General features: G+C 42.0%; 2 protein-coding genes across 2 annotated transcripts; one reads left to right on the plus strand and one right to left on the minus strand.

Moving 5' to 3' along the window:
- Positions 1–639: 639 nt before the first annotated feature.
- On the minus strand, positions 640–37224 carry SELENOF (selenoprotein F). Its single transcript, XM_065409374.1, has 5 exons — positions 37128–37224; positions 34859–35026; positions 10040–10103; positions 4304–4353; positions 640–1498 (listed from the first exon to the last, which is right to left on the minus strand). Exons 1-5 carry the CDS (start codon positions 37194–37196, stop codon positions 1367–1369), a joined length of 483 nt encoding a protein of 160 aa, XP_065265446.1. The 5' UTR covers positions 37197–37224; the 3' UTR covers positions 640–1366.
- Positions 37225–38061: 837 nt separating this feature from the next.
- On the plus strand, positions 38062–199525 carry HS2ST1 (heparan sulfate 2-O-sulfotransferase 1). Its single transcript, XM_065409556.1, has 7 exons — positions 38062–38258; positions 158787–159025; positions 168307–168392; positions 172009–172147; positions 184523–184620; positions 186104–186261; positions 198924–199525. The coding sequence occupies exons 1-7, from the start codon at positions 38135–38137 to the stop codon at positions 199148–199150; spliced, it is 1071 nt and encodes a 356-aa protein (XP_065265628.1). The 5' UTR covers positions 38062–38134; the 3' UTR covers positions 199151–199525.
- The last annotated feature ends 88833 nt before the right edge of the window (positions 199526–288358 follow it).

Raw genomic sequence — 288358 nt, forward strand, 5'->3', positions numbered from 1 at the left:
ACTCCAAGACTTTAGAATTTACGTTTTTCATGACTGTTAAAAATAAACGTCAGTGGTTCAGAGTGCTCCACAGCTAGTTCCTTTAAGACTGTTGGATGCAAGTTATCCAGGCCTGTTGATTTGACAATGCTTCATTTTAGCAGATTCTGCCTCACTTTCTCTTGCTACAGATAAACTTTCTATTCCACCCACCATTGTCATACAAGATTGCACAATTTCTCCCTTTGATTTCCAGGCAGGTGCAGTGCTCTCTCCTTTACTCTGAGCTATCCACTGAGATACAAAGTTGTATTTAAAAAGAACTAGCAAGTTGTTGTTTTTTTTAAAATTATGTTGAGTGGTAGTTAAGGTTGTATGAGGACATACCTCATCCATCCAAAAACCTTAAAAATATGTAAATAAGTTAAGGGGAGAGACTTGTTCGTTAATTTATATTGAAGCTGAAGTTTAGTTTCATAAGTTATCCTTATTTTAATGTATGTATTCACTCAACTAGCAAAACTGACAATTCACACTGGGTCTCAGTCTTAGTATACTGTCTGTACAGGGTATTTATGTTCTCTGCTCACAGTAATGAGTTGATTAAAAAGGGAAAATTTTATAAATTCAATAAATAAAAAGCATATCCAAGAGTTTTGTGAAAGTAATTTATTGCCCTCTAAACACTATATTCTAATAACTCAGATCTACTGTAGCAAAGTAAAACACTTGGTGTAAAGTACACCTGACATCAGACTTACACATGCCTTACAGGTTTTCTATGTAGTCTTCACTAAAGTGCACCTACTTCATGTTTTACAGTCACTCCAGATCGTGAGTTCTTCCATCATAACAAAATTTCCAAAACTTTCAGAACCAGGCATTTGTTATAAACTGTAAATAACATGTCTATAAAAAGGACAGCTGAGAAATACAAAATGCGAGAGAGGACTAGCAGACAAATCTTTTTGGAGGCAGCGTACATCTCACATTTGATTATGACTTCCTGTACACAGAAAAGTAACATACAAACAGCATAGTAATCATCTCAATTATTTGGAACTGCCAACTAGTTTTAAAAGTTTGTTGTAATTGGACCAGTTTTTACAAACTCAGGGATTTGCATAATTAACTGAGTTTCATTAATGAAATGCATTGTTACAAACACAAAGAGCTGATATGTACTAGCACAAACTATTTGTTCAGCTTGCCAAGTTGTCAGATGTATGCTGTGCTGAAGCTTCACCTTCTAATTAAGACATTTACTACCATACAATATCTTTTTTAAAAATAATGTAGAAGCTGGAATGATTTGCTGGGTGTAGCACAGTTTATCTCAGAAGATAACCAGGATCAAATGTGAGGAAAGGACAGAAAGCAGCAAGATTTATATGCGTTCTAGTTTTTCACTTAGGAATTCTTCTACGCTATCTGTATTCCATTTGAGGATGCTCAGTTCTTCAGCAATGTTCCCACTGTCATCCAGCAGCTTTAGTACAGGATCAGAACCACGCACATACTGCACAAAGAGAAGGTTAGTTATCTTCTGTCTGGAAATCACATTTCCCCCTCCCCCACCTCACAAATCAGCTTTAAATTAAATACCTCAATTGCTGAAATACCAATTTCAAATTGAATTTTTATATGCAGGTATAAAAATGAATTAAAATTAAACCAAAAACACCCCTCTGAATGACATTTAATACTATAAAGCATTAAAGTGCAAAGTTTTTGTCTAATTTGGGCCATGCAATTTGTATTGGGAAATAAATCTAAGCATAGTTTTTTTTTTTAGGGAGTGGGGAGGTTTATGCTAATTTGAAAGTCCAATCTTTAATTTAGGAAAATAGTCATTCCTGCTAGGCCTTAGGTAAGGTTGTAAATGTTTTAATTAAGTTTAAAAAACCTTGAAACTTTTTATCAGCATTTGCTCCAACACTGAAAACCGTGCCTAGCATCCATCTTGAACTGGATTTATTCTTAAACCAGTAAGGAAAAAGTAACCGCAACAAAACGGAGTGAGCAATAGTCTCAGTCCACATTTTTAAAAATATTTTTTCCCTAGTTCTCATTTTTCCAAGTGTGAGATACCACAAGTTAACTGAAGTGATGTGTATAGGGCAGACATTTGATACTCAGCCCCAGAATATATCACCTAATTGATTGCATAATATTTACAGAAGGCCCCAAATATTTGCTTTGCTTCTTCAGTGCTTTTATAAAAAAAAAATTAAGTTAGTGCTTCTGCAAAGAGCCTAGTTGCCAGTCATGGAAACTAGAGTCCTCCAACCCTAGAAGTAAAGGCAGAGAGCATAAAAGCTTTCCCATACTGCCCGTCAACAGGAGTCAAACCCGTAGGTGAGGGACCATCACAAAAAGTTCAGTTTTGATGCTCTTTCAGTCCTTGTCCTTTTTCCTGTGACTGCCAACAAAAGGTGCCAGTTACTAAAAGCTATTGAACTAGGCAACAGTAGTAATATGGTAACCTCTTCATCCTACTACTTACCAAGGCAGGATTTCAAACTGTTAAGGTTCAACAACTACTGTATTACACAACACAGCATGGGAGAGGGAAGGAGGGTACAGATTGGATAGCTCAGGGAACTGGTATTCTCCTTTAGTCATTAAAAAATTGTAACTGAACTTCATTTGCCACCTGTAGTAACTAGGCAACTATCTGAATTGCTCCTTCTCCATATATTCACTTGTGTTCTCATAATGTAACTGGCATATTTTTCTAGTTACTCCTGGTCACCTCTTCTAATCAGAGTTCAATGCTGTACTATAGATTTCTGCTATTAACACATGCCTTGAGGCTATAATGCATCCTTTCCTAATATGACCTGCTGCTAAAATATTTTCACACTTTTGAAGACTCAGCAAATAAAGGGGAAAGGGAAGCCCAAATTACAACTTCTGTTTCAATGGGTTAGGTTCTTTAAATGCAATTAATAAGTTTCTAGAACAATTGCATTGGGAATCTTTTACTCTGAGCTAACCTAGTCAACTTGTTTTAGTTTGCCATTACAAGTCACTACAATTAATCTAATGGCATCACTAATCAGTTTCCCAAATACCAGACTCAAGGGTGCTAAAGGGTTAAACTGGTAATGTTTCATATCAATTCTAGCTGAGAATGCTTTGAAGTTAAATTGTATTACAAATGCAACTAAAATAAATTAAAAGTAGAGCCAAAGAGAAATTGAGGCAAAGGAAAAAGATGCTCTTGGGAGAGATTTTGGAGAGAATGTACACAGAATGCATGAGACGAGATACAGAAAGTCTTTTCCACGTGAAGTCTGCTTAAGAGAACACTATTCTCTGACAATAGAGGTGTTCAGTCTATGAAGTGACATATGATGCTGTTTCTTGGTGAGTGGAAGGAGGAAAATAAATGTGCGAATTTTGTGTGGCAAGTTGAAATAAGTGCATGTAGCATTTTAAAGACAACTGAAAATTTGAACTGGATCTTGAAATGGACAAACAGAATTGTTGGAGTACAGAACAATGGGACTGTGCTGCTCTGCCCAGATTAGATGTGACAGGCAGCAGCATTCTGTACAAGAGGGAGTTCTTCAACATCCAGCTTTCCAGACCATGAAGAAAGATTGGTGCCAGAGTCAAGGTGAGAAGAAGAATGGAAATGATTAGAGGGTCAACACCACATACAAAGTCTGCAGTGAGGAGAGAGTAAAAGACTCAGCAGGGAGAGAAAGTTAGAGAATATGGAGGAAGGACAGACTTGAGGTAAGGGGTGGGGGGGGGAAGGTGAATGAGAACAGGAGGAGTGAACCATGGAAGGATGGAGTAAGAGGAAAGAATGGGAACAAAGATTTATGTGGAAAGGAAGTGGGAGGATGACTGGATGGATGGGAATGGTAGGTGATTTGGGGGTTGAGGAAGTATAAGAGGAGAGGAACACAAGAATCTTAATACAGAAAACGAGAACTGGAACTATAACAGGAAGCTCAGAATTCCAAGACTTCACACCCAGCAAGTCAGCATAGTTGAAGTACATAAACCATGTGCTATTACATACATCAGGTTATTTCTGTAAAATAATATTTAGTAACCAATAGCACTACCGAAGCAATCCTATCTTAGCAATGGATACAATTATACAAGGTTTTCACCCAATCTATTTATAGGTGGGCCAGAGCTCCTGCCATTAAGATTTACATCAACACTCCATGTATGAACCCTTTGTATGTGATACAGGTTTATTTGATAAGCAAGTACTAAACACTGTGTGAAAGGACAGGTTTCAAATAGGTTTAATTCCTCTTAAGCCAGAATTTAAAATGTTTTAAAAAATGCTACTCACCTTGATTTGCAGTCCCCTGAATAGTTTAGGTTTGTCACTCCTGACAAAAGCTGAAGTTTGGAGGAAAGAACAAAGAAAACCAACTGAAAATTATTATTCTATAAAGAACACAAACTAGGTAATTTTCTCCTTCTATGTGGTCTCACATTTACATTAAATAAATGCATATTTGGAGATTTAATTTTTCCAGATATACTTTTAGATTATGAATACATGCTTCAGCCTCCAAACTATGCTGCTCCAAGCATTAAAATCCTCATCCATAAGCAATAACAGTTGAGGAATGTATTGTACTTGGAAAAAGACACGTTTTTACTTGGGGGGGGGGGGGGGGAAAGACGAGATGTATTCAAACACTTGGAAGCACATCTAATGCCAGTCGTGGTTTCCATGTATGAAGGAGAATCTTAAGAGATTTATATTTTATTGTTGAGGGCAGTCTAGGGGCTAGTACAAGGTGCTAATGTGCAAGAACATTAGTTTGAAACCTAGTTGACAATGCATTCAGTTTTGAGAGTGGAGGAGGAAGGGATGTCTCTAGTCATCACACACACACACACACACACACACACAAACTAACTATCAGGGAAACCCTAAACTTCTACAGAAAAGGCAGAAATCCTTCTGTTCAAGCTGACTTTTGAGGCAGCAGGTTTGAGAATTTCCCAGGACTCCCAAATCAGTCAAATTCAGATCCTCCCCTTTTTATTCCATCCTTTAGAAACCATCTGGCCCATTTTCTTCCAAGATGTCAGGGGTCTCTTCAGACCAATGGATCCTGCCAGTCCAAGAATGCAGCCATGAGTGAGACCATCTACAGCTGGCCTTTCCCTTTATAGGAATGCCTCTCACAAGAAGCTATTAAGAGATCCTGGCTCCACTGCAGTTGACAGTTATAGGAGAGGTGCCAGAGCTCTACAAATTTTAATCCCAGCATCTCTTGACATCTTCTGAAAGCAACATCATGAAAACTCCCAATTTACTGAGATTTTGGAGAGAATCTCACTGCGTTGCCATGGCTTCACTGCTCTAGTACTGGAGCTAGCTATATTAAAGCTGACTCTGGTATGTCTACATGAAGCAGCAATCACACCATGTGATTGCAATGTAGACAATACCTTCAATCATTTTAAAAAGCAAGCTAAGTTTAGTAGAATTAAGGAAACCTATGAACTTGTTTAGAAAAAACAAGGATTAAGAGAAAGGACTCTTGATTACGAATGTGAGCCAGCTCCCAGGATATTAGATTCTAGAGGTCCTGAATGAGAAACTGATTTTAATTAGTTCCCTTTCAGGATAATTATCCCCAGCCCCTCTATGGAGGGCCTATATGTTCACCATTATTTCCCAAAATGGGTATAAATTGTAGGGCACTAAGGGAACAGGATGTTGAAGTTGGTTTTAACTGAAGATGAAGTCTCAGGAGGATCCTGGGCTTTTCATGAGAGGGTGGAGTGAGGAAGAAGAGTGTTTGGAAGAGTATGTACACTGCTATTTTAAGATAGTTTGATAGAACAGAAGTCATTTTATATCTGTGCAACCTTAATTTGGCCCCCTTGTGCATATGCGCTTTGATGGATCGTGCTCAGTTAATAAGCAGCTGGACTTGATGATAACTTCAAGATTCCTTCTAGCCCTTCATTTCTAAGATTTTCTTTTATTCTCATTGTTTAGTGTCTCTCTCCATGCCTTATTTATTGCACACTATTCAAACCCTGCTCTGAAGACACAATGATTTCATCAGGGGCTTTTCTATGGTGCTCATCACTTAGACTCAGACTTTAAGGTCAGAAGGGACCATTATGTCTAGTCTGACCTCCTGTAACAAACCCCTAACTTATGTCTGAGTTACTGAAGTCCTCAAATCGTGGTTTAAAGACCTCAAGGTGCAGAGAATCCTCCAGCAAGTGACCCGTGCCCCACGCTGCATTGGAAGGTGAAAAACCTCCAGGGCCTCTGCCAATCTGCCCTGGAGGAAAATTCCTTCCTGACCCCAAATATGGCGATCAGTTAAACCCTGAGCATATGGGCAAGACTCACCAGCCAGCACCCAGGAAAGAATTCTCTGTAGTGACTCAGGTCCCACCCCATCTAACATCCCATAATTGGGCAGATTTACCTGCTAATAATTAAAGATCAATTAATTGCCAAAATAAGGCTATCCCATCATACCATCCCCTCCATAAACTTATCAAGCTTAGTCTTGAAGCCAGATATGTCTTTTGCCCCCACTACTCCCCTTGGAAGGCTGTTCCAGAACTTCACTCCTCTAATGGTTAGAAACCTTCGTCTAATTTCAAGTCTAAACTTCCTAATGTCCAGTTTATATCCATTTGTTCTTGTGTCCACATTGGTACTAAGCTTAAATAATTCTTCTCCCTCCCTGATATTTATCCCTTCACTTAGTTTGTGAAGCACTCATACTATATTTATCTTCGACATCCTTGTTAAATGGGGATGTGTGGAGACTGGAGTTATCTGTATTTAATAATCCTATGCACTTCATGTCATTATTCAGGCATGACTGTATCCAGGGAGGTTGCATGGGGAAACAATGAGCGCTCTACTAATTGGGAAATGTGCACCAACCAGGCTAGAAGGTTAATTTTTCCCTGGCCCAGGGCTAGCATCAAAGGGGCACTAAGCTAGTAAAAACCCAGCCTAGTGAGGAAACGGGGTGAACAGGCAGCAGCAGCTAGACAGGAGTCTGACTGAGAAAACACCAGAGTCTCCCCCAGGCCAGGAGCAAAGGGTCTGGGTTTAGTGGAACTTACTTTCCCAAATCTTGCAAGGAAAGAATGGAGTTAAGACTCAGGCAGACAGGCTTTTTGTTTGTATATATTTGCTTTCCTTGATGAGTAAGTAGTGCTTTGTTTTGAAGAAACTAGGACTTTTAATCAGCCACAGGTCACAGGCTCCTGGAGAAAGAGGGCATGCAGGTGCCAAATATAGTCAGGCCTGTCTATTTATTTATAACAGTTTGAGTCTCTGGGATGCACCCATTTACAGTCTCAAACTGGTAGGATCATATGGTTCTGACCAGAGATGAGTTAAAGTAGTGAAACGTATCACCAGGGAGGTGTACCTGAAGGACTAAAAACAGTCTAAACTGCAGCTCACCTGTAATGGGACAAGGGGAATGATTCTCATTTTACTGATGGGGAGGAGCTGAAGCAGAACAACAAAGTGTCCAATTATGGTTGCCCATTTTAGATACCAAGAACCTGATTTTTCAGAATACTTAGCCTTACAGAGCACTTTATATGTTCAAAGAACAGCTCCTATTAACATCAGTTGCATTTTAAGTGATCAGCACTTTTGCAAATCAGACCCTAGGGTCTTGCGTCAGACACCAAGAAAATGAGGAAAACAATTAATTACACCTCTACCCCGATATAACACGAATTCAGATATAATGCGGTAAAGCAGCGCTCCAGGGGAGGGGGGGCTGCACGCTCTGGCGGATCAAAGCAAGTTCAATATAACGCAGTTTCATCTATAACGCGGTAAGATTTTTTTGGCTCCCGAGGACAGCGTTATATTGGGGTAGAGGTGTACCATCTGTGAAAAGTCTAGATTAAGTGATATAGGAACTCTACAGCAGAAGCAGAGAGAGAATCCAGTTGTCCATGGCAGCATTCAACTGCCTTAACCATGAGATCTTCCTTTCTCTTGCTGCAGTCCCCTTTTCTGAGTCACTACACACTTTTCTACCACTGCAAATAAGGCAGGAGTTCTACAGCCTCTTTCACCACACAACTCTGATTCCTCCCCTGAGCTGGGCCATCTTGTGCACTGAATCAGGCAGGGCTCCTGTGGAAAATATTAGGATGTGATCATGTAATTAGATTATCATAATGCATGTATATAAGGGACTGAGTTAATGTTGCTCAGGCATTAATACAACCTTAGTTCTAGTATTTCCTAGCCTGAGTGCTTGACTTGGCACCTTGATGTTCTTTTAATGTAGTTTGTGTGTAATTTCCTAGCTTTTTAAGAAAGTCAACTGCAAACACAATTCCAGCATGTGGCATTGTATTGACACCCACATGGAACCTTTAGATCCACCTCAAACATTTGGCACTGCAGCTAAGTGAGTAACTGATAGCAACACCCTACATGTGGATGGGGATGAGATACCCACTTAGACAGTGGTTTCACAGATATTTGCTGACAGCAGAGCAATAGTTCCATTCTAGGCTTTTGGAGCAGGAGTGTGTTCTAGTGGTGAGAGAGTCTTCAGCCACATCCCCTCCAATCTGTCCCAGCCTCCTAGCCCAGCTGGTACCTCCCCTCCCACCTGATCTGCCTCTCCATCCCATCTCCACAGGCTCCCAGCCCCCTCCTCTAGCTCCTTATGCAATCGGTCTCCTCTTACATTCCCTCCCTCATTCCTTGCTCAGCCAGTCTCCATCTCCCAACAATCTACCTCCTGTCAGGCTTTTGTTCAAGCTTTTATTTAAGTCAGGCAGCTTCCTCCTCCACATTGACTGTGCTCTTTAAACCCCTTTTTAGTACCTCTCAAGTGCTCTCAGTTTCCAGTGCCCCGGCGTCCCAGCTGGGAGCAGCAGTTATAGGGCAAGTCCCAGTGAGCTTCTGCAACCCGGGGGCCGGAGGCACACAGAGTTACTCTGTGGGGTTTGTGCATGTACAGTCTGGTCAGCACTAGGACCTGTGAGAGGCTGGAGCATGCACTGTTGGTGTGTAGGGATGGTACAAGTACAGTCCAGTCACATATAGGAACTGCAAGAGTCTTAAAGCTTGTGCAGTGAGGATCAGAATCTGCAGAGATTTTGTGTTACTAATGCCGAAGCATGTCCTGTGCATGTCCAAACGGCAATTTCTCAAAGGCTTATAGCTTGGCCAAATTTGGCCAGACTTTCTCTGGGATAGCAAAAAGCATATCCCTTACACAAAGGCTGCACCTCTGAAAGTTTCAAGTTCCTCTCCAAAGTAGGTGGTGCTAGAGCATTTCAAAGAAAAAGCTGCCAGAATTTTAACATGGGTAAAATTTATTTTTGCCAGGTCTCATTCTCTAAAATGGCTGACCTGTTTTGGCTGTTATATACCATTTCTTGGCATGAAAAATTTCACTCCAGGTTTGACACAGTTATATAACATCTTCACATAATAAACAGCAAATGAAATATAGGACATACTTAACGGTCAATGCTATCAACCCTGCCTATAATAGATGATGTTTTCGGAAGACTGATTAGAAAGGATAGGTCCATCAGGATAAAAGTCCATAGCAGAAAGACTAAAGTTTAGGATAAGTACTTCTAAAATACATCTAAATAAAACAAAATAAATTAAGAACTTACTAAACAGATGAAACGGTTGCAGCCATTTAAATCCTCTCCCCCTTTACAAACATATTTCCATATTGAAGTTCTTTATAGATTTAACCCTGAAACTCTCACACTGACACGGTTCCCCTTTTACACTACTGTATTCCAGTCATGCTAGTCAGCTTATCCACGGAGAGAGCAGGCAGTTACATCAGGATTTGGGCTAAGAATAGTCCATAAAATGGCCAACAAGCTTCATGTAATACAGAAAATTACTGTGCCTTAGTTCCAGTAGTCTAGACTCTATAGGACTCAATTTTAATCACTTTCCTGTTAGTATTTTCTTTATTAAAGTTATAAATTTATTTAAATAGTGTCATAGCTGAATGATCAAATCTTCTGTCAATGTATATATAAAAAAAGATTTAGTGATACCTTTACTTACCCTGAACTTGAGGGAACCTTCCCAATTTTCATCCACACACTTCAAGGATAGCACCTGCATAGAGCTGGAATAGAAGAATATTTTCTATTTATTAAGTTCAGCCTACTAGTTTACTTATTTTTGCATCTACTTAATTATTTTTGGGAAAATTCAGTGTTACATGGATAATTTAAATGATACTTTTTAAGCACAAGTCATCTTACTAGTAACCCATTTTTAATGACTTAACTGATTATTAAAACTTTCATTTTGCAGAAAGATCACTCCTTTGTTCTTTTTAACCCATTCAGTTCATCATACTTGTTTAAAATGGGATAGAGTAATTCCAATTGCAATACTGTAGCAACACATTAAAGCAATGGCTATATCCATATGGATGTTGAGAACCACTGTTCTAGATAATCTTTCCAGACTACTGTACCCCTTTCAGGAGTCTGATTTGTCTTGCATACCCCTCAAATTTCACTTCACTTTAAAAACTACTTGCTTACAAAATCAGACAAATACAAAAAAGTGTCACAGGGCACAGTTAATAAAAAATTGCTTACTTATTTTTACCATAACTATAAAATCAATTGGAATATAAATATTGTACTTACATTTCAGTGTATAGTATATAGAGCAGTATAAACAGGTCATTGTCTGTATGAAATTTTAGTTTGTACTGACTTTGCTAGTGCTTTTTCTGTAGCCTGTTGAAAACTAGACATATTTAGATGAGTTGACGTACCCCTTGGAAATACCTCTGGGTACACATACCTCTGGTTGAGAACCACTGAATATGAATGGGGGAGGGGAAAGGAAATACAACAAAAGAAAATTCCTCTACAGCAAGATTAATTTTTAATTTTAGAATGGGAACAGAAATCTACTTTTCAGATATTCTATTAAAATGGTATTAGAATATTTTAACAATAGATAACTAAGGGGTCACAGCCACTGCATGAAGACTGGCTAAATGCTAAGCTTCACTATGTCAAAAAGGCAGAAGCTATAACTCAAATTAGGAACAATCCTGACTCATTCAAACATGTCTGTACTTAGTTACTGAAATGCAGGAATGTTTTGCTGTGCATTTTACTTAGGGCTTGTCTTAATGTATAGCAGTGTGCCACTGTAGCACTTTAGTGAAGACGCTACTATGATAATGGGAGAGCTTCTCCCATCAGCTACCACCTCTTGGGCAGCTGGATTAACTATGTTATGTCAATGGGAGAAACGGCCTGCACTGGGATTTTTCACGCTCCTGAGTGACATAGTTATGCTAAATTAGTCTGTAATATAGACGTGGCCTGAGTATCCATAAAGCTAGCAAACACAGAAGAAAGTTTTCAATGCTATAAATCAATCAATTATTCTGAAGACTTCAGTGAAACATTTTCTAGATTTAGAAATAGTCATCTATCTCTTAGGCCATTGGAACCTTCCCTGCAACTCAGGGCTTGTCTACACTACCACTTAAGTCAATGTAACTTATGTTGCTCAGGGGTGTGAAAAAAAACAACCCCATAGCGAGGTAAGTTACATCAACTTAAAGTAATGTTTACACTGCGCTGTGTCAGCCGGAGACGCTTTCCCGCCAACATAGCTTCCATCTCTCATTGAGAGAGAGTAATTATGTTGATGGGAAAGTGCTCCACCCGTGTAGCGTAGTAGTGAAGACAAGCCCTCAGTAGGTTTAAAAATTTAAAATTTGAAACCAAGTACATTTTTACTTTGAAAAATAACTATGTAAAAACAGTATCAAACATCTTTTCTCTCTGACAAAAAAATAAGCGTTTACTGCTTTCTACTGTTTTCACAACACTGCTAAGATACAATGAACTACAGATTCTGTTCATCTTGAATATAAACAAGTCTGTTGCTAATACACATTTCTAGAGCTCTTTGGGCTCAGTCAAGCTGGCTGCCTTCCATCTTTAAATCTCATGCATCATAACTAAAGGTTCTGCAGGCCAAATGATGCTCCTCAGTGATAACTGTGAAACACAACTGCTTTTCAGTTCAAGTTCAAATATGTTACACCTTGGCTAACCTACTGAAGGCTGGCAGTTGTAAACAGAGAATGTTATTTTCTAAGTAAAAAATGTGAGACAAGAAGGACCCATACAATCCAGTTTTCACAGCAGAATTGCATAAGGTTTGATGTAAAGTGCACAGGTTATATGAATTGCTTACATTTGTTGGCTTGATTCTGAGCTTGTAATTTAACTTAATTTTTCCTCATTTAAATAGTCATCACTGTATGATATTCAGTTTTAATTTTACTACTTCTGCTGAATTAACAATGACTGGCCACAAAGTAAATTTGTGTACAGTGTTATAGAGGTCTCAAAATAATGAACGTAACTATTTATGCTTCATTACCTACAATAAGCATTACAAGGTTGACTTAAGGATGGATTTTCAGCTTAGCATCTGAACCTCTTTCTTGAATATAGAAGAAACAACATTTCTTTCATAATTTTGTAGATTATCAATCTCAGTGTGCTACTACTGGCATTCATAGGGACTGAGAGATTTTGCATGATCTGCATTAATCAGCAGTCACTTCCACAGGAAACTGAATCAAAAATGTTAAAATAAAGCTACATTATCTGCTCAGTGCTGCATCCTGGAAGTTTGCTTTGATAAAAGCACTTTTGACCATATTTAAATTTTAAGTTGAATCTGGAAATGAAGTTCTTAAAATTAAAATTAGCATTTTGACTCCTGCTAAAGCCCTCTACATTTCTGTAGAGCAGCATTTGAGATTAGCAGTGCTGGGTGCCTTCTAACTTCAGTTTTAAATCATGTAGTGACACTGATTTAAGTAAAAATAACTTCATTGATTAAACATTGTATAAATACAGTTTATACAATATTAGAAAAATGAAGTTCACAAAACTTAAATCTTGGTGTTCCATATTCCCAAAAAATGTCATTCCAAATCAAACACTGCCCATGCAAGCCCAGTAGTATCTGAATCAAGCTGTTCTTTTTACCTGGTACGTCAACAGTAATTCTGGATTTAGACTTCAGATAGCATGTATATTGATGCATGAGGCAAAATAGATTGTAAAGTGCTTTGCCATCCTTATCCTGGCTCTAAGGGCTTGTCTACACTGGCAATTAACAGCACTGCAACTTTCTCGCTCAGGGGTGTGAAAAAACACCCCTCCGAGCGTAGCAAGTTACAGTGCTGTAAAGCGCCAGTGTAAACAGCGCTCCCAGCACTGGGAGCTACGCCCCTTGTGGAGCTGGGGTTTTTTCTCTCTCCCAGCGCTGCACCGCGACCACACAAAGCACGTTAAAGCGCTTTGCGTTGCCAGTGTAGACTAGCCCTAAATTTGACAGCAATAAACTTTTTTCCTGTGCAACAAGTTTAGAGTGATGAGATTATGAAACAGCTATGGGAAGTAACAAGGTGCCTCTTTCTAATCACTTTCTGACCATATCCACATTTTTACATTTGCACATAGCAAAGTAAAGTATCATCAGTGACTACTTCTATCAACTTATATTCTTATTTGTAACAATCAGATCTAGAACTCCTTCCTTGTGAAAAAAGGAATTAGTTGTAATCACGTGTGTAACCCACATAATGTGTAAACTAGCTTTAAAAAGTTAACCACTCCCCTTAACTTACATAGCAAATACTAAATTTTTCATGTATATATTTTTGAGGTTAAATCTGCCATAATTGAAGTCCAACTGTGCTACAGAAAAGTTGATTCATGCTGAAACAAACAACTGCTCTGTGCCACTTTTCACAAGATGGTTAGACAAAGTCAATCAACTTCATTTACAACTAAGGACAGAAGTTCCTTTTGTGAGATATATAGATCCTTTGCATCATTTACAAGCACACAATGCTGTACTTGTTAACATCTATTGCTGCTGCCATCACATCATAACCAGAATAGAGTAATGAAATCCACAACACTTGTTTGTGAACAAATTCCCTATGTTAAAGTATTATTTAGAAAGAACATAAGGGAATGATACATCACTCTATATTATAGAAGTAATACACACATCTAATTTGACTCAGTTGTTCACTACACAATGCTTATTTTTTTTAAATAAGTTGGCTCATTTTAAAAAATGCTTACTTGCTTTTAGTCTTTATGAAAGTCATTTTAATGTCACAGAATGAAATAAAGGACTTCCTACAACCAACTATAGTGTCCATTTTAAAATTTGAAATAAATTGCTGTTATGTATACTCACAAGCAGAAGTAAACTATTTAAACATTCTCAATATCTCTTCCCCCACTAAGGGTTATCATGACATTAAAATTTGAAGTTCTTTCTCTGTTTTACAGGGCATCAACTTCAGTTAAGATTTCACTCAAAAGCTTTTTTTTTTTTTAAGCACTTAAATGCTAATGTAGAAATCATGGCCCTTTAAATTTAGAGAGGCAGAATAAGGTCATTAATGGAAGTAAAAATGGTTATTCAGAAAAGAAAGTGCACATTATCTATAGAATGCCACTCAGAGGAAGATATCAAAGTGTTTTACACTGGTACAAATCATCCACCACTGAAATGCAAAGAAGCCAACACGATAAGAGTTTTTCTGGAGGTGAACTGGAGAGTAATGAAGTTCCCAGTCACTTGTAAATAGTTTCGGTGGACATAATCCAAATAGCCAGTTTCCAGTTTGAGTAAGGGCATGTCTACACTGGCAGAGTTACAGCGCCACTCAGAGCACTGAAGGGAAACCGCTGTTGTGTGTTCACACTGTCAGCTGCCTGCACAATAGTGTGTTCATACTCACAGCACTTGCAGCGGTATTCAGAGTGTTGCACTCTGGGGAGCTATTCTACAGAGCATTTTCCCCTCTTCTGCTGCTAACAATTGTTGGAAGACCGAGGGGGTCGCGGGGCATCCTGGGTCCTGTCCCAATGCCCCGTGATGCATTGCTTAGCATCCCAGCAATCCCTGTGCTTCTGTCCGCATTTGGCGCCATCTTTCAATGGTTTGTGTACGGCGTGATCTGCCTCTTCGGGCTGCAGGAATGGATCCCGAACTGTTGACGAGTATGCTGCTCACTACACATCATAAGTGGCAGTGGAGTTATTCCTTAAATTACAAAGGCGAGAGGAGTGCAACATTGATCTCGCCACGCATACTACCTACGACATGAGATTGCTTGTGGCATTCACGGAGGTGCTGACCACAGTGGAATGCCGCTTTTGGGCTAGGGAAACAAGCAGAGTGGTGGGATCACATAGTGATGCACGTCTGGGATGATGAGCAGTGGCTGCAGAACTTTCAGATGAGAAAAGCCACATTTATGGGACTGTGTGATGAGCTCGTCCCAGCCCTGCAGTGTAAGGACATGAGAATGAGAGCTGCTCTGCCATTGTAGAAGCGCGTGGCGATTGGACTGTGGAAGCTGGCTACTCCAGACTGCTACCTATCGGTCGCTAACCAGTTTGAAGTGGGAAAGTCGACCGTTGGACTCCTGTTGATGGAAGTGTGCAGGGCCATTAATTGCATCCTGCTCCGAAAGACCGTGACAGTGGGCAATGGGCGTGACATTGTGGATGGCTTTACACAAATGGGCTTCCCTAACTGCGGAGGAGCGAAAGATGGTATGCATATTCCAATTCTGTCACCAAACCATCTAGCCACCGAATACACTAATCGCAAGGGGTATTTCTCAATGGTTCTCCAGGCGCTTGTGGATCACCGTGGGCGTTTCACAGACATTAATGCAAGCTGGTCCAGAAAGGTGCATGCCGCACGCATCTTTTGGAACACTGGCCTGTTCAGGGAGCTGCAAGCAGAGACCGTCTTCACGAACCAGAAGATCACTGTAGGGGAAGTCGAAATGCCCATTTTGATCCTGGGAGACCCCGCCTACCCCTTAATGCCATGGCTTATGAAGCCATACATGGGGCAACTTGACATCAGCAAGGAGTGGTTCAACAATAGGCTGAGCAAGTGCAGAATGACTGAGTGTGCTTTTGGCCATTTAAAGGCCCGCTGGCACTGCCTCTATGGGAAGCTGGACCTGGCCGATGACAATATTCCTATGCTTATAGATGCATGCTGTACGCGCCATAATATTTGTGAAGGGAAGGTTGAAAGCTTCACTCAGGGCTGGACCTGGAGGCTGAGTTTGAACAGCCAGAGACCAGGGCTATTACAGGGGCGCAGCGCGGGGCCATAAGGATTAGGGATGGCTTGAGGCAGCAATTTGAAGCTGAAAGCCACTAACATTTGTTGCTATGCTTGGGAGTGCAGTGCTTGTAATGGTAGTAGGAGGGTGTGATTGGTGTAGACAATACAATATAAAGGTTTAACATAACTGTCTGTTGCTTTGCAGGGCTTTGTTTGCTATCAATTAATAGAATAAAGATTGCTTTCAAACCACCACAATTTTTATTCAAAAACCACTGGAGGAGAGAGTCAAACAAAACAAAAAATCAGCAGTGAAGGGAAGGGGGAAGGGAAGGTCCCAGGCAGAGGTGGGGTCCTGGGATGGCTAAAGATTTGTGCTTGTCCAGGGATCATATCCAACCTTCTCCTTCGGAGTACAATGCAGCAGGTACTGTAGTTCAGCAAGGCCAAACTGCAGAGGGATGGGTGTTGAGTGCAGTGGGTACTGGGAGTCCGCAGTGCTGGACTGTGAGGGGGAAAAGAGTGGAATGCTGTGGGTATAGACTGGAGCCAGGAGGTTGATAAGAGTGTATTGAGGGTGTCTAGGAGGAGCATGGGAATGAGTTTTGCTACAGCGGTTGCAGGGCAAGGCAGGCATGGAGCTGTTCGGTTTGCAGTGCTAGTATCACCTGGAGTGTGTCTGCTTGGTGCTCCATAACATTTAAGAGCTGCTCCATGGCTTCATTCTGGCATGCCACCTTCTCCTTTCAGTTCCTCTTTTCGCTGTCCCACCACTCCTTCAATTCCTGTTTCTCCGCCACGGAGCACATCATAACATCACACAGAAAGTCCTCCTTAGTTCTTCTTGGCCACTTTCTAATTCTGCGCAGCCGTTCAGACACCGATAAAGAGGGAGGCTGGGCTCCCAAAATCATTTCTGTGAAGTTTAAATGCAACATTTTACAGAAGCAATCTTGTTTGCAACACACAGACCACTGATTCAGTGATTTAAAACTGAGCCAGTACTCACATACCGGTCATAACTGGCTGACCCCAGGCAAGCACACATGAGCCACAAGACCCCCAAAATGGTGAGTAGCTGCATGGGCAAGGTAAATCACTCTTCCCAGACCCTGCTGTACACTGGGCATGTGGCTCTTAGGGACAGCCAGTACTGTAGGGGGCGGGGGGGCTGATAATCATTCCTGTCCCCATAGGATGTGATCATTATGGAAGCTATCGCGCTGCCAAGGATGAGCAGGGAATCAAGGGAGGGTCTTCTCCAAGAATGCGGCTTCTGCCCTGGTCCCTATGCAGCTTGCCTGTGTGCAGCAATGGTGTCTCTCTTCCCCCCCCCCCCCAATCCCCCATGTGATGGCACAGTGGCATGGGAAAGTTACCATTAATGGGGCAAGAAACAAAGCAGCTCTGCCAAAACCTGCGGCAGCAGTTTGCCCAGTATCTCCATGAGAGTTTCCTGGAGATCTGACCTGCGGCAGCAGTTTGCCCAGTATCTCCATGAGAGTTTCCTGGAGATCTGAGGCAAATTCCCGTGAAGTGAGGGAGTCAATCAACAGCCTTTTCCACTGCTCAGATTAGGCATGTGTTGGCAGACAAACCTTTCTGCAACCCTCCTGCCCCCAACAACTCGCTTCAGCGATTCCCAAAAGCAAATCCACTTACCAGGGGCCTCCTCTCCTGTTTGCGCTTTGCCAAGATCCGACAGCTGTGACTGGCTAGCCTCCTCTGGGGTAGAAAAGAGCTCCTGGCTGCATGCATCTCTGACCTCCGAGTCATCCTCTGCCTCTGGGTCTCCCTCCCCCTCCACATCCTCATCCAAGATTTCCTCCTCCTGGCTCAGTCCACTCTCTACTGGCACGCGAGCCACCGAAGTATCTACAGTGGTCTTCGCAGTGGAGTTGGGGTCGCTGCTGAGTACTGGGTCCAGCTCTTTGTAGAACTGGCAGCTTGTGGGCGCAGCACTGGAGCGGCGGTTTGCCTCCTGCACCTTGTGGTAGGCGTTCCGTAGCTCCTTCACTTTGACCCTGCATTGCAGCACGCCCCAGTCATGGCCCCTTCCTGTCATTCATCATGAAATCTGTCTGTAGGTATCATAATTCCTATGGCTGGAGCGCAGCTGGGACTGGACAGCCTCCTCTCCCCAAATGCTAATGAAGTCCAGCAGCTCAGCATTACTCCAAGCAGGGAATCGCCTGCTGCATGGAGCAGGCATGGCCACCTGGAAAGATGTGCTGAGACCACTGCACACATCACCGAGCAAACAGGAAGGGGACTTTCAAAATTCCAAAGGAATTCATAGGGTGGGGATGACAGTTGGTCACCTGAGGGCCGGGCAGTAGAGTTTAAAACTATGACCAGAGAAGCGAGAACAGGCATTGTGGGACATATCCCAAGGCCAATTGCAGCTGTGATCAACCAGTGTTTACACTGGCACCGCAGCGCACTAGCCCCAGCACAGAAAGCTGTATGCCTCTCATTGGGGTGGTTTTTTTACAGCACTGCAATTGTGCAGTTTCTGCGCACTAAGTGGCTTGGCAGCGTGTACACCTCAGAAGTTACAGCGTAGAAAGCTGCTTTACTGCACAGAAACTTGCCAGTGTAGACAGGGCCTCTAACAGAGCTTACATCTAAATTAAAAAAAAAAAAAAAAAAAACTACCATAGAATCTGTAGTGAACTGAACAGAATCTCTGCTTTCTCTCATATGAAATATAGCACTTCAACTAGCACAGATCATCCCCATCATCTTGCTATGGATTTAGATCAATGTTAACTTAGAGGAGAGAGTTTCGCATTGCCAGCTAATGAATTGCCAACATTACTTTCTATAGCACCTATGATTTCCATGCAAGTTTTCTATCCAGATACTGACCCGACATCTAACTCAGACATAGCTTATAATTTTATGGTTGTTTGTAACACTATAGTGATGGTATTTTTAAAAAGATAAAATGGATTGTTGAGATACAATAGTCAACTAATAATCATCCATCTTTAAGTACCCAGATACTCTGATAGCAACACAATTTTTTTTTTAAACAAAATGACTTCTGAAATCAAAAAATTGCTGTGGCATTTGCCTATCTGTTGCACCCACTGGTTTAAAGACCTTGACAAAAAAATGTTTTAAAAGTACTGGGAATAAGAATCCTGAACTCTAACAAAAGAGAAGTAACAAATAAATAATATTTGAGAGTGTGTGTGTTGAGAATTTCCAGTTGCCTCAGTTACAAACGTATAATCTGGTAAAATAATTCACTATCAAACCATCTCTTCACAAACCAAATTTGACTGACTCTGCCTTATATGAAATTGGAATTCTAAATCAGGTTCTTTTTCTAATTCTTTTTTTATCGTTTTTTCCACACTGACATTTGAAATCCTTTTTAGTATGACAGCAATAATTAGTCTTAATTTGAGGATACTGCAACATATGGACAAAGAACTAGGGTAATTGATTTAACAATCATACATTGTCCTCTTTTTGGAGGTCATTTAAACAGATTAGGTTATGCATGTTGCCAAAATGACCCTAATCTTCCCGGGAGACAAAAAGTTTACAGGAATCAGTAGAATACAAGGAAGTAATAGGAGAACCCTGTTCCAAGGGGTATTATGAATTATTGCTCTGTAAACGAGAGAGCCAACAAGAGTCCATTTCTGCATAATTCCTAACTTGGCATCAGACTAAATCTGGTGACAAAAACCACTCTCATTCAAACCTCACCCAGGGGTGTGAGGGGGGAGAAGTCAGGCTCTAAATGAGAGCTAAGAATGTAAAGGTCAGATGATCAAAAGGCATTGTTGTCTGGTGGTGTTCCTGTGTTCATGGCCATGTGTATTCAGAGGAATTTGCCAATCAACCCTTGTAGCAGAATTCTGCTGCAGAATCTAAACTTTCATTTATTTTAAGTTTAAATTCTAGCCTTTGATTTTTGAAAGAGCCTCCCAAACACAGAAAATGTATACCAGTTAACAATCCTTAAGATAAATGAGGGCAATTTATACCTCTCAGGCTAATGACGACTGTCAGACAAACACTGCTCTTCATTTTAGCAGAAACATCTAGTTCTTGAGTGCCCAAGCACCCAACTCTTTGCTAACCTGTTGCCAAAACCTTCAGCTTGCCTAACGACGTATGCAGTGTAGTTATGCCTTGTCACTACAAAAGTTTCAAGCACACTCAAAGTTTAGGGACAATGTAAGATTGAATATTAAAAAATAAGTTAGCACGGTCCTGATTGTATTACACATCTTCATATTTAATCAACGCATTTCTTTAGACTTACTAAAAAAAACTAGTGGGACTTGCTGCAGAATTTAGGTTCATCTTATCTGTAATACTTCAAAAATGTGTACATGAAAGACCAACTGGCTGCCTTACACAATTCTAACACAGAGGCCTCATCCCTCTGGCAGAGACGTAGCAATAGCTTTGGACTGAGGTCTTATTCAGTGAAACAGGTAAGGGAAGACCCTATGATACAAAGGACCAGAAATTCCATTGGATTATGGTGGTCTTGAAGGTCCCTAGACCAGCCCCTTCCCAAAGCAGAACCTCTGATTTTCAAGATAAAAAAATAAATTTCACATTTCTCAGGTAGAATATAGGGTCTCCTTGTCCCAGAGGTATTTCATTATTAGAGCCATACCAATTTTACGGCCGTGAAAAACATGTCACAGACTGTGAAATCAACCCTTCCCCATGAAATCTGATCTCCCCTGCTGCTTGGAGCCCAGGCTCCTAGCTGCTAGTCTCGACAGGCTGGGGAGGGACAGGAGTTGTCCTTCTCCTGTATGGCTGCTCCTTGTGGTGAGATCAGACCCACCTCCAGAGACAGCACAGAAGTGAGGGTGGAACATCCTCACTTCTGCACTGCAGCAGCCTGGGAGCTGGGCTCCAGGCTTCCATTCTCCTCCTCCTCCCCCCTGCCCCTTTTTCTCCCTGCTGTGGCTCTAGGCGCTGAGCTTGAGGCTTCCGCCCCCCAGCCGGGGCAGCCTGGGCTCAGAGTGACCCGGTCAAGGCTTCCACCCTGGGGCTTCTTCTGGGGCTGGGGCACCCATTTTTCCAGGGGAGCCCCAAATTGGCTGGGGGTGCCTGCCTTAATCTGTCCCTGGCGTGGACTAGCAGCTAGGAACCCACGGTTGGGGCACTCCCAGCAGCATGGGGGAGATCCTACCCACCTCCATCTCCGGGAACCTCCTCTAGCTGCAGGGAGCTCTGAAGGCAGCACAGAAGTGACAGTGGAAATCTTGTGACCCCTTCTACAACAACTTTGCAACCCCCCAGAATCTCATTTTGGGTCATGACTCCCATGGTTACAAGACCGTGAAATGTCAGATGTAAACATCTAAAATCATGAAATTGACCAATTAAAAAACCTTCTGGCTGTGAAATTGACCACAATGGACCGTGAATTTGGTAGGGCCCTATTCATTACTAAAAGAATAGGGATGATGTCCACGTCAACGTTCCCTGAAAGACTGGACACCTGTTGGATGCGAGAGCCAAAGGGAAGCATGTTTAAGTGGATAGGAAATCATACTGGAACCCTGGGTTCCACTGTCACCTCTACTACGGACTCAGTGTTAGGATGGACAAGTCACAATCTTTCTCTAGTGGTAAAAGTGGGGCTAGTGCTACTTGCCTACCTCTGTGGATGTAGGAGACTTATGGATGAAAGACAAATGCTAAGTCTTTATGTTGCAATTAAGAGCTAGATTTTTCTTAAAGTAGAAAACTAGAGGATATAGATGGATATCTAGAAAACATTACTAGCCAAAACAAAACAAATCTACAGATATCTATGTAACTAATAAATGTTGGCACACCCCCACCCCATAGAAGGACTATGTGCTAGTCATCCCTGAAAATTAGTGAATAGAACCAGTTTTATTATTTTATACTAAGTTCAGTTAGCATATGTAATTGAAGTAAAAAATTGGCAAAGTACAGGAAAACTATCAATTTTGCAGTCTCAACATTAGAATCCATTGTCTAAATAACTTTTAATGTCCCTCATCCCAGGAGGGCCAGCACAGCCCACAAACTACCTCCTTATTCTCCAGGATCTCTGCTTTCATTAAAAATGTGTCTAGCATGACTGCTAAGAACCTTGAAAATGTTAAATGTAAACAAGCAGTTGTGTTTTGACTCCGCAAACAATAACATTGAGGTATGACTGTTCACATTCATTTCACTGGGTATTCATTCAGATGTTAACAGTAATACTTTAAGAGTATGTCTGGATTATGAAAAGACAAGGTTAGGTTAAGAGTTAGCTGACTGCATCCTATTTGCTACTGTAGATGCAGATTCACAATTTTTTTTAACCTTGCTTTCTACCCTCGAGTCCCTCTGCTCCTCAACCTCTGTTTCCTAATGTAGACAAATGTTCCACGGCTATGTCTAGATTAGACAAAGAGGTCAAGGTTAGTCACCATTTTCTACCTACTACAGACACAGATTAGCATCTCTGAACGTTGATTTAGCTGATTGAGATCAATCCAAGGTGGATCTCATCCACCTAAAAGGTGGTAAATTTGTCTGCCCTAAGAACGCATTACCTAGCCCCATTCTCTCTTCCTAATCTAGATATATCTTTTGACTATTCCACTACTGATTAAAGCATTAAAGCAGAGAGAGAGGATCATATTACTAAGAATTATAGTGAGTGAGTGGGCTTGGGAAGAGTATCATTTATTTAACCTCTTCCCTCCACTCCAATCTAGGAGCCATGCCAACAGAGCCTAGTGGGGCACCTAAATCCCATTAATGAGCCCAGACGATCAAGGGTATATTTGAACTTCACTTAATGGGAATCAAAGCCAAAGAACTCTGTGTGCCTGATCACAGTTTGAGCATTTGCACAATATTTATTAAGAAAGGCATCTCCTTTATCATCTCAAGTGGGCAGAACATGGAAGATCATAGCTTTTGTCCCAATTTGACCTGCACTCCCCTAAAAACAAACACATTTATTCCATATATGGACTGCACATGGAAACTGTAGGTGTTTTAAAATAAAAAAAAAAAAGTTGGAAAGTTGAGTTATTTTGACCTTTCAGCCTTAACTAGGGAATTAAGGTCATGACTCAGTTGTTAAATGGTGACTTACAATGCTCTCTCTCATTCAGCAATTTCAAAATTGCATCTGTAATAAAAGTAGGATAACTTATTAATGGGGTACTGAACAATATTTAACTCCTTTTACATGGAAGTACAATGTGAAAACCCCCACTCATGCAATGTATCGGAAGCGAGGGCTACAGCTTTGTAAAGCCACAATTTGATCCTCTCTAAAGGGATATCACCAGTGTGCATGAAGACACAGGATACACAAAAAATCCTGTGTGTGATGGGCTGGAAATAAACTAATATTGCCACTCACCTGGCACAATTTAGTGGGCCTGATTATTATACCCATTTTACACTTAGTGTAATTAACAATTCCACTCAATTTACATCATCATGAGCCAGATGAGATTGTCTCACTAGAAACTATGTATTTAGAATCTCTGGCATATTGACAAGAACAGAACTCAGGCTGCTTAGACTCAGACAACAATAATCCTTATTTTGTTGTAGCACTTGAGAACGAACCCAACTTAAAAATGAAATGAAATCAGGTCCCTCAAAAGTAGAATTAGAAGGCATTTTATGCTTTGAGCTATAATCATTCAACTACTCTACTGTAGATTCTTTAGGCAACTCAGATAAAGTATTCAAAGTTTTTTGTTAAAATTCTTCTCCCTTACTTCTTCCATCACCCATAAGTCTATTGAGAAAGTGAACAGTTACAGGACGCTGAGGCTTTAAGAGACTATTCTAAAATTGAATCTTACATTAATACTAAACATCTTTAATATTCACAAACAACTTGGTTTTACATTAGTTTAAGGTTGCTCTAATCAATAAACTAAATCATAAAAATTAGGAAATATAAAGTTAGGTTCTAAAGTCAAGTTCCTCAAAATTAGGAAATGCTAGAATAATGTTGCCCATACGACCTTAATTTGACCTCCTTGTGAGTATGCATTATGATAGTCTAATTATGTGATTGTTTTAACTTCACAGGACTCCCAATACACTCAAATCTGCTTTGGCGGTGAACTGGGGTTGTGCAGTGAAGGGGTGGTCTGTAGGACCTCATTTGTTGTGAATGAGGCAGGGGACTGTAGGAAGAGAAAAGATGGTCTCTGTAAGGGCAGTTGAATGCCACCATGTTCGTATGTGATGTTAGACAAGTCACTTAGGATAGGTCAATGCTGCAATTAAAAACCTGTGGTCGCCCGTGTCAGCTGACTCTGACTTGTGGGACTTAAACTAAGGGGCTGTTTAATTACAGTGTAGACATTTGGGCTCAGTCTACAGCTCAGGCTCTAAGACACTGAGATGGGAGGGTCCCAGAGCTCAGGCTGTAGCCCGAGCCCTAATGTCTACACTGCAATTAAACAGACCCCATAGCCTGAATCAGCTGGCATGGGTCAGCCACAGGTGTCTAATTACAGTGCAGATATGCCCTCACACAAAACTCACCCCAGTCACTTCTGCATGTAATTAAAGGCAGTATCAAAGTGCATGCACAAAGGGGCTGAATTAAGGTTTCCTGGGCAACATTCATTCTGGCATTTCCTAACCTTTTCATCCTTAACTGTATATTTCTTTTTTTATTTATACATGAGAGCAACCTTAACTAGTTAGTATTTTTGTGAATGCCCTTTGTTAAATAGAAAAAGTATGTGCTATTTAAATAACAAAACTTGTCTTCTCTGTATATTGTATTGCTACTACCTTTCTGCAGCTCCCTATTTCACCACTCAGTGCAATATTGACAAATATACTGAAAGTAATTAAATTGCATTCAAACAAAAAACTTAATGCAATCTCAGTTTTAATGCAACTTTTAAATGACTAGTGAGGAAACTTAGGTATGGCTTTGCAGCGTCGCTGTTCACATCTGGGCACCAATCAATCCTGCTAACTCTGAAAATCTACCCTGAAGAGATTTCTGTTGATCAGGGTAAACCATCTGATGGAAGGAAAAAGCAAAAGACTCCAGTGAAGGATCTCTTGCTGTGCTATATATGGACTGGGAAGGAGGCTTCAACTTCTGTTTCTTCAATCTCCAGAATGTGTAAGATGTGGGAAACAAAGAACAGAGAAGGCTGGCACCATCTTGCTAAATGTCACTAAATCTGAAATGCTTTTGAATCTTGTTCTGGTTTCCTTCTGCTTGTCTGCAATTTTAAAGAGGGTTTTTGTACAAGGAACTGAATTAATAGCCAAATAACAGAATCACAAATGCTATAACTACTTTAGCATCAGGCAGAAACTACAACCGGATATGAGCAGGAAGCTAACTGAAGTAGGACTTCAGAAATGCTTTAGCCTCGATTGCCGACTAACATATCAAAGAAGGCAATTTTAATAATACTTTGGGTGTTTTATTTCTTCAAAATTCTGTAGCAACATTGAACTATTAGTCCAAACTGGTGAATTTAAAGATGGAGAAAACAAATTTTCAAGCATTACAGCATGTGAAGTTTAAAATTTCTTAGCGAACATAAAAACAGGCCAAGTGGCAAATTTACACATTTTTAACCTTGTGCGCTATTACATTAAGCCAGTGGTTCTCAAACTAGGGGTCGGGATCCCTCAGGGGGGTTGCAAGGTTATTACATGGTTTGCGGGGGGGGGGTGTCACGAGCTGTCAGCCTTCACCCCAAGACCTGTTTTGCCTCCAGCATTTATAACGGTGATAAATATATTAAAAAGTGTTTTTAATTTATAAGGTGGGGTCACACTCAGAGGCTTGTTATGTGAAAGGGATCACCAGTACAAAAGTTTGAGAACCACTGCATTAAGCACTATGAGGGTGAAAAAGCTGATGTTGAATTTCTCTTGATATTCTCAGTTCAAATGGCTAAATATACCAATACATCACTAACCTATATTTTTCTGACTATTCCTTTGCCCATATTATTGGCAGCTCAGAGTGCACAGTCCAAGTGCCGTACAAGGTAACTTAAAATCTAGGTGCTGAGTTGTAAGGTTATGAACTCCCTATGGTGAAGAAATTTCCTGCTTTTGGAAAATTTTACTGTTCTCGTGCCACAACTTGCAGTCATTCATATTTGATGATTATTTAGAATAATGGAAGTGCTGCTCCACACAAGAACACATTGCTGCTTTCTTCAGAACCATGGTTCCCAAACTCTAGTACTGCATTTCCCTTACAGATTTTAGATGTTTGTGGCTCCCCACAATTAAATATTTTTTTAAAACCATCTCACTGCAACTTTTCTCAACTACATATAGTTTAATTATCGAATATGGGTTTTAAAAATTATAAACTCAAAACATGAGGTTTTTTGGCATGTTTGGGGACAGCCTAAGATTTCAGCAAGAATGGGCCTGTTCCAAACTGCATAGTTGTACAACATTTGGTTGAATCTGATCGTGCCAGATGTAAGTTGTTTTCAGAGTTTAATTTTTTTCTATATTTAGTTTTCACAGAAATCATGGCTGAAAACCTAAACTCTGAGGTAACGAAGCAGATGGAAACAGCACTTTTACAGCTTTGTCACTGAATTCTTCATACTCATGTAACAGAACTCCTGGTTTTATATTTGAAAAACTGGTCTTTAGCATGTAATCACTTGACAATTTTGAAAGTTTCTTGAGCCAAGTTACTTAAGGCTGGAATGGAGTAAACTGTTACTGAGAACGGGTTTCGAATCCATCTGTATCTGGAGATTGGTGTTCAACTCCAGGAAAATATTCATTAAAATGGGAATACAATCCAGTTTATATTTAGTCTAATAGCATTCTGACCACTTTCACTCCATCTTTAAGAAGTCTGACATGTTGATTTGTATTCCTACCTTGAAGTGTTAGGTTCAGAGCATTCAATTTATCAAATATGTCCATCAGGTAAGCTAACTTAGTCAAGAAGTCCACATTAGACATGTAATCTGCAAGGTCTCTTTCAGAGGAGGAAAGTTCTGATTGCACAAAATTCAAAGACCATTGTAACACTTTCCCATGTGACAACCACCTGACTTCTCTGTGAAACAGAAGTTCAGTGTGGTCAGAGCCCATCTGTTTGCACAGCAAATGAAAAAGTTAACTGCTTGGGATTTTATAAACCATTTTAATAAAAATGGTGGGGACTTTGTATTTCAGGTTGCAACTTCGACACCAAAACTCGGCAATGAATCATGCAATGTCCAAATTGCTGCTAGTACCACTCTATTCATGCTGCAACCTCACTGTTCTTTATGGTCATGGCTGCTGCCCCATCTTTGCAGAGTTCCCCTGTAACAGGGCCCAGGCAAGCCCCTCTATCTTCTGCCACTTCTGTGCCCACAAACCAGCCAGAGACTTCTGCTTTGGTGCAATCACCCGTGCTCTTTATTTATAGTATAAATTCCTACCACCTTGTAGCTACAGACAGCACCAGCCTCATAGCCTCAGGGACTGCTAAGGAGGCCAGCAGCTGTTCCCTATATGCCACCTAGGCCTGGGCTTACTCAGCCTGCTCCAATTCCCCTTTCCTGATTGGAGCTGGCATGACAGAGGTCTGGCTCAGGGTTTCCTACCCAGCACCCTGTCACACCCACACAGAACCGAGTTAAGACCTTCCATCCATTATGAAGGTATCAAGGATCTTGACTATTTCCTCAATGGTAGTTCAGGATGGGATTTCTTTAAAAGTTCTTCAGCTATTGTCCTGGCTTTGGCAATGGAAGCTCACTGTAAGTAAGATTAGTAAGGCTGTCTTAAATAAAAAGATAAGTACATGTAAAAGGATTTCAGGCAAACATTTTTGTGTTAGAACTTCTTTTGCTGGAGTGAGCAAGTCATCAGAAATCACAGACCACTCACTTTTTGGTGCTGTCTAATGAAAATTAATTGAATATTTTTTACAAGACCGTAAATTAAATATTCGCTTCTGGGTTGAAAACTGTATTACCAACCGCACCACTGTTAAAGAACTTTTCAGTGTTATACTAAATCTTTGGGAACTGATGCTTATAATGGGAGTTCATTTACAAAGCAAATGCTGTAGCTATTTTGAAGATAGTCTTTTTATGATACTATGCCACTCAGTTGAAAATGTGACAGATTTAAAAATCAGAAGAAGAGACACTCTTCACTCCTCCTTCCACCACTATCAAATTGGGTTAGTCTACAGGGGAAGTTACTCTTCAGAGTTTGAGCTTTAAAAACCTGGCAAATCCAGGCTGTGCAGTTCCAAGCAATGGTTTTTACACATGAGTTTAATAGGATAAAACCTTCTGAAGTATTCTTTAAAAGATCACTACAACATGATGATGTATCTTATGATAACCATGGTAAAACAATCCAATATTAGATATGAAATAACTGAAAAGTCAATCTATTTTCTTATCCAATTTGTAAATGTAACTAGTACTAGTGCTTCCTTGATTAATCACTAGGCCATTCTGACCTAGTCTCACTGGCTTTATCAAATTAGTACTTAACGAGCCAGCTTCAAATCAGAAACGTGATTTGACAGTTTCTTCAACAAGGCAGCAGACTGAGTAAGAAAGGACAGAAGGATACTCAAAATGAGTATTGAACCCTACCACTGTCATTTCTTTAATGCACTTGCCACAAACCCCAAGCAAGAAACCCGCGGCAGAGTAAATCAATATAAAAAGATAGCTTTCTTTCACCAGGGAAATCAAGTAGTACCTCATATCATTTCTATTTCCCTTTGAATATACAGCATATCCTGTTGAATAGCTTTACTGAAATGGAAACTCTTGACATACACTGTAAAGCCTTGAGCCTGCAAAGACTTGTGAACATGCTTAACTTTACACACTGTAGTCTCTATGAAGTCACTGTGACTACTCATCTGCTGAAATCTGATCTGCTCTACTCCCCTCACTCCCAATGTCTTGGATGGAGCTAGAATTTCACCAGCTGTAAGTTTAAATACATACATAAATAAGCCTTTGCAACATCAGAGCCCAAACTTGGAAGGCCTAAGAAATGAACTACCACAAAGAGATGAACAGCTTCAGAAATCCCTCTAATTCCACAACACACATTTTCAGCATGTCCCAGTATAAAATTTTATTAATCTTAAAAATAGAGTTATACAAGCAAATACATGGTTTTCTTAAACACTACATTCTAAATGAAGAAATTGTTCACTGCCCAAATTAACCTCCAGGCTGTGTTTCTATAGGGCAATTATTGTGGAATACATGACTATGAATATTGAAACATAGGGTTTCACACTGTGTTAGCTTGTTAGATGTAATTAAGAAAATCAATGTAAAGTTTTATTTTTGCATATCTCTAGAAACATTAAGTCAAGATGATAAAACAGAAGTTTGCGTGTGAAATGCTTTGATAAAATAGTGTACAAAATACTAGTATTGTGTAGATTGGAGAATTTTCTTAAACATATGCCCTTTAGTACAAGAAAGTTAAGATGATTCATTGGATACTTGAATGTAAGAATTAAGATTTCTTTAACTTCAGGTAGGATGCCATCTCTCATCACCCCCAACTGTTAGAAATTATAGTTGTATCTAGACATTCCTTGAGAAAAATGACATCTAGAGGCATATGCCTATAATATCCAACTTGGTGGTTATGTCCAATCTCAAGCATTCTCAAACTGGAAACACAATAACCCAGAGGAGTGACATTTATAACACCTGAGAAATGGTCTTGCAGCGTCTGATCATAGTTGGTTAACAGACTATGTAGTGCAAAGAACTGATGTTACACAATTAAGCTTCAAATGAGTACTAAAGTACACTGATCTTCAATGGGTAACTTAAATCTTGGCTACAGATTTTACTAGTGCAATGGTGTCCAAGGTCTGACCTCTGTAAGACATATCTTTGGAAAATAACCCCAGCATTCTCTCAGTAGGTATATAGGATGGGTTAGAGTCAGAGCTGAAAAGATTAAATGTTGCAGCTGAAAAGTAGTCACAGTGACAAGGATCCTGTATCTCCTACTAGTTTTCACAACATGTACCGCTAATGATCTTATTCTTTTCTCTTCTGACTTGTAATATTTCCCACATGTTACAAAAAAAATGCACAAAACTTTTCCACTAGTATAAAGCAAATATAGGCATTTTCCAGAATTTATGTAAAATTAATCTCATTAAATTCAATTTAAACACGGTCAGATGAAAATGCAAGGTCATGCACATTAAACCAGACAATGACTGTACTGCAATATTTCTTCAAGTATTTTCTCAGAGAAAATATTGTTAATCTGTGTGACAAACCATAAATCCTTATCCCATTGTACAGGCATCAAAGGAAGAAGGCTGAGTGGCTACAGCATGAGCCAAAAGGAAAATGCTAAAGAGAGGGGAATACCAATTAGTTCCGTAGCCTTCAGTTAATTTCTTTTTTGGAAAGCCTGCAGGTAGGAAGACATCTTAATTATTCATAATCATTTTAAATTGAGACCTGAACATAGTCTAAGGAAACTCAGAAAAATATATAGTATTTGGATAAAAGCAGCAGCAGCATCTGCAAAGAACAATGTTTTATTTTCTTGACGCTCCCCTCCCCAACTCCAAGTATGCTCTCTCTGATAGTGGCCAGGGATTCAACTATGATAAATAGCAGTGAAGAAAGCAGGCAACACTGCCTCAAGCCAACAAGTTTCTATTTGCAGTTAATTTAACCTTAAAACTTGTTATCCTGGACTCCTTTACTGAGATTTAGTTTCCTAAAGTGGAGAGTTTTCAAAACATTGAACACACAATCTCAGGGCTCTGGAAGACCTCTGCAGTATGTGTGAGAAGGCCCACTCTCAGCATCATGAATATTAAGAATTCATCTGATAATAACTATCTGAACTCTATCATACATTATCAGATTGATCATAAATTACTCCCACTAGTAAAATTGTATCTACCCAGCTAGTTAAAATAATACAATCCTAGAAATGTAGGGCTGGAAGAAACTCTCGGGAGGTCATTTAGACTGGCCACCTGTGCTGCATCAAGACCAGGTATAACATCTGACAGGTGTCTAATCTGTTCTTAAAGGCCTCCAAGAACAGTGATTTCACAATCTCCTAGGGAAGCCTATTTGAGTGCTTATTCTTATAGTTAGTTTTCCATAATATCTAACCTAAATCTCTCTTGCTGCACATTAAGCCCTTCACTACTCCTCACCCTACCTTCAGTAGAAATGGAGAACAATTGATCACTGTCCTCTGTAAAACAGCCCTTAACATATTTAAAGACTTATCAGGTCTCCCCCTTGGTCATCTTTTCTCAGAACTAAACATGCCCAGTTTCCCCCCCCCACCTTTCCTCATAGGTCTAACTCCTGCTTATATTGAAGTCCATGGTAGAGTTTTTGAAAAATCTCACTCATGGAGAAAAGATAATACAATGTTTTAAATACAGATCCTTAATACCAATCAAGGACTGCTTCTTCCCCACTGCAGGATTCTTGTATTTCTTCAGGTTCTATCTCTGGGTGTCTGTTGGTTCTTTTTTTATTCCACCCCCCCTCTAACACTGAAATGCATTATTGTGAATAAGATCTGTTCAGATATCAAGTAGCATAGCCAACTGACTTGTGTATTTTGAATTTGTTGTAGAACATTCTTGGAGTAAACATGACACATAGTATTTTAACCTCATCTTTGAGCAGTCCTTTTTGAACTACATCAGCCTCTTTTATTGGCACTCTTTCATCCTCAAAGGAACCACAGTCTTTCACCTTAACTGTCTTCAGATTTTCCAGCTTTCATACGAAGGCACTTCAATAATTTCTCTAACTGTACAATATTCATTAGATTTTTTTCAAGTCCCCACACTTAGATTTCTTGAAATCAAATACACTTCTACTGCATTCTCCGAACCCTTTTTCATGTTATGTTGAAATTAACTAGTTGCTGATGACTGCTAGGTCTCCTCCTTATTTTCATGTTCTCACTCAACTGTTCCCTATCCACAGGAAGAAAATCCAGCATCTTCCCCACTCTGAATTCGCTGTCTAGATAGTTTGTCCTTTACAAGTCTTCAGATCCCCTTTATTTAAATACATTTGACATGTGTTTTACTTAGTAGCTGTGTGAATGTTTTTCATTTTTAAGACAGGAAAAAATAACCAAAGACAGCCATTTACATATTGTAGATAAGGCTAAAATAATCACAGAACAAATAAACTCAGCACAAAATGATGGAAGGACCTGGCAGTTGTCCCTGACACAGGATGGGCCTTCAAAGAGGCTCATGTATTTAATACTCAGTATGGGAATTGGAGGAAGAGGTGCAACCTCTCTAAACCACTGAATAGAAGAATCAGTTTTTTCCAATGAAAGAATTAACTATACGAACATCAAACTATCATCTTAAGCAGCTCGCCATACTGCCAAAACTTCAGCTTCAAGACTAATGAACCTGGCATGAAGGCAAATTATCTTCAAATCCAAGGTCTTGCAATGTCTAAAGTGAAGTGTCCAGGAAGATTTTAAACACTTTGAGTGTCCGTCCAGGAATTTTTCTATTAATTCTCCTTTAACACAGTTGGAAGGCAGCAGTGTCTCCTCTAGCACAACCACACTAGCATCAAGTTGATTGTTAACTGGTATGGCACTGGCATACTGCCACCTCTTTAACTACTTCACAAATTGTACCTCTCTTCCGACACTTCAGATATGAAAATTGCCTCATCCCGTTTTAGTTATTCCTACTACCACCATAAGTTGCCAATATAACCTTCACTTCATATGCATCAGATGGATGGGGCACCATGAGAGAACTTTAAGCTAGTACTGGGTGGAAGAGGAGAATGTTTACATATATAGTTTTCCTCCCTCCTTCTATGATCTTTTCCCACTAGTATATACAAATTTAAGCTAAAACCTGTATCAATGTAATGCTATGGTTGATTCCTGTTAACTCAATGTTTTCACATCTGTTCTCCCTCTCCCACAACCTTAACACAAAAATAAAGTCCTGTTTTGTATGCTCTTTTACAGCTGAAGTGTGGCTGGCGGAGCCCCTTATAGCCTCCCACCCCCAATTCTCCACCTACCAGGCTTTGGGGGCGTAGGGAGAGAGCTCGGGACCTCTGCCTTGCAGCAGGGTGGTGGGGTAGGGTCTTCTGTCTAACTGGGAGGTGGGTCTTGTGGCTTCAGTCCTGCGGGGTATGCTTGCTGGGGTTCGGGGAGTCAGCAAGAGAGGGGCTGAAGCCCCAAGCCTCGCCAGATGCACCCTGTGGGGCTGAAACCCCGAGCCCCAGCAGGTGTGCTCTTGAACTTCTGAAGCTTGTCGTATACGGCTTGGAGGGTCAATAAGTTTGGCCGGCCCTGGTGTTGTCATGCAATTAGCGCCCATACCATCACCACATACTTGTGCAGTTTTCCTAGATCAGCTGCCTATTTAATATTGCTATGTCTGTGTGTATTTCCAGTCAAGTGAAACTTCCTAGAATTATCTTGTGAAGTGCTGACAGCTGGATTTTAGTGAATTGCAACTGACTATCAGCATGTCTTCCTTCAGTATTGCTAGAACAGATATAAAGTGAAAGCAAGAGCAGAATGGCAAGGAATTCACACAAAAATAAAGCATGTAAAGATGCTGGAATCCTTAAAGCTTACATATACTGAGTAGTCCCCTGGAGTTCACTATCTTTTGTAATAGATCATTCTTCATGTAAGATACCTTGTTTATGGTAACACACTTCTAAGGATCTCGTACTGGATTTACAAATGTTAAACCTTTCACTGCACCAGTAGGGTGAAGTCACACACAGATTTGTTACCATTTAAAGAGATAAAGAATGATGTTTAAAACTATTCTACAATAATATACAATGTATGTTACGAAAGAGCTAAAAAATTCAAAGTTGACTCACTTCAACCATTTATGCTATTCTGTTACATAAATTTTAAAATTCACTAATCTGTCAGACTGAAATGAGAGCTACTTCTGTGTGGACCCAGTCCAGGAAGTGTTTTATACTTATGCTCTCTGTTGGCTTACCAGCTATAGTAATTCCCAGAAACGTGCTGACATTTTTGAATATACTGGCACAAAGTAAAAAGAAAGCCAGTTAATTTCTTGCTCTCTCAAAACCATAGGAAGGAAACCTGCAGTTATTACTGGAATTTAGTAACATTGAAATCATTAGGCTTACTATTGTGATGTATACTTGGTATCTATTAATTTTGGATATAATTATTGATAAAGTTATTTTCAAACTGCTCTGGTTTGCAAACTATGGAGATTGAAGAATTTTTTTACATTTTATTTTAGTGTCCTTGAATACTTGGGTCATTACGGCAATAATAGCTGCTGCCAAAAACAAAAGAACAGTTCTTCCCATCTTTCATTTCTTCCCTTCCCGGCTCAAATCCCAATCATTCTTCCAGTTAACCAAAGTTGAAGAGGGTTCCCACCAGAGCTAGTTAGTAGTACCCGAGTGACCAGAAGGGCTACTGTAGAAAAACAAAAGGTGCTTGCACTCATACCTGAGCATTATCTCAGAAGCTGACCTGTGCCAAACCTTCAAATTCAGATCCTCTCTATATTGGACTGTCGTGGAATAGCTGTATTTCCCCATGACTTAAATGAGGTTCTAATTAGAGTATTTATATAAGCCTAGGAAACTTACTCCTTAATTTTAAAAAAGTTTCAGAAAGTGTTGTGAAGGTTTGATTTAACCTTACCTTTCTGGTTTCAAACTGAGCTTCTTCTTGGCAACACTCTCTGCAGAATGGATCTAGTTGATTCAAGCTAAATTGTCCAAGAAGGTTGCAAGAACTACATAGCAAGTTACTGGAAAAGCCTAGTTCTCTGCATGCTTCTGATGATAACTGCGCCCCATACACAGATATCTGAAAGTGAATAAACAATCATTACATATTTTAACATTTCAAATAATTATTTGCAGTTGTGGGAAGGGAATGCTATTTAATAGCTAGTCAGGACTCTTGGGTTCTACTCTTGATTCTACAACTAATTTGCTTTTTCAGTTTAGGTAAATCACTTAAACTCGTGTAGCATTGTAGATACGCTACAACTCTCCATTGCAGCTGTGCTCCTGAGGATGTAGCAGTGGGCAGTTTCTGGAAGCCTACTTTGCTTTCCTGCTCCAAAGCAGGCCCCAGTACAGCTGTTCTTGCATACAAGTTCAGGTGTGTGTGCATGGTCTAACACACTTCAGCTGTGGGAAAACAGTCTGGCCCCACACAGCTTTTACTGTGGACAGTTCAGCCAATTACAGTATGATTACAGCATTCATATGAGTGAAGGGAGCAACACGGAGAGAAATAAAACAAATGCTTAGAAGAAAAAAAAAAAAAGGCAGAGAATGTAATGAACCCAAAATGAGACTTGGCAATCATTGATGCATTAAGTATTATTACTCCTGCATATTTTCATTTTTCAACAGGAGAATGAACATGTTAACAGTGGTTCTCAAACTTTACTGGTGACCCTTTCACATAGCAAGCCTCTGAGTGCGACCCCCCTTATAAATTAAAAACACTTTTTAAATATATTTAACACCATTATAAATGCTGGAGGCAAAGCGGGGTTGGGGTGGAGGCTGACAGCTCGCAACCTCCCATGTAGTAACCTCACAACCTCCAGTTTGAGAACCCCTGTGTTAAAAGGTATAAATTGCCTAGGGAATCTGTAGAATCTCCATCATTGGAGATTTGTAAGAGATTAGATCAGTGGTCCCCCCAAACTTTTTACCTCCTGCACTTCCCCCTCCTCTCCCCAGAGCTGTGGCAGGGCCGCAGCTCCAGGAGGAGGGGGCCCCAGCTGGTGGTGTGGGTGGGGCCAGGAGTTGGGGCCTCAGGCCTGGAGCAGAGCTGAAGGGGGAAGGCGCTCCCTCACCTCCTGCATGGGGGCTAGCCCAGGCCTCCCCCACATTCCTCCATGTCACCTTAGGGGGACATGCCCCACAGTTTGGGAACCTCTGGTCTAGATAATACTTAGTCCTGCCATGAGCACAGGGGACTGGACTAGATGACCTCTTGAGGTGCCTTCCAGTCCTATGATTCTATAACATTTCCTCTAATGTTCTTCCTATGGTACTTTCAGTAGCTGTGTGTTTTGCAGCTCAGTAAAAAAGGATAAATATTGTATTTAATACAATCCTACATTTTTCATGCATGGGTGGATGGGGAAACTAAGTTTTTTGTGTGTTTGTTTTTTAATTTAAGCCATCACTGCTCATCAACACTATGGAAAGGGAGAAATCTTGCAGATCAGATTCAGATAGCAAGGGCAGCAGTAACACAACATTCTCCTCACTATACAACATCCATAAACCATGAGCCGAAAGGGGCAACCACACAGCCCTTTTCCAAATCCAAACCACACCTTGCTCTTGGTACTGAGAATGCCAAACTCTAACTAATACTACGGTACGGTGTCGGGTTAGGGATACATGGGGACAACATCCAGTTGGAAGGAGAAGACCAGCTCACTCGTTTCCCGAGTTACCGTTCAGCCTCCAGAGCAGCAACTTTTTAGTTATAGTCAACCCAGGTTAGAGCCGAGAGGGTAACCCGGAGAGGAGAGACTCTACCTCTCAAAACCAAATCAGAGCCACCCACCCTCCTAAACCGTATCCACCACGGGCGTGAGCCAGGGCAGGACCAAGCCCTCCCCGCGGGCGGGGCAATCAGCACCGCCGCTTTCTAGTAGGGACAAGGAGAGAAAACGGCACAGGCGGGAGCAGGGGGAAACAACGGGGGGGGGGAGGAGAAGAGAAGGGGAACGTGCGGGTATCAGTTATGGGAGAAAAGACGAGCATGAAAAGAGCCGCCCCGGCCGCTAAGCCACGTCTCTCTGTCACTCGCTGCCCCCACCCCAGCCGGCATCTCGCTGCCCGCCAGGCCCTATGGGCTTTAGCCTCCCTAGGGAGGAGTACCCACGGCAGCCCTCTCCCTCGAGCCCAACCAGATTGAAAGCTGCCCTCACCGCCTGCAGCACCGCCAGGAACCAAAGTGGCCAGTGCCCCAGAGCCATTAATCCTGTAACCGCCGCCATTTTAGTGCGGAGCTGCTCTGTCAGCGCCGCCGCCGGGAGGCTGCTCTCAAGACCCCACCCTCGTAGGGTGACCCTTCGCTGCCTACATCGAAGGAAGCAAAATGTACGAGTAGGACCCTTACACCGCCGAGGGAAAAGATTATCCCAGGGCTCTTTATGTAGAGAATCTGAAGCGGAGCTACCTGGTCCTATCCAGGGAAAGGGTTTAAAATGTAGCTGGAGGTATCATTTAGGAGCTGTAATCAGGCATCAACGTAGTAACCCCACACGGGTCCTTTTTCTTTTTATAACCTACAGCTCAACAGCGCCCAGACCTACAATCCTGAAGATTGGCAACCAGATTAACCAATGGCGCTGCGATTTTGCTGATTGCCGCGGTGCCAATGCCCAATAATATATAGATATGTGGGCCGGACTTCAGAACAGGTATCCAATGGAGAAGGAACGCGTGTGGGAGGGGCGTCAGGTCCGTACATCCATTTTATTGGGGTGGAGTATTGGTGGGCGGTGTATTGGACTGATCGGCCAATGGGATAGGGGAGAGGGTGGGGCGCCGGAGATACCGCCCAATGGTGGAGGGGCCGTGGGTAGAGCGTGTGTTTTGCTAGTCAATGGTGGGGTTTGGTGGGCGTGTGCGCGGTTGGGCGTTCGGTTGCTGAGCAGCGCACGCAGGCGGGGGGAGGGGCGCGGGCTGGGTGGCTGGCGGGCGGCCGCGGAGTGAGGCTAGTGAGGGGCGGGCTGGCGCGGGGGGCGGCTGAGACAGTGCTGGCGGGGGGGGCTCTGGAGGGATGTGAGAGCTGTGTGTGTCCCTTCGTGCGAGCTCACTGCCACCCTCGCGCGCTGCGTCCCTGCGGCCCGGCTGAGGCTCCCTTCGGCCTCTCCGGCCGGGCCCCACGTTATGTCGTGATCCCGGGCGGGCGGCGCTGCTGCTGCTGCTCATGGGGCTGCTCAGGATTATGCTGCCGCCCAAGTTGCAGCTGCTGGCGGTGCTGACGTTCGGGGTGGCCGTGCTCTTCCTGGAGAACCAGATCCAGAAGCTGGAGGAGTCCCGCGGCAAGCTCGGTGAGTGCGAGAGGGCCAGGGCCTGGGGGCACTTGGGAGAGAGAGGTGGGGAGGGGGTGATGGAGGGGAAGGGCTGGTGCTGGGGCTATTGCTGCGGTTGGGGGACAGGGCTGGGGGAGAGCCGGGCGACAAGCTCAGAGGAGGGACGAGGCCCAAGGACCAGAAGCGCTGAGGCGGGAAGGGGGCATAGGTGAGGTACGGGGACTATGCACATATGGGGGTGTGTGCCGGGTGGATACCGCACAGAGCTGAGAGGGAAGGGTGCAGTGAACAAAGGTGGAGGTGGCGGGGAAGGGGAGAGATGGCAGTGCACAAATCTGGAGCAGTATACGGAGGATGAGGAATTGGAAAGCGTAACCCCCCCCCTTTCATATGTTGAACCCACTAATGTGGGATATGGGAACACAACCCCTCTTCTCCCAGATGGCCCTTGTGTTTACATGTCTGGAAATTATAAGTAACTTGAACGATATGATTTGGGGGACCCTGCAAAAGAGGTTGTAAACAGTAGAGGAAGCAGACGTGACCTTTGAGTTTGTATGCACATTATGCATTTGTATGCACATTATGCAGGATCGTGAAGCCAATGAGAGATTGGTGTTTGGGGAAAATATATAGTTATAAAGAATCTAAATGCACATTTTGTCAGAAAGGGAAAGGAAAGTTAAAGATCAGTATTGTGCTATTAGCAGCTGCTGGCCTCTGTGTGTATTGTGTGAGATGCAGTTGGAGACTGAAGTGCAGCAGTGATACCTGAAGCAAGCGCAGCTCTGCTTCCTCCTCCGTGTGCTGCTGCACATATTTAGCCTAATCGCCTTTATTTTGACATAATAACAAAGGAAAATACAGAAGATAATTATAGTTAAAACATGTATGTTTGGTGAAAATCATCTTAAATCACTGTAATTATAAATTCACATGATTTGTTTTACTCTTCCTGAACACAGGTTTTAAATACTTCTATTTAGCAAGTGGTGGTGGTGGTTATTGCTAGCCTCATATGCTCTGTTATGAAACAGTAGTTAAACAGTATAAAAGTACGTCCTAATAACTGCCATATACAATTGTTTTTTCCTGTAAAAAAAGTTTCACTTTTCAGTTGTGATTTCTCTGCTAAAATAACACTTTACTACTTCATGTGTACATTAAATGTCAGACTACAGAACCAACAAGCATCGGTTTAAACCTAATCAAAATGAGGAAATGCCATTTCAAGGCCAATAAAGTTCATTTACCTAAGAGTTGTAATTGGCGAGCAGTGGGACCCCAGAAATACCTAGGCATGGTGAGATGGGCTGAGAACAAGTTCAGCCCATGTTTCTAATTGCCTAATCTGCTCAATATTAGTAATTTGTGGTAAAATTCTTAATATTTGAATGTTTATGGATTAATCCAAGAAAAAAAGGAATGAATATACAATGTTCTTACTAGCAATAAGACTAGAAATGGATTTTGAGTGCAATGAGAAGTTTAATGTTGCAAGCCTATGAAAGAGATGAAATCAGAGTAATGGTCAAAATGATGAACACATATTAGACATGATTTGTTATCTGGATTAGGTAATGGAAGTTAGTGTCCTGTAAGAAGGTAGTGATTGACTGGATGAGCGGTCTGAATCTTCTTCAGCTATAGTTATTCAACTAAAAGTTACTAATATTTGAAGGGTGATTTTGTGTTTTTTCATAGTTTAAATATTTTAAGCAATGGTGTTATGTGAAAAAGGGAAATACTTGTTATGGAATCATAGACTATTTTGAGCAGATATTGTTGATAGAGCAGTCGAGGTTTAGTTGAGTTTTGTGCAAGTCTATTTGTAATTGTTCGGTGCCAGTGGTTTAAGTGCATCTAATGCTGGCAATGGATGTCATACAGGAAAATCCAAGTCCTGCCACAAAAGGATTAATGTAATGCAATGTGAGAGTAAAGAGTATTGCTGGTAAGATTTCCCAACCCTGTGCTCCTCCTTAATAGATATGCACTGGACATGATTAAGTTACATATTTAGAGGATTGAAATATACAGCTCAGTCTGCCTCAAGAAAAGAATCCTATCACTGTTTTGATGATGCTGTTTTTATTTTTTAAGAATGCTTAAACTCTGATTCTGAGCTTTGATATTAAAATATAATTGGAAAATCTGCCTTATAATGAACTTGTTAGTGGCTGCCAAAGTTTGTGTGGGAGGAGAAGCTAGGGCTTTTTATTTTTAGTGTTGAATTATTCTATATGGGTTTAACACTATGTTAGATCATGTGTGTTTTTAATCTTGATTATGTAGTACCTTTGTATGAAAGACCTGTTGCTACAGTGATGTCCACCAAAAGGTGCCCCTTATTTTTTGTGCATGTTAAAAGAAATAAATTGAAATTGATAACTTTGTCTTCATTTTAGAAACGTTCTGTATCTGTTAGTACTATTTCCATCCAACTGTGATACAGAGAACGTAGTTTCACTAAATTAAACTAATCAATTTTGGCCCGATGCACTTGGTTTAGAGGAGTGAACGTAAAGAAAAAGAAGGGTGTGTGTGTGGAAAGACTAGTGATTCCATGGACTGCTTAGAATAATGACTGCAATTTAGTTGAAAGGCCTATGAAAGTAGTCTGTGACATTAAATATTGCTCTTAACATGGTACAAACAATATGTAATTTGGTTTAAGTCCCATATTATTGAATTATATGTACATAATATATCACATGAGAAACCATGTCTTGATGGGATGTAGAAATGAATAACTGCACGACTTACATTCTGACTCAAACTACAGTATGTCACTTTAATGGAACAGTTAGCAGAAAATAGTTCTACAGAGTCTTATGAGCAAAACTCATAAAACAGCATTTCCTGATACTTTCTGATGGAACAGGATTCCCTGACATGCAAGCTCCATTGGTTTCTATATTGCAACAAGATTTTCACTCTGATTCAGGATTAATATAAAATAACTCACATGAAATGAGAAATGGGTGCATCTTTATGGGAGAAAGAGAAAAAGGGACAGTTTTATTTTCTTGCAAGTATAATTCATTCATTCTTGCAGCTAAATTCCAAAGTCACTATTATGTATAATTTTTACCTCTTTAAGGACTTCAGAAGTTAATTTGCAATGGGCATTTGCTTTTCTCACATTGTGGCTAAATTCCCCCTTTATTATTCAGATTGCTATGCTCCTAATGTTGCCTTTAAAAATGTTTAAATAGTGCTATTGTGAACTTGGTTTGACGTTTTCTTTTGAATAACTGATGAGCCCACCATGGGCAACACTTGTTTCTTAAGTAAGGGAAATCTTTTTCAGTTAAAAAAATAAAAATAAAGTATTGCTTTAATATCAGAGAAGTTGGTCTCAGGATTCTTATTTTTCAAGGGGCTTCTGTCTTATTGTTTCATGCGGACAGAATAGCAAACCTTTTTAGAATCCCATATTTATTAAGGGAATAATTGAATATGAAAATGATTTACTATTGCTTCCTGCCCCAAACTACCCTGGGAAATCTTGTTTTTTCTTGTGAAATTTAGTTAATTGTTGAGAAAATAGGATTTATTTTTGCTAATTGAGCAGATCAAGTAGAGAATAAAGAAAACAATTGTGTCTCTCTAGAGTATTTCTGGTGTCAAAACCCAGGTTCAGGTACCTCTTTGGGTGGGGTATTAACATATAACCAGTAATCCTGATTATAATCTGTAATTTTATAGAAAACATTTTTAAAATATATTTATTTATTCTCTAAAATTTATGACAAAACTTAATTTGTTGTTGCAATTTTCTAACTAAGCATATCTAAATCTGATTTATAAACTATTTAGTAAGAAGATTGAATTCTAACTTTGTTCTGTGAAGATAAAACATGACTTTGAAGTAAGCCTCTCTTTACTTTCTGCCAAAATCAACTCAGAGTTTATAACTGGATTTATTCCCTGGGCCATCCTATAATATTGTTAAGTTTCCCACTCTGTACCCATATTTGGCAGCTATTACATAATGATGGTGCTACCAACTGACTCCAACATGTTCATAAAACATTTATTAACAAAGAGTTAATTTCACTTTAATATTGACTGACCGATAGTGCACATTTTATTTGATCATCCTTAAAGGGAAAGGTGCTTATTGTTTCCTGCATTCCAGCAGGAATTGGGTCATGTGGCTCATACCCATCTGTATAATGCTGCTGTGATATAGTGACTGAGCTAGGAACAGATTGCCCCATTGTGTATATAGGCATACATTTTAGGCAACAGTGAGATCAAGTATGAGCAGTGATGTGTTTTGTTGAGGGCAAGAGCGCCATTGACCATCCAAAAGAGTCTAGTCTGAGATTTTGAATACGTGGCTATGCCATTACGTACACAGTTCTTGCTTGGATTTATTTCTAAACATATTTTTCTGTAACTGATTCTGTTTTTGGCATTGCTGGATTTGTGACCTACAGACGTTGGTAGAGCATCCTTGTGGCATTTCCACCCATTTGCAGCAAGAATCTTATGAAATGGGCTGACAAAATTACCTGTGTTGAATTCTTACTGAATGGGTCAGTAGGAGTAGCACAGTATTCCATGCCCTTTACTTTTGAAGGGGATGTGAAACACATCATACTGATTCTTCAAGCTGAAATTCAAAACAGTGCTTCTCCCTTCTGTCATTTTAAGCTCCAAGCTACTGTAGTAAGTCTCTGCTGATTCATAATATTTTGAGCTCCAGAATAACCTTATGTTAAAAGCTTTTTGTACTCTTTGGCTAACGGGACATAAATTGTATGACACATTTGTACATCAGACTCAAAATTCTGTGGCAGATCTAGCAGAATTAAAAATGGAGGTTTATGGAATTAAATATGAAAAATAAAATCAACACACAATTTGTTTATTTCTATATTAAAATTTTTATCTGCCCCATAATTTTCAGTTGTCAATGTAAAATGTTGTATGTACAATGTATTGATAACTTAGAATTTGTTAGGCGAAAGCTGTAGGTTGTGGTGTTTGGATGGAGGCCATTTATGTTTTTGGCACCAGGGAAGGCTTGGGATAAGCACATTTGTTTAATGTTTCTGCTAAAAGTATTGGTATTTCAAGTTAACAACATTACTTACATTGTTAATATTTTCAGTAATTTACACCCACATCACTATGAATGGTGGGTCATTAAACACCTCTTACAGCTACCATTTTAGGCCTTCTGTACATGATCCCAAAGACATTGCTTTATTGGTTACACTGTTCATATTTGAGTTTATTCACAACCATAAGGACTAGAAATGTAAATAAATAAAACGTTTAAATTCTGTAGTACAATTCTTTGGTGAATTCTGGGGCCTAGTAATACATTAGAGACCTCCTTTTTAGATGTGTGTAGGTGGTTGCCCATATATAAGAAGGTGCAGCATTGACCATGTATGTGACAAGTATACATCCAGAGTTACACTATTCTGTTCTTTCCCCTACTGGAGAAGCTTTTCCCCTTCTACCATTCTTGAGAAGGAAACGGTCACTGACCATGGTCAACAGTAAAAGTTTTCAGGAGCTTAGAGTCATCTGAGTGCAGATGCAGAAGTATTTACAGAAATCTATTTCATATTTTTTTTGTTGAACCTAAAACAGAACAACCACCTCTTCTGTGAAGCTTGATTTTCTTTAAGGCTGTCTTCATGAAAATTCTGGTAATGTTGATGGTGATAATTATAGAAAAGGAATATTGTAATATTCTCATGTTTTGTGTTTTGTTGAAGGTTCTGTTCTTAATACCCTTCAGGCAACTTGGAGGCTCCTCCAGGTGCTTCAGTGCAGGTTAACTTCTCACTGAATCCTCAATTTATCTTGAAGCCTAATTTAACACTGCTTGGGTAAAGACTTTCTTGACGAGCTGAAGCTTCACTCCTAGGCTTACTTTTTCACTTCGATGTAACAAGACTAATGCTTCAAGTATAGCATTAGAAGTAGGATAGATTAAAATAGTTTATTTAAAAAAAACAACAGTTTTTTATTTAAATCAATTTTTAATCAATTAAAGACCGGTTTATTTTTTAAAACCAAATCTATGTAAAATTAAATTTGAATGAGACAACCTATATTAAGGCCTAAATTTATTATAATCTATTAAGACAATTTTAATTTAATTAAAAATATTAAACAGTGCATGTTTGGTGTCAAGATTTAAAAAAAAATCAGACCACTGAACTAGTGGCAGTTACTGGCTAAGCACCTGGCACCAGCTTGTTTTCCACTTTCAATCTAAGAATAACAACTGTGTATGAAGGGATGGGATCTACTAGTTCTAAAATCTTAAATGACATTGGGACCTGAAACAATCATTTAAATTCACTAGCTACAGATACTACTTCCTTTTGTTGAATAAATCACTTTTAAATGCAAAACATGCTTTCATAAACTTTTTCCCTTATGTATTAGCACTTTTAAGGTAGTTTTATTAACAAAAAATAAAATGCTGTTTTTGTGCATTTTAATTGAATTTCCATCCAAATAGAGCTTGACACAAACTACAAGTAAAATATCATCATTTATTAAATAAAAGATGCATCATTCACCATTTTCTAACAGTGTAAAAATTAAGAATCTGAATAAATATAATTTAAATTATATAGTTACTTACATTATATCTATATGCATTTATCCTCTTGATTAGCAAACAGAAGCACCAAATTTAATAGGCTTTATTTTGTTACAAATAACATGTTTTAATGGTTACCAACTAATGAAATGAACTTTTTTGGGGGAAAATAACTAAAATTGATTATTTAAATCAGGGTTTCCTGCTTGTTAATTTAATTTGTTTGATTTAAATCAGTCTACCCTGACTAGAGCTAGGAATTGAGAAATAAAGGCTATATATAAGAAAATATTAAGACATCAGTGATGTACAAAAAAAACCTGTGTGTACAAGTGAGTGCATTTTGCTGCTTGATATGAAAAGCAAAATTCGATCTGAACTGGAATTGTTTCCAATATTCTTCAGTTCTTCCAGGGAATATGTAAAAGGTCTCTTTTATGGTCTAGATCAGAGGTGGGCAACCTGCGGCCAGTTAGGGTAATCCGCTGGTGGGCCGTGAGACAGTTTGTTTACATTGACCGTCCGCAGGTATGGCAGTTTCCAGTCGGAACTGCAAATCATGGCCACTGGGAGCTGCGGGTGGCTGTGCCTGCGGACGGTCAATGTAAACAAATTGTCTCGTGGCCTGCCAGCGGATTACCCTGACAGGCCACAGGTTGCCCACAACTTGTCTAGATTGTAGTCTTGGGGGCTCTTGTATCAGAAGACACTAATGGAATCTGTTTCATAAACAGAGTTTATTCCCAATGATACTGAACCCTGGTCTTGCAATCATAATCGAAGATTGTCTTTTTTATTTCTTGTCTCTTCTGTTCTTAGATACAAGAAATTCATTGGACACTCGAAATGCAAATGTTAGAAGCACTTTAGGAGTTGGGTGACCCTGCCAGCAGGTAGGGGATCTTGGGGGACAACTACTGCACTGGTGGGGTGCAAAATAAACTTTATTAAGAAAATGTAAAAACAGGGAAAATTCAATAGTGAGGGGTATGGGGTTTGTTAAGGTAGACAATTGGGGAGGGGTTTCTTTTAGTAAATAGGATAGGGGGTTTCAATAGTGGGGTACAATACAGTTGGTAACCAATTAACACTGAAGTATAAATCTAACAGGTAGCTAACAGTTTCTATGTAAAGGGTGTGTCACAGCAGCATATAACCAACTAACAGTTATGGGTAAAATGTGTTAAATAACCAACAACTCTAGGTAAAAATATGTCACAGTGGTGTAAATATAAAATGTGAGGTGTGTTAGAAAGGAAAAGGGTAACCAATGGGGGTTTATGCTAGACTTTAGTAATACAATTGAGGTTTGGCAGCAGTAGGAGCGGGGTGAGCACGTGGGGGAAGGGATTAAAAGAGAGAGAAAGAGAGAGAAAGGCAGTGGTAGAGGAATGAGGTTGGGGGATGGGGGAAGAGGAGCACGTGGTGGAGCGGAGACCAAAGGCAGAGGCGCTGCGGAGGGAGATTTAAACTCAGGGAGACACAGAGAGCAGACAGGCTGCAAGTTTAAACAGCAGAGAGAATGCAACGAGTGACTGGGGAGCTCGGGGGGAGACACAGGCAAGCTCGGGGGGGGGGGGGGTAGTGGGAAGACAAACTTAACCACAATTATACAGAACACAGCAAAATCTTATCTATGATCTAATTTAACCAAGACTACACAAATTAGCAAGTAACAGAACACAATGCAACAATTTTTTAAACCTAACTTACAGAGCACAATACAAACAATTCTTTAAACCTAACTTAACCACAGCTATGCAAAATGAAATTACAACTTATCTGGACTAAGAACCTGATTCTAATAGGTGCACCTTACACTCCCTGCCACTTCTTTGATCGGGAGGGGGAGCAGTTCCAGAGGGCAGAGTGGTGTGTGCCCAGGGTACAGCCCGGGGGGGGGGGGGGGGCTAGTGGTGGCCGCAGCAGTGGGGTGGCTGCAAGCCAGCAGCCCAGGATACAGTCCAGGAAGGCACAGCCTAGCAGTGGCACAGGCTTATTTCTAGCAGCAAAGGCGCTGCGGAGCCAGAAACAGATTACAGATACAGACCAAGGAGTTAGCTTGAGTCTGTCTGCTGGGGAAACAAAGCCAGCAGCTAGGACAGGGGGAGTTTGCAAGAGGGAGTTCTTACCAATCCCCAGGACAGCAGCAAGCACAGAGACAGGAACGGCAGTAGCATCGGAGGATGGAGAGAGGACTTGATTTGCTTACAATAATCAGGAGATCTCCAGGCACAAATTCGTTGTTCGTGGAAGGGGAGTTTAAAAACGGGGGTACGCTCAAAAACAAACGAGAGCGGGGAGAGGCCCCCCAAAGACCCCCTAGCTGATCAGACCAGGTGGCAAAGCAAGGACCTTCTCCGAGGTCTGATCAGAAAATGTCCGGCTTTAAAGGCAAACTCAGGCAGTTTCCCACCAGTACTTTTGATTGGCTCCTCTTGATACAGGGGAGGAGAGAAGGCAGGGAAAGGCTGCAGGTAAGCATGGGCATGCCTGGGCATGTTCTGAGCCACAGGTATGACTCATATGCTTAATTAGTTGGCCACTTCAGGTCTTGCATTTCTGGGCAGCGCCCCCCACACCGAGCCCGGGTCTGAACAAAGGAACCAAACAAAGAAGCAAGAAGCCCCCTCCCTAGGCAGAGCAATGGCTCCAGTTAGTCTGTACAAGCCATTCCTATGAATAGGGCTGTGACTTTAGTTAGCACAATGGCCGGGAGGGGCGGCCACACAGGACAAACAGAAAGGAGAGGAGAAAAAAGGAATGCAGCAAGGGGACAGCTGTAACAGACATTGGGGAGAATGAAAAGGAGGAAGAAAGAAAGGAATGCCTGAAGCGAAGAGGAGAGGAAAAGATCAGACAAAATGCGGGGAAAGGTAGAAAAGAGAGGGCTTAATCTTGCTCAGGATAGTAGTGACTTGAAGTTGTTACTATCTGATTATTTAGTAGCCTATGTGAAATAAGCTTGTTCACAGTCCAGGGTCCAAATTGCAAAATTCACCACCAGATTGGCAGACTCAGCAGAGAAGTCAAGAATTGAATTATTTTCTTACCCTTGAAGGTGATCCCTCCAGGCCAAGGTTGAGATATGTTGGCTAGATAGAGTAAGAAACTTGTATTCTGCTGTTTGTACAGGATCTGTTACATGGATAAATAGAAGACTTGTTTCTTTGGGGCTGCTAATTGAGCATCTTTCATCAAATGCACAGTTTAAAGAACTCTGTCAACATTATTGAACCCCCTTTTTTGAAAAGGTATGTTGCAAGTGAAAGCTTGAGGACAATGAAATATTTTAAATCTAATTTTAGGTGCTGCAATTATTATTTTGTAATTGGTGGTGTTGCAACACTTGGGGCCCCAATCATGAATCAGGACCTTATTATACTAAGCACCGTACAAATATATAACAAAAAGCCCCTTTTGAAGCTTAAATAATTTTTTTAAGGTTGGGGCAAATGAACTCTTCCTACTCTAGTGTTGTATAAAAATCTGACATATTTTACTGTTCTTAGAGGTATTTTTAAATCCCTTTATTTCCTTAAATAAGATGCAGCCAATTTAGTGTAAACCAATCACTCAAAACAATGTTAGGAATCTTGTTTAATTGTCCTTGACAGTGTAGCAAGTACTGTGCCTTAGTACATTACTTATAATTGGACTTTATTTAGATAGAACAGTTGCTTATACTTTAACTAAAATGTACTAGCTTAATTACAAAAATGTAAAAGAATTTATTAAAAAGGATGCTTGTTTGCTGTAGAAGTAGCATAATATATTAATTTGGGCTCATAGTGAAAGAGTATTTATCACATCAAGGAGGTGGGAGAGATGAGTATGTTTCAGCCCCTCGCTGTTGAAGCTAACTGGACAGTTGAACAGTTCATGAGCCAGTCATTTCCATATCTACCGAATGGCAACCACGAATCGCTCTTAGAATTACTCTGGCCACGCTTATCCTGCCTTCTGGGATTGCATGACTTGTCTGACAATTCTGGCACCACTTTAGAAAGTAGAAGACTTCTAAATGTCAAAGCTTCCACATACTGCCACTTAGCTGATCCAAAAAACTATCTGTTTGTGAAAATATGTGTAACTTGTAGTTAATGTTGTAATTTGTGTCAAGTGTACAAAAACCTTGTCAGAATGCTGTTAAAATGTTGGTAGTCAGCTTGTTTGAAAAGTGGTGCTATTTATTTGTATACATTTTAATGTTTAACTTGGCAAAAAAAAGTATTTTTCAACGGGATGGTGTTGGCATAGTTTAACATTTCTGGGAAATGAAATGCTTGCCCTTATTTTTCAGTCATAAATGAAAGATAAAGCGTTGTTAATGGCAGGGGTCAATAAAGACAGACATACCTGGAATTTGGCCAGATGGCTGCAACCTTATTTAAACATACAAACTTAAATAGGATAACTTCTGAGGGCAACTTGTCCTTGCAACAGCGAAATGGGGGGAGGGCAGGTAACATCTGCTTCAGGCTGTCACTAACTTGCCTGCCTTTTGATGCTGAAATCCCAAACATAATATAATCCTATTGATTTAAACCATCTAATTAAAATCAAGGCTGAATTAGAGCTTCTGCTCACAGCCCAGAATCCTGGGCAGACACTTTCCTAAAGAAATCATTTAATCTGTTAGTATAATGAATCCAACCCTTTTTCTCAGAGCTTAAATCATAGTGAAAGTGCTTGACCACAGCCTCCTGACCTTTTGCGTTGAATCAGCCCTCACCCCTGTCACTTCCTTGATAAAATGGATCTGCACACTTGCTGCCAAAATTTACCAATGCTACTAGCTTTAAGCTTAGCTGGATACCCCAGCAGCATACTAGATCACCTCTTCTCAATACATGTGGAAATGTTTGTGACAGATATGACAGTATCCTGGACAAATCTTAATGAATTGAGTAGCATTTTATTGAATTAAGTTTTTTACGAGTTGATCTAAAAATGCAAATTTTTATTGCTACTAAGGGATTGTATGTAATTTTGTGGAGGAGATGGACCACAGGCCTCCAGGAACTAAGTACAGTAGGGGGTAGTTAGGCAAATAAACTCAGTTGTAACAACTCCAGAGTGCTACCACCACCTGGAGAGAGGTTCACTGGTTCAAACTGGATGCTCCTGAGACCTACAGACAAAGAAAGGACTTTTGGATAAATAACCTGAGTTTAAACTGACTCGGGGCCTTCTTTCTGATCCAGCATACGGACAGGATCTTCTGTCCCAGAGGAGGGCCCCAGTCCTTAGGGGAAGGGTTGGAAGGACTGGCACTGACCATCATGCTTGTGGAGATGGGGCCGTGCGATCTGGTAAGCATACTAGCATGCGTGTGGGTTATTTTATTGGTTTTAGTATGTTTTCACTGTAATGCTTTTACCTTAAAGATAAATGTGCTTGCTTAGAAAGAACGGTGCAGAAAGAACGGTGCAGTAACTTAACTGTGGCAATTACACTGTGTACCATCTCTGAAGAGAGGAGCAAAGTAGGCCTTGTTAGGTAGACTGTCTTTTGCTGGGGATATCACAGTGTAGTCAGTGAACTGTGTAGTCTGGTGGGAATGCAGAGAGATGCACCTCCACCCAAGAGAGGTGATGGCTGAGCAGCCTGGAGTGGGTGTCATTGCTGAACCATAAATAGGGAATACAGGTGCTGTTGACCTGAACTGTGACAGTGTTCATGTTAAACGTATAAGTTCTTGTGTTTCAGAACTGCCCATCATCATGATGAAAGAGTTCAGTGTTGTCATAGGAAATACTTTTGGGCTTCAGGGTCTGACTTTTAGCTTAATCAGCTAATGTCCTTACTGCCTGGTGGATATGTGTGTCCTCTGTCATTTGCATGGCAGCATCTCAGACCATACAGCACAATCAGTGGAAAGAAGGGGTTAAGAATTGCCCAATCCTGTTTCAGGTGGAGGAGGAGCCCTAGTCTTAATCATACTGTTGTCCCTAAGGTGGATGATGAGACACTGGGGTAGGAGAATCAGACATTGCAGCTCATAGCTCCAAGGCATCAGCTGATCCCACCATATGATTTGCTGACCAAACCATTGAGGCAGCACATGTTTCTGGCCAGTGACCCATAGGGAGAGAACATCTGGGGAATCTTATCGGGTGAATATAGGGGGAAAAAACTAGAAGAGTAAATAGAAAGGGTGAGGGTAGGTGGTATCTGTTGTCCAGAGGAAGGAAGGAGGAGTGGGAAGCTCTTACGAACTGCTGAAAAGCAAAGTGATGGTGGTATGGGCAGAACAGGAAGAGGCCCGCTTTCAGTCCATCCTTTTATGGATGACACCCACTGCCCCTGAACCAATCCTGACACATTTTAGAAGTTCTGTCCTTTTGGCTTGTGTATGTCTAGGGCCTGACTCCACATGTGTATGCTGGCTGCATGGTCTGAAGTATCTTAAGTCCAATATTTTCATCCAGAATTAGGTTCAGACTTTGTTCTCCTACATTATTCAGTTTTAGAATATGTAACTTGTTTATAGCAATATTGGGACTATTTAATATGTTTGATGTTAGTTTAAGTATGGGGACCATTTTTCAGATGCCTTAATTTACATTATATAAGCAAATTACTGCCTGAATAAGGACAAAACTCTTTTGCTTATGGACATTCCCACATTTCATACCCATGTAAATCTATCTTTTATTCCCCAAATAAATGGCTTTACTTATGATGCTACATGTTTCTGATTCAAATTCCATTGATAGCCGTCATAAACTATTTATATCATAAAAATATCATAGCTACTTAAAAGCACCTTGTGGAAGGCTAGCACCATGTTGTGCTTTTCCCCTCATGAATAATTGGGTTTATGGATTAGTTTTGCATGTAGAATTTGGAACTAAATTAAATTAAATTTTGAGTCTGATTTCTTTCTTGGAGTATCGACTAGAAGCACACAAACATTCAGTGATAGGGATGTTGCAAAACTTTTTCATTTTTTTAGTTTGGGTTTTTATGGTGTATTGTATGAGTGTATGAAAACTAGCTATCTAAAATACTTGTGGGCCCCAGTATCGTAGTGTTTAGCACCTCACACTCATTGATTGATTGATTGGAATACCCTGTATCCCCATTTTGCAGAAGATGAATTGAGGTAAGGAGAAACTCAGTAATTCACCCAAAGACACCCAGGAAGTCTGTGGCAGAGTAGAAAATTAAACCTGGCTCTCCTGAGTTCCAGGCTAGCATTATTACCAGTAGACCAGTTTTCCTTTCTCAGCTATGGAATATTGGTGTAGAAGAGTATAGCTTGTTCAGGAAGAACAAGCAGGATTAAAAGGGAGGACATGTTGCATTATGTGTCAAGGAGATAGACACTTGTTCTGGGGTTCAGAAAGAGGTGAGAGGCAGACCAGTCAAGTCTCTGGGTGTAGTTTAAAGGGGTAAAAAATAGGAGTGATGTCATGGTAGGAAGTCTACTACAGACCACAAAATAAGGAAGAAGTGGTGGATTAGGCATTTCTAGAAGAAATAATGGAACTATGCAAAATGCAAGACTTGTTAGTAGTGGGGAGCTTTAGCTACCCAGATGTTTGTTGGAAGAGTAATATGGCAAAACACAAAATTTCCAATAAGTTCTTGGAATGTGTTGGGGACAATTTTTTGTTTCAGAAAGTGGAGGAAGTATCCAGAGGGACAGCCATTTTGTAGTAGATTCTGATCAATATGGAGGAATTGGTTGCCAATCTGAAGGTGGAAGGCAAAGTGATGATAAAATAATAGATTTCATGATTGTACACATAGGGAGGAATGAAAGCAACAGAACAAGGATAATGGACTTCAGAAAAGTAAATTTTAACAAACTCCGAGAATTGGTAGGTAAAGTGCCATGGGGTGAAAATCTAAGGGAAAAAGGAATTCAGGAGATCTGGCAGTTTGTCAAGGAGACAATAGTAAAGGCACGACTGCAGACTATCTTGATGCAAAGGAAAGATAGGAAGAATAGTAAGAAGCTAATATGACTACAGCAGGAGCTCTTTAATGACTTGAAAATGAAAAAGGAATCCTACAAAAAAAAAGTCGAAACATGGACAAATTTGCTAAGGAAGAATACAAAAGAATAGCATAAGCATGTAGAGACAAATCAGAAAGGGTAAGCACAAAAGTTACACCTAACAAGGGACATAAAGATCTGCTTCTTATTGTCTTTTAACTATGTTAAGAACAAGAGAAACATGAAGGAAATTCTAGGTCCTCTAGTTAGTGGGAAAGAGCTAATAACTGATGACACCAAGAAGGCTGAGATGTTTGTCTATTTTGCCTCTAGTCTTCACTAAAAAGGTTAATGGTGACTAGATACTCAATAGAGTTAATATTGACAAGAGGGAAGGAATGCAAACCAAAATAGGGAAAGAACAGCTTACAGAATACTTACGCAAATTAGATGTATTCATGTCATCAGGACCTGATGAAATTCATCTTAGGCTACTTAAGGAACTAGCTGAAGCAGTTTTGGAACCATTAGCAATGATCTTTAAGAAATCATGGAGCACATATGAGTCCCAGAGGACTGGAGAAGGGCAAACAAATACCTATCTTTAAAAAGGGGAAGAGGACCTGGGCAATTATGGACCAGTCAGTCTAACTCAATACCCGGAAGATACTGAAACAAATTAATAATCAATTTGTAAGAACCTGGAGGATAATAGGGTTATAAGTAGGGGTGTCGATTGATCGCAGTTAACACATGCGATTAACTCAAAAAAATTAATCGCGAATAATCGTCGTCTTAATTGCGCTGTTAAACAATAGAATACCAATTGAAACTTATTAAATATTTTTGATTTTTCTACATTTTTAAATATATTGATTTCAATTACAACACAGTATACAAAGTTGACAGTGCTCACTTTATATTATTTTTTTATTACAAATATTTGCACTGTAAAAATAGCAAACAAAAGAAATAGTATTTTTCAATTCACCTCATACAAGTACACCTCTACCCCGATATAACGCGCCTCTCGGGAGCCAAAAAATCTCACCGTGTTATAGGTGAGACCGCGTTACATCGGGGTAGAGAGAGGAACCGCTTTTACTGCTTCCTGCCCCAGCTTCCCCCCTCCCTCTCCCAGGCTTGCCAGGCCAATCAGCTGTTTGGCCTGGCAAGCCTGGAAGGGGGGCAGCGGCGGCGCACTCGGGAGGAGGCAGAGATGAGCTGGAGCAGGGAGTGGTTCCTCTGTGCCCCCCCCCCATTACTTGCTGCGGCCCTCCCCGGGACCCCCCCGCCCTAGCTCACCTCCGCTCCATCTCCTCCCATGAGCGCGCCACAGCTCCGCTCCCCCCCCCCCCAGGCTTGCCGTGCCAATCAGCTGATTGTGGGAGGAGCGCTCGTGGGAGGAGGCGGAGGCAGAGGTGAGCTGGGGCAGGGGGCTGCAGCAAGTAAGGGGGGGGGCGCAGAGGAACCGCTCCTGCCCCAGCTCACTTCCGCTCCTCCTCCTCCCACGAGCACACCGCTCAGCTCCGCTTCTCCTCCCTCCCAGGCTTGCCGCGCTAAACAGCTGATTGGTGCGGCAAGCCTGGGAGGGAGAGGGGAGAAGTGGAGCGGAGGTGAGCTGAGGTGAGGGGGCCCCGGGGAGGGCCGCAGCAAGTAATGGGGGGGCGCAGAGGAACCGCTTGCGGTAACACGAATTCGGATACAATGAGGTAAAGCAGCCCCGTCCCCCGGAGCGCTGCTTTACCGCGTTATATCCGAATTCGCGTTATATCAGACCGCATTATATTGGGGTAGAGGTGTACTGTAGTGCAATCTCTTTATTGTGTAAGTGCAACTTACACATGTAGATTTTTTTGTTACATAACTGCACGCAGAAACAACAATGTAAAACTTTAGAGCCTACAAGTCCACTCAGTCCTACTTCTTGTTCAGCCAATTGCTAAGACAAACAAGTTCGTTTACATTTATGGGAGATAATGCTGCCCACTTCTTATTTACAATGTCACCTGAAAGTGAGAACAGGTGTTCGCATGGCACTTTTGTAGCCGGCATCACAAGGTATCTATGTGCCAGATATGCTAAACATTCGTATGCCCCTTCATGCTTTGGCCACCATTCTAGAGGACATGCTTCCATGCTGATGACATTCGTTTTTAAAAAAAAAAAACGCATTAATTAAATTTGTGACTGAACTCCTTGGGGGAGAATTGTATGTCTCCTACTCTGTTTTACCTGCATTTTGCCATATATTTCATGTAATAGCAATCTCTACTGATGATCCAGCACATGTTGTTCATTTTAAGAACATTTTCACTGCAGATTTGACAAAACACAAAGAAGGTACCAAATTCCAATGTGAAATTTCTAAAGATAGCTACAGCACTCGACCCAAGGTTTAAGAATCTGAAGTGCTTTCCATAATCTGAGAAGGACAAGGTGTGGAGCATGCTTTCAGAAGTCTTAAAAGAACAACACTCCGATGCAGAAACTACAGAACCCGAACCACCAAAAAAGAAATCAACCTTTCTGCTGGTGGCATCTAACTCAGATGGATGGAAATTTACATGTGTCGGTCTGAACTGCTTTGGATGGTTATTGAGCAGAACCCGCTATCAGCATGGACGCATGTCCTCTGGAATGTTGGTTGAAGCGTGATGGGATATATGAATCTTTAGTGATAATGCTGCCCTCTTCTTGTTTACAGTGTCTGTTGCAAATGTAAACAAAATTGTTTGAGCAACTGGCTGAACAAGAAGTAGGACTGAGTAGAGTTGTAGGCTCTAAAGTTTTACATTGTTTTATTTTTGAATGCAGTTATTTTTTGTACATAATTCTACATTTGTAAGTTCAACTTTCATGATAAAGAGATTGCACTACAGTACTTATATTAGGTGAACTGAAAAATACTATCTTTTTTTTTTACAGTGCAAATATTTATAATAAAAAAATAGTGAGCACTGTGCACTTTTTATTCTGTATTGTAATTGAAAGCGATATTTTTGAAAATGTAGAAAATATCAAAAACTATTTAAATAAATGGTATTCTATTGTTTAACAGTGCGATTAATCAAGATTAATTTTTTTAGCCACTTGACGTCCCTAGTTATAAGGAATAGCCAGCATGGGTGTGTCAAGAGCAAATCATGCCAAACCAACCTAATGACCTTCTTTCATAGGGTTATTGTTCTGGTGGATAGAGGGGTAGCAGTAGAAGAGCAAAAGTAGTTGATTTTAGTAAGACTTTTGATACAATCCCACCTGACATTCTGATAAGCAAAGTAGGAACATGTAGTCTAGATGAAATTACTATAAGGTGGGTGCACAGCTGGTTGAAAGACCATACTCAGAGTAGTCATCAATGGTTCATTGTTAAACGAGGAGGGCATATCTCATGGGGTCCCACAGGAGTCAAAACTGGATTTGGTACTAGTCAATATTTTCATTAATGACATGGATAACGGAGTGGAGAGTATGCTTATAAAATTTGCAGATGACACCAAGTTGGAAGGGGTTGCAGGCACTTTCAAGGGTAGGAATAGAATTCAAAACAACCTTGACAAATTGGAGAATTGATCAGAATTTAACAAGATGAAATTCAATAAAGATAAATGCAAAATACTTCACTTAGGAAGGGAGAAATAAATGCACATCTACAAAATGGGGAATAATTGGCTAGGTGGTAGTACTCCTGAAAAGGATTTGCTGATTATAGTGGATCGCAAATTGAATGAGAGTCAATGCGATGCAGTGCCAAAAGTCTGTCATTCTGGAGCGTATTAATAGTGCCATATGTAAATCACGGGAGATAATTGTCCTGCTCTACTCAGCACTGATGAAATCTCAGCTGGAGTACTGTGTCCAGTTGTGGGCACCACACTTAAGGAAAGATATGGACAAATTGGAGAGGAGGAGAGCAACAAAAATGATAAAAGGTTTAGAAAACCTGACCTATGAGGAAAGGGTAAAAAAACTGGGCACATTTAGTCTTGAGAAAAGAAGACTGGAGGGGGACCTTGTATCAGTCTCCATATATGTTGAGGATTGTTATAAAGAGGACAGTGATCAGTTGTTTTCCATGTCTACTAAAAGATAGGACAAAAAGTAATGCTCTTAATGCGCAGCAAGGGAAATTTCGGTTTGATATTAGGAAAACCTTCTGTACTATAAGGGTAGTGCTGCTGTGGAATAGGCTTCCAAGGGACGTTGTGGAATACCCACCATGGAGGTTTTTAAGAATAGATGGGACATACCTGTCAGGGATGGACTAAGTTTACTTGGTCCTGCATCAGCACAGAAGGGTGGACTTGATTTCTCAGGATCCCTTTCAGACAGACGTTTTTGTGATTGTGTTTCTATGAAATAGATCTTCAACGTTGGAAATAGCCTACTCAGATTTCATGAGAATGAAGGTTATTTGAAAGAAAACTTGTTAAGAACAAAGAACAGATTTGGGTGGCTACACATTTTGGCTTAGTGATATCTGAATAAGAGGTTTGGACTCTGACTGGAGCAGAATAGAAACAGGATAAATGTCTTATAAGATCAATGCAGAGGGGAGTTTGGGGAAATGTTGCAAAAGGGTGTTTTAGATAATTGTTGTACAGAAAGGGAGAAGAGTGTATTTGGTTGTGAACGCTGAATGGGTTTTGATACCCTTCAGTTTTATGTTACTTTCATATATTATCCTAAGTCAGGGGTAGGCAACCTTTCAGAAGTGGTGTGCCGAGTCTTCATTTATTCACTTTAATTTAAGGTTTCGCGTGCCGGTAATACATGTTAACGTTTTTTAGAAGGTCTCTCTCTAGAAGTTTGGGGTGTGTGTGGAGGTGCAGGGCAGAAGGCTGGGTGTTGGGGGGACTCGAGGTCAGGGCAGAGGGCTGGGGGTGTGTGGAGGTGCAGGGCAGAAGGCTGGGTGTTGGGGGGACTCGAGGTCAGGGCAGAGGGCTGGGGGTGTGTGGAGGTGCAGGGCAGAAGGCTGGGTGTTGGGGGCGACTTGAGGTCAGGACAGAGCGCTGGGGAGGGTGTGGGGGGTGCAGGGCAGAAGGCTGGGGTGCTCGGCTCGTGGGGGTGCTCCATCAGGGGTGCTCCCTGCTCCATCAACTTTGGAAGATCCTGAAACTGTTCGTTCTGGTGAGCAAATGTCACCATATCCGGGAAACTTAAAACCGATTGGCTTTTGATTCTTTTGGCTACTGCAAACTTGAAGTCATTGTACTGACTGACTATCCAATGTCTTCAGCAAGAAAATCTTTGTATTTTGAACCTAGGGATTTGATCTGATGAACTCCAAAATTGAAGTCACACTTAACTATTGCTGCACAATCAAAAGCGGACCACTCCTGGACTTCATCCTCTGGAAACCTGTCTGCCAAATGTGCACACAAGATATTTATGAAAGTTATTATGGAACTGGTATCAATTTCATTATTTTCTTGAGAGCTCTTAATCTAAGAGAGCCTTAACTTTGTCACTCCATGAGACTGAACCTCCAAGGTACTGTCTTCTGATCTTGTTCAGTTTACCTCGGGCAAGGTGGAATGCTTCAAGAGGTGTAAAGCCCCGTTTCTGCAGCAGTGTGGATAGTGAAGCCAGCTCCGACAAAACATCATTCAAAACTTCTAATGTTATTCGGTATTCCATGGTATTCAGCTTTTTGTGGTAGTATTTAGAAACTGGGTCAGTATCTTTGTCTTGCTCAAAATATTCCAGAAGAGGATTATAGTTGTGAATAATTGCTCGAAGTGCAAAGTGCCGAGATAACCAGCGCACTTCATTGAGTGGCCTGAAAGCCACTGACTCACATTCAGAAGCATCCACTATTTCCTGAAATTTGAATTTTCTCCTGGATGACCGACAGAACACTGTATAGACAGTTCTCATTAAGGTTTCAATGTCTCTTATCAGCTTGACATCTTTCCGTGCATCGGAAATCCCCAAGTCTTCCTGGTGTGCAACGTAATGTTACTGGACTAAGTGTGGAATATCACGTTTCAGCTAAGCCACCACGTCATTGAGATCGCCCAACATCACGGAGGCACCATCAGATGTGAACATCACCATTTTCATTAGATCAAGTTGGTATTTTTTATACAACTCTTTGATTGCAGACACTGTTGAAACAGCATCACATTCTTGCAATCGTAATAGCCCACCAAACGAAGTTTTTATAGTCTGCAGAATTTATGGATCTATATTTAAAGTAGAGTATCAAGTATCTGTTAATGGATATATCAGTGCTTTCATCAACAGCTAGAGTATGAAACATTGCCAATGCTATTTCATGCATGAGGTCATTTTGGACAATGCAGTTGATAATTTCAAGAAATTCAAAAGCATAATTTTTACTTCTCCAGCTCGCTGGTATGTGCACATACTTTTCCATATGGTCATAATATCCTGAACAGAAAGCATTGAGCTGTTCATTTTAATAGCCAACAACACACTATCAATAAGTACCTTGATTTCTTCTGGGTTTGAGCGCTTGCGTTCAAGATTAATTTGCCTCCTTTGCTTTTCAGCTGGACTTTCAAGAATCGTGCTAAGCAATCCGCTCCGTAAGGAAGGGTTTTTGTTTCTAAGTCTTGTTACACAATCTATGAGACTTACTTGACAGATGACGCTTTAAGAAATCCAACTTCCATACATCGTTCCACATTCTTCCTGTTGAAAATTCTCCCGAAGCTCTGGCATCTCGACAATATACACAAACCACTCGGTTGTCCTCATCATATGTGAATATTTCACAAAGTTTAACAAGCATTACACTATGTGACTTCGGTGTAACCATCTCTATAGTCTCACCCAGCCATTCAGATTTAAATGAAGTCGCTGTTCTTTTACGCTTTAGACCTCTAGACAGTGACATTTTGGGATTGATTTTTTTACCAGATTGGTTTATTTAAAATTAATACTTTTATTATATGGTTACTATTTCAATGTGCTTAACAGCGTGACTTGACAAAATGGCAAACAGGAGATCATTCAGATTAGGATACCGGAAGTTTGTGCATCGCAAAAAAATGCGGGAAAATGGTAAAACATCATGAGTAAATGTATGAAGTCCAATGCCTTTGAAAGATTTCAATCACGAAAACAACACTTACCTTTGTTCATTTCTGGGAAATCTTTGCAGTTCCTTAGCAACTATGGCCAGGCATTTTGACTTATTCGCACATACTTGAGTTTGTACACAGCCAAATGAATAGACTACAAGGAGATGTGTGGGTCCCGACTGTCCCGACGTGATCAACGTTCCACGTTCGAAATGCTGGCGGGGAGGGGTACGAATGATTCATTGCCCTCCTTTCCCTTTTCCCCTTTGCCAGCTAGTAGAATCTGGCTGTGTTGATAAATGGCGGGCGAACAATGTCAAAAGTTGCCCGTAAATGATATTTTGGCCTGGCTCCGATGTAATATTTCATTTTTTGTGCACGTGGTGTTTCGCTCTGTGCGCGGGGTTTAGGCACGCGCACAGCTTAGAGGGAACAGTGTTCCCTGTACTAATCAGTGATGAGTGGATATTTCAACTTTGATTAAGGGGCAGTTGTCATGATTGACAAGCTTTATATTCAACCATAACCTTTTCTCACAGTTATCTCCCTCCTGTCAGTTTACAAATCTGCATAGTGATAAAATTGCTTCACTGTTTCATCTTTTAATTTGGTAAGGCTAGCAACTATGAACAGCCTAATAATATCATCCGGTGGATAAATGGATAATAGGAATCCTTTAAGGTTCACTTCAGGCTTTCAAGTTAGTATGAACAGTAAACGTGTATTTAAAGGGGAAAAGGGAATTTTTTTAAAATTTAAGTACTACTTCTGGGAATAGTAATGAAGACTTCCTCAGATTACTCTATGATGTGTAGTGGGTTGTTGTTGTTTGACTTGCTATTTGTACATTTGTCTAAATAAATGATTTTCAAATGGAGGCAATTGGGAAATGAGATCTTCATTTCAAGCAGACTATACCCTTTCAATGCCATAATATTTGTTTTACCTGTTTGCTTATCTAATTTTGTTTTGCCTCAGATAGTTTTGTTCTTAAGCTTATTTAATACTGTTGAGAGAATACTACCTTAGAATGTCTGTTATTAAATCAGAATGTGGTGGGCTCCCCATGTATAAGCCCCCCCTCATGCTTTTAGGCACATAGTCTGTTTCCTGTGTGAGGTACAGCTAGGGCAGCCAAGTACTGAAAGCGACTGGCTTCAGCATGGTGTGGTAATAAGGAGAAGAAATGCCTTGACTAACATTCTAGTCAATCAGTTTTACTTTACAGTTAAACATTTATGCAGGTTTAAAAAGATATAATATTAAAAAAGGGAAGCTGGAGGGACTGTGGAAAGAAGTAGGAAAGCAGAAGTATGGAAACTGCCCCACAAGGCTGGAATATGAGGCAACAGCAGTAGTTCCAAAGTTAGTGTCCAATTTTTAAACGTAGGACTTTGTACTGGAACCCATTCCCATAATCTAAGCATCTTCCATGGAAAATGGGCAAAATGAGGTCTTTAGTGGATTTCATAAAGTCTTTATTTCTTCTCCCTTCTCTGATGATGGGAAGTTCTGGGGTTTTGTTTTGTTTTTATTCTTGGTGGTGGTATGGAACAGTAGAAGACCATAATTGTTGCTTTTTCATTCTGATTAGACTGGAAAGGTTTGATCAAATACATTGCTTTGATCATGCAACACTACCTACGGGTACTCAGACTCTGGATTGTCTCATACCTTTTGGTGTTTTGTTCTAAGAACAAAAGACCCTTATGACTAAAAATGCCTTATCTGTAGCTCTCAGGCTCTTCATCCTCTGTTTTTGAACTGCTGCTTCCTAAAGGAGTGCAACTCTCCTGGAAGTTCATAGATGGAAATTTAGGCCCAAATCCTCAAAGGTATTTGGCAGCTAATGCTAATTTCAGTAGAAGTTAGGAGCTTAAATGCTTTTGAAAATCTGGGTTTTGCTCTCTAATATAGCTGGAATCTGCTCCATTAATGGCAGATTCTTGAACTTGCAGCAGAAGCTGACTGACAGCCAGTAGAACAACTGAAGTATGGATTTAATGTCCTCACTTAATGGATCAGACTGTGTACTGGAGAACTGTGACTTTAAAAAGGACATAGGGGTTGTGGTGGATAACCAGTTGAACATGATCTCCCAATGCACAAGTGTAGCTAAGAGGGCTAACTTGATCTTTTGAATGACCAGGGCAATATCGAGTAAGAGTAGGGAGGTGGTATTACATTTGAATAGAGCATTGGTGAGATCATTATGGGAATACTGTGTCCACTGCTGGCATTAACACTTAGAAAGGATATTGAGAAATTGTAAACTTTGTAAAGGGTTCAGAAAATAGCTATAAGAATGAAGATCTGGAAAATCTGTTTTATAGAGAGTGTCTTAAGAAACTCAATCTACTTAGTTTATCAAAGAAAAGGTTAAGAGGGACCTTGATCTGTGTAATACAAGGAGAAAAGATTTCTGATAGTAGAGGGCTCTTTAAAATAGAAGACAAAAGCATATCAAGATCCAGTAGCCAGAAGCTGAAGCTAAATAAAATCAGACTAGTAATGTGCTCCATTTTTTAAACAACCTCAATGAGTGAGGGTAATCAGTCATTGGAAAAACTTACAAGGAAAGTGGTGGATTCTCCATCACTTGAAGTCTTCAGCTAAACACTAGATGAATTTCCAAAAGATACACTTCAGTTCAGCCAGAAATTATGGGCTTGATGTGGGAATTACGGTGAGAAATTCTAGAGTTGTGTTATGCAGAAGGAGCGAGTAGTAGATGATCTCAGTGGTGCCTTTTGGCCCTAAAATCAATAATTCTTTTTTTAGTAGTGGCTGTGGTTGCTTCTGTAGAAAATAAGGTATAGAACTTAATGTCATTTTCGTATGGCTGATGCCAAGGATGTTTCAGTGGACTGCCTAGCCCTAATGTAGCAATTCCTCTCTTAAGTGACCATTTCGGGAACAAAAAAACAAGTTGATTGCTTTTAAACTATACTAGTGGTGTTATAAGAGTGTAGTAGAATAGAACTTAGTATGCATAGGGTGGTCTGCTGTACTGGTTTCACAGTAATTGGAATAAAACTGTGCTGTACTTCTTACTGCCTTTTTTATAAATTGGTTAGTAAAGAGCTGATTTATTTACTTTAAAAGTGTAATCAGTTTGTCAGTAGATCTGCTTAAAATGAGTAAAATTGCTGTTCAAAGGTATCTTTAAAATTGAGTTGAAGAACTTTGGAGAGTTAATTAGGTCTGATAGTATGTTTTTACCTAATAACGAACCAATGTAAACTTGACTTAATTTGAAATCACACTTAATCTACTGTGACACTTCTGAACCTTGCTTTCAAGATGTTAGATTACAGTAGCAATTCATATAAATATTCACACTCTCAATCAAGTAGCTCACAATCAATTGAACAAATTAAAACCAGTTTGGCAAATTAGCAGAGCAACCCCAGTAACTGCTAAAATTGTTTTTACTGTAGTCTTTTGTGTATTGGTCCCAGTGAAGAAATTTATAAACGATTGCGCGCACACAGTTGTTTTAAAAGAACTCAAAAGTGTACTAAATGCTAGAAATAAGGTTGACTGTGTGATCTTAATTTGGCTCCCTTATGCATATGCATTATGGTATAGTCTCTAATTACATGATCACATAAAATTTTTGCCACGGGACCCGGGCCTCATTCGATGCACGGAATGTTATGTGCTCACTTAATGGGAAGTTAAGTTAGTCAATATTTTGTTTTATCCTCATTGTATCCTCAGTGTATGGCCCCAGGCCTTATTTAAACCCTGTATGCTATTCAAACCCTGCTCTGAAGACAGAATTATTAATTTCCTCACAGGCTTTTCTATCATGCTCATCACTATAGTATTGGAGTGTATCACAAACAATTAATCTTCAAACACCCCATTGAGGTGAAGAGGTTGTATATTCCCCATTTTAGAGATGGGGATCTGAGGGACACATTAAGGTCAAAAGTTTTCATTAATTTTGGATGTCCAATTTGAGATGACTAGTACCTGATTTTTCAGGGTACTTAGTATTTTATAAGCACTTTGTATGTTCAAAGAACAGCTCCCATTCACTTCAGTTGCAGATATGAGTGCTAAGCAATTCTGCAACTCAGACCCCAGAGTCTGAAGACACGGGCACTGGCAATCTTAATTCTGGCATTTACTATGTTTTGAGTGCTTGACTTTGCAATCTTAACATACTTTTTGTGTGTGTAATTCCCTGGGTTTTTAAAAACTGAAAAAGCAGAAATTCAATCATGGTGACATAATGACACCCACATGAGTTATCAACAGGATTGGACCCTTTAGATCAACTGCACAGACCTCTGCCACTGGAACTAATGGAGTAATTGATAGCAGTAGCAGGTTGTCATTTTCTGTGTGGATCAACCCTAGAGAAGAATGAGAAACACTTAGTCGGTTTCACAACTATTTGCTGGCGATAGAGGAAGGGTGACACTCAGGAATCTTGGGTTCCATTCCATGCTCAAGGGGGAATAGACTTTTCTGCCTGTAACCTCCCCTTCCACCAAAGCTTGAATCCTTATGCCTTGTCCTGTTTCTAGTCTAGTCTCTTCCCCACCGCTTGCTCCTTTTCCCAGTCTTTTGTCCTTCAGGCTTGCTGTCCAAATCCCAGCCTTCTCATTCCCTCCCCACTTGCAGTCTCCTTGCTCAGCCAATTGCAGTTCCTCCTCCCAGCTCTGTTTCCCATCTCTTTGCTAGCTAGATCCAGTTCTCTCCTCACACAGCTGCTTCTTGCATGCTGCTTGGCTGCCAGCCGGTGAGAGCGGGCAGGGTCATTGGGAGCACAAGAGAGACAGGCTCCCTGCTCTCATTTTCAGTGTCTGGCCCCATTCTGGCCTGGAACAGCCATCACAGGGAAAGTCCTTATGAGCTTCTATGGCTCTGAGGTTAGTGTCACTTTATGGGACTGGTGCATATACAGTCTGGTCACACACAGGAGCTGTGACGGGATGGACCATACCCTTTTACTCTGTTGCGATGGTGCATGCTCAGTCTGGTCAGCACTGGGAGTTGAGAGGCTTGAGCTTTCTCAGTATGAAAAGAATCTTCAGAGAATTTAGCTGATGAAAATCAAACAAGTCTTTCCTGAGCACATGAAAACTGCAGGGTTGTGGTTTTTTTTTTGTTTTTTTTGTTTTTTGTTTTTTGTTCAAAAGCTTAACTTGGTCAAATTAGGATGTATTTTCACAGGGATGGCAAAAGTCACATTCCTGACACAAGGGCCAACTCCCTGCTCTAGTGTACTAGGGTGCTAGAGGTTTTCCAAAGAAAAGATTGCCAGAATTTTTTAACATTGTTTTTCCCTAGCTTTGTGCTCAGAAATATCTGAACTGTTTTGGCTGAAATTTTCTGCAAAATTTTTTAGCCTGAGGCAGACACTTGTCCTGGAAAATTCAGCCCAAATGATAAAGATTAGCAGAGTTGTAAGCAACTTTAAATAGGCTGTTATAATGGGAAGTGTTGGGCAACCTTAATATGTGATGCTACTAGTTCTGTCTATGATACCAAGACATACTAGCTGTGACTTTTAAGACATTTTAAATAAGGTTAATAAGTAGGACTAACGAGATGGTCAGTGGAATTTAGATGTACATGATTTTAACATCCTTTTGTGGTTATTCTAAATTTTTTAGTCAACTAAGTCATCTTTCTTTGGTCAAACTTTTCAAGGCTTGCAGCATCAAACAAACTAGAGAGAGAGAGCACTTTCACAGGTGAAAAGAACCCTGATAATATTAAATTGATGTGTAATTGTGTATGGTCTTTTTAAATAAATATTAAACAGGAAGCAGTGTTTGTAGAGTGGCAGTGTATAGATATCCTTTGGGTAAGAGAAACAGTAGTTTTATATCAGGGTTCTCAAACTTTTTCATAATGTAGATCATATATTTTTGGAGAGATTCTCATGGATTACCGGTCTTCTTGTCCAGACTGACCTACCTCCCATTTACAATCGTATAACATCTCTAAGATTTTCAAAAGTAGGAGAATAAAGTAAGACTGCTAAATCAATATTTAGCATCTAAATAAGTGGCCATATTTTCAGAAGTGCTGAGCACCTGGCAGCAACCATGGATTTCAGTGCTCAGGCTTCCAGTCTTCATGTGAGAACACTGAATTGTTCATTGCTTTAATTAAAGTTCTTTGGGGTCAGGGTGGGGAAGTTGTAAGTATCCAGCAGCACAATCAGAATATTTATAACTTTTTTCTATATGAAGACTTGCTTTTTTGGGGATTATAAGAAAAATTTAAACAGATTTTTTTATTTATCTTTAGCTCCCTCCAAAGACTGAAAACTGTCAAATCTATAATAAATAATACTTACATATAAGAGTAGTTTTGACTGCAATATGGTTATTTATGTTTTGAACTGTGAAAAAATTATTTCAGAGTGTGTTCTTCTCATGTGGCCTGGACTGGGGAAGTTACACCAATCATTCCAATGGGGGAAGACTAACTGAGAATAAGTTGCCCACAAAGTTAGTGTCTATAATTTTCCTGAGGCCTTTCCAATAATTGATTCTTGTCTAGGACGAAAGTGTAGAAGAAGCAGGTTTGCTGCTCATGCAATGTTCTGTACCATCTACTGGAATGGAATTTCATAACAGCGAACCAGAAGTTCTTGGCTGGTGTAGTCAAGAGTCCACAGAATTTTTGCATGCTTAATAGATCTTGGCCCATGATGTAGGACTGAAGAACACATATTGAGCCATTTTACAGATTAGTTTGTGAACTGCTGATTGAACAGAAACCTTTTGGTAAATGACAAAGCCAGTCTTATAATATCAAAATTGCTCAAGACTCTGGTAGGAAGGGTGTTTTTAGCAGTCCATACTTGGATACAGGGTAAGCTATTGCAAATAGTTGGTCATGATGATTCATAGAGGTAATAGGAACTAGTATATGTTATGGTTTTGTTACTCACCTGGTGGTCCTTGTTACAATGCACAACAAATTGATTAAACTGAATCTAGGAGACTGGAAGCCTCAAAATGGTAATCTTTGCTTTTCCATACTTGGGGAGTCCCACAAATATCTTTCTTCATCTCCCATAAAAAACTTGGAAGCTCCTTGCTACTTCAGAAAGAAAAATGGTTAGAAAATGGTTGAGAGCTGAATGCCTTAGTACAGAGGTGATGCAGTCTGTTAGCTGTTGTATATATGTCCTTCATGACACATGATGACACTGGAAATATCAAGAGCAGACATTATAGTTTTGTAAATGCCCAAAAGGCTAAAGACTACTGAAGACTGTTGTCAAGAGCAGCAAGTCTTTATCCCTTCTTTCAATTTTTTGAGACAAGGTTGTTCTGTTTCTAAGAATTTGTTTATTTATATTAGTGTCACTTAGACAATAATATTGATATTAGGGCCTGTTTGTCTTGGCACTATACAAACATGTAGACAGTGTCTGCCCTGAAGAACTTGTATATCTCAAGAAAAAAAGCCTAAAATATGCTCACCATGTGAATAGGCAAGTGGAGCTTTGCAAGACGGGCATGCATGACAGGCTCACTGATGTTAAGCAGTCTATAGTTTTCAGAGTACTTTTATTTGTCTGTCTATTGACAATATGTGCCGTGTTGGATATAGAAGCGGCTGTTTTTTCTACCCTTTTATGTTTTTACTTAGATTCCAAACTGTTGCGCGAGAGACTATAGATATAGAAGGTAAAATTGGCAGTTACTTAATACATTTCCTCTTGTATGATAGATCTATTGGTTCTAACTCTTGGTTTGGTAGCAACCTGCTTAAAACAGCTAGCTCTTAAAACTGATAGATAAAACCATGTATGTGGTGGTGTGTGGATTTTTTTGGGGGGGCTCCCATTGGCCTGGAGCAGCGAACCGCGGCCACTGGGAGCTGCGATCGCCGAACCTGCGGACGCGGCAGGTACACAAAACGGCCCGGCCCGCCAGGGGCTTTCCCTACACAAGCGATGGAACAAGTTTGGGAACCACTGATATAGAACGATATTAAAGTGTAACTTGCATGATAGCTCAGCAGACTGAATGAATTTTAATGTAGTTGATTATGAAAATCAGGTCTTTGGGGGGTTAAATAATTATGCCAATTAGAAAACTTTATTGAAAAAAAAGTTGAAGATTATGTACCATCTGCGATAGCAATCTGTCTGTCTGCCTACATACTATCCCACAAATTAAATATTAAAAAGCATGGCATGTTAGTTTTTCTAAACTTAATGCTTGCATTTGCAATGTTATGTTACTATTCTGTTCCTTAACTAAGCAGCACCTTCATATATATCGGCCTGCAAAGATTTAACTGGTGCTTTCAAGAGTTCAGTTTGCCTTGGCACTTTTGTGGTTTCTTCCTGCAAGCAGCTTGAATACCACCTATTCAGCAGTAGTATGGCAAAAGTTAAATACAATCAAAGCTGAAGGGAACAGCATACTGTAAATGATGCTTGTAAAAAAAGAGGCATGTAAAATTGCTTGTGAGATGGTAAAATTTCATAACATTCTGGAAAAGCAACCTCATTTATTGATCCAGTTTTTCTGACTGTAGAGATGAAGTGTAGTCTTTTGAAGTCTTACTTCTTCTTTAAAGACTTTATATTGATTTGAAGCTCAAGAGCTGAAATTGCTCATATTTTAGGAGTGTTGCTTCTTTAATGACAGATCATTGCCCCTCAGTTTAAGTGGAAGACTTTCTGCAGTATTTTTTCCTGGAATTTCTGGATCAGTCAGTATATATATATTTTTTTTAAATCCCTGATGAGATACTGCAAATAATGTACTCATGTGGTTTATGTTTGATTGGATCACTGGCTCTTGAGTCTGTTTCTTTAGTCAACCTTAGTGTGATATATGTTCACTTCATGAAAGAAGTATACACACCAAACCTTTCTTCAGAGTGAAATATAGGAAAAAAAACCCAAACCTTTGTCTGGATATAGATTTTTGTGTTACGTCCATATTTCCGATGGGGTGGGTAAACAAACCAGATGTTTGGCACAAACTGCCAATGCCTCAGCATACCCAACTTGCCAATACTTTCAGAAGTGTTGTCCTACAGCCTATCCATGTGTTATTTCCAAAGGTATACACTAACTGGATATTTTTATTATTTATTATATTATTATTTATTTTTATAGTTTATTATGGTAAATGTATTCATATTATGACTACATCATGAACTTTTTGAATCTGTTTGGTTATACTTTTACAGAGCAGACTAGCTGTGCAAACTATTGGAAATCCAGTCATTGAGGTAAAGAGCCTGGATAGTAACTTGAGGCACCATCTATGTATAGCTTAGATCAGGGGTAGTCAATGGGAGGACTGCGGGCCAAATCCGGACCGCCAGACGCTTTTGAATGGACTCCAAAATCTTTTGATGTACTTATCATTTTTTAAAATTTGTTTCTTCTGGAATCTGCACCTTGACAGTACCTTGACCAAGTAATTTGGACCTTGACAAAAAATAATTATCTACCCCTGGCTTAGATGGATATGTATAGAGCTACTTCGTTATTATCCTCATGGTCTTCTCTCTGTCTGTATCTCTGTCTACTCTCACACAGTGAGGTTTCTCCAGTCTGGACTTCAGAAAGCCCTTAGCTTGCAGATCATCATCTACAGGATTATAATTCCTGCAAGGATCCCTGATGTATATAATTGAATGTAATATCTAATTATTAACCCACCAAATGTACCAAAAGATTTTATTGGGACAAACAATATAAAACACAATAAATCTAGAGTTTCTAGGTCAATCTGAAATGCTAAGCCAATAAAAGGTATAAAACTTTCCTAGAAGTGAAATCTCTACCTTTTTACTCTCCCATCTGAAATGACATCTGATTTTTCTAAAACTCCAAAAACTTTCAACTATTGAATCAGATTGTACATCGGAAAACTTCAATATGATAGATCTCATGTATAGATAAACTAGGTTTATGAAGGGAGAGAAGGGTCAAAAGTGGGTCTGAGGTTGAAGTTAGTCTTCAGTAGTTCTATGCTGAAATGAGCATATTTCCATAATTATTAGACTTCCTTTTACATGTTATTTTTAAAGTATACAATCTGTAAACTTATGTATATTTTTAACACCTTTTAGAAAGCACCCAAAATGATCATCTCCTTAAGACCCAGTATATGAACTGTTGTGAACTTCACTTTTGGGGGTTTCTATTGGGAATCAGACAGTACTTCTCAAAAATACCCAGATATCTTAGTTAGGTGCAATATTTCTATAAAAGTAGGTTTTATTAACAAGGTGACATTGCAATGAAGAAACAAGAAAACAAACTTAAAAAGTGGTCATTTTGCAATTTAGTACTTAGAAGTAGTTAATTCTAGCAGAAATCTAAAGTTGCAGAAAAAAATTAGATTATATGAAGTTTGCTGTCCTGAAGATGTAGAGTTGTAAAGCTGATTTTTATTACTACCATCACATATCTGCTCAGAAATCCTTCTCTCACTCACACACTCTGACCCTTTTCCCTTGTATTCAAGATTCTGTCTTTGAAATATTGGACCAGAGAGGGTTAAAGAATGCAGGACTTATTTATATACGTCATAGATATATTTTGATTAAAAAGCATTTTCCCTCTTAATCCACTTAACTGGAATTGTATACAAACTCACTTCTTCCATGTCTCGAGAAAAAAAATCCCAGTTAAACACACATCCTTAATTGTGTTAATTAAGGTATCAAGCAAGTACAAGCAAATTTTACCCTTGCTCTGCATTTGAAGGCTTTAGACTGTGAACAGTGGCACACTTGCCAGAGTTCTGCAGAGAACTGGCTACTCCCACAGTGCTGACTCACCTCCTTGTTTCAAGTAGAAGGAGAACAAATGGTAGGTGGTGAGGAAATGAAGAGCATCAGGTAGATAGTGTGATTTACTTTATTCTGGACATAATACATCACTTACAGTTAAAATGCAATGGATTGCACTTATTAACAACGTCTTTGTTCCTACCAGAGTTGCCAATAAGTGGACTGCAGGTTTGTGGGGCTGCAGCCAGGGAAGGAAAGGCTGGGATGTGCCTTTCCTGATTGCAGCCCCACAGACCTGATTGTGGGAAGGGCAGCAGGATGGAGGGGTATGCCCAGATACAGGACTTTCCATGACACCCGGGGCCCGCAGAGCTGCACTGTACGTCTCCATGCACACTCAGGGCTATGCCCTAGCCTGGCACCAGAGGCCCAGGCTCAGCACACCCCAACGCTTCTTTCACTGGCTGTAGCCCCATCGTGCTAGGTCAGCATGCAGCCTGGAGAGTGCAGGGAGAGGTACTGTGCTGCCCTACAGGCCTCCAGCACCACTTTTCCCCATGGAAAGCCCCGTTATCTGGCCTGCAGCCCCCCTTCCTACTGCTGCCCTGCCCACAGCCTTCCCTCCCAGTCTGGAGTGCCGGGTCTCTGGCAGGGACATCTCTGCTGGACAGGGTTACAGATGCTCCACTCCATTACTTCTTGGGTGAGCAGCAGATTCCCAGGTGCAGGGAGGTTTGCGTGGCTGCAGCAGGGAAGGAAGTGCTGGGATGTGCCAAGCACTGGCCAGGTTTGCAGTGCTGCAGCCAGGGAAGGCATGTCCAAACATTTCCCTGCTGTGGTTCTGCAAACCTGCCTGTGTTCGGGTCCTTCCAACTCCTCCCCCCCCCCCCCCCAACCTCCAATTCTCGATAAATGGCATGCTGTTGCCTATATCCGAATCCATTTAACATTAAAGTGAACGGATTGCATAGGTTCCTGGGAAAATGTTACTTTTAATCAGAAGTTGTTAATATCAGAATTGCTATTAAGCAGAATCTACTGCCCAAATATTATTTTCCATATACGCAATTGCTGTAGTTGCCTTTTGGTTGGTGTGCAATCAAGGCTGACAGGGAAGTTGGCCCACTAATTTCTCTATCAAGCTGAGGTACACACTATGAAAAGGTATGAGAACCCTTAACCCTCGATAGACACGCACCCTTTGCAGTGTGGTTGTGAATTTTCTGAGAGTCAGACAACCCACAATCAAATTGAACATGCAGATAACTGGAACGTAGACATAATTAATCTGTAGGTTTGTGGGTAAATTGTATTCCCAAATCATAAATGAAATGAGGTCTACTTCTAGTACCAGAAGTTAAAATGTCAGAAAATTGTTTAAACAATGAATGAATATAGCTGACACACTGTATTGTAATGGCTGAGAAGCCACAGCATATTTTGGACAACGCCCAAGAAAACCAGGTAGTACTCAAGTTAGTTATCACACGTGGTTGGAAACAAAGTAAATTCAGAATAACACACTCAAGGTGTAACATGGACTCTTTTAATAATTCCACCATTCATGAGATCACAACCAAAGGTAATAAAAAGCCTAAAGCAGACCTGTTATCCATAGCAATCATACAGATATGTACTGACTCCATAGTAAAATTTCAGCACTGAATGACTCCTGTTCATTTTACATAGAGCACAGTGGGTAACCAGTCAGTGTTCCTTCATGTGTTAAACATCAATGACTTTAGTCCTATTTCAGTTTAGTCTTTTGACAATAGCCTTCCGATTGTACTGTTAGCTTTTAAATAAGAAGACTCCAGGCCATGTGGTAGTGTTAATTTGAATACACTCTTTGTGAAAAATATAACAATATCCTGAACAAACTTCATGGAGTTAAGGTAAACTTTATTGAATTAAGTTAATACTTCGGGTCCGTTGTATTAAAATGTATGTAACTTTTCTAGGAGACTGACTAAATTGGGAAGGACTAGGAACTGCAAAGGACTTTTTGGGCCAGTAGGTGTGAAACGGATTTCCTGGGAAATACTTTGGGATGAGGGAAATGCAAGTGATCCACCTTTGAGCTAGCCTTTTGAAGCTGTGCCCTTGGAACAGAGATCCATTGTCTACTGATTACTTACTTCTGAAAACTTCAGATTCAGAGACACCCAAATTATATAAACAATGGACTAAACTGTTCATGAATGTGCTGGTTCTGATATGGGGCTGTTACAAATTTGTGACAACTAGAGAAACCCCTTGGCTGGGGGGGGGGGGGGTGTTGGAGGGGGGAGAAGGAAGTTGGGGCTGAAGTACTCACTTGCCAGCGTCAATGTTGGAGACAGTTGGAGTAAGCTTATTAGCATGCATGTAGATTCTTTTAGTGTTTTTAATATGTTTTCTCTGCAGTATTTTACCCAAAGAATAAATAGGCTTGCTGGGGGGTATTGTATAATTCTTGGCAATTACTCTGTTAGTGTCTGAAGAGAAGGCAAGAGAAGCCAGCTTAGGTAGCCTGTCTTTTGCTCGGAGTAACACAGTGAAGACAAGGAACTGTTCAGCCTGGAGATACCCTGGTCAGAAGGGGGAAGAGATGTGTCTCTCCATCTAAGAGAGGTGACCGTCAGGGGAGCCGGAAGCCTCAGGGTGGGTGCCCTTCCTGTACTAATAAGGGGAAATACAGGAGCAGTTGCTCTGAACTGTGACAGTGAGAAATGAGAGTTAAGTTATCAGTCAATTTTACCATTAATTTGAAGTGTCCTATTGTAATTAGAGCTGTGTTTTTTGTTGTTGTAGTTTTTAAACTGTTTAAATTCTTTCTAATATATGCTGGGCAAAATAGTACCTAGGAAATATTTTGCATTTTATTTAATTTTTTTTTCTTTTTAAAGCTTCAATTTCAGATGTAATCTGTTTAGTCTCTGTTGAAAACTACAGTTTTGGAACTTCTTTAATACTTCAGCTACATTTTGGGAAGAAAAAGCTGAACTGACTTGAATGAGGACTGTTGAGGCACCTAAAGTCTTTTATTATAAAATTGGATGCAATGAGCAGCCTCTGAATTTCAAAGCAGTGCAACAGCTGCAGGGGTCTTCTTATTTCTGCCCTGGCCACACAATGCTCTTTGTTCATCGTGATTAGCAGTTAACTTTCATCAGTAGAAATTATGGTATTCTTCTCCGCCTGCTTCAGGCTTTTCAGTAGAAAGTCAGATCTAGAAAGGGCTAGGGTAGTAGACCTGAACAACTATAGAAACTGAGGACAAGATGCACAGTGTTCTTTGACAGCATAGCTTTCAAAAAGGCCATTAATCTTGCTAATTCTTCATTTTCTCATGCATTGGGCATGTTGGTTTGATTATGATGAGCTCACCTATTTGAAAATTTTGAAACAGAGTAGTAGCAATATTTAACTAAAGGGTTGTACTTTTTGTTTCTTCTGTAGGTAGAGCACATTGCACAACATTGAGGTTCTTTGCATTCCTCAAGTCCCCCCTCCTTCCACAAATTCCTTCTATGTCATCCTCTCATCCCCTTCTATTTCAAGGACTGTCTGCAACCTCTACATCCAAACCTTCTCCCTTATGCCCAGATGTAAGTCAAGTCATTCAGTCTTGATTTTGAAGACTAGAAGTGATGGAGAATCCACCACTTCCTTTGGTAGTTTGTTCCTCTTATTCATCCTCTCTTCTTCTTCTTCTTCTCTCTCTCTCTCCTCTCTCTCTCTCTCTCTCTCTCTCTCTCTCTCTCTCTCCTTTTTGATAAAACTGAACAGATTGAGTTCTTCAATTCTATCCCTGTTAGACATTTCTCTCTTGAATCAATTTTTGGGACCCTTCTTTATAATGCTTTTACAAATGTTAACACCAGTACTGGATGCAGTATTCCAGTGTTAGTGTCACTAGTGTCTTATACAAAAGTTGAATCATCCTCCTTCTGACTACTTCCCTGTTTATACAGTCAAGGATTCATTAGTCGATTTTGCCACTGTGTTTGAGAATATTAAAATACATTTTGTTTGAATGGGCCCAGGTTACCAAATGTACTATGAATGTCTGCCCTATCCTCGTTGTTTAGCATTCCACCAATCTTAGGGTCATTCACAAATTTTATCAGCAGTCACTTTATATTTATTCAACATTTTCTTCAATGATCTGGAAGTAGTGTGGCTGTTCACAGCTTTCCCAAGCTTTAGCAGGAGAGTGAATTTGATGTATTTTCTGGTTAAAATCACGATTGCCTCCCAGGTTTCTGAGTAAAACCACTGGTATCTTGTAAATTTCTCTCTACTGTTTGGCAAAGGTATGAGCAACCCCAGAGATATTAAAGCCCTCTGTGTGCTGATTCATTAGCCAGTGCAGCACTCACTTCCTGTTTGGAAAGCTATCTTCAAAACTATAAGGGTTAGAAACAAACTCGTTTTATTTAAATGAAAACATTAATCAGGAGAAATGGATGGCCATGCAGTGGATTTTCCAAACATATTTATAAATATAACCTAAATATATTTGGAACTTGTGATGTATGTTACTTATTTCTTGTAACTGTTATGCTCTAAAGTGCTGTTTTTATTTAAGGATTTCATGAAAATTGTCTCAGAAGATTTTAATGTCATGATAACGTTCCTCAGGAGACTAGAGGAGCCACTCCTCAAGAATGGCTCTTGAGGAGGGGGGGGAGGGTGGAGGGGCAGGAGAGAGGGCAGCTATTATCAGTTGTATTTCACTCTTTAATTTTTATAATGAAAATAAAAGCATTCATTGACTGTTGACCTGATTATATGTTTTGGGGGGCCTTCACTGATTATCCTTTAGATAATGACTTCTGAGCAATTTACTAGGATTAGTTTGCAAAACCTTGCTAAAAACTAAAATTGGATGTATGTCACATTTGGAGAGTGCTAAATATGCAAAGTTATTTACATTTAGTATTTAATCTGCAGTGGGAGTTCAGCTTTTTAATATTGTATTAGTGAAAATATCAAACATGACAAAATATAACTTCTGGGTATTTTGGCAGAATAAATAACTGTCAGGAAAGCCATTAATCTTAATTTAAGATGTTTTACCTTTGTTTTTAAAGGTAAATATCCCTGGTAACACACAAGAAAGAAAGAGAGAGAGACATAAATTCTTAGCACTGAAAAAGATGAACACATTCATTATGAAAATTAGATTCTCTTTGGGTATATGTGTTTGGATTTCACAGTTGACAAAAAATATTTATCCTTGGTGCTGTCACTTTGCCCTTAAAATATTGTAAGGCTCTGGTAATTTCCCTTGAACCATCTAGAAAGTACAGTTACCTTTCTACATGACCATTTTGACGTCTCTGTCTCTAGCTTAACACAAATTTTCAAGTAATGCCTTTGAAGCTCATATTTCTCTTCACTTACTGATATTGTCACATGTTCCAGGTTGCAGACCCTCATGGTAATTGTTTTAAATTGAGAGCAGGTCAGTCATTTAACAGCTGCCTTACACTGTATTTATATTTAAATAGGAGAAAGCGATCTGTTTTGAATTTTAAAAGTTATCTTGGTCAAGTATCTTGATGTCTTGTATTTTATCTTCACAATTAAAGTGATCTGTTTGGCTTCTTATTCCCATGAGTGGGGAGGATGAACATCTACAATGTTGGAAAAACTTCATGGAGGAAAATGCTGAAGGTTTACTATTAGCATATAAATTCAAAAGACCAAAGTCCTCTGGGATTTATTTGTATAGGTTTAATTAAAATTGAGACTCCTTAATGAAAATGTGCAAGATAAAGAAAGGACATCTTTTAAAAATATAGTTAAAATACACCTTTTGGTTGATTAGTTATGAGTACAATTTTCATGTCAAATGTTGCAGAAGATCGGTAACCTTACTTACTGTTAGAGCTAGTCTACATTGGCAACGCTAAAACTCCGCTCTTCTAAAAAACCCATCTCCACGAGGGGCGTAGCTCCCAGCGCTCGGAGTGCGGCTCCCAGCACTGGTGCACTGTCTACATTGGTGCTTTACAGCGCTGCAACTTGCTGCGCTCCGGGCGGTGTTTTTTCACACCCCTGAGCGAGAAAGTTGCAGCACTGTAAATTGCCAGTGTAGACCAGCCCTTGCGTCACATTAACATTTCAGACCTGTTCCACTGTTAATGATTTAACTCAGGTTAAAGAGCATACTGTTTCTCCAGGTGAGAACTCTCAGAAGCAACAATAAAGGTGCGAACTTACACCCATTGCTTTTAAAATGGACTGTTTGGAGTTTGTTAAACTGTTTTTATGATTGTTTTAACAATCACATTACAGTGCAAAACTGCTAATTCCTTTGATTTGTTTTATTTAAACATAATTGAAATGCTGTTTTCTAATGGGGGTTGCTGGTGATGGAGGCTTTTCAACTTGAGCTCTCAGATGATGAAAGACAGATCATAGAGTAGAGAGAGGAAAGAATTGATGAGTTCTTGATTCCCTGACAGTCTACACAGTTTCTTCTTGGAGTACTTGCTCATGTCCATTCAACTTAGGTGTGTGTGCACCTGTTGTGGAAGGTAGCTTTCCTGGTGCCGGTGATGTCGGCGAGGTGAGTCTCCGAGCTGTGAGACCTGATTTCAGAACTCCTGTATGCTGTCTTCTATAAGGACAAGATACAGCTCCGGCCCTACCTGGCCTTCCTCCCCAACGTGATGTCTTCCTTTCCACATGAGCCAGGACATCTTCCTTCCAGTCTTCTGCCCTAAGCCCCATGAGATTAGTGAAGAGAGGCGCCTTCACGCTTTGTACATAAGAAGGGCCTTGGCTTTCTACCTAGATCGGACAAAGCCTTTCCGTAGGTCGACTCAGCTTTTGATCTCTACAGCTGATAGGATGAAGGGCCTCCGGGTGTTCACGCAGAGGATTTCTAACTGGATCACCTCTTGTATTTGGACCTGCTATGAGTTGGCAGGAGTCCCTCCGCCACCGATCATCAGAGCCCACTCGACTGGAGTGCAGGCATCTTCGATGGCCTTCCTGGCACACTTTCTGACCAGGACGTGTGTTGACCCATGACGTGGTCCTTGGTGCACATGTTCACAGCCCACTACGCCATCACTCAGCAGGCCAGGGATGATGCTGGGTTCGGCAGAGCTGTGTTGCAATCTACACGTCCGTGAACTCCTACCCACCTCCGAGAGGTACTGCTTGGGAGTCAATGAAGTTGAACAAGCAAGCACTCGAAGAAGAAATGACAGTTAGTTACCTTTTCCATAACTGGTGTTCTTTGAGATGTTTTGCTCATGTCCATTCCACAACCCGCCCTCCTTCCCCACTGTCGGAGTTTCCAGCAAGAAGGTACTGAGGGTGGGGGGAACCGGTGGCACTCTATATACCGCAGCACGTGCACGCCAATACAGGGGGCACCGGAGCTGGTCCCCTACAGATACTGCTGAGGGAAAAACTTCTGGCACCGGTGCACGTGGCGAGTGCACACACCTAAGTTGAATGGACATGAGCAACACATCTCGAAGAACATCAGTTACGGAAAAGGTAACAGTCTTTTCTCTAGTGCTAGTTGTTGGAGGAGACTGGAACAGAGAAGCAATGTGCATCTGTATTGTTGAAGATAAAGGAACAGTTCTGAAGTACTCTGGTGTGTTTCCATATTTTGAAATTAAAACAGAGGTCCAGATCTTAAACACATTTTCAATTTCAAACTTGTTTGTTAAAGCCAAAGCATAAGTGTTTTTGCAGAATCAAGACCTTAGTCTCACTGTATGTTCATCATAGAATATCAGGGTTGGAAGGGACCTCAGGAGGTCATCTAGTCCAACCCCCTGCTCAAAACAGGACCAATCCCCAGACACACTTTTACCCCAGTTCCCTAAATGGGCCCCCTCAAGGATTGAACTCACAACCCTAGGTTTAGTAGGCCAATGCTCAAACCACTAAGCTATGTTGAGGGATATATGTACATAGATGGGTATGAATATGCATTTCTGTGGTGCTCATTGTAGTTTGAGTTCCTCCCATACATTAATACATTTACCATATCTTCTAGAGCATTTTGTAATCCCCATTTTACTGATGGAGAACCTGGATACAGAGAGATTTAAGTGATTGCTCCAGGATCTCACAGGATGTCTGTGGCTTGTTTTCTGCCCAGATATGTCACTTTTTAGAAATCATGACTAAAATACCTAAACCATTTCTGAATACTAGGACTATCTTTAAAACTGGGCTTTCTCTGTGTTTTAAGGAAATTCTTAAGAGGTTTTGTGTTCAAATAAATCAAGTGATTTCATTTTAAAAGTTCAGACTCAGCATCTGTGTACTGTAGTCTTCAGCCCAGAATGTATTGTGACGGGTTGGATCCCCCTTCCGGGATGCCACCTGATATGCTGGGGTCCCTCTGAGTCCGCCTGTCCTACCAGCCTGGGTTCCTCTTTCTCTGTGCTGCTATGACAGGCTCTCAAGCTCCCTTCCAGCACACACACAGGTAGGGACACACCCAGCTGTAGTATCACACCGAGTCTGCAATCAACTCTGTACTCCTGGAGGAATTCAGCGCCACTGCAGATTTCTTTGCTTCCTCGCCGAAAAAATGACTTTCTGGCGAGGAAGCAAAGGGAAGCCACAAGAGCGGTCATATGACCGTCCCCAGCAGTATATTTCAGGTGCCCAGGGCAGTCATCAGAGAGGTAAATCACTGTGGGGCAGGACTGGGGAAGACCTGGCTGGAGGCTCCTATCCTGTGCTGGGCTCACTGCTAGCCCTGGCTGCGTCCTCTTCCCCTGCACGGCATCTCGGGCTTTGTCAGACGCACCCCCAGATTTCTCCCCCAGCTGTAGGAAGCTCTGCAAACTACCCCCCTCTCCCCACTGCGTGCTTTCTGCACCCATCACTCCTCAGTTGCAGGGTGAGATCACTGTACAGGGAGCTGCTCCCCCCTCTGCCCAACCCCCGTGCATCCAGACTCCCTTATACCCAGATCCTTCTGCCGCGGCGCGCGCGCACACACACACACACACACACACACACAGAACCCCCCTGCCAAGCCCTACTCCCCCTGCACCTGAACCACCCACACCCACCCTACCGAGCCCCAAACAGCTGCACCTGGATCCCCACGCCACTGAGCCCCACTCCCCCGGCATCTGGACACCCCCACTGAGCTCCCCACACTCAGACCCCCTGCCAAGTTCTATCCCCCCCCACCCCCAGACTCCCCCACTGAGCCCCAACCATCTTCACGTGGAATGCCCCTGCATAGTCCCATTACCATTGCACCCAGAACCCACCCCCACAAGTCCCCGTGCTTCTAGATCCCCCAGCTCCTGGATTCCCCACTGAGCCACCCGCACCCAGATTGCCCTAGGCAGAACCCTCTCAACCCACACCTGGATCCCCCCACACTAAGCTCCTCTGCACTTAGATCCTGCCTTGCTGAGCCTGCCTGCCCACACCTGGTGCATCTGGCATGGAGGGGCAGAACCCTGGGGTGTTTCTGGGACAGACCCAGTCTTTGTGCTGTGTCAGGGTTGGATGCAGCCTCAACGCTGAGTCTGTGTCCCGGGTGGGAGCTGCACAGTGATCTCCCATCTCTGTGGAGCCAGTGGCCTGTGCTCCTCAATGCCATGCTGGAGCCTCCACATTTATTTGACAAATAACATTTGCAGAATTTTTAGTTTTTTGGGGTAAAATGCCCTCGGGAGTAGCTCTGTGTGGGAGGACTCAGCTCAGGGAATTGCCCAGCTCTTTGGTGTGCACACCCTTTGGAGTGTAAACCCAAATTATATTGTCTTGCACTGTATAGAGATCTATACAGCGTAAGCTCCTGAAATTTTCCCCCTACCTCAATGTGGAGGAAGATATGCACAGCTTTTTGCTCCCTCGGTCATGAATTGCATAAACTGGGGTTTGGAATAAACAAAAAATGTGTTTATTAACTACAAAAGATACATTTTAAGTGATTATTAAGGGATAGCGAACAGATCAAAGCAGATTACCAAGCAAATAAAACAAAACATCCAAACTGAGCTTAATACACTAAGGAATACTGGCTAGAAATAATAATTTCTCTCTTAAATGTTGTTTCAAGCAGGTTGCAGAGTTTCTTGAAGATAAACTGCTCCGCTTGTATAACCCACACACCTCCTGAGTGTGGTCTTCTGTCCCATCTAGTGAGTGAGAGAGAGAGATTAATGAGTCTGCTCTGCAGCCTTAGCTAACGGCCATATGGCTTTTAGATCATGCAGTACAGGCTCATGCACTAAGCTTCAGAGGTCCTAGGTTCAATCCCACTCGCCAACGACTGGGGTCTGTCAGTGTTACAGCTTAAATCTCCAGGGATTCCTTTTACAGCCTGATCTTTCTCGTCTGGGCTCAGTCCCTGCCTCCCCGAGCTTAGTTCCTTTGTTTCTTCAGGTGTTTTCATCAGTCTTCCTTCTTGGGTTGGGAGGCAGTGGAGAAGAGCCAAGATTAACTCACTCCCCAGCCTTAAATAGGACTTGCATATGGCGGGAATCCTTTGTTTCTCATCCTGTAGAAAAATACTAGCATTTTAAGATGGTATCCTGTACCAGGCGACATGATCACATGACCCTGCAGTGTGAAAGCAGCATCCCCGGAAACTTCTCAGGAAGGAGGGAGATTAGTATCTTCAAAGTCCTATTGTCCTTCCTAATGGCCCATCGAGGCTGATTGCATACTGTCTGGTGGGCGTTCCCCACATGTACACACAGTTGTAATTGTTACATAGTCAATATCCCTAACTTCAGATACAGAAATGATACATGCATATAAATTGGATAATCCCACACAGTAAATCGTAACCTTTCCAGTGATACCTCACAGGACCCATCTTGCATAAAACATGTCTTATAACAGGGGTAGGCAACCTATGGCACACGTGCCGAAGGCGGCATGCAAGCTGATTTTTCAATGGCACTCACACTGCCCGGGTCCTGGCCACCGGTCCGGGGGGCTCTGCATTTTAATTTAATTTTAAATGAAGCCTCTTAAACATTTTAAAAACCTTATTTACTTTACATACAACAATAGTTTAGTTATATATTATTGACTTACAGAAAGAGACCTTCTAAAAACGTTCAAATGTATTACTGGCACGCGTAACCTTAAATTAGGGTGAATAAATGAAGACTCGGCACACCACTTCTGAAAGGTTGCCGACCCCTGACTTATAATATGAATATGGCATAACTAACTATTTTTATGAAGACTATGGGGCGTAATGTCACACATGTTGGGCCACTGAGGAACCAAGAACTTACAAGCCAGTAAAAATAGTGTACTGCAGATGCACAGTACTATATTTCCCTCACAGATATGAGTTAAGAATGTGGTTATCCTGACGTATGTATTTGCCAGTCTGTCCATGCACTGAAATATGGTTGGTGGGTGTATTTGGATATTGGAATAATTTAGCTTTTCCCTTCACTTCCCTTTCTTTGTTTTCTAAGGAAACTAAAGTTGGAAAACCTACATTAATGCAACATATGGCTGAAATATCATAATACTAAAAACAGAAAATTCAGTTACCATTTCCACAACTGTAACTGAGCTAAACCGCTCATATTCACAGAGGGCTTGTCTACACAGTGCTTTAGTCTGCACCAGAGAGGTGTAAATTCCAGTGCTTACTAGTGTGTCATGCACTAACTGACCTATATGGACCCTGCTGGCATACACTAAAAGATCCCTAGTGTGTGTTAACATAGTACTATTTGAAACAGGAATACATTAATGCACACTAGAGAACTTTTAGTGCACACCAGCGAGGTCCACGCAGATCTCTTACTATGCAATGTGCTAGTGCAGACTAAAATTTACATTACTCTGGCATGGACTAAAGCAGGGGTTCTCAACCTTTTTCTTACTGACACCCCCTCCCCCACCCCATCATGCTATTAAAAACTCCATGCCCACCTGTGCCACAATAACTGGTTTTCTGCATATAAAAGCCAGGGCCAGCATTAGGGGTAGCAAACAGGGCAGTTGCCCGGGGCCCCCCCGAGAAGTTACATTGCTCAGGCTTTGGCTTCAGCCCCATGTGGTGGGGCTTTGGCTTTCTGTCTGTACCCTAGCGAGTGTAACCTTGGCCCTGCTTGGCAGAGTCCCTGAAATCTGCTCGCGGCCCCCCAGGGGGCCTCAGACACCTGGTTGAGAACCACTGGACTAAAGCATCATGTAGAAAACCCTAAGAGAGTAGCCATGCACAAGTCCAGAGTCTGGTGGCATGATTTCTAGGATTCTTTGGAGTCTACACATGGGTCTAAAGGGAAGTGCCATATATAGTCTTTTGCACTCACATCCTACCTGGTGGGAGAGAGGAGTGTCATTCTCTCCTCACCTCTACTTGCAAAGTATAGGTTGCCTGGGAGTGGAATTGTGGTATCCAGAATAGCTGTGCCTGACAGAGTGGAATATCAAGTGAGGGATAAGACTACAATTAGAAAGTAGAATTTTCAGTGGTGAACAGTTGAGAGTTTTTGATGAACTTTGGTTCTGAGAGTTGGAAGGGAAAAGAGCATGTGCTTAGTCTGCTCTTTGTGCAGGTCTATGCTTAGTAATATAAAATACTTTCCTACAATCAAGGGGATAGTGTTTTTGATTACTCTAGGAACCAGAGCTTTGAAATTTCTGATTTTAGTGCTATAAAATTGCAACCATGTTAGGAGAGAATTCGTTCTTTTCCCTCTCCAAACTGCTGCTTCCTCCTCTTGTGACACACTTACGTATATCTTCATACAGTTGCATATGTCACTCAAGACATCAAACTTGATGAACCAATGGTATGGTAAGTCCTATATAATCACAGAGTTGCATTAAGGTTTTTCTTGCACTTAATTCTATTTAAATTTGGATTTTAGATTTAAGTGATACTGGAGTATGAATTTTAGAAGATTAGATACTACTTACATTTTTTGAATTCCCAGGCATACAGATAAACCAAGCATGGTTTAACTGCATCCATCTGTAAGTCATTGTCTTTCATTCAGACTGACCAACAGAGAATCTTTATTTCACCCAGCTGAAACAGGTATTTCAACTGGTTCCTTTTTTGGCTATTTTCCAAGCCCATCAGGACATTCTTGGTTTAAAAATAAAAATTGGGTAATGTAGACATTTTAATTTTTAGGACCAGAGGCCTGTTGTTTGAGAGAGGGAGGAAATAGAAACCACACTCATTCTTTTCCAATTAAGTAGCAGCACTCTTATAATTCATGAAACCCTTAAAATGGAGCTGAACTTTCAGTAACCCCATTATTGTAACTGGTTGGTGTTATTTTGATTTGAAGAGTTCATACCTTCTTTCCTGTGTAATAATGGAATAGTTGCTTTTTCTGCTCCGGCTCCCTCATGCAGACAGGCCACAATGGTGGTAATAGAGCTCACACATCATATTCTAGAATGCTGATTTAAAGAAGGATAAACCCTTTGACGATGTAAGTTGAGCTTTTCCACATGTAATTTCATAAATGCATTAGAAGACTACGCTGGTGATGGTGGGCAATAAATGCAATATGGTGGATGCAGGCTGACAGACTTACTGGCCCTTTGTGCCTCTTGTACAGTATGGCCCTATTTTAGTTTTCTGGTTTGTATTCTGTTCAGCCATGTGAAGAACCTGGGTCTGGTTTCACTTTCCCTGAACTGATGATGGTTGAAAACACTTCAAAAGAAATGCACTCCCCTGTGGAAAGGGGAAATATCTCTCACAATGAACCCTTTGGCCAATCAAGAAACCGTGAGGTAAATCTCTTACAGTTCTCTTTGGCTGAAGGAACATCACAGGTGTACACAGCATGGAGTTGGGTGGGCTGCACACCAGAGAAAGAAAATACCTTTGTTTGGTAGTTATATTGTTTAAATACTTCTCTTCTGGGGTATGTAAGTTTGGGAAGGGGTTTGTAACCTGGGGGTTGTGTGGATTCACCAGTCTGAGAAGTCCAAACAAAGCCCAAATACTCAAGTAAAGTTCCATGTTCTTTTCCTAAAGGCAGGTTTTATTAAATAACAAGATGCAAAAGGCCCAAAGTAATAGAAATGATTAAGAGACTTTCCTTTTACAAACTTGGTGGGTGGAGAGGGGGGAGAAGGGCACATGCTTCCCTCCTAGGTAGTCCTTCCTGTGTACTACAGAGAGCATCCTCCAAGGTCCTTCACTGGGTCTTTCTTTGCTGCTACCCTTGTCTAAGGCAGGAAGCCTATGTTTGGCTTCTTGTATATCACACATTTGCTCCTAGTCATGTGCCCTATGAGTACAGATTCTTGCTTTAAAGGTCCCAAGGGCCATAGCAGGCACACTGGCAGGTAGACATTTGTCTCAAGGCTCAGTGCCCTGTTACAGAGTGTGAATTTGGTGCATACAAAAGCAGTGTTGCTAGTACTTGAGACTTTATCGTTAATCTTGCAATATTTTGTGTGGCTTTTTTGTAAAATCCCAGCTGTTGGACTCAAGTGATGTAAGAATTTCAGGTTTCATTTTTTTAAAATAAATTTCTAGTCCTCGTGGTTGCAGTGAAAAAGCTTAAAAATGTGAATAAAGTGCACTTTAGGCTCAAAACCCAGAAGGCAAATAAAAAGAACTCCAAATGTATTGTTGTTCCTACTTTTAATGCCTACTTCTCTTTGCTGCATCCATCTTGGATCCGTGCCCTGTTGAAGTAAGTACAGCTCTAGAGGCAGTTGCAGGGGAGTGAAGCTGGATGCCTACAGCTGAGTGGAAGGAAGCTGCTCCTGCCCCTGCTAACTCCTTCAGCTAGTCCCTGGAAACAGACTGGGACTATTTGTGGGTATGCCATAGCTTCGTTTAGTCCCTTTCCCCATTAGTTAGAGGTATCCATGAGATAAGGAGAGAGAGAGGGGGGATCCCTTAGTGCTTCTGTGCACCTGTGAGAGCAGAGGATAGGCACTTTGGATCGGCAGCAGCTCATGAAGAGTGTTAGACCCCTTCGGGATGGGGAGCAAGCAGATACCAGACACAGTGTTGGTATATAATACTCTAAATGCTCTTTATTGATTACAAAACAAACCTTACTCATTCCACATTCACACCCCAAACATACTATACCAGAGTCCAAAGGTCAGAATGGTCCTGATGGTCAGTTGAGGTTCCTTCTGTCAGGATAAGATGCAGAGAGCCGGCGAAAACCACATCTATATCTACGTGGGACTCTGGATCAATAAACGACTCTGATTTTCAGAAATCATAGTTATCCATTCCATCGTGTCATCGGTTCTTTGCCTTTGTTTACTAGGCCTTCTGCCCACACAATTCCAAAGAGACAATCCTGGGCAGGGGGCTGCCATGATCCAAGGCGTGCCATTTCCTCCAATTCTTACACAATTTTATATCAGTCCAGCTAGTGTTTATTTCCTTTTCTGATGATTTCTGTATTTTTTTCGGAGCATAAGATTGTTTTGCACAAAGAGTTCTACCAGTCCTTGACCTTAAGTCCTTGTTTCGGTTGCTAACTTGCAACACACGCATTCATGTCAAGCACACGTCATTCATACCAGGCCTCAATGACCTATAATATATTACATGGATATATGAATCACAATGTATATTGATATCTATCTGTCTCCCAACATTCCCCCCTCTTGATACAATAATTAATGGCATTAATCATGTATCACTTTATAATTTCGCAAGCAATTAAATTTTGTATATCACTTGCTCCAAAACTTCTTGTTGCTTTCTTATTTGGCAGTATAAACATAGCATAATAAAAGTTAACAAAATCATTAATGCTAATAATATCAGAATAGGATGTAGAATTAAATTTAGAAGAGTTGTGATACTGGGAGACCAGCCTTTAAAAAAATTATATCAATGAGAAATTACCAATTCTTCTCCTCCTTTCCCCAATTTTAATATTTGACCTTGTGGATCAAAATGTTTATTTTTCCCAGCTGAGCATACTTAGATACTTCCTTTGCATATTGCCTGATTTTTTTCGCTTTCATCAATCAGTTTTTCCCATTGTTCCCAATGTATCCCCAAATCAAAGGACCAGTCCACATCTTTTGGTTCCCAAACAATTTCCTTTTTTAAAAATAGAGGACCTCGGTAAATAATTCCATTAATATTGACCTCTGTTACATTACATTTACATGACTCAATTGTGCCTTTTTCTGTCATACTTCCCCAAAATACATGTTTTTCGGTGGTTACCACACAAATACACCCAGTGCCCACACAAATACTCCTGTGCCATTAGAAGCTAAACATTGCATGGTATATTGTGTGCTTGAATGGTTCAAATGACATCCCTCTAGGGACCACTTTAGTTGTGGGCACACGCATTTGCTTCGTCCCCACTCTTCACAATGTTTTGTTAATTCTGCTAATTTATAATCCACTTCTTCTTGAATCAAGTGTGTCCCACTTATTTTTATTTGCCATAACTCTCCATTAATAATTTTTGGCAACACCTAGGCCATTGCTGCTTTTCTTTGCTTCCCTGTCTTGTAAAACAGCATTCTGCCTTTCCACTCTCCCCTCAGAGTGGCTTGATCCCAATTAAACTCCATATATTTCCTTCATCCTGTAATTCGTTGGTTCCATATATGAGGATCTTTGAACCATTCAGAAGGCCATTGTCCATTACTTAACAGATTAACCATTCTCTCTATGTATTGTATCCCATAAGTTTGCACCTCTACACATCGTATTGCTAGTACAGTTTGGTGTATCTGAAATTGACAATAAAATAGATTTACGTTTAGAGACATTTTCAAGGCTTGGTCTTGTTTCGACTGGAGTTCCACACTTCTTATTCCTTGTTCTGATAATGCACCAGAGTTTTGTGTGTCATGTGTCTGTATAGCCCCCAAAATCTTACCCAAAGCTGACATTTTCTCTTGTAATGTCTCAATATCAAATGAGTTTAAAGCTTCAGCTCCAATAATACCTATGATATATTCTTCTGTGCCTCTCTTATTTCGTATAGTCCCGTCTCCCCATTGTTGTTGCCACGCTTGTAATAGAGGCAAAGCATATGGCATACACTCCAGATGTTGTGCACTTAACGTTTACTTGCGCTCCTTCCAACCAGATAGTTTGATCCACAATAGTTGGGGCTTCGATTACTTCTTCCCTCCTATATGGGTGCTCGTCTGCCATGATTCTTGGTGCAATCTTGTTTCCTGGTATCTGATTAATAAACATAAAAAAACCGACCGTATCCCCGAAAATATATTCCCCCATTAATTTTCCTAAAGCAACTCAATCTGATCATTATGGAAGGATTTGCTATTACACTATATTCCCATAATTTAAGAGCCATTGACTCATTCCATCCCACATGAGTATTAGCCAATTCTTGTTCATTAGTCACATCTAGGGTGACTACATCAAATCTCAAACTCCAAAAGGTACAATTCAGAGTACTCATATTCAGATTGTTCTCATTATAACTAAATCTAAACCTTAGGTGACCTTCCCGCTCTTAGTATGTACAAATATATCTCCATTGCTCTTCCAAATCTTTTGGCTTTAGATATTCCCATGTCACATTTTTGCCATCTTCCCACCATATTTCAAATTTTATCTCAAAAGGTTTTTCTTTACATGTGGTTTTGTTTGGTCCCGTTTTCCCCATTCTGTCCCACAAATAGTTGAATGTATTATTCCCTTTGATCCATACCTCCATCCTAGAGGTGCTCCCATATGTATATCCATGTACCCCTAAATTTCACCATATATTTAAAAAAAAAAAAGCCAAAAACCATATTTCCATTTTTTAAATTATGAGGATCCTCAATATTGAAGCCATGGCCATTATTCCTATGGAATAATGTCCGATGTGTCCGTCCATATTATTTTAAATACTTACACTAACCTCTTCTATCTTTGCTTGAGCTCTGGTATTCTTTTTTTTTCCTCATAAAATATAACGCACAGAACACAATTCTTCTACTAAACACAAAATGCAAAGCAAAGCAAGCATAAGCAATAAACCAATTACAAAAATTGTAGCACCGTATGCACACTCCAAATCCAAGGCTTGTATAGGATAATCTCTGGTGCAATTGGGCATTCCTTTCCTTCTGTAAGAAACTAAAAGAAAAAGAAAGGAACATTATTTAATCTTTAGGCCATAACTTTAATTGTGATGGGTGGGCCCTTGTTAATCTGCACTACAGTAGGTGAAATTTTCTTCATGATGGAAAATGGTCCAACCCATTTAGATTCCAAGACATGATTTTTTTTTATGTTAATTTCAAATACATTACTCTCTCCAATTTTCCATAAATTACTGTCCTGAGCCACACGAGAATCCACATAGTCTTGCTTTTCTCAATGGCGTCAGTTTAAATTCCATTTTCTTAAGTTCTATTGGTAACTCCCTTACCCATTCGGTAACTGATATCTCCTCTTCTTCTGGGTACAATAAAGGGCTCCACAATCTCATAGGCCTTCCAAAGAGAATTTGATAAGGCTGGTAGCCAGTACCCAATCAATAACTACTTTGGATTGCCGCCAACACCATTGGCAATTTATCGTCCCATCTTTGCCAGTTTCTTGCACTATACGTAGAGCTTGTTTAATAGTTTGATTCATCATTTCGACTGCCCCTGATGATTGAGGATGATAGGGGATATGTAGTTTTATTCCTAAAGCTTTTAATAAACTTTTAATTACTCTTCTTACAAAATGTGGCCCATTATCTGAATCAATTATATTTGGAGTTCCATATCTACTAAACAGTACTTCCCACAACTTTATCATTCCAATATTTTTCTTTCCCTTCTCGCTTTTGATGACCTTTAATATGTCTTACTCTTATTTTTCCTGGATGGTTCTCCCCCTCCTCCCCCCCAACCAGTCATGGATAGATTTCCAGTCCTTCTTTTGAACCCCTTAGCTGTTTCCCAATTATTCTTTTTCCAAATCCCAATCCAGTACAACAGTCCTTGTACCACAAAGTCTGAATCCATATAGACATAAAGACAGTCTGCAACATTGTTTGTTTAAGCAGATCACTAAGAGCCCTGACCTCTACTCCCTAAGTTGAAGTCATACTCCTAGAACCAGAAATAAGTTTCCCCATCAATTTGTACAGCCGCATATCCCGTATATTTCTTAGAGTTATGAACTACCATCTGTAAACCAAACTTCTTTTTCTCTGAAGCTTAGCACTTCATCTACTGGGGGTGCTTCTTCAGCTAACTTAAGGTTCAGTTTCTGGAAGTGGGCATTCATGCTCCTCTCCTTCCGTCAGGAAGGCATATGGTAACATTATTGCTTGTTAGTTATTCTCATAAGTAACATCTCTTAGTTAACGTCAAGGTCCATTGGGCCATCCTGGTATTCGATACTCCTTTTCCCTGCAGTTTCCCTGATAAAATATACTTCAGGGGAGAGTTAGGTGTTTGTATTATAATAGGGGCAGTGCCAGTAGTCAAAGCAAAAGCTTCAATGGCCCACACAGCAGCTAAACATTCTCTTTCACATCCCAAACCCCTGCTCCGTAGGGGTTAATCTTCCAGACTCGTATGGTACCAGTATTAACTTCCTGTCAATTTCTTGCATCAATACCGCCGCTAAACTTCGTTGAGTTGCTGCCAACTTAATCACAAACGGCTTGTTTATCTCTGGGAATTTCAATGCTGGAGCTTGCATCAAGGCTTGTTTTAAATTACAGAAAGCTTTTTTTTCGTTCAGGCCCCCACTCCCATTCTACTTTCTTTTTTAGTAAATGCCACAAGGGTCCAGTTATCGTGTCAAAATTCCAGATGTGTTTCATTAAATAGCTACCTCCTAACATCACCTTCAACGCATGAGAATCCTCTGGTCTTGGTCAATTCATTAATGGTTTCATCTTTTGTTGATCAACCTGAATTCCTTGTTCCCTGAGGGTCGCCCCCAAATAATTCACTGTCCTCTGCACTAGTTGGGCTTTCTCTTTATTAGCCTTGAAACCCGTTTCCTGGATGAGTCTCAACACTTTTTTAGTCAGCTCAGTCACCTCCCCTTCAGTGTCCCCCCCATTAATATGTCATCTACATATGAGGTGACATTCTCCCGATCCTCTTTGGATACTTGATCCAGCATTCGCACCACATGTTGGTGTGCACTAGCCAGAGTGCAATGTAGGCCTTGGGGAATTATTTTAAATAAGTACTGTTGTCCCTTAAAAGTAAATACAAAGCGGCCCCAAGAATCGGGATGCAATGGGATGGCAAAAAAAACAATTTGCCAAATCTCTGACAGAGAACCATTTAGGGGCTCCCTGTATTCTTGCCATTACTTGAGGTAGATCTGCTACTATTAGTGCCATAGAGTGGGTAGCTTTATTAATTTGTCTAAAATCCACTATCAGTCTCCAATTTCCTGAGGCTTTTAATATGGGCCAAATTGGGCTATTGTATGAGGAATTCCCCTTTTCAATCACTCCCTGTTGTTCTTCTAATTCAATTATTTTCTCAGTTCCTGCTTCTGCTTGCATAGGATATTTATATTGTCTCTGTGGTGACACTTCATCTCCCACGATTTGAACACATGCTTAGATTTTAACACATTCTGCTTTATTCTTAATCCATATATTGGGAAACTCCTTTACCCACACATCCTGTTGATCCAGTATAATCTCTTTCACTGCTTCTGCAGCACATACATCTGGAATGTACCCTGCTGTCATGACACTTTCCGTCCAGCCGGGCACAAGCCACAGAACTCCATTAATTAAATCCAAAACTAACCAATTCCTCTTCAAAAAAAAAAAGGAGTCCTCAATATTTCTGTCTCAGCCACCTGATCTAATTGAAGCATTTGTTCTTTACAACAAAAATCCCCCACTCTCTCTCTCTCTCTCTCTCTCTGGGTATAGCTATTTCTACTGAATGATACATTTTTCCTGCCACTCCTTCCCCAATAAAGGAGGCTGCTGTAATAATCTGACACATATCGAGTCAAATCACAACTTCTATTTACAATATGTACACCAACCCCACTATCCAATAGGGCATCTTTGGGTCCATTATCTCCCACAGTTGTCCTAGGCCTCCCGTTTGAATCCCATCTTAATCTAGTTACCATCTCCCACTCCTGAGGACCCATTTCCAGTGGGAGCAACTTGGCATCGGGGCTTCCCTATAGAGCAGGTTTCTCTGAATCCTCAGTTTGCATAGCTGAAACCTTTTTCTGCTCCTTAAACATTTCTTCTTCCATCCTTTGCATTTCTTTGATCAATTCATCAGTAAGTCTCCCATTCCACTTATCCATATCTACTCCCCTCAATTTCAAATACCTCCAAGCGATATTCTGAATCACATCTACTCCCTTCTGGGGCTCATTTTGATTATTCCACCCTCTACCTCTTTGGGGTGGGGTGTTTTGTCTTCTACCATGACCTCTTCATCTCTTACTGTATCCTGATCTATAAGCACTCTCATGTGAAGGTTATTGCTTCAACGAAAGGTACTCTGGATTTCAACCCTTCTACCTGGCTTCCCCCTTTCATCATTCATTGGCATACTATCCAGTGCATCCATAACAATTAACCCCTCATTCTGGACTGCTTGGTTCATGAAATTAGTAGACATCGCTAATAAATTTCTGTCCAAGCCTTCAAACACATCATTCCAAAATTCCCTCTGATTCAAATCAACTGCCATCAAAGAATCAGCTGTGATGTGTCTGGTGATCTCTGCCCTGGGATTAGTCACTGGTTGTATTTCTCCGACAATAATCCCAATGTTGTTCTCCTTAACAGGTAATCCCCTGGGTGAATCTCCAGGCTTCATGTAATCTGCACTGGATAACATCTTCATGGGTCTTTGACCTACCTCTTTTCCTAACAGCATAATAAATCGTGGTATCAGCTGGTGTGCTTCTGGCTGGCTGTCCAAAGCATTTTTCACTCCATCTACTGCCTGTCTAATCTCTCCAGTGGTAGCTGCCGTGATTAACCTATAAGATTCACTCATATTTAAATTCTCTGTTCCTCCTAATTCTGCCCACTGTACTAACCATGTAGGTAAATTTTTCATATTCACTGGGCCTAATGACTTTACCATCAACTGTAAATCTGATGAACTCGCAGGAATTACTTGTGTCTGCTCTGACTGTAGCTCCCCCGTTGCATCCTTAATGGTTGATCTCCTTTCTATCACTGCTACAGACTTTTCTGGCTTAGGCTCTCCTGGCCAGTTTCTTATCTCTTCCCTCAACTTAGTATAAAACCCCTCTCAAAGTTGGTCTAATTCCCTTGTCTCTTGACCACTCTCGCAGATCCTCTCCATACCAGATATCATTGGAATCCAAATCTCTCTCGTTTTGACACAGAGCTGCAACTTGCAGTTCCTGTATTTTCACTTGCTTTTTCAATGCTGCTATAGTTTTCTGACACCAACTATGAGAAATGCTCTCCTCTTCCTTTTCCTTAGTCAAATCTCAAATTAACTGTTTCATTCCTATCACTTGATGGTCTAATTTATCTTTGTCTGCTTTAATCTTTTCCCAATCCATCATTTTTTTCCTCCAATTCCCTATTTTGTTTCCCCATTTGTTCTTACTGAGTGTGCATTATATGTGCCTGCCTCACTTCCCGTTCCAAATGTTCCTGGCAAGTTTTAAAATTCTCTTGTAATATTTGTAACTCGGCACAGACTTCCCCTCCCCCCCCTTACATGCAGTTGCCTTTTTTACAGCTTGCCACAACAGCCATACTATGGCAGTTTGCTTTTTTACTGGCATTAGGCTTGTACATATTTCTCAAACATGTTTTCTAAGGTATCAAGTATTATATCCGGTTCCACTGCACCTTTCCACCCAAGGGTTTGTCCCAAATGTCCTTCTCTAACAGAGAAGGGGCTTTAACTTTAGTCCACTGGGGTGCCTCTTCCACCCACTTACTTCTCTTCTTAAACAGTGTTTTAAACATTATTACACTAACACCACGTGGTGTCTCCCTATATATATATATATATATATATATATATATATATATATATATATATATATATATATATATATATATATATATATATATATATATATATATATATATAAAAGCTTAAAAATGTGAATGAAGTGCACTTTAGGCTCAAAACCCAGAAGGCAAATAAAAACTCCAAATGTATTGTTATTCCTACTTTTAATGCTTGCTTCTCTTTGCTGCATCCATCTTGGATCCGTGCCCTGTTGAAGTAAGTACAGCTCTAGAGGCAGTTGCAGGGGAGTGAAGCTGGATGCCTACAGCTGAGTGGAAGGAAGCTGCTCCTGCCCCTGCTAACTCCTTCAGCCAGTCCCTGGAAACAGACTGGGACTATTTGTGGGTATGCCACAGCTTCGTTTAGTCCCTTTCCCCATTAGTTAGAGGTATCCATGAGATAAGGAGAGAGAGAGGGGGGATTCCTTAGTGCTTCTGTGCACCTGTGGTAGCAGAGGATAGGCACTTTGGATAGGCAGCAGTTCATGAAGAGACGACAGAAAGGTGGCTTAAAAGGAGCCACCAGCCATGCACCACTCCCTGGCTTCAGACCTACAGTTACAGAGATCTGGACTGGGGACAAAAGGGTCAGTTCCCCAGCTCCTCCCCTACACCCCCCCCCCCCCGCCTCCTCAGTCTCTGCTGGCCTCTGAAACTCCTAAACCTTCTCTTGTCTCATGGAGGCCAATCAGGGAGAAAGACAGCCCTGGAGCTCAGAGCCTCCTTTTTGTCTTTTTTCCACCTGCTCATAGTGTGATTAGCAGTCCTAGGTACAGGCAGCTGAAACCACTCCTTTGGTGATGTCAGATTGGAGACCACTCATATAAAGTGAGATCTATAGTAGTTTAAGCAGATTCCCAGATCATCTCAATTTTGTGCTCCCCACATATTCTTCACTCAAGGGCTCTTTTCTCTCTATTTAGCATAGTGCCAGTTGGGCCAAAGTATGTGGTAGCCTTCTCATGTGAATAAATGTTTACTTGACAGTTAGATTGAGGCTACCAAATGCATTTTTACTTGGATATCAAGCCAGTTCTCTAAGAGTTAAACTGAAATAGTAAATCACAATCTTTCAGTATATAGTTGAATGAAACTAAATTTAAAATATAAATACTTGAATTATAAAATGGATTAAGGTAATGAAATGGGAAGAAAGATATCTAACCAGCAAAAGACACTAGGTTTCAATTTTGCTGTAGAAAATATTTGTAAAAATATATAATTTTCTCTGCAACCAGATTATTTTTATAAGAATAAACCCTTGCAAGAGCACATCTGTAGATGAGCAAGCAGATTTTATTTTTTGAGCACTGAAGGTTTTTATGGATGAAGGATACAATATGAAACTTTAAGGCTCAACATTTCAAGTAATGTTTGAAATGTTGGAATAAGTATTTTGATAACTTTTAAGCTACATTTCTAAAAATATATGTTTTGTGTTTAACACATTTTTATTGTAACTTCTCAATAATGGCTTCACATTGCTGATATGCTATAACTTTTGGCTATTTCAGTCTTGATCCTAGCCGTAAATTTGCAGATACATATTACAAGTTACATGCAAGAACTGTTCTTACAAAATTCATAGCAATGTGCTATAATAACTATAATTACTTGGATATTGTTGAGCCCAAAAGGTATGTTTTCAAGTGGCATAAAATCCAAGTACTGTATTAATAAAAAGTGTTGATAATGTTTAATGTTTCAAAGTTAGGTACACAGCAAAAATTATATCTTTTTTTCAAAATATATGTCCAGCTCAATTCTCTAGAGCAGTGATACTCAGACCTCAGTGGTTCAGGAGCCAAATTAGCAATCAACATTACCCAAAAGCGCCACAGTAGTGTGAATTCATTGTTTTATTTACTATAATTAGGGCCTTACCATATTCATGGTCCATTTTGACCAATTTCACGGCCAGAGGTTTTAAAATTGGTCAGTTTCACATTTTCCAATGTTTACATCTGAAATTTTACTATGTTGTAACCATGGAGGTCCCAACCCAAAAGGTACCTGGAGGTGGGTCTGATCTCCTCCTTGTCCCACCAGAGCAGCCATGCAAGGGAAGGACAAGTCCTGTCTCTTCCCAGCCCAGCAGGGACTTGTAGCTAAGAGTCCTGGCTAGGGCACTCTCAGCAGCCAGGGGAGATCAGATTTCATGGGGAAGGGCTTATTTCATGGTCCGTGACCCATTTTTTATGGCCATGAAATTGGTAGGGCCCTAACTATAGTACTATATATTCATATTTAAACAGTATGACAGGAAAAAAAAAAAAAATATATATATATATATAGATATATATAGTGACGAAGTTCCTCCTCTATCTTGGTGGGTTCTGCGCTTATTGGCGGATTTTCTTGCCTCAGAGATTCACCATGTGGGTTGGGGAACAGCCCAGAGACCTTCCCCTCTGGAAGAACCCACAGTCCAGGTCAATTGGGAGGTTTGGGGGGAACCCGGGCCCGCCCTCTACTCCGGGTTCCAGCCTAGGGCCCTGTGGACTGCAGCTGCCTATAGTGCCTCCTGTAACAGCTGCATGACAGCTACAACTCCCTGGGCTACTTCCCCATGGCCTCCTCCAAACACCTTCCTTATTCTCACCACAGGACCTTCCTCCTGGTGTCTGATAACGCTTGTGCTCCTCAGTCCTCCAGCAGCACACCATCTCACTTTCAGCTCCTTGCACCTCTTGCTCCCAGCTCCTCACACTCTCACCACAAACTGAAGTGAGCTCCTTTTAAAACCCAGGTGCCCTGATTAGCCTGCCTTAATTGATTCTAGCAGCTTCTTCTTAATTGGCTCCAGGTGTTCTAATTAGCCTGCCTGCCTGAACTGGTTCTAGCAGGTTCCTGATTACTCTACTGCAGCCCCTGCTCTGGTGCGTGCCCGGAGAAGCGGGAAGAGCTCCGGACCCTCGAGGACCATCGGGCCCGAGGTGCCTTTGTTCGATCCCGCATCGGCCTCCTTCGGGAGATGGATCGCGGCTCCCGCTTCTTCTACGCCCTGGAGAAAAAGAGGGGGGCCAAGAAGCACGTCACCTGCCTTCTAGCAGAGGACGGCACCCCCCTCACGGATCCGGCGGAAATGTGCGGGAGGGCCAGGGCCTTCTACGCAGGCCTTTTCTCCCCGGATCCGACCGATCCTAACGCTTGCAGAATGCTCTGGGATGAACTCCCGACGGTCAGCGCGGGCGACCGAGACCGGCTGGAGCTGCCTCTCACTCTGGCCGAGTTCTCGGAAGCCCTCTGCCGCATGCCCACCAATAAAACTCCGGGCATGGACGGGCTGACCGTGGAGTTCTACCGCGTGTTTTGGGACGTCCTCGGCCCGGACCTTGTCACTGTCTGGGCTGAGTCCTTGCAGGGCGGGGTCCTCCCTCTTTCGTGCAGGCGAGCCGTGCTCGCCTTATTGCCGAAGAAGGGAGACCTCCGCGATTTACGGAATTGGCGTCCCATCTCGCTCCTCAGCACGGACTATAAAATCGTAGCGAAGGCCATCTCGCTGCGGCTAGGGTCCGTGCTGGCGGACGTGATCCACCCAGACCAGACCTACACCGTCCCGGGCCGCACCATCTTCGACAACTTGTATCTGGTCCGGGACCTCTTGGAACTCGGTTGTAGGGATGGTCTGTCGTTTGCCCTCCTGTCCCTGGATCAGGAGAAGGCGTTCGACAGGGTGGACCACGGGTATCTCCTGGGCACTCTGCGAGCGTTTGGCTTCGGGCCCCAGTTTGTGGGTTTTCTCCAGGTGCTGTACGCCTCCGCAGAGTGTTTGGTCAGGCTCAACTGGACCCTGACCGAACCGGTCAGCTTCGGGCGAGGAATACGTCAAGGGTGCCCCCTCTCGGGCCAGCTGTATGCTCTGGCGATTGAGCCCTTCCTCTGTCTCCTCCGTAGGAGGTTGGCAGGGTTGGTGCTGCGGGAGCCGGAGCTGTGGCTGGTCCTGTCGGCGTACGCCGACAACGTGCTCCTCGTGGTCCAGGACCCGGGCGACTTGGTGCGGGTGGAGGCTTGCCAGACCATCTATTCGGCGGCCTCCTCCGCCCGGGTCAACTGGGTCAAGAGCTCTGGCCTGGTGGTAGGGGACGGGTGGCAGGCGAGCTCCCTCCCACCCGCGCTTCAGGCCATCCGGTGGAGCGCGGGTCCGCTGCTCTATCTCGGCGTTTACCTTTCTGCCACGCATCCGTCTCCGCCGGAGAACTGGCTAGGTTTAGAGGGCAGGGTGTCGGAGCGGCTCCGGAAATGGACAGGACTGCTCCGGTGTCTCTCCCTTTGAGGGAGAGCACTGGTGCTCAATCAACTAGTCCTCTCCATGCTCTGGTGCCGGCTCAACACCCTGGTCCCGGCCCCGGGCTTCCTGACCACCCTCCGGACGTTGATTCTGGAGTTCTTTTGGTCAGGACTGCACTGGGTCTCTGTGGGGGTTCTCCATCTACCCCTGGAGGAGGGAGGGCAGGGCCTGAAGTGTCTGCACGCTCAGGTCCACGTCTTCCGCCTCCAGGCCCTGCAGAGGCTCCTTTATGGTGCAGGTAGTCCGGCATGGCGCGTATTGGCGCACGCCTTCCTGCGCCGCTTCCGAGGGCTCCGATATGACCGGCAGCTCCTTTGTCTCCATCCGAGAGGTCTTCCGCGAGGCCTCTCCAAGCTGCCGGTCTTCTACCAGGACCTCCTCCGGACCTGGAAACTGTTTTCAGTGACCAGGTCTGTGGCGGCCACCGTGGGGGCAGATCTCCTCGCGGAGCCCCTGCTACACAACCCCCAGCTTCGTGTGCAGGTGGCGGAGTCCCCCATGGTGCGCCAGAGGTTGGTCCTAGCAGAAGTCACCAAAGTCGGAGACCTCCTGGACTACGACCGGGGAGACTGGCTGGATCCCCTGACGCTCGCTCAGCGCATGGGGCTCTCCAGACCTCGTACTCCCCGGCGCGTACTTCAGGAGGTGAGGGCCGCTTTGCCGCCCGCTGCTCGGGACTATCTCGACCGGGTCCTGCGAGAGGGCACGCCCCGCCCACCCTCCACTCCGAGCCCTCCAGACTTTTTCATCGGGCCCCTGCCCCGTGGACCCAACCAGCCCCCTCCCCGTCCATTTGCCATGAGCCGGCTGCACCATCTGCAGCCGGTTCTGTTCCGGACCGCGCCAAGGAAACATCTATACACGCTCGTGCTCCATGTTCTTCATGTCCTCACCCTTGCGTCCCGCCCCGATACGAAGTGGCGGGACCTTCTGCCACCTCTGGAGGGTGAGGAGCCCCGGTGGGCCAGCCTTTATTCTGCTCTGATCCCGAAGCCCACCGGGGACATCAGTTGGCGGCTCCTTCACGGAGCCGTGAGCACGGGCGTGTACTTGGCGCGGTTTACCCCTATCCCAGACACCTGCCCCTTTTGCGGCGTGAGGGAGACCCTGGCGCATGTTTACCTGGAGTGCGCCAGGCTGCAGCCCCTATTCCGGCTTCTCACGGATATTTTGTTAAGATTTTGGTTGCACTTTTCTCCTCATCTTTTTATTTATGCACTCCCTATCCGTCGCCCCACAAAGTCGCGGGACCTCCTGGTCAGCCTCCTTCTGGCCCTAGCGAAACTGGCCATCTATAAAACCAGAGTGAGGAGGTTGGCCGATGGAGTTTCCTGTGACTGTGGGGCGTATTTCAGGTCCTCCGTTCTTTCACGTATCCGGGCAGAGTTCCTCTGGGCACGTCCACTGGCTCCCTTGACGCCTTCGAGGAGCAGTGGGCGCTGTCCGGGGTTCTCTGCTCGGTGTCCCCATCTGGTTCGCTTCGTTTGACCCTTTGACCTCACTCCTGTCCCTGTTCTTTTATTAGTTGTCCCCTGTAATTTTTTGGTCTCCAGGTCCTGTGGACCCCCCCTTAGGCTGGGGGGGATCCTTTAGCAGTGGGCGGGCTTCGCCGCCTACTTCCTGGATCCCAATAGGTCTGGTCACTCAGGGAACAGAAAACTACTTATCCAGTGACCAGTATATTTGCCCTCTACCAGACTCCTGTACCCCACTGGTCTGGGTCTGTCACAATATATAAAAAAATTCTTACAACAAAATAATTGACCAAGTATTATTATTTTATTAACTACAATTGGTTGATAACATAATAAAAGCATCCTGATCGGTTAATAATTAAATCACACAGGTTTTTAATGTCATGTGCTGCAAAGAGCCCCAGGAGACACATTAGAGCCGCTTGTGGTTCGTGAGCCTGGATCTGAGTATCCCTGCTCTAAAGCGCATACAGTGGATTAAACTGGTAAAAACATATCACAATCTAAACCTAGTGTAGATTGTAAAGTTCTTGGGAAGGGATCTTCTGAGCCTTGTACAGCACTGAGCATACTTGTGCTGGAGATCAGTATTTAATAATAATGTCAGTAAAAATTCCAGCTCCGCTGAAAAGTTTGCGTGAACAGATCTGTCTTGCAGCAAGCCTGGAAGATCTATATTCTTCAAGCTGTCAGAGTGGAATCTGCTTGCGCGCGCTCTCTCTCTCTCTCTCTCTCTCTCTCTCTCTCTCTCTCTCTCAAAGTAGAACATTTTACTGAAAATACTCTGCTCCTCAATATGCCAAACTAGGGACCGTCAGTCAAGGTCTAAGCTGTAAAGGTCAAAAGGCCAAATAAACACCTTGAATTGCACTGGGTAGCTAATGGCAGTGCAATCTCTGGAGCACAGGAGTAACGTGTCTGAAATAGCATTAGACCATTTTGGACCATTTTCCATAATTTAGCAGCCACCTCTCTCAAACAGCCAGCATTGACACAGAAATCGAATATAGAATCCGCTGTGCCAGCACATCCTTTAGAAGACTACTCAAACGAGTCTTGAATGATAGGGATCTGCAAACAGGCACCAAGGTCTTGATTTACAAGGCGGTTGTCATCCCCACCCTTCTCTATGGGTGTGAGATCTGGGTAACCTACAGACGACATCTCAAGCAGCTGGAGTGGTTCCAGCGGCGCTGCCTCTGGAAGATTCTCAGGATCATCTGGGAAGACCGATGCAGTAACATCAGCATTCTCTCTGCAGCCAACATCAGCAGTGTAGAAGTGCATGTCATGAAACACCAACTCTGCTGGGCTGGCGACTGTGTCCACATGCCTGACACTTGCCTCCCGAAGCAAGTACTTTTCTCTCAGTTAAGTCAGGGAAGAAGGGCTCGTGGAGGGCAGCGGGAGCTCTTCAGAGACATACTGAAATTACACCTTGAAAAGGGAGGAATCAGCCCAACAAACTGGGAAGACTTGGCACGGAACAGAACACAGTAGCACTACACCTTACACCAAGCCACAGCTCACTTTGAGGAGAACAGACATGCTCATGAGACAGAAGTGTGTCACTCGCATGACTGCCCAGCCCCTCCTCCTCCCTTGGTGATGATTTATGTCTCTACCAGCTTCTCCAGGTGCCTGAACCTACCTGCCTGTGGCCTGGTCTACACTACCCGCCGGAATCGGCGGGTAGAAATCGACCTCTCGGGGATCGACGCGACAATCGATCCCCGAATCGACGCTCTTACTCCACCAGCGAAGGTGGGAGTAAGAGCCGTCGACGGGAAGCCGCGGAGGTCGATTTTGCCGCCGTCCTCACAGCGGGGTAAGTCGGCTGCGATACGTCGAATTCAGCTACGCTATTCGCGTAGCTGAATTTGCGTATCTTAAATCGACCCCCCCCTGTAGTGTAGATGTAGCCTGTGCTACTGGGGAGGGGCGCATGTCTGTTCTTGCAGCTTCCCTTTGCTTCCCTGTCGGAAGTCTTTTTTCTGTAGGGAAGAAAATAAATCTGCGGGGGATGTGAATTCTGTGCACGTGCAGTGATGCAGAATTGCCCCAGGAGTAAATGTTATATATATATATACACACACACAAAATAAGTTGGCATGGGTGGCTGATCTTTGTCCCCTGCCACAAAATGCTAGTCAACCAATATAAATATCATAGTGTGTAGTATATCCAGACTGAAAAGGATCAAGGAAATCAAAGACTGCAAATACTGTTGCCACAAATTTCTCAATCCCATAAAGCAAAACCAGTTGGCAGTTGCTGAGATAGGCCCTGGCTCAAACTAACAGTCACCTGTTTAAGAGATACTGGCACTTTGTCTTCTCCTTTAAGGGAGGCATTGACAAATCCATCAGTAGTGACTGAGTGTGTCTAAGCCAGTGATCCCCAACCTTTTTTGTCTGGCGGGCACCAGACGACGAGCCACGGAGGACCGTGGCAGCGGACGAGCATCCGCCGAAATGCCTCTGACAAGTGGTAACATCAATAGGCGTCGCCGCCGAAATGCCGTCAAGAAGCAGCAGCATCCAGAGGCGTCGCCGCCGAAAATGGGCGGCATTTCGGCGGCAATGCCTCTGGATGACGCTGCTTCTCGGCGGCATTTCGGCGGATGCTCATCCACCGGCCAGTAGGCGGGCGCACTTAGACGCCCGGCGGGCGCCATGTTGGGGTCCCCTGGTTTAAGCCATATTCACCAGCCTGAAGAGGTGAATGGATGGAAATCTCAAGTGCAGCATATGGCTGCTTAAGCATTTCGGGAACATTAGTGAGTGGAAGTGGATGGGACTGAAGCAGAGAGAACTTCAGGTAAAATGTTCAGAAGCACATAGATGCTTCAGAAAATTTTACCCTTCACTTCAAATCCTTTCTGTCATAGATATGCTAACATGGTGCTGGCATAGATTGATTTCCACAAAGTAAATTGGAAACGCAGCAAGAAACATTCAAGTCTGTTTCTGTGCAATATGAGCTGGAATGTCCACGCTCTTTGCTGCCTGACACAATTTTCTGCTCATCAGAACTATGCCGTGTGGTGGAGGCAAAGAACCCTCTTTTCTTCTTCCTCACTTGGCCTGGCACAAGGCTTAAATAAATAAAAAAAATTTATGCTGCAGTTTGTCAATGCAGGATGTAATTTTCATCATTGGTTCACTAGATGCCTCATTGTAAACCAAGGTGCCCTGTGAGGAAGCACATGTTCTCTCCTGTGTGAGTAATGAAAAATAGCTAACTTCCTTTTCAAAATAATTTTGTTAAAATAGCTACTGTATTGTATAACAGGCTCTGTATAACAGAGAAAACTTTAAAAATTCACTTCTCTCTGCAGGAGGAGGGTGGTTTGTGTATGCAAGAGAAATAATTGCCATTTACAAAACTGTCAGTGTTGTTTGAGTACAGAAGATTTAAATCCCTAGTGAGGATGTATTATTGTACAGTAGAAATCTCCTACCCTGAAAGGTCCTTAAATGCAAGTTGGTGCCGATACAAACTGAAAGATTACCGTAACAAAAATTCAAAAATTCATTTTTTCCCTCAGATAACTGCTGTTCTTCCACCAACACATTCAGTTTTTTCCCCTAATAAATACTTAAGGATCTCTTCTTTTCACTCCCCCCAACACTGCATCTGTCTATTTGAATCCTGGCAGTAGCACTGTTTAAAAATAACTTATGGTCAATTAAAGTAACTTGGGACACTCCCCTAGTAGCCAACCCAGGGAGTCTTTGCCATAGTTATAGTGGCTGCGCAGTGAATGCGAGCAGTAGTATGAACTTGTATTTGTCAGCTAAGTAGTTCTGACTAAAAATACCTGTAGGGAACAGATATCTGCTATAACAAGTTGCCAGTCATGTACAGAGCCCAGTGTTAGTAATTAACACATAACAAAGAATAGTAATAATTCAATCCTGTATTTTCTGTTTCTCAATACAATGCAGGCAGGCCCGGTGCAAGGATATTTTTCGCCCTAGGCAAAACTTCCACCTTGTGCCGCCCCCCCCCCCCCCTTTGCACATCGGTTCATTGAGGGGCAAATACCAATAAGCCTTTATAGACCCCAGGGGCCAGCCGTGCCCAGGGACTGCTCCCCAGACCAGGTTTCCCCCCCACCCCCTGAACTCCCCTGGAGGGTGCACAGTCCCCCCGCGAGCCCACCCCACCCTGGCGGTCCCTGCCCCGAGTCCACTCACTGGCTTTGCCAGGCTTGGGCTGCTGCAGCAGCTCGGCAGGGAGGAGCTGCCTTTCGGAGGCACCGGAGAGCCAGTGTGTCCCGCTTGCAGTGGCGGCGAGCCCCAGCCATGGAGGAGCCAGTGCGGCGCGGGGGGCAGCAGCCCTGCAAAGGTGGCGCCGCCCCTTCTGCCCAGGCTGCGGCCTGGCGCCCCCTCCCCCCGGGGGCTTCTGCAGGCTGCAGTGGATGCATGTGGGCGCCGGCCCCCATCTGCCCCCCGGCTCTCCCCTCGCCTAGGGTTACCATATTTCAACAATCAAAAAAGAGGATGGGGGGGGGAAGAGCCCTGCCCTAGCCCCACCCCTGCCCCCTCCTGAGACCCCCCCCCTAATTGCCCCGCTAGAACCCTACCTTCTACCTGTCCCCACACTGCCCCAACTCTTATCCACACCTCCGGGACTCCCACGCCCCATCCAGCCACTCCCTGCCCCCTCACAGGACCCCCAGCACTCCTGACCCATCCAACCTCCCCTGCTCCCTGTCCCCTGACTGCTCCGATCCCTCTCCACACCCCAGCCCCCTGACAGCCCCCCCCTAGAACTCCCGACCCATCCAATCCTCCCCCTGCTCCCTGACTGCACCCCCCCCCCCGGGACTCCCCTTACCATGCCCATGCTGGTCAGTCGCTGGCTTCACGTGGAGGCAAAACACGCTGCTGGGCTGCTGTGCGCACGGCCCCTCCCCCGCAGAGTGGTGAGGCAACGGGAGGGACAGTGGTGGCTCACACGCTCAGGAGCCGCAGAACCTGAGCGCGATGAGGGAGGAGCTGGGGGCTGCGGGCGGCGGCCCTCGCATGCTCCCCAGCTCCCCCCTCGCTGCGCTCGGGCTCTGCAGCTCCCAGGAGTGTGAGCTGCCACCGCCGCTGCCCCTCCCGGAGCAGGCTCAGGGCCCCGCGCCCCGGCAGCAGCTCACATGCCTGGGAGTCACAGAGCCCAAGCGCCACGAGGTGGGAGCCAGGGGGCGCATGGGGGCTGGTGCCCGCAGGCATCCGCTGCAGCCTGCAGGAGCCCCCAGGGGGCAGGGGGGCGTGCCGGGCTGCAGCCTGGGCAGGAGGGGCGGGGGGCGCAGCTGCTCCCCGCTAGCGGCACTGTCGCCTTTGCAGGGCTGCTGCCCCCCCTGCGCCGTGCCGGCTCCTCCATGGCTGGGGCTCGCCGCCCCCGCAAGCCGATGCCCTGGCTCTCCGATGCCTCCGGAAGGCGGCTCCTCCCTGCCGAGCCTGGGCTCCGCTTTTTGGTGCCTCCAACCACTTAGCGCCCTAGGCGATCGCCTAGTTTGCCTAGTGGTTGCACCGGCCCTGAATGCACGCATCTCTCAAGCTGAGCTATCAAATTGTGACCCTTCCTGGCCATGTTGGGACAGTACCCTGGGAGCCTCCATGCTTCGGTGTTCACAGTACCCCATGACATTGCTGAAAAATGCAATCATTCTTCTAATGTGACTGCTGTGATTACAGAAGTGCTCCACTTAGGAATCCTGTTTGTTTATCTTGTTGTTGGGATGTTTAGTGTAGGAATGTATTGGTTTACTTTAATAGGTGGGTTGTCTAGAAAAACAAGCAGGAAGGCAAAGAATGGCTCAAGATAAGCCACTGCTTGGTAAATGTTTAAGGGTTGTTAAGAGGCAGTGTGCAAAATATTAGCTTTGAAGATTCTGCCTCTTCTCCAGCCAGCCTACAAAACTGATTTTATCCAGGACAAGAAAAGGACTATGAACACAGAAGAATGAAAACTACAATAGGGTTTTTAAAAAGATGCTGTCAAGTTTGTGGGTGTAACCAAACTGAGAGAGACAACACTATGTTGGGGGTGTCTGGAAAAGTTAGGATTGCCTAGGTTACTGTCGGGGTGGCAGGCCTTTAGGTAAGATAAAATAGTCTACATGCATGTCTAAAATTCTTTTTTTCTGTATGCTTTGTTTTTACTGCAAAATAAACACATTGGTTTTAGAAATGCTCACTTGTCACAGTGCAGATACCTACATTCATTCAGACCTTCTGGGTAAGCTTAGTTAATATCCAGGGTTTGTGGATGTATTAGTGTGGCTCAGGGAGAGAATAGAATTCCAGCCCACGTTAGATAAAGGCAAGAGACCTGGCATGTGAGAGGGTGCACTCAGAGAGACCAGAAGGGGGATCGAGATGCATTTAGTCCTGTAACGATGACACCCACACATTTTGGAAGAAAGAATTGGGCTAATAGCAAGGAACTGCTAAACAAGACTGTTAAGTGTCTAATTTTCAAATCCATGAGCATAACAAAAGAGCTTAATTACTTCACCACCACCCCCTTAAAAAAATCCTTGTATACACATCTTAAAGGGATAATGAAAAGACAAAATCATCTCACTTTCTAGTTCTTATGCACTAGCACAGTAGTGCAGATTTTGGCTTACAAGTGCTCCTGGGAATCATCTTTTTATTGAACCTCTTCTTGTTTATTGATAACACTTATTTTTTCACTTTTAGTATGTTTTCAATAAAAGCTCTGAGCTTTTAGACTTTAACGTTTATAAGAGTTCTTTGTCACAAGTGAGGGTTTACTTTGAGATGTAATATTGTATATTTGGTTGTCGCCACAGGGCTGCAGAATGTACATTTTGTTTAATTCAGCTCTTAGAAGCTGTTTCAGGAGGGGAAGTGAAAAAAATAAATCTTGAATCGCCACACTCTCAAAGACTAAGCAAAAATTAACTTTATGTGCATACTTTTCTTTGAGTAACTGTTTAAAAAACAAACGAACAAACAAAAACCCAAAGCAAGCTAGGGGGATTTATAGTTATTCAAGGACTGTAGAGGCCCCAAAGAATCCTCTTTGATTTGTTTTACAACTCTGCAGCAGCACAGTTTTGCATTGAGAATGCCAACTAAGTATATTATTTCTCTTTTCTGGGAAGAACCTTATTATAGCAGAAGCAGGAAATATTGAGTGTTTACTTAACTTTCTAAAAAGGCTTTATTATATTTTATGTCAACCTCAATTGATACAAACATGCAATATCTCAATTTATATTTTATTACATTAGGGATCTATGCTCGTTGCAGCAAGCAACAAAAGGAAAGGAGAATAGATTATCTGAATCGGTCAGCACAATTTCTATCATTGATGAGTCTAAGATATTTTGTAAGGTGTGTACTAAACAGCCTTCCCCACATTTTGTTAACCTCCTTCACTGTGGAGCTGTTAGTTACTGCATTTTTAGGAAATGGCTAATAAGCCGTTCTGGTTTTTAATATATACCATGTACTCCAGTTAAAACAAAAATAACTTTATTTAAATCTAATAGCAGGAGTTCAGAAGAGCATTTCTATGCTAACATTTGTGCTTATTAACATGCTGGCCTTGCATTTAAATATATGCCTCTTCCCCACTTTCTTTGTGATGCTTCTACTAAAGGCATAGAAAATTAAGTGTAAATTACATTACCTGTGGAACATCTCTTCACATTTACATAAACTCACGTTTACTAAATTGCACCAAGAGGGAAAACGCAACGTAATTATATCATAATTGTATAATCAATTGACTGTGATTATATTTTCTCTCTTGATGCAATTTAGTAAACGGGAGTTTGTGTAAATGGGTAGTAATGTTCCTCAGTTAATGTAATTTATGTAGTTTTCAGTGATATTTTTGTAGAAATGGGAATCAGATACATTTTCTTTTAAGTTAATGTTTCTTTCTAGGATTCAAAATGCATTTGCCTAATGCCCCTTTCTGATGGCATCAGATGGCTTTCTTTGAGAATAACTCACAATTTGTCTCTGTTTAAATCTAGGACACACAGACACTAATCTTTGAAGCTGGAAATAATGTAGAATTCATTTCCTCAATGTAAAGCTTTTCCATTTCCTCAGTTCCATTCAGCATTTTTAATGTAAATGTACAGTAGTAGCTGACATTATAGCAGGTCTTTGCAGGAAGAAGGCATACATGGGTAAAATGAGGGACATTTGTGAGATCTGACAGTCAATTTTAGTTGAGTGATTGCAAAAGAGATTTTATTTCAATTATTTCTCAATTTAATGCATCATGAAGAAAGTATTTTCCCCACAATGCGAGCAGTTTAGAAAGTGGCCTTTATTATTAGCAAATAATAGAAAATTATATTGAAGGCTTTAATATAAAGGAAATGCATTTCATTGCTAGATTGTATCTTGCCATAATTTATGTAGTAATAGTTTATTACTGCATGTAGTACTCCAAATATTCAACATTTGTACCTTGACAAAATCTTTCAAACTTGGGTGTCTAAATCCATATTGAAACTCTCCACTAATGTGGCTCCTTACCTGCTAGTATGTTTTATGGTGTTTAAACCTGTCTACACTAGGTACTATCACAGTTTATTTTAAAAATACACTTTTTCCCATTTAGACAAGGCCTAAGAAAAAATTGTACTAATTTGGCTAAAACAGTTTAGAAATTGACTTAGTGAAATCTGTGCAATATAATTGTTTGGATGCTCTTATTTTGGTTAAGATAACTTTATTGATTTAACTTAAATTAGTGAGGAATCTAATTTAAGATAAATAGATATAAGAAACTCTTAACTAAAATAAGTATCCACACATTGTCACCTTCAGGCATGTTATATTAATGTATGTTAATGGCTACCACAAAAGAAGGTCCAACTATTGCAAAATGCGACTGCCGACACTTAGGTTCTGTATTTTGCACTACAGTATTTGCCAATTTGCTCTTTGTATAACTTCTGAGGTATTGATTACCTAGTGTTTCAATAGTCAAGGACTCAATTATGAGTCGTGTTATGACAAATTCTTGCTGTGGTCAAGCATGACAGTTGAGATCAGCTTTGACTGATGCATCTTTTGGAACTTGTGGGAACAAGCAAGAGGGTGTTCTTAAAAAAACAAGACTGTTTCCAGAGTTCATTTTGGCTAATCCTCCATCAGAACCCGAATCTTGCCGTTTCCAAGTCTAGATACAATATGCATTTCTCTGATCACGGTTGTCTTTGTGGGTTGGTAATTTCCCCTATCCTTTTTGTCCACTGAGATCCTTTTAGTTTGTATTCCTATGGCTTGCATATAGGGCTTTTCTTTTATTTGGAGAGCGGTATCAATTCTTTATTTTTTTGCACAGAACAGATATTTGTAAAGTACCTGATCCAGGTTTTAGGTAAATATTGTATATTAATTGTAGAAATTGAAACTATTATTATTTATTTGTGCTACCATAGTGCATAGGATCCCTAATCATGGATTAGGAGCCCATTGTGCGATGTGCTGTATAAACACAGAACAGAAAGGCAGTTCTTCCCCCAAGGAACTTACAGCCCAAATAAACTAGATATTCAGGTGCTGGGTGCCCTTATATGTTTGTGAATAAGATGCATTGAGATACCTTGTTTACAAAAGACACTATATTTTAAAAAAACCTTTTCTGAAACTAAAATAGCAACTAATTTTGTAAATTAGTATTTTGCCTTACTGCTAATAAGCAGCTCTTCACAAAGTGTGGAATAATGAGATTGATGCAAGTGGGAACATTTCCCCCCTTAGTTTTCATCACTTCTCCTACTTGTCCAAGAAGTAAATGTAACAGATTTTGCAAAGTCTAAGTGTTCACTTGACTAATTGTGTTAGGGCAAGAAGGGGCTTTTTTGTTCAGGAACACATCTACTGAGTCACGTTGCTACTTGAAATTCTCACTTCTTGAGCTGCTTGACAGAAACCTTGAATAGGATGAATACACTTAACTGGTATCTCATTACATAACATTTTTTAGTAGTATGGCTTTTGAAACCACTCGGGTGCTGATTATAAAGTAAGCAATTTAAGGATAAAGTTGCTGCAGGACCTGTTAACCTAGCTTGGGGAAAACCTACTTTAAATTGATTTGGATTCTGAAAAAAACAATCTTCAGGGAAACCAGACATAGTGCAATCCCTTTGTTAATAGAGTGGGTATGCTACCAAGCAGCACATTTCAGTGTCCAAGCAAAATTTTCATCCGATTGTGAATCTTACTCTGCTGATGTCTATTTTGCTAAATCAGTGTTCGAGCTGAGTTGGTTTTTTTAAGGTTGTTTTACTGAGATTGCATTAAAGGTGGTTGTTGCAGTATTAGGGATGCTTTTCCTTTTAAATCTGGGACTTGATCAGGGGCTTTTTTTTTTTTTTTTTTTTGCAACTTTCTCTGATCAGAATGTTGCTTTATTGCACTTTTAAAAAATGTAAAGTTTTTTTTAGTGTGCTTATTAGGTTTTAGTTACAACAAACTAGTAACAAGTTTGAATAGTGCTTTAGGATTTTATTGGAACTTAGACATTAGTGTTGATTTTGTAGGCCCTTCAAAATACATTTGCCAATACTTTGCCCCAAAAAACCCCCCAAAACAAAAAACTTTTTCAGGGATTAAACAATTAAACCATAATGGGTTTTATAATTTTGTAACATCCATTAAAAGAAAACTGACCTTGCTGTTTGTGTTTGCAATACTTTTACAATATATTGTAAAAGTATTGCACACTATACATGAAAGGAAATACGGAGCCATAACGTGTCTGAGAAATAAATAAATAGCTTGTCTAATATTCTCCTTTATTTATTGCCTGGCAGCTTACTTGTGAAATAGACATATTGACTTAGACAAGCGTATTTGAGAAGGTACTTTAGAAGTAGTTCTCAGCAGTAGCACTATGGAAAACCCACTGACCTGTAAAAGTGTGCTGCTGAGTGCAGTATGTCCATCTGGACGGTGAATGTATTTGTTATTCACTAATGGTGCTACTGATCCTGAAGATGTTTTAATGCATCCATCACTTTGAAAGAACTCTGTTTTCCTCAGCACTTACAATCAATTGTTATATGAAAACAAATTGAATAACTCTAGCAGAGAATGAGCCTCAAGGTTTAGTTTACAAAAGTATCCAGACTTAAAGATTATGAAAGAAACCAGCTGTAAGTGGTGTTTGCATTTTCAGAAAAATAAGCTTTTGTCTGAATTTGTTTATTATGGTTAGCAATGGAAATGTCTTTGACCTAAAAATATTTTACCTCCTTCAGTGTTCAGAAAAAATAAATGAAAACAGTTTTTATGGGCCAGATTCTGTATTTAATCCACATGCACAACTCCCACTGAAGACTGCGTGCACTAAACTGGACAGTTGATAGCTCATTAATTATCTTAAATTTATGCTTGCAATAACTTTCTTTGGACTAAAATCTGCTGTTGTATATTAACTGAGTAGAAACTAATCAAACTTGAATCGGATAGTAAATTCTGGAAAAGTATCACAGTAATGTGGGCCTTTTAATGATTTAATAAAACTTCCATCTTTCCTTTAAGTAAGGAATGCGGTTTAAGATTTTTAGCAAACTTAAATTTAATTTGAAGAACAGTACTGCTGCCAGTGACTTTTTCTGTTACTTTTTAATGTCTAATTGTTATATAGATGGATACCTTTTCTTTTCTCACAGGTAGATGGACAAAATGGGGCTTTGACATGGTGTGTTTTTTGACAGACACCCTTTCTATCCTCCTTCCTTTCAGAGTCCCAGTTTCTGAGCTGTCTACCAGGGTAAAAGACAGGGCTGATTAGACATGCTTCCATCTTGCTTGACAAGAGCAGACTGACTTCTGGACCAAATTCCTTTGTTTTAATGTCTCAATGTATTTTTTTAAAAACCGTAAAGTACTGAAGTGATGGCACACCATTTAAGTTATATGAAGCAGTTTCCTCCTGTGCTATTGATTATACAAGAGCTAGGGCCCTTAACAGGGTCTTTATCTCAAAAGACACACCATCAACTTGACATTCACACTACTGTGCAAAAAATGAAAAAATGTATACCTAGGGTAACATGTTGTTAGTGGTGATTCTTTCAAGTGTAATCCATTACACTGCATAAGGAATTCCTCTAAAGCACTCTGAAAAGTGACTCTCTAAAAAGGCATTGGGGGTTCCATGTTTGTATCTCTAGCGCCCTGGGGCCCATTGTTTTTTGACAGGATAACCCAAAAGTGACTGAGGGCATCACTTTAAGATAATGAGGTTATTCTAACATTTTTATTATCGTAATGGTAAGAAGTCAGTAAAGAATCTAACTTGATTTTTTTTAAGGTCCCAGGCTACTTGTAGAGATAGCTGTGAGAACATTTTACTTTATAAACTGAGAAAAATTGATATGGAAACCACTGATATCATAATAAACATTTAACCCACAATGCTGCCTTTAATCACTCTTCAGAGTGGAACCACACTTTAAAGTAACCTTCAAAAAAGATCATTATTAAATACTTCTCTTGTGAAAACAGTAAAAATCAGATATAGTCTGAATGTAATATATATAATAGTGCTGTGCTGAAATATTTAAGAGGAGGGTTGTGGTGATTAACCTGACAGAGGGCAGTGTCCCCCTCTAACTACTGCTAAATCATCCCTATCAGAGATGACTTGTTTTGGGGATGAATATTTCTAAGGAAATGGATCACTTGATGATTACCTGTTCTGTTCATTCCCTCTGAGGCACCTGGCATTGGCCATTGTCGGAAGATGGGCCAGATGGACTTTTGGTCTGACCCAGTATGGCTGTGCTTATTTTTTTATGCATAGATTTCTTGTTGTTGGACTGAAGCAGATTTCTGAAATTACTTATTTGACGCAAACTTTCTGAGGTTGATTATTATCAGGCTTGGACCCATCCCCCCTTCTGACTTGCATAAATTGAGCTCAGTATATATACAGTTAGTACTTCGGTTTAGGTTGTGAAATAAATTTATTTTGTTTAAGTAGGTAAAGTGCCAAATAAACAAATGCCTGATTGCCTTACTCCTATTTTTTACATGTGCAAATCCTTGGAATACAGGGTATATCACAGGCTCTGTCTTGATAGGCAAAAAGATGTTTTTCAATCATGTTGACTCAGTCATGTTAGCTTAACATGATAGGAAAAGCCCTCTTAGGGCCATGTTTGTTCACACTGTTTTAACATATACACCTCTACCTCGATATAACGCTGTCCTCGGGAGCCAAAAAATCTTACCGTGTTATAGGTGAAACCGCGTTATATCGAACTTGCTTTGCTCCGACGGAGTGCGCAGCCCCGCCCCCCCGGAGCACTACTTTACTGCATTATATCAGAATTCATGTTACATCAGGTCGCATTATATCGGGGTAGAGGTGTATTAGTTGGTTGAGTTATTCCACAGGCCCTCCCACAGGTTGCAATGCTGCCAGGTAATGCGCCTTCAGATCTGCTAGGTTGTGTCTAAATGGGGCTTTACAGTTGTATTAAGCTAACTGAGCTGAGAGAAAAGAACTAAGTTTCATTATTAATAGCTCAATATCTGCTCATTTATGTCATTTTTCTGGGGAGGGAGTGGGAAAGTGAATTGCAGGATTTCACCGAATGTAACTGCAGGTTGTGAAGGATGTAGTAAACATGCACCATATGAAGACATTTCTTCCTGGAACCTACTCCTTCATTGAACAATCAACTGGCTGACAAAAAATGTCACTCAAGAAACAAAATTTAGCAGCAGTGCACATTTCCAAAGTGATTATCTTTTGACTAAATATGACCACTTTTCATTGTAATTCTGTCTTCCTTCTCAAAGTATGGGAGTATATGAGCATCTCTTGTAAGGAAGGATACTGTATTTGCACAGATAACCTAACTACAAGATACTCTGATACTTTTTCATGTGGGGGAGAGCAAGACTTAAGTTTCCAATGTGATCTCTATGTTGGCAGCATTGTGAAATTGACTAGAGTTCAGATTTCTGAAGCTCTGTATGTCTGATTTTTAAATATTTCAACATTTATTTTTAAAACATTCAAGTTTTGATAGAGTACTCCCTTAAAAGTAGATACAATTTTTATTCTTTTTAAAAACCTATTTATTTTTCTGCACCCCAATTACAGTTTAGAAAGGTGTTTTGGACCAGGTCAGAGAACTACAGCATCAAATAGACTCATGCCTCCTTTGTCTTGTTATTCTGTCCTGCTACCCCTCAATTTTCATTCTTGCTTGTGCTGTTGTTAATCGTGTTTTTGCAGAGCATGGATAAGAATATGCATGTAAACTACCTCTAAAGTAGTGCAAGAGTGATGACTTTGTGCTAGTCCAGAAGAAAAGTGCAATGGACCATCAATGTACAGTCAATGGAATTGACTCTACACCAAATGCACAAATTAAACAAACATGAAAAATAAAGAAATGTTTCTCTAATTTTTCAATTATAATAATCTCAGGTGTTACCTGTAACAATTAATAGGTGTAACATTTTCACAAAAGAATTGTAATTTTCAAATTGATGGAGTTATTCTGTAGGAATCAGGTTTTGTCATTTGACTACAATGAAAACAAAGAAGGGGACTAAAATATAGACAAAGGGAGTGGCATAAAAAGAGAAGGAAACTGACTTCCAGAACCAATTAAAATATGACTACTTTATTAATAGCACTTCTAGCTCCCTTAATATTTGTGTGTGTTCATGCTTGTGACATCTTTGACAGGAAACATCATAATAAGTGAGTGTAGATGTGCTTGTGATGGAAGTCCTCTTGTAAGTTGGATGGAAACGCCAGAAAAATTAATTTTGCTGATAATGGTTGAGTAATCATTTCCCCCCTCCCCAGTAGCAGCTTTCTTTTAATTATCCAAACGTCTGTTTTTAACTCCAGGACTGTTCTCCATTTGAGTAGATGTAATATAAGCTCCCCCTATTAGTGCATTCGCAATAAGCTTGGTTGAGGAAACAGCAAAGAAAAGGATTTTTTAAAGTATTTTTATTAAAGATGTTCATTGTAAAAATACAGATGAAAATATTTACTTATAAGCTTCATAGCTACAATACCATCATCATGAGAAAAAAAGACTAATAGTGAGCATTCACTTCATATATTTGGTGCATAATGCCATTTAAAAAATTCTTAGGGTTTTGCGATTATAATATCGAGCAGTCATTCTTCTAAATTTGGAGAAAGGGAGATCTTTTGTTTTACTATAAATTTTAATGAAATTCTGGAAAGACTGTGACAGGGTTTTTAGTGCATCAATAAGGCTGTGGTAACATATTTCTTGTTTTCCTAGGAGTATCTTCCATTACCTTAATATGTGCAGCAAATCAGTCATAACAATTGTTTCACTTGGGAATAGTGGTGAATTAAGGCAGGGTTTTAGCATTGACATTACCAGCTCAGCTCATTTTTACTGCCAAAAAACTCAATAAGAGTTGTAGCAATGGTTTGAGCGGTATTAGTTGCTGTATTAGTTTACTATTATAATGCAAGATATATACACTGGGAATTCTTAATAAAAGGACATTAAAGTAAATAATGCTCACATAGCATTTAGTAGTCAACTGGGGCTGATTTGCCTAGACAGAGATGGACTTTCTGATTGATCATATCCATTACAGCAAGATTGTATTAGTTTTAGATAACGAATCAGTAATTATGTGCATAGTCTAATGATTAATACGTTTTAGTTGGTTCATACTGTCAGAGGTATAGATGGTAATTCTCTATTAGATGAATTTTAGTTCATGGTCTTATTGATTTAGTCTACTTTGGGACTATGGATTACTACCTGTACATGTGTATTGTCAGGGTTGTGGAAAACACTGGGGTGAAGGTTTCAGAGAGAACAATCCAGTATGTGTTTTCTGTGGTTTTTATCATATCTTTTCTTCATTGGTTTATTATAAAGTTTTAAAAACTTCTACACTACTATGGAGTATTTTTGGGAACATAACCTATACTTGAAACATTTTTGATACTACAAAAATCAGGGTCTAACTTAATTTGTGATTTTAAATTTTTAGCATAAAGTTTCAAGGGAAGTGATTAGAACATCAAGATTATTGTTATGCCTATTCAATCTACTAGGAAAAAATAAAAATAAAATTTAAACTGTCTAAAAGCCTGAAGGGGAATGGGTGGAGTTATTAGTGGTTAGGGACATGAGTACTTCATGGAATAAGTCACCATTAGATGTTAGAGAGGAGAGATGGATAGAGTTGTAAACTCAGTGTTTGGAGGTGGTTTGCTTTGCTAGAATGTAGAAACTTCTTATAACATAGTTATGTAAAAATCTGGCTGGCTTATCTTATTTTCTAGTCTTCACAATAGGTGGCTTCTCATTCTAATTGTAGGAAATGTGAGTACTGCTGATTGATTTAACAAATGAATATTAGAGCTGGTTGAAATTTGAAAAATGTAAATGGAATTTCTGTGAAAAATTTCATAATTTTGTTTATCTTTTCAACAAGCTGTGTATCAGTGTATGGATTTATTTGACTCCATGTGCCTAACATTGAAGGAGATGCTAAGAAACAAGGATATAACCGACTGAGGTAATTAAAACAGATAATTCTTCTAAAGTAAAATGTAAGAATGTCACAAATTAAGTAGCAAGATGTAGAGGATTTATGCTTTCTCCAGAAGTGTAGAAAATTGCTTAGTTTGAGTTTTTCGAGAACAAATGAGCCTTTGAAAAATATGTCCAAGTGGAAGAGCAAAACACACTGAACTTCCTCCTGCAAGTGGGACATGTCAACGCCATTTTCATCATCAAAATTTAGCAGTGATGATTTAAATTTCTGTCTTAGGTCTTCCAACAGTTCTTCAGTATCTGCTTCATTTGGAAACAGTCTTTGTTTCTGTGACACCCAAAATATGGCAGTGACCAGTAATTATGTTCTTAACAAGGCACTGAAAGCTCAGCTAGCAACCCTGTAGGCAGGTCTCAAGTTGCCAAATCCAGGCTTTCTGGTACTTGTCCCTAGAGAGCATGTCTGATTTAGCAGCATCTACACAGCAGCTGGGAGATGTAATTCCCAGCTCAGGTAAATCTACACATGCTAGTTGTGCTTCTTCTTGTGCCTAAAAATAACAGTGTGGCAGTGGTTCAGGCTAGCCACCCAGGTACATTCCCAGGGGGATGGGCAGGGTTGTAGTTCAGCGATTATTCCTAGTTGTCATCTACACTGCTGCAACCACATTGCTATTTTTATGTACTACACAAGCAGTGTGTATGTCTACCCAAGCTGGGAATTATATCTCTCAGCTACAGTGTGAGACACCCTAAGGCTTGTCCTCACTGCAGTGTTAACTTAAGTGTAGCTGACTGGAACGAACTCCTCTCAAGTTAGCCTAGCTCAAATGAGAGCAGTCACATTGCAAAGCACATGAGCAGCACAAAATGTTTGGATTAGCAGCAAGAGTGGCTAAGTCCCACTGCATTACTAACTTGAGAATCAGCAGCAATCAAGCTTCAACCTGCATACTCTGATGGGCCAACTAGCTCGAGTTTAAAGCCTCTTAAGTCAAGATAGAGATTTTTGTGTGTGCACAGAAGTCAGATTGGGTGCAACACCTAGGTTATAACCTGAGCTAACACTGCAATGAAGACGAGCACTATCTGATGAGATGATGAGCAATGTCTGCTAGGGTGAGAGACAGATAATAAAAGGCGGGTTCTTTTGCTTAATTGGGGGGAGATCTGAAGGACAACTGTCACTGTGAAGCTTTCTAGGAAAGGAGTCTGAGTGGGATTGGGCAGAGGGACCGCCTGGGATAATTTTGGACTTCTTTAGCCAAGAGTTGTGTGGTATGTGACTTAGGGAATGTCTATACATACAGTGCTGCAGTGTATCTGGTGAAGATGCTCTGTGCCAATGGAGAGAGCTCTCCCGTCAGCATACTAAAACCACCTCTGTGAGTGGCAAAAGCCATGTCGGCGGGAGAAGCTCTCATGCTGACATAGCACTGTCCACACCAGCACTTATGTCACTGTAACTTATGTGGCTCGGGCGTGATTTATTCACATCCCTGAGTGACTGCCAACATAAATCATAGTGTACACATAGCCTTACCTCAGAGGCACAGGGAGTTCTGAGGTATGACTGCATATTTTTATGAGCGTTCAAGCAAGACAATCCTGTAACAGTGTCATTTGAAAGGGAAGGACTTGAGCTTGAGAGGAAACTTGCAATGTTCTCTGCTTACATCACCTTCAGTATAACACGAAAGGAGTACTTTAAATGAGTGATTGAAATACTTTACCCTGTATAATACTTTTCCAGATAGATTTAAACTTTCAAGTTCACACTTAAATGTTGCTGTGGGGGGTTGAAGGACAAAGTAAAGGAAGACCTAAAAGAATTAACATTGACAAATAAGGTTAATCAAACAGTAAAAAAAAGTCCAAATAGGCACAAGTATCTATAGAGGGAATGGTATGTTCTATTTAATGCTATTGATTCAACATCTGGGAAAAAAACCTTCAGAATATTGTCAGTTGCTCAAGATGCCATTCAAGAATGCAGAGGAAAATATGACAGAGGTCTTCAACATTTGCTCAAAGTAATGAAAATAAAATGAAAGAAATGGGAACTTCACAGATGCAGTCCTCTTCAATTTCTGAGACAAACTATTTAAACTTCATTAAGAAAGAAATAACAGCTAATGTAGTGCTAATGCACGTTGTAGAAGTTCATAGTTCTTCTACAGGCATAGTCAGCCTCATGATTAGTTGACTAAAAAAGGAAGATTAATGTTCCAAAATGGTGAAAAATTGTAGAAGTAGAATCACAGAAGACAGGACAATTGAATTTAGAATATGAAGAATTTTTAACACTTCTATCCTGCTAGTTTCGCATCAGTTAAGCACATTTTTAGCATGTTCTGATTAATATGATAGATATTTGTTAATAAAATTTGTTAATAGAAGTCAAGGTGCTGAATGAGGAAGTAATTTGACAGTTATATCAATAGGTAAGGGGAGATACAAAAGAGTAGTAGGCCTCACTAGTTAGTAGACTGGGAACTTGACTATTGTATTTTTTATTTATATTGAGGTAGTGCCTAAAGGCCACAACCAAGTTGTGCCCCATTATCCTAGGATTTATACAAACACATAGTAAATGACGATGTGTTTTACTTACAGAATTGCAGCTTTTCATTTTAGAAACTCTCTGTCTTATGGGTAAGGAATAAATGTTTCCAAAGTGAATCACCTAGTATGTGTTCTGTGTTGCATCTCCATTCTCTCAAACCCTACCCCTCCAGTGCCTTCAACCTCCAAAGGGTTGGTGGGGTGGGGGGATGATGCACTGTTTCCTTGGTTTGGAGAACATTATCTTGTGCTGTTCAGAATTAATACTGTACATTTTTAATTAAATATTTAATTTAAGGAAACCTAATTTAGTGTGAATGCTGAAGTTACAGGATTTGTAAAAAGATTTTTTCAGCCACAAAAATGATTAGGTCTGTTTCAAAGCCACCAAAAATAGCAGTCCCTCTTAATGTATATTTTAAATAACTATTGATGGTATCTGTGATCAGTGTATTGGACATTCTTTGTACTGCAGCAACACAAGGAAAAATGGTTAGACTTAGATGAAGTTTGAAAAGTGGACTTTTAGTCTTAGTTGAGAATCTCTGCTCTTGTGAACTAGTCTTAGCTAATGTTACTTTATTGCTTAATACTTTTTTAAATGAGTATATGGACAGGGGATCTAAGTGATATAATCTGGCTAATTTAATAAATGACAGATATTTCTATTAGTGGAATCCCAACTCAAGTAAGTAACAGTCATATTTAAGTTAAGTAATTTATACTGAATGCCTAAAACTCTAATCCACATGGGAATTGAAAGCTTTAGAAGTGGCCTTTACAGCGTTTTGGTCAGAGCATGCAGGGAAAAGTTTATACAGTTTTGGTTTTGTGTTCATTAAGGCAAAAATGTTGTTGTGAACCCATTTGCTTCCGCTTAATAATGACACTTAGCTCATAGATAGCAATTTTCATTAATAGATTTCCAAGTGCTTTACAAAGGATGGAAAGAGTTCCTGTTTTACAGACAGGGAGACTGAGATAGAGAAGAGAATAAATATATCCAAGATCACAGGCTACATCAGTAAGTAGAGATGGGAATAGAATTCAGGTCACCTGATTCCCAGCATAGTGCCCTAGCCATTGGACTACAGTGATTTCTATAACTTTATTTTGTAAGAAACTGTAGCAGGGAAAAGATGGTCTTGTGATTAGGACATTGCGCTGGGTCTTGGGAGATCTGCGTTAAAATCCTGCCAAAGATTTTGTCTGTCTTTGGGCAAATTGTTTAACCTGTTTGTGTTTCAGTTCTTCATTTATAAAAGGGAATGGATAATACTTCCCTACGTCTGAAGGGTGTTGTTGAGATCAAATCCATAAACTCTTGGGATACTGTGGTACAGATACTATGGTATTGGGGGGCCACATGAGTACATGGAAAGAAAAAAAAAGTGTGGCAAACAAGTGGAAAGAGGACTCATGTAATTCAGCTGTTCAGTTCAGTGATTATAATCTGAGGTCTTGGAGACCGCTGCCTTATGAATGTGGTATCGCCCATGGTAGGGAATGCTGTATCATATTTAGCTTTCACTAAGGAATGTATTTTTAATAGTTACCATTTTTTTAAAAAGCATACTTTATAAAGGAAATATTTCACTTTTGAAAGGTTACCAGCATTTATCCCAATAATTATAGAACACACTCTGGGGCCACAAAAGTTACTATAGATTTGCTATCATCTATATTACTCTTTCTCATTGTTCTTGTTATTACCATCCCTATTGAACATTAACATACTCTGTCTGTGCTAGGAATATAAATTATAAAGGCTATTTTCACATGGTAGATAGTTCTACTTTATTCTGAATTTGATAGTTACACTGGTGTATGCTTTCCGTCCTCTTAGAGAGGTGGAAGGGAGGAAATTGGTGCAGATTTCAGAGAGGAAGTAGCAGCTCCACTGCACACTCCTGTCCTTCCTGGGAGCCAAGAAAGACCCTCTGTAAGTTTGGAATCCAGGCACAAGACCTGTGCAGGGCTACCAGCCAGGATGTAGTGTCAAAAATTGAGACAAGAATTAATTTTGTAAGAAGCAAAATTAATTCCCCTGCAGAGTTTTATAGTCCACTTGAGGTTTGGGAGGGAAAGTGTAGTGGGGAGCAGCTAGTGGCAGCTCAGCTGCTAAGTAAGCAGCAGCGCAAAAGGGAAATGCAAAGGATAAGGTTCATCTGGGATCTGCAGGGCTGTGCCCTGCTTTGGGTTTTATGGTGTTTATAAGTAGGGCCCTACCAAATTCATGGTCCATTTTGGTCAATTTCACAGTCATAGGGTATTAAAATTAGTCAATTTCACATTTTCATATGTTGACATCTGAAATTTCATGGTGGTGTAACTGTGTGGGTCCTGATCCAAAAGGGGTTTGTGGGGGGTTGCAAAGCTGTTTTAGGGGTGTCACGGGATTGCCACCCTCACTTCTGAGCTGCCTTCAGACCTGAGGGAGAAGTCTGATTTCATGGTCCATGACACGTTTTTTCATGACCGTGAATTTGGTAGGGCCCTATATATAAGGAACATCTCTTCCCTATTCCACAAATCTACACCCTCCTCTTGAGAACAGAATGACTGACTCCTTAAGCACCTATCTAATGTTCAGGGGGAAAAAGCTGCCTTATCATGGGAGGACTTAAATCTACTGGAGGTCTTATGCTGCTATTATTAAAACATCTATGGAATTTCTAAAAACAATAGATGATGCCTTAAATCAAAAAGTATTGCATCCAACACGAGGGAGAACTATGTATATTAGTCCTCATCTTGATAGATAAAGAGGAATTAGTGGTTGTCTTTTTACAACAGCAGTGTAGATTTCAGGGTAAACATACAACAACATCTGTGTGAGAGAACCCAGTAGTCTGTCTATTTATTGTGCTATTTCACAAAACCTAAATCTAACCATCACTAACCACAAAGCTTTGTTGCAGTATATTAAAGGTGGTCTTAAAGTTGTAATATTCTGATTGTTTCATCCTGCATTGTTTCTTATCTATATGTATTTATTACTGTAGAAATTTAATTGTCTTATATAGTGTCTGACTCTAATGAATAATTTGCAAAGAAGTGGACTGCCACTTTCTCGGCACATTGTGTTTGCATCTTAATGAACATTTTCTGCTTGGTCATGATCCAAATGGGAATATATTTACATAATGCTAATCAAGCTCTTGTTCTTTGCATTTGGGGGAAGACTTTAAATTTATTTTTAGTCTGTACATGTACAGTAGAACCTCAGAGTTGCAAATGCCAGAGTTATAAACTGATTGGCCAACCACACACCTCATTTGGAACCAAAAGTACGCAATCAGGCAGCAGCAGAGACCCCCCCCAAAAAAAAGTAAATACAGTACAATACTCTGTTAAATGTAAGCTACTAAAAATATAAAGGGAAAGTAATATTTTTTGACAAGTTAAGGAAACTCTGCTTGTTTCATTTAAATTAAGATGTTAAAAGCAGCATTTTTCTTCTGCATAATAAAGTTTCAAAGCTGTATTAAGTCAATATACAGTTGTAAACTTTTGAAAGAACAACCATAATGTTTGTTCAGAGTTACGAACAACCTCCATTCCCAAGGTGTTTGTAACTCTGAGGTTCTATTGTATCTAATACACGAATTCAGCAACTAGTTGCTTAAACTACGAATTACTTATACAGTAGAAACTGGTAACACTGTCCATCCTGCATGCTATATATTTGAAGATAGCTCTTTAAAAATGTTTTCTAGATTATATATTGTAATATTTAGTTATAGAAAACATTTAAATTTTGATCATTCGTTGGGGAGGGTGGGATGAATTTTAACAGACCCTTTTCTGCATACATTTTAGATTTCATAAAGCTTCAGTTTTTTCATTGTCCGTATAACAATGGCTCTGCTGATAGTGTGATGTTGTTGGTAGGCAACTGGTGAGGACTAAGCTCTCAGTCAGAACCCAACCTTAAAAATTATTTCAGGTCTTGCATCTTGAAAAACAATGGGAATTTTTGTTTGTTCTAAACTTAAATGTAAAATTGAACCAACTTGGAATTTAGAAGAGCAGGCCACTTTTAGCCAACAGTATTGTACTTTCTCAGTATAAATGGTCTGTGTCCAAACAGTAAATGGGGGCACATGAAAGAGTACTTGGGTGATGAAATTTACTGTTTCTTAGTAGAAAAAAGAATAATGGATGCTTTGGCACAATATACATTATAATCTGTCCTCTGTCAAGTAGGAGTCAGAAAACTGTTATCCACTAATGTTTTATTTGTTTGTTTTTGCCAGTTTTTCCTGTGCCCTGTGGAAATAGGAAATGGTAGTATTCAAATTTTAATGAAGTTTATTAAGTTCAACAGAAAAATCTTATCAAGGCACAAAATGTAGACAACATTTAAGTATTTAAGCTATTTCCATTCAACTGACTAGGTTCTTGTTTTAAAACATTTCAGTTGTGTTTTGTCTAAAATTCCATGAATTGAAAGATGTGACTAAGAGGTTCTTTTTCTGGTGCCTTCCACTGAGTCAAGCAGAAAATGTTGCTTGTTACAGTCTCCCTCATTGAAACATTTTCTTTCTGGAAGAAATAAGTATATAGGGTTATGACAATGAAGGATAGGCATATGAATCAGCACTTCAAGAAATCAAAATCACATTATAAATGTGTGAAAGAATGAACTTCTCAAGGATGTTCTTTTAAGTGTGAAAGTTTGGCCCCTAATGGTTGTTGAAAAGCAAACCAGAAGGTAGCTGTGGCTGATGCAGAAGTCTTTATTTAAAACCAAAATCAAATTGGACTGTATACTGACAGCAGTGACGAATCTATGTATCCAAGGCCTGCACTCCAAAAGGGGCTTAAACAACAGCTGCCTCGTTGTAGGTGTTGCTTACACTGTTTAGGCCTTGTCTACACTACAGGAAAAAGTCAATCTAAGCTACGCAATTTGAGTTACATGAATAGCATAACTCAAGTTGATGTAGCTTAGATCTACTTACCGCGGGGTCCATACTCCGCAATGTTGTCTCCCGTCAACTCCCCTTACTCTTCTCAATACGGTGGAGTACAGGAGTTGACGGAAGAGAAGACCCGCTAAATGGACTGCCGATGTATCGATCACCGCATGTCGATCCCCTGGTAAGTGTAGACAAGCCCTTAGTCTGCAGTAGAAGCGCAGTAGGAGCTTTGCTCCTGAGTTCCGGCAGAGCCGCCATCACAAGAGCGATCCCTATTTTGACTGAGCAAGACAGAAATTATTCTGCGTGTAATTGATCCTCATCTTCCTCTTTGTGGGAGAGGAGTGCCAACCCCAGGCAGGAGTGTTCCTTCTTTGCTCAGTCAGTGAAGAGAGCAACAACAAATGGACCCCCAGCCACAGGAACAAGCAGGGAAGTTTGCTTTCCATAATCAGGAAAGAGCAGGAGTGGTTCCTGGGGTAGGGAAAATAGATACTGTCTCTTTCTATTGGAATTAATATCTCTTCACCTGAAGATAGGTGCCATGATGTGTGAAAGGCAGAAAGAGAGATTTGAGAGGTGGAAAATCCGGATGGAAGAAGGTATGTAGAAAAAAGAAAACAATGGAGAGAAGTTGAAAAAAAACCCAAGAGCAAAGGTGAATGAAGAGAGAAGGAAAGGCTAATTACCAGACCAGAGCTGAGGAATTTTTGCAGTAAACCCAGTTAAGAAGGGAGGAAGTAAATAGAGTAAACCAAAGTCAGTATAAGAAGGATGGTTCTCTAGTGGATAGGACACTGGACTGGGACTCTAGACTTAGGTTTAGTTTCCATCTAGCCACAGAAATTTTGTGTAACTTTGAACAAATCACCTAATCTACCACGTGTCTCAGTTTCCCTATCTGTAAAGTGGGGATAGTACTGACCTATCTCACAGGGGAGTTGTGAGGATAAATATATGATTTTATCCTCAGATACTGTGGTGCTCAGATACTGTGGTGATGAGGACTGTATAATACGTGGTTGGAGAGAAGTGTCCAGAGGAGATTAGACTTTCTTTTTTAAATTATTAAACTTATTACAAAGAATTACAGTGTGGGAAAGCCAACTCTGAAAAAGAAAGAAGAAAAGATACACAGTAGAAAGAAGGAATCCAAAGGAGAAGCAGTTAAAATGTACTTTTATCATCTTCTTGGGGCAAATAAAGAATAAAGCAGAGAAACTTGTCAGGGACTTTTTGGCTTATGGTAGGGACAGGACAGTTAGTGAATCTGTACTTTTATTAAAGTACCTGCCCTATGCACTCGAGTATGCTTTGTACAGATGGGCCCCCATGTTCCTGAGCAACTTGACAATTAATGTAGACACACCCCCATGTTTGGGTTGCTGTGGTTAAATCTGTCATCCAGCAGGCCCAACTGTACCCAAGTTTCCTTTGGTGTGTCTATTCCAAACACCAATTAAATGTTTGCAATTATAATTGGATGACACTGAGTATGCCAGTCCAGCTCCCCAATTATGATTGTCACAAAAATGCAAAGGGGATTAAGTCATTTGGTTGTTTCATGCAACCTTCCTTAGGGGGACTGTTTCTCCCAGGTATAGACCACAGTCCTCTGTTAACTTCCTAATGGGAGAAAACATATGAGAAATAATCCATTAGCAATGATGAATTACAGAGCCTGAGGGTGCATCTTCTACTCTTGTAAGATCATACAGAAATTGATTCACATGGGAAATTTTGCTTGTGTAAGGACTGCAAGAATGGGCCAACAGCAGAAAAAGGAGAAGCTAACATTGAGCAAAGCTCTAAATAACAGTAGTGAACAAGTGACTAAGGATATGTCTACACTGCCAAAAAAAATCCCACCCCTCTGTGTCAGTGAGTCTCAGAGGCTGGGTCAACTGACTTGGGCTTGTGATAAGGGACTAAAAATAGCTGTATAGATGTTCCCTCTTGGGCTGGAGCCCAGGCTCTAACGCAGCAAGGGAAGGGGGTATCTCAGCCCAGGCTCTTGCTTGAGCAGGAAGACCAAGGCCTGGTCAATTGAGGTGGCTCTGAGATTCACTGCCGCATAGGGTGACCAGACAGCAAGTGTGAAAAATCAGGATGGGGGTGGGGGGTAATAGAAGCCTATATAAGAAAAAGACCCAAAAATCAGGACTGTCCCTATAAAATTGGGACATCTGGTCACCCTACTGCCGCAGGTATCTTTTTGTTTTTGTTTAAGTGTAGATGTACCTTTACTTTCTCTTAACCGTAGCCACCCAGGTATGGTGGCTTTTATCCTAATAAATCAAAGGGTTCAGAGCTCACAGATTGCCTGGGAAATACTGGTGTGCCCAACTTCTGCTTTGACTCATTTGTGTGAAGATATAGTGCCTCAGTGCATGCATGGGTCTTCAGGCTGGTCGCAGTTATTTCTTGGTCCAAACCATTGGGACAGTCACTAGAATCAGAGATAGTGGATGTTTTTTTCCTCAAAACCTTGTTATCCAAAACATTTGAAAGATCATAGAGTCCAATTAAGGATAGTTGCTCACATTCTATGGTAATAGGGCCTAGGTAAGTAGATACATATGCAGCAAAAATTTAATGACTTACGTAAACTTTGCACCCATGTGAACATTGAAAGCTCCTCCTCAGAGTTGTTGCTTTCAACTGCTGAAAGGATCCTACAAGGAAGTTTGTGTCCATACTGCTGGTATTTATGCAGAATTGTCATGCAAATGCTCATTGCAATTTAGATATGTGCTGTGAAAGGGACAGTCTGTGGCAGGAGTGTGTGGAAGAAAGCACAGAAGGTACCTAGTACGTTTAATCTATTGTTTGCCTTTTAATGCTTGGGTATGAATGAAACCGAGAATATCGCACTAACATCTGGTATTTTCCTGTGGTTCCCTGACATTCCATGTGAAAACATGTTTCTTCTGACATCACCTTTACTATGATGTCTGTGTTGAAAGTATAAAATCTTTGGTATGTAAAATATTGAGTTTAATGAGTGACACTGTAAATGCAATTACTATATTTTTAATAGAAAGTCTGACAGTGTTATAGCAGAACATACAAGTTGGAGTTGTATATATTCAGGGATATGATAGTGTGTAAAGAGGACGCTTTGTTTCAGCTGGGGGTGTGGAGGCATATGTGTGCAGAAACCCATTATCCCTTGGGATGGGAGAGAAGTTGGGTCCACAGGTATATGGGATCTGGGAGTTACACTGAATGAATTAATTGGCATAAGTTTGAGGAGGTTTTGTTTGTTTGTGTGACTTACAATTCCCAGTTTGACATCAGAAGGTTGGTAGCTTTTGACTCATTCATTCAAATATGCATCAGTGCTTTTATATTCTCCCCCTCACTTCCTCCCTCCCCGGCAAAAATCCTTTCATGCTCATAGGAAGTTCTTTTGGTGTCAGACATATTGTATTGTGTCTCTGCACTTAGAAAATGAAGAAATTGATCACTTAGCATAACAATTTTATTTGCATAAATGCTATATCTGTACTGCATAATTATATACCACTACTGCCAGCAGCTGTGTATTACATGTTTGCAACTTGAAATATTGTTTTAATTCTGGGGTTTGTTTTGTTTTGTTTTTTTGGTATTTTTATTTTTCAGTGTCAAAGGTTGGCTTCTTTTTATGCAACTAAAAACATTTGAGTAGGGAGCTGTGATTAGGGGACTTGATTTGGCATATTTAATTTGCATATTAGCCATAAACATGCTTAGTATATTAGTATTTCATGCTGTATTGAAATGCAGGTTTTGGGCATTCTTTTTAATATATTTTTTTGTGAAATGCACGAATACAGAGCTGTGTGTGGCTAATTTTCATTGGGATACAAATCTCCTACAATAATGTAGTATAACAAAGTGCACAGCTGAAAATAAATGGAAAAGAATAGCTTTGTTTCTTGCAGTACAGTGATTATCTCAGTTCCTGAAGTACACACAAGACCTTTGTAAAAGAGCTGCTGGACACTTAGGCCTTGTTTACACTGCCACTTTACAGCGCTGCAACTTTCTCGCTCAGGGGTATGAAAAAACACCCCCCTGAGCACTGCAAGTTTCAGCACTGTAAAGTGGCATTGTAGACAGCTGTGCTCCCAGCACTGGTAGCTACTCCCCTTGTGGAGGTGGGTTTTTTATAGCTGCGACTACACAGCCACGTTAAAGTGCTTCCACAGCAGCACTTTAATGTTGCTAGTGAAGACGTACCCGTAGTCATTGTCCACCCTCAGTTGGGTGTGAACTTCAAAGTCTACAGGAAGCATCCATTTACAAAAGTGAAAAGACAAATGAATCATTCCAAAATAAAAATATGTGCAGCAAGTATTATTCAAATAGTTGCAGTAAAAAATTGGGCTAATGTATCAAGTGCACTATTTAAACTAAGTTGCTTCCTTAATCAACAACAATGCTTATATTTAGGCTCACTTTTGTATAGATGAATTCCTCATGGAGGCTATATTGCAACTATCCTTAACTTAAACTACAGACAATTTTGGCATCCATGAATAAAGTGTGGGATAATAAAAGTAGTGCAGAAATCATGTCCATGCATGATGATGATAACGTCACTCCTGGTTTTTGTTTGCTTTTTCTGTTTTTTGTGTGTCTCCCCCCCCCCCCCCCTTTTTTTTTTTTTTTTAAATGTAAAGGGGAAATTGGTTAGGTGGCAACATCTCGGAAGTAGGGTGGGTGTTTTGTGGAGGGTGTTTCTTTGTTGGGGGGAGTAGCATTCAGTAGATTGGGAAAAGGGGAAACAGTTTTATTAAAGGAGGTGCAGTTACGGGGAGGAGGAGAGAAAAGCTTATGGAAGCTGAAGAATACCAGCAGATGCTGAAGCAGAGGGATCTGACTTTGGGAGCCAAAGAGGTGGTTAGCTCCTTAGCTAACATGGGGCTTGTGGTGGATTTGAGGAGCTATTTATAGATAAGCGGAAGGTGGGTAGGGCCAGGGGAACTGGAAAGCCAGCCTGTTAATAGCTCCTGGAGTGCAGCAGCCCTCTCTTTACAAAACAATTCTTAAATCACTAAAGCGATGTCTATACTAGCATTTTTGTCAGTAAAACTTATGTCACTCAAGGATGTGAAAAAACGCACCCCTGATCGACATAAGTTACACAGACAGAAGCGTCAGTGTGGACAGCACTATGTCGGCGGGAGACACTCTCTCCCCTGACATAGCTACCGCCACTCGTTAAGGGTGGTTTAATTATGTTGACAGGAGAGCTCTCTCCCATCAGCATAGAGTGGCTACACGGGTACCTTACAGTAGCGCAGCTGCATCAGTACAGCTATGCCGTTGTAAGATCTCTAGTGTAGACGTAGCCTAAGGCCTGGTTTGCACTAGAAAATTGGGTCGGTTTAACTATGTTAGTCAGGGATGTGAAAAATACACACCTCTGAGCAGTGTTGTTAAGCCAACCTAAGTCCCCATATGGACAGTACTAGGTCAATAGAAGAATTCTTCCATCAACCTAGCTCCTGCCTCTTGGGGAGATGGATTACCTACACTGACAGGAGACCCCCTCCTGTTGGCACAGGTAGTGTCTATACAGAAGCACTGCAGTGGTGCCACTGTAGCATTTTAAGTGTAGACATACCCTAAAGCAGCATGGTGGTGAGTGCTACAAAATTGATTTAAAGAAGAACAGATCTTAATGGGGGCTGGAAGGAAGAAACCTTGCGTTTTAAAAATAAAATATTGACAAGAGGGGAGGGATGAGTCTAGATAATAAGCAGAGACTGATATCACTGTCAAGTTACGGTTCTTTTTTTGGGTAGTTCTGCACCTTCAGATCATCACTCTAGGAGTGCATTCACTCCTCTTCGCCTGCCATCAATGGAAATGAACCCAAGACAAGTGTAACAGCTTGAATTGTTCCAAGATGTGATAACATGCGTTGCCTTCCCACCACTATAGCTTCGAGAAGAATTGGATGATAAATTGCCTCCCTTTTAGTTCTGGGATTCGCAAGCCTGCATGGAATCCCAAGTTGTTGCCTGCCTTGCCAGCCCAAATACCAGCATAAAGTTTAGTGCCATCTAGTTCCTTTCTCATTTTTTGTATCTCTCTCCACCACCTGTGCTGCCTCTCTGGAGAGATCAGTAGTTCTTTGTGCACATACCTTTTTTCCAGTCTCTAATACTGTACAAGCAGAGGGGTAGCCTGTTTTGTTTTGTTTTGTTTTTTACAGAAACAGATGTTTTTGTAGTGAGGAAAATTGTGGCGGGGGAAGTATAAGGGGAGCTCAGGTGAAAAGTTTCTAATATTTTCAGACTGCCACTACCCTTGTGTGTCTATCTTCTGTTACCTATGAGTTGTAAAGTACTAAAATAAAATCCATTAAGACAAGGCCTAGCACTCCAAATTGAAAAAGATGGTCCTAATCTGTAATTTTGTACACAGGAAGCCAAATAGCAATGTGTCCATTCTCCCAACATTCCTTAGGCTTTTCAAACAAGAGCATTTTTGCCCATCCTCTGATAAAAACAGCTACCAAAAAAGAAAAGAAAAAGAAAAAAAACAGGCTGAGACAAAAAGAAAAAAAACAGGTTGAGACAAGGGATGGCATAATGCTGATGGTTGAGAGATTGGATTTTCAGGCCTCTGACTTCTTACTGATCTCATTCAAGTCTATTCAAAGCTATCTAAAAGCTTCCAGTTTGATGGATTTAGCAGTGTTTCCAGACCTCCAGTGCACCCATTCTGAACTGAAGGACTGCGCCTCTTCTTTCATTGTGGTTTGTAATACACCAAGTTAGCAAGGAATATTTTAGTGGCCTCTAGGATAGCTCCTCACTTTGATTTCCTCATTCATTGTTGACTTTTCTTTGAAATAGAAAATAATTAGGGCTGTCAGGCAATTAAAAAAATGAATCGTGATTAATAGTGCGCGTGACGTTACACTCCATATTCTTCTTAGAAATATGGTTATGATATGAATATGGTATAACTAAGATATACTTTATGCAAGATGGATCTTATAAGATATCATGGGAAAGGTTATAATTTACTGAATGTGTTTATCCAATTTATACGCATGTATCATTTTTGTATCTGAAGCTGGGAATATAGACCATGACTCTGTATTTCAAATGTGCTATGTTGGATGAGGCCAAACAATGTTAGTGGCTTATTGAAGAAATGCACACAAGCATAAGAATTAACCCAGGAACTGTGTGCAATACAAACCTCTCAGAGATAACTCTACACAATGGAAATTGTTTGACCCAGGTCACAGCAAAAAAGCTTTCCAGCAAGTGTGGGGAAGATATAAAAGAGGGACAATGACAACATGAGGGGTCCTCACCCTCCCTACAACAGCACACCTGAAAACACCTGAGGAACAAAGACTGAACTGTGAGAAGTGATGGTCCCAGGCTAAGATCTTTAGCCTGTGGATGAAAACCTGGGAAAGTCAAGGCAACTTGTTCCTTAAGAATCTGCCAGTCTGTTTATCACTCAGGGTGAGAATTTGCTAATCTGTGTCCTACCTATCTAGTGTCAAGCTTAGTTTGCGTGTTTTGTTTCATTTGCTTAGTAATCTGCTTTGTTCTGTTTGCACTCCCTTGAACCAGTTAAAATCTGCCTTTTATAGTTAATAAAATTTATTACTCAACCTGGTTTATGCAATTTCTAACGGGGGGAGGGGGCAAGAAGTCATGCATCTCTATCTTCACATTGAGGAAGAGGGCACATTTTATGAGCTTGCACTGTACAGATATTTCTGTACAGTGTAAGACAGTGGTATTTTGGGTTTGTCTCCCAAAAGGGGTGTGCACGTGAGTGCTAGGGGAGTCCTCTCACACAGAGCTGACTTCAGCCTGTGGCTGCAGCTGGCTGTGTGTGCTGCAAGAGGCTGGAGAGCCTAATTCAGCAAAACAGAGTGGGAACCCAGACTAATAGAGCAGGAGAGGCTCAGTGAAATCCCAGTACAGGTGGCATCCAGTACCAGGTGGGTGCAAGCCATGTCAGCGTGATTTAAAAATTAATCGCAATTAATTGCGCAAATAATCGTGCTGTTAAACAATAATAGAATACCATTTATTTAAATATTTTGGATGTTTTCTACATTTTCAGATATATTGATTTCAATTACAACATAGAATACAAAGTGTACAGTGCTCACTTTATATTTATTTTTGATAAATATTTGCACTGTAAAAAAGTCTTTCAATTCCCACATTACAAGTACTGTAGTGCAATCTTTTTATCATGAAAGTTGAACTTACAAATGTAGAATTATGTACAAAATAACTGCATTCAAAAACAAAACAATGTAATACTGTAGAGTCTATAAATCCACTGAGTCCTACTACTTGTTCAGCCAATCGCTCAGACTAACAAGTGTGTTCACATTTGTGGGAGATAATGCTGCCTGCTTCTTGTTTACAATGTCACCTGAAAGTCAGAACACGCGTTCGCATGGCACTGTTGTAGCCAGCATCATTTATGTGCCAGATGCGCTAAAGATTCATATGTCCCTTCATGCTTCAACCACCATTCCAGAGGACATGTGTCTATGCTGATGATGGGTTCTGCTTGATAATGATCCAAAGCAGTACGGACCGATGCATGTTCATTTTCATCATGTGAGTCAGATGCCACCAGCAGACTATTAATTTTCTTTTTTGGTGATTCAGGTTCTGTAGTTTCTGTAGTGTTCTTCTTTTAAGACAGCTGAAAGCATGCTCCACACCTTGTCCCTCTCAGATTTGGAATGCACTTCAGAGTCTTAAATCTTGGGTCGAATGCTGTATCTTTAGAAATTTCACATTGGAAACTTCTTTGCATTTTGTCAAATCTGCAGTGAAAGTGTTCTTAGAACATGTGTTGGGTCATCATCCAAGACTGCTGAGGTAGGGGATTTGAGCGGAAGGGGATGAGGGGTGCAGGCTCTGGGCAGCACTTACCTCGGGCAGCTCCCAAAAGCAACCTGCATGTCCTGCTCCTAGACTTAGGGACAGCCAGGTGGCTCCGCGCGCAGCCCCTGCCTGCAGGCACTGCCCCTGCAGCTCCCATTGGCCGCAGTTCCCAGCCAATGGGAGCTGCGGAGTTGGCGCTTGGGGCGGGACACGGAGGCAGCGCACGCACCCCCCTTCCCCTGGCCTCTTCTGCACCTAGGAGCCAGACATGCCGGCCGCTTCCGGGAGCCACGCAGAGCCAAGGCAGGCAGGGAGCCTGCCTTAGCCCTGCTGCACCGCCGGCCAGACTTTTGGCCTATTAAAATTTCGCAGATTGCTTTTAGTAGTCACTGGGAGATTGAGGCCAATTCTGGTAGACTCCTGGCCAATCCGGGAGGGTTGGTAATCCTACACTGGCTCCATTCTCCAATGCATGTGATGCGCAACATTGCAGTGTTTTCACTGCTGGGGACAAGTTTGAAATGACATACCTTCAAATAGTCATGGGAAGAAAAATTTAGAAGATGTTTAAAATATATTGACCTATTGAATTCACAGGAATGTTAAGCTTCAGCAGTTCATGATTGTAAAGGTCTTGTACGAAAAGTGCTCTAAGTGCAAAGTGTTGTTGCTAATTTAATTTAGAATAATCATTATCTTAAAGCCTATTATTATATTAAAATATACTATATTATTTAAAACCCAGTGCAGGTCACCGGCAGGGTATAAAAAGACTTTTTCATCATGAGTGAAAGTTTTTAATATAAGCCGATCAAAATGAAAAATGGTTTATATGCTGCTCTTTGTGTGCTGTCTCACTGCTGGTTATCATGTAGCAGACACCAAGTCATGGAGCGGATCAGGGTAGAGAGTGGGAAGAAGTGACATTGGAAGGTATTTTGTGAGGTGACTAAACTTCAGAGAAAACCAGTAAAAGTAAGATAATTTTAGACTAAAATTATTCTTTTAATGACTTAACTTAAGAGGACTGCATAACCGTGCAAGCATAACCCTTAATACTTATGAATATTTAATTTGGATTTTAATTTCTTTGGAAATACAAATATTTTATAATATTCTTGGAGAAATGTTTGTACTTGGGCAGCTTTATTATTTATTATTTCAGCTTATAACAGTCATCCATCCAGAGAGCGGAATGATTTACACAACAAGTTATAATTTAACTTGGACACAATTCATTGAATATTGTATGATAAGCAATTTGGGGTATGTTTTTCCCCCCTTAAAGCATGCACAATAGGGTTACCACCTTCTAATTTCTGGTAAACGGCCCCTTGAGACTCTGCCCCCTTCTCTGCCTCTGCCCCCATCGCTCGTTCCTGCCACCCCGGACCTGCCCCCGTTGCATGTTGGATCATCTCCACCTTCCTCGACCCCCTCCCGGAGCTGGGCTCCCTCTGCTCCGGGGCTGTACTGCTGCAGCCTGACAAGGAGCCTGCCTGCAGGTAGGAGGTAGCCCCGGCTGAGCAGGGGCTGGTGCAGGTTAATGACCTGATGTCTCCCTTTGCCCCGTGGTAACCAGACGTCTAGTGTCTGATCAGTTGAGACTGACTGGACTGCTAGGTCCCCTTTTTGACCAGACTGGCATCTGGACACAGAAGCCAAATACTGGACTGTCTGGGTAAAACCCGGACAAGTGGCAACCTCATGCACAACACCAGTCATTTTTGAACCCTGAGTCTTTAAAGTAATTTCTTGTGTTGATTCCTTTTATCATGTTTGAATATTCATAGTATATAAACTTGTAATACTTGTTTTTAAAAGTGTCAGTCCCAAAGTAAGGGGACTTCAGTTCCCATTGAATTCAGCCCATGAACAAGAAAAATCTACCACCCCCAACTGCTTTTTAATCTAGCCACTATTGATTGGTTGATAGCTGGTAGGCATCACAGCAGAAGTCAACTGTGTGGAGAGATATGGAAGAATGTATAATACTTTTCCCTAACTTCTGAAGCTAACCAACAGTTTTACTGCAATGCTTTTGTAACTATAAGGATACTCTGAATTTGTTTAAAAGATTGAAACGAGAAATGAAGCACTATTTTTAATTAGTAGAAGCTGCATTTTTTGCAGTTAACGAGTTAATCCATGGACAACTTTCTCACTCTGCTTCGAAATTAAATATATCACTCATTAAAAAAATAATTAGTATGTACAATGACCACTCAAAATTCTCTCTTGTAATAGGGCATTTCTAACAGACTACAATCTGCACTTCAGTATAAAACACTATTACACATGAACAGATGGAAATTATAAAATCATATTTAGTTACAGATTCGCTGTCACATACTTTTGCAAACAAAGTGAGAGGGCCATTCTCAACTAACCAAAATCAAAATAAATAATGCTAGTGCAATGCAGGCATGTAAATGTCATACACAGAAATATGACAGCAAGGCATTCTATAGGTGTGATTTGAAAGGATGACGCGCATAAAACAGAGACTATGTATTCACTTCTGAGAATTGATTATTGTATTAAAAACAAGTAACTACCTAACGGGGCAGAGTTTCAAATGAAAATGCAATTCAGTTGCACTAAAAGTTAGACACTTAAGTCGTGATCCTTCAATCAGATCCATGCAGACAGGGAGTTGGGCTTTATTAATGTTCAGAGATCTGCCTGTATGGATCCAGTTATAAGATCATGATCTGGAAATGTATTAATCTGTTAACATTTTCCCATCTTACTGAATGTATTAAGTTTACTTCTGTTGATTTTATTTATGCTTTTAAAAGCCCTCTTGGTTACAGTGACAGTGTTGCCAACTCATGATTTTATCATGAATCGTGCAAATTTTGGTGGTATTCTTTAAGCCCTAAATCCTGGATCCAAGTGATTACTTGAGAATCCCAGTTTTCATTTGAGTGAGAGAGAGAGAGAGAGAGAGGAAAAAAACAAAAGTAAGTTTCTGTTCCGCGTGGTTGTAGAGAAAATCTTGAAAATGTTTTGAAAAAAAGTATACCTTAAAGGATGAAAACCTGAAAAGTAAATCAAAAGAACCCAGATGTATTATTCTTATAGTCTCAAGATTTTAAACCAGTGATTTTTTTTTTTTTTTTGAATGGGGAAGAGGGGAGGGTCTAACTTGATTTTTGAATGTTTGAGTTTGGCAATGTTCTGCTTTTTTTTTAATTTATGAAAGTAGAGGAGGAGGCGGCAACTTTCCATTGTTCTGTTTTAGAACCCCCAAGTTGTACATAATAACTTATGTAACCATGTGATCTTATTACCATTAATCTTGTCCTCCCTTATCCTTCCCATCTGTTTGTTTCATGCCATTGTTACCTCTTAAATTAGATTTTAAGGTGTTTGGGGTAGGGATAATGTCTTCCCATATGTTTGGACAATAGTTGGTACAATTGACCTATGATCCTGATTGCATTCGTTGGACATTACTGCGGTACTTCTACTACTAACAGTAACATACACTGGATCACTTAAGAACATAAGAACGGCCATACTGGGTCAGACCAAAGGTCCATCAAGCCCAGTATCCTGTCTTCTGACAGTGGCCAATGGCAGGTACCCCAAAGGGAATGAACAGACAGGTTATCATCAAGTGATCCATGCCCTGTCACCCAATCCCAGTTTCTGGCAAACAGAGGCTAGGGACACCATTCCTGCCCATCCTGGCTAATAGCCATTGATGGACCTATCTCCCTTTTGAACCCCATTATAGTACTGGCCTTCACAACACCCTCTGGCAAGGAGTTCCAGAGGTTGACAGTGCGTTGCGTGAAAAAATACTTTCTTGTGTTTGTTTTAAATCTGCTACCTGTTAATTTCATTTGGTGGCCCCTTGTTCCATAATTGACCTGCTTAACTTATGAGTTGGCAGTGCCTCTTTAGTTTTTTAATTAATTAAATTTCAGTGTTCTGAGAGATCAACTTTTTGGTAGCATTTCCTGATTTTTTTTAAATTATTTTTTAAATAACTATCAAAGTTATTCTGTTAACCTGAAGAGGTCTGTTCACAGCTCAACTGTTTTATTTATCATGAACATGTTCTCATAAATTTTTATTTGGTCAGGTTTGCTTTTAATAGTCAACGTTAGTGAATTATGTCCAAAAAAATTTTTTTTATGGTAACTGCAAGATTTCCCCCCCCCTCCTAAACAGCTTTGGTATTTGAAGGTGCCTATCACTGTGTGATATGTATATCTCACAGTAGAAAATGAGTGCTTTGCTAAGCTTCACCTAAGATTTATAACGTTGTAACTTATAGGAGTAAATTTGGAGTAAAGTTGGAGAAACCACCCTAATGCTGCACAATAGTAAATCTAGTATTCCACCCTCCTGTTACTCAGGGGTTCTCAACCTTTTTCCTTTGGAGCTCCCTCTCCCTCCCCCCAGCATGCTATAAAAACTCCAGGCCCACCTTTGCCACAACAACTGTTTTTCTGCATATAAAAGCCAGGGGTGGCATTAGGGGGTAGCAAGCAGAGCAATTGCCCCGGGCCCCATGTCATAGGGGGCCCTGCAAAGCTAAATTGTTCGGGCTTCAGCAGCAAGGCTTGGGCCTCAGCCCTGCTGCAGCAGGGCTCTAGCTTCGGCTTTCTGCCCTGAGCCCCAGCGAGTCTAATACTGGCACTGCTTGGCGGAGCCCCTGCTACGGACCCCCAAGTGAGAACCTCTGCTGTATGTGATACATTGTGAAGTAGGAAAAGATGAGAAAAGCATTAAAAACTGAAGAAAGGACATATGAATAGTGTTAGCCAAAAATAATTAACAGCATTATTAGATAAATGGACCTAGAGAAAACAGACTGCAAGACTAAATCAGCTGAATCAAAGCAAAGGAAAGAGTAGTGAATGAAATGATAAAGGGAAAAGAATGTTTGATTTCTAATTTTAAGGACAATTTGATGGCAACACTTATTAACTTCTTCTAATTCCAAAAGAAAATCGTGAATTGTTGATTTAGCGTAAGGAGCTGTGAAGGTCAGGAGGCAAGGAGTGCTGCAACTCATCTACACTGGCACAGAGATGGAAGGGTTCAGGGAACATGTGTCCTTTCGGGGGAAAGGCTGACCTTTGGGACTTACTGTGAAACCAGCATCTACAGCCCTCTAGGACTTGCATGTCCAGAAGGCCACAGGTTTTCTGCTGCTTTGGAACCTGTGTGTCATTAGGTATTACTTTAATAAACATTGTAATTACTCACCTTCCCTATATCCCTGATAAAAAGCTTTGGCAATATATTACCCACATCCTTATCCAAGATACTATATGTTAATTGAAATCAAATTAAGAAAATATGTTCCTACATGACATAGTGTTATCAATACAAATCATTGTCTTTATAAATGGCAGCAAAAAGGAGGTTGAGGATCCCAGCTGTATTAGATAAGTGCTAATGCTGGATTTCATACTATTAACTATTGTGGGAAGCAGATTAATTTACTTGTATTAAAGTAAAATCTAACAATTTAATTTAAACATCTAAATGGTTGAATAAGGTAATATGAGCAAATAAGTTTTTTTCCCCCCAAAGATCACTTAGCTGTATTTGTACCCTCAGAACAGTTTGCTCTGTTAACTCCATAGTAAGGGCCAAAAAGGTGGTTTTTAAAACTAGATGAGCTTTTTGGCTGTTCTAGAGGGTTTAGTAAAATCGACATATCTGAATTAATTTGTTAGTTTACATTTTTAGCTCTTATTTTTGTTCTAATATTTTTGAGGGGGTTTTCAGAGATTCCTCTTATCCCCCTTTTTATCTTCATTTCAGCTGCATTGAGTTTCATTGCAACCTTAACCCCTGGATACATCAGGCTGTGGCTGCCACTTCCTTAGACAGTCAACACTTCTGCATGTCGTAGTCAGAATGAATTGTTGGAGACTCGTGAAACTACCCCACTCTTAGCTCTTGTTGGCTCAGAGAGTAAAGTATCTAAGCCTGACACCTGAGGTTTCTTCCTTCATGCAGCATCAGTCCAACATGCCCTGTGTACTCATTTTTATCTGTATAAAAATTATGAGCAAATGGTGACTTTTCAAATGATATTTCTTGCTGTTAGAAAAGACTTATTTTTAGATCAAAAGAATTATTTTATGCAGACAGGGAAGACTATTTTAATTAAAAGCTTAATCCAACCCAAAGCTGGATTAGCTCCCAGAATTTCTGGAAGAGCAGCCAGTTCACTGCTACCAGCTGGAATACTTCTCTGTACAAATAAATTTTATCTGCATATCTAACCTGTTGCTCGCCTGGTTCTGTGCCTTTATCAAATAGCTACAACTCTTGATATATACTGTCTCTATATGGTTTTAAGATTTGTTAGTGCTTAGTGTCTGAGAGCTTTCTTCATTGGGTTGGTGTGTTATTTGAGCATGTTTAGCTGATTATATTTGTCTTTTCTGACTGCTACTATTTATCAGCATAGAGAGGATGAGCATTGAGGGCTTGCACTAGTACAGGCAGTTTATGCCTCTGTGCTGTTCAAAACAACTTTTAGAAGAAGATTCGATATTGGTGGTTCAACCTGGTGCGAGTCAGGAAAGCCCAACTGGAACTTTATGATTAAGACCATGGGAAAATATTTTCTACCAAAAAACATAACTGAGTTAGTAGGGTTGCCAGCTTGGTGGTAATTAAAAAACAGACACTTCAGAAGGAGTCTCCCCTACCCTCCCTCTTCCCTCCAGAGCCCTGCTCCACTTCTTCCCCACCACATCCACTCCTCTTCCCTCCCACCCCACCCCATGTCAGGAGGGACTTGCCTGAGGAGCAGGAGCTGGAGCTGCAGCTGCCCAACGGAGGTAGGAGGCAGCCCCAGCTGAGATGAGGCTGGAGCAGATGATGACTTGGTGCCTCCCCCACTCTCAGTAACCAGTCTTTGGGTGTCCGGTCAGTAGATCTCACTGGACACGGTCAGGTCCCCTTTTCAACTGGACTTTCCGGTTGAAAACCGGGCACCTGGCCGACCCTAAGAGTTAGGCTTAGCTCCCATTTGTTGTCATGGCAAATGTGGAAGAATTGATGGTTATTTCAAATCTGTAGAGAATTATGAAGTGTGAGGAAACTGTGCATAGCCTTAGAATATTCTAAAAACTTGCAAACCTCCGTTTTCATCTTTCCTCTTATTGCCTCAGCTGAGCAGTAGAACAATAGCGCTGTCTTCATTCACAAACCAGTGAGGAGGTATCCATTTGGCTTGCTTGTGAAGAAATCTGTTTTTCAGAGAGGAAGCAGGTTATTGGCAGCCTACATACCTTCGTCCCATTCCGCTTAGTTGAGTTATGATCCAAAGGTGCACAGTGTCATGCTGTGATATAGCAAGCAGAGATTTACAGAGTAGGTTTAAAGAACCAATTTATTTTCTTAATATTCAGTGTATTTACGGGATAAAAAACACATCCAAGTTTTCCACTTTCATTTACTATGCAGTAGCTTTAACTGAGTGCTATAAAATGTAATTTTTGAACACAGGAGAGGTTAATATGAACAAATGTAAAATTCAACAAAACAAGCTTGCTGCACAACTTAACAATCATTCTGTTTTTTTGCTGTCCTTGCTACCTTTTTCTGCTCCATTTCAGTTTAAATAGATATGCTTTCAATGTACAGATCTCCAAGAGGAAAAGAAGATGTTATATCTATTGCTATTTAAGTTACTGAAGTCAGTGAATTTTTTGCTTATGAAACAGTTTTAACAGGTATTATATGAAAATAAATACTTGATTACTGATAATTTGAATGTAAAGGAACCAGGGTATACCATAATATAAAGTCCTCAGACCTAAACTATGAAGGGCCTCATGAAGATCTAACAGATTTCAACAAAGAAAATGAAACTAGAGCTGTATGATCAAGGGCATATAGAGCATCCATTTAGGAACTGAAATTATTTTTAATTCTATTATGATTTCCAATAGCTGATTCTATTTCACCCTATAGACTTCATGTTTTTGCAAAGGGCTGTTATATAAGCAATTTATAATATTATTGTAACCAGAAATAGAGTGTTTATCATAATAAATACTTAGCCCTTACATAGTCAATAGTATTAGTTATGTCGGTAACATATCCCATCTACAGATACCAGAGATATAATTGTGGTAAAATTATCATTGGTAAGCACAAATTCTTAAGATCTCTGAAGTCTTTTGATCTTTTGTCAAGGTATGTCAACTGCTGTGCTAAATCAGCAGGAGATGCAGTTTCCAGTATTGACTGATGCTCATGTGGGGACAAACTGGCTGTATTTTTTTCCTAAATTAAATTAATTTAGCCAAGAAGGGAAGACGGTCAAGAATGTAAGTGTAACATATTGGAGAAGCTGTGTGTCTTTGCAATCATAGTTTCATAGGATACAATTGGTGATTTATCCTAGCATAATATTGTCCATATATTTTTCCTTAAAGTGATATTTAAGTGATTTAAAAATAATAATTTTTAATAATCCCTTTCCCTTCCATGCTAGCTGGGTACCCTACTGGAAAAAGTAAATGACTGCATGTCTGGTGAAAGCTTGTTTAAAATCTATCTCCGGCCTTTCTTACTAAATGGAGTCAGACGATCTATATTGATCTTGCTTTTTTTCATTCTTTGAAATTGGATTTTGCTTCAGGGAATGACAAGCACATTTGTATACTGGAACACTTGTGACAATTTTATCGGTATATAAAACAGTTCCATTAACTTTTCCTGTTAACAGCTAAAAACTGCATTGCAAGGTGAAGACATAGTAATAAGAAAGAACAAGCTCCACTGTTAAATAATAAACTACAGTTTTGTATATACAGAACAAATCCTACCCCGACTTTGTCAGAATTTTTCACTGTAGCTCTTGTAGTTACAGTACTTTGTAACAATTCGCCATGAAAAGCATTTGGCAAATCCCAGAAGCATCAAGCCGCCTCTCTCCATGATCAGTTATTTCTGTTTCTGACTAAATGTCTCACAAGGTTAGTTTTCTTAATTAAAAAAAAAGGCTGAAATTACAGAGATGAAAAAGGGAACTGAATGGTGTCTATTCTATCTTCCTCAGCGTTCCTTCCTTATTGTGTATTTCATGTATACCATATGTGGTGATGCTGTGAGTAAGGTCAGTTTAAAGTAGAAGACTTTGCAGAGCCGTTTGGCATCTGGTTTATGCAAAAGTAGTAAATCTTGCCACTCTACATTATGGTGCCTGAAACGTTTCTGTAATGATTTCATTATGTAAATTTGTAATGAATGTTAACTACATCATTATAGCATCACAGGATACTGTAGTTCTGGTTGAAGAGGCACTTTTAGTATAAGCCTTTATTTTCAAGTACTTACATTTTTTAAAAAAAGCAATACTTTAGGGGCTTCAGTTCACATGTTATTGTCGTGTCCTCCCCCCAGTTTACGTTGTATGGTCACCCATACCGAGAAGTTTCTTACAAATAAATGTAATTCCATAGTAAAGATTGTTTGTAACCTTTCCTGATTTCTGACTGTTTATTTAAAGGAACACAAAGAAGTAATTTGGTCCTAAATTTGACCCGACTTTGGGATTCTAGATATCTATGGTATTTTTTAAAAACCTATACTTGCTGAAAAATTACCTAAATGAAACAAAATACCCTACTGTGTATGACTAACTGGTGCTGATGCAAAGCTAGACGAGAAAGTGCAAGGTAACAATAACAGATTCTGTTTCTCGAGCTCAGTTGACATCATTCCTGGGTCTTATGAATAAATAAAATAGAACCATGTTGGCTTGCATTCTCTATGGAAAAACAAAATGTGTGTTGGGGAAAGAAATCAGTACTCTGGATTGGTATAAAATTCAAGTTTTATCTTTCAAATTGTATATTTAACAGGAATTTGTAAGTAAAACATTTAGTTGAAGGTCTAAAGCAAAAATGTACACACAAATTACAGAGGAACCTCAGAGTTATGAACAACAGACTTACGAACTGACCAGTCAACCACACACCTCACTTGGAACCAGAAGTACTCAATCAGGCAGCAGCAGAGACCCCAAAAAAGCAAATATAGTACAGTACTGTTAAAAGTAAAAAAAGGGAAGGCAGCCTTTTTCTTCTTCATAGTGAAATTTCAAAGCAGTGTTAAGTCAATGTTCAGTTGTAAACTTTTGAAAGATCAACCATAACGTTTTGTTCAGAGATAGAGATTTCAGAGTTAAGAACAGCCTCCATTCCTGAAGTCTTCATAACTCTGAGGTTCTACTGTATAGTAAAGTATTCACTGTCCACCAAGAAATAAAAAATTATGACCAAAACTTAATCCTGAACTCAGTGTTGCATAAAATTGCAACTGACAAGTCTTCTGTCAAATATCTATAGAACAGCGGTCAATGTAGAATCTGATGTTCAGATATGATACATATGCAGAATAGTGAGAGGATTTCAGCTTTAGGACAGAATTTTCTAGTTAGATAGTTTAAGCCAAACCTTTAGCTGTTTTGTAACACGTTTATGTGTGCATATTTGTATAGCATACAGTATGGCATTTATATTCTTGTTCTAAATAAAGCTCCGACAAAAATGCTATCTTGAAAGTAAATGAGTATTAAACAGTAGCAGGTTTTCAGCATCAGTAGTTCTAAATTTCAGACAGCTGCTGCATTACATTTTAGTTAATGATCTCAAAGCCCAGCTAGAGCTGAGTCCTATTTGCTCCTGTGTTTTTCACCCACCAGTAACACGAGGGACCAGGTGCAATTGTTGGAGTGTGAAAATAATTGTTTTTTATAGATTGTCGTCCGCACCATTATTTTCCCCCTTTATTCTAAAGATGCTTTATCCAGTATTAGAAAAAAATAAATATTTTGGACATTGTTAGCACCATTTATCTGCTACTGGCACCCAAATTCCAGCTATCCTGGATTATTTGTTGATCTTAAAGAGCTCAGGGTTAGTAGTTTCACTGTAGTTCACTTGGCACCCCTCCTCACAGCGTCCCAGGGCCATGAGCCCCCCACCCATGCCCAGCTCGGTCTTGGTGGGGGCTGCTTCCGGGACTGCACACCCCTGTCACGCAGCTGTGGCCAGCTCCAGAGCGGGGGGCTGTGCACTCCCCGCTTTGGCTGCTGGAGCTGGGGCTGTGCCCCCCATCATAACGGGGGGCCCGGCCTGTCAGTCCCCCCACCCCCCATGGGACTCCATTCCTCCCCCCAACTAGCCCTGCCCCCCAGTTATTTTTATTAAAGTCACGGACAGGTCACAGGCTCTAGTGAATTTTTGTTTATTGCTGTAAGGATATGGACTCACCCCTGCGGTGCCTCCTATTGGTCGTCCTTGGGAATTAGCTCATTTTCCAGCCAGGAGCGCCCTCACCCACTATCCCCACTTCGCCTCAGTCTTGGCTACTGCCAGTCCTCATCTAGCCCCTATTCATTGGGGCAGACTGCAGTGTATAGCCACTCATCACAAGCAAAGGGGTTTGGATCTGCTGCCTCTGGCTACCTGTGGGCTGCCCCCTGCAACCCAGTACCTAATAGGCCTTACCAGGCCTGCAGCCTGGGGCTTTCCTACACCGGAGCTCCCCAGCTCCCTTGGCCTATCCCCAGCCCTGCTCCACTCCAGATACTTGGTAAAGCTCCCTGCAGCCAGGCTCTTCTTTCTCTGAGCGCGGAGAGGGACTGTCTGCTTGAGCTCCTGGCTCAAGCCTTTATAGGGCCAGCTGGGCCCTGATTGGGGAGTGGCCCCAGCTGAGCCTGCTTCCTCCCAATCAGCCCAGGTGTCTTGCCCTTCCACAGCCCTCCTCCAGGGCTGCTTTAAACCCCTCAGGGCAGGAGCGGGTAACCTCCCCGCTACAATTGCCCATGACCTGTCCTTGACTTTACTAAAAATAACAGTGACAACATCTTAACCTTATCCGTATGTATGCAACAACTCGCCCTCCTTCCCTGCTACTACAGAGGCTTATAAAACCTGGATTTGGTATTGGCGAAGGAATTGAAGTGTAATTAGGCCAGTCCTTTATACCCACAAGCACAAGACACACAGGATGCATGCATGACCCCAACGGCTGCTGGCCAGAAACTTATCTCAAGTGAATGGGGAAAATACACACATAAAAGAAGAATATATGTAGACAGCACATCTCAAAGAATCACAGTTACTGATATAGGTAGGGTCAGATCACTTCCAGTTTGAAGCTAATGTTGAGACTATAGCTCTGATACCAGTTAAGGCAGCTGTTGTCAGATGTTCGGCTCTGTGTGTATGTATTCTCTCTGTGTGCCTTCCCAGCTCTGTGCAGACAGCTGGCACAGCAGACCTCGAGCGAACCGCCCAGATCCGTTACGATACGAAGGCACCCGGCCAGATTTATTGTCGACGAAGCACAGTCCTAGCTCCCCGGGTTGGTGTCTACAGTTACACTAGCACAGGGGTCGGCAACCTTTCAGAAGTGGTGTGCCGAGTCTTCATTTATTCACTCTGATTTAAGGTTTCGCGTGGCAGTAATACATTTTAACGTTTTTAGAAGGTCTCTTTCTATAAGTCTATAATATATAACTAAACTATTGTTGTATGTAAAGTAAATAAGGTTTTTAAAATGTTTAAGAGGCTTCATTTAAAATTAAATTAAAATGCAGAGCCCCCCGAACCGGTGGCCAGGACCCGGGCCGTGTGAGTGCCACTGAAAATCAGCTCGCGTGCCGCCTTCGGCACAGGTGCCATAGGTTGCCTACCCCTGCACTAGCACATGTATGCCTGTGACAATGGGCGCAGCTCAGTGAATGGCGGGACTTTCCATTCCCCCCTAGGCTGGCCAGAGACGCTGCCTTTGAGACCCCATTTTATACATCAGTACAAAGTAGTTATGTACTGCCCTTCTGGCATAGTTAGTTTACACCGTGACATAGCCGGTTACCACCCATCACCCTGTACATCTCTGTCCATCATTCTGACCTTCTTTAGGATGGGTCAGCGTGTTCCTGTTATCTTTAGGGAATGTGTTGGTATCGAGGTGTTCTGGTACCACCCTTCTGGAATGTGTTTGCGTGAGTGCTCTGTGCCTAGCTCTTCTTAGGAATGTGCGTTTTTGCAATATCAGCCCTGTTCTGTGAGCAGGGTCTGCCTCTAGCTTACAGCCTGATTTTGCTTTATATCAGCAAAGTTTTGACCACTACTTTAGCTCAGGCCTCATACCAGGCCTCTGATACAAGAGCTTATGTTTCAGGCCCTTTTCCTACTACAGCAGCCTGCAGTGGGGGGAGGGATAGCTCAGTGGTTTGAGCGTTGGCCTGTTAAACCCAGCGTTGTGAGTTCAATCCTTGAGGGGGCCACTTGGGGATCTGAGGCAAAATCAGTACTTGGTCCTGCTAGTGAAGGCAGGGGGCTGGACTCGATGACCTTTCAAGGTCCCTTCCAGTTCTAGGAGATGGGATATCTCCATTAATTATTATTATTATAAATTATTGATAGCTAGGTAATAGTCAATAGCCAATAACTTCTTTCCCTCACCCCTTAACATAGGGTTACAATGAAACATTACAGTAAAATACACGATGACCAAGCTTATTACATTTAATATTCCATTTTAGGTGAAAATAACATTTCTAAGCATTAAACATACATTTCCTAACATCACGAAAATAAGTATTTATGATCTTTTAGACAACGAGATTGTTCAAGGTCTGTTTTAGATATTTGAGAAACTGTTCTACAGGTGCTGCACTCCTTCATGTACACACACACACTCACTACCAGCCATCTGTTAAGAGTTTAAGAACAAGTGCAAGAATGCAGAGGTAGATCATAGAATCATAGATTATTAGGGTTGGAAGGGACCTCAGGAGATCATCTAGTCCAACCCCCTGCTCAAAGCAGGATCAATCCCCAACTAAATCCCCAAATGGCCCCCTCAAGGATTGAACTCACAACCCTGGGTTTAGCAGGCCAACGCTCAAACCACTGAGCTATCCCTCCCCCATCCCTCTACTTTATAAAGATTGGAAAACAAAACCAAACTGAAAAGGCTGATACTTTGGCAGGATGGTTGTTGCAACTCTCTTGGTTTCATTGAACTTCAGGAAGCTGGCATGTAGCTGAAAAGATTACCTGGTGGTCTTATCAGCTCAGATGTCAAACATCGACTAACTTGATGGCTGACTAGAGGTTACTTGCTTGTAGATGATGAACTTTAGATGTTCCATGTTGCTGGACTCGTACCCCTTGGTGGCTGGCTGGGAGGGTAGAGAAATCACAAGCGTCTTTGTCAGGCATGGTAGGATTGCGTAGTCATTGGCCACAGCAGTAAGGTTTCTTCCTTTTCTTCAGATGTTGTCTAGGCTGGTTCTTCCCCTCCCTCCGCTTGGAATGTCTCCCAGGAGTTTCTGAGGTCGCTAGCATCACCAAATGGGGTCACTTTTATGCAAACAAAGAACCTCCTATTCCATGGCTCACAAAGTCCATGGATCAGAAACCTACCCTGAGAGTCAATCATCAGGTTTGTAGGTATTTTCAGGCACACTGAAGTTATGGGTCAATCCACAGGCATTGTCTCAATAATCCCAAAAAGTCCAAGCTCTAAAATACCTTTAGAAATGCAAGGTTAGCAAAAAGTTGGAACTGAAATTAGAGGAATACACTAGTCATACATTCACTCAGCTGTGCCCAGTGAGGGACAGTTCCTGTTTTACAGACAGATGCTTATAACTTCCCTCTTATATTTTGGAACTCAAGCTCAATTTTGAACAGCCTTTTTTTTTTTTTTTTTTTTTTACATAAAATCTGTTAGAGCTGGGACTCCTGAGCCAGCCCTCTGTCACATCAACTCCACTTAAGGTAGATAAAATGGAACTGGCTAGAGACACCTGTACCTGATTGACAAAGGGGAAACAGCTGTCCGCCTAAATAGCCTAGGGCTGCATAAAAGCCTCAGAGGAAGGAAGCCGGGGGGGCAGACGGAAGGGGGGAAGCCAGAGAATGGAAGGAGAAGCTGTGCTCACTGGGCACAGCTGAGAGCTCTTCTCTTCTGCCTGCAGAGACTGAGAAGTCCCTAAGGCAGAATCCCCCAAGCTGGCTGGGGTGAGAAGGTGGTGGTGGGAATTGCACACTAAATAAACTACACCGGTGATTGCTGAGCCAGAGGGTCTCGGAGTGGTTTTTGGAGCAGAGCAGAGGTAGGAGCAAAGGGGGCCCTGCTACGCAGGGGTGAAAGTAACTGAGGCCACTTACCGGTACGGGAGTGGGGTGGCTCTGGCCCCCAGAAGGGGCGGAGCTGGGGGTCAGCATCCCCCAGCCAGCCCCTGGCCCGCACTGCCCAGGGCTCCCGTGTTGATTTAAAGGGCCCAGAGCTCCAGACGCCACTGCTGCGGTAGCGGCATCCGGAGCCCCGGGCCCTTTTAAATCGCTGGCCCCAGGGCAGCTGCTCCTTTTGCCTCCCCCCACCCCCCGTCAGCAGCCAGGGGGGCAAAAGGGGTAGCGGCTAAAGCGTTGCAGGGTCCTTTGCCGCAGCCGCGCTTTAACGTTGCTGCGCTCCCCCCCAACCCCCATCGGTGGCCCCGCCAACGGGGGGAAGGGACAGCAACATTGGCAGCGCTTTAATGTTGCTGCCCCTACTCTCCCTCTCCCTTCCCCCCCCCGCCCCCCCAAATCAGCGGCCCTGCCGGTAGGGTCCATACCTGCAGAGCCGCCGACAGGGAAGGCAAAAGGGGCAAGGACCACGGCAGTGCTTTAATGTGGGCTGGGTGTGGGCCAGTGTGGGGGGTTCTTACCGGTATAGAGTACCAGCCCATACCAGCTCACTTTCACCCCTGCTGCTGTGCCTTGTTACATAGAGTCTAACTTTTTCAGAACAGATGGTCTTTTCTTTCTAAAATCATAATTTTGGAGTTCAATTTTTATATGCTTGACTACAAGTCTTACTTTTTTTTTTTTTTTTTTGTTAGCTATGTACAGTACCTCTAGAACTCTGAGCCTTATAGAAAACTTCTCTGTTTCCATCATCATAGCCCAAGATGAAGTGGACAAAAGCAAGCTCTTTTGAATCAACAAGCACTTCAGCATGGACATTAAATTAAAAGCTTATGGCATTAGAATATCTCATATGATCAGATTGTTCTTAAAAATAAAAGTAGATTCTGCAAGATCTGAGAGCTGGTAAAACCATCCACTTCAGTTTCCTTAATCCAATGTTAAGAATAACGTCCGTTTAGCGTAGTTTAGGGAGGCGGGATGTGTATTTGGGTTCTGCTAGTTATTCAATTAACTTCAACAACTAATTGTATTGGGAGACAGAAGAAACTCAGATATAATCTCCTTCAAAAAAAATTTAATTTTACCCTCAAATACTCTGATAGTGTTAGGCTGTGGGGAAGGAGAGGGTCTCAACAAAAATAAACTTAAATCCTGGTTCTTTTGGAGCCTTCAGGATAAAAATTGCTCTATACAGTAAATGTAAGATTTGTAAAATTTAGTTCAGTACACTTTAAGTAGAGTGTATATCTTTAAATTTAGTTTGGGAGCATAATAATTTGTTCATAGTTAGCACTTACATATATGAACTAAATATTACTGTAAACTTAGTTTTTAATGACTAAAAAGGCATTAGTTTTTTGAGAATGGAAAGGATGCTAACAAGTATTGTTAAAGAAAATTACAGTGATTAGTTTTGAGTTATTTATTTTAAAAAAAAATTCTTAAACTGGGTTTTCATACCTGTCTAGAAGAACCTGTCTCTGTTCTGTTTCCTTCAAAACTGTACATACTGATGTCTCTCTCATTGGGGGCTGCTTTTTCAACTGTTGCATTCCAGCAGGCAGTTTGCTCTGAGGGTGAATGATCAACAAAATCTTCTCTTCGGTCCACACTGCATATATTATATCTTTTGTGCGTGAATTTTCATTGACATAAGTGGAAATTTGCACATAAGTACAGAGCACAGAAGAGAGATTTTCATTCTAGATGAAGAATAATTTTGCCATTACAGTTTGGGAAAGGAACATGAATATATGATGGATGTTTCCATAGTAGGTTTAAAGTCTTACAAGTGACTAAATAGATCTGTTTCTTGTATAAACTGAGTCATATCTACTTGCTCTAAGGAGACAAAGACTTTACTGCTTTTATTCCTGTTGGTACTGAGAGCCAGTACATTAAGAGGCTGGAAAATATTTCTTCTTTTGCATCAACAGAATAGTATATTGTTACAAAGAATAAGGCCTTCCTTGTCCATAATCAAAGTTACATGGATTTAAGTGAAAGTGTGGTTTTTAAACCTATTTAGTTAAACCAGTGCAAAATGTTGTGTTGGACATTCTTATTTAAATTAATATCTGGCTTATATGATTTAGCTTAATTATAAAGCTAGGTTTAAATTGAAGGCAGTGGGACTAAAGAGGTGTCCCTGAGGGAGGCCATCTTTTGGCCTGCAGGATCTCTTTCTAATGAGAGAGAATTAACCTAACTTGACCCTTAGGCCTGATCTACACACAGTTCACTGGTTTAAGTAAATTTACAGGTTCAAATTTAACCAGTAGCAGACCAATTTAAATTAGTGTGTCCACACATGCGTTCTCACCAGTTTAGCTCAAATGGTTTTAAAATTGATTTTAGTTAGTGCTGTCAATTAATCACAGTTAACTCACGCGATTAACTCAAAAAAATTAATTGTGATTAAAAAAATTAATCGCGATTAATTGCAGTTTTAATTGCACTGTTAAACAATAGGCTATCAATTGAAATTTATTTAATATTTTGGATGTTTTTCTACATTTTCATATATATTGATTTCAGTGACAACACTGAATACAAAGTATATTATTTTTATTACAAATTTTTGCACTGTAAAAATGATAAAAAATAGTATTTTTCAATTCACCTCATACAAGTACTGTAGTGTAATCTTTGTCGTGAAAGTGCAATTTACAGATGTAGATTTTTTTTATTACATAACTGCACTCAAAAACAAAACAATGTAAAACTTTAGAGCCTAGAAGTCCACTCAGTCCTACTTCTTTTTCAGCCAATTGCTAACACAAACAAGTTTGTTTACATTTACAGGAGATAATGCTGCCCTCTTCTTATTTACAGTGTCACCAGAAAGTGAGCACAAGCATTTGCATGGCACTTTTGTAGCCGGCATTGCAAGGATATGCTAAACATTCGTATGTTCTCACCGTGTTGCTAAAAGCCTCAGAGTGTAGCCATAGCCTATGTTTTTAGCTGACTCCTGGTTCTTCTGGTTGAAAAGCACGATTTAGCAGTTTTTCAAGCTTGTTGTATTCTTAAAACACTTTTGTGCAAAATGGTAAGCTTTAGTGCTCAAACTTCTCTGGCAATTTCTTCAAAGGAGTGTCTGGATGTGGATGTGTTGGTTGCTTTGTTGTTTGTTTCCTTCCTCCTTACAGATTTTGCCTCCAGTGAAGTTGTCTAGCTGTATACTGGCACATGTACAGAGCTCCTCCTTCAGCATGCTCTAACCTTGTCTACATTGGAGTTCTTTGCATTGGTTTAGCTACACCGGTACAAACCCTGCTGTAGATATGCTGCACTGGTGTAAGAAAAGTGCAGATTATCTCTGTTTGATTTCTGCCATCTGAGATGCTGTTCCATATTTGTGCCACTATGGCAACAGAGCAGTATCTGTCTTCTGGGAAGTGGGGAAGATCAACCTATGTGTGTCATGCTCCCTGCAGATGTGTGGTGGTATCACCATGCAAATTCCACATCTACTCTTGATATTTGCACATGCAGAAGGGGTTATCTTTTGAGATCTACACGCAGTTTTTATACTAGTATAGCTAACTTGGTTAGGAGTATGTTTTTTTTTTTTTTTTTAAACTTAAATAGTTATACCAGCACAACACTTAGCATGGATGCAGTTATACTAGTATAAGTACTTCTATTTTGGTATTGTGGCGTCAGTACTAGAGGAGTTGCACCGCTTTAATCATGCTGGTAAAGTTAAGTGATACAACTACTTTGGCTAGACAAGACCATAGGAATGTTAAATCTGGTCTTTCCTAATTTTACTGGAAGACTTCTTTGGTGTCACGGAGCATTTTGTTGTGAGTTCCAACTTCTTAATTGAATGTGCAAGGGTGTTGAGTTCTTAACAAAGACATCATTTATCCAATATGTTAACAAAAAGAGTTGTAAACAGCTCAGCTACAGATCCTTCCACTGTCTTGTGTCATTGTGATGTTGTCATTTCACTGGTTCTCCAGACATATTCTTCCCAGGCAGACTATTTCACAAATTGAAATCACACAGGGAACATGGCAGCTTTCTGGAGTTTTAGCTTAATGATATTCAAGATGTGCTAATGATCCACATCATTTCACAACTAGGTGAGGTTACTATTTTTAAAAAAGTTAATATTAGGTTTCCTTTAATCTGCTATTTGCTGAATTAAATGACTTACTCTAGGGGGAAAAAAACACAAAATTCTTCTTTTCTTTCTAGATCTTCCAGTTCAGGCAAATGGGTAAGACTAGACTTTCAATTGTCAATTGAGAAATACATGAATCGTTTACAGGCAATTTCACACCCATCTGGGCTGCCAGAGGAAACCTTGTCTGTCAGTGGTTACAGTGCTGCCAGCACTACTCGGTTCAAGACTGTGTGCACAGCAGAAAGAGATGCATACATCTGTACTTCTTTCTTCTTAGCATTATTATTGTGGTAGCACCCAATGGCCCCATTCAGGATTGGGGCTTTGTATTAGGAGTTGTACAGGTACATTGGAAGAGATGGTACTGCCTGAAGAGTTTGCAGTCTAAAACAAGACTTGGGAAATGAGTGTAACAAACAGTAGGAGAGAAGTTGTAGGAGTGTAGCTGAGGGCAATGATAATATTTGGTTTCATAGGCTACTTGTGTGCACAGCTTGATAGTTCTACATTGTTTTTTTTAAATATTTCACATTTAAACTGTGGTATAGAGGTAGGGTGAAGGAGAACAGTATGAGGGGTGAGTTAGGAGCACAAGAGGAGGAAGAAAAGTGAAGACTAAGGCCTGGTCTACACTACGACTTTAATTCGGATTTAGCTGCCTTAATTCGAATTAACGCTTGACCCGTCCACACAACGAAGCCATTTAATTCGAATTAAAGGGCCCTTTAATTCGATTTCTGTACTCCACCCCGACGAGCGGAGTAGCGCCAAAATCGAATTTGTCAATTCGAATTAGCGTTAGTGTGGCCGCAATTCGATGTTATTGGCCTCCAGGAGCTATCCCACAGTGCACCATTGTGACCGCTCTGGCCAGCAATCTGAACTCGCATGCACTGGCCAGGTGGACAGGAAAAGCCCCGGGAACATTTGAATTTCATTTCCTGTTTGCACAGCGTGGAGAGCACAGGTGACCACAGAGAGCTCATCAGCACAGGTAACCATGCAGGCTGATAATCGAAAAAGAGCACCAGCATGGACCGTACAGGAGGTACTGGATTTGATCTCTATATGGGGAGAGGATTCAGTGCTAGCTGAACTGCGTTCGAAAAGACGAAATGCCAAAACTTATGAAAAAATTTCCAAGGGCATGATGGAGAGAGGCCACAATAGGGACACAGATCAGTGCCGCGTGAAAGTCAAGGAGCTCAGACAAGCCTATCAAAAAGCAAAGGAGGCAAACGGTCGCTCCGGGTCAGAGCCGCGGACATGCCGCTTCTACGCTGAGCTAAATGCATTTCTAGGGGGGGCCGCCACCACTACCCCACCTCTGACTGTGGATTCCGAGCTGGGGATAATCTCATCAGGTACACCTGATGATTCCGTGGAAGGGGAAGAGGAGGAGGAGGAGGACGAGCTGGCAGAGAGCACCCAGCTCTCCGTTCTCCCCAACAGCCAGGAACTGTTTCTCACCCTGACTGAAGTACCCTCCCAAGCCTCCCAAGCCAGCACCCAAGACCATGACCCCATGGAAGGGACCTCAGGTGAGTTTACCTTTTAAAATATAAAACATGGTTTAAAAGCAAGCATTTTTAATGATTAATTTGCCCTGAGCACTTGGGATGCATTCGCAGCCAGTACAGCTACTGGAAAAGTCTGTTAACATGTCTGGGGATGGAGCGGAAATCCTCCAGGGACATCTCCATGAAGCTCTCCTGGAGGTACTCCAAAAGCCTTGCCACAAGGTTTCTGGGCAGTGCAGCCTTATTCCGTCCTCCATGGTAGGACACTTGACCACGCCATGCTAGTAGCAAGTAATCTGGTATCATTGCCTGACAGAGCCTGGCAGCGTATGGTCCCGGTGTTTGCTGGCATTCAAGCAACATCCGTTCTTTATCTTGCTGTGTAATCCTCAGGAGAGTGATATCGCTTAGGGTAACCTGGTTGAAATAAGGGAATTTAATTAAGGGGACTGAGGTGGCCGTTCCTACTGGGCTGTTTGCCTGTGGCTGAAAAGAAATCCTTCCCTGCATTTAGCCAAGTGCAAAGGGGGGGGGGAGGATTGGCCCAGAGCTTTTCGCGTTTTGCTAGCAGGGATCTTCCCTGATACCAGCCAGGCGGTGGGGGAGGGAGAATTCATGGCGGGTGGGGGGGGGGTGTGTTAGTTTGGTTCCTGCAGGGATCTTCCCTGATACCAGCCAGGCGGTGGGGGGAGGGAGAAAGCACTCATCCCAGAGAATTCATGGCGGGTGGGGGGGGGGGGGTGTTAGTTTGGTTCCTGCAGGGATCTTCCCTGATACCAGCCACGCGGTGGGGGGAGGGAGAAAGCACTCATCCCAGAGAATTCATGGCGGGTGGGGGGTGGTGGTGTTAGTTTGGTTCCTGCAGGGATCTTCCCTGATACCAGCCACGCGGTGGGGGGAGGGAGAAAGCACTCATCCCAGAGAATTCATGGCGGGTGGGGGGGGGGGGGGTGTTAGTTTGGTTCCTGCAGGGATCTTCCCTGATACCAGCCACGCGGTGGGGGGAGGGAGAAAGCACTCATCCCAGAGAATTCATGGCGGGTGGGGGGGGGGGGTGTTAGTTTGGTTCCTGCAGGGATCTTCCCTGATACCAGCCACGCGGTGGGGGGAGGGAGAAAGCACTCATCCCAGAGAATTGGATGGGGGGGGGGGTGTTAACCTTCAGCAGCAGAAAACAAGCTAACAGGAAAACTGCAGCACAACGGGCTTTGCTTGGTATGTGGGAAAGCAGGGCGCAGAAGCCTAAAGACAGTGGCTTACCATGGCAGCATGCAAGGTGAATTCTGTTGCCCCGACCTGCGTCTGTGATCTCTAGCAGCAAAGCCACAGGCACTCAATATTAAGAGGCAAAATGCGACCTTGCACAGAAATCACATGTGCTATGTAATGTGAATAGTATACACCGTGAAAGAGTATAAGCATTGTTCTGAAAAATGTATCTATTAAAAAAATTCTCTCCTTTTTTCACTCCCTCCAGCAGGTGCAAATGTTTCAAGCCTCCCTCCTCCTTCCCGAAGGCTATCCCAGATAAGGCGTCGTAAAAAAAAGACGAGAGAAGAGATGTTTTCCGAAATCATGCAATCCACCAGGAATGAAAGAGCTCATCTGAATGAGTGGAAGGAGACGGTTTGCAAGTATAGGAAAGAAGCCAGTGACCGTGAGGACAGGAGGGACCAACGTGAGGACATGAGGGACCAACGTGAGGACAGAAGGGACCAACGTGAGGAGAGGAGAGACGCTCGAGATGAGAGGTGGCGGCAGGAAGATCAGAGGAGTCGGGAAGCAACGCTGGGGCTGCTGCGTGAGCAAACAGACATGCTCCGGCGTCTGGTGGAGCTTCAGGAACGGCTGCTGGAGAACAGAGTGCCGCTACAGCCCCTGTATAACCCCCCTACCTCCTCACCATGTTCCATAGCCTCCACACCCAGACGTGTAAGAACACGGGGGGGGAGGCTCCGTACACCCTCCCATTCCACCCCAGTGGACAGCCCAAGCGAAAGGCTGCCATTTTTTTAACCTTTTTTTACTGGGCTTTTCCTTCCCGCAGATCCTCCTCCCAAACCCCACTCAGGTTCTGTGCCGCTACAGCCCCTGTATAACCCCCCTACCTCCTCACCATGTTCCATAGCCTCCACACCCAGACGTGTAAGAACACGGGGGGGGAGGCTCCGTACACCCTCCCATTCCACCCCAGTGGACAGCCCAAGCAAAAGGCTGCCATTTTCTTAACCTTTTTTTACTGGGCTTTTCCTTCCCGCTGATCCTCCTCCCAAACCCCACTCAGGTTCTCTCCCTCTTTTTATAATCAATTAATAAAGAATAAATGATTTTTAAACAATGGTGACTTTATTTCCTTTGAAAGCAAGCTGGGGAAGGGGGAGGGTGGGTTCCTTACAGAGAATGAGTCAATAAAGGGGGCGGGTTTTCAGGAAGGATAAACAAACAGAAATTTCACACTGTAGCCTGGCCAGTCATGAAACTGGTTTTCAAAGCTTCCCTAATGCGCAGCGCTTCCTGGTGTGCTCTTCTAATCGCCCTGGTGTCTGGCTGCGCGTAATCAGCAGCCAGGCGATTTGCCTCAGCCTCCCACCCTGCCATAAAGGTCTCCCCCTTGCTCTCACAGAGATTGTGGAGCACACAGCAAGCAGTAATAACAATGGGGATATTGGTTTGGCTGAGGTCTGAGCGAGTCAGTAAGGATCGCCAGCGACCTTTTAAACGGCCAAATGCACATTCTACCACCATTCTGCACTTGCTCAGCCTGTAGTTGAACAACTCCTGACTCCTGTCCAGGCTGCCTGTGTATGGCTTCATGAGCCATGGCATTAAGGGGTAGGCTGGGTCCCCAAGAATAACAATTGGCATTTCAACATCCCCAACGGTTATTTTCTGGTCCGGAAAGTAAGTCCCTTGCTGCAGCCGTTTAAACAGATTGGTGTTCCTGAAGACGCGAGCGTCATGAACCCTTCCCGGCCAGCCCACATGGATGTTGGTGAAACGTCCCTTGTGATCCACAAGTGCTTGCAGCACCATTGAAAAGTACCCCTTGCGGTTTATGTAGTGGGTACCCTGGTGCTCCGGTGCCAAGATAGGAATATGGGTTCCATCTATCGCCCCACCACAGTTAGGGAATCCCATTGCAGCAAAGCCATCCACTATGACCTGCACATTTCCCAGAGTTACTACCTTTCGTAGCAGCACCTCCGTGATTGCTTTGGCTACTTGCATCACAGCAGCCCCCACAGTAGATTTGCCCACTCCAAATTGATTCCCGACTGACCGGTAGCTGTCTGGCGTTGCAAGCTTCCACAGGGCTATCGCCACTCGCTTCTCAACTGTGAGGGCTGCTCTCATCTTGGTATTCTGGCGCTTCAGGGCAGGGGAAAGCAAGTCACAAAGTTCCATGAAAGTGCCCTTACGCATGCGAAAGTTTCTCAGCCACTGGGAATCGTCCCACACCTGCAACACTATGCGGTCCCACCAGTCTGTGCTTGTTTCCCGGGCCCAGAATCGGCGTTCCAAGCCTATAACCTGGCCCATTAACATCATAATCTCCAAAGCACCGGGGCCCGCGGTCTCAGAGAATTCTGTGTCCGTGTCCATGTCCTCATCACGCTGGTCGCTGCGCTGCAATCGCCGCCTCCTCCTCCTCGCCTCTTTTTTCTGGTCCTGTGTAAGCATAAACTCCACGAGAACGCGCGAGGTGTTTATAATGTTCAAGACTGCGTTCCGGAGCACAACGGGATCCATGCTTGATGCAGAATGGAGTCTGCAGAGTTCACTCAGGAAAAAAGGCGCGAAATGGTTGTCTGCCGTTGCTTTCAGGGAGGGAGGGGGAGGCTGTACCCAGAACTACCTGCGACAATGTTTTTTGCCCCATCATGCACTGGGGTCTCAACCCAGAATTCCAAGGGGGGTGGAGACTGCGGGAACTATGGGATAGCTATGTAAAAGCTACCCACAATGCAACGCTCTGGAAATCGATGCTACTATGGTAGCTTGGACGCAAACCACCGAATTAATGGTGCCTAGTGTGGCCGAATACATTCGAATTTATAAAATCGGTTTCCTAAATTCGAATTATATAAATTCGAATTAATCCTGTAGTGTAGACATACCCTGAAGGTGATGGAAGAGGAGATAGGGAATGGAAGAGGAGAGGGGGAGGATGCAGTTCTATCAGGTGTCATGCATCCTTCATTACAATCTCATATTTGGCAGTCCTGTCACACCTGCCTGCATTGCAGGTAAAATCTTATGCATATATGAGAGTGGGGAGCGAGAAACTTTCCCTGAACTCCACTTGGCCTAGAGGGAAAGTGCACTGGGCTGAGAGCCAGGATCGAACATTAGATTCTTGTCTCACTGGTTCATAACCCTTACTACTGAGCAAAGCTTCATATCCGTAAGCTAAGAGGAAGACAAGTATTATCCATTTTACAAGTAAGGTAATCGAGAGGTTGCCCATGGTCACTTCAAGCAGACCTGGGATTATAACTCAGGTCTCTAATATGACAGAGCAAACTCTCACCCATTCTGTCACACTGACTTTGAATGTGCCAAATCTGTATATGTAGCTATGCGGTCTGTAATCACTGCTCTAAACAAAAAATTAAAAAATTTGGGGACCACTGCTCTAGGAAGTACTCCATATAAAGGACAACCGCTTATTTTTACTAACAATTATTCCTTTAGTTCAAGTAGAAAAGGTTTGTGATGTGAATCTCTAGATCCTGAGCTCAAACCTTGTTGTTGACCCATGTGGAAAAAAAGGTACACCATTAAAGACAGTAGTATCATAATGCATAATTCTAAAAAGATGCTTTGAAATTTAAATTGTGAATGGTGGTGGGTGCTCTACTTAACCTGAATAGAACAAAGGTTTTGAATTTTGTCTGGGTCAGCACAAAGTATGTTTGGCATACTGTAGAGCCATGACGATCTACTTCTCATTTTCCAAGTTGCTTTGATATTTGAAGAGGAGACCAATTGCCCAGAGCATTGTCTTTCTTGTAAAAGGAATTTTTATTTTTATTTGTAGCTTACCCACCTCTCCAAAACATGTCTTATTCAGGGCTTGCTTTTCTCTTTTTTCCCCTTCCTTGTGTTTGATATAGTTTTGTATTCAGTGCAATAATTTTGCCCCCTAATGTAAATCATTTCATAAGCTTCTCCTGTTTCTTTTCTTATCAAATTTGGGTGTAATACATCTAATTAGATTTTTGCAAAACCATACACTGTAGTATTTACACGTGGGGAGTTGTCTTAATTGGAATAAGAACAATAGTAGTTTTATTTAAACTCCCAGTGCCTCTTCACCATTAATTGACTAAGCCATCTATGGTCAGTGATTTTACTGTTTTTTTTTAAATACATATTTTATACTTTAATATTTGAACTAATTATTCCTTTTACCTAGTATCATTTCTGAGTACTGGGTATTTTATAGGATTTTGGGGGGACTTGTGAGAAGTGTTACCATTTTGATACAGCATCAGAGACAACTTTTTAAAGAAAAGAGGATAGCTTGTTTTAATGCTAACATAAGTCAAAGGAAAGAATATCCCTCCCTGTTTAAATCCAGACGTTAAAAAACAAACAATTTAGTAGTTGTTTTCTTTATTAGTAAGATGGTTTTTAACCTTTTTTGTCATTTTAATTCTAAGGACTGAGTTTCAAGATCACTATCTACTTTTTCATTATCACTGAAAGCTTAGTTTTTCTGTTTCTCTTTACAGAAAGAGCTATTGCAAGACATGAAGTCAGAGAAATAGAACAACGTCATACAATAGATGGTCCTCGACAAGATGCAACTCTGGATGAAGATGATGATGTGGTGATCATTTACAACAGAGTACCTAAAACTGCAAGCACATCCTTCACAAATATTGCCTATGACCTTTGTGCAAAGAACAAATATCATGTTCTGCATATCAATACAACCAAAAATAATCCTGTTATGTCACTGCAAGATCAGGTAAGTTAAATTTGTGGAGATGATGGAATGGGTTTTTAGCCACTTCAGCAGTTTTAATATATTAGATATTTTATTGTGTGTTCAGCACTATTCAGGAAAAAGCATTTTGAGTGTGTACATATGTCCACAAAGAATAGTAATTTGCTATTATAAATATAACCGGAGGAACAGATGGTATTGGGTGCCATTATAATGTAGCTTTATTAAATAAGTTTATAATTAGAATGATATTTTCTCTGTATATGGAGAACGTTAATATTGTTTCATTATGTAACAGGATTAATTTACCACACTACTTGGCATGATAGAAGTCTCTGCTTAAAGGTCAAAGACTAGAATAAAAAGGGATACAGTGGATCAGGATTGACCTGCATTGGCGTAGCAATGTGTAATACTTGTCTAGTATATTGTCTATTCACGTTATGCTTGGCTGTACATAGTGCTTACACTTCACCACTTCCATGGGTATCAAAGTTAACTCTCCAAAAATATATTTTAAATGAGAACAATAAAAAGCTCATTCAGCTAGGTGAGTTATAAATTACTAGAGAGGAAATAACATAATGCAATGAACATCTCAAGGAAAATTGTATTAGGAAGTGTTTGGTATTATATAATGTTCAGCAAGTTTTCAGTCCACTTCTTTGTCCCTGAATATTTCTAAGTTCTTTTTTAAACCCTTTTCTTTAAAAATCCCGCACTACATAATGTTGCTCTGCTTGCAGTGTTTAGCTTAACAGAAAACCATTACTTGCAAAATTAGTTGTGCACAGTTGTGTATCTAATTTGCCAATGCAGTTACTGTGAGTAAATTCATAAATATAATTGCATATGCAAGTGACCAATTAGACCTGTTAAAGTATACGGTTGTCCAATTTGCATATGAAATCATGTGCCTGAATTAGTCTCACGTGTGCACATTCCTGACTTTGAAAATCAGATCCCAAATCTCTGTTAGCCTATTTTTTCTGTAATATAAGTGAACATGGATCAACTAAATATAGCATTACTGGTAATGCTATAGCTGCTTGTGGCATATTGTCAAGTCAGGATCAAGATTCTGGGTTGTTGTTTTACCTCAGTAGCCCTTAGTTATAGGTAAAATAAAGTAAGAATAATCATTGGCAGGGATAATGAGCTGTTTTCTTAACAAGTAATTGAACTGTGTGTGTCTGTCTCTGAGAAAGAACCTACGATTGAAACATATTTGGTTTTATTTCAGAATTTTGGATAATTTAAATTCAGAAAGCAGTGTTTCAATGGACAATATGAATCACTGACTTAAAGAAACTGAAGTGGTTTTCATACCAAGGCTTCTGCCAACTGTATAGTAAATATTTGGCAATAGTCAATATTTTTTTAAAATAAACAAAAACTCTGGAAAGGATGTAACGCCTTCAAGCTTCAGGGCAACCTCTATGGGCTTAACTCTACATATGGCTGTTACTAGCACACACTAAAAGGTACCTAGTTCACATTAATGTAGTCCTCTTCAAACAGGTCTATGTTAATGCAAGCTAGATACCTTTTAGTTCACACTAGCAGCATCCCCACGAGGGAGCTGGAGTATTTTGGTGTGCACTGCAGTTCACACCCCTGTAGCCCAAATTATGAGGTTGTGTAGACAAGCCCTAACTTTTTGGGGTGATAACCTGTCACCTAGAAAAGTTTCAAGCCATTCCTGCCTACGTAGGATTTCTACCTCTTGATCCTGGACACGGTACCAAACTTGATGGATCACTGTTCTGCTTCAGTGTAGCAATCTGTGTTCCTAAATTCAGAGTGGTTAGTTGTCATGATTTCCACAAGTCCGTCCCAGAACTGGGGAATCTCAGGTTTTCTGTCCACCACTTGTTGCCTCTCCTGCAAATTTCTGGATTTTTTGGCAGCCAGTCAAGGGCTGGTTGCTGTGACTCCATTCCCTTTAGAACCAGCCAGTAAGGCTGCTACATGGTCATCTGTTCCACCCTTCCTCCAATAAGCAACTCAGATGGCGCTGCGGGGGAGGAAATTATCTCCAGAAAAAGGAATACTAAAATAGCCAGCACGAAAAATACAGTCAGAGAAAGAGAGGTGCAATAGCAAAATGATTAGCCCTGGCCTATTGGGAGAAAAGGAACATAGTGGTGGAGTAGCTGCTGCTGTTGACAAGAGGCGCATGCAGCCTGGGAAGTAAGGGGCCTCAGACTAAGGTAACTGTATTTCTCATAGTGGATATTTTCCACTAGCTTAGTGCTCTGAATAAGTTCAGCATGAAACACTGAACAAATGTCATTATCATTCACCTTGAGCAAAACGACAGTTTTGGTAGTTTCTTTAGAATTTTCTCTTCACCCCATACTGCATTCATTCTACTGGACTGTTTGTTCCTGGTGAACGCCGAGCTAATTCTACTCAGTATAGCAATATGTCTTGAACAAGTATTTAGAAGTTATAAACAAAGCCAACATCATAATGAAAAGCTGGAACATTTCAGGTATCTCAAAAGAATTTCCTGGGACACAAAGTCATAGGAAAAAGCTAGATATATGGTCAGTACTGCAGGGAGGAAGAAGGATGGATTTAGGGGACAAGGAGAGGTAATTGGTGGATTGGGAGTAAATTGTGTAGTAGAACACCAGTTTTGTGCTGTATGCACTTTTCTTTAATGTAAATATTCCCCGGCTTATTTTGCTGAGTTGATATAGGACCTTCTGGCACCTCCTGTTTGATCGCTGGAATCATTTTAAGCTTCCAGTTACCTAGAAAACTGAACTTCATCCTTCATTCCTGTTTTCCTTGCAGTACTACTTAGCTCCTCTGAGTACATTTGATCCAGTTTTCAATTCAGTGAAGCTCAGCTGAGCTAACACCTAGTAGGAGCTCTGAAATAGCCTTTCGGTTATTTTTCTAAAAATACCTGGAAAGCACTTTCATAGAAACTCATTCACACTTACTTGTATTTTCCAAAATAACCTCAAAGATCTTACTTAGTTTGGACACAAACTTTAATCACTGACTCATGTGAGCCCCAGTAGCTACAAGGCCCTTTAAAATAAAACAAATAAGCAAACAAAAGCCGACCCACATTCAACAGGAGAGAGAGACAGAGAATTGCAAGAAATAGTCATCAGTGACCCAATGAGGAAAAAAAATCATTTACCTCCAGCATGGCTATGGGTTGTCATAAAACTTCAGAAGTTCTTTTTAGTACATGTCCACATCTTAAGCCAAATGCAGTACAGCAGCTCACTTACCCTGTCTTGGCTTGTGCTGGACTGAGTACCATCTGTTGAAAGATGAGCTAAGAAAAGTCCTGGCTAAATCATCTAAGCAGGCCTCTGATATACATGATGACTGTATGCTATGATTGATATTACCTTCCTAGCCATGGGTTTTGCTTGGACCAGCATGAAACAAAGAGTAAGTTAACGGTCCTTCTTCGAGTGGTGCCCCTATGGGTGCTCCACTGTAAGTGTCTGCATCCCTGCGCTGCTGATTGGAGAACTTTGGTAGCAGTGTCCACTGGGCCCACACATGCACTGTTTCCTCATGCTGTTCCACGAGGCTAGCCAGTGCGTGTGGGTTAGCCGTCCTCAGTTCCTTCTCACCCGCCCCCGGTTAGAGACGGAGCCTTTTCTTTAGCTTTTAGAAACCCTTTAGCCTTCTTCTGACTTTTATTTGGCCTTGACTTTAAAAAAAAAAAAAAAAAAAAAAAAGATTTTGTTCTTGTGTTGACCCCTTGTGGGTGAGAGGAGACCCCCTGACAAGGGTATGCCCAGCTCTCCAGGCTTCAAGAAGTATCGCACTTGCAGCAAGGCAATCCCGGTGCACTCCCAGTGCATTTGCTGCCTCGGCAAGGGCCACGTCCAAAAAGGTGTTCCCTCTGCCAGCAGCTCCGACTGAGATTCCCGCAAGGTCAGAGATCTCCACCAGAAAATCATCTGTATGGAGGCAGCTCTCTGACCCTAGCCCTCCGGCGGGTGTGAGTCTTCCCCTCAACCTTCAACTTTGAAGGATAGTGGGTCAAACGGTCTTGGGACTCCTCTCATAATTCGAAAACTCAAGTCCCCTCAGTGAGCCCGAGGGATAGCCGAAAGTGATCACCATCTCTGTTGGTGTCCAGTACTGTTGACAAGCCCACGGATCCTTTGGGCATGGGCATCGAATTTTTGGTAGAGAGAGACAAGGTCAAATGCCCTAAGACGTTCCCAGTATGCAAGCTGTCATCGGTACCACCAGCGGCAGTGGCCCATCTGCCATTGGAAAGATCGGCACGGGTGAGGTCCTCATCTCTCCCAGCACCACTACTGACGCTGGGATGTTCAGTACTGGCAAAATTTCATCAGGCTGGTGACCTGGCTATGTCGGAAGCGCCTGACTCTCTGCCCCTCGGTATCGAGATCACAGCACTGAGCATGGCTGACCAAAGGGTATTCCCGCACAATCATGCCATGCCCCTCTGATGTCAAGTGAGGGATCGGACAGTGAGCCAGATGGGGTTTCTCTCTCTTGCCCCCAAGCTTTATATGGGACCTGATATCAACAGGGTCTGGGACTGTACCACCAGATGGCACTGCCACCCGTGGGCACCTCCGCCAGGCCATATGCCCCCACAGGGGCCATACTAGGACCCCTGGGTGGCGCACCACCAGCCCGTCTCAAGGGCATTGAGCATTGCCCAAGCGCTTCCCAGGCATGCCCCTTGGCTACAGCATTGCATGCCTTGGAAGTGGAGAGCGAGAGGTGGACGCAGAGGAGGCGGTCACACTCACGGCCATATCCTTTTCCTTACTGCACGAAACAGTCATGTTGTTGCCACCGTCCATGACTTCCACATGTCTCGAGCTGGTGAAGAGTGTGGTGGACACCCTCCACATACCATTGGAGGAGGTTAAAGATACACACCACTAGCTCATCGATATTTTCCATGCCTCATCTACCTCCAAAATCGCCCTCCCAATTAACAAGGCCATCCTAGATCTAGCTAAGATGGTGTGGCAAATCCCAGCTTCGGTGGCCCCGACATGCAAGCGGGCAGACAAAAAAAATTATGTCCCCGCAAAGAAACCAAGAGTTCCTATTTACTCACCCATTGCTCAGTTCCATTGTGGTGGATGCTGTGAACGCTCATGGCCAACTACACCGCTTTAGGACAGCACTCTATGACAGAGATTGGAAGCGTCTTGATCTCTTTGGCAGGAAGGCATACTCCTCAGCCTCTTTACAGTTTCGAATCTCCAATTACCAGGCGTTCACGGCAAAGCATGAGTATACAAATTGCAATAAACTACAAGACTTTGTTGATAAACTGCTGGATAGCTCCCGGGATTCCTTCCAGGCCATTATCCAGAAATGGCAACTGATGGTAAAAAAGCCTGATGATGATGAGACGGGCATTGTGGCTTCCCCTCTCGGGTTTCCTGAAGGAGATGCAGACCATGGTAGAGGACCTCCTCTTTGAGGAGGTGAAGTTCATCACCGAGAAGATCAACACCTCTCTCCACTCCTTGTAGGATTCCAGCGCTACTCTCAGGTCACTGGGAATCTACACACTGGGGCAAAAGAGACGCTTCAGCCCTCAATACCAGCAAAGGCCTTATTCATCCCAATTCCCATCACAACAGCGCTATGAGCCCCAGAGGAAAAAGGGAATGTTCTCAAAATGAAAGTTTTTGGGTTACCAGTTCTTGACCCAAACATCTGCCCCTAAGCATCACTTTTGACTGGCAGGTCGAGGCACCAAGAGATTACTCCCCTCTACTACCTGTGACCACACACCCATTTGGCAGCATTCCACAGTGCCTGGGAGTGCATAATTTCAGACAGATGGGTCCTTGAGATCATCAGATCCAGATATTTCATCCACTTCACCTCCCTATCCCCTCCACAACACCCTTCCCCATCCCTCTTCGGAGACCCTTCTCACAAGAGTCTACTATGGTAGGAGATAGACTCCTGCAGTTAGGAATCATAGAACCAGTACCTCAGCATCTACGAGGCAAGGGGTTCTACTCGTTACTTCCCAATTCCCACCAGGAAAGGATTTCAGAGCTCTCAGCAAGTTCGTCAAAACTCAAAAGTTCAAGATGGTCACCCTATTGACGATCATTCCATCACCGGAACAGGGAGACTGGTTTTCGGCCATCAACCTACAAGATGCCTACTTTCACATCTCAATACTACTAGCTCACAGATGTTTCCTCAGTTTCACTCCTCCCCTTCGGACTTCCATCGGCACCCAGAGTATTTTCCAAAGTTCTCTCAGTTGTGGCTGCCTAGCTACGATCTCAAGGGATAATGATCTACCCTTACCTGTGCGATTGTCTCCTGAGAACCCAGTAGCTTCAGGAGGCTCGTCGAGCCACTGAAGACACAATATGCTTGTTCACGGAGCTGGGCCTGCAGATCGGTTCCCAGAAGTTGACCCTCACACCAGGGGAATGCCTAGAATTCACAGGGGCTGACCTAGATGAGCTATAGGCCAAAGTCTTCCTACATCAGGACAAATTTCTATCCCTGGTGTCGCTTATAGACATGGCTCAATGCAGTCCTCAAGTGCCAGCAAGAATCTGCCTCCAGCTCCTGGGGCATATGGCAGCTGGCACAGCAGTGATTTCACACACCAGACTTCACATGCGATGCCTACAGCTGTGGTTCAGCTCGGTTAACAGACCAAACAGGGACATTCTGGACAAAGCCCTGTCACTGCCCACCAGGATCAAGAACTCCATGGACTGGTGGAAGAACCTGGCCAATGCATGCGAAGGGATCCCCTCCTTACAGGCGCCACCTTCATAACTCCTTAACAGTGACACATCCCTTCATAGGATGGAGCATGCATTTAAACAATATCACAACGGAAGGCAAATGGTCACCTGCAGAGACGTCCCTGCACATCAATCTCCTTAAGTTGAGAGCGGTGAGGAACGCCTGTGCCAATTTCCTCCCACTGATAACAGGATCACATATAAAGGTCCTGATGGACAACATAGTCTGCATGTATTATATCAACCGCCAGGGAGGAGCCAGATCACCCTTTCTATGCACAGAGTCAATGAAACTGTGGAACTGGTGTATCTCTCAAAACATCACCTTATCCGTGGCTTACCTCCTGGGCATGCAGAAAGTGGTAGCGGACAAGTCAATCGCCCTTTCTTGCATGACCACAAGTGGGAGATGCATCCATCAGTACTTCATGGCTTGTTTGCACAGTGGGCAACACCGTCCATGGATCTGTTCACCACTTACCAAAACAGGAAGTGTCCATCGAACTGTTCCAGGACGGGTATTGAACGGCACTCTCTGGGCAATGCTCTCTCCTCTCATGGGACAAGGACCTTCTTTACGTCTTCTTTCCATTTCCTCTTCTGCTGAAGGTCCTGCTAAAGATAAAGAGCGACGGAGCTTATGTAATTTTGATTGCTCCCACGTGGCTGAGACAGACCTGGTACCCTTACCTGCAGCTCGCAATGTGCCCACTGATTTTCCCTTCCAGCCACTCTGCACCTTCCCTCTCTCAGGACACAGGGTATACCATACATCCCAACTTGGGGAACTTCCACCTCAAGGCATGGATCCTATGTGTTCCAGCACCTAGAAAGCTCATGCTCAAAGGAAGTGCAAGAGGTTCTACTACACAGTAGAAAGTCCTCCGCAAGACGCACTTACCTGCAGAAATGGTCCAGGTTCCAGATTTGGTGCACGTCCCAACAAATTTCTCCAGTGTCAGCAACTCTTTCCCATATTCTGGAATATGCCCTGACCCTTAAAAAATCGGGGGTTATCCCTAAGGTCTCTTAGGGTCTACCTAGCAGCTGTTACAGCATTTCACCAACCCATAGAGGGGTACTCGGTACTATTGCATCCAATATTGCAGTAGTTATATTATTTAGAACCTGGCTAACTCAAGGACATTATCTCTGTGCACTACTGTGATGAAACAATTTTGCTGACCATATGGAAGCATGCTCTTCAAGATTGCAAGTAAGTCCTTTTCAGTGGAGGCTCCCTTGACAATGGGGCTTTCTTCATCTGGTGCTCCATGGATCCAGAAATATACTAAACTGAAGTGTGTAGTGCAAGGCATATCTTTTTGCAATAAATAACCATCAGTAAATTATGTATTATGGTTGGCTGATATGGCACAGTGAGGCAAACAATTTCTGAAGTCTGTTGTGCACAGTTTACTGTGATGCATTTACCAGGTTATTTCCCCCAAGTACTACAGCACAGTGGGTGCATAAACATAAATGGGGGAGGCATGAATCTGAAGTCAACTCAAATACCCTACTGGTACGTTCCTTTAAAAAAAAGTAAGTCACTGCAATTTGGGCCATGTATCTTATTTTGTACTGCATGATCATCTTCCAAATGTGAGGTCCGCTTAGAACTTGATCAGCTCTTGTCTAAGGGCTAGTTCATGCCTTGGTATGATCTAAGAACATAAGAACGGCCATACTGGGTCAGACTTAAGGTCCACCTAGCCCAGTAACCTGTCTTCCAACAGTGGCCAGTGCCAGGCGCCCCAGAGGGAATGAACTGAATAGGTAATCATCAAGTTATCCATCCCCTGTCGCCCATTCCTAGCTTCTGGCAAACAGAGGCTAGGGACACCATCCCTGTATAGATTTAGATTGTCATGTTGAGCTTTTGGGCTTAAATTAATTTTTCCTAGTAATAAGCTCCAGAGAAGAATGCAGATGTACCTTAAACTAAACATAGTGCTGAAATGCAGTCTGGCTGATGGTCCATCCAAAAATTAAAATTTTGTTCCTTTTGAGCAAATGGTCCACCAGTTTTGATGCCTTCATGTCCCTGTAAAATAGATCCTATAAAAAACCAGCGTTTCACCTAACGCATTTGAAGAAAAAATCGTTCCCTTGTGGAAAATCTGTTGGAATCTGAATACAGATTGATGGATTTGGTCCCTGTTGCTCACTGCTGAGGGAACTCTGTATTGCCTTCAAACTATGTTTCAGGCTAACAGAAAATACTAATTAAAATGTTGTTTGTATTGATCATATTTCTGACTTTGCTTTCTTTGCCTTTCTGATTGCTACTTTCTGCTTCATATTTTTTTAGCTTTAAATTGTGGCTCTCTAAGATGAGTCAATTGCCACGTGCTTCTAAATAAAGTATCCTTTTCAGTTAGTCATATGTTTTTTGGTAATATTCATAGTGATAGATTTTTATCATAATGCATTGTTCGGTTTTACTTAATGAATGGAACATATTATTGGAAGCTAAGCATCAGCCATTCCAAACAGTATTGGAATATTGACTGTTTGTTACTTTTGTAGGTGCGATTTGTGAAGAATGTAACTTCCTGGAAGGAAATGAAACCAGGATTTTATCATGGACATATATCTTACTTGGATTTTGCAAAGTAAGTTACCCAATGATTTGTTTCATCTACAATGGTTGATACTGTTTATATTCTTAAAACTACACAGTAGATAAAATATTTCCTTCCGAAACTTGATAGTTTTACCAGCTTTCAGTTGTGGAGTCCAGTAGTTCAAGTAGATTATGTAGATCCATCTTAAATATTACTGCCCTCTAGTGATCAGAATCTGACAACTGTTTTTAAAAAAATTCAAACATTGAGTGTCCTTCAAAATAGCAATATTCCCTTTAGATTTTTAATACAACTTTGTCCTGTTTATTGCACGATAAAAAAGAATTAGCTCATTGTTTAGGACCTGACTCCACAAGTTAGCAACATTATTCCTTGGTTGAGCAACAGGAGTGCCTTTGCCTGAGAATTTCAGCTCGCTCTTCTGAATACTGAGTGTGTCATCCTAGTGATATGCTTCACAGGCTGAGAAGTTTAGACGCAATCTAACATACCACATCTAATAAGTAACACCATATAACTGGTATTCAGTTAGGTTACTTTGAAGTTTGTGGCTCTTCATGTTCACAATACATTTTAAACTTTTTTAAATTTAGTTTTTAACATGCCACAGTTAATAACATACCAATACATTAAAGCAGTCACTTTTGTGCTATACACTAATACTATCTTTACAAAAATACATTGAAAATACACTGAATAATGATCCCCTTTGTAGAGCTTAATCCTGCTCCCACTGAAGTCAATAATAAAACTCCTATTGACTTCAGTGGTGCAAGATCATGCCCATATTCCCCATCACTTGTGTTCCTCCTCCTTTCCACTCAGACAATTAACTAAGACCTCAGAGGGTAAAGATCTTTTGGTTTGTAGCCTTTAAACCCCTCTCTAGAAGTAATTTTTAATTATAACTTTTTATTTAAAAAAAAAAGTAAAAGTAAAATGGGGGAGCATCATAAACTCCCAATTTAGCTTATCTCTAATAGAAAGTCCGAAAAGCCACTATGTCAGCTGGAAATTACCAGTGGGCAGCAGCTGAAATTTCAAGATTGCTAAAAGAAACAGAAGGAGAGAAACCTTAATTTAAAAAAAAAAATCATGAAATAAAATGAAGAAACCCTGTGCTTCACATTGCATCAACCTCCTCTCCCACCTTTTAAAAAAAGTTAAAATACTATATTAATGGACTTTTTGACTTGAACCCTTAATGGAATAACAGCCTTGTGAACAGCTAGGTGAATATTATTCTTTACATTACTCAAGGCATAAAGCTGAAAACATCTTCTGGAACTTTCCAGATTAAAATAATTATTGTACCTGTAGAAAGGCATCTAAGGGCACGTCTTCACTACCCGCCGATCCGGCGGGTAGCAATCGGTCTATCGGGGATCGACTTACCGCGTCTAGTGAAGACGCGATAAAATCGATCCCTGATGGCTCTACCGTCGACTCCGGAAATCCACCGCGGCAAGAGGCGGTAGCGGAGTCGACGGCGGCGCGGCAGCGGTTGACTTGCCGCCGTCCTCACAGCCAGGTAAGTCGACCTAAAATACGCCACTTCAGCTACTCTATTCACGTAGCTGAAGTTGCGTATCTTAGGTCGACCCCCCGCTGTAGTGTAGACCTAGCCTAAACAATTTCACAGATTTCATTCATGTTCATATTTCCTTCCAGGGCTGTGTTATCCTTGTGTTTTGCTGTTTGTTGCCCTTTTACCTAAATGCCTAATTTTCCCCCACAACAGCTTCCTTTCTCTTATTTGTGGTTTTCATTATTAAAATCATATATTCAGTATTGTGGTTGCTCTTTGCTTTTGACCTATACTTTTAAAGAAACTGTGAGTATGTTCTGCATTCTTGTAATTGTCAAGTGTACAAATATATGTCATAACACAATCCAGCTCCAAGGAGCTTTGCATTAGTCAGTCAGAATGGTCATTATAAGACCAAATGTTCAGGCCTCTGTCCAGGTCTGTCATTAGTCTGGCCCCAAAATAACATTCTTAGGTAGCACAGGGGCCTTAAACAATCTTGAAAAGTCACTGACAAATCAGTTACAGTGGACTATTATCAGCAGGAGGAAAAAAAACAAAAACACTAACCCAGGAACCTATCCTTGCAACCAACCCCGTTGCCAACTCTGTCCACATATCTATTCAAGGGACATCATCATAGGATGTAATCACATCAGCCACACCATCAGGGGCTCGTTCACCTGCACATCTACCAATGTGATATATGCCATCATGTGACAGCAATGCCCCTCTGCCATGTACATTGACGAAACCGGATTGTGTCTACTCAAAAGAATAAATGGACACTAATCAGACGTCAAGAATTATAACATTCAAAAACCAGTCGGAGAACACTTCAACCTCCCTGTACGCTCAATTACAGACCAAAAAGTGGCAATTCTTCAACAAGAAACAATTCAAAAATAGACTCCGAGAAACTGCAGAGCTGGAATTAATTTGCAAACTGGACACCATCAAATTAGGCCTGAATAAGGACTGGGAGTGGATGGGTCATTACACAAACTAAAAACTATTTCCCCATGCTAATTCTCCCCCCTACTGTTACTCACACCTTCTTGTCAACTGTTTGAAATGGGCCATCCTGATTACCACTATAAAAGTGATTTTTCCTCCTGCTGATAATAGCCCACTGTAATTGATTTGTCTTGTTAAAGTTGGTAAGGCAACCCCCATCTTTTCATGTTCTCTTTATATGTATATCTTCCTACTGTATTTTCCACTCCATGCATCCGATGAAGTGGGTTTTAGCCCACGAAAGCTTATGTCCAAATAAATTTGTTAGTCTCTAAGGTGCCACAAGTACTCCTCATTCTTTTTGCTGATACAGACTAACACAGCTACCACTCTGAAGCCTGTAATAGAAAATGAAGTGTTGGTTTCTGCTTGTATCAAGAACACCCACATTTTATAATCCTAGCCAAATGACAGTCCCTGAGCACCTCCCCTTCCTTGTAGTGTGTATCTCTGTCCTTGGCATCATGCCAGGAATACCACTTACTTCACTAGTGCATAGCACAGTTAGAACAGCAACAACTGCAGGAAGCAGGAAAAGAAGACCGAACCTCCTGAGGGCTTCTGTGGTGTGAATATTTGGTTGCTAGACCGAGGGAAGGAATTTCTAAGGTCAGGTTACTTATATTAAAACTTTCTACACCTAGTATGGAAGCAGGCAGGATGTAATTATTGACATTTCAATATTGTTTTAGCTCAAAGACACGGGTTGGATTATATTAAAAACAAACAAAAAATCATACAGACACACACAGAATTGACTTACCTGGTGTGTGGCTTGGTTTTTTGTGTTTGTCTTTTTCCTGTAAACAAGAATCTATTGTGTTAACATTTCTGGAACCCTCCATCACAAGGTAGAGAATATCTCTGTTTTCAATACTTTTTTTCATCTGTCCTTTTTCAGACAGCACTCTTCTGTTCTTTCAAACAGTAATATATAGCCCTAATGTGAAATATTGACTTCCTGGCACTAAAGATTAAAATTTCCTGTCTGTAATATGTATACACTTTTACTTTTACCTAATGTCAGTAAATACATTTTTGAGATACTGCAGAAAAAACGTTGGTTTGACATTTTTATTTATTTATTTTCTATTTCAGATTTGGTGTTAAAAAGAAACCAATTTACATTAATGTCATAAGAGATCCTATAGAACGACTAGTTTCTTATTATTACTTTTTGCGGTTTGGAGATGATTACAGACCAGGGCTACGAAGGCGAAAACAGGGGGATAAAAAGGTAACCTAAGCTTTAGATTCTGCTTTCATATTTTATTCGTACTAAAGTTGATCTGAAAACAGCTTTAAAATATGGTCTGGCAAAAGCCATATTCCTTTAATAAAAAAAAAAAAAAAAAAAAGTTTCCAAAATATTAGTGGGTTTAAGGTTGAAATTACACCATTGAATTTGTGTGAAGTTTGAAAATCAGAGCTGTTCTTGGATCAACAATGGTGATGCTGGTGATTTTGGTAGGGGGCATGCTCCATTTCATGTTGGTTTTGAACCAAGGTGTACAACTCCATATGCTGTTAGACCTTTGAAAAAGTGCAAATCCAAGATTCTGACCTCTTGTCAACAACCGTTTATTTGAATGACTAATTCTGAGAAAAACAACTGAAAGAATTTTCTTGAAACTTTGCAAACAAATTAATTTAGGGCTAAAAAGTCTGAAAAATCTCAGCTCAGATGTCATTGTTGTAAATATTCAAGGCTGTAAGCATCAAATGAAAAGACTATTCTATGAGAGGCATCCAGAAATCCATTCCTGTAAGAAGCTGAACTGAACCTGCACTCAAAAGCTATCATGCTAACAGAACATGCTATCATACTGTTGATTTTGAACACTTAATATTGTAATAGGACTTTAACGTATGCAAGGTGCACTATTTGAAAATTGTGGTGTTCAAGAGATACATGTTCTGCACTTTCCCACCCTTCCTTAGAGCTGACCTGGACTGACCTAATTTAGCATATTCAAACAGCAAAACCTCACTTGCTCAAGCATGGTTACAGCTTCCTGTTAATTCCATAATTTATTTATCCCAGGATGCATTTATATATCTACTATAATATATATACCGTTGGAATGCCTCACTTTGGATCGTACTTGCATATAAGTAAGCAAAGTAATGTAATATATTTGCTGAATGCAGTTTTTAAAGAGGTTGAATTTGACCCAAAATATAAGTTTTGTAAAAGTAAGCTTTTTCAAAACTTAAGAACTGAAATTTTTCCATTCTTTTTTTTTTTCTTCAATTTCAGTGGAAACACAGGATTTTTAAACAAAAAACTTTTTCTGCAATGTTTGCAATCTAAATAGTGCACCATTATGCTAATACCTTGGAAAACTGAAAGTGAAACTGACTAAACAAAAGTCAAACCAAATAGATTATTTTCATTATGCAAGCTGAGCCAAATGCAAAGAAACAATGACATAGTAAGTAAGTTTTTACTTTTTAAAATTAGCTTTTTTTTTTTTTTTTTTGGCAAGACCACTAATCTGGAAGCCGCTGCTCCTCCTTGCTTCCTTAGTTAGAATTAGCTCTCCCTCTGTTACTAAGGTTTTGGCTCCATCTGCTGCCCCTGCATCCCACCTCCACTCACCAGACTCTACCATGTGAGTAGAGAGAGGGTTCTGCAAATAAAGACATTTGTGTTTTAAGTGTGGGGTTTTTACCTGTAAGCTTTCGAACATTCTGAACTTTATTTCAAGTGTGTTACCTTCAAATGTTGCAAAGCCTTGATTGTAACAGCATATGCGCTAAGTTTGAAGATAACTTGAAGATTGCTTGTGTTCCTGAGTACAAGCAACTGTTCAGGTGCTTTTACTGTTGAAAAGCATTTTTAACATTTAACCAACTCAAAATATGCCTAATGAATTTCCTGTAAGCTTTCCTTAGGTAAAAAATCTTTTCTAGGTTAAAGAATAAGTATGAAAACTTCAAGCAGAACAGTATCTGAAAATAAGAATTTAAAATGTGTCCTTTGTAGACTTGCTATAGTGATGGTATGATATATCCGATTTTTTTTTTTTTAAGGAGGGGGAGTATAGGTCTTGACTTTATAACCTACTCTGTTCCTTTGTGTATAGCTGCTTTTACTCCACTGATAGTTAAAAAGTACTAAATCATCACCTTTTACAGATTGTGGGCACTAAGTCCACCTCTGTGCATTCTCTGCTATGATCTGTCCTGAAGTGATATAGGAAGACATTAGATCCAGGGTTTTCATTATTTTCAACCTCAAACAATGATTGGAAATGGTTGGGGAAAAAGTCATTTGGCAAATTAAATATTGAATTATTGTTATTTCACTGGACATGTATCTGACAGAATTAAAACTAGTATTGTATAATAAAACTGTTCCACTTACAGTATACCGTTTTGTCTTCTATCAGACCCTGGATATGAAAGGAATACTTTGATATCTTAAGGTTGCTTTAAAAAAAATCACATCAGTTAAGGCATTAAATTGACTCAATTTTTTTCCCTCTCTCTTGCGTTTGCAGTAAAAAAAATTAATATTGACTGGATAGATTTGTCTGATTGCCAGAAGCTGAGAGTGGACAGCAGGATGGATCACTTGATGATTGCCTGTTCTGTTCATTCCCTCTGAAGCACCTGACATTGGCCACTTTCAGAAGGACAGGGTACTGAGCTAGATGGACCTTTTGGTCTGACCCACTGTGGCCAGTCTTATATTCTTACGTAACTCCATGAAGACTTTCACTTTTAAAACATTATTTAAGACCACCTTGAAAAATGTCCACTTTATAAAACTTCTCATACATGGATTTTTGATTCAATTGAACTCAGATTAAACAAAGAGTATACATATATTAGTGTAGCATATATTAGTTGGACATGGAGAGTAAAGCTCTAAGATAGACTTGGGATAACAATAAATCTTCCTTACAACTGAAGAGTCTAAAGTTCATTGAAAACTCCCTGACCTAATGTTTTGTGGAGGTGTAAATTCTGTTAGCAGTGCAGACTCAGCACAGCCAAGAGTGAATGGACTGAATTCTATTCTATTCTATTCTATGTGTGGGTTGTTTACTTCTAATTCCCTTATGCAAAGCTACTGAAGGTAGTGAGGTTACAGTGTCATTGGAGGCATAATTTGGCCTGCAGAACTTTTCGCTGGTGGAGATGTCTGAGGTAAAGAGAACTAACTGTGATTCCAGGATAAGTTTACTGGACTGGAAGTTAATTAAAAAACAAAAAATAAAAACACCATTTTAGGTGTAATTTGTAATCTGAACACATCTGGTGTGCATTTATTAAGAACCAATAAGCCAAAAACCCACAATGCCACTTCTATGGAATCTCTTTTCAGAATAGAATGCACTTTAAATAACTTCCTTCAGAGATTAGAGCTATTATCATTAGTTTCAATTTAAACCTTCCTAATGTGTTACTTAATAATTCTCTGTTCTTGTACTTCAGGCTCTTGTTTTCAATCTTTTATCATGTCACTTTAGCTAACATAAATGTATTTTGATTTTAGATATTACTGGTTTTGCCATACGCGTTTGAATTGTCCCACAAGCACTCTATTCTACCCAGATAAAATTTTGTCACCAAGCTTTAATTTCTTTCACGGTTTGTAATAATTCAGATTATAATGCTGCCCATGCAACCTTTTCAAAGTGTTTTGAGGAAGCTTTACTTAACAAAAGGATGACAATTTTACTTGCATCAGATATAAAATTCAGAGTATCCATCACCATAATAATTTACTATATATCTCTGAATCCCATCTGAATTGTGTCATTGTACATATGACTTTAGATAACTTCCAAAGAGCCACTAATTTAAGCATTAACAGTACTATAGCATCTTCTGCATGTTTCTTTCAGCAAGACAGTTTAGCTGCTTATTTGATATGATTTTTCTTGATACAATCCAAAATCAAAAACTTACATTTAGAAAACCAGTTAAGATTGCTAAGAGTTAAGTTTTTCTCTTATCAATCACGTTCCTTAAAAATTGTTAAGTAAATAAGCAACTAGTTAAGGATGATATAACTTTACCCAGCCTACATCTGTATAACGAGCTTCTAAGCTTGTCACTCTGAAGCCTAGAATGTTTGTTGAGTCGAAAGCAATAGAAATATCCACAATCATGTTCAGAATATTACCAGGTTTAGTCATCACTGGATTTCACAGTCTGTTACCACCCAACTTAAGTTCTCAGCCATATTTGGCTTTTCTTACACACATGACTTTACAAATTACCCCCATGTGACAGCACAGGCTTTCTAGTAATAATAATTCTTACCAAGTTCCAAATGCATATTCATTACAGTACAGCCTTAACTCTAACCCAAAAGAAATACTGCTCTTTTATCAGTAAACTCACAGAAAGCACAAACCCTTCTAAAAGATGCCAATAATTACGTACATGTTGACCAGCCTCAAATGTAGGTCCACGTGTATGTCTAATGTAATTATAAGCTGACTATGTTATATGCTTTTCTTATTAAACAACATTCAAAACATTATTATCAAGGAACAACAATGTGAAGTATTTGATAAAATAGTGCCATTGTTTTGGTAAACAAATGTAATCTAATTCCAAACTAAAATTATTGAGGGACAGAAATAACCATTATAATGGAAGCTGGTTATATCCTTAATTAGTCTCTCTGTACCTTACAACCATCACCACCACCATTATGCGTATGCAGATGGAGTTCATCATTATCCATTTTCCAAAATAGAAAAGTGTTTTGCATGGCAGTTCCTCTTACTGATATCCCATCATGGTTTAAGGGAATTCTAATAGAGGTTCAGCTAGTATAGAGGACTTACAGTGTACAGTAATTTGAGTGGCATTCTTATTTTGCTACATGGACAGGGAAGAACTATTATCTTTCTGTTGAACATCCCAGAGTAAAATGAATACCTTGGCTATGAGAACAGAATCTCTTAAGTACAAAAGTTTCTATGTTCGAATTTCTGTTGATATAGCTGTCAAGATGTAGGTGGAGGAGAGAATGGGAGGTGGATGTCTTCATTTTGTTTTATTTAGGAAATTATTTAGCTGTTTTTAGCTTTAACTACAAAGTGACCTGTGGTGATGGAGAAATCTTATCGGCTGATAAATTCCAACTCATATTTGGCATATGTCTGCACAGGTCGGGAAATGTGCCCAGGACAGGTCAATGCTTAGATATGTTGATTGATGCTGTATAAATACTTAGAGTGGATAAATAGCACTCATGAAAGAGGAAAAAAGAAAATCATCTTTTTCCTCTGTCATTTCAAGCATAAATCTTTCTCTCTGGCAACTTTTAAGATGCTAACTGCCTCACTCTGAGCTGGGCAGATTCTTAAATTGTTTTGTGACTCAGGTTAAAACGTGTTTATCTTTCAGAAAAGCATCATTTCAGTGAGATGCCACATTGTTATCAGTGCTGAATTGTGAACACCTTAAAGTTCTGCACTAGGGAAAATGCTCAAATATATTTTACTGAAGTATGGGCAAAGCTTTATTTGGAAATGCATGATTTTACCAAACTGCAGCAATTTCAAGCAATCTGCTTGTAAGTGTCTGCATCTTGGGTTGGATTCCTAACAACAGTTACAAGAGCGGTAGAGTCCTAAATCTTACTGGGTCTATAGTCAGTTAAAATTAAACAAATGCAAGTCTTATATTTTTTAAATCTTTTCCCCAATTTATTTTCACTTTATAGGTTTGATGAACTTATCAAAACAGTAATGTTTTTAATTGCACAGAACACAAGAAATATTGTAAAAAGCTGTCTTCAAAGTATAATATACTTCCACAGAATAAAAACAGTACTGTACTCTAAACGTGTATCCTATACCTGGCTTGGAGAAATCATAAATACTTGAGTTTCTGACTACTGTATGGATAGCATGTTTTTAATACTAATTTCCCTCCAATGTTAATAGAACTTTTATTGTAACTGACATTATAAGCTTGAAACACTATGCTTCACTGCAGGTATCCATGTGTGCAGAATGATGTCGTGTGTCTAGTTTTTTTTTTTTTCTTCAAAGTGAAGTTGGATGTAGTAACTTACTTTCATGTCTACCCTAACTTGGAGCCATAGTATTTTAAGTTCTTCTTGGAGTGCTTGTTCACATCGATTCCAATCAGGTGTGCGCGCGCTGCGTGCACGGTCGTTGGAAATTTTTTCCCTTAGCAGCTCCCGTCGGGTCGGCTAGGGAGCCCCCTGGAGTGGCGCCTTCATGGCACTCAATATATGACCCACCCGACCCCCCTTCAGTTCTTACTTACCGTCCGTGGTGACATTGGAACTGCGTTTCACTTGTTTGCAAGTATTCCCTTAGCCTAATACCTAGTTCTACCCAGTTTCTTGTTTTAGTACAGGGGTTCTCAGGCTTTTGTACTGGTGACCCCTTTCACACAGCAAGCCTCTGAGTGTGACCCCCCCTTATACATTAAAAACACTTTTTTATATATTTAACACCATTATAAATGCTGGAGGCAAATTGGGGTTTGGGGTGGAGGCGGACAGCTCGCGACCCCCCATGTAATAACCTCGCAACCCTCTGAGAGGTCCCGACCCCCAGTTTGAGAACCCTGTTTTAGTAGTTAGTATATTATTGTTTGTAGTTAGCATAGAAATTGGTGCGTGGGATCGTTTCTCTCCCCTCATCCCGCCTTGGGCTTCGGGGCATGCCTCAAGTCCAAGGGTTTGTCTTGCAGCGTATGCCGAAAGCCTATGCCTAATAGTGATCCCCACAACTTGTGCCTGAGGTGTCTAGAAGAGGCCCATCAGTCTGAGCGCTGCAAGATTTGTAAGGCTTTCAAGCCTAGAACTAGAAAGGAGCGTGACTTCTGTTTAAAACAGTTACTGTTGGAAGCTGCACTCCGTCCATGAATCAGTGCCAAGGAAGGACTCTGGCGCGAGAGACCCTCGGCACCGAAGATCCCTGGCACCACAACAAGAAGCAGTCCCCTGGCACTGTTCCACGTCTCCGGTGCCCCACAAGTGCCATAAGACGGTGGACGGAGGGCGCTCTCTTCAGAGAACTGCGACACCATCAGGGGAGGCTTTGCTGCTCCAGAGGAAAGACTCGGCTCCCAAGCACCAAGAGCTTGTGCCGTTGATTCCAGCACCCCAGACAGCACTGTTGAGCCCGGCACTTAGTGACTATCCAGCGGGGCAGTGCCTGGCGGATAGTCAGGAGTTGGAGCCCCCCTCCACTCTGGACACTTTTGAAGCTGCTAAGGAGCTCATTGAAATAACTGCGCCTCAGCCACCGGCTGTTAAAGAGAAGCCTCCAGCACCGCCTAGACGGGTACCATCTAGAGGAAAGCCTGCGATGATAAGGCTCTCTTCGTCGTCGGACTGGCACTGTTCCCGGCACCATTCCAGGTCCCCATCGCCGCAACACGCACTGGCCTCGGTACAAGATCGCATGGCACTGGGAGCCCGACGAGATATATCTCCGGCACCGAGGAGTCGGCACTGATCTAGAACACCCTCACAGGGCCAGCACCAACACATGGCCCCGGAGCACAGCAGCCGTTCCCTGGCACCAGTCTCGGTCGCGGGATAGCCAGCACCGACCTTCGACGCGATCGTCACAGCACCGTTCCCTGACCTCCTCTTCACGGCACCGACTGCCAGTGCAGGGATCATTGGCACCGCCGTGGTCATAGCCCTCGGGATCTTCAGACTTGGAGGCCAACTCATATTACAGTAGACATAGGTCCAGTAAGCACCAAAGAGACGTATAAGTGGCCTGGCAGCCGCAGTGGCCTTCCCCCCCCCCACACACACAAAATGGCCCTTCTGGACCCCCTGGGCTTACCATCAGGCCCAGGGTACCCCTTCGAGGGCTTCTAGGTCAGTGGCCTCAGGACGTCACCCTTCCCGGTCACCGATGGATAGACCTACCCCTCGAGTTATGGAAGCGACCCTCTCCAGACCACCCCCTCATACTACAGGGGAGTCAGCGGAACTGGCTCCAGAACCAGCCATAGCCCAGGACGCATCCAACCAGGTTGGACCAATGGAGAAGTCTAACAGAACCCAGGAACAACCCGGGCAGCTAGAGAGCCATGAGGACCCCTGTACTCCCACGTGCTTCCCCATCATCCTCGCCTAATGAAGCAGTGGCAGGAGCATCAGCTTCAGGTCCTCCACCCATTGACCACAGGGCACACCAGGACCTGCTCTGCCGCATTGCCCGTAACATGACCCTAGAGGTGGAGGAAGTAACCGAATCAGAGGACACAATGGTGGACATTCTCACCCCAGAGGGGTCCTTCCAGAGTGGTGTTACCTATAATAATAATAAGACCCTGTGGCAGACTCCATTCTGCCCACTGCCAGGGGAGTGGAAAGGAAGTAGTTTGTCGCCTCCAAGGGATATGAGTTTTTTATTCTCCCACCTACACCCTTGCTCCCTGGTGGTCTCAGCAGTGAATGAAAAGGTGTGCCAAGGGCAACAGGCACTGCACCCAAGGCTAAGGAGGCCAAATGTACAGACCTCTTTGGCAGGTAAGTATATGCCGCAGGGGGCCTACAGCTGAGGATAGCCAACCAGCAGGCTATCCTCAGCATGTAACTTTAACTCTTGGGACTCTATGTCCAAATACAAAGAGTTGCTCCCTGCAGAGTCAAAGACGTAGTTCTCACCTCTGGTCGAGGAGGGGAAGGCGGTGGCCAGGGCATCCCTACAGGCCTCCCTTGACTCGGCAGTCTCGGTGGCACGTACCATCTCCAATGGAGTGGTCATGAGGAGGACCGCATGGCTCCAAGCTTCCAGTCTTCCCCTGGAAGTTCAACAGACCCTGCCGGACCTTCCCTTTGAGGGCGCAGGACTGTTTTCGGAGCAGACAGACTCGAGGCTCCATAGCCTCAATGGTGAAATCTCTGGGGATGAACTCGCCTGCTACCCAAAGAAAGCCTTTCAAGCCTCAACCCCAGCAGCAGCAGAGACAATATCAGCCTCGCCCAACGTAGGACACATACCGCCGTAGGGAACAATAGGCATAGACCTTCTAACCCGCCTTCAGGCCAGGGGCAGGGCCCGACCAAGCCACCATCGGGACCCAAACAAGGGTTTTGAAGGGACGCCCAAGGACAGCATACCCGCCACTATCCTGGGTCCTTACCTTTCTGAACCGTCTATCCCACTTCTACCGTGTGTGGTCCCATATAACATCGGACCGCTGGGGTCTTCGCCCGGTAGAAGTGGGATATTCGCTCCAATTCTGCTCCTCCCCTCCCTCCCACCCCCTTCCCCATCCCTCTTCAGGGACCCTTCTCATGAGCAAGTCCTTATCCAGGAGGTGCAATCGCTCTTCGCCATAGGGGCAGTGGAGGAGGTTCCTCAGGAGCTATGGGGCAAGGGATTCTACTCCCGCTATTTCCTAATCCCCAAGGCAAAGGAGGGATCTCAGACCCATTTTAGACCTGAGAGGGCTCAGTCAGTTCATGGTAAAGTTGAAGTTCCACATGGTCTCCCTGAGCACGATTATCCCTTCCCTGGATCCAGGGGTCTGGTACGCTGCCCTCGACATGAAAGACACACTTCCATATAGCCATTTGGCTGGCCCACAGATGTTTCCTGAGGTTTGTTGTCGACCACAAACACTATCAGTTCACGGTGCATCGAAGGTCCCCCCCCCCCCCCCCGCGGGTGTTCACCAAGTGCATTTCGGTAGTTGCGGCCTTTCTCCGCGAGAGAAAGGTTTATCCCTACCTCGACGACTGGCTGCTCTGGGGGCGCTCCAGGGAGCAGGTGGAGTCCCAAGTCCAGTTAGTCAGAGAGACCTTCCAGAGACTAGGACTCCTCCTCAGTGTGGACAAGTCGATGCTGTCACCGACCCAACGAATAGAATTCATTGGGGCGATGCTGGACTCGGTTCAGGGAAGAGCAATACTACCAGAGTCCAGATATCAAGCACTGACAGGCATCATTCAGATTATCAGGCAATACCCCATCACAACCATGAGGACATGCCTCAGTCTCCTTGGACACATGGTGGCATGCACCTGTTTGGTCAGGCATGCCAGGCTGAGGCTCAGACCACTCCAGGCATGGCTCACCTCAGCTTATCTCGAGACAGTTCGGACTTGGTAGTAACAGTGCTGGAGCAAGTCTTAAATACCCTATGCTGGTGGCTGGACCCTCGCATGGTCTGCGAAGCAATCCCATTCAGCATCCCTCAACCGTCCATGATCTTAGTAACGGGCGCGTCAGACCTGGGTTGGGAGGCCCACGCAGGAGATCTACAGACACAGGGCCGGTGGTTGCAGTCCTAGATCCTGCTCCACATCAATATAAAGGAGCTCAGAGTGGTGAGACTAGCTTGCCTGACCTTGCGGACCCGATTACAAGGTCAGTGTGTGGCGGTGCTGACCGATAACACCACGGCCATGTTTTACATAAACAAACAGAGCAGAGCCCACTCCTCCCCTCTCTGTTGGGAGGCTCTCCAGCTGTGGGATTTTTGTACAGGACGCCTCCAGGTGAATGGAGTGGGCTATCTCCCTGGAGTACGGAACGAGCTTGCGGACCACCTTAACAGGTTCATGCTACCCTGGGGAGACCATCAAATGTATGCCTTCCTGCCGATACCACTCGTCCACAAGGTACTGCTCAAGTTCCACAGAGACAAGGCGGAGGCAATTCTGCTGGCCCTTGTGTGGCCATACCAGCATTGGTACACCACGCTTCTGGAGCTATCAGTGGACACCCCGATCACTCTACCGCTCCACCCATGGTTAAACCCAATGGAGCTCCAATGCACGTTGAGAGAGGTGCTGCTTGGTAGCAGGAAACCTTCCACCAGGGCCACTTACCTAGCTAAGTGGAAAAGGTTCTCGTGCTGGTGTGAGCAGAGTCCCATACCTCCACTTCAAGCATCTATACCGTTCATCCTGGAGTATTTACTGCATCGGAAGCAGCAAGGTTTGGCAGGATCATCCATCAGAGTACACCTCACGGCCGTCTCGGCATTCCATCCGGGAGAGTTGGAGTGCTCGGTATTCGCCAACCGTATGGTGGGCTGTTTCCTGAAAGGTATGGAAAGACCATATTCACAGTCCCGACCACCGGTACCTGCTTGGGATCTCAATCTGGTCCTCACTAGGCTAATGGGGGGCCCCATTCGAACCACTGGCTACGTGCTCCCTTCTGTATCTCTCGTGGAAGGTGGCATTCCTGGTTGGCATCACATCAGCCAGGAGGGTGTCAGACTTAAAAGCGTTAACCTCCAACCCCTCTCCCTGCCCCCCAGTCTTCCATAAGGACAAAGTACAGCTCAGGCCGCACCCGGCCTTCCTGCGCAAGGTGGTATCCCAATTCCATATTGGCCAAGACATTTTTTTATCAATCTTCTATCCCAAGCCACATGCTACTGCAGAGGCTTCACTCACTAGGTGTGCGTAGAGCGCTAGCATTCTACACTGAGCGCATGAAGCCTTTCAGAAAGTCGAACCAACTGTTTGTAGCAGTGGCAGACCAGATGAAGGGGCTTCAGGTCTCCTCACAACGCATTTCTTCCTGGATCCGTACCTGCTACGACCTTGCTAAGGTTCCAATCCCATCTATTACAGCCCACTCAACACGAGCTCAAGCCTCGTCCGCCGCTTTCCTGACCCAGCTGCCCATCCCAGGAGATCTGCAGAGCGGCAACCTGGTCTTCGGTGCACACGTTTACCACCCACTATGCCATCACCCAGCATGCTAGAGACAACGCAGCTCTCGGTAGAGTGGTGCTCCAGTCAGTGATTCCTTAACTCCAGCCCCTTCCCCCGGGGGAGAGCTTGGGAGTCACCTGATTGGGAATCGACATGAACAAGCACTCGAAGAAGAAAAGACGGTTACTCACCTTCTTGTAACTGTTGTTCTTCGAGATGTGTTGTTCACATCCATTTCAATACCTGCCCTCCTTCCCCTCTGTCGGAGTAGCCGGCAAGAAGGAACTGAAGCGGGGTCGGGTCGGCAAGGTCATATATTGAGCACCATGAAGGCGCCACTCCAAGGGGCTCCCTAGCTGACCCGACGGAAGCTGCTAAGGGAAAAAGTTTCCGACGACTGTGCACGCAGCGTGCACACACCTGATTGGAATGGAAGTGAACAACACATCTCGAAGAATAACAGTTACACGAAGGTAAGTAACCGTCTTTTATAGACTCAGATTTGAAAAGAGATACCAGTAATTTGTTGGTAGGCTCAATAGTCTACCACTATTTTACCATATCTTTTATAAAAACAAAAAATTCACTGTATTATACAGTTATGATCCAATCCCCACTCCATTTTGCAGTAATGTTATTTCAGCATTTGGGACCATTGTTATGATTTTTTTAATAAGGAAAAACTGTAATATTAACAATATATAGTCTTGCTTTTCTGCAGAGGATACAAGCAGGACTTAAAGTAGTCAGTTAATTTCAATCACAAAATGTTAAGACGAATAGATTCTCTTTATACGGTATTTTGAAAACAAAGCTTGAAAAAAAAATACATTTTCTCTTTTCCCCCACATCTTGTATTCCTCTATCCCCAGCACATTTAACAACTAGCCATGGTAAGATGTTTGATATGTAAGGCTGGGGTTTATAGCTCACTGTGCAACTTTGTCTTTGTTCCAGACCTTTGATGAATGTGTAGCAGCTGGAGGCTCAGACTGTGCTCCAGAGAAACTTTGGCTTCAAATTCCATTCTTCTGTGGCCACAGCTCAGAATGCTGGTAGGGAGATAAAATTGGCTTAAGCTGATAATCAAGTATATTATCACTATAATCTATATTTAATAAGTGAATGTGTGGTGGAGGGTTAGATGTTGAGAAAGAATGAGAGCATCTGGAGTATACCAGCATGTAATTCACTGATGTGTACTTTGTGAGTTTACCTTCCAAAGGTATTTGACTTTAAAAGATTCATGCAACTATTTTCCAAGGAATAAGTTTAAAAGACATTTGTTTTGTAATAGACGTTATAGAAGTGTGCAAACAATTCTATAACTAAAAATCAGCATTTCCATTATAGACTCCAGTATTACGGATTCAATAGCCACAACTTCTTGTTGAATCCAGACAAACATGTACACTAAGATTTAGCCGAACTAAGTGTTCTCCTGTTCAAGCTATTTGAGTTTTATACAGAGGGAAAATGATATAAGTAGCTTGGTTTGAGGTGCTGTTTTGCTAAGCTGTTTGCCAAACTCTCAATAATAAATGCAGCTTAGTTGTTAGAAGGTGAAATGAAATTTGATAAGGATTAACTGTACATGTGGATCAAGCATTTTTGTTTCTTATACAAGAGCCATGTACTTTAAGGAAGTCTCCAAGGAATGTAAGTTTGAAAATGACTTATTCGTGTACAACAATTCCATTCAAATCCTTTTAACACTCAGTGATAGAGAAGTTGCTAACTGCTGTCAGTGGAAACAAATATACTGAAAGGTTCTGAGTGAAGACACGGAGCATTATTATCAAGTCTATTATACCTAAATTTGGTGGATTTAATCACAAGCAAAGCAGGTGGCCACTTGGGGACTTGTACTCAAGTGCAAACTCTGTATAATGTGGACAAGCCCCATGTACCCCAGTCTGGCAGCGGGAGCTGAGGAAGAAGAAGCTTTGAGCCCCTCTATCCCCCCTTTCCTCTCTGGCAATGAAACTATAAAAGTGGGAGAGATGACAGCTCTATTCTTTCTCCTCTATAAGGCCAGCTTTGCTTTTATGTGGGTATTTAACTATGGTAATGAATAAGACTTGCTAAATCAGAGGAATTATGAGACGGTATTTATCAGAGCATTAAAAAAGGAGGGCATGTGCCCCCCACACTTCATTTTTTGAGCAGGCAAAAAATGGTAGTTCTGACCACTTAATTCTTGAGGCACAGAAAAAGTAAAAGTTTAGAAATTGAATTAATTAAAGGAATAACCATATAATTGCTAAACCCTAGTGGGTGAGGTGTTAGTATTAGCAAGAGACTGTTGTGAGCAGCTTTGTAAAGCCATAATCCATGACGTTTGGGTTTGGTATTGACATAGTCACAGGTGAGAGAAATTGGGGAGGGGAAGTTAGGTAAAGGAAATTAGAGATGGGTGTGATTTTAAAATGAGTCTCTCTTGCCTGTGCAAAGATGATGTGAAGAAAACTACATCTAGGAATCAAGAATTCTTGGCTGACTTCAGAACCTTGCTGTAATTACTTTTTATCATTTTAGGAATGTGGGGAGCAGATGGGCTTTGGAACAAGCCAAGTACAACCTGATTAATGAATTCTTCCTAGTGGGAGTCACTGAAGAGCTTGAAGACTTTATTATGTTATTGGAGGCAACTTTGCCCCGATTCTTTAGGGGTGCTACAGAACTGTACCGGACAGGTATTTGAATAGCTGTTTTCATTTCTTCCTCACCCCTTTTTCATTTATGCTTTCACATGACCTCTTCAGACCTGAATGAGCAGTCTTGAGTCTCTGCCAGGATTGCTTCTCGATTGATGTTACTATGCAGGAGGCAGAATCATTCCAAAAGAGTTCTATTATCAGTTTTACCATGCAAGCCAAGAATCTTTAGCCCTTACGTGCATTACAGACAACCAGGGTGGAGCATTTGGTCTGTGCAGCAGTTCTGCAGTAATATGACTAACTTACTATTATTTATATATGGTAGGCTTTACTAAGAAAAGGGCCCAGCCCCAAAGAGGAACTGACAGGCTAGGACCTTGATCTTGCAAACTGCTCTGTACTGGAAGATTTCTGCACCCAGGTGGAGCCCCACTAAAGGATCCTTTAATCTGTATAAAATTCCTGTATGTCAGTGGGCATCTATACAAACATGGAGGTCTGTCTGCATGGATCAGCTTGCAAAACTGAGGCGTAAAACAATAGAAAAGCCGGAGGTGGTAGAAGGAGGAGGGAGAGCCAGCCCTAAACAAGAAAAGGGGAAGCTTGCACTTTTTTCTTTCAGATTGATTCCTTGAGGCTACACTTTTGTTTAAGTGATTTTTTTTTTAATGTTGACATATTTAAAGCCAGAAGTATCATTTTGACTTTAGACAAAAAATATTAAGAAGTATTTCTTGACATTTCCAGAAGTATTGTCCCAGGAAAGCAAATCATTATTTAAGGAATGTCACTGCAGAACAAGCAAATTGGCACTTCCTTTGCCACAGTGTAATTTTCAGAAATATAATCTTCTAGAAGTGGTATTTGAATGATTTGTGTGTTTATATATGTATTATGTAAACAATTATTGCTACGCAAACATATGATTATTTCTTCTTCGAGTGCTGGCTCATGTTCATTCTACGTTAGGTGCACACATGCCACATGCACCGTTGCTGGAAATTTTCCCCTCAGTGGTATCTATCGGGCTGGCTCTTGTGCTCTCTGATGCTGCATGCATATGTGCCAGTATAAGGGGTGCTGCCAGCCCCGCATCCTCTCAGTTCTTCTTCGAGTGATTGCTCATGTGTATTCCACTATAGGTGTGCGTGCTCGCTACGTGCACCGGTGCCGGAAGTTTTTCCCTTAGCAGTACCCGTACTGGGGGAGCACCACTACAACCTCTGGAGTGGCGCCGGTATATCGCGCCATAAAGGGGGCTGCATGCTCCCCCCACCCTCAGTTCCTTCTTGCCGCCAGTGAAGGTAGTCGGAACTTTGTGCTCCAGCCTTGGCTGCAGCGCTTCTAGCCTTAGTGGTACTTGTTCGTCGATAGATAGCTTCTCTAGTTGGTAGCCTGGCTCGGGGCATGCCCCGTGTCCCAGGCTTCAAGTCGTGTGACTCCTGTCGCAATTCCATGCCCAGAAGCGATCCACACTCCGAGTGTCTTCGCTGTCTGGGCGAGTCTCACATAAGTGAGAAGTGCAAAATTTGCAAATCGTTTAAGCCCCGGACTAAACGTGAACGCGAGATTCGTCTCCGGACCACCTTATTGGAATCGGCATTGGCCCCGGCACCGGCCCGCCGACCCGACCAGGCCCCGGGTAACGCGTCATCTGTGCGGAGCGAAGCCCCATCCACCAGTCGGCACCGCTCCCCAGCCAAGAAGCAGGGCAAATCCCAGCAACTCCGTGAGAAGGACAGGGGTGAGGCCAGACCTGAGTTGGCCAGCCCACGATCCCTGTCGGGGCCCAGACCTCCGACTCGTGCAGAGCGGAGTAGTCCGGCCCCGTCCGCGCGGACCTCCCCACTGATACGGGTCCCCTCCACGCCGGAGGCAGCCCAGGCGGTGCGCGACGTCCCCACCATGTCAGTACCGAGCGGGCTGTCTGAGGTGAGGCCCCAGTCCCGAGGAAAACCATCGTTGGGCTCCCAGCCCTCACCGGCTACGTCGGTTGTGGAGACCTCCTTCCGATCTGCCGGGCCCTCCTGTAGCCCCAGACATACCTCTACTCTGTTGTCGGAGTCGCCTGGGAGTGAATCGCCTGAGTCGTCCTCAACCCGCAGAGGCAGCAGGCGCCGGCATGGGAAGTGTCGAGTGAGAGCGGATCTCGACGCCGACGGCACCACCGATCATACCACGACGATCGCCACGTTCGGAATGCATCCCGGCACTCACCGGCACCGCGACGCCGCGCCCGGAGCCACCGAAGGGAGTCCAGGGATATGCCCTCCGACATCTACACCTATTCATCGTCGAGGTCAAAATCCCGTGGCAGGAGCCGGCGTGGACAGCACCGGTCAAGCCGCTCCCACGGCACCATGCGATCCTCGGCCACCTCTGCCTCAGCTTCCAGCCGCCCCTCCCCGGGCCGCACCGTTACCCAGGAACAAATAACCCTGGTGGGACCCCAGGCAGGGCAGTGGCAAGGGGCACCATGGCAAGGACAGTGGTGCCAGTGGGCACCGTGGCCCCAGGCGCCTGCACCGCCGAGGCCTCGCTCCGTGGCTGGGGCATCCCAAGCCCGCTCTGCGTCCCCGTCTCGGTGCCAACGGCACTGCAACCGGACCCTGATGCGGACGGTGGCATACCGGCACCGCCCGATGCTCTCAGGTCCGTCCCAGTCGCCCTGCAGGCACCGGATGAGTCCATAGCGGCACCACCTCCTCCATCTCAAGAGGATTTCAGGGCGCACCAGGAGCTCCTACGGCTTGTAGCCGCCATTCTACACCTGCAGGCGGAGGAGATTGAGGAACCATCGGACAATCTTTTCAATGTCCTTTCCTCCTCGGCACCGGGCTGCGTGGCACTGCCACTTCACCAGGGGGTGGCAAACATCTCCACGGGCCTATGGCAAACCCCGGCCTCCCTGCCGCCTATCTCTAAGAAGGCGGAACATAAATACTTCATGCCAACAAAAGGGCACAAGTATCTTTAAACCCACCCCACTCCGAACTCTTTGGTGGTGGAGTCGGTCAACCACCGTGAGCGGCACGGGCAGCCCGCACCGACCCCGAAGGATAAGGAGGCCAGGAGACTGGACACGTTTGGCAAAAACGTTTATTCCTCAGCCAGTTTCCAACTCAGGGTGGCGAACCACCAAACCCTCCTGAGTCACTTTGACTTCAACTTGTGGGGCTGTTTGCCAAAATTCGAGCCCTCCCTTCAAGAGCAGGACAGGAAGGAGTTCAAAGTGCTGCTCGACGAGGGTACAGCAGTAGTGAAAGCAGCTCTCCAGGCTGCCTCAGACGCAGCTGACACGGCGGCTCGTTCGATGGCCACGGCTATCTCCACGAGGCGTGCATCGTGGCTTTCCCTCGGGGCTGTCGGTGGAGTCCCAGTCTATAATGCAGGACCTGCCATTTGATGGCAAAGCATTATTTGCAGACCAGACAGACACCCGTCTGCACGGGATGAAGGACTCCCGCACCACCCTGCAGACACTTGGTCTGTATGTCCCGCCGGCCAAGGACAAGCCCAGACCGCAGCCCTCAGCTCCCCCGGCATGGGGCAGATACGAGCCCCCGCCTAAGAGGCAGAGAGAGCAGCGGCGTCGGTCCCAACGCCAATCCCTTTCGGCCCCACGACCTGGGCCCTCAAAGGCCAAGAGGCCAAGGAAACGGCGTTTTTGACTCGTTGCAGGGGGTCACCAGGCCTGTTGCCAGTGTACACCCCCGCCCCCCCAGTTAATAAAGTTGAGTTTTACCAACCGTTTATCGGCCTTCCGACTGCAATGGTCCCGTATAACGTTGGACCGATGGGTCCTCAGCACCAACTCCCAAGGGTACAGGTTGCAGTTCGTTTCGACCCCTCCCCACCATCCATCGTCCTGGGAGCTGGCCAGGGACCCGGAGCATGCCCTCCTCCTCAGCCAGGAGGTAGAGTGCCTCCTCTCCCTGGGAGCTGTGGAATGGGTACCCCGGGAATTCCAGGGCAAGGGATTTTACTCCAGGTATTTCCTCATCCCGAAGGCGAAGGGCGGGCTTCGGCCCATCCTCGATCTGTGGAATCTCAACCAGTTCCTGGTTCGTTGCAAGTTCCGCATGGTGTCCCTGGCCTGTATTATCCCATCCCTAGACCTGGGGGATTGGTTTATGGCTCTGGACCTCCAGGATGCATACTTTCACATCCACATTTTCGAGGGTCACAGGTGCTTCCTCCACTTCCTGGTGGGTCAGGACCACTACCAGTTTACGGGCCTTCCCTTTGGCCTGTCAACTGCCCCCAGGGTCTTTACAAAGTGTATGGTGGGGGTGGCGGCCCACCTCAGGAGGAAAGGGCTGCAGATCTTCCCCTATTTCGATGACTGGCTGCTCAAGGGCAAGTCTCGGTCTCAGGTGCAGGAGCAGATGAACTTCCTGCTAAACACCTGCGCAGCTCTAGGCCTAGTGGTAAACGAGGAGAAATCCACGTTAGTCCTGGTTCAGTGAATAAACTTCATAGGAGCGCTGTTAGATTCCCGGGTGGCCACGGCCTCCCTTCCACGGGACAGATTCGAGACGCTCAAAGCTCTCATCGCCTCTGTCACGGCCTTTCCGGTAACTACGTCACAGGTGTGCCTTCAAATCCTAGGCCATATGGCAGCATGCACCTCTGTGGTGTGACATGCCAGGCTCAGAATGAGGCCCCTTCAGCTTTGGCTGGCCTTCCGGTACTCCCAGGCCAGGGACGGCCTGGACAAGGTTCTCACGGTGCCGCCAACGGTGGTGGCAAGCCTGCAATGGTGGTCCCTCCCGAGCAACATGCTTCGGGATATCCCCTTCCGAGAGCCCCCTCCCTCACTAGACCTAGTGTTGGATGCCTCGGACCTGGGCTGGGGAGCCCACGTGGGGGGCTTCAAGACCCAGGGTATGTGGTCACCCGAGGAACTGACCCTGCACATAAATGTCAGGGAGCTCAGGGCTGTGCGCCTGGCATGCGTTGCCTTCCGCCAGCACATACCAGGGAAGGTGGTCAGAGTCCTCACGGACAATACGACAGCCATGTATTATGTAAACAAGCAAGGGGGCACGCGTTCCCGGGCCTTACGCCAGGAAGCCCAGCTCCTGTGGGAATTCTGTATAGCCCACGACATCCTCCTGCGGGCCTTTTACCTGCCCGGCAAGAGCAACACGCTCGCGGACCACCTGAGCAGGGTTTTCTCCCAACAGCACGAGTGGTCCCTGCACAGGGAGGTGGCCAGGTGGATCTTCCTACAGTGGGGTACTCCCCAAGTAGACCTGTTCGCCATCGCCCAGAATCACCTGTGTCCCCGATTCTGCTCCAGGGCGGGAGAGGGCGATGGTGCGATATCAGATGCGTTCCTGCTCCCATGGTCGGGGCCCCTGTTGTACGCCTTCCCGCCCTTCCCCCGATAGACAGGGTCCTACAGAAGGTGAAGTCAGACGGGGCGCAGGTTATCCTCATAGCCCCGGACTGGGCCCGTCAACACTGGTACAGGACCCTACTGCAACTCTTAGCGGCCCCCCCTTGCAGGCTGCCGCTCCGCCCGGACCTCCTCTCCCAAGAGGAAGGTCGTCTCCTCCACCCCAACCTGGCCCCGCTCCACTTGACAGCGTGGCTGCTCCGTGGTTGAATGAGGAGGAAGGGAGAGTTCTGAGGATGTGAGACGGGTCCTGCTGGCAAGTAGGAAACCCGCCACACATCGAACCTACCTGGCCAAATGGTATCTGTTCTCTATGTGGGCGAGAGATAGAGGTTCCTCTCCCTCTACCGCATCTATCCAGCTGGCCCTCGATTATCTCCTGTCCCTTAGGACCCAAGGGCTGGCGCCCTCCTCGATCAGGGTGCAGGGCCTTTTGGTGTTTTCACATCACGTGATGTCCCGGTTTCTAAAAGGGTTAGATCGGGCATTCCCTTACGCCAGACCCCCGGTCCCACTCTGGGACCTGAACCTAGTGCTCTCCCGCCTCACAGGGCCTCCTTTCGAGCCCTGAGCCACATGTTTGTGGTCCCACTTATCATGGAAAGTGGCGTTCTTAGTGGCTATCGCCTCAGCCCGCCGGGTCTCCGAGCTCAGGGCCCTGACCTCTGAACCACGGTATACGGTCTTCCATAAGGACAAGGTTCAGCTCCGCCCTCACCCCGCCTTCGTGCCGAAGGTAGTCTCGGCTTTTCACATGGATCAGGATATTTTCCACCCGGTCCTCTGTCCTAAGCCCCATTCCTCCAATGAGGAACGACGCCTGCACATGTTAGCTGTGCGTAGAGCGCTGGCTTTTTACCTAGACAGAACCAGGCCATTTAGGAAGTCCCCCTCCAGCTGTTTATTGCATCAGCCGAGCGCATGAGGGGGCATCCGGTCTCCACCCAGAGGATCTCCCGCTGGATCACCTCATGCATTCGCGCCTGTTACGACCTGGCAGGGATTCCCCCGCCTCCTATAGTGAAGGCTCATTCGACAAGAGCCCAGGCCTCATCAGCGGCCTATGTGGCTCACATCCCTATTCAGGACATATGTAGGGTTGCTATGTGGTCCTCTGTCCATACCTTCTCATCGCACTATGTGATCATCTCCCAAACACAGGATTACGCAGGGTTTGGTAGGGCGGTGCTCCGCCCGGGTAACCCTTAAAACTTAACGCTTAAACTCCTACCCACCTCCATCAGGTATAGCTTGGAGTCACCTATAGTGAAATACACATGAGCAATCACTCGAAGAAAAAAGGACAGTTACCTGTTCCGTAACTGGCGTTCTTCGAGATGTGTTGCTCAGATGTAGTCCACATCCCGCCCTCCTTCCCCTCTGTCGGAGTTGTTTGGCAAGAAGGAACTGAGGGTGGGGGGAGCACACAGCCCCCTTTATGGTGCGATATACCGGCACTACTCCAGGGGTCGCAGCGGTGCTCCTCCAGTACAGGTACTGCTAAGGGAAAAACTTCCGGCACCAGTGCACGTGGCGAGCACGCATACCTATAGTGCAATACACCTGAGCAAAACATCTCGAAGAACGCCAGTTATGGAACAGGTAACTGTCCTTTCCTTCTTACCGCCTGTGACAGTTGCTGGAACATCTCTTGCTTTGGCAAGGTGTTTCAGTGGTATTTTCTCTTCAGCTTAGTTTATTAGTCTTCAGTTAGTAGTAGTGTAAATAGTGTAAATAATACTAGTGTAAGTCATTAGTCCCTCTTCTTTAGTGTAGAGGGGCTCCCTTTGCCCCTGGAGCTGGGCATGTCCCGGGCCCCAGGCTTCGAACCTTGTACCTCCTGTAGCAAGCCTATACCGGTGAGCGACCCACACTCCAGTTGTCCAAAGCCTCTGGGAGAGCTTCATGTACGAGAGCGCTGTCAGATCTGTCGGGACTTTAAGCCTCATATGAAGAAAGACAGAGAGGCAACGCTGAGGGCTATCCTAACGGAAGCCACTCTTAGACTGGCGTCGGAGCCAAGCAGCTCAGATTCTGCAGCGAGCACTTCAGCTTCGCTGTGAAGCACCTCTCCGGCACCATGCGCTTCTTGGCACTGTTTTCCATCTCTGGTACTGAGGGAAAAACATAAGAAGCAGTGATCTGAGAGAAGATGCTCCCTAGTGCTGAGGTAAGGCAAACGGGGAAGGCAGTGGAGTGTGCTCCACGCCGGCCACTTCTCCACCCCGGTCCAATGGCAGCACTGTTGTCTCCGCCTTGAGGGCCATTGATTTCGGTGCAAGACCACCTTTCCCTCCCTCCCCCCAACCCCCCGCAGATGTCAGGAAGTCATCACAGTGCCTTCTACCCCAGAGGCCTTTGCAGCAGCCAGGGATCTCTCTCTCCCAGTACCGCCGACTCCAGTGCCACAACCTCCGGCTCCGATGAGCATGAGCAGAAAAGAGCAAGGGGCTCCAAGCTCTTTCCTGGTACCGGGTATCTTCCGAAGGCAAGCCAGGCCATGTTTCATCTGTGAGGTCTTTCCTGGTCCAGCACCGGTCCCTGGACCCTCAGCACCAACTGGCGGAAATAAGGGGTACTGGTCCCCTGTGGTCACCTCAGGAGGACGTTTCTTCAGTCTGAGGTGGAGCCCTACACCCATCCCAAGAGCTGTTGCTGTTATCCATCCTACATCCCACCAGTCCTACTCAGTGGCGTCCAAGAGGTGGGCTCCTGCATGGCTCCATTCAGCATCGGACCCCGACTCTAGTACCAAGTCCAGTACCAACACACAAGATGTGTGTCCAATGTGTGTAATCAGGGCAGAAGAAGAGGAGGAAGCTCCCCCTCCAGTACAGGCCTCTTCCTCCCCAAACGAGACCACCTTGACTGAGCAGCTCATTGCATCACCATCTGAGGTGGCCCTCCCATCAACAAGGTTGTTATGGTCTGATCAGAGTCCTGTGGCAGACCCCATCTTCTCTTCCTCCCACTTTGAAAAGGGCAGAGAAGAAATACTATGTGCCATCCAATTGGTACCAATACTTATATTCTCATCCTCCTCCTGAGTCCCTAGTCGTAACAGCAGCCAATGAGAGGGCCAGACAAGCACTACCCTCAAACAGAAAGGCTTAAAGAAACTAGATCTGTTTGGCAGAAAAATTTATTCAACAGGCAGATTGCAACTTTGTATCTTGAACCAGCAAGCCCTGCTGGAGAGGTACGATTATAATATGTGAGATTCTTTGACAAAATTTAAGGACTCGCTGCCTCAGGGCTCCATGCAAGAGTTCTCTGCCTTCTTAGAGGAGGAAAAGAACATAGTCAGAGCCTCACTCCAGGCAACCCTGGACGCAGCTGTTGCAGTAGCCAGAACGATGGCTTCCACAGTGGTCTTGAGGCTAATGTTTGGCTGCAATCCTTAGGGCTACCATAAAAGGTCCAACAGTCAATCCAAGATCTCCCATTCGAGGGTACCTCATTGTTTTCAGAGCAAACAGACACAAAGCTTCATGGCCTGAACGACTCCAGGGCTATCCTCAGGTCCCTGGGCCTCTATGCTCTGCCTCCCTCAAGGAAGCATTTCAGGGCTCAGCAACTTGACTGCTTCTCAGCTTCTTGTGCTTACAGTTCCAGCTCCGGTCCTTGCCTCTCTCAACTGGTGGAAGGACCCCCAACCAGCTATGGCGGGCATTCCCTTTGTCATCCCCCAGCCATCAGTGTCCTTAATTTCAGATGCTTCCGATCTAGGTTGGGAGCCCATTTCGACCTCCTAAGACCACAGGGTTGGTGGATCCACAAAGAGCTCTCCCTACACATAAATGTCAGAGAGCTCAGAGCGGTCCGCTTAGCTTACCAAGTGTTTCTTCCCCAAATCACAGGCAAAGTAGTGTGAGTACTTACGGACAACACAGTCATGTTCTACATCAACAAGCAGGGAGGAGCATGTTCCTCTGTCCTGTGTCAGGAGGCCGTCCATCTATGGGACTTCTGCATGAAGCACTCCATTCGCTTTGAGGCTATCCATCTTCTGGGAGCTCAGAACGCCCAGGCAGATCACCTCAGCTGATCTTTCTCCTCTCACCAGGCCACTAGGTTCATCTTCCAAAGATGGGGATCTCCCCAGATAGATTTGTTTGCAACCAGGCAGAACAAGAAATACCATTAGTTTTGCTCGCTTCATGGTCATAGCCCGAGGTCCCTTTCAGATGCCTTCCTGCTTCTATGGACCGATCTCCTATTTTATGAATGTCCTTCAGTTCCTCTTGTATACAAGGTCCTTCTGAAAATCAAGCAGGACAAGGCGAGCATTATTTTAATAGCCCTGGTATCGCCATGCCAACACTGGTTCAGCATGCTGCTAGACTTGTCAGTAATGCACCTAATCTCACAAGATCCAGGGCTGTTTACTCCACCTGAACCTCGGAGCCCTTCACCTGATCTTGTGGAAACTCCATGGTTGCGCCTGGAGGAACAAGCCTGTTCAGAACAAGTCCGCTAGGTCTTGCTAGGTAGTAGGACGCCATCTACTAGGGCTACCTATTTGGCCAAATGGAAGCGTTTTTCAATATTGTCTTCCTAACGAGGTCTATCTCCAACTCACTCGGTCTTCCTTTAAATCTATAGTGGAATACCTGCTCCACCTAAAACAGCAAAGTCTGGCTGTTGCATCTATCATGGTACACCTAGCGGCAATCTCAGCCTTCCAGCTGCCAGTGAACTGTAGGTCAGTTTTCTTGCACAAGATGTCCATCTGCTTTCTTAAAGGGTTAGAGAGACTTTACCCTCAGATTTGTGAGCCGATTTCCCTGTGGGATTTAAACCTGGTCCTGTCAAGACTCATAGGCCCTCCCTTTGAGCCGCTAGCATCATGCTCTCTGCTGTTTCTCTCCTGGAAGGCTGCCTTCGTGATAGTGAATACCTCAGCCAGAAGCGTCTCAGAAGTCAGGGCCCTTGCATCAGAACCACTATACACTGTGTTCATCAAGGACAAAGTTCAACTGCGCCCCCCACCTAGCATTCCTGCAGAAGATGGTTTTGCAGTTCTATAGTAACCAGGCCATTTTCCTGCCAGTTTTCTACCTGAAACCACACAGGAATTCAGAAGAATGGCAGCTTCACTCATTGCATGTCAGATGTTCCCTAGCCTTTTACATTGAGTGGACTAAACCATTCTGTCAAGTATCAGAGGGGTAGCTGTGTTAGTCTGGATCTGTAAAAAGCGACAGAGTCCTGTGGCACCTTATAGACTGACAGACGTATTGGAGCATAAGCTTTCATGGATGAATACCCACTTTGTCAGACGCATTCTGTAGATCTATACAACTCTTTGTGGCAGTAGCAGAGAGAATGAAAGGCCTGTCAGTTTCAGCCCAGAGAATTTCATCTTGGATAATCTCCTGTGTTCAAGTGTGCTACGAGTAGGCAGATATTCCACTTCCTGCTATCTTGACTACTCATTCGACAAGAGCTCAGGGCTCATTGGCGGCATTTCTGGCCCAGGTCCTGATTCAAGTGCATGCCTTCTCCTCCTACTATGCCATCACCCAGCAGGCTGGAGGTGATTCCAGGTTTGGGAGAGCAGTGTTACAATCCGCATGCCCATGAACTCCAAGCCTACCTCCTTGGGTACTGCTTGTGAGTCACCTAATGTGGAATGGACATGAGCAAGCACTCAAAGAAGAAAAACGGTTACTAACCTTTCCATAACTACTGTTCTTTGAGATGTTGCTCATGTACATTCCACAACCCACCCTCCTTCCCGTCTGTCGGAGTTAGGCAGCAAGAAGGAACTGAGAGGGTGCGGGGCCGATGACGCCCCTTATACTGGTGCAGAAGTGTGCGGCACCAAAGGGTGCAAGAGCCGACCTGACGGATACCACTGAGAGAAAAATCTCTGGCAACGGTGCACATACACCTAATGTGGAATGGACATAAGCAACACATCTCGAAGAACAACAGTTACGGAAAGGTTAGTAACCATTTTTTATTACTTCTACTGTTGTAGCACCCAAGTGGCGAGCACTTTCCAAACCAAGATGAAGAAACATTCACATCTCCAAAGAGCATGACGTTGGATTATACTAAATCTAAATCCCCTTCTGGCAGGCATAGAGAATGCCCATTTTACCTGTGTCTGAAGGTACCTGTACGTTTGGAGGCCCATAAAGTCACGATGGGTATGTCTACACTGTGTTTTAAAACCTGTGGCAGCAAGTCTCAGAGCCCAGATCTACAGACCCGGGCTTGTGCTTGGGTGCTAAAAACAGCTGGATAGATGCTTCGGCTGGAGCTCAGTCTTTGAAGCCCACCCTTTTCCCCAGGCTTCAGAGCCTGAGCTCCATCCTGACCCAAGTATTTCCACAGCTGAGACTTGCTGCTCTAGATTGTAAAGCGCAGTGTAGGCATACCCCATGAGACTTACAGCCTCCCAAAGTCTATTTCAAATTGGACCTCTAGCTGCTGGGTTTTGGTTTGTTTTTAGCATGCTCCTACCTATTTGCCCTGATGTTTTACCTTTGCAAGGGCTTTTTGTCCCCATCCTGCATCAGATTGTTTGGGCTATGGACATACAGATGCATGTTTCTCCTCTCCTTTGGTTATCATAGACTGCTGCCGTTAGAAATAGCTGAACCCTCTCTAGGTAGCTGCTGTTGGCCCTGCTGCATGTGATGATGTAGGACTCTGGGCAGGACTTCTGCCTCTGAACAGGAAGAGGGACAAGATTATTGTTTAGAAGCCACTAAATATGCAAAATTAACATTTTATATGCAGTTTTTTTAATTTTTCAACTATCGCTCTTATGAAGAGTGATAGTCAGTGTTAAAATTAGTAAAGCTGCATCTTAAACAAAGTGTGTTCTCTGAACCAGCTTTCCTGGTAGTAGATGCTTCTGGCTTTGAATTTTCTTAATTTCTTAGTATTTAGTATCCATAGTAATTTCCAAGTAGATATTAATCAAGTTTGAAATAAAGATCTTAAAGGTCCATTATGTGGGGTAACACAATTCACTAAGTGATTATTTCCTGTTTGGGGCTTTATTAACTGAGTCCTTTGCATGGAGTGAGGAGCAGGTTCTCTGAGAAAACACTAATGCAAAATGCATTAATGCTTAGTGGCAGAGGTTTCAATTTACCGGTCCCACATGGTTATATTAATTTCGGGATTGAGTTCTATCAATTTTGATACAATTTATCAAAATGTTGATTGAAGAAACTGTGCAAATAAAACAACTGCAGCCTGTACGGTACAATTCTGGAATTATTTAAACTTGTAAGTGCAAGTGGAGTTATAACTGCTTTCATTTTCCATTTAGGAAAAAAGTCTCATCTTAGGAAAACAACAGAGAAAAAGCTCCCAACAAAAGAAACCATTGCCAAGCTGCAGCAGTCGGAAATTTGGAAAATGGAGAATGAGTTCTATGAATTTGCACTGGAGCAATTTCAGTTTGTCAGAGCACATGCAGTTCGGGAAAAAGATGGAGAATTGTATATTCTGACGCAAAACTTTTTCTATGAAAAGATTTACCCTAAGTCTAACTAAGAACAAGGTATACTGTTAGATTAATGGACTAAACCTTTGGTCACTTTGTCATCTTAGTTCTCAGCCCTGGAAAATAGTTTGCTGGTAGACCTCTGAGGTATTTCTCTCTAGAGCTGAGGAAAGTGGGCTGTGGATCACACCAAAGGTGTTGGATACTTGACTTAAGCTTCAGTTCTTTTATCTAACTAATAGTTTCAGTGGGAGTTACTACCCTTTCCCTGAAGAAACCTACATTTTCCTTTACAGATATTAACTGCACAGAGGTTTTGGTTGAAAATATAAACAAAAAATGCTTCTGTTTATGCTGTTGTTGATTCTCAGAGCAATTTATTTTCATTTAAACTTCTGTAAACAAGAAATCAATTGTTTTCCCAGCTTCTACATGGAGATTTTGGTTGTATACAATTATGAATAGTGTTAATAACTGGTTGACATCTGTGCTTTGTTTTTGTGAGTCATGTTACATGATATTCATTGGAATGGTCAATCGTGTTCTGCTAAGAAATGCTGCTGCTGGATTTGCCCATATATAAATGTGGTTTTATTAAAAAGAAAAGTTATAACTAATCATTAGTGTTTTTAAAAAATAATTTCCATATTAATATTGTAAAAAGAGAATCAAGGCAGTATTTCCTTTTCCTCCCTCACCCCAACTGCCAACTGAAGTTGGGAAAATTCTGCAAAGAAAGTTGGCATTGCCTGCAGTTCTAGTTAATGCTTATACATCAGTATAAAAAAACCCTAGTAAATTCAGTATCAAGTTGCTCCATGGATTCTTCGTAATGACTGTAAACTGAGATATTGGTGAATCCATATTATGACTCCATTAGTGAGCTGTGGTATGGTTTGGGTTTTCCTACTTCTTCTATACTTTTACCTGTAGAATATTTTTACTAAGGTGCTTTATAATGTGTTTTAAAGCATTGCATTTACAAAAGGAGTAAAATGCTGTAAATACTGCATATTTTATGTATTTGGACCAAAAGGTTACAAGTAATTAGCTGAAAGTGGTTTTTGCACCAGTTTTGTTACATGTGAAGTAAAAACCATCTCATCTGCTGTTCTGCTTCCTATTTTAGTTAACTGTTGGACATCACTGAAATGCACTTCAATGACCTCTACAACTTTACTAACACAGCACATTGTCCAGAAGTTCTCTTTACCTAAAATTAGTCTGTATCTTTTTATAACATTTGAAAGAGGAAAAAGAAAATCAAATGTGTGGTTGAGACACGGTGAACTTGACATAAATGTGTTTATGTAACCGCCTTACATCACTATTGTAAACTTGTATGATTTGCCGTTATTAGCAGCTTGAAACACCTGGTAGATTAAGTGAAGTTGATTAGTGAACAGATGTTTGGGTACTGGGGACACTGTGTTTTAACAAACTGCAGTGAATACCTACATGTAACTTTTTTAAAAATCACAGTAATTACCCCTTTTTTCACCTTCAGTTTATAAAAATTAGTTTCCCTGGGTTTGATTGGGGTGGGGGGAAGGAGATAATGTGACGTATCTGAATCTCTAAGGATGGTGCTTAAAGCAATAGTGTAAAGTTATTAAGATGGAGTTTCTTTAATGCATTTGTTTTTTGTAATATGAAAATGATTGGGAGTTGAAAATCATGTGTACATTGGATGTTTGCTGCCAAAAACACAATGATCCAATTATGAAAAGATTAATTGATCCACTATCCAGTACTAATTTTAAATTTGCTTTACTATCCTTTGGACCTTTTCTTTTGAGATTTAAAAAAAAAAAAAACTTTTCTCAAATAGCTGTTCGCCTCAATTAGGTACTGGTGGATCTTTCTTTCTGATTACTGATTTATGTAGCATGTACCAGACAGGATTTTGCTTGATTCCTTTCCTGTGTATCAGCTTCATTAATGATGCCAACACATCACTGGGGAACAGGATTTGCTACTTGATTTATGTTTCTTCTACTAGCTGGTTGTCTAGCTGGACAAGAAGTACTGGAGAGTCATCATAGAGTGGCTACTGCAGTTCTGAAATTTTCTGTTAGACTGGTAAATTTTGGAAATACAGTGGATATTTATCATTTAAAAAAATGAACATTTTTAGGGCAGATCACATTTTGTCCCCCATATAATTTGGATTTATTTGCTTAAAGCACCTTATTTTCTCGATCCTTTTGTAAAATTTTCAGAATATCTCTGAACAGATGCAAAGTGAAAACACAGTACCCAACTAGCTAACGAAATAAGGCATTTAAACATGCAAACAAATGCCTTAGTTTGAGAAGAAAACTATGGGTCTGGCCCTGCTGAAATCAGTGGAAGTTTTGCCAGGATATAATCATATAAATATAGTTTTTGAACTTCTGCTCCTCTTCTGCCAATAGTCATCTTAAAAATACATTAAATGTCTCCATTTTAAAGGAGACATTTATTTTTCGTAGTTCACATCATGGAAAAAATCTTTTATTTCCTCACATAATACAACTCCTGTCCTCTATTTGCTGTGAATTGATAAAATTGAGAGTCATGATACAGAAATATGCATTTCTTTAGAAACTTACTAATTTAAAAATATTAATTAATTACATGTTGGGGTGGAGGAGGAATCAAAATTGTGGCTACTTTTATATCATATGAAATAATTCATTCAGGGAGTATTTTAAAATCCTTTGACCTCAAACAGTCAAACTTCTGCTTCTTAAAGGGATAATCAACTTTACACATTTTTAATAACCTACTCTATTCTTGTATTCTGTAATTCTCCAAATCACTGGTTATTAAAAGTAATTTACAGTATATAAGTGAGAATTTGTCTCAGTACTTTTCCCCTAATGAGTCCAGTGAAATTTAGTGACTTGCAGATGGTGTGATCGTTGGACTTGATTATGCAGCCTTTTGCATGCACATCCCCCATTGAAGTCAATGGGGGCTGTATGCAGAGGTAGCAGGAAGAGATTTGCTTTATGGGAGCAATTTGGGGTGAAATTCTGGCCCTTTAAAGTCAGTGGGAGCTCTGCCATTGACTTTAATGTTGCCAGGATTTCACCCTTTGTGTTCATGCACAATATTTAAAATATTTTAGGAAATGGAAGCCCCAAAATCAATGCTATGTACAGTGCGTGGATTTATGTTCAAATATTCTGTTTATTATACACATCATGAATTCCTCTTAGATGATTTAAAACAGGAATCACAGTTTATACTTTTAGAATGTAGCAAAGGGGAAGCAGTCTGTCTGGGAGTTTGGAATGCTTTTTCTAGATATTTCACATTTCTTAAGATGTTTAGCTGCTTCTGCGTTCCAATAGTACACATTTGCCTACTATAACTTTACATTAGTGCTGTTTATGTCAAGGGAGGTCCAATTGCTATTATGTTTTTGCATCAATTTCACTGGTATTGAAAAGGTATATATAAAAAGAAATGTTTGTGATGCTGTCTAAACTGTGCTGCTTAGGCAGCCAGATGAAAAACCTGTTTCAAAGTGCACTGCCAGTTTAGCTCTTTAAAAGTAGAGCTTATTTTATGACTACTGGAGATCAGACTTGCAGAAATTGTAATGGGTGATTAGTTGTCGGGATATATTCTGTACTTTAAGCCCATGCAGCTATGTAACTCTTGCAGCGCTATTTATCAATTGAGCCCTCTTTGTGAAGACTTTGATAGCACATACGGTAATTATAAATGTGTTTAGACACTTGTACTGTCTAATACTAGATCATAAATTTTCTGTAGCTTCTGTATTAAGAGAGTTAGGTTTGTGAGCATCTCTAAAGCAGTACTGAATGTAACTTTGAGAAACATGGATTGTGCCTCATGACTTTTACTTTTTAACTACACACACACACAGCTAAATAGTGCCTTTTTTCCTCACAATCCATGTTGAAGATGCTCACTCCTGCTCTTTTTCCTCTCTCTCCATATATTGATTCATTTGTGCAATATTATCCCGATGTGAAACCATTTTGTCACATTTGTTTGAGAGAGAATTACTCAATTTTCCTCACTATCATGCCAGCTTCTGTTGTTGAAGTGTTGATTACTGATGCAAATGCTATAAAATAAAACACCCAGTGGGAAGGGGAAAAAAAGTCCTGTGTCCTGTCTTAATATTTTTCATGTACCGTTCGCAATGATATTTTTCTAGCAGGCATCAATATACATTATAATGAACTTCACTTGCAGCCATTGTTGCTGGAGCAGTTTCCATTGTGGTTGATCTATAATAGTTTTTATAACTTGTTTGTGGGATTATTTTATTAAAACTGCTGTTAGTAAACTGAAATGTATAGCCCTGTATCACTTGCATTGGAATCTCTGATTGGAAATTAATAAATTGCATATAGGGTGTATGTTATAATGGAAGTGTCAGTGGAAAGAAGCTCTGTGTAATAAAAAGTAAGATTTGTAAGAATGAAATAGGTTGACATTTAAGCAATGGACTGAAATGCACATGCCTCTTACCATGAGGAGAGCATGAGAGAACATATATGTGAGAGATGGTGATCACAGTGCTTAATGCTTTACCGGAAGGTGCTCAGATACTATGTGGATGAGTGTGGTATATACAATAAAAATGTGGTATTGGCAGCTGCAAATGTAAATATTTTCAACTGAGAAGATCTCATGAGCGCACTATCCAGTGGTACTCTCAATGTAGGACTTGCTAAATGTGTTTATAAACATTTCTAGCCCTTCTGCTCCATGAAGCAGCTGTCTCAAGTAGCTGAATAGTCAGTCAACTGACTCAGCTAATGTGTTAGCTTTGATTACTTAATAGGATAGTTCTTAAATATTTAGCCAGAGCATTACTAGTTGAGAACCAACTGTCACATAGAGTTTCAGCCCTTTAAGTTTAGTGCTACTTCCCGCTGAGGAGTCCATTGAAGGTTAAATGTCTCTTGCATTGATGAGTAGACTTTTTCCCGAATTCTTCTCTCTCTATGTATATCTCTCTAGATAGATAGACAAAATCCAGCCTTAAAACTGATCTTTGTTATCCTCGCAGGTTCAATTGTTGCATACAGACTTGTATATCTTTTGCCTTTTATCAGCCAATGGGAAGTTGAGAGAGAGACAGAGACTGTGGCCTGTAAAAGGATACAAGTTCATCCTCTAAAGGCATCTTTTCCAGAACTGAATGATGTAGTAACAGAAATAACTATTGCCCAGAAAGAGGCATATAGCTCACTACATAGTATATTAGTAATTAATGTGAGCTCTACTGTAAAAGAGAAAATATCACAATAATATATCAACATATTAATTGCCCAAGGAATCTTATAAAATGAATGCTGCCATTTTATGGATAATTTAATCTCTTGAATTGGAATTAATTGGGAAGACCGTGCTAAATTTTTCCACTTCTTGCTTTTTCATTTTACTTTTATTAACCTGTTAACCTGTCTAAATCTTACAGTTGAATTTAGTATAAATTTCCTTATTGCTTAATAAAATATAAGCTGCTAGTGAATCTCAAAGCAATGTCCAGATGTTTTCTTCAAGTACAGGTCCCCCGCTATGACCTCTCTCCCTGCTTCATTACCACATAGCACAGATGTGGTAACTTGCAATAAGAGCTAATTTAAAGGACCAATAATATTCTTTATTAAAAAAAATCTCTACAAAGAACACCTGTGGCTTAAAAATGAAGGCTTAAAGACCTTTCACCTTGTCATAATGACCCACTGTATCACCCATACAAATGAAAAATACTGTGGTAAATAGACTCTGTCCATTTTCTAGACACTTACAAGATTTATTCTGGATACTACACTCTTGGGCTTGCTGCACACTCAAGCATTAACTTTTTATAATAAGAATAAATATAAATATGGCTGCATGAGGAATGACCCACACGTCTCAGTAACTATAATGAAAGTTTCAAGCCAAATAGAGTAATATATATCTTAAAATAGTAATATTAGGCTTGGGAATTGTGGCTGTAGTTTGTATGGATCATATTTCTTTGATATTTAAGAAATACTTGATTTGCATGTATTTGAGCCGTAGACTGCTCAAACACCCTTTATATGTATTGCAACATCCTGCAATTTGATATGAATTTGTCCTCTGAGTTAAAATGATGTTTCTTGATCGTGGTTCTTATTTCTAATGCTGATATCAATTTAAATAATAAAGGAAAACCACTTTCCTATGTTGGGAACAAAACAGAATTCATTGTTTATTTTTTGTAAGTCCAGGAAGTCTCAAATGTTGCAAATTTGATACAGAAGTTTCTATGCTCTAGCTTAACTAGAAGTTTTGAGCCTGATGCAGGAATTAAGTGAAATTCCATGGCCTGTGTTATGCAAAAGAGTCAGAGAAGATGATCATACTTGTCCTTCCCAGCCTTAAAAACCATAAATTTATCTTGATAAACATTGGTTGAGTCTGTTGGCACAAAGTATTAGTCTTTTGCTTCCTTTATTTAGAATAAAATAAAATTTAAAATGATGGATGGCTCAGATGACTGACACACTCGTTAAGTTATTGCCCAGCTTGGTCAGGACTGCTGGTCTACACTAGGAGTTTATATCGAATTTAGCGCCGTTACATCGAATTAACCCCGCACCCGTCCACACCACGAAGCTATTTAATTCGACATAGAGCTGTCTTAAATTCGACTTCTGTACTCCTCGAAAACGAGAGGAGTAGCGCTAAATTCGAAATGGCAATATCGAATTAGGCTAGGTGTGGATGGAAATCGACGGTAATAGCTCCGGGAGCTATCCCACAGTGCACCACTCTGTTGACGCTCTGGACAGCACTTCGAGCTCGGATGCTCTGACCAGCCACACAGGAAAAGCCCCGGGAAAATTTGAATTCCTTTTCCTGTCTGGGCAGTTTGAATCTCATTTTCTGTTTGGACAGCGTGGAGAGCTCAGCAGCACTGGCAACGATGCAGAGCTCTCCAGCAGAGATGGCCGTGCAATCTAATAGAAAGAGGGCCCCAGCATGGACTGATCGGGAAGTCTTGGATCTCATCGCTGTGTGGGGCGATGAGTCCGTGCTTTCAGAGCTGCGCTCCAAAAGAAGGAATGCAAAGATCTACGAGAAGATCTCTAAAGCCATGGCAGAGAGAGGATACAGCCGGGATGCAACGCAGTGCCGCGTGAAAATCAAGGAGCTGAGACAAGGCTACCAAAAAACCAAAGAGGCAAACCGACGCTCCGGATCCCAGCCCCACACATCACGTTTCTACGAGGCACTGCATTCCATCCTAGGTGCGGCCGCCACCACTACCCCACCAGTGACCGTGGACTCAGAGGATGGGATACTGTCCACGGCCGGTTCCTCGTCGGAAATGTTAGCGGACGGGGAAGATGAGGAAGGAGATGAGGAGGACGAGGCAGTCGACAGCGCTTGCACCACTGATTTCCCCGACAGCCAGGAGCTCTTCATCACCCTTACCGAGATCCCCTACCAACCATCCACAGCCGTTACCCCGGACACCGAATCAGGGGAAGGATCAAGCAGTGAGTGCTTTAAACATCTAAACATGTAATTTTAACATAACTGGTCCACCGTGGTAACACACGTTCCCACGCCATGAGTCCAGTAAGTAGTCTGGGATCATGGCACGGCACAGCATGGCGGCATACGGCCCTGGCCTCTGCATGGTCTCCCGAAGCATTCTTCCCCTCTCGCTCTCCGAGATCCTCATTAGAGTTATATCGCACATGACGCCCTGCTTTAAATTAGGGAGGGGAATGTTAGTATTGGGACTGCTTTACAGCCACGCGGTGGAGGCGGCAGAGGGGCAGCATACAGTGATCTTTCCCGGGGACAGCCGCGAGGTGGTGGGACAGGGGCAGAGCTCATGCTTCCCTGATTGCTGCCAGCAGAGAGTGGCCTTGCATTCAGTGCGAAAGGAGCCCAGTGCTACTATTACATTTTTAAGCTGCCACAAGTCTACGGCTTACCATGTTTTCCTGCAACAAAAGTAGAGGTGTCCTGCCACGCTTCTCTGATCGCAACTGCAAGACCCCAGGCACTGAAGGCGAGGGCCGAAAATTCGACCTTGTCCTGTGTGCGCATGTGAAAGGTCCAGTGCATGGTGTTGTTCACAGAGAAAGACTATGTTCTTTGTTAGCAACTTCATTTATCTGTCTCAGGAATTTACTCCCTTTTTCCCATTCCCACAGACACATCTGCGACTGTCTCCCAACCCAGCCTGGCATCACACTCCCAGAGGCTAGCGCAGATTAGGAGAAGGAAGAGAAAGACGCGTGAAGACATGTTTTATGAACTTATGGAGTGCTCACGAGAGCAGGCAGCCCAGACGACACAGTGGAGGGAGAACTTGTCACAAATGCACAGAGCAGTCATGGAACGGGAGGAGAGGTGGCGCCAGGAGGACCAGCAGGCTACTCGAACCCTGCTTGGACTAATGAGGGAGCAAACGGAGACGCTCCGGCGCCTAGTGGATGTTCTGCAAGACCGGAGGCAGGAGGACAGAGCCCTGCTGCTGTCTATCTCTAACCGCCCTCCCCCGCCACCAAGTCCCACACCCCCCTCACCAAAAGTCCAAAGAAGGAGGGGCGGCAAGGGCCGTTAAAACTTTCAGTCGGCCCCTGCACACTGCTGCAGCAATGGAAGGCTCTCGTTCCAAAGTTTGAAAAGCCCTTTCCTACCCATCTCACAATAGCCCACGTCCAAGTTTCCTCCCCCCCTTTTCATGTGCGGTTCATAATAAAACATCTGTTTCTGTTAAGTACTGTTTCCGAGAGTGTCTTTTAGAGGGGATTCTGTCTGAAGGGGGGGAAGGGGTTTGTTACTTGGACAGGACAGTCACCTGTAGCAGGCTACAGAGGCGGGGGCAGGTCCAGCATCAGGACACATACACAGTACAGTCACCAGTTACCCTGGTCAGTCTGGGAGGCGGTTTTCATGTTCTGGGGTGCGAGGGGGTTGATCTGTGACTTTGTGGCGGGGGAGGGCAGTTACAGATCTTCTGCCGCGGTCCTTATCCTGGATCACAGAGCCACGCAGCAGGGGATCTGTTACCCTCCGCCCCCTGCCAGAAAGTCACTTGGCCGACACATACATGCAGTCCCGCCCAGGACTGCTGGCAGGCTGCGTTGAAACAACCAATCCAGCACTGCGGAGCCTGTCATTCCCGGAGTTTAGAAGCATCATTTGCATCAAAACAATAAACCAGCCCCCCGCCACAGTCTGCGTCCCCGGTTTAAAACATTCCCGCGAAAACAGTAAGAAAGAGAACCTTGTTCAGTAACAAAACGGAACAGATTTTATTTGTTGGGAAGGTGGGGAAGGGGGTATGTAACTTGGAAGGATAGTCAACAGTAACTGGGTAAAGAAACGGGGGCAGGTTCAGTATCTGTGTCCACAAAGTGAACAGTCACTGGAGACCCTGCTCAGTCAGGAACCTGGCTTTCAAAGCCTCCCTGATGCACAGCGCGTCCCGCTGGGATCTTCTAATCGCCCGGCTGTCTGGCTGGACGTAATCAGAAGCCAGGCTATTTGCCTCAAGCTCCCACCCCGCCATAAAGGTCTCCCCCTTGCTCTCACACAAATTGTGGAGCACACAGCAAGCAGCTATCACAATGGGGATATTGGTCTCGCTGAGATCACAGCGAGTGAGTAGGCTTCTCCATCTCCCCTTGAGACGGCCAAAAGCACACTCCACCACCATTCTGCACTTGCTGAGCCGGTAGTTGAATAGTTCTTTCCCTGAGTCCAGTGCGCCAGTGTAGGGCTTCATGAGCCAGGGCATTAGCGGGTATGCAGGGTCCCCGAGGATGACTGTAGGCATCTCCACATCCCCAACAGTTACTTTGTGGTCCGGGAAGTAAAGACCTTCCTGCAGCCGTCTATACAGACCAGAGTTCCTGAACACCCTAGCGTCATGAACCTTGCCAGGCCATCCAACGTAGATATTGGTAAAACGTCCCCGATGGTCCACCAGTGCTTGCAGCACCATGGAAAAGTACCCCTTTCTGTTGATGTACTGGCTGGCCTGTTGGTCCGGTGCCAGGATAGGGATGTGAGTCCCATCTATAGCCCCACCGCAGTTTGGGAATCCCATCTCGGCAAAGCCATCTCTGATGAGCTCCACGTTTCCCAGGGTCACTACCTTAGATAGCAGTAGCTTGACGATTGCCCTGGCTACTTGCATAACAGCAACCCCCACGGTAGACTTGCCCACACCAAAGTGGTTAGCGACGGACCGGTAGCTGTCTGGCGTTGCGAGCTTCCAGAGGGCTATGGCCACTCGCTTCTGGACAGTCAGGGCTGCCCGCATCCGGGTGTCCTTTCGCTTCAGGGCAGGGGACAGCAACTCACACAGTTCGAGGAAAGTCCCCTTCCGCATGCGAAAGTTGCGCAGCCACTGGGATTCATCCCAGACCTGCAGCACTATGTGGTCCCACCATTCTGTGCTTGTTTCACGGGCCCAGAATCGCCGTTCAACAGTATCAACAAGACCCAGTGACAGCGAGATGTCCTGGGCGCTGGGTCTCATGTTCTCAGAGAGGTCGGAGCTAGTGTCCGACTTCATGCCGTCACGGTGGTGCCGTAGCCTCCTCTCATGATTGATCTGCAGCTGCCTCTGGTACAGGTGGAGGAGAAGCTGCGAGGCGTTGAGAACTGCCACAACTGCAGCGATGGTCGCAGCGGGATCCATGCTCGCACTGCTGTGGCGTCCGCGCTGTCAGTAATCAGAAAAGCGCGCGAACTGATTTCCCACCGGCGCTTTCAGGGAGGGAGGGAGGGAGGGCGTGAGTGACGGACGGATGACGACAGGCGCCCAAAAGCACCCTCGACACATTTTTTTACCCAGAAGGCATTTGGGGCTCGACCCAGAATTCCAATGGGCAGCGGGGACTGCGGGAACTGTGGGATAGCTGCCCACAGTGCACCGCTTCCAATGTCGACGCTTGCCCCGTTAGTGTGGACTCACAAAGTCTCACAAAGTCGAATTACTGTCCTTAGTGTGGACACACACGTTCGACTTAGTAATATCGATTCCACATAGTCGAATTAACTAAAATCGAAGTACTCTCGTAGTGTAGACAAGGCCACAGTGTAGTCAATATGTGGTGGGGAAGTGAAAGAGAATGCAACTTCAGTTATGTAATCCAGTTCAGGGTGGAACACAAAATGTGTGGTCTTATGTGTGAAGCCAATATGCAATGAACACAGATAAAGTACAAGCAAAGAAATGTCTCTCTCTTGGGGTTGCCTTTGAGACCTTATCCACTCAGGAGTATGTCAGGATAGCTTCTGAGAGTCTGTCCCCTCTCAGTAGCATCCAAGACTTTATCCACTTGGTTCCCAAGAACTTAGCTCAATTTTGAACTCATCACTGAGGTTTCTGTATTGGCATACAATTAAAGCACACTTGAGTTGATCAGACTCAAGCACAGGTGGGTATAGGGAATATCACACATCCAAAGTTACACAGCAAACCTCTTCCTTTACACATCCATTGCATTTAGTGTACATTGCATCACAGGTTTTGGAATTGGCTTAGTCACTTTGTAGGAACCAATCCCTATACAGCATGCATTGTCCATGCACAACTTACTCTTTACCTCATTTTACACTCCAGACTTATCCATTGTTATCTTGCCCATTGGGTGCTCCCCCTTATTTTAGCTAATACAGACATTTTGTTCCCGGCCTTCTGATTCATTTACCTCCCTAATCCTGTCTCCCAAGAAATGAGGCCTCACCCATGTCTAGTTACTCATGTCAAGCCAAGATTGCAGTCTCTATACAAAGATTATTATTTAACTTTATACTGTGGGGATTCCTAGTGGCAACAACCAAGGTGGCTTCCTTCAACTTCAGTTACCCAGTTCGTGTATCTCCAGCTACTTCCTTTTCCAGAGCTAATTCCAGACTGCAGCCATCAGGGTCAATACTATTAAAATATGAGTTCTAGCTTAAGTGAGAAATGGATCATCCTCCATTTTGAATCCCAAATAAAACCGTCTCTAACAGAGCTATGAGAAGTAAATTGCAATCATAGAAAAGAAAAAGAGAGCAAAATAAATGACCAATGCTAGGATAGTCTGTGGTACCCTGCATCCAGGCTGTTCACTTCCACAGAGATGATGATCATGGTCAGTAATAAGATGATGGAGGGAGAATCAATAAAGCCTGTTCTCTTGGAGAAGATGGCATTTCAGACTTCTGAACTTATTAACATTTAATGGTTTTTCAGGGCCTATTTGGAACTATTGAATAGTACAAGACCCAATGGTTTTTTTGGCTTTAGCCCTCTCTTTGCCTTACCTTGTTCAAATCTAGAGAAAATGCAGGGTTTCTATTCCTTACTCTAGGATATCCTAGGTATCATAATACAATGCTCGGAGACAAGTCCATCTCTCACTAAGGTCCATGTACAAATTCTATCTCCCTAGGCATTGCTATGAGATCTGGAATAATGTCCTCAGATATTTGACAGTTACTTAAGAACATAAGAACAGCCATACTGGGTCAGACCAAAAATTCATCTAGCCCAGTATCCTGTCTTCTGACAGTGGCCAATGCCAGGTGCCCCAGAGGGAATGAACAGAACAGGTAAACATCAGGTGATCCATCCCATACTTAACCTATTTAGAAATCTAGTTTCTCCTTGTGAAGTTTCATCTTTCTACAGAGTCCATGCAACAAAAAACAGGAATCTTAACTGTGATAAAAATTATAGACTCATCACCAAAAGCATCTCAGCCAGCTCATCCGTGATTCTGCACAACCTGGCTCAGGCTCTATATTTCCCCCAGCCACCCGGCAATATCTATCAAGATGGATTTTTTATACGATATCTCCCTATGTCTAGTCATTCTTTACTCATATTGACTCACCTGTAGTGTCAGAGGAAGAAAGATGTTTTGCCTCTAAGCACGGTAAGTGGAATTACAAACAATAGAGAAGTTGAAGACCTTAATCACTCAGCTCTGTATGTGAAAGTGCTGAAACATCTCCAAAATCTGAGAGATTTGATTACCTGTCCTTCCTCGAGTGCGCTCTGTCACAGGAGAAGACCTACACCAATGTACTTCTAAAACCAATCATACTAAGACCACTGGAGATGCAGCTAATGAGAAGAAAACAACTTAGATTGTGACTATCAGAAACTAGGTCTGTCAAACGTTGTTGACGTTCCTAGAGAACAAAAATTTGATTAGGAGCCTATTATGCTCCACCGTTAGCACCCAGGTTCCTCCATGTACCTAATCCTTTTGTCTGGGTCCAATGAGCATCTCTTGGATTAACTTCTGTTCTGATGTTGGAACCCAATAATTTCTAAGTGTCCTAGTTTCACTGAGGTAGCTTTATTCTATGATTCAGAGTTAGAAAATTGCTTGCCCAACAATAAATTTAAGAACAAAGTTCTCTAAATTTAGATGCAGCCCGTAAGATCTTGTGAAGAGAAAGAAACTCTAATCTCATGAACGGTCTGTTGAAATTATCTCAAACATTGGTCCAAATATAGATTTGCCACTTTTCATTAGATTGCTGTAGAAATTGGTCAGTTTTGTTTGCAATAATAAATGTCTCTGCTAAAAGTTCAAAAACAAAAGACCACCCCAAGCCCTGCTTTTTCTACCAGATCAATGTTCCCTACATGTACTTTTTCTGGATTTTGCAGTATAGGATGGAATTCCATAGGCATGCAAATGACCATATCCACTCTCACCAGACCACATGGTAACTGCGTGAAATCACCAAAATACTTATCCTTTGGATTAGATGGACTTTATGGAGAGAGTGACATTCCAGCAGTACATTTTTCAAGCCTCGTATACATTTTTTCCCTTGTCAGCAATTCCTACAACATTTTTCTCTATTTTATCAAGACTTCAGTGGGACTGCATGTGTGAACATCTGTTGCCACATACTATTATAATATTGCATCGTGTTCAAGACCTCAGTCCTTGTCTTCAGAGCTTTCAGTGATCTGGGCCAGCTGTACCTAAAAGCGCTCCTCATGCTGTGAGGCCAGCCATGCTTTTCTGACACAATGGAATCCTCAGCCACAAAGTGTAAAATAATTTTCCAGGAGACAGAGCACTATTTGTTCCTGTGGCAGTTTGCTCCATAGTCTTGGACTAGCCGCTAAGAATGACCACAAACCACACTACTTTCCATTCCAAGCGCAAAGCACATTTCTTCAACTTTGTCTCTGCTAGTAAACATGCATAGCATGTCATACATAAATAGAAATTTAATTTGGTTTTAAATCTGCATGTAATTTCCACTCTGGGTAGCTACATCACTTTAGACCCCACTGGGAGGCATTTATAAGAGTGATGGGTATGGTGGAAGAATCTAATTAGGATAGATACAGGTCGCAGAACTGGGCCTCAACTGAGCTCTAGTGGGGGTTTATGGGGTCTGAGTGGGTGTGTCTACACAGCCCATGGCATCAAGCCTCCTAGCCTAGATCGACAGACTTGACTAGCGGGGGTCATGCTAGTGCTCTAAAAATAACTGTGTAGAAGCGCTTTGAAGTTGCGGCTCGGGCTCTGAACCCTCCCCCGATGTCAGAGCCTGAACTGCAACTGCAAAATGCTGTCTAGACAGCAATATTTAGAGCAGTCGCATGAGCCTTCTTAACCCAAGTCTATCAACCTGGGCTGGAAGAGCCTCCTGTTTCACGCTGTTTAGACATACCCAGTATGTTTGTGTGATGGGGAGGTGTTTTTGTATACTTTACCATTTAAATGGTCTGTCTCTCTGTGTTGCTTTTCTTTCTCAGAGTTATATGGTTGAACCATTCTTTTTCTTTTAAACGGGTTTTCTTGTATGTGTGAAACATTTCTGATCAAATATCTTATCCAAAAGGAGGCACGGATTTACTTCTCCTTTTACCCTAAATTGATCTTTCCTCAACTCTCAAAAGATCACCCCTCCCAAGATGATTTTTCATTCATCCAGATCCAAGACATCAGACGTGGAGTTTAGGTGGCTGGGATTCTTACTGATCAATTCCAAAGGTAGTGCAAAAGTATAGGAAGGAATCTCCATCTCCCATCTGGGATCACAGCCATATAAATGTATATTGTAATTTTTCTCATTGTCCATGATTTAACGTGAGATATTTGAGAGCACTATGATTAACCTGAGAACCTGACAGTGACAATATTTCATCTTTGCTTATTTTTCAAAATATAGACATTTAAGCCACAATTTTCAACTTAGGAGCCTAATTGGTAGGTCCCTATGTTCATATTTAATTATCTAAATAAACTGATCTTTTTCAGAGGTGTTGAGCACCCACAGCTCCTATCAAAGCCAATGAAAACAACGCCACTTATTTTGGTGCCTAAATATCAATTTCAGTGACTGTAGTTAAGCATCTGTGTTTGAAAATTTTGGCCTTATGCCTCTAAAAATCACCCAGAAAACTTTCTTCTTCTTCTAAGTCTCTACTTGGTATTAAAATCACTTCTCAAACTTTGAAACTTTTTTATCATTTTCTCTGGATCTTCTTGCTTGCAATCACATCTGCAAAAAAAAATGTGAGTTAGAAGCATTAATCATTTGAGAGCCTCCTATCTAACTCTTTGAAGACAAAGTGCTGCTTCTGCTGATTCCAGACTTTTTGCCTAAGGTGTTTTCTTCTTTCCACATAAATCAAGAAACCATACTGCTGTCATTATGTCCAAATCTTAAAAAAAACAAAACAAAAACAAAAAAAACCACAACCCTCAAGGAGCAATAACTACCTTCCCTATGATGTCACAGCCATAAAAAAACAAAATCAAACTCAAAGAACTCAGGCTTTCGGGAAACATCGTGTGAGTAAAAAACAAAGAAGAAAATGCTCAAACCAACTTCGGCCATACCAATTAAAAACAAAAATGCTACTCTAAGATTCCAGATCCTCCACTATCCAAATGTATGTCTGCAAATGAAACATTGTAAGAAGTCAGTTGGAATAGCGTTGAGATGTTTACTGCTCCTTCCTAGGCTTCCCCCAGACCTCTATTATCTATATAATATAGACATCAAGTTTGTGTTTTTATTAGCAACATTCTGTTGACTTCCACTGAGATTTTTTTGTTTTGATAATTCTAATATCAGAAGAGTACAGAGGTGAAGAGAAGAACCAAATAGTTGTTACAGACTTGTGCTGTGGAGGTAAAGTTGTTATGCTTATAGGAAGCACATGGGATCTTTTTCAGGGGAAAAGGCAAGACGCCGCGTTTATTGGAAATACAACAATTAGCATATGCATTCAATCTCCCTCTCTCTCTCTCTCTCTCTCTCTCTCTCTCTCTCTCTCTCCAGTTGATGTTATAGTTACCAGCCCAGAGTCAGGATCAATCTAGTGGCCAGCTAGGTTGATCACGGGTAGAGAGGAGCTGGGTTCTGTCAGTCACGACACGATGCTCCGGGGAAGACTTGGAAGGATGAACCCAAAGTTTCATGGCAAAGCACCCTGATTATATAGTGATTTTCCTTTATTGGGACCAATGAGTTTTGCACGGTCATGCTGTAATCAATTGTCGTTTGACGAGTGCTTGTTTTCTTAAACTGTTCTTTTTATTCTTTATTTTGTTTTTTTCATTAGTCTTGTCCCCATTGATAGGTGCCTGCCACATCTTTTAGAGTCGTCAATCTGCCCTCCTCTGACATCTTAATAGGGGCAATCTTCCTGGCGCCCTTACCTGTCCGTCCTTGATTCCTCCCTAGAACATCTGGTCCAATGATGGGCTTCACACTTATCTTCTAACACACACATTCCTCATTCACACACAAAACAGGATTGATTTACACAGAGCATTTGAACAGGAACATCAAATTGCAATGCAAAAGAAAACAATGATTGCATTCTTTTACTTATTTTAAAATGCTAAACCTACAACAAAGTAGTGACCCTAAAAGGTCTGCTGTTCTTCAAGAGATGTCCCTGTGGGTGCTCCACTCCAGATGTTGGTGCTTCCCTGCGCCTTCACTCGGAGATTTTTGTAGCAGTACTCGTACCGGCCACGCATGCGCAGAGCCTGCCCCCCCGCTCTGAGTCTACCTTAATAGTACGCATGCACGGCCAGTCTCCTCAGTTCCTTCTCTACCGTCCCCGGCCTGAGACGGAGCTCAGCAGACTCGTTAAGAACTTCTTTCCTCTTGTTACAATTACCCTTCGAGTTAGTTAGTTTGGTGTTAGTTCGTTGTTAGTCATAGTTAGTTACCATTTCTATCTTTTTCTTAAAAAAAAAAAAAAAAAAAAAAAAAATTCGTTCCTGTCAGCCGCAGCCACTTCTGACATGCCTGGCTCCACAGGCTTTAAGCGCTGCTCTACCTGCAAGGAGCCTATGCCCCTGTCAGATGGCCACTCACAATGTATAAAATGTTTGGGGGAGACCCACATCTTCCAAAGATGTGCTCACTGCAGTAAACTTAGCTCCAGGGCACGGAAGGACAGGGAGCTTAGATTGAAACTGCTCCTCCTTCAGAAATCTCTAGGGTCAGCTTCAGACCCAGGCGCTGATTCCGGCTCCGCTGACCGCCACAGCCCCCCCGCCTCAAAGAAGCACAAGAAAACTTCAAAAAGAGGGCACCTTTTGTCATCCACAAAGGAAACCCTGCGAGACAAGATTTCTCCGGGCAGATCTACCACTTCCCTCCCTGTGCTTCCCCGCTTGAGCACGTTTGATGTGCCGGGCTCTTCCGGCACCACGCGAAACCCGGCTGCGGCGGCACAAAACTCCGGTGCCGAGGCTTCAGGCTTCCAGTTGCCTGCCTCTCTTCTGGCACCGTTCGGCACCGCGACGGACACGGTGCCGACATATCACGACCTGCCTGACCCCCTGCCGGCTGATATTGATCTCCTGGCACCGGCTCCGGCACCGACACCCGCTGAGCTGACTGGCAGTGAGCCCAGGCTCAAAACACCGGTGCAGAGGAATTTCTCCTCACAGCAGCTTCCTCCTGCACAGCCTTCACCTCACACAGGAGCCTCAGCACTGCAATTTACTCAGTCTATAGATCTGCTTGTGTCACCTATCCTGCAGTCACCCCTACTGAATGCCTGCTTCTCTCCAATGGCTGAATCAGGGTCTGAACAGCTTTCCTCCAGTGAGGAGGAAGCCAGACTGCAGGGGGATTTTTCACTGTATCAAGACTCCCATCCTCAGACCCCAGTCAACAGAGGTCATAGAAAAATTACCTTGTCCTATTCTCAGGATCCTGCCCCCTAGTGTGTGAACCCCTGGATGGCACCACCTATGCCCTTCCCACCACCATGGCAATATTGGGCCCCATGGGCATCGTATCCTCGAGAACACACGCGCTACTCCACCTCAACCAGGCGCAACACCTGCCTAGCACCACTACCTGATGAACCTGCCACTGACACAAGACACCAGGCAGCACCGTCACACTTGCAGGATCAATCACGTCCTGCTCCTATTCCAGTAGAGACAGAGGTAACGCCTGAGGAAGCCTTACTCCCCCCTCCCCCAACATCTTCGGATGACTTCTCAAAATTTCAAGACCTTTTTAAAAGAGTTGCCAGTGAGTTGAGAATTAACTTGGAGGAGGTCCCCGAACAACAGCATGAGTTAACAGACATCCTACAGCCCTCTTCTTCCTCTAAGGTTGCATTACCAATCAATGCAGCCCTTTTAGAACCTGTTAAGTCCATCTGGCAGACTCCAGCTACAAGCCTACCTACCTGTAAACAAGCGTATCGCAAGTACTTCATCCCTTCTAAGGGCTCTGAATTCCTTTTTACCCATCCAGCACCAAACTTGTTGGTAGTGGACGCAGCCAACCAAAGGACCAAACAGCAGTATTCCTGCTCCATCCCATCCAACAAGAAAAGTAAACGCTTGGACCTCTTTGGTCGTAAAGTATATGCATCTTCAATGCGACAATTTCGTATTGCTAATTTATACTTCAGTTCTTGCAAAATATAACCACAGAAACTATAACAAATTCATGGACTTTATTGATGACATTTCAGAACAAAAGAAACAACAATTCACAGCTCTAGTTTCCGAGGGACAAATCATATCATGACCGCTCTTCAAGCGGCCCTCGGTGCAGCCAATACTGCAGCAAGATCCACAGCAGTGGTCATGCGCCGAGGTTCATGGCTCTCCTCCTCTTCCTTTCCTCTAGAGGTCCAGAGTACCACTGAAGAGCTTTCCTTTAACGGTGACAAACTCTTTGCTTCCACCACGAACGACGTACATCATTCAATGAAGGACTCAAGGGCAACCCTCCGGTCCTTAGGAATCCAAACCCCTACGACCAGAAAGCGACAATATAGATATCAACCTTACCACCGTCCATGATACCCCGCATATACACAGTATTTCCATAGATCACAGGTACAACAACAACAGCAGCAACGCCAGAGACCAAGATACGAGCAGCGGCGTCCCAATTCTTCGATGATGCCTCAACCCCCTCCAACTAATAAGCAGATTTGAACTTCTGGTCAAGGGACTAAAAAACAACGTTCCCACTTCAGCGCAAACACCACATGCACCTATTTTTGGACACCGCCTACGACCATTTTCCCATCAATGGCAGAGCATTACCACCGACAAGTGGGTTATAGAGGTCATTACAATTGGCTACTCTATCCCCTTCCTCTCCTTGCCTCCCACCCACCCACCCTCCCCATCCCTCTTCAGGGACCCCTCTCAACAGCAACTGCTCCTCCAAGAAGTATAACATCTCCTTCAGTTGGGAGCAATAGAAATTGTGCCTGAACGACACAGAGGGAAGGGCTTTTATTCCCATTATTTCTTAACAGAAAAGAAAACTGGGGGATGGCGACCGATCCTTGACCTCAGGCGGCTCAACAAATTTATCAAAAAGCAAAAGTTCAAGATGGTTACTCTCACCACCAGCGCTGGAGCAGGGCAATTGGTTTTCAGCCCTCGACCTACAGGACACCTATTTTCATGTGACTATACATCCAGCCCACAGACGCTTCCTTCGTTTTACCCTCGGCTCGACACATTTTCAATACAGGGTTCTACGCTTCGGACTGTCCACGGCCCCCCGTGTTTTTTCCAAGCTCCTAGCCGTAGTCACTGCCTACCTCAGGAAACAAGGGGTCATAATTTTTCCTTACCTCGACGATTGCCTCCTCAAAGCCTCAACGTTCGTCGAAGCTCTCCGATTCACGCGGCTTACCGTAGATTGTTTCCTATCTCTCGGCCTACAAATAAACAAAAACAAATCCACATTACACCCCACCCAGCACCTGGAGTTCATAGGAGCAGACTTCGACTCCCGGACGGGATTGGCATCTCTCCCATCCGACTGCTTCAACTCCATAAGCCTACTGGCCACAAAACTTCGCAACAGTCCCCAGGTCACTGCTCGAGACTGCCTACAACTACTAGGTCACATGGCCTCATGCACTTTCGTGGTCCAAAATGCATGACTATACATAAGGTGCTTCCAAGCTTGGTTGGCCTCGGTTTACAGACCGAATGTGCATGCTCTAAACAAGCCTCTCTCCATACCTTTCGGAGTCAAAGACTCTCTACTATGGTGGACAGTTCCCTCCAACCTCTGTTCTGGAGTCCCCTTTCTCCAGGATGCTCCATCCCTCATACTGACTACCGATGCATCCCTGACAGGATGGGGTGCACACGTCTCACCACACAGTCCAGAGACTATGGTCTTCAACCAAAACCTCCCTGCACATAAATGTCCTAGAACTTCAAGCCATACGCAATGCGTGCCGTCACTTCCTCCCACTAATCAGGAATCAACATGTACGCATAATGACAGACAACATTGCCTGCATGTTCTATGTAAACAGGCAGGGAGGAGCTCGCTCCCACTCGCTTTGCACAGAGGCTATGAAGCTCTGGAATTGGTGCCTTGCGAACAACATCCGGATATCAGCTGCCTATCTTCCCGGAGTGATGAACACCACAGCAGACGAATTAAGCAGACGCTTTCCCTGGGATCACGAATGGGAGATAGACGAGAGAATCATTCGCAACATATTCCGCATTTGGGGTCACCCAACCATAGACCTTTTTGCAACTGCGAAAAACACGAAATGTCCCGACTTCTGCTCCAGAGCGGGACTGGGCAAACATTCCCTGGGAGACGCATTCATGATCCCATGGCACCAGAACTTACTCTATGCTTTTCCCCAAATACCGGTTCTCCACAGAGTCCTGATAAAGATACGAACAGATCGTGCCACGGTGATCCTGATTGCCCCGTCGTGGCCCAGACAACCATGGTTTCCGTTCCTCACCAGAATGTCGATTCGACCACCAATTTCGTTGCCCCTCATCCCGAACCTCCTATCACAGCAACATGGCCGATTTCTTCACCCCAACCTGTCCATGCTTCACCTCAAAGCCTGGTTCCTACATGGTTCTCCCAAAGCGAACTAGATTGCTCTGACCAAGTTCAAAGAGTGCTCCTACATAGCAGAACACAATCTACTCGCACCACCTATTTACGAAAGTGGAAGCGATTCACACAATGGTGTTCAGCTAAACAACTTTCTCCCATATCGGTACCTCTCCCGATCATACTTGACTACCTACTGGACCTTAAGCAATCTGGCCTTTCTTTCAGCTCCATCAGAGTCCATTTAGCTGCTATTACAACCTTCTATGACAGAACCAATGATACCTCTGTTTTTGCTCATCCAATCACCAAGCGTTTCCTCAAGGGACTCCAAGCCCTATACCTAGACATTAAACCGCCTACCCCTCCGTGGGACCTTCATTTAGTACTATCCTGCCTAACTCAACAACCATTTGAGCCCCTAGCCACTTGCTGCCTTTTACACCTTTTGATGAAAACAGCATTTTTAGTGGCAATTACCTCCGCCAGACGGGCAGGAGAAATAGCAGCTCTTATGGCAGATCCACCATATACGCTATTTTTCAAGGGCAAGGTTACCCTTAGATTACATCCCAAATTCCTTCCAAAGGTGCATTCCTCATTCCACATTAATGAGCCGATACACCTACCGACCTTCTTTCCGAAACCACATGCAAACTCTTTCGAAGCCACAATGCATACGTTAGATGTACACAGGGCCTTGTCCTTCTATTTGGATAGAACCAAACCTTTTAGAAACTCTTCTAGACTTTTTGTCTCCATCGCGGACCGTTCCAAAGGAACACCTATTTCTACCCAGAGACTTTCAAACTGGATTTCTGAGTGCATCCGATTGTGTTATCAGATAAAGAAAGTTACACCTCCAGCCAGCATCAGAACTCACTCCACTAGATCTCTGGCTGCCTCGCTGGCTTTCTTACGCAAAGTTCCCCTAGCTGACATCTGTAAAGTGGCCACTTGGTCCTCTGAACACACATTTGTTAAACACTATGCCCTTACTCAGGGCCCTCTCTCTGATACACGATTGGGCAGGGCTGTATTAGCTACTGCATTCCTATCAGATCCAAAAAGTCCCTACCTCCTTGAGAGACACTGCTTTTAAGTCACCTGGAGTGGAGCACCCACAGGGACATCGCTCGAAGAAGAAGAGGCGGTTACTCACCCTGTGCAGTAACTGACATTCTTCGAGATGAGTGTCCCTGTGGGTGCTCCACTACCCACCCTCCTCCCCTCTACTTCGGAGTTGGGGTAGCCTCCGTTGTAGAGAAGGAACTGAGGAGTCCGGCCACGCATGCGTACTATTAAGGTAGACTCAGAGCGGGGGGCAGGCTCTGCGCATGCATGGCCGGTACGAGTACTGCTACAAAAATCTCCGAGCGAAGGCGCAGGGACGCACCAACACCTGGAGTGGAGCACCTAGAGGGACACTCATCTCGAAGAACGTCAGTTACTGCACAGGGTGAGTAAACCGCCTCTTACTGCCTTAAAATCAGCTTCAGACACAAGATTCTGGCTGATGCATCTTTACCAATGGCCCATTAGGCCATTCCTTTCTGCTTTCAGAAAGGGTGGCTGGCAGAATATGGTCAAATCATACACCAATACATTTAATGCATGCTACATTATTATTCTTTAACCTTCATTCTAAATTATACAAAATACAAAAATAAAATCCTACTACTACATAGTGAGTTTTCTTATGTGAGTTTTAGTAATAACGGGATGGTGCCACCATCCTTTCCATCAGTTTGTGGCTGTTCAAGATAGAATGGATGTTTCCTAACCCCATTTTGTCTAGAACCATATGTGTAGCATAATTCAAGGATGGATCACAGTTTAGGCTACTTTCCCTCAATTATTAATTAGCTAGAGATGAGCACTTGAAACAGATTAATTCATGTATATGGAGGAAGAAGATGAATTCCTACATCCGGCCCTTCTGCGCTCTCATCCCCTCTTCAGATGACTGCTTTTCTGTTCACTACTAAGGCAAGCCTTCCCATGTGGCAAGCAGTCTTCTTTATAGAGTGCAGTAGGTTCTGATTTACCTTTAAATGTCTTGGTGGCAGTTGGCTTAGTGTTGGGATCTTTTCTCATTCTAACAGAAGAGAAACTCTGACTACTTATTACCACTACCATTTCCTGTTTCTGGTTCAACACAACCTGTAGGATTCTGCACTTTGCTCAGTAGTGCTGCTGGTGCTTAAAACAAACAAATAATACTATGGGTCAAAAACAACATTAATTTTCCAAATTGTATAGTTCTAGGCAATATTAATATGTCCTTTATTAACCAGGAATAGGACATCTATCTATCTTAAACACTTATGTGATCCCTATTATGATAGTAGCTGAGCACCTCAGAACCTTTCAATGTATTTATCCTCACAACACTCCTGGGAGGTAGGGCGGAGCTGCTTATCCCCATTTTACAGATGAAGAACTCAGGAACAGAGAGACTGCGTGACTTGCCCATGGTCACACAGGACGTCTGTGGTGGGGCAGGAAATTAAACGTGTGTCCTGAGACCCAGGTTAGCACACTAACTGCTGAGCCATCTTTTCTCTCAGACATCTCTGTACTCTGGCCTCAGCTTTATTCTGAACAAACATAATGGCTTTGAATTTTTTGGATTTAAAAAAATAATAAAAATAATAATACCCCTTGCCTTCATATAATCTAACTTTGTACTTAGCTCTTTTTTTCATTGCCTAAAGCATGATGGTAAAAGGATACCGGAGAGTTCCTGTGGAACACTGCAAGATGTAGGTGACACAGACTCCATATTCTTTGATGATGAAAAGGTTAATGCCCTGGATTTTTTTTATTTTTTCTTTGTGACTTGCTGGAATCGTATCTGGGTACTGTATATGCTCCCGAGGGCTTCAGGTTGAATCACAAAACCTCTAATTAGGCTGGGAATAAAAATGCAGTGAGCAGCAAGTTTCTGAAAGTTGGAACCAGCAAATTTGACCCTCCCTTTGGAAAAGGGTCAGGCTAGAACAGATGTGTGAGCAACTAGCATTAGGGAATTAGCCTGCAGGGGTTACTGCACTAATTTTTCCAAATCTGATTCTTGCTTCTGTGGTTTTGTGGGGTGGAAAAAATTGCCAGGATTACAGTTATTTGTTTGCCATATCCACATAAAAACCCTGAGGCAGCGGAAGGCAATATGACATTCTTAAACAACTGCATTGTAGCCAGCACGGACAAAGTTTTTGAAAGCCGTCTACAGTGAATGCTGAAGATAGCCACTTGGCAAAATATGCTACCCATGGGAAGAAATGGAAAAAATTTAGAAAACAAAAGTCACATTGCATAGAGAAAAGTGTGTCCGCTAATACCCCAGCCAAGAAACATGAAAGCCATGAATACATAATGAAGAGGGGGACTTTGAATATTTTAGTCTCTTAAATTTTAAAAAAAGTGGAAAGCCAAGAAAAAGGGTAAAACCTTTAAAATATGGAAAATATAAAGATGCTGGACTAAGATTTCTCAAAATGAACCTTAACTCTGCTCCCTGTATTCCTGCCCACTTTTCAGGAATATGAAGCAACAGTATGCTTGTGCCCTGGGTGCACCTCTAACGTTGACAATATGAATCTTATTCCCACACCCTGGACTTGTATGGTACTATACTCTGTATGATCTGTAATCATGTAAATTAAGAGCTCTATAATAATCATTTGCACATGGGGGCAGAGTTAACATTCCACGCACAGCTGTAACTTTAGTATTTGGGTACTTCAGCATGCAAATTGAACATTGTCTTTTCTATGGGCTTCTCTGGGATTTTATGAAAAGAAAGATGGGTAAAGAAAAAAGGAGCTTCTTTTTCTAGGACTTTAAAATTTTCCCGGCTTCCAAAAATTTCAAACAAGGCATGTAAATTCCATAATCGGGGCCCATTTACCCAGACTCTGTGCTAGGCACTTTAGGAGTCCCACAAGTGGGAGCCCCTCTCTAACACATCCCTCCCAACCTATGCAGTTCCTAAGGGGCATCAGAGAGAGTTTCCCTACTGCACACCTTACCAAAGTCACAGGCCCTTCCTTAGGCTGTTACCATCAAATCTTGTTCTCAATCCTAGGGATCCCCTCCAATTTGCAGTAACCAGAATTTTCATTATGCATTTAAAGCAGCCAAATGTGCCATTCTCAGCAAGAAAATAAATGAAAATGAAAATAAATCACAAATCGGTGTTTAAAGTTATGGGGCTAAATCCATATTTAGGTGCCTAAATAAGTGATTTGGTTTTCAGAAGGGAGACTTGCTCTGATATCCATCAGAAACACAGCAGCTAGGGAGTGGCTCTGATATGCTAGAGAAGGGATCCTGCCTCCTGAGGTGAATAGGACAGGGTATTCCAGTGGTGTCCAGCCAAATAGTGCCAGATTTTGGATTGTATATGCCTTTTTGGCCATTTTTACCTTAATGTAGCATTTCCAAGTCTTGTAGGTTATAAATAATAATGTGCTGTGAGGAGTTTAGCTTAACTTCAGTTTACCAACGTGGGTCCCCTGTTCTGGGTCAGCCCTTCCTGCCTCCTTCCAGCTGCTCACGGTTCTAACTGCACCTTTTCTTATCTACTGTTCTAACCTGCCAGAACTTCTGGGTGACAATAGCCACAGGCAGCATCCACAGACATTGTGATACAATGAGACCATAGAAATCACAGTTCATGCATAAGATATGTTGAGCCTCAGAAATTTCCCCAAATTGTCTTAAATACCTCTGCAAAATATCAAAGGCAGAAATTGTGGATGGCAGAATTAACCAGACTTGTATTTTTGTTGGTGTCATAAATATAAAGGAAAGGGTAACAACCTTTTTATGTATGCAATAACATAAAATCCCTCCTGGCCAGAGGTATTGAATCACTTTACTTGTAAGGGGTTAAGAAGCTCAACTAACCTGGTTGGCACCTGACCAAAAGGACCAATAAGGAAAGAAGATCCTTTCAAATCTGGGAGGGGAGGTTTTGTTTGTTCCCTCCCTGGGTGGAGAGAGAGAGACCAGGCAGAAAAAAACATCTCCTGAAAACATACCTAAATGAGCATCTAAGATTACAAAAATTGTAAGTAAGGGCAAGGAAATGCGTTAAATTATCTTTTGTTTTAGCTTGTGAATTTTCCCTACACTAAGAGGGAGTTTTATTCCTGTTTTTGTAACTTTGAAGCTGAGCCTAGAGGGGAATCCTCTGTGTTTTAAATCTTTTTTTTACCCTGTAAAGTTACCGTCCATCCTGATTTTTGCAGGTGTGATTCTCTTACTTTTTTTTTATAAATAAAATTCTTCTTTTAAGAACCTGATAGATTTTCAGTGTCCTAAAAACCAAGGGGTATGGTCTGTGCTCACATTGTAACCAATTGGTTAGTATATTATTCTCAAGCCTCCCCAGGAAAGGGGGTGAAGGGGCTTGGGGGGATATTTGGGGGAAATAGGGATTCCAAGTGACACTTTTCCTGAATTTTTGTGTAAATCACTTGGTGGTGGCAGCAATACCGTCCAAGGACAAGGAAAGAATTTGTGCCTTGGGGAAGTTTTTAACCTAAGCTGGTAGAAATAAGCTTAGGGGTCTTTCATGCGAGTCCCCACATCTGTACTCCAGAGTTCAGAGTGGGGAGGGAACCCTGACAGTGGCCAAGATGATCTTGGGTCTGACTTTCCAAAAATCCCCTAAACAACAGGTTTAAATATCAAAGGTTCTTCCTTTTGTCAAATTGTTCTTACTATCCCTAATCCCCTCTCACACAGAGAGAGTCTGTTCTGGCACAGTATTATACACTTCACTCTTATTTAATTCATTTCATGGAATTTCTGTGTAACAGTGCCTGCTCTAGGGCTCTGTGAATGGCACACTGGTTTAGTTTTGAGGGTGTTAAGAGGACAGGGTGAAACATACAATAGAAGGCTAGCACAACTTTAGCAATGGGGAAAGATGCTCTTCGTTTAAGATTTTGTATTGGGAACCAAAATAAAATACTCAAGGGAACCTTGTTTTCCCCCCAATGTATCTTGTACAACTGTTTTTGCTCACAACGTTTATACTTGTGACATCAGGAGACTGTGTCATGTCTGAGCAAGTGTAGTAAATTGACAGGTTTCAGAGTAGCAGCCGTGTTAGTCTGTATCCACAAAAAGAACAGGAGTACTTGTGGCACCTTAGAGACTAACACATTTATTTGAGCATAAGCTTTCGTGGGCTACAGCCCACTTCATCGGATGCATAGAATGGAACACACAGAAGATCTGTGAGAGTGAGGGATCATCTTTCAGGATAGGTTGTAGATCTTTGATGATGCGCTGGAGAGGTTTTAGTTGGGGGCTGAAGGTGACGGCTAGTTTTTTTTTTTCTCCTGCTGATGATAGCTCATCTCAATTGATTGGCCTCTTACAGTTGGCATGGCTACTTCCACCTTTTCGTGTTCTCTGTATGTATAAATATCTTCTTTCTGTGTGTTCCATTCTATGCATCCAATAAAGTGGGCTGTAGCCCACAAAAGCTTATGCTCAAATAAATTTGTTAGTCTCTAAGGTGCCACAAGTACTCATGTTCTTTTTGTAGTAAATTGGTTTACTTATCTCATTTCAGTGTTGTTGGAGCTATGTTGTTCCCAAAGTATGAGAGAGACAAGGTGGTTGAGGTAATACCTTGTACTGAAACTCAAATTTTTCTATATGCAAACCTGAGTACATTTTCGTGGGTGATCATTGTGCTTGTTATTTATAGATTATATGTTCATTAATAACTGGGAAAATGATTCCACGCATTTGCTAGTAGTCTGGTGTAGCAAGAGCTTGTTGCACCTAAAGCCACCTATTTAAAAGCCCATAATGTCATGCAATCCGGCCCTCATTGAACCCTTATTATGGTGCCCTGTGACTGGGTAGCAGTATGAGTGAACTAAAATATCAGACTGATCGACTCTGCACCATATTTTAGAAGGGCAGGCTTGTATTACATGTCCACTTTAATTAGGCAATCACCTTACCTACAAACCCAGTATTTTCCCCCTCCTCTGCATGCTTATGTTGGAGGAAGGGCCTGCTTGATAAGACTGATCTGAAAAGATCCATCTGATTTTTATCTGAAATGGACAAAAGCCATGCATTGCATTTTCTTTTGACACACACAGTTAAGTTGGCGTGGGTCAAAGAAACGTCAAAATAAATGGCCCTCTAACTGCCTTTCTCTTTTCTATTCTCTAGCAAGATTCATCACTTGATGGCCATATGAAAAGCCATTCAATCACCTGTTGGCAATGGTAACCATCTCATAAAAACTGCAGTGGATCATTATATACTATTATGAGATGATATTGCCTAGACTCCACGTCAAGCTATGGCCTGTCATCATTGTTAGTCTATTTTACAGGCTGAGTGCACTCTAACTCTCCTCATAAAACTTTGTTTGAACCCGGGTTTCTCAATGTCTCGCTGCTTGGTGTTTTTTCAAAAGAAGCTTTTTCTTTTATATAGGAGTAGAGTGCCCTTCCTGTACACGGTGTATTACATCTGAACCATTCATGAGAAGTGCACCGCTGTCAGGCAATCTTCTTGGTGTTTCACTCTTTGCTTGTATAGCAACATCCTGTTGTTCTGCATTTTCAGTTTATCCTTGTATGGAGCCTATGAATGTCTTTGGTATGTGATTGATCCAAGTGCTAAATCTCCTACAGTAGGGATCTATGCTAATGTACTGAACTTTGAAGAAGTGGTAAATCACTTGCCTGTAACTGTTGCTTTCCAAAGCAAGTATTTAGGATGGATCCACACTCCTTCCTTGCCTTTCTTCCCTAGAGTTTGGGTTTATTTTTGTTCCTACTTCTAATGAATTAGATTAATAAACAGATTCTGTTTGCCTACACACCACAAGTGACTAAAATGGAAGAGGAAGAAGATATTTCACTTGTTTTTATTTTTAAAAATCCTTGTATTGCCTTAGAAAATTCAAACTGATCTTTTAGGTATATTTTTATAAGTTTTAGGTTTTATAACCTGACAGGAAAGCTTGTGGCTTTTAAAAACTTTTATTGGGACTTATTAAACCAAGGAAATTCCTAGACATGTCCTAGGTTTAAATAATGCTAATCTCATGACAAAAACTATAAAAGGCAAAGAAATTTAATATTAAGGTCGAAATTTTTGGTTTTATGCATTTGCAGTTCACCTTTAAGGACAATCCAACCATCTCAGTATAATAAATGTCACAAATCAGCAAAGAGGGGCATTCAGCACACTGAGAATTCAGACCTCTCACATTTCTTCCTTTTCACAGGTCCTGAACTGCAGATGCATTTCTGAGCATGGGCTTAGGGAGGATGGAATTGTGGCTAAAGTTCAGGACTAGAAGTGATGAGATCCGAGTTATGCGGCCAGCTCTATTACAGACTTCCTGTGTGACTGGAGATAAGTCATATTAAATGCTCTGTGCTTCAGTTTCCCAATCTGCAAAATGCAATTAATATTTCCCTAACTCATTTGTTTTGTGAGGCTTAAATGCATTAATGTTTGTAAACTGCTTTGAGAGCCAGGGATGCAAGGGCCTGTATAAGACAAAGCTAAATATAGTCATTATTAATTTCTTCCTGCTTTGTGTTTCACCCCAGCATGTACTCTCTGCTGGTGCCTGCACTCCCCAGGTGTCTTTTTGGGATAGAACTTAAGAAGGCATTTTTAAAAGGTTTTCTAACTGTGGTGCAGTGATGTTCATTTAATGGCACTTATCCTTCTTCACCAGCAGCTTTTGAAGGCTCCACTGCTCTTTGGTGGTGGGTGGGACAGCAGTGTATAGCCCTCATCTTCTTAGTGCCTCAGAAACATTAATTTATCTTCACAACACCTTTGTGAGGCAGGGGAAGTAGTATTATCCTCATTGTACAATAGGAAACTGAGGCATGGGGAAATCAAGTGAATTACCTAAGGTCATATAAGAAGTCTGTGCACAGCCTTAGTCCTAGTGCCTTACTCACAAGACCATACGAACCTGGGTTTAAATTCCTAATATGTTTTATGCCCCTTTTCATTTGGGACATTCAGTACATCATATTTGATATCTTTCATAGTACTTGCAGGTTGCCTTAACTAGCTGCTTCTTTCTCCTTAACACACACTAGTACCTACTGTATGCAACAGACAGCACAAAGTCTATTACATTGGGTCCTTATTTAGTATTTTAAAGTAGTACTCATGGAAGGTGCAAGGTGGACGTTATATAGACCATAAGGTTACATGTTAGAAGATGGTGTTATGCAAGGTATGACACTAACAATATAAGACACTAACACAGTGCTTGCATCACACTCTGAAATGAAAACATGAAAACAGAGGGCTTCTGTTTTTCTTCTTTACTAATATGTCCCAGCAATTACTTGCTTGTGGGAGAGATGAACTAGTCCTTGCAAAGAAAGGTCATGCATTAAGCCATCAGAGCTGGTCCTAGGCTTTATCTAGGTGTTCTCCCTGACACCTAGTGAGCTCTGGAACCTTCAAGTGTATGTACAACACCCCAGCCCTAGAAGCTGGCTGCCTAATGAGGACAGAGGTATCTGGGCATATATGCCAGCCAGCAGAGGGAGTACAACACAAACAAATTGAGGATAGGAGACAAGAGGAATAAAACTTCTAAACAGCCCCTTCCTAACAGTATTGTCAGAACGTAGTTGGATGGGAAGGAAACAGAGGGTGGAGGAGGGGCTGCAGGGCTCTGATAGCATGATGGTCAATCAACACTTCTATAACTGGAGCTCTCAGCTGTTTGGCAGTGGGGCAGAGGGTCCCTGGATGTAAAGAGCCCTATGTGACTGCTAGACTGCATACTATGTAGTGTACCATATGAAAATAAACCTTTGCACTAGGCCCAGTCACTTCTTGGATCCAGCTGCACTTCTGATCTACCTCCTTATTAGGAAATGGCAGTTATGCTGTAACATGACCAGTAATCAGGAAGATCATCTGCACGTTTTATCACTATAGCTATTGCCAAAGTGCCTGCTCTTTAATCTAAAGTTGCACAGACCTGCACCTAGACACTGATAAACTGTTAGCTGCCTAACTTCAGTCATTATCAAACTCTGAACTATTATCAGGAGGCAATTATCTAGCTGCACAACTAGGGACCGTAATAGATAAGCAGTGACAAATTCATAGCTTTACCCTGTCTGTTGCCTCTGCCTCAACTACTGTCTACACTTTATTTTTTTAAGCATACCTAAATATTAAGCAAGAAACAACCTAATTTTGAGTTTAAATATTTGTTAGCCAGAAAATAGTCCCATTGTGAATTTGATGCTTCTACAGTAAGCCACAAAGAATGTGGATAATGTAGCATTTCAGTCGCTAGGTGGTGCAAAAGGAATATACACCTCAAAGAAGGAAGGCATGTTGGCACTTTGAAAGGCTTCACTAGCATGTGATGCCATCTCCCTGGGTTTAATGGAATATTTGTGTTTTGCTGTCAAGTTTGCCTTTTACAAAGGGTCAGGATTCTTGCTGCTAACCTCATTCCAGCTTAATTTCACATAAAACGAACAGCTTTTCTGCAACTGAAAGGTTGTGTGTTTCATACTCACAGAATTGCTAGAATTGCTATTAACTCTGAATGAATGCGATAGCATTGTGTCCTTTTTCTTTTAAATTACAGGCATAGTTTTTTTTCTTTTCAGGCTCACTCCCCTGGGTGTTTATCAGATTGTCTGCTTCTGGTGGCCTGTTCCAGAGGGTCTCTTAGTGCTAAATGGGACCTAATTATTTGTATATTTTAAAAGGGCTGTTTTAAGTTATATAATGACTCTGGTGTTGTCTCTGAGAGTGAAGAATTAACCTGAAAAGGTTGCCTTTTCTCACAAAATGGATTGCACACTTGGTTCTCTATATTGATTAGTTAGGCATTTAAAGAGCTGCATTTTCTCACTAAATGCCTTGAAAAATTGTCATGATAGTATTTAAAGGGGCAAACTGTCATTGTTTATTTTCCCAAACCTTTTCAGCATATTGCTTAGCCCCGTATTGCCCCTTTAGGGAGCTCTCATATAGTATGAAGGAATGATAATGCCCTTTCTGCTTAGATAAGTGTGACAGAATAACATTTCTTTTCTGCTGAAATACCAAGGAAAACGATGCCACAATGCCAAATGTATATTACATTGCAGCTGATAGGGTGACAATAGCATCCTGAATAGCTATTCAAGGGGACTGAAATTTTCACAATTTATTTGAATGATATGAGGGTTTGTTAGCATTTCTGTCCATCGGCACTCCAAAAAGTAGAGTTCCTTTCTCCTTGGAGTTTTCCAGATGACAGGTGGGGAAACTTGAGCTGTAATGGCTTATGCTGCACCTGGTTGGTGACAACAAGCGGACTTTGCTTTCCAGGGTTGTCAACCAGGCACCTTTCACTAACTCTGCATTCTTTAAGAAAACTGAATTCAGGTACTGGTACTGCCACTGAAGCCAGTGGTGCTCTGTATAGCCAACCAGGTCCAGTCATGAGGGTCAGATTCCAGGATCAAAGCCTTAGAGATTAATTGAGCTATTATAAAAGGCAGGGAAGGGCAGTTACGTCCACAGTGGCTTTGCAACAGCAGTCACTCTTCGTTAATTCCCTACTGCTCATTTACTTGCCATCTCTGTTTGTTTTCATGGCAGTCAGATTTGAATGCACCTTCTCCAGGTCTCTGAATAAGCCATTGTCACCCTTTCATTTGACACCTGAAGTCAATGTAATCAAATATGCACACTGCTTACAATCCCAAAACAAAATGGAAGTAGAGGCTTCAATCTGGTTAAATCAGTTTCAGAACAACTAATTATGCTAAAATCTGCAGTGCAATTAGCACTAGTTGACTTGGCACTCTTTGGAGGCCCTGCGTCAGCTGCAGATTGCAGGAGCCTGAAATCAGGCTTCATCTAGAAGGTAGGAGTTGGGAGTAGCTCTCTGTAATTTTTAAATCAGAAATCTCTCCTAGTGGGCCTCCTCTGCCCCCACCAAACGCTTCAGGCCCTGCAGCAAATCTTTTTTTTCCAGCTGTTCCAGAGATGGTACTTAGTCACCTCTATAGCATTTGCATATGGCCAATTCCTTCAGTCGCCTCCTTGAGACACCCACAGGCTCCAGCTCCCATTCTGAACCTATGTTTCCTGCATGGCAGTCCCACAAGTTTCTGCCACTCTACCAGAAGGCAAATGGAAAATGATTCTTTATTAGGACTAATGGAATAATCTGTATTTCTAAGGGTAAATTATTTCTTGCCTGGAAAATATCATTAGGTTGAGTATTTGTACTCTCACTCTTCCCCAGATTCCTTGGTAGTGGCGGCTACTAGGACACTAAGCATCAACACCAAAAGACAAAGAGGCTGGACTTATTTGGATGCAAACTTTATTCTACAGGAAGTCTGCAACTACCAGAGAACTTAGGCAGGACTTGGCAGTAATGGTGGCAGAGGGCAAGTTAGTTACCAGGACTGCTCTCCAGAACAGTTTAGATGGCATAGATGTGGTGGCTCGAACCACGGCATCAACCATTTCTATGAGAAGATGTTTGTAGTTACAGTCATCTGGGCTCCCCCAGAAGTCCAGGATTTGCCTTTTGAAGGTCCCTTTTTGTTTTTTGGATAAGACAGATGATAGGGTCCATAGCCTAAAAGATTCCAGGGAGACATTAAAATATCTTGGAATCTATACTCTGGTGTCAAAGAGGAAATAGCTCCATCCTCAGCTGCCATACAGACACCAGGATTTTGCTTGCTGGTCTCAAGATCCATTGAAGAGAAAGGAGTTATGGGAGACAACATCCACCGCCCTTCTCTTCAGCATCAGTGAGCTCCTCCTGTCCAGCCACTTCATCCAAACAAACATTTTGATGCGTTGGTCGAGACATAAAGGATGCTTACTTCCATGTTGCAATATGAGGTTTCTCAGATTTGTGGCAAATGGGTCTCATTATTTAGTTCATGGTGCTCCCATTCAGTCTCTCAACTGTTCCTCAGGTTTTCACGAAGTGCATGGTTGTGGTGGCAGCACATCTACGAAGTCTGTGTGGGGGAGTGCCCTTTATCCTCCTGCTACCAATCCTCACTCTAGTCACAGACACTTCAGCCGTAGGTTGGGAGACTCGTATGTGGTCCCTGCAGACTCAAGGTTTCTGGTTGTTTCATGAATGGCTCATAAATGTCAGGGAGTCAAGAGCTTTGTGCCTAGCTTGTTCAGCTTTCCTCCTGTATGTAGTAGGAAAGAACTTGTTAATTCTAAGAGACAACTCTGAGACTGTTTTACATAAACAGAGAGGAGTGTGGCCAATCCAGTTATGCCAGGAGGCCTCTGGGGCTTTTGCATAACCAATTCAATTCATCTCAGGGTGGCTTACCTTCTAGGGAAGCAGAACACATTGGTGGATTGACTGAGCAGGACCTTCTCCAATCACCATGACTGTTTTTATGACCAGACATTGCCAGATCCATCTTCCAGCTCTGGGGGACTCCCCAAGTGGACCTGTTTGCAACAAAGCCCAAAAAGAAAATGCCATCTGTTTTGGTCTCAGGGAATTCTCAGCCCAGGCTCACTGACAGATACTTTTCTGCTATCTTGGAAGGGATCCCCTTCAGTATGCCTTCCCTCCACTTCTCTTGCTGCCCAGAGTATTGTTCAAAGTCAAACAAGACCATGCTTGTTTTATACTTGTAGCCCCAACAACACTGATACTCAATTCTACTGATCTTGTCAATCAAGCCTTCACTCTCTCCCCCTCTGGATCCAGATGTGAGTTCTCATGAGCTTGGCTGCTTGCTCCATCCCAACCTGCAAGCCCTCCACCTGACAGTGTAGATGCTTTGTAGTTAACACCTTTAGAGATCCTGTTTTAAGGAGGTTCAGAAAGTGCTTCTGTATAGTAGAAAACACTCAACTAGGGACACTTACCTGGCTAAATGGAAAGGCTTCTCCATTTGGTCCCATCAGAAAGGCTTATCCCAAGAGCATGCATCCCTGAACCTCATATTGGACTATCTTCTATACCTAAAACATCAGAGTTTGGTCACAGCCTTCAATTCCTGGGTGGATAGTAGATCTCTTTTCTCCAGCCTCATCATTACCAGATTCCTAAAGGACTTGGTTAGATTGTAACCACACGTGCAAGACCCTATCCATCCTTGGGACCTGAATGTGGTCCTAGCAAAGTTGACTGGACTGCCATTTGAACCCCTTGCAACTTGCTCTCTGCTCCAGCTCTCTGTGAAAGTAGCATTTTTAGTTGCCATTACCTCAGCCACAAGGGTGGGTGAGTTGAGAGCCCTAGTGTCAGAGCCTCCCAAACCCGTTTTCCATAAGAATAAAGTTTATCTCTGCCCTCACTCAAAATTTCTCATGGAGGTAGTATCTAATTTTATGTTAACCAGGCTGACTTTCTTCTTGAAATCGCATACACGTAGAGATGAGGTGAGATGTCATTTGTTGGATCTAAGAAGAGCTTTCTACCTGGATCGTACGAAGTTCTTTAGATCCTCCATACAGTTGTTGATTGTGGTTGTGGACAGAGCCAAGGGTCAACCAGTTTCCACTCAGAGAATTTCATCCTGGATCTCTTTGTGCATGCGTTTATGCTGTCAATTGGCTAATATAACCCGACCAGCTAGAGTTGGCACATTCTACTAGAGCACAGGCACCTTTTAGCAACTTTCTTGGCACCAATACCCATTTGTAAAGCAGTATTCTGGTCATCAGTCCACACTTTCGCTTCTCATTATGCCATGTCCCATCAGTCTGGGGACAATGCCAATTTTGAACAAGTTGTCCTACAATCATTGTTCAGGTATAATCTGAGCCCACTTCCATGTTTGTCTGCTTGTGGGTTACCTACAGTGGAATAGACATATACAAGCACTTGAAAAAGAAAAAATGGTTACCTACTTTTGTGAAACTGTTGTTCCTTGAGGTATATTGCAAATACCCATTCCACAACCTGCCCTCCTTCCCCTCTCTATCAGAGTCTATCCAGCACTAAAAACTAAAGCTCAAGCTGCCCCAGTGGGTATTGTTGAGGGGAAAAGTCTTCCAACAACTGTGTACGAGGCGTGCACAGACCTACGGTGGAATGGATATGTGCAACACATCTCGAAGAACAACAGTTACAGAAAGGTAAGTAACTGTTTTTTATGGGGTAAATTGATTTCACCATTGGGAAACTAGGGATTCTTTCCCCAGAGTAATAACTATAAAGCACACTAATGCTATTCAACATTAGTGCATTAAAGTGTGGCCTTATTAATTCAAAGCATAAAGGCAACAAAATAAGCTGTTCAATTTAAAATATAATACATATATAATGAGGAGAATGTGTGAAAGCTTTATTCAAATGAAAATGCAGAAGTGTTTGAACTAGTGAGGTATGTTTTTGTGCTGAGTTATGAGCATATGTAATAGATTTAATTATTAATTTCTCCATTGTTCTATGCACACAGATAGGGTTCAAGGCACAGTCATTCTCTGGCTTTCATAGATCTAATTTGTATAATTATTGCCAGAATAAAGAATTGCTCCAATTCCTAGCGCTCTTTTTTCCTCTCCTAAATATTATTTCAATGCGGCATTCCAAAAGAGGAACACCTGCCACTTCTTCAAAGTCAGCTGATCACTGGCAATGATGGAGTGAGCTACTGCTGATGACGTTCCTTTTCAAGCCCTTTTGTCTAAAGGAATTATCATGCACCCTTTTCATTTTATTGAACAAATTACATTTGTCAAGGTCTATCTTTGTAAATAAATAACTAGAGACACATGGCTGTGTATTTCTGCTCTTCCAGGTCTCTTGTTCTATTTATGGAAGCCAGATGACATGAAACAAAAGAGAAACTTTCCTCTAAAAGCAATTATCTTTCTGCATTCCCATCAGTATAATTATATTGCAGGGAATTTTAAGAAGCTGTACAAGTAGAATTGAATGCTTAAAATCATGTTTGCTGAATTGTTGTTATGCAAAAGTTGAGCAGGCTGTATTGCATCATATTAACAGAACAGCACCAAAAGCAATTCTCTTACAATGCTGTGCTTGAAAGTGTGTGTGTGTGTGTATTTAATGCGAGACCAGAATTTGAAAATGGGACCGTGCTGTAAAAAAGATTGCAGAAAAATATGTATGGGAGCCTGTGAAGGGGGTTCCCCTCACCACAGGTTCGCCTCCTAGTGGCTGCATCTTGGAATTAGCTTTCGCCTCATCTGCTGCATCCTAACATCTGTTGCTCATGCTGTGGTCCCTCTCTCTCTCTCTCTCTCTCTCATTCAGGGTACTCACTCTTTGTGACTTGGTCCTCGGGTCAGGCTGCTGTATAGTAGCCCTTTTCTGGAGTAACAATACCCCTCCCCGGACAAGCAATCTGTATGCTGTCTGTTCCAACTCCAGCTCCTGTGCTACTTGCCTGTGGCTGGTAGGAGAATTCAGGTCCACCCGCTATTTTGGTGGACCTGAATTATTAAGTCTTCTCAGTCTCAGCTGCTATTTCCCAGGGCTCCTTCCCACCACACCTCTCTCTCCTTGCCTATTTCTGGGTTTACTACTGCAGCTTCCTTTGGTCCCCCATGGCTACTTCATTCCTCTAGGCCTCTTGTAAGACTTCCTAATCCAGGGCAGGACCCCAGGGCTTACTATCCCCCTGGATCGTCTCCTTGTCGTGGCCAACTCCCTTTCCTTCTAGGGAGTGACTGCAGACTTTCTTCCTGCTCTCACTTCCTGGCTTTATATACCTATCCTAGCTCCTTCCACAGCTGGGTGTCATCTGCCATTAGGCCCTATCAAGCCCAGCTTCCATCCCAGGTTCAGCATATAAGGTTAATTGGCCCCTTCTGGCCCATATTAACTCGCTCATGAGTTGTGTGGGTTGAACATCCCACCATAGAACCAATGCTGTCTTCTCCCCTGATTAAGAGTGTTACAAATTAGTCGACAAATATTTAAAAAAAAACTAATACCCCATCCTGTAAGTGCCTAAGCATGTGTGTATCTTTACTCATGTGAGGAGTCCTGTTTCACTTGAGTCAGACTACTCATGTGACTGAAGTTATACATATAAAGTAAATGACTGCAGGATTGGGACCTCGGTTGGCCTTTTGCCCCTACAGCATGCAGCAGATGCTTGTAGAGTTGGATTCTCTTGAAGTGAGTAAAATCGCTACTTAGCTCAGTAGTTGTTGGATGAAGATAGGGCAAACCCTGTGGAGAGTGAGGCTTTGCCATTGACTTGAGCTATTTTGGCGGTATACAACACCTGTTAGTGTTCATGAATTTTTTTCTTGTGATATAAATCCATGTGTCCATGAAAGATTCAATTTTTAAAACAAGTGGTCTTCCAAGCTCCAGGGAGGGCTTCTGCTATTTATAAGGAACATAGCACACAAACGTGAACCCAGGGGCTAGACTTCATTGTGTAAGGGAGCTGGTAGCCACATCTATATTTACATTGCCTAACATTTTCCACTCTAAAAGATTCTTGCAATCTGTTTTTGAGAAGCTCTTACATCACCATTGTTTAAAAAAGATATTTGAATTTTGGCAGGGGAAAAGCCTTCAGGCTAGAGAAGAACCCATTCTATGTCCCATGAAATTCTGCTCACTTTTGCTGAGGTATATTAAACATGGAAAATCACCATTTCCATTCTCTTGCTCATATTCATCAGGAAAACTTCAGCAGCCTGACAAATTAATAACTGAATGTGAATATTCTAATACTGGACCCACACTTCCACTGCAGCAGCAGCACATGCTGTACTGGGAACACTGGAAGCAGACCGCTTCTCTGGGATGGGGGTAGAGAGAGACTGGCCAAACTCCCCAAAAGCTCCTTCTAGAGCAAATGAGGCAGTGATTCTACTGACAATAGCCTCATTCATTACACAATCCTAATTTATTCCCTGAGCACCATCCATCCTTTGCAGTGAATGAGGCAGGGGTCCTGTGGAAAAATAAGTATATAATAATGTAATTAACAAGGGAGCCGAAATAAGGTTTCACAGGCAACCTTAGTACTAGCATTTCTGCTTGACTTTGCAGCCTAATCCAGTTGTTTAGATAGTTTTTTGTATGTAATGCCGTAGATAGAATGGATGTATTTTTCCATTAGATTTTTTCCCCTCTGTCCCCTGTTATTATCCTAGTTTCATTTGATTGTCTCCTTTTCTTCCCTGCTTTGCTTCTCATTAGTTTTGTGGTGTTTTTTTAACTCTCTCCCCCTGGTGGAACAATAACATACAAGACAAACTTTCAAAACCAAGATATCGGAGCAGTTTCAAAATGAGTTTCTTACCCCATCCCTGCCTACCAGCGTTAGGTCTGCAGCCAGCCAAACTAGAGTAAGGTGGGATGAGTTGGACCCTCTCTGATTTAAGGATCAGCCTGTTTTGTGTGTCTGTTTTGGGTTCTTGTGTGTTATCATTCTGAATTCTAAGAAATAAAGTAGTGTTACATTGCAACTTTCCAGCAAGAGTAGTTTGTTTTTTATCTAACTTCTCTGTGTGTACATTGAGAACATAATATTAATATGACCTCATAACACTGCAGAAGATTGTACAAAAACAAATAATAGAATGTGCCCTACACACAAAAGGGAGGGTGCCTGGTCCCCTATATTGACTACAACAGAATATTTTCTTTTCTGTGAAATCCATTTTGACTGCCATGTGTTTGCATTTATTTTCTTTCCAGTTCCATAGATTACTCATCCATAATTTAGCAGCAGGACAGAACATATTGAGAGCATGCTTTCTGCTCCACAAGGAATTTCCTTTCTCCTGTTTCCTAGACTCCATTTTGCCACGTCTTCTGATAGTTCCACTGTGAAGAATTCTGTCTGATGGGGTGAAGACATACAAACCAACAGTGTTCCAAGTCAGCTGAGTTCAGTGTCACTTTGCAGGCCAGGCACACAAGGTCTAAACTGTTCCAAGGGACTTGAGCTAATGGCCTGAAATTCCTTCCTAGTGCTCTGGAGAGTAGCGATGGAGGTTACCCGGGACTTGCATTCACTCTAGCCTCATACCGCCCCACTCCCTGTGGGTGGGAATCATGGTGTAATCTCTTAGTTTTATTTCAATCCAAATATAATCTTTTCTTTTTCTAGACATCCCATTGGGCCACAATTTCTTTGTATTCTTTGACCATGGACAAGAGTTTTACAGTAAGTGGCTTCCTCTTGTTTTGTTGTGACATCTTCTGTGGCCAATGCTGAAGGTCTGTTTTCACTTATGGCTCTTCCACGGTAAGGATTAACGTTTCAGTGGATTTAAATTTGAACCTTAATGCAATAGTCTGTCAGTTGGGTTTTTAATAAATGTCCTTTTTTCCCCCTGAAATAATCTGTAAGGCTGTTACTAATCAGAATATGAGACATTTCCTCAGTTGGTTTCACTGGGGCTTGTTTTTGTTGCATCTGGCAGTGTGTTCAACAGAACAGCTCAACCAAAATGTGCTTAGTTAAAATCAGTTGTTTCACAAGAAGCCACTATTTCTTGGTTATATTATTATTAAATATCCAGGCATGTGTGTCTAGAAAATATGCCATTCCCCCCATCCCCAGATGAAGATGAAGAATAACTGATCCAAAGCCTCACAAAACCCGAATATGCCTCTATTTAAGAATTGAATATATGGATTTTTATAGGGTTTGGGGGGGAAGAAATCAACAAAACAAAACAAAAAAAATCCATGCTGACATCTCTCCTCTTATCTCCAGGGGGATTTTGGTTGCATAATTTTAAATTCCTTAAAATACTGGGTTATGAGAGCCGACAAAATGTTAATGGTGTCACAAGGGTGATGCTAGTGTTCCAGTATATCTTTGTCCATGTTCTAATATGCCTCTTAGATAATGGAATTCATTATTGATTTGAGAACGTTTTATTTTATTGGCATATCTTGTTGCTTTCAAAAGTTTGTCATTGGGGACCTTGGGGCTGTGGCTTCTGGCATTGCCTGTTCAAATCGCTTAGATGTGTGAGGCTTTGTTCCACCCTTTTGCTTAATGAATGAACTATTGCTCTATGAACACAAGAAATACCATGTTGGATTGTGTTCTCCTTAGCTGAGCTGGATCAGTCTTGTTAGTGCTTGAGTAGGCGATCTCAAAGAAAACCTATTTGCTGTGGTGGTATTGGTGATTCAGTAGATGACACTCTTTCTTCTGACTCAGTTCTGAATCAGTGCACCAGCATGGTTCTCATGCTTGTGATACTTATGCCCCGTTGAGAGTACATTTGGGTGTGGATGTGATGTGTGTTACAGTATGCTGGGGGACCACATTGTGGTTGGCAAGCTCAATTGCCTGTTATGCAGAGAAGGCCACTGATACCACCTTCAAAGATAAACAATTACCTTTTATTATCACACAGGGCCTTAGCGCTACCAGCTTCAAATAACACATAATCACAAGTCTGCAATATCATTTACTTCTGCTAAGAGAAAATAGCACATATTAAATTGCTGCTGAGGTGATAGGAACATTTTGACTAACGTTCAACTGGAGAAACAACATGAGCCAGGCAGGAACTAACTCAGATGATGACTCCACAGATACTAATAGCTTGCACCATGCCAAATACATCAGATGCGTGGTCCACTGTTGAATCATCTTATGTATTTGTGTGTTGTTACTCCTAAAAGAACAATTGTCCAGGAACTTTTGTATGTGTCCATATTACACACGCATGAGATATGTTAAAGTAAATATATGCGGACACATAAAAAGTATATGCATATAGGTAGTAGTATAGTATATGCATATAATTTTCTGCTAAAGGGAGGCTGAGTGGCTGTTACAGGTAAACAGTTCAAGTTCGAGTTCAGTGTTTGGAAAACAATATCTTTGCTCAGGTATGGCTCTGAGTCTGCTGTTGTGACCTGTTAGCTATAACATACCATGGAACCCTGAGGCAGGGAGGAGTGCATGAACCTGATTGGCTAACCTGAGGCTCAGGCTTTAAAGAGGTCCCCTAATTTTTTTAACTCAATCCTCCGAGAACTACAACAGCAGCTACGTGGGCTAAAAATGTTGCCTTTAAACCCCCCCCCCCAAAAAACGTTTTGTTTCTGTTGAGTCTGAATTTGTCAAGGGTACCAGATAAATATCTCAGGCAAGCTTAACTGAGCCCAGAGCCAGGCCTTTGACCACTGCTTGAATCTTGTTATATTATTTGTATCCTGGCCATAAGGCCAACTTTCTGCTTTAGAAATGTACACCAGTAGTGAGTCCTGATTGACCAAAGTGTTTTCAGAGAGCTGAAATACTGACATTGATAGAGCTACGTGTAATCTTCAAAATTCGGTCTGCCTCTTTCCTTCTCTTTTTGCAGAGTCCATGTCACTTTCTACAGATAAATATATTCTCAAATCCAATGCTTTGTTGTTAAATTTTCTAACAAGAAATGCTAGTAACTCAACACGAGCAACCCTACAATAACAGCTTGATCTAAACAATAGCTTGGTTTCAAGCTTCTAAGTGGCAGTTGCACAAAAGTGAAGGAATGTTTTTAAACTAATAAATCCATCTTTAGAGGATCCATTTTCAATAATCTAGAATTTTACCACAAGGTTAATACCCAGTGGAAATGTCCTGACTTGAATGATCATATCACTGCTGCTCTACAAGCACTATTATGGCATCACAGGAAGTTTTGAATAAATTGCAATATTTTTATTTTAACATGCGAGACTTTACATTTCCCTATTTATTGGTTTAAACTTTCCTGTGCCTCCATTTTACTTTGCTCTTTGAATGTCCTGAGTACAGCACATTAACTTTTCTTGAAATACGAACCAGAGAGCGCAAGTGCCAGAACATTTGTGTCAATGGCTTCCAAAAACTACAGAATTTCCTGCTCAGCTACATCAGATTAGCCAACAACTTTGTAATTGCTTTAAAAAAAAAAAAAAAAAAAAAAACCTGCTGACTTTCCTCCTCTCCCCTAACCCATATGGTTCAGCTGGCATGGTGGAACTTTACTCTTTTATCAGTATCTTCAGATGTTTCTCTCAATGTGCACTGTGCTGTATTTTTATGGTCCGTGTATTCTATAGCACATAGTTTTAAGTTTACAATGAAAGAGAGATTGGATTCAGCTTAGTGATCTGAGAACAGGTCTAGGAGCCAAGAACTCCTGAAGTTCCAGTCCCAGCTTTGCCACTAAGTCAGGAATCCACATGAAATGAAAGCCACATGATGAGCAATTGTAAAATAATTTTTTTGTGTCTCAGAGAAGGGTGCAGATTCTCAGAGGTGGTCTTTCCCTTGCCCACGCAGCCTAACTGAAGCTGAGTTTCCAGGTGGAAAGTGTGTGCATCTCCCCTCCCATTTGCAATATTGAGATTCAGGCGATTAGGTAGTCTAACTGGGGACCTTACATTTTCACCTTGAGAAGTATTTGGACTGACATCTCAATAGTAAACTAAAATAAATTAGCTGAGGATGTCTGCATGAAACTTTACTGCTGAAAAATTCATTCTCTAAAAACATTTATATTGTACTCTTTATTGTCAACTAATCCTGCCCAAACTCATTTAATGGCAGTGTGTGGGTTACTTGCTGTCAGTGAGATTATCAAAGGCATTTTTCAGTTGGTGCACCGGGAAAGCATATGCTTCAATGCCAAGTAAAACAATAATGAGGAAATGTTATGATCAGACTTGACCAAATGACCTTTCCCATTTTAGATTAGTTCTTAATTTCAGCACAAGGGTCATCCTGTGAGAATACTTACAATAAGTCACCGCTCACCACTCACATGAAAAAGAAGTGACTTATTAGAAAACTCACTGTACTCATTGCAGTTAATGAGATGTGGAAAGCTTTGTAATTTGATTTGCTGGACCATATGCTGTAAAGGGATACTGCTGATTTCATTCCTCCACATTTAATTTAAGCAATATGCAATGGCTTCTTCGTATGGCTACTTATACAATAAAAATTAACTTGCAGTATAAACCTCCCCCCTCCCCCACCATTGTGGGGTTTATTACTTGGGGGGTTGAGTTTCAAGTGTTTTTCACGGAAACATCTGTAAGTAATGTGTGGGTCTAATTTTAAATCCTGGCAAATATTTTCCATTTAACATTTGGTTTTACTGACAAGCTTGGAGCGGTGGTTTTCAGAGCTTGTCAGTAACGGATACGTATTCCCAAGAATGAAAAAAAAATTAAATTGAAGATATCTGTAATTCAAAACTTGCTCTTCTGACCCTTTTTTATATTTTAGTGGTTACGAACAGCAATGCAGAAATTAGTCTTCTGTCTCTTTAAACACCAGCTGCAACTGAATTCATTATTTCCCTCAATAGAAGAGTTCTGGTTTTCTCTTTGCCATCTGCCTGTAGGATGGCCATGGCAAACTCGGTATATAAGTTCAAGCTGCAAAAGGGGTTGGCTGAACTGTGCTCTTTTCAGACACTGTCCTATGAAATCAGACAGGCAGAAGAGAAGTGCATACGTGTGTGTGTGTGTGGCAGGCTGGGGGGGAAAGAGGTGACAGCATTAGGGGTATCATGAAATTTTAGAGGATCAAGGAGCCCGTATTTGTACTTTTGTATGGAATGTTTAAATCCAAACGTAAATCCTGAGTGTGGATTTAAGTTCCTACCTCACCATGGAGTTTGGCAGCATATTGTGTGCGTGTCTCAACAACATGTATTCCTCTGTCTCAGGCCCAAGCCTACTTGCTTGCACCATAGCGACTAGCCATCAGGGCTTTATTTCAGGTTATTTGATTTTTGGTCACAGACAAAATGAAACAGCTTGAACAGGCAGCCTGGGCTACATAGCCCATAAAAACTAAAACCAAGCTGACTTGTCAATGTGTACTGCATTGCCCGTTAAAGCTTACACAGTGTACTATTTATGGTGCTTCATATTAGATTTGGAGACCGAACCAATGTATAGGCGGTGGTAGAAATATCCAGTAAAGTAATTAAAAGCCAGTTTGGAAACTTACTATTCAGTTGTCCCCCCCGTCCACCCCCCCCCCTCCACACACACACAAAAAGTCTTGAGAGGGTTAGGCTAGGACTAGGTAAAACTTACTGGTTTCACCTTAAAGAAATGACATGGCAATAATTATAAATAATACTAACTTTTGCTCAAGCTCCTAACGTGAGGGGAGTGTGTGGTTTTGAAATTAATAGATTGGTTACATTGTAATTTGGGATTGGCCCAATAAGTCTCTAGAAGCAAAACAAAAGTTATGATAATCTGTGGGCTGTAGACAGTGTAGTTGTGTCAGTCCCAGGATATTAGAGAGACATGGTGGGTGACCTGAAGAAGAGCTCTGTGTAGCTTAGAAGCTTGTCTCTCTCACCAGCAGAAGTTAGTCCAATAAAAGATGTTACCTCACCCACCTTGTCTCTGTAAATTGGAGAGACAGGAGTATGTAGAGCAGCATGATGTGTCCAGCCACTGGGCGTCAGGATAACCATAGTATAATGCAATATGCCACTGTTCTGAATTTTTCCAATAAAATAAGGCAGTTGTAAAACATAGCCACACTAAACAAATTGAACAGGCTGAATTATTGATGGGAGATTCACCTTCAAGTATTGCCAGGTACTTAATGCCTGTCCTGTCTCAGAGTTCAATTGCCTGTCATTATTTGTAATGCAAATTTAAGTCTTGTGCTCAATTGTTATAACTCTGTGGTATTAAATTGCCTTTAAAACAGTCAAGAAGACTTAGAGATGACAGTACTTTAGAAACAAAAGAAACATGGCCTTTTCATGGGTTACTTGTAAAAAGGAAGTCGTTCATTTACATTTCTGTTGCTTTGTATCTCCTGTCATTTGAGATTTACTATTTTCTCAACATGATTTAAAAAATAATAATTTTGCTTTCAGTTTAAAAAAAAAAAAAAGAGTAAATTATTTCCCTCAGACCAAGATTGTCATCCTGTTGAACTCTGAACTACAGCAGCAGATAATTAGTTTTCCCCACATAGGGATTAACTGCAATGAAGAGTTTTGGAATGTGGAAATCTAAGAGACTTTTTAGAATAATGGCTCGGAAATGTCTGAAAAAAAATCTTTACTGTCACAGATTTCTAAGACTCTTAAAAAGTGTCTTCAAAATTATCCATATTTAAAGGCTTTAGAGAAACAAACACAAGACTCTCTGTGCTACCCAAGAAGATCCACTTTTTCATTTCTAAATTGCTTTAATGCTCAATAACCGTCTGTGATTTCAATTCACTTGCTAAACCAAAGACTTAACCTTGAGTTGGATTTTTGTTAAAGACTCAAATTGAGAGTATTCTTTGGTGGCAATTCCATTGAGCATAGAATCACAGCATCATTATGGATAAATTGAGAGATAAAAATTAAGATTTTAATCTCAATATGTCCCTGTTTTCTTTTGCCAGAAGTTCTGAACTGCTTCTGCACAAGAGATTATTACTAATGACAAACTTGGCTGTAGTGATCTTTTACAAACATTGTGAGAAACTGCAATTTGACTTGAATAAGGTGTCTGTTTTAAATGGCTGGGGTTTTTACTTTTTTTAAAATTGAGTACCAAGTACAGAAGCAACTAAAAGCAAATGAAAAGACATTGAGCATTTTGTTTTGATTCCTACTACCAGTCCTGGTTTGTACTGTGGGGGAGGAAATTTCTTTCATATCAAGAGCTGCAGAAGCCAGAAGTTTAATCTTTTACTGACAACTTATTTTATTGTGTTTTTAATTTTCTCTTTCATTAACATGACCCTTTTCTATAGCTTTCCATGCCCGGTGCTTAATTACTTATCATTAGCAATGTACACGGGGGCCTTCCTGCATATTTATAAATGTGATCATTAGTACATGGAAAGACAAAGACTTCTTTAAGACCATCATTAGTTATTCTGTTTTCATAGAAATGTTCATTAGAGAAACTACCCACCTGGTTAAATAATTATAATTAAGAATTGGTAATCTCCTTTGCATTTTTAACTTGATCTTCAGGATGTGTGCATAAAACTAAACACGCCTTGTTTAGCCATCATGCTACCTTTTCATTTTGATTTGAATTGCCAAGAAGATTTAAATGCTGTATTTTGCAGCTATGTATCCTAAGAATGGTTTATGGAAGGAGAGATTATTTTAAATAAATAAATAAACCCAGCAATTATCACTGAATTCATTAACTATGCACTGGCAGACGGAGGTTATATAAACCATTTACTGTAACACACTATGTGGAGTTAAAATAAAATGTCACTGAAACCTGATTTTTCTGCTTTAACTGTATTACTGGCTGCAGAGATTGGCACTGATGAAGAACACTCCAAAAGATGGCTTCATTTTATTTTACAAGGCCTAAATCTGTTCCTGCCAATGCCATTGCACATGGATTTCATGTGAACACTTGGAATTGCTAGGAAAGCCATATGAAGCATGTACATGATTATCTGTCAGCTATAAAACAAATTAGGTGATAGAAACATAATAAAATTACGCTGGTCATTCTTCTGCCTACTGCCCTTTGCACTTAGTGATTATTGGTGTAGAACACGTCCTGGTAAGATAATTCACCAGTGATAAACCACAACTGTGAGAAAAGCTTGTCAGTGGCATAAATATCATCTGTAAACAATTAAGCAGTTACTGCTCATTCAGTGCAGTTTTGAGAACCGAAGGAAGTCTGCAATCAGTTATATCTCCAATTACCATAAAAATATATTAGCCATTCATTCATTTATTAATGATTCATCAGTTAACCACACATAATGAGCAAATAATTAGCAATGCTGTATGGTTGCCAAAATTGAAGAAGTGTTGGCATTTTAAAGATGAAAGGTTGCATTTATGTAAAAGTCTGGTGATGATAAAGTTAATACCGAAGATAATTATAAAAGTGGCTGTCCTATATTAGAGGCTGAGGTCCCACAAAACTTGCCTAATTGAACTGAAATTAATATTCTTGAAAAGCACACACATTACTGCATATTAGCTGCTGAGTTTACTTGGAGCTCTCCCTTCAGTAAGGTACCTAGCACAATACAAGTTAATAAAATGCCAGACAGCAAGACTGTGTTCTTTGTTTGCTCGGTTCAGGGCCTTGTGGAAAACAATAAATTGCATTCATGTCAGCCGAGGCCCATCCCTTTGCTAATTACCGTTTGGTGCTGAAATGACTTCTGTGAAATTGGGAGCATGAAGAAACATACAACCATACAAGGGAGGCTTTTCAGACTACGGCAGTAAATGTGAGATAGGCCTCAGGCGCACAGATGTTAAAACAGTGAATTCCCCTACAGATTACACTAATGGAAACCCTGTCAGGGTAAGTCAAATCCAGGGTCTGTGGTCAAAATCTAATTAATGTTCCTGTACTTAAAAAGAATATGAATGCCTGGAGGTGATGAAGAATGTATAAGAAACTCACTTGTTTGTAAAATTGTTAGTGTGAATAGTAACTACCACTGAGCTACTACTTACAATGCAACACCTGTTAGCTGAACAGCTCCACTTACTGAATTTAATATAGCATGTTATTGGTGGGGCTGACTAGCTTGACTTATGCAGCAGTGGCCTTTGACCAACTCTAGTGACATAGCTGGAATCCATTTTGGAGGTCCAGGATGACTATTTTAGCCTGAGTCCCTAATGGAGAGACTTCAGCATCATTAAACACTCCTTAATGATTCAGCAGGTTTGAGCCCTGTTGACAGTCGCTGTTTAGAACACACTCCTAGCTGGGGCTATCAGAAAGGGCTAACTCACCCCTTGTATGAAAACAAAAGGTAGCCCTTATGGGTTTAGCTTAAGGACACTGTTGGGGCTCTTACGGAGCTTTCACAGCTGCAGCGTGCATGGCCTGTGCAATAACAGAGGAAATGAATTTATAATGCAACAATCTCTTCATTTTCACAAGCACAAAAATTCCCCTAAATACTTAAAATAACACTCAGAGTGGGACAGACCTTACATTTCAAATAAATGAAACCCTAATCCAGTGTGTTGCTGAAGCGAGATTGTTATTAAAGAAATAAATCTGAAACAGCAAGTGGGTTGAGAATTTTGAATTTAATTATTTAAATCTACTTAAGATAACTCTCCAGCACTATTTTGGTTTCCCGTTGAGAACATGCTTTCTGGGAAAGGAATCCCACCCAGTGCCTTGGCAATATTAACTTTCACATGCAACAGTGGTTTAAGCAGTAGAGACAAAAAATAATAATAAGGAAAGGTATTAAAGAGTAACTCAGTAATATTTATTTCCTTGCAAAAGCCTAACATGAAAATTGCACAAAGTCATTAAGGATGTTTTGGGAGTTTATCATTCTCTTTTGGCTAAATGGTTGGTACAATGCTGTCAAATGCTGTGTCTAAGTGTAATTCTTCTCCAGCTCTTCGGAGAAGAGATACAGTACTTCACTTAACAATGTGATAGGCCCAGTGATGAAAGGAAATGAGTCAGACAGTACTCTAACAGCAGGTTTACAATCACAAACAGCATATTTAGGATGTTATATGTTACTTATATGCTAAACATTAGGAGCCTGATTTTGTTCACTGTTGATGGCTGTGCATTGCCTTGTAACTTCTAATGCTTTGGTGACAGGTACTTACACAGGTCAAAATTTAACCATTCAGCTTTAGGACAAGGTTGTTCCTTGCTCCTTCCCAGACCAACAGGGGAGTAAGACTTCCCTTGTCCTCTTCTGTGGACTTTCCCGGATCTTGGGTCTGTGTGCAGGAGAAAGAGCAAGAGCATACACCCAATACTGGGTGGAGCTAATATGCTGAGAGGGGACCGAGAATGGGTGGAGACATGGATCCCCACTGTCATTGTGCACCAGCCAGCAGAGCTGGCCAGGCAGAAATGCGGAATTAAACCGAACCCCAAACAGGGATGTTGCAACTTACTTCCCCAGTGCAAGAAGGAAGCAGGGGAGGAATTATGAGTCACAATTCCTTCCCATGGCTCCTCCTGGGGGGTGGCACAACTCAAAGCTGCTTCATATGCAGGGCTGAGCCACAACGCTCAGTCTTTCATTTAGGGTTGGGCAAGACTGGAAATGTAAATGATTAATATTGTGAACAGCAGTGATAGCACTTTTGTAGGGTGTGAATGTTTTCGTAATAAGCAGATACATAGTGATTTCTGTGACGGGTTGGATCACAGAAACCCCCTGGGATCTGCCACCTGATGTGCCGAGACTACCTCTGCTCCTGTTTTCCCTGCCAGCTCAGGACTCCAGCACCCTGTCTTGCTGAGCCAGACACTCCCGTCTGCTCCAGCAAAGACCCAGGGTCTGAATTACTTGCCCCAAAGCTGCAGGTTTACCTGAAAACAGCTCACAGAAGTGTGCTTGTCTTTAGCACCCAGATGCCCAACTCCCAATGGGGTCTAAACCCAAATAAATCCGTTTTATCCTGTATAAAGCTTATGCAGGGTAAACTCATAAATTGTTTGCCCTCTATAAAACTGATAGAGAGATATGCACAGTTGTTTGCTCCCCCAAGTATTAACACATAGTCTGAGTTAATTAATAAGTAAAAAGTGATTTTATTAAATACAGAAAGTAGGATTTAAGTGGTTCCAAGTAGTAACAGACAGAACAAAGTAAGTCACCAAGCAAAATAAAATAAAATGCGCAAATCTATGTCTAATCAAACTGAATACAGATAATCTCACCCTCAGAGATGCTTCAGTAAGTTTTTTTCCTCAGACTGGACACCTTCCAGGCCTGGTCACAATTCTTTCCCCGGTACAGCTCTTGTTCCAGCTCAGGTGGTAGCTAGGGGATTCTTCATGATGGCTCCTCTCTCCTCCTTTGTTCTGTTCCACCCCTTTATATATATCTTTTGCATAAGGCAGGAATCCTTTGTCTCTTTCTGGGTTTTCACCCCCCCTCACTGGAAAAGCACCAGGTTAAAGATGGATTCCAGTTCATGTGACATGATCACATGTCACTATAAGACCCCAAGCCTTCATTCCTCCCAGCCTGACTCACAGGAAGGCCTGCCTGCAAACAAAGCCCCAGTCAATTGTCCTGGTTGATGGGAGCCATTAAGATTCCAAACCACCATTATGGCCCACACTTTGCATAATTACACTAGGCCCTCAGTTATATTTCATATTTCTAGTCCCAGATACAAGAGTGATACATTTATACAAATAGGATGATCACACTCAGTAGATTATAAGCTTTGTAATGATGCCTTACAAGAGACCTTTTGCATGAAGCATATTCCAGTTACATTATATTCACTCATTACGATATTTTTATAAAACCATATAGACTGCACAACGTCACAATTTCCATCTTCAAAGCAGGGTACTATAACTCTTCTCTGTGTCCTTCCTAAATGTCATTTCTATCTACTCTTTATCTGTTTGTTTGTTTTAGAAAAGCAATAAAGAGCTCATATACCTCAAACAGCTGCTGATTTGGGGCCACATTTGGCTACTGGGGTTCAGTACCGCTAACATTTACCAACAGACATAATCTTCGCTACCGTGAATATTGCTATTGACATTAATGGCGCTTATGGAAGTAGGCACTATGCCTGGCATTGTTTGGAGGATCGGACCCCTCAACTGTACTAATTTTAATGAGACTGCTTCACTGTAAATAAAGAGAGTTTATCCTGTGATCTTTCTTATCCCATTTAAATAAGGACAGAATCTGGGAGAGATTTTGGAGGTCTTAGGGCGGGTCTACACTTAAAACGCTCCAGCGGCACAGCTGCACCAGTGCAGCTGCCACACTGTAATGCTTCAGTGAAGATGCTACTGCACCAACAGGAGAGCTGCTGCTGTCAGCATAGTTAATCTACCTCCGCGAGAGGCGGTAGCTATGTTGATGGGAGAAGCTCTCCTGTCCATATAGCGCTGTCTACACGAGGGGTTAGGTCGGTATAACTGCATCGCTAAGCGACGTCGTTATACTGCTGTAAGTGTGTAGTGTAGCCATGGCCTTAAATTTAATATCAAGATACAGTTAATGCAAAAGCAAAGTTACAGTTAGGATAATGGAGCGCTCAGAAATTATCAGCACTGGTCCTTTCATTGTCCAAGCCCAATATGGTTAATATAAATTTCATAATTGATGGTATCAGTAGCTTGTGCTTTGGTTCAACAGTGTGTTCTCTAAAACTCACAGTACATGGTGCATAACTAATGCTGATAAGTCAGAACCTGAAACAAACATATGGTTTTCTTTACTCAAACTGACCAATTGGTCAAAATCAAACTAACTTGTCATACAAAGTAAGCTGATAAGGAGATATTCACAATAGTCATTTTTGGAAGAATGTTAAAGCAAAAATGTTCAGACTCTAATACAATATATTTTTAATGATTAGATAACAATGCTTATGTTATGCAGAAAGATGATTGTCTCAAACTTAATACCTGGCTAAACAGATCTCCCCCAAATCATTTTGAGGTGAGGCTGTAATACATAGTCAAACAGGTCCTTCCCTCTGGATCTTCTGCCTTGGCCCCTCCACTTAATTAAGGGTAATAAAGAGAGGACTGTTTTTTAAGAAAACTTTGTAACACGTTCACAGGTCTTCTATTGCATTTTGGCTTCTGTGTGCGTCTTTTAGGTTGTAAGATTTTCAGGACAAAGACTGTCTTCATTAGAGCTGATCAAAAAATTTTCCAATGGAAAAATGTTTTTTTTTACTGAAATAAAAATTGTCATGGAAAAACTGTTTTGGTTTAAAAAAAAATCAGTTTTTCAATGAAAACCTAAAACAGTCAGTGGTTTCCATCCCGCTGTTTCTCTCCCCGTTTTCTTTCTCTCATCTCTCCCCCCCCCCTCAACATCCCCCTCCCACTGAAAACTTTTAATTTTATTTAATTGAAAAACCAAGATAAATAGTGAAAATATATTTATTTTGTTGGAAATTTTTCATGGAAAATATTTAACCATTTTCCATCCTGCCTTATTCTTTATTTTGGCGTCTTGCACAGGACTCTGTTATTGCTTAACAAATATTTAACAATAATGATGTCCAGCTCCCATATTCTCCCCTCCCCCCCTGCCCCCGATCAGAAGCTTCTCTTAATCTAGACCTTTCTGGTTGGACCACAGTGTCCGATCACTTACTGAAACATCATGCTTAAGTTTAGGAGGTTTCTCACCAAAAAGGCTCAGCTTCCATGCTACCTCCTGTTTAACATCTTGGCTTCGCTTCCTCCTGCTGTTACACGTCTCAGCCATGCTACTCTCCAAGCAACTCCTCCCGTATTGCCACGCTGATGTCGGCCAAGCAGAGCAAGAAACGAGCTGTGTGACCTGAAAATGAACCTTCTCCCTAGGGAGAGTGGGGAAGAGCCACCCACCACTGGTGTTTCAGAATTCCAAGAGTCCTTTCCTGCTGCTCTCCCTCCCCAAAATCTAATGCCATTCAGAGAAAGGAAACTGCCAAAAATCTTTTCTGGAGGATAGATCTTGCATGGAGCATGTTCAGCAGAGGATGAGACCAGAGGCTGGAACTTCTCCATCCCTTAAAGCTGTAGTAACTCCTCTATAGATGTGGAAGTTTCAACAGACCGAGGATCATCATAGTAGCATAGTGGGAGAAGAAAATGGTATTTCTCTGAGCTCCGCTTCTCCCAACTGTTTTGCAATTTGCCACTCTAAACCCAGGTTGGCTTTCCCCAGCATGCTAACTTTTTCTCTGATCACTCTGGCTTGCCTTGGAGACAGGATCCTCTTGTACAGTATGGAATGTCATACATATGTTCTGTTAGATCTGGCCCTATGTCCCTCTGTTTCTAGTGCTAGTAAATTCTAATCTATTGTATCAGAGTCATCAGCAACTAAGCAGATAGGGGGTACACTATGAATACACAAAGGCCTTCACAAGAATTGGAGATAGTGTTAAAAGGCAATCAGTCCTAACTGCCGGCTGAAGAAAGTGTTTCTTAGGCCCTGTTCTTGTGTTGATAGAAGAACTTTGCTATAAAAACAATGATTTTTGACTGTGATTTTGTTGACCTTGATTATAAACACCATAATACAGAATATCCTACTTCAGACTGCCCAGCAGGATAATCTGTACCATAGTATGGATGCAGCATGTTCTCAGAACAGTATCCCTGTCAACCTTAGTTAACTAGTCTAGAACCACCATGTCCTGCAGAAATCCAAAATACAGTGTCACCATTTTGGAAATAGGTGGTTGGATAGTGAAGCACCTGGTTTAGGCCTGATTCAGGAGAACATTTGGGTATGTATCAAAGTCCATCTCTATGCAGGACATTATTTAAGCCGGTGCATTAAACCCATTGACTTCCTATGGAAGTTTGAATGCTTTCCTGAATCAGAGTGTTATATCTGTGCCCAAGAGTAACTTTAAAAAAATAATTTCCAACAGTAAATCGTAATCAGGTGTCATACTTTTGTGTGAAAAGTTTCTGATTTTCAAACTGATGAAAGAACTGATACTTCAAAGACCCTTTGTTTTTACTGTAACTACCTTTCCTTGATGCTCAGCACCTAACCCACCCTACACAGTACCTTTTAATTTAATTTAATTCAGGTTTCCATTATAAGCGGATTTCTACAGATGCATTTCCTTTCTCACCTTGTTTCCATTAGAAGCAGAGACAGTTTGCAAAGTGAACTCCACTTTGCTCTGCCTGTATGTGAAATAGTCTGACTTTGCTTTAACAAGCTGTATCCTGTTTGAACTAATACTTGCAAGCTACAACAAAGAGGAAGAGCGCGTGCACTATATTTAGTAGGTGCATGCAAAGGGAAGTTAGGGGAGAAAGGGGCAGGGCAGAGGGCTTCCTGTGGAAACATGAAACTGGCTGGACTTCTTGCTCAGAACTGGATCAAGCATCAAGTTCATCTGTTACGCAAGCAGTTAGAAGCCTTAGAGGGATTTCTTTTTCCGTAATGTTTTCTTTGTAACTGGTTCTTACAAAGCAGCTTCAAAATTAATTAGCCTAGCAATGACAATAAACTCACAACTACACTACATAGTTACTAGCCTCAAGAAAAATAAATCCAAACAAGCCCAATCTATTACTGTTTTGTTGGGTGTGTGTGTTTGCAGTCATTCATAAACGGGAATGTCTGTGCTTTCCTGGGCAAGAATGGGTGTGTCCAGGAATCTACATTTTTGATCAGGTATTTGGTTAAACTGTCAGCTGCTGACAAATATGTTGTGTAGCCTTTGGAAATAGTGCACTTGTAATTAAACCATTATGTGGAAACTCTTACGTAGGATCATTATGGCAATTAATCTAATGGTTATGTAATTTTATATATATACGTATAATGGAGCAACCCCTTAGTTAAAGTTGAAGCTAGTTTCACATTATAAGCCTTATTTCCCACCTGATTGCTTGGGTTGGCAAAAATGGACTTTTAGTGGAGTAAAATTGGAGCAATGAAATAGTGAATCAGGCATGTGGTGTTTGAAGATTCACCTGTAATTCACTTCTGAAAAAATTTCTGCCTTTTGGGGGGGGGGGGATGGAGGAGGGGGGAATGAAGACTAGTAAAATGCTAGGGCCTAGAAACTCCACATGTGTTTTATTTTGTGGAGCTTGATGAGAAGTGCCTTTAATATTTTTTAAAGGGGTTGAAGTTGTGGATTTTTATGACTTTTTTTTTAAATCATTGATTGTATTTATCTCTCTCCTTCAGCTTTTGTTTACTGCCTGTCTTAGCGCAACAGCTCTTCAGAAGTGTGTGTGTGTGTGTGTGTGTGTAAAAAGCACCTAATGCATTGTGCACACTACCATAATACAGAGTAATAGTGGGAAAACTACAGCAAGTTATCACAGAAGCATTAAAAACAGCTGGTGATGCCCCGCATCAAAGGCAGGGGTTCAGAACAGTGGGGTTATAAAAAAAAGTGTCACTGGAATGTTCAAGGAAGGGCTCTGAAGGAAAATGGAAGAGGAAATCTGGCCCAGCCAGCCAGAAGGGACTGCAGGACTACATGCTGCTTTGAGAGACTGTGGAAATGAGAACTGTTTGTTTCTCTGATTGAGTTCCTCTGTTGCTAGAGTGTTTTTCTTTTGTTGCTTGTTTCTTTTGGGCCAAGTTGAAGAAAGCTGATTCTGAATCAGCAGAAAGGAGAATACGTCCAGGGTTCAAACAATCTGCTGACATACAGACAGGGCCGTCTTTACCCATACGCAAAGTACGCAACTGCATAGGGCACCAGGAAATTTGGGGCACCAAATGTGGGGCCCGCCTCTTCCCACCCCTGCTCCGCCCCAGCCCCACCCCCACCCCCACTCCACCTCTTCCCCAAGCCCCCACCCCTGCTCTGCGCCTGCCCTGCCTCTTGCCACCCCTGCTCTGCCTCAGCCCCGCCCCCACTCCCCTGAGGACTGCTGCAGGGGTCAGGTCTGCACTCACCGCGTGGTAAGTGGAGCCACCCGGCCCCAGCCTGCTCCGCTCCACTGGCTGTCAGCCGTGCCACCGGTGAGTGCTGGGGGGGCGGTTCCCCCTGCCCCCCAAGGCTTGGGAGCCAGGGGAGTGGAGCGGGCTAGGGCTGGGGGGTGGTTTCCCCCTGCTTCCCAGCACCCCTCCCTGAGGAGGCCTGAGGCGTAGGGCACCAAAATGGCTAGCGACGGCCCTGCATCCAGAGCCTGCCAAGGTTTCAGGGGTGAGAAATTGGACGTCTAACATAGTGAATGCCACTGAAAATGAGGTAGGATCAGAGTTTAAAAAAGGGAAAGAACAAGTCAAAAATTACTTAGACAAGTTAGATGTCTTCAAATCACCAGGGCCTGATTAAATGCATCCTAGAATACTCAAGGAGCTGACTGAGGAGATATCTGAGCCATTAGCGATTATCTTTGAAAAGTCATGGAAGACGGGAGACATTCCAGAAGACTGGAAAAGGGCAAATACAGTGCCCATCTATAAAAAGGGAAATAAGGACAACCTGGGGAATTACAGACCAGTCAGCTTAACTTCTGTACCCAGAAAGATAATGGAGCAAATAATTAAGCAATCAATTTGCAAACACCTAGACGATAATAAGGTCATAAATAAGTCAGCATGGATTTGTCAAGAACAAATCATGTCAAACCAACCTGATAGCTTTCTTTGACAGGGTAATAAGCCTTGTGGATAGGGGGCAAGGGGTCGATGTGGTATATCTTGACTTTAGTAAGGCTTTTGATACTGTCTTGCATGACCTCATAAACAAACTAGGGAAATACAACCTAAATGGAGCTATTATAAGGTGGGTGCAAAACTGGTTGGAAAATCGTTCCCAGAGAGTAGTTATCAGTGGTTCACAGTCATGCTGGAAGGGCATAATGAGTGGGGTCCCGCAGGGATCGGTTCTGGGCCGGTTCTGTTCAATATCTTCATCAATGATTTAGATAATGGCATAGAGAGTACACTTATAACGTTTGCGGACGATACCAAGCTGGGAGGAGTTGCAAGTGCTTGAGGATAGGATTAAAATGCAAAATGATCTGGACAAACTGGAGAAATGATCTGAAGTAAATAGGATGAAATTCAATAAGGACAAATGCAAAGTACTCCCTCATTTGGGCCTCACCCTGCCCCACTGACTTGCTGAGGAAGTACCTGTGTTTCTGGGCGCTGACTCCACCTTGTAAGGTCCTGCTGTTTCTTCCCCTTGTCTGTATGCTTGGGACGCTAGGTGGGATGGGAGCCTGTATAGAGGGATGCCAGGTGAAGCTGAATCTGCCACACTAAGGGGTAAGTGTCTTGGCTAGGCCTCTCCCTGCTCCACTATTGTTGCTGCTAGTTGCTGGTAGGCACAAAGATGCAGCAAACCACCTTCTTTTATTTCCCTTAGCCTAGCTGTGGCCCGATTACTTCCTCTCAGTTGCTAGATCCTGCCTGGCTGAAAATCCCCACTCCAAATTCCTCCTTTGCTTTCCCCTCCCTGCCTCCAAGAGCTGTTCCCTTCCTTTCATTTCTCATTCCTCCCCTTCTTGCCAAGAACACTGTCTCCAGCCTGATCTGAAAGTTAATTTTAACAAATAACCCCATAGCCTGAGCCAAGTTAGGATCCGGAGATAGGACACACAGCAGGAAAGGAGCTGGGGGAGGGGTTGTAACTGAGCATGAACGCTCACCCTTGTAATGTGTGTGCGGGCTGATGCTCTCTGAGCAATGGCGTGCTTATTATTATTTCTCTGGGATGGGTCACCTGGGAATGGAGGAATTTTTCTTTTTAAATTAAAAAGAAATCTTTTATAATGCTCATTGCTGAAAGGAAAAAAACCCTCATAATGGAAGCCATTAGATGGAAGACACGTTGAAAGGAGGGATTAGTTATTAAATTTTGAGCCTATTGACTCTGACAGTGTTCGTTTTTTTAGGTGTCTTTCACATACCTGTAGTTCAAGATTACTCCTCAGTCAGTAGTGATTACCATATGTCCATTACATGTTAGACACGGTCCAAGGTAGATGGAGTGGTTCCTGTCAGTGTTTGTGCCAAGCCCAAATGCCAGCAGCTGCATGAGCCATGGGATAATTGTACATATCTATTTCTTCTCTTTTCCAGGACTTAGTAAATGTTCTAGGGAGTAACTTCCCGTAGCATGATCTGACCTGAAAATATAGCCCTTCAGTTTACATTTCAAGTTCCAAGTCAGCCGTGTCAGAATTTGAACTAGAATCAAGGAGGATAATGGGTCAAATGTAATTAACAGGCAAAACTACTGGCAAAATAGCTGCACATTTGTTTTATTTTACTCTGCCCATCAGATTACAAAACCTCAGTCCCACCCCACTGCTTAAACAAACTAACCCTACACAACCATTCTATTGTATTAAAATAGAAACTAACTAACTAGAAATAATAATACTAGTAAAATAAGTACATAGCACCCCAGAAAAATATGGGGCTGAAAACTCAAAAAAATGCAGCCTTGTTAAAATATTGACTTGGTTAGTAATGGAATGAGTAGGGAAACTTGAGTGGATCAGAGTCAAAAACCACTCTGCTTAATTCTTGTTTTTTGTTTTGCTTTTTTTTAATTCACCATTCAGCTTACATCAGTATTAACATGTACTGAGAAATGCAGCCATTTACAATTTGCAGTTCAATGTGCTACTTTAATTAGTATGAAAATTAAAGGGCAACTATAGGCCAATGTGAATGATTATGGAAATACATGTGCATCACATGCAATACTCTCATTTAATTAATCATCTTGTAAACTATATAGAGCCCTTTAAGTCAGTTGCTGAGTATAACAACTCCATTTTAAATAACCACTTAATACTTAACAGGATGTGGAGAAAACACTACAGCACACGACTGCTTCTCAAGTTTCAGGGTCTGAGATTTTTCAAAGCTGACCCAAGTCAACCCGAAGAATGTTTAACACCCTGTGTCTCAACACAAGAAACTCTGTGATGTACAGACATTCAATTACGGTTTTTAAAAAGTGAAAAGCATTCTGTAAAATAGTGACTTTAGAAAACTAATTGGCAGCAGCAAACGCATGAGTGAAGGCCAAAGCTGGAGGGGAGCTTTTACTACAGTAACTCTAGTCAAGGAAAATGAAAATAAAGGCAGCTTTGTTCGGCAGTCAAATTAGCTGATTAAGAAATAAAACATTTTAACATGTTTTAAATGCAGCATTAATTATTTATATATAAAAAATTAAAGCCAGGTTCCATGAATTACACTTTTTGTGTGTGGATTGAACATTAAGGGAATAGTAATCATTTTACATTCATGCCTTACTTCATTAGGCAAAACTAAATATTAAGGACTCCATTCATTGAAAAAATTCTTTTGCGTTCAGGTAAGGCCTTTTCTACAGACTTTTTTTTTTTTTAAGAGTACAATTTATGGTACTGATATTTAAAAATGATTCAAAAAAAGCAAGCTGGTTTTATAGAATGGGCACCACAAAATGGGTGGGATTAAAAAAGCACAGACACACAGTGCTGGGCCTCATTCCCTACTTGGTAATGAGATCCAAAATCAATGGCATTACACTGGCTTAACGCTGGTGTCATGAAGTGGATAATCAGGCTCACAGTACATAGAGAAATTACAAGCCTGGGCGAAAATATCCCCTTTTCCTTTCCAGTGACCAAGCACACGATTAAATACAATTATTTTGCAGCTCATTTTATTATTTCTAAATATGGGTGTATTGAGTGCCCAGGAGAGTATGGGACAGAGGTTACTGGTTAGTGCTAAGTATAGTGCAGGGGTGTGCTGTGCAAGCTTCCACACACGCTTCTTCCTACAACAATTCTCTAGCACAACTTTGGGCCTCCTGAGAGAAGGTCTGCCCATTGTGAATCTGTGCAGTGATTTTTGTCGTGTGGCCAAACATCCACTAGGGTCTAGTCTGAGACCATCAAAGTCACTTTCATTCTTATTCTTTGAATACAGGTTTCTTGAGGTAAAAGATTGGTAAATTAATCTACTGCCTCACGTAGCCTTCAGTCTGAAGACTTAAAGCTAATATCAGCATAACTGTTGTCAGTCAGGGGCATGGAAAAAACCCCACACTCCTGACCGACATAGCTATACCGACAAACCCCCCAATGTAGATGTAGCTAAGTCAAAGGAGAGTGCTTCTGTTGGTGTAGCTAACGCTGTTTGGGGAAATGGTGTTGCTATGCTGGCAGAACAACTTCTGTCCGTGTTGGTTGTCTCTGCAATAGGGTGCATAGTTACACCAACACAACTATGGCACTGTAGGCTCTGCAATATAGACAGAGCCTTGTTTACTTGTGTCGCTCTGTTGCAATTTTGCAATTTTTTCACCCCTTCATCAAAAAGAGTAACAGATAAAAATGAATAAAGGCAATTCCTCTGTCCTTAATGTTAAAAACATTAAAATATTCACTTAACATTTGTCAAATAAAGTCACGTAATAGAAGCAGCATAGAAGACATAAAGGAGTAGGTGGCCTGGAAACTTGTAAACAGTCAGCAGCCGGTTCAGTATCTATGAACTTTAGATACATATAAGGTAGAGGAAGTGGGACAGGACTTCAGATGGCAGAGGAAAATTAATTAATAGTTTAGTTAATATGGATCAACATCTGCCTTGAGTTGCACTTGTGCATCCCTCCTGACTTCAACAACGGTGCACACTCACAACTGAATGAAGAATTTGGCCCTTGGTTTTTAAATAAGTCCTCTGGGGCAGAATATACGCAGAGCTTCTGTGATGCATAGTGTTTCTATAGTCACATGGTTCATGGAGGGCATAAGTAATATGGTGTTACTATCAGTAACAGCCTTTATTAAAACAGTGAGGAATAATACAACAATATTTTTCATTATCAAGTGTCCCCTGTCCCTTTAAGCAATTGTCAGGTGGAGGCTTCCCTCATGCCTAAAACTTTATGGTGGTCTTCCTCTAGTTATCCATTTAGTTTATCCCAAAACTGTAGGGCTCACTTAGTTCCTTGCCCATTTTTCTTATCTGCTACCAAATGAAGAATTTGCTCCTACCTTCAAATATGGCTTCCTATGCAGTGGCCTGAGCCAGTTCCACCCATCTCCGATATGCCTGAGAAGAATGGAGCCTGGCAGACCTTACCATTTCATGGATGTTTCCTGCTGGCCAGATGGTTCAGCAATGGATAGATGAGGGTGGTAGAATGCTTGAAGTGGAGCCACGCCCACTGCCTGGACTTTCTGTGATGCACTGACTCCCTGCTCTGGACAGTGACTGGAAACCAACTCCTCACAGGAAAAGGGGACTGCATAACTTTTGACTGCCCTTCCCTTCAAAGGAAGACTTTTCTGGCCTAATACAGGGCCTGTAGTCCTGCAGATGAGGTAGGACACACACGGACATGTGTTCCTTCTATTGGTTTAGCTAATCTTGCCAGTTTTTCATATTTCTCCTATCAGTATAGTAGCTGAACACCTTCCCCACTTTGTCTTATTGAGTTATGTCACCTGTGCATCTTTTCAGAGGGGTAGCCGTGTTAGTCTGTATCAGCAAAAACAACGAGGAGTCCTTGTGGCACCTTAGAGACTAACAAATGTATTTGGGCATAAGCTTTTGTGGGCTAAACCCACTTCATCAGATGCATGGAGTGGAAAATACAGTAGGAAGATGTATATGAAAAGATGGGAGTTGCCTTACCCAGTGGGGGTCAGTTCTAACAAGACAATTCAGTTAAAGTGGCCATTATCAACAGGAGAAAAAATCACTTTTGTAGTGGTAATCAGGGTGACTCATTTCAAACAGTTGACAAGAAGGTGTGAGTAACAGTAGGGGAAAATTAGCATGGGGAAATTAGTTTTTGTAGTGACCCATGTGAATCTGTTTTCCCCACTGGTAGGCCTGATATACAAGAGCTGGTTCACACCCCTCTGGACACCCAGCAAATCTAATCATCTTAAATATTTTCATGATTGGCAAGCTGTTTCCCATGAACAGTGTCAAAGATTTAAAAGTCCCTGTTTGCAAAGGTGGCTTTCTGGCAAATGTAGACCTAAGTAAGGCTTTTTATCAGTATCCACCGGGCAAGAAATTCCTAAGGTTCTCCTGGATACAGGTACTGTACCAATGAAAAGTAACTTTCTAGGCCTGTGCATTGTCTCAAGAATATTTACCATGGTAATGGGATCATCTTCTAAGGTCTCTGGGAGTAAAATTGCTTATTTAAGTAGGTAGTATCTTGATTGCAGCTGAGTCAAGAGGGGTCTTAAGGTTGCCTACCTCAGCCACAGTGCCTGTGTGAAAAGCCTGATGGTTCCTGGTAAACATGGGTACATCTATTTCAACCACTTCTCCTAGTTTACATTTTCTGGGGTTCACAGTAGATACCACAGTACTAATGTGAAACACTCCCTGGGGAAATGTTGTCTGCTTCTTCCATCACTCAAAGGCATTTAGGATGTCAGCTGTGGTGTATGATAGTTAGCTCTGTTCCTTTTGTTTTCTATGGCCACTCTCTGTTTCATGTACTGCTCAAGGTGATTATTGGATGCAGAAGAAAGAGAACTGATAGGGAAGTAAATGTATACTTGTCTCAGGCTGGTTGGCCAGAACGAATATGATGGAGTGCAACCTATTATTATTTATACTATGGTAGCCCCTAGAGATCCTGACTGAGATCAGGACACCATTGTGTTAGGTGCTATACAAACACATAGTCAGAGACTGTCTCTGCCCTAAAGAATTTACCATCTATTTAGACAAGATAAAGGGCCAGAGGGGAAATAGAGGCACAGAACGATAAGGTGACTTGCCCAATGTCATGCAGCAAGTTAGTGGCAGAGCAGGAAGCAGGCCCAGGCCTAGTCTAATGCCCTACCCACTAGACCCTACTAACCCTATTGGAGCTCCACTAGAGACAAGCACTTCCAGTTGTGCTCAGGTGTCTCATTCACTTCCCAATGAGGAAGAATGTACAGAGGTGGAAGGTTGGTTTTATGGCTAAGGCACAGAATTGGAAGTCTGATGATGTAGGTTATAATCCCAGCTCTACTACAGGAACTTCTGGGTGTCAGGTAAGTCACTTAGTCTCTCTATGCTTTCTTCATCAGCAAAATGGGAATGATACTACACCCTATTTCACATAGTTGTTAGACTAATCTAGACATCAATGCTTGTAAAGCATGTTGAGCATCTCAGGTGGAAGGGGCAGTGTAAGTACAAAATATTACTTATCAAGTTCCACTGAGCAAAATAAGTTGTGCTGCTTAATGTCTGGAGTTTCCTTGTCTCGGTTCTGCACCTTCCAGCTTAGAGCACTGTAGCCTTGCTTATAACTATCCACTATTCCCCAAGAAAATGTCAGCTGAAACATACTTCTCTTCATTATCCCATGAAAAATGTATTGTATCTAATATGTTTGGTTTGAGAAATCAGTTTTGTCCATTATAACCAATTGTCCATAATAGCCATAGCTGGTATAAGTGGATTGCACTGTAGTAACCCTCACATAAAGGGTAAAATGAAAGACAAACCATTTCAGATGATGACTGGAGCCATATCAGTATAGATCACAGCCTATATATATATATATCAAATGATTGATAGCAATTTGTAAGGCTTTTTCAATTGTCTGCTAGTGCCGTCTAACTGCAGTAAAACATATAGAATTCTCCGATACCCTTCCAGATAAACCCTCCTCATGTTGCACGGAAAAAGAGCTCCAAGAATAAAAAGGCATAGGAAGCTGCTATTTGTAAATGGCTCAGCCCATTGCTTTTAGGGGTGACAATCTGTAAATGATAGCAGTAGTGGAACCGTTAAACGTATTGTTGCTTTGCTCTGTTTTTTTGGAACACATCTGAGTCTATGTCGATGTGGAGTAAATCACTGTGCTCAGTGACACAATCCGAATCCACTGTGAATGAGAAAAGGCTCTTCTGGGAAGACTGAGGATGAGATTCTGACTTTAAGCTACAGCTAGTAATGGGCTGGTGTGGGGTATGCACTGCTACACCATGAAACAAGATGCAGTGTGTGTGTTCCCCTTGCTTTGGCATACCTCCACTGTCAAGGAGAGAGGTGGCGTTATTGCCCTGTCTTTCTCCCATCTTAATGAGGTTTCTAGCATCACTGTTGGTGCTGGAGTCCCCTGACTTGTGCAGCGGGACAAGCAGAGAGGTTGTACCTACAGCCTGTGCTTGGCACAGGAAAAGCTCATTGTACCCATTTTCCGTGTGTATGGGCACGGAGCCAGCCAGGAATAATAAACTGAAGTCATTAATGGGAATTGCACTGTTGTGTTGGGCATGACTCTATACATCTTTTACACTGAGAACTCATATGCTGAAACGTTTTCAGTGTTCATACCTAAAATCTACTACAGGGTTTGGTGAGTGTCCTTACCTATTGAATTGTCTTATGTACTGGTCCCAGATCCTGGGTGTCAGTGTTAGGAAGACCACAAGTGAGACCCCTGTTTCTCACCTTGGGAAATAAATATACCACAAAATAGGTCGAGACTTTGAGGACTCTGGGAAACTTTTTCCAAGATGCATGTGAGATGAATGTTTCAGTTAGAGAACTAAGTTACTGCATCATTTACCCCGGAGGTAAATCAGAGTCCATCAAAACCAATACTGATTGTGGAAAGAGTCTGAAAACTTCAGAGTATCCAGTTCATAGACATTCAGCCTGTCTAGATATTAGTTCAAGCTGCCAAGTATGCCAGATCCAAGTATCCCCTAAGTTCAAGGGTGAAATCCTGACACTAATGAAGTCAATGGGAGTTTTGCTATTGACTTCAGTGGGCCCAGGATTTCACGACAAGTGTTTTTAGATCTCAGGTTTTGGTTTAGCCCATAAGATATACAGATAGGGACCAAAAACGAAGTTTAGATCAAAACTTCTGAAAGTCCATCTCTTAGTATGTCTTATTAAATTTAGTACTCTACTATTCTCTAGCTTGCTGCCTTTAATCATCATATATTCCAATTGGGCATCAAACATCAAAGGAGTTACCTTACTCTTAGTGCAGAGTCTTCCTTAAATTCACTTGCTTCGGGGACACATGAAGGTACCCACTGTTCTGCACACAGACCAGATTTCCAGGCAGCTTTTAATCTTTGGTAATTTGAATTTACATGGAGAACTTCCAGGTGACAGTTTGGCTCTGCTGAGACAAGTAGGAATGAAACCATGTCAGAACAGACCCTGAAAGTCCTACGATGTGCTTGAAGCATTTCAAGAGCACTCTTGATCCAAAGTATCAAAGGGTTACAGTAAGATCAAGAAGAATTAAAACTGATGGTGTGCCAGAAACCACCTGCAACACAAGGTCATTACTCACCCTCGTTAAAGCGGTTTCAGCACTGTGGCCTGATCTGAAGCTTAATTGAAATGTTTCAAATGATGCATTATAAAGAAGACATTATAAAGATGCTGCCCATTCTATAACCTCTGCTAAAAAATGTGGATTGGTAATAGGGTGGAAATCTAAGAGATTGCTTGAGGACAGTCAAGGTTTCTTAATGATGTAGCCACTTCGCTCTTTATTAGAAGGAGAAACTCTCCCAGCTTCAGAAGAGAGAGTAAAGACCAATGTTACATTAGAAGTGTTCCTATACCCAAGGCACTACCCCAATAGCCTGGTCAGTTACAGATCAAGGCAAGATACGTGATGCCAAGCATGATACCGTATCTATAATGTGTTGTGGGTTATACATAACGTTAGTCCTGTGGTTTATAGCACCTTCCGGTCAGTCATTCTTTCTGTTGCAATCATTTTGTATAACCACAGCCCTTCACCCATCAAGAGCAGTAGGATTCCATGAGGTCTAAGTGATAAGATGCTGTTGTGTCAGGAGACAGGACAGTGGTAACAGGAGACAGCTGAGTGCTGATGTTATCAATTTTCCTTCAGAATTCACACCAAAAGAGAGCAAAACCTGCTGGTGCTCAATTTTAATGTGATAATAAATTGCAAGTCATAATTTAGCAGAAAAAAATCAAATATCTTCTTGGCATCTGCCTCTTTTCTGTTCTGTTATCTGTTCTTGCAGTGAGATCAGTGGCCATATCCGCAGGATTATCTCAATGTCCAGCTGCCAAGTTGTGAAAGTTACTCTTGCTGGGCTACTGGTGGGGTAGCTATGTTAAAATGATGTGCAGTTTTGAATCGCTTTTCATTTTGAGGAAGCTGCACATTTTTAATCTCTCAAAAAAAAGTAACACCTAGGTGCAGACCCTGTTTTTGTGAGGAAAGGGTCTCTCTCCAGATTCATATCTGTCGTCTTTACTTGCTGCTCTTAATGTCTCACTGTCTTGATAGGATCTTCATTGCATTGTGAAATACTCTAGCCATGTGAAGCTTGGCCAAATGAAAACATTGTATAGGAGCATCAGTTTCAGTTTTGCTATACAGCAATCAGTGATGTGCTACTTTAAAGTCTCCAAGCACAAACTCATTTATGAAATTCTTTAGCAGCATGGACCTCTCTTAGTCTGCAGTACCCCTTGCAAAACATATTTTAATTTCACTGTGATCAACCCTGTTTTTAAGTCCCTTGCTTTTTCATATACCCTTAGTCATTCAATATTTAAATATGAAAAATATTACTTTTTTTTAATGGCTGCATATTTCATACAAGTGATATTTAGGTGACTAAGGCTCTAATCCTGTAAATGCTTACGAATTTACCCAGTTTTAAGCACATGATTATTGGCTTGCATGGGACTACTCATGTGCTTAAAGTTAAATGTGTATGTGCTTTGCCTTCTAATTGATAAATCCAACTCACCTCTTTTTATAGCACTGTCAAGTTCTTGGGAAGTTTTTCTAACGTAGCACAAGCTACAGAGACACTTCAGTACACAGAAATAAGATGCTCTATGCCAGTGGTTCTCAAATTTTTGTACTGGTGACCCCTTTCATATAGCAAGCCTCTGAGTGCAACCTCCTTCCCCCTTATAAATTAAAAACACTTTTAAATATATTTAACACAATTATAAATGCTGGATGCAAAGCGGGGCTTGGGGTGGATGCTGACAGCTCACGACTCCCCGTGTAATAACCTCATGACCCCCTGAGGGGTCCCGACTCCCAGTTTGAGAACCCCTGCTCTATGCTATGCTCTCTTTTGGTAGTTACTGTCTTCTACAGTGGGGCCAATAAGGAGTCACCAATTATCACATTGTTTTTGTCTATACAACTGACAGAAGTGACAAACTGGTTCTGGTCTTGGAAAAAATTGCTAGAGATAATTCATTAATCCATGTTTATTTCTCCTGCATGAGAAATCCCATAGTTTGTTAAATCAAGCAACACTTCTCAATAATTAGAGCTGTGCCAATTCAGCAAAACATGTATTTATGAATGCCAAAGGCACTAGCTGGTATCTGTGGCCTCTTTTTTTGCTGTTTGTGGGCACTCAGGTGCGTGAGTTTTCAGCCACAAGAACATTCAGAGAGATGAAAGGCAGCTGCTAGAGCAAGCAGAGAGCACTGGCAGTGTCAGAGCACTGAAAGCCTTAGGGGAAGGCCCTTTCAACTCATACTAGAGCTCATACTAGAGTTGGGGTTGGTCCTGCTTTGAGCAGGGGATTGGACTAGATGACCTCCTGAGGTCTCTTCCAACCCTAATCTTCTGTGATTCTATGATTCCCTCACACAACTGTTGGGTGTTCTGTTTTGGCTGGAAGACTCCTGCTTTCAGCTATGTTTTCCCCCACTCACAACCAGGAACTACTATTTCCCTTTTTGGAAAGCTGAGAAGACACTCCCAGCTGCATCTCTGTGGGAAGGGCTGCTCTAGGCAAGACCTAAGACCTTTATGTTTACAGTACCCAAGGACTCTAGCTATGAGATCCAGATGTAGTCCATGGAGCTATGGCTAGAGTGATACTGGACACTGCTCTAGTAATGTCCCTGGACACAGGGCCTTCTATGCAGTTATCAACAAGCAACAGACCGAGCCAGAGCTGTCCCACAGCCAAGAGGGCAAGGAGCAGCCAGAGCTGGGCACCCAGCTAGTAGTGGCCAACAGCTCAGCCAGAGCATCCCAGTGGAAGGTGAGAAGCAGCCATAACCCACTCCCAGCCCAAGACAAGCAGCAGCAGCTAGCAGCAGGAGCCAGTATACCAAGCAGAATCTAACTCCCAGTCCAGGACAAGAAGTAACCAAGGGCAGAACACTCAGGAGCCACCAGAGTTGATTAGACACCCTCCCAGGGAGATGCCAGAGCCAGCCAGGAGCACAGCAATACCTGTGTTCCTAAAGCTCATTCCATGCTGCAGTTCTGGCAGCTTAAGTTCTGGTAATCAGAACATTTGCTGTTATTTATGCAAATAAGGTAATGTATATTCATCAACTATGTAAACTGAGCAATTATATTATTTATGTAAAATTTCCAGATTTCTGGACCTTCAGCTTTAACAGTTATGTTTGCTGAACAGTTACAAGCAGCAGAGAAATTCCCAAAATCATAACCTGCTTGTGGATAATTCATGGCCAGAATGTGGGACTCTTCCTCTTTGTAAAGCTTAGGTCTTTCACAATATCACTGCAGCTAAGTGACCAATCACATCGCAAACTGCAAATGGTCATGGCTACTAGTTCATGAACAAGACAGGCCAAAATGTGTTTGCACAAATTTTCATCAAGCAATGAAGAAAAACTTAAATAGTCATAAAATTCACAGCTCATTTGCAAATAACTTGGAAACAGAAAAAAGTGCTAAATGTATGGGATAAAGTAGTGTCAATTCCACATGCTCTAATGATAAACCCTCTGGTCTGACACATTTAAAGGCTATGTATGACAGCAAAAGTTTCAGGAAGGTGACTTCGGTAAAAAAGAATAGGTGGAAAATAGCATCATAGATCACGAGAGTGATATTTTGTGCAACTGAATCCATGTACATAATGTTAAAGGCCCCAACCAATCATGTGACTTCAATGCAACATCAAATATCTTTATTGAGGTTTAAAGATAATGGGAAAAAATTCTCTGCAAAAGGAAGACAACTAGGAAAAGAATGTTTGAAGTCAGAAACTTTCTGGAGTTTTAAAACTTTAGACCCTGACATCCAAGAAATAGAAAATGAGAGTTCTCAACATCTAATGTGGATAATAGAAAATTAATGATTGTCTATTTCTATTAAATTCTATTGCACTGTAGAGGAGGGAGAAGCTAAAGAGGACAGTGAGTTACTGTATGAAAAGGAAAATAAATATCCATTTATTGCTAGAAGTTCCTGTATTGCTATATATATTCAAAATATTATTCCAGTCCAGCATGGGAACTAGATTGTTTTAAGCTACATTCAAAGCCAATGTTTTTATAATTAAAGAATATTTGGATCTCATTTTGAAATGAGAGACAAGGACCATCCTATTCAAATTGGTTGAACTTTGGAATTTTTATGCCAAGCAAACTGTACTTTCAGAACCAGAAATGCCAAAGTGACTAGTTCCAATCCACACTTCATTTGGAAGCCTAACATGGCTTCTACTCCTTCAGTTTCCTTGCTACTTTTACAATCATGCTTTGCATTAATGTCGTACAGTTAGCTAAATTGTGTGTGTTATGTTTTAGGTCTTTTTTGTGTCTAATATCCAAATTAGTATCAAATATTCAAGATACAAATCCATATAGCAGGGAGCTGGTTATCAGATTGGTATTAAATAACTGGGCAACAGAAATGCTATAATCGGAGTATACTTTTTCATATAATTTTTAAAGTGAGTTTAATGCCTGTGAAAGGTACTGGATTGACAACACTGGAGAAGTAAGTACTGTCTTTAGCCACAGTACAGTTATGGTATGGAAAATGGCATTGCAAGCTTCTCCACAATTTTCATCAAAATATTTGCCCTAGCTTTCCTGTCCTCTTTGAACCATTTGGCTACTCAAGCTTGTATGCTTCCACAACGGATTTAATAATTTTGTTAGGTTTTGATTAGCTGATGGAAAGAATCCTGCAATGAAAAGGGGATTCCATAATAATTCATTATTAGTTATTTAACATTTATAGTGTGGTAGCACCTAGACGCCTCAGCCAGGTCATGGCTCCCTGTCAAATGACAGTCACTGTTTCCAAGAACTTGCAGTCGAAAACACGAGACATAACACATTCATGAGACATAACACATTCATGAGACAACCAAGTGGGTAGGAGAAGGGAAGGAAAGGATTAAGAAAATAATAGGATCTTTTAGCATAGATTCATTAGCATACACTACCTGAGTCTCAGCCATGGTAAGGCTAAGACTGTTTGAAGTTAGTGAATAACTTACTGTGCTTTACAATCCTTCAGAAAGGCCTGCCCAGGCCATAACTTTGCATTCTTTTCTGCATTTTGCTACCTGTTTGTCAGAGGAAAGTTGAAGCAGGGGATTGACAATGGGATTCTTGACTTGGGGCTGGGGCCTGATTCTTGATCTCAGTAACACTGGTTTTATACCAGTGTAACTCCACTAACTTCAATGGAGGGGGACTACTCTTGATTTATACCAGTGCAAACCCCAGAATTGTAGTGACTGACAGTAATTACTTCTACAGGTTGTGTCTGGCTATGGAAGATGAATTTGTGGTCTTACTAGTCTAGTTCCTAGTGGATACATATCTACCTCAGTTAGCACTAACTGGCAACCTTACTGGTCACAGGCAAGAATTTAAGAGCACTTTTCATGATGCATATTGACTAATTTCAAGCTGTGTTGACTACTTGGTTGAAGTGACGTTCTTTTAACTGGCTGAGCCTCCCCAATGTGAACTGGAAGAGCAGGGGAGCTATTATTTTCACTAATTTTTCTCAAAGGGAGAGGCTGCAGGCAGTCTTTCTGCATCTCCATGAGCCCATCCAAAATAATTATCCTTGTATGAAAGCGATCTGTAGTTTTACAGAGAAGTCCAAGGCATGTCCCAGTGGCAATCCCGTAGATTCCTTTAGAATCCTCCGCTATTCTCTGTAATTTCTACTGAAGATCAGGATTGGATAGATCAATAGACTCAATGCTGTAATCCAAAATCTAAAATTTAGCAGGGAAACCAATAGTAACCAGCTGAAAAACTTCAACTGGAATTTGCATTATAGTATTGTCAGTTGTGTGTATTTAGGCAAAGGGCTGCATTTCCCTGCTTTAGTATTCCCTCTGGAATTCCCTGTACTATATCGGCACAGGAATTGATATATTGTATAGTCTCTGAGATTTGTAAACTCATTGTTTCTATTCTTTACATTTCACAAATTAACCATATTCCCTTCCTGAGAGAGATCAGTTCTACTGAGGCATCGTAGAAGGGACTAGTGCCTGCTGCCTGGGTATTCCTGGCCTAGCAGATGTCTACACTCCGAGACTCGTAGTCCTATTGTCTGGAATTATCTGTTATTACTGGCTGAAGACTGATTTATTATTCGATATTGCCCTCATCTCATTGACATTGGCTTCAACTGCAGATGCTGCTCAGAAAATGTAGACACTTTTCAGTAGCAGCATCAAGAGAAGTGGTCCCACATTCCCTGCCACTGTTATGACTAGTGTTGACAGAGCTCATGCTCCCTTCTGCTCACTGTAATGCTACTGACTGGTCAATCAGTGCTCGGATGTGCTACCACATCTAGTGCCACTCCTTTAGAAGACTCAGCTGCTGCCCCTGTGACACTGGTGGCTTTCCTTTCTTGGAATATTTAATGAGTTTTTGGGTATAAGTCCAAGTATACCTCTTTGTGGGTGCTTATTGCCACCATTGCTGCATGTGTCTCAGGTCCATAGCTGACTTTCTTTGTACAATGTGTGCACTGCACCTACCTTGTGCCACATTCATGATAAAGTCTCCCTTGCAGTGAACTCGGCATCCTTCCTCTCCACACCTTTTTCTATGATAATCCACTTCTCTTTCTGGCTATGTTATTCCCTCCAGAGTGTCTGTGTACAGTATGTGGGTATGTAGATCTAAAGAAGCTATAGTTGAAGAGACCTTCCTATTATAAGACCCATTGTTTTTACCCCTCTTATCAAAACCAAGCCAAATCTGAAATTTCTACTGCCAAATCTTGCCCCAGGATGTAATTTTTGGAAAGTTTGGGGCAAATCACGTGAGATGTCCTATCTGTGGAAGTTAAAAATTGACCCATCCTTTAATTAAAAAAAAAAAGATTGTAACTTTAAATATTTTTGATCTAGAAAAGTCTAAACTGCTTTGCTTTGTTCATTTTTGTGGCAGAATGAGGTGACTAGCTTTCGAAACTGGCTATGGCATTATTTAGATGTAAACATCAGTTTTCACATTTATAATAGTGTCTGCCTTGCTAAATGTGCTTTAAAAACAAATCACCAGGTTGATACAAATTTGGAAAACATGCATCACACAGATGTGTGCTCTGTAACGTTCCTGCCTATCTTATACCCTAGTAAGAGAGGAATTAGATAGGAGCTGTGCTTCTGTGAAGCAGGGTTCCTAAAATCAATAGGAGCTAACCATTATCTTCAGTCCCTCCTGTAGGTCTTAGGAACTTGCATTTTAACTCTCTCCCAACCCCCAAGCTCCTCCCCGGATGCATTTTGCACACTTTCCAGAGATATTGTGTGTTTTGTAACATGAATTCTTTCCTTTGAATTTTCAGCTTTTCTAAAATTTCTGTTTTCTGATTAGTTTATAGTGTTACCGTAGGGAATTTGGGGGAGAGTAAATAAGTAATAGATCCTTTCCACCTTAAGTACAAGTTAACTAACTTTTTGCCTGGGGGGAAATTAATATAATGTGAAAGATATATAAGCCTGCCCAAACAACCACCACCACCTCCTACCCAACAACCCAGAAAAGGCTATTTTTCAATATGACACTTATGCTACTTCTGGTCCAAAATTAAATTTCACAATCTTGTTGCAGTCCTTCACAAAACACCTCATCAAGTTGTTTCACTTGCCTCCTTATTTTTTTTTTTTTTTGATTAAAAAGAAATTTCCCTCAAAAACCAATATACCCCAAACACAAGCAGTGTTTCAGATGGGAAATTTCACCAATCCTGCCCCCTTAAAGAAACTAATCTGGATTTTTTTTCTCCCATCTCTATTGTATACCTAGGACCTACTGGTTTGATCAGAGCACTTTACTCTCTTGAGCTGTCAATCTAACCATTCTTATGAGCACTTTTAGAAGGTTATGTAATGCACATAAAGATACAGATGAGTTTTTTTTCTTAGAATCCTTCTTGATGTTTGAATTAATTTTCTATTTTGTTTGCAGAGGTCATAGATTGTCTATGGGCATTAGCCTTCAAAAGAGCATAGAAAGGATTGTGCTAAAAGGAATTATAGGAAAACTTACAAATGTAAGGAAGTTCCACAGGTAAAATGTCCCCATGTTTGTTGCATATGACATTTTTCTATTGGTGTCTACTTTAAAGTTAAATCACCATAATTGTATAGGAATGCCCAGTGGGATGCAATACTAACTCAATCAGTGAAAAATAGCTGAAGTAAATGTACAGTGGTAGGGAATAATCAGTCAGTTTAACCACAGAAGAAATATGTTCTTTTATAAAGATATGAATTCATGATGCATATTGAACACTTAGACACAACCAAGTTTTGATTGTATGGTTCTGTTATTTAAATAGGAAATATTAAAGGGAAATATTGCTGCTATTATTGGTAAAGTTACATGGTATCAAATTCTTTGTCTTTCTCCCAAAGCTCTTTGGGGCAGGCACAGTCTTTTCATGCTGTGTTTGTACAGCATCTAGCATGGTGGGGTCCTGGTCCATGACTAAGGCTCCTAGGTGCTATCAACATACAAATAATAAATAAATACCTACTTACTCATCTCTCTTACTTACATTTAAGGCCTTGTGACATTTCCCCCAAGAGTTAGGGTTGTTAAACTCCGTATTCCAGCTAAACTCCAGTTTGGGTAGTTATATTGTGCCTGCTTACAATCGCCTTGGCCTGTAGTTTCAGTTGACTAAAGTTTCAATCACTCCTTGTTTTAAATTGTTGTGCAGCGTGCTGCTAAACAGTTGCCAAGTTTCGTTCCAGAAGCAAATGCATTTCAGTGGTAAGTGAAATGATTACAGTATAAAGGGAAAGCGCTTTGGGATTGATCTGGATTAAAAATGCTGCTAATGTAAGCCTTTATCAAGGAGGAAGGTAATGTCACTGTTTAAATGCAGGTGCTCTGTTGCTTTCTGTGATGTGTTCTCCAACAGTGTTTTGAATTCTGTTGAAAGTTGAAAGAGCTAAGCCTTCAGGCTCTTCTATTCCTTTCTTAAATTCATTTCCCTGTTTAGATGAAAATGAAACACTTTGCAACTTACTTGAAACTTTCTTCAAAAGAACTGCTGAAAAAGGAACATTCATATGAAGCATATAAACTGTAAACGAGTGTTAAGCACGGCAGATAGCAATGTTTTTAAACACACTAATGGACATTATATTGTAGGAAGTTACATGAGAGAAAGGCACAGCTGGAGAGGGGTAGAGGGGCAAACGATAAGCTGTTGAATAAATCTAGCCTAGCCAAGTGATAGAAAAATATTACCAGAGTCGTGAAATACTGTACCCATGGAGTAAATATTGAGATAGGGTAATATTATCAGCTGAGGTAAAGGAGACGGTAAATTGTGTCAGTTAAGTAAGTGAACATGTACGTGCTGTTTTAGTTGTTCTTTGGGATACAATAATGAAGAATCCAAGGTGTGTCATGCATATTATAGGGTTTTGGCATCTTTTCTCCCACTGATGGTGGTTGATTAACACAGCTAACTGCACTAATGGGTAAAGCTCCCACACACTAAATGGATAACAGACTCCTTTGTGTTGTGTCTACGATGTTTTCAGGTGTCTACTTGCCATTTTGTTGCTGATAAAATGGTTTCATTAGATAATTTGTGGTTGTTTTTGCCAACTATCTCTTGAAGTCAAAGTAGGAAAGTAACTGGGCTGAGGTTTGCATGATTTGTGAATATGAAGAAAAAAGGAGCAGCTTAAAAAATACCCCACGGGAAAGAAATAATGGGCAATATGTTTCCTTTTGAACTTTTTCAAATCAACCTCTGGAAAAGGTGTCATAAACTCCCCAGAAATGAATAACAGCACAGGGACAAAGAAAACTCTGTTACAGATGTCCCTGCAAGTCTATGAACAAATTGTGTTTTTTTCTAAATAACTCCAGAACATTACACAGCCTTAACAAGTTTCCCAGGACAGGAACTCCTAGTTTATTACTTGCTCACATTGTCATCAGAAATTAATTTTGTCCCTGAAAGACAAATTGGCTGGTAGCTTATGAAGTTAAATGGAAAGAACAAGTGAGCATCTGTTTCTTCTGCATTTTGTCTCCTTGGTGTCTTACATATAAATGAATCAGAGTGTTCAAACTTAAATTAAGATCTTTGGCTAGATAAACAGTTAAAACTGGTTCCCATAGCTACCTCTCACACATAGCTGTGATTGCATTATAATCCCCTAGTAATCAGGTCTAAATGAAAGAAAGATGATAAGGGTGCTATTTTCAGTTTTCAGTACTGATTTTTATTAGCTCTCAATCAGATCAGGACTGCTTTGCCTTTCATCACATTGTGGCAGTGTTTGTGGAATCATTAGAGTAATAAAGTGTAAATCTTACCAAGGTGCATTTTTCTTGAGGTGTTTTATAGAACTAAAACTCTGAAGATTACATTGGCTGGTACAAGAAAGATTTGTTTCTGCAACTAAAGTTAGAATGTAATGTATGCTATATTCATTTATTCTTTACCCAAGTGAATGTCTAATGAATTACCCAGCTAAGTAAAAATACTCAAAGAACCTGCTTGTCTGAACAGAGGCATAGTATACAATATATGTGCAGATACAGAATATAGTCATTTCTTAATCTGCCTGATTATCTCATATCCCATCTTTACCAATACATTAACATGCACAAATGAATTACAGGCTAAGCCACAAGCATTGCTGTTACCAGCATGCTGTTTTTAGTAAACTAGTGCAGCCCAAAGAAACATCATGTTGCAACCATATATAAGCATTTATGGTAGAATAAACTCCCCCTAAATAGAAGTTCCTAGAGGGGCTTGATCATCACAATGAAATTAATTAATGGTCTCACAGTGAAGTCAGTGGTGTGGGATCAGGCCCAGACACCTCTGGTTTCATGCATAGATCCTGGATCTGCTCTGTCCTTTAAGGTTAATTTTAGTTGCTAGTTTTTACTTTTAAAAGGTTTCTAACTGGCAAATTTAGATGAGGCTTCACCCAAACCTCAGAGGGGTTTTGTGAAAGATAGATCTATCCTCTAGCACTGAAATCAAGTTGTGTTGATTTTCCAATAGTGTTGCGGGATTTTTCACAGAGTTTGCAGGTGTGCCCCGCGTTTGCAATTAACCCAGCTTTTAATACTGTAGTTATTTTACTTTCCCATAGGCTTTATTATATCTGGAATACATTACAATGTATCGTACTCTACGTTAAAATGCTTGCCTGTTTTAAACGTTGGATTTTATGTTTATATTAATAATTAGACGTTAACTGTCCTTGTATTTCAGTGATAGACATTTACATTCATCCATGGGGCTGGAGAAATATAATGTAGCTGTGAAAATTATTCACAAAAGTTTGAAAAAACATTTTTCATTTTTAGATTGTATTTTAATATACTTCAGTAAGAGCATTGTTTAGTATCAATATTAACAAGAGAGATCTATTTGCTATGCTGTAAACAAAATTAAAATTTTTGAGCCATCAGCATTATTAGTGAATTTGGGCAAGTCTAAGACACTGTCTGGTATTAAAATTCATATTTCTAGGCTTAGGTTGCTACATTTATATAAACTATACCTAAGATAATCAAATATTAGTATTCAAGGAAGGCAACAAAAAATAAATCAGTTCATAAAATAGTTGAAGTTAAATAAACAAAATTGTCTTTTAAATTTTAATCCATTACCATTTTTAAGACATGAAGAGGCTCTTAGTCTAAAATGATTTATTCACCATTAATATTTTAAACTATAAAAAAGCTCAAATGCATACATTGATTCATTAAAATCAAAACAAATAAGCAAATGCAGTATTTTAGTCACTGCGATTGTGTGTGTGTTTGTATGTTGATATGCATCTATAATATGTCTGGAAGATGTTGCTATTTCTAACCACACAAAAAAAAGTAAATTGTAGAGTCTGATTATCAACAGATAACAAGCCATAGTGTATATAAATAAATGCTCAGCATCAAAACCCATTATTGGATTAGCTATATAATCATGTTTCAGGCTGTAAGTCTGTGCTGACAAATGAACACTTTTCATTTGGCTCAAGGTCCCCATCAGCAACGGAACTAATTTTACATTCTCACCCATTAAGTGAATAAGATGTGGAAAAAGCTGTCTGCTTTTTGAAGTGTAAATTTGCTGCTACAGGCTGTGCAGACCAAAGCTCTTTTGAAGCAGTGAAATGAGATCATCTCTGGGGACATGTGAACCTGACAAAGTTTAGGTCATTTATGTGGAAGATATGGGGGTGTGCATGTGTAGAACCATTTGGATATGGTTTCAATAGTGACATATATGGGGTAATTTGGGAGATGCTAACGTTTACAAGCTTTGTGTCCAAAGAACTTGAACTAGAAGCACAGATGCAAGCTTTCATTCCTCGGAAAGAACATTCTATAAACATCTGAATTGGGTAGTTGGCCAGCAAAGCTTGGAAGCACTAAACAGTCTACATACACTCAGCCTCCGTTGCTTCACATAACCTAACCAAGTCTCCCACAAGCTCTATACCTCATGAACTAACTTGATCTCTCTGTGGCAATGGATATTAGAGGGGGAGGAAACTTACCACTAAATCTCACCTTCCTTCCTCTGTCAAGGGACCACAGGAGCAAGAAAATAAAGGCCCAGAGTTCCTATTCTCACAGTCTTTAGCCCCATAAATCATGGGCTGGAGTCTCCTGTCCCTTGAATCAGTGTAACTTCATTGGCTGTTGTCGACTTAGTCTGCTTTATGCCCGTGTGAGTGAGAGGAGAATCAGGCCTCATAAGCACAGCTTGGTCTGTATTGGTTGGGAATAGTTCTTAATGTAGCAAAACAGTGTCCTCTGTGGCAAATAAATGTGAACATGTAAATTTACAACAACAACATGGGCAGGCTTTTTACAGGGTCTTGTTCAGCATCCCTTGGTTATGATGCATTGAGGGTTAAAATAGGAGAAAAGGAAGTATCTTCAGAGCTCTGCCAGTAATGAAGAAGACCCTTTGGAGAGAAACTTGAGAGAGGAAGAGTCACATAAAGCCACTATAAAGGAATGACATGTATAAACTGCCACTTAATTGCATATAGTTGTAAAGAGCATAAAAACACATTGCTCTGTGTGTGTGTATGTGTATGTATGTGTCTCCCTCACACACAAAGCTAATGAAAACAACAAGAAAATGTAGACTGACACTTGGATCACATGTGTAACATGGAGCTAGCTAAATCTAAGGTCACATTGCTTGAGCTTATGGTTTTGAAATTATGTTTCAAAGAGTAATGACCTTCTATGTTTGCACGTGAGACATTTGTCAGGCGAGTGCCCACATCCTTACTCACACTGGAACAAGAGTCCTCAGCAGAGGCAATTCCAAAGACAAATAAGGTCACTGCCTTAATGACTTCACCCACCAAGTTTTTTCCACCAGATTTGATCATACAAAGAGGGGAGCATCTCCTTGTATTGTTGGGATACCTACTGGTGGATCTAAAGACAACAATACAAGTATGTAGCCTCCTAAGGGATTTGGTTAAAAAAGTGAGATCGAGAGAGAGATTTTGCCTTATACTCTGATTCTATGTTTCTGACTTTTTAGATAATATGGTAATGGAGACAATAACTTTGGTACACGAAAGAAAGGAATTGCGTAGTAGTTGGAGCACATGACTGGAAGCTAGGAATTCTTGAATTATTTTGGCTCTGAGGGCAACTCCTGAGGGTCTTGGGTAAGTCATTCAAGCTCTCTGCTTCAGTTTCCCTTTCTGCAAAATGAAGCTGATGATAATACTCATCCACCTTATTGGCATGTTTTCAGAGGTAATTAGTTAATGTCTGTAAAACACTTTGAAGGAATAAAATGCTGTGCAAATGATAAGTGTTATGTTATGAATGCCCCCCCACCCATACCGAATGGGTTAATGCTAGCTAAAGGGGGTACAAGAAATAAGAGAGGCTTTTGCAAGTCTATCATGGGAAAAAGAAATACTGGAGAGAAAATAGACCCATTAGCAAACAAGGAAGGCAATGAAGTTAAATATGATTTTAAAATGGATGAGCAATAGAACTGCTTTCTTAAAGAAAAAAAATCAGTCTTTAACAAAAATAATAAGGACTGACAATTATGAAGAAATGGAGTCCTTGCAAAAACAGCTGTTTGACTAAAAAGCAGGTTGGAGAAAACTTGGAAAACATGAATATATGCAAATGAGCACAATCTGAACAATAAAATCTTAGGGTCTTAAGAGTGCTAAGCTAATTAACTGTTTACAGCTGTTTACAGTTAGTTTGGAAAAATCAGGGAGACGTGGGGAGGTACTATATCAGAAAATTCAAAATAAGCAAGTGTGGTACTGATCTTCAAATAATCGATCCTGGTAATTACTGTCCAGTAAGTGCTATAACGAAATGGGGAAATAATATTAAAAGGAAATAAAATCTGTGTGCTGTATATGGTAATGAAACCATGATCAATACTATGGGTTTATAAAAAACAAACTATGTTACACATAATTGAAAAAGGTACTGCTTGGCAACCCCCCCATCTTATTGACTAAGAAAGCATTCAGTATTGTCCACAGAGAGACCCTGTGGGATATTCTAGAATATATGGGATACCAGACAAACTGATCAACATAGGGAGTTGATATGATGGAAGTAGGTGCGCAGTAAGATTGGATATAGGCTTGGGTGAATGGTTCAATATTGTGACTGGAGTTAGATGAGGGTGTGTGTTATCGCCAATCCCCTTTGTATTAGCAATAGACTGGCTGAAGAAGTGGGCAACAAAAGGATGTAAAATCATAGAATCGTAGTATTGGAAGGGACCTTGAGAGGTCTTTTAGTCCAATCCCCTGCACTCGTGGCAGGACTAAGTATTATCTAGACTAGGGGTGGGCAAACTTTTTGGCCCGAGGGCCACATCTGGATATGGAAATTGTATGGTGGGCCATGAATGCTTATGAAATTGGGGGTTGGGGTGCGGGAGGGGGTGAGGGCTCTGGCTGGAGTTGCAGGCTCTGGGTTGGGGCCAGAAATGAGGAGTTCAGAGTGCAGGAGAGGAATCAGGGCTGAGGCAAGGGGTTGGGGGTGCAGGCTTCAGGCGACACTTACCTCAAGCAGCTCCCGGAAGCAGTGGCATGTCCCGCCTCTGGCGCCTATGCGGAGTCGCGGCCAGGCAGTTCTGTACGCTGCCCTGTTCACAGACGCCGCCCCTGCAGCTCCCATTGGCCCCGTTTACTGTCCAATGGGAGCTGTGGGGACGGCACTTGGGACGGGGGAAGCGTACGGAGCCCCCTGGCTGCCCCTACGTGTAGGAGACGGAGGAGGAATGTGCTGCTGCTTCCGGGAGCCACATGGAGCAAGCCCCTGATCCCACTTCCCGGCAGGAACTTGAGGGCTGGATTAAAATGTCTGAAGGGCCAGATGCGGCCCTCAGGCCGTAGTTTGCCCGCTCCTAATCTAGACCATCCCTGACAGCTGTTTGTCTAACCCACTCTTAAAAATCTCCAATGACAGAAATTCCAAAACCTCCCTAGGCAAGTTATTCCAGTGCTTAACCACCCTGACGGTTAGGAAGTTTTCCCCTAATGTCCGGCCTAAACCACCCTTGCTGCAATTTAAGCCCATTGCTTCTTGTCCTATCCTCAGAGGTTAAGGAGAACAATTTTTCACCCTCCATTTTGTAACAACCATTTATATACTTGAAAACTGTTATCATGTCCCCTCTCAGTTTTCTCTTCTCCAGACTAAACAAATCCAATTTTTTCAATCTTCTCTTATCGGTCATGTTTTCTAGATCTTTAATCATTTTCATTGCTCTTCTTTGGACTTTCTCCAATTTGACCACATCTTTCCTGAAATGGACACCCAGAACTGGACACTATATTTCAGTTGAGGCCTAATCAGTGCAGAGTAGAGCGGAAGAATTACTTCTTGTGTCTTGCTTACAACACTCCTGCTAATATATCCCAGAATGATGTTTGCTTTTTTTGCAACAGTGTTACACTGTTGACTCATATTTAGCTTGTGATCCACTATCACTCCCAGATCCTTTTCCGTAGTACTGCTTCCTAGGCTGTCATTTTCCATTTTGTATGTGTGCAACTGATTGTTCCTTCCTAAGTGGATTACTTTGCATTGTCCTTATTGAATTTCATCCTATTCACTTCGGACCATTTTTCCAGTTTGTCCAGATCATTTTGAATTTTAATCCTCTCCTCCTCCAAAGCACTTGCAACCCCTCCCAGCTTGGTATCATCCACAAACTTTATAAGTGTACTCTCTATGCCATTATCTCAATCATTGATGGAGATATTGAACAGAACCAGACCCAGAACCAACCCCTGCGCATCCCCACTTGATATGTTTCTCCAGCTTAACTAAGAACCACTGATAACTACTCTCTGGGAATGGTTTTCCAACCAGTTATGCACCCACCTTATAGTAGCTCCACTTAGGTTGTATTTTCCTAGTTTGTTTATGAGAGGGTCATGCGAGACAGTATCAAAAGCCTTACTAAAGTCAAGATATGCCACATCTACCGCTTCCCCCCATCCACAATGGGGGGAATCATTACCCTGTCAAAGAAAGCTTATTAGGTTGACATTAACCCCCCAACACACACACACACACACACACACACACACACACACACACAACTTGCAAAAAACCACACATAAGACATTTCAGGCAGATTACATTTGGGCCTTGTCTACACTGCCACTTTACAGCGCTGCAACTTTCTCGCTCAGAGGTGTGAAAAAACACCCCCCCCCCCGAGCGATGCAAGTTTCAGCGCTGTAAAGTGGCAGTTAGACAGTGCACCAGCACTGGGAGCCGTGCTCTCAGCGCTGGGAGCTCCTCCCCTCGTGGGGGTGGTTTTTCACAGCGCTGGGAGAGCTCTCTCCTAGCGCTGGTGCTGCGACTACACAGCCATGTTAAAGCGCTGCCGCAGCGCTTTAATATTGGTAGTGAAGACATACCCTTGGCGAAGTTAGAAGGTGGATCATGCTGACTGTTACTTATCACCTTATTATCTTCTCAGTGTTTGCAAATTGATTGCTTAATTATTTGCTCCATTATCTTTCTGGGTACTGAAGTTAAGCTGACTGGTCTGTAATTCCCTGGGTTGTTCTTATTCCCCTTTTTATAGATTGGCACTATATCAGCCCTTTTCCAGTCCTCTGGAATCTCTCCCGTCTTCCATGAGTTTTCGAAGATAATCGCTAATGGTTCAGATATCTCCTCAGTCAGCTCCTTGAGTGTTCTAGGATGTAGTTCATCAGACCATGGTGACTTGAACACATCTAACTTGTCTAAGTAATTTTTAACTTGTTCTTTCCCTCTTTTAGCCTTTGATCCTAGCTCATTTTCACTGGCATTCATTAAATTAGATGTCCAATCACGACTAAACTTTTTGGTGAAAACTGAAACAAAACAGTCATTTAGCATTTCTGCCATTTCCACATTTTCTGTTATTGTTTTTTTCCCAAAATGGGTTAGCAGAGATGAGTTACATTCCTTTACTAAGGCCTAATCTGCACTAGAAGATTAAGTCAATATACCTATGTTGCTCAGCGGTATGAAAAATCCACCCCCCTGAGTGACACAGTCAAACCAACCTAAGTCCTGGTGTAGACAGCACTAAGTCAATGGGAGAAGTCTCCTGTTGTCTAGCTACTGCCTTTTGGGGTAGTGGAGTACCTACGCCAACAGGAGAACCCCTCCCACTGGTGTAGATAGCATCTTTGCTGAAGCGCTACAGCATTTTAAGTGTAGACAAGCCCTAAGTGTGATGTGAAATGGGATGATTGACCTTACTTCAGAGGTAGAATAGGAAGCAGCAAAAATTGGATTAGAAGTAAATGCAGAGAAAACCAAGATTATGAAGGTAGGAAACTGGACAACAGATGCAAAGGTTGATGGAAAAGAAATCGAATAAGTAGAAGAGTTCTGCTGTCTGGGGAGTGTGATGACATTTGAAGATGGGTGTGATAAGAATATTCGTGCGAGATTACGAAAAGCAAACACTACTTTTGGAAGGACGAAGAACATCTGGTCAAACAGAAATCTCCACACCAAACTAAAGGTCAGGTTATATCATGTGATTTTACAGAGCATGCTACTGTAAGGATCAGAGACTTGGCTGATGACAGTGGTTAACAACAAAAGAGATTGGAGGCTGCCCATCACAGATGGCTGAGGAAGATATTACACATTTCATGGAAAGATAAAATAACAAATGTGAGAGTAAGGAGCTGACAGAACAGGACACATCAGAAAATATCATCAAAGACAGAAGGCTCAGCTAAGCAAGCATTGAATTACCTTGGCTACCCGAAGCAGAAGACAGTGACAGAGGATATTGAATGTGCTGGCATCACCCAGGAAGAAGTACCAAAACTAGCAAGCGACCAGAATCAGTGGAGGAGTTGGCACTAAGGAGGAACTAAGGTAAGGAGGAACTAAGAAGGAACTAAGGCAAGGTATATTACACTAATTAGGTTTAATTTTTATACAATTACAAAATTAGGAGATGAAAGAAATTTAATGGATGCAGGACAGATCCTCCTCTGCTGCTGTGCCTGTGTACACCAGCAGAGGATCTGGGCTGTAATATCTGGACTTCAGTAAATCATTTCATATAGTTCATGTAGATGTTTACAATTATTGTATTCTCCTGCTTACTTTTTATCCACTATATTAGAAGTTTCGAAGTCCCTAGCAGATAGTACAACTCCAAAAATTGGGCGTCACATCTTTCCAAAACAATTCAAAGGACGCTAGGTTTGTTTTTTCCCTGGGGTAGATGATAAAGAAAATTGGGAGTTTCTAGGCCAAGCTGTTTTTGAGAGCTGCCATTCAAAAACGAGTTAAAGGGTTGATCCTAGTGGAAAAAAGCCAGTGTATGTTCAGAGTCAGTCTGGCTGCCCAGACACCCCCAGATACATTCCCCCCACACACACACCAAAAAATGCCTCTTGCAAAAAACCGCACACAAGAAATTTCAGGCATATTACATTTGGCTAAATTAGAAGGTGAATCAACACTGGTTTATAATGATTCAGTATGACCTTAACTGTAGAGGGCTTCTCCCTCTCCTACTGATCTAAATGACAAAATTTCCATTGCCTTTTATGGCAACTGAGTTGTGCCCAACTATAGTCATAATGGGCAATGTATAGAGTTAGTGGGAGGTGTCCAGTAGACTGAGGCAGGGATCAGTGTTAGGCTTGGACCTAGTTTGGTTATGTAGCATCTTTATTATTGATCCAGAAGTGGGTGGTCTGTGACGCTGTATGGAATCTGGGGGATTATGAATACCAGTGTTGTAAAATTGCATTGAGTTGTGCCAGATATGCTGTGTAAGGTACCTGCGAAAATGTTGTGATTTGCCAAGTATGATAAGCTTGTTTATATCACCTTTGTATTGTAAGTTATAGATATGTAGGGTATATCTGTATTTCCAAACACCTGGGTGACACCCCCAGACAGATTGGCATCAGCACTACCTAGCCTGCTTGATGGCCCATCAAGGAACATTAACTGTACAATAAACCCATTGAAAGGATCAGGGACTATACCTTATGACGCAGCAAGGCATGCAGGGACATGCCTATGGAGAGAACACTATGGCCTTTCAATGCCATGTGCTATGAGTTTGTTGGTTTGTGTTTGAAACAAAGGAAGTACCAGACACATGGCAAAAGGACTATAAAGGGCAGCTGCTGCATCATCTCCATTTTGTCTTCAATCCTGCTTCTCCTTACCTCTGGAGGAACTTTGCTACAAACTGAAGCTCTGAACAAAGGACTGAATGACCCATCCAAGCTGTGGACATGTTCCAGAGGGACTCTCAAGCCAGCAAACTCACCAACACTGCTAAGAACCTGGTATAGAACCTTTGTAGTCTGATGTATGTACCAAATGGCTTTACCATTTACCAGCTGTCTTGTTCTTTCTTTTTTCTTTATAATAAACCTTTTGTTTTAGACACTAAAGGATTGGCTGGCAGCATGGTATTTTGGGTAAGATCCAAACCTATGCTGACCTGGCAATGTGGCTGACCCTATGGGGTCAGAACAAGAACATTTTATATATGTGAGCAGAGTTTTTTAAATAACTTCTCACTGTACTGGACCTATGTGCTGACTGGGAGTCAGAGAACTGGAATGCAATAAAGGGGGCTGTGAGATTTCTTTTTTGCTTCTTGATCACCAGTGTGGGAGATCAGAAGCATAGTTTGTGACTTGTTGGGGAGTTTAACTTCAGTGTTACCCATCAGTCTTGGGAATATCTGCTCTCCTTTTTGCAGCCTGCCCTGGCCTTAGCATTTCCAGTGAGGGCTATGCCAGGCACCCTGGGTCACATAGTAAACAAAATATTAACCAAATTTGCAGATGATGTTAAGGCTGGAGGTATTGGGAGCACTATTAAGGACAGAGAAGTGATACAAAGGCACCTCTTTTTTTCATCTCTAATTTCTATGATTCTAACAAATGTTCTGGTGTTAACTAGCAGAGACGCTTTTGCCCCCTTTTCTACTGGATTCCATTTAAAAAAAACATTTCCTACACCTTTTCACACCAGTAATTGGGTCACAGCACACCTGGGTCATAGAAGCACAAATCCCCTTAACAAACATGAGGAACTGTGAGAGTAACACCTTGAATACTGCTTTGAAAAAGTGACCCAACAGATTAGTATCTGTAAAGCTGGCTCACAAATGTATGAAAACCTAGATAGAAATGTGTCACTCCAACTAGCATCAAGATTACAAACTGCAAAAGTAAAAGTATTAAAGGAATAGTTTGAATTGATGCTGAATGCACCATCCACATGCATTTCATAAGAGTGTAGAGACTCTTATGGTCTGATTTATATTTAAACTAAAGCCCCTTTACTCTGCTCTGGTACAAAGTGGGCATCAGTTACATTTACAGCCACTTGAAGACCTTTTTACACTGTCAGGCTGAATCTGACCCTAAGTATTTGGATCGAGCTGATTCTGTGCTCTTTGGAATGCAACCTCCCCGCTCCTTTCTTTACCCCCTCATCAGAGATCTTATACTTTGGAGTTTATATATCTCATTCCCATTATGATCTGACTAAATCTGGTGGAGTGATAATTCACAAGATTCCTAAATTTAGTTAGTCCATCTGATAGTATCATTTTACTTTGTGATGCATTCTATCACAAGATATCATGGCATATCAAACACTTAACTCAGTGTTCAGCCAGCAATGAATTCTATCGCCATTATAGCTTTGCGAGTTCATGAAATGGCCCAATTTTGAGAAAAAAAAAATGAAAATGTTCATGTTGTTCACAAAAAAGGACCATCATTAAAGTGAAATTAGACCCATTTTTTTTCCAAGCAAAAATCTGTAACATTTCAATTTTCCTATTAAAGCAAATAGAACATTCAAATGTTCACACATTCACATATGAGAAAAAAGCCAGATTTCACAGTTGGAAATCAACTTGGACTGAATTTTCAAAACTTTTTAGATAACTTTCCTACACCACTTGTTGTCATTATACCTCAGTTCTGCTCCAGATTGAAATAATATATTATGAGAAAATAAACTATATTGAAAATAACTGAGTGGAAGTAACAGCTGTAAAGGAGAAGAAACAGCTTGAGAAGGAATTGTTATTGTTGGAAATTGAAGCTTGCACATAGTATCAAAATGGAAGAAAGAGGCCATGTATATATATAGAGAGATCATATATATAACAACCAGAGTCAGGACTTTGGGATCTTTCATCATTGACAGAAATGTAGAAAGTCATGAGCCCCCCTGAAAGAAAGAAAACTGAAGTAGCAATATTTTGGGGGGCAGAGGATTTCTTCGTTTTGGAATGTTTTGAAAGGGAGGGATATAGTCTCACTTTGTCCGGACTCAAGTTTCTTATAATTCTGCTCCGAAGCAAACTGAACTGAGGTAATCTAGATCCTGGTCTTTTTTACCAATAAGCTTCCACAGGAAAGAGGAAATAAAATGAGGAAAAAAATTGTCAAAAATCAGCATGAGAACATTAAAAGGTTTATTCTGAACATACAGGTCCAACAAAAAGCACTGAAACAAGGCTGCCCGGGGATCATTCACAGCTAAACTGTATAAAAGTATTATACAGAGATTCTTCTGACAGAATCAAGGCCAGATTTGGCCCTTAAGCTTTAATTTGGACACTTTTGGAGTCCCCCTTATCCTGGGTACACTGAGCTATTTTGTTCATAGTTTTGTGAATATATGCATTTTTCTAATTGAACAATGACATCTTTATTAAAAAATGAGGCACTAAATAAGTGGCTGAAGTTGTATCTTAATCTTTTCTGTTCTGCCTCATGAGACATTCTCATAAGCAAACTAGGGAAACGTGGTCTAGATGAAATTACTATATGGTGGGTGCAAAACTGGCTGACAGATCATACTGAAAGAGTAGTTATTGATGGTTTGTTGTCAAACTGGAGGGAAGTGGGGTCCTGAAAGGGTCTGTCCTAGATCTGGTATTATTCAAAATCTTCATTAATCACTTGAATAACATAGTGAAGCTATGAAGCTTGTAAAATTTGCAGCTCACACCAAGGTGAGAGTCTTGGGCTGGCCTTGCCAGGCAATCTGAAGGCATGGTTAGAGACAACACTGGCCAGGTAGATGATTTCCATTCTTCTTGTTTGGTTTGTGTTTCTGTAGGGTTACTGTATTTGTTGTACCTTAACTATTATTTCTTTTTATTCAGTAATAGAGTATCGGTTATTTATCTGCAGTGGGGTTTTTTTTTGATGGTATAGTGAAAATACTCAGTTCCTTGCTGCATTTAGGAATAAGTGAAGTATAATCCATAGCATTACCTGAACTAGAAAGCTAAAACTTCAATCCGAAACAGCCTGAGTCCCAGTCATATTCTCCCATGTATAAAGCAAAAGGGCCAGGGATAAACGGAAAACCCAGAGTTCCTGAGATGACGTTCCCTGGGGATGAGGTTATCAAGAGACCTGTCAACAATTCTGTTTCATGAAAATGCTTGAGGTTTATTTTTATTCTGATGAGGAACAAAACTGAGACCTTTTGAGATTTTTCATGAGAGAGACACCCCCACCCGGGAATAGCTAACAGCCTGGTGGTTAGGACTCTCACCCTACTTCACAGCAAGGTCTTGAAATTGGGTCTCAAACATCCCAGGAGTGTGTCCTAGCCACTGGGCTATGGGTGTTCTGCAGAGGTTGGCCTCTTCCCCTGCAGGCAAAACATTTCAGTTTCAACCAAATAAGTTTTGTTACAATGTTTTGATTAGCTCTA

This window comes from Emys orbicularis, chromosome 8, assembly GCF_028017835.1.
Source record: "Emys orbicularis isolate rEmyOrb1 chromosome 8, rEmyOrb1.hap1, whole genome shotgun sequence".
Lineage (NCBI taxonomy): Eukaryota > Metazoa > Chordata > Testudines > Emydidae > Emys > Emys orbicularis.

Excerpts from the sequence above, each read along its gene's own strand:
- HS2ST1 (XM_065409556.1), top strand. The coding sequence starts at position 38,135 with ATGGGGCTGCTCAGGATTATGCTGCCGCCCAAGTTGCAGCTGCTGGCG. Across the intron at positions 184,621-186,103 it reads GGCCACAGCTCAGAATGCTG|GAATGTGGGGAGCAGATGGG; the intron begins GTAGGGAGATAA and ends TTATCATTTTAG. Across the intron at positions 186,262-198,923 it reads TACAGAACTGTACCGGACAG|GAAAAAAGTCTCATCTTAGG; the intron begins GTATTTGAATAG and ends TTTTCCATTTAG.